Source organism: Anolis sagrei, chromosome 3 (genome assembly GCF_037176765.1).
Source record: "Anolis sagrei isolate rAnoSag1 chromosome 3, rAnoSag1.mat, whole genome shotgun sequence".
NCBI lineage: Eukaryota > Metazoa > Chordata > Lepidosauria > Squamata > Dactyloidae > Anolis > Anolis sagrei.
The window spans coordinates 68,215,080-68,448,284 of record NC_090023.1 but is presented as its reverse complement, the minus strand read 5'-3'; the positions used below and the strand labels follow the sequence as shown (position 1 = coordinate 68,448,284).

Sequence of the window (233,205 nt, the reverse complement as noted above, 5' to 3'; positions counted from 1 at the left end):
AATGAGGAAGGTAGTGACTGTTTGACAAATCAGCACCATGGACAGCACCCTTGGAGTAAGAATAGTTTATCTTGTACACGGATGGGTCAAAAAGTAATGCCTCCATCGCTCTAATTTTTATTCATTTCACACCTACTGGACTATCTATGCACAATATGATAGAGGGAATCTTACTCTACTAATATAGTCTTTTCTTTTTCCGATAGATTGATTAGAACCATGAGTTTGAAGCTAAAAGAAAGAGTCATCATCAAATTTCTGGCAAAAGAAGGATGTGCACCTACGGTAATCCATAATTGCTTGAAGATTGCTTATGATTTGGCCCCTTCTGATTTTTATCTGTTTGTACCTCTGAAACCTACATGGTTTCAGATTGAATGACCTGAATGAAATTAAAACCGCTTTGAAATCATGGATTGTGGAGCAAAACCCTGAATTTTTTCAATATGGTTTTGATGCCTGGGTTAAACAATGGCACAAATGTGTACAAATTGATAGTGACTATGTTGAATGGTTGGTTTGCGTAGAGAACTGTTCAGAGTATGATCTGTAGTAACATCTGATGCTATATGGTTATTCATAATGTTTTTATGACATAGGAAGCAAAATTTTTGACCCACCCATGCACAATTTTTTCAAACTAGGGATAGGGACAGTGTAATGTTACAAGTGTTGGTATAATGTATTTCCCAACAGTCTTCTCATAAGCAAGCTAGGGCTGATGAGATATACAATCCAACAGCACTAGAGATTCATTCCCTGCTCCAGACCACAGTGTGCTGTAGCTCAAAATAAGGGTTGGACCAGAATGATGGTTCCAAAGAAAAGGCATGTTTCATTGCATGCCTAAGTCTTGGTGTTGATCTGATATGTCTGCCAATAGACATTTCATTGCTGGTAGCCATATTGATGGGGAATCCTGAGAGATGCAGTCCAAAAAAAGTAGCTTTGCCACTTTATAGGGATGCTTTTATCTGCATAAGGAGCCCCATTGGTGCAGTGGGTTAAACCACAGAGCTGCTGAACTTGCTGACCAAAAGGTTGGTGGTAACAGCAGGGTAAGCTCCTGCTGTTAGCCTCAGCTAACCTGGCAGTTTGAAAACATGCAAATGTGAATATCAATAGGTACCGCTTCGGCAGGAAAGTAATGGCGCTCTGTGAAGTCATGCTGGCCACATGACCTTATATGTGTCTACGGACAATGCTAGCTCTTTGGTTTAGAAGTGGAAATAAGCACCACCCCGCAAGAGTCAGACATAACTAGACTTAATGTCAAGTGGAAACCTTTACCTTTTATCTGCATGGGAATTGACCTATTCATTGAACTCATTGGAAATGAGTCTACAACTCTAGAACCTGTTTTCTGAGCCTAGCTTAGCAGTGTCCTAGGTCAGGACTTGGTTTGTAAAATGGGATGGGCCCCGGCTTGTTTAATGGTGCAAGAAAGGCGTTCTAGGTGGGATCAAGAGTTCCGCCTGAGTTTCTAAAGATCCTCAACAGCTCAGGCTGCGTCTAAAATGTAGAATGAATGCAGTTTGACACTGTATTAACTGTGCAAGATGCAATTTTTAGAGAGGATCTTTTGGGTTTTTTTTTTTTTTTTTAATCAAAGAGTACTGCTGTGGCATCAAAAGACAGCTCCTGGAATTCCATAGTCTTGAGTCCAAGCATTTCGAGTGGTGTTAAACCTCATTCACTGTACAGCAGGCATGGGCAAACTTGGCCCCTCCAGAGGTTTTGGACTTCAATTCCCACCATTCCTAACAGCCATAGTTATATAGTTTCCATCAGACCTCAATGGCTTCTCTGTGTAGCCTGACATGGTGGTTGTTAGAGTGGTCTAGCATTTCTCTGTTCTCAAATAATACGAGGGTTGAATGAAAAGTAATGCCTCCATCTTCATAACTCCTTAACAGATGGCAGGTACTGGCTTGTTCAGTAGACTCTCCTCTACAGTTCTATTTTGACAGGAAGCCTTAGCATTGAATGGTTGTGTTGTTAAAGTGTGAAGTATGGAACCCTGCACAGAGGGTCAGTCAATGCGACTTAAGCAATGTGCAGTCATTGAATTTTTTAATGCAAGCTGTTTATGGTGATTGTGTTGATGTGAGTACTGTGTGTCATTGGGTGAGTAAGTTTAAAGATGTTTAGGTGGGAACATCTGACTTGCGTGACAAACAAAGAGTTGGACATCCTGTGACAGCAACCACCGAGTTTCACAAGCAAAAGGTTGACAGATTGATTCAGCACAATTGTTGTATCACTCAGAGAGAAATTTCAAGCATAATCGGCATTTCACAAGAACATGTGGGTCACATTATTGTTTTGCTTGGCTATTGGAAGATGTCTGCACAATGGGTTGTGGAAACAGGGTGTCAACTTCTTCCATGACAGCTTCAGAAAACTTGTTCATCATTGGCAGAAATGTCTGGTGATCCAGTTGTCTGGTGAATATGTGGGAAAGTGAATAGTCGTAGTTAAAGAGCACATTCTAAGGATTATTTCTGCATTTGATTTGGTAAAATATTCCCATCGAAACCCATGTAACGAAGGTGGAGGCATTACTTTTCATTCAGCCCTCATATGCTGCGTCCAGGTTGGTTCATCAGGTGCTCTGTTTTGAAGCTGCAAGGCCATTCAATGCTAATCAAGGTGGCCAACTGCAACATTCACACTTGCCTCAAGCAGACAAGAGTCTTTTCTCCCACCTGGACATTCCACAGGTAAACCCTGTACTGGTTTATGCCAGAGCCTTTGCAGTTTGATTTTGAGGTCCTGATAACAGCTTATTATTATTATTATTATTATTATTATTATTATTATTATTAGTCAAAGAGTACTCTTGTGATGTCAAAGAACAGCTCCTGGGATTCCATAGCCTTGAGTCCTAGCAGTTTGAGTGGCATTAAACCCCACTGTACAGCAGGTATGAGCAAACTTGGGCCCTCCAGAGGTTTTGAACTTCAACTCCCACCATTCCTCCCGGCATTTCTGTGTTCTCAAATAATATGCTGGGCCCAGGATGGTTCATCAGGTGCTCTGCTTTGATGCTGCAAGGCCATTAAATGCCAATCAAGGCGGCCAACTGCAACATTCACACTTGCCTCAAGCAGACAAGAGTTCTTTCTCCCTCCCTGGACATTATTCCACAGATATATAAAACTCACTTGCCTAGTTTCCAACAGACCCCTAAACTTCTGAGGATGCCTGCCATAGATGTGGGCAAAACTACAGGAGAGAATGCTTCTGGAACATGGCCATATAGCCCGGAAAACTCACAGCAGCCCAGTGATTCTGGCCATGAACACCTTTGACAATAAATTTAAGTCATGTCAAACTGCATTCATTCCACAGGATAGATCAGGCATGGGCAAACTTTGGCCCTCCAGGTGATTTGGACTTTTAGGAATGGTGAAAGTCCAAAACATCTGGAGGGCCAGTGTTTGCCCAGACCTGGTGTAGATGCATAGAATCATAGAATCAAAGAATCAAAGAGTTGGAAGAGACCTCATGGGCCATCCAGTCCAACCCCCTGCTAAGAAGCAGGAATATTGCATTCAAATCACCCCTGACAGATGGCCATCCTGCCTCTGCTTAAAAGCTTCCAAAGAAGGAGCCTCCACCACACTCCGGGGCAGAGAGTTCCACTGCTGAACGGCTCTCATAGTCAGGAAGTTCTTCCTCATGTTCAGATGGAATCTCCTTTCTTGTAGTTTGAAGCCATGAGTAATGGAGAGAGGGAAGGAGGGGATGATGCTGGTCCCTGATGTGAGAAAAGAGGGAGTCGGGAGGCGACAGGTCCTGAGAACAGCTCTCCTCTCCTTTAAATGGCAACAGGGGTGCAAAGCAGGGCTCCATTGGACCCCAGCGTCCCCTTTCAACTCGTGTCCCTTCCCAACACTGCTCTCCAGAATTAGCCTTCCTCCCACCATCTCTTTCCAATCACAGAATCATAGAGATCAGGCATGGCTAAACTTCTGCCCTCCAGGTGTTTTGGACTTTAACTCCCATCATGGCCAGTAATTCTGGCCATGAAAGCCTTTGACTACAAGTTCAAGTGGTGTCACACGGCATTCATTCCTCAGGATAGACCAAGCATGCGCAAACTTCGGCCCTCCAGGTGTTTTGGACTTCAACTGCCACCATTCCTAACAGGCTACCGGCTGTGGGAGTTGAAGTCCAAAACACCTGGAGGGCCGAAGTTGGCCCATGCCTTGTGGAGATGCAACCGGAGACAAATGGAAACCTCCATCCCGGAAAAGCTTCCCCCTTTGCCATCTTGAGCCTCGGCTGCCGAGAAGTCCTGCGATCAATCTCACTTGTCCAAGAAGGGAAGGGAAGGGAAGGGGCGGGAAAGAGTGGGAAAGCGGTATTGGGGGGGGGGGGGGCGGAGGGGCTCCGGGTGCGGTTTGTGAAGGCGGCTGACGTCAGCGGAGGATTTCTCGTCCACTTTGGTGCCATTGACCCACTCGGGGCTGGCAAGTGCCCCCTCCCCTCTCCTCTCCTCAGAACCCTCCCTCGATAGAGAGAGAAAGAGAGAGAGCAGCCAATCAGAATCCGGGCTTCATTGGCTGGGCTGCTCGGGAGGGCGCGGGAAGGAGCGAGCGCAAGGGCTGATCCGCCCGTCCTGGTGGCAGAGTGGCGCGGAGTTGGTGGGCGACGGATCTCTGGCGACCCGGAGGGAAGCAGGGCCAACTTCCCAAGCCCACGGGGAAGGAGTGATGGGCTAAAGAAGAGGAAGGCAAAGGGGAAGAAGCCGAAGCCGGCTGAGGGTGCTCCGGAAAGGACGAGGCAGCTGAGGAGCAAGTGTTGGCGTGGGTCCCCGAAGCGATCCTCTGCCCAACCCTCCTTCCTTCCCTCTCTCTCTCTGCCTCTCTCTCTCTCTCTCTCTCTTCCTCTGGGCTTCCTGGCCATGAAGGCAGGATGAGGGGCGTCCGGAGGAGGCGAGGTCCAGCCCGAGCCGGAGCAGCCGATGCATGAGTGCGAGGAGCTGGAAGAGGAGGAGGAGGAGGAAGAAGAAGAAGAGGAAGAGGAGAAGGAGGAAGAGGAGGCCCGCGGCGGGAGGCGCCAGCATGGGGCCCCGCAAGGACTGCTGAGCGAGGCCCGGGAGTCAGCGATGGGGGTGGGCGGAGGAGGCTCCCCCGGAGGGAGAGGAGGGCTGCTCTTCTTCCTCCTGCTCTTCCTCGCCCTCGCCATCATCCCCCACAGCGCCCCGCAAGTGCTCCGGATCGGTGAGTGTGGCGCCTCTGTGTGTGTGTGTGTGTGTGTGTGTGTGTGTGTGTGTGTGTGTGGAGGGAGTCTTGGGTGGGTGGGTCAGAAAGGAAAAGGAGCCGCCACTGGGTCCCTATGGTATGAAGTGCGAGGGGAGAGAGACATTTTCTTCTCCCCCTGCATGGCAAGCGGTTGGACTGGATGGCCATTCCGCTCTCTTCTAACTCTATTATTCTGTGATTATTTTTTGTTCATGTCAGGAGCGACTTGAGAAACTGCAAGTCGCATCTGGTGTGAAAGATTTGGCCGTCTGCAAGGACGTTGCCCAGGGGACGCCCGATGTTTTCACGTTTTACCATCCTTGTGGGAGGCTTCTCTCACGTCCCCGTATGAGGAGCTGGAGCTGACAGAGGGAGCTCATCCGCACTCTCCCTGGATTCGAACCTGCGACCTGTCAGTCTTCAGTCCTGCCGGCACAGGGGTTTAATTCTGAGATTGGAAAGAGATTCTGGGAGGGAGGCTCATGCTGGAGAAGAGACACAGGTTGAAGGGGGCTTCTGAGGCCCTTCTTTGCACCCTTGGTGCCATTTAAAGGAGAGGAGAGCTGTTCTCAGGAGCTGTCCTCTCCCCACTCCTTCTTCTCTTGCTTCTTGGACCAGCATCATTCCCTCCTTCCTCCCCTCCAGGGTGCATCTACACCAGGCATCGGCAAACTTCGGCCCTCCAAGTGTTTTGGAATTGTGGGAATTTTGTGAGTTGAAGTCCAAAACATTGTGGAAGTTGAAGCCTAAAACACCTGGAGGTCTGAAGTTTTCCCATGCCTTATCTATCCAACTCCATGATTCTGTGATTGAAAAAAAGATGGTGGGAGGAAGGCTCATGATGGAGAGCAGCATTGGGAAGAGACACCTGGTTGAAGGGGACCTCTGGGGCTCAATAGAGCCCTTCTCTCCCCCATTTAACGGAGAGGGCAGTTCTCAAGACCTGTCCTTTCCTGGCTCCCTCTTCTCTCTCTTCTTGGAACAGCATCATCCCTTCTTTCCTCACCTCCATGAGTCAGGGTGCATCTACACCAGGCATGAGCAATCTTCAGCCCTCCAAGTGTTTTGGAGGCTGTTAGGAATGGTAGGAGTTGAAGTCCAAAACACCTGCAGGGCTGAAGTGATTGGAAAGATATGGTGGGAAGAAGGCTCATGCTGGAGAGCCATTTTGGAAAGGGAGCCAGGTTGAAGGGGGCCTTTGGGGCCCAATGGAGCCCTTCTTTTCACCCCGGTGCCATGTAAAGGAGAGAAGAACTGTTCTCAGGACTTGTCCTCTCCCGGCTCCCTCTTTTCTCATAACTTGGACTAGCATCATCCCTTCCTTCATTCCCTCCATTACTCAGGGTGCATCTACACCAGACATGGGCAAACTTCAACTCTCACTGTTCCTAACAGCTGGTAGGCTGTTAGGAATGGTGGGAATTGAAGTCCAAAACACCTGGAGGGCCAAAGTTTGCCCATGCCTGATCTATCCTGTGGAAGGAATGCAGTTTGACACCACTTGAACTTGTTATTGAAGGCTTTCATGGCCAGAATCATGGCCAGAGTTTTCTGGGCTGTAAGCCCCTGTTCCAGAAGCATTCTCTCCTATCATTTTGCTCACATCTATGGCAGGCATTCTCAGAGGTTTAAGGGTCTGTTGGAAACTAGGCAAGTGGGTTTGTCTGCTTGAGGTAAGTGTGAATGTTGCAGTTGGCCACCTTGATTAGCATTTAATGCCCTTGCGGATTCAAAGCAGAGCATCTGATGAACCAACCTGGACACAGCATATTATTTGAGAACACAGAAATCCTGGAGCACTCTAACAACCACCATGTCAGGCTACACGGAGAAGCTATTGAAATCCTCAAGCATGCGGACAACTTCAACAGAAAGGAGGAAATTATGAAAATGAACATAATCTGGCTACCAGTATTTTAAAAAACCCTCTAAAATCAGAACAGTAAATAAAGAGCAAGAATAAAAAAACAGGGGAATTCCAGACAAGACTCAATCAGGGCCAGCTAACACCTCCCAACAAAGGATTCCCTCAGGAAGGAACCAATCAGGCTTTGAAGTTGCAAGGCCATTAAATGCTAATCAAGGTGGCCAATGGCAACATTCACACCTGTCTCAAGCAGAGAAGAGTTCTTTCTCCACCTTGACATTCCACAGATATATAAGCCTCACTTGCCTAGTTTCCAAAGACTTCACAACCTCTGAGGATGCCTGTCATAGAGGTGGGTGAAATGTCAGGAGAAAATGCTTCTGGAACGTGGCCATCCAGCTCAAAAAACTCACAGCAAGCCACCACTTGAATTGCCATGGCTCAATGCTGTGGAATCCTGCCAGTTGTAGTTTGACTTCTAGCCTTTCCTCATCTCTGTCTAGAAATGCTAGTGCCTCATCAAGCTACACATTATGGGATTCCATAGTGTTGAGCCAAGGCAGTTCAAAAAGTGTCAAAATTACAAGTGTAGATGCCCTCAGTGCCCTCAGAAGGAATGCTTGGCATTCTTGGGTTCAGTTGGTCTCTGAGGAAGTCTTGGTAAGCTGACTGAGCCAAGGAAACCTATCTTTCTCGGAGTGCGTGGCTTGGGATGGGGTTTTCTAAGGTGAGTCCATGCTTTTCGCACTCCATCTCTTGGGTGTGTGGAGAAGCCATCCCTCAGGTGGAAATCTCACATCTACTTTGTATTCGCCGCAGGATTTGTCAACTGTATGAACACAATGCATGAAAGGGTTCTCTCTCTCTCTGTCTCTTTTATGTCAAAACCTGTTTGTTTAGTGCTGACATCGCTCTTCTTTTAGTTGTGGTTTTTATTTTGTTGGACTTGTATGGGTGGGTCTGCTTAGGAAAAAAAGTTTTTCTGTATTTTGTGTGTGCAAGGAAACTAACATATGGCTGTCATCTGTTCGACTTGTGTGCTGGTGTTCCCATCCATTTAGAACAGGCACGGGCAAATTTCAGCCCTCTAGGTCTTTTGGACTTTAACTCCCACAATTCCTATCAGCCTCTGGCCCTTTCCTTTTCCCTCTCAGCCGCTTAAGCACCCAAGTTTGCCCATGCCTGATGTAGAAAGTCAAGTCATGTTGAATTCATTGGAAGTTCTCACCCAAAACCAATTATTTTGAATCATCTGCCCATTTATTTGGAATGGAGACAACAGTCAAAAAGTCATGGAGGCGACTAGATGGTCTGATATTACAAATAGTAAGGTACTTACAGATGGAACATTTCATGGTACTGTGGAATTTTTTGGTAACGTTATGATACAATATACATTTACATTGTATTATATTATATGATATTATAATGGTTGTTCCATCATCTAAAAGTGCCATCTAGAAAGCAATGACATCTTTTCATTCCATTTTAGAGAGCTGGAGCTAAAACACACAGGTTGTAAATTGTATCGCACTGTTGTTCTCAGCGCTGCCCGGGGAAGATGGTGTGTCACCGATGCCTTACCTCCCATTGACCCTGTTATAAACCTTCCTTGGCAGAAATACACCACAGACAAGTGCATATGTGTGAGGGCTCTGAGAAAGAGAATTAAAGGGAAAACTTTGCTCCATGGAAACCAGACAAAGTTCACAGGAAGCATGTTTTCCGACAGTGGGCTCCTTGTGACAGTCAAGCGAGACAGTGAATACCAAGTAACAAAAACATTTAGAGACCAAAGCTGAAGCGAACACTGGGGGAAAGAAATTGAGAATAAAATCAATCGAGAAACAGAATATTTGGTCTTGTTTCTTTATGCCAACTGAACCTGAGAATGCCAAGCACTCCTTCTCTGGGTATTGTGTGTGTGTGTGTGTGTGTGTGTATTTTTACAGATTATGGAAATGAACTAGATGCATTTTCTCTTGATAGTATTTTATAGTCTTTTAAGTAATATTTTGAAAAACAGAGCTGAGCAATTCATTAAAAGGTTAGCTTCCTAACTGATATTTTAGTTGTCCAATAAAATACAATTAGACTTTCAGGATTTTGCTGATGGTCCACGTGACCATCAGCATTATATATTGAAGAAAGGGATAGAGTGGAGAGAGAATAAGGAGCCTCCGGTGGCACAGTGGGTTAAACCGCTGAACTGCTGAACTTGCTGACCAAAAGGTCGGCGGTTCTAATCCAGGGAGCGGGGTGAGCACCTGTTGTTAGCCCCAGCTTCTGCCACCTAGCAATTTGAATACATGCAAAATGTGAGTAGATCAATAGGTACCACTTCGGCAGAAAGGTAATGGTGCTCCATGCAGTCATGCTGGCCACATGACCTTGGAGTTATAAAAGGACAACGCTGGCTCTTTTGCTTAGAAATGGAGATGAGCACCAATCTCCAGAATTGGACATGACTAGATTTAATGTCAGGGGAAAACCTTTACCTTTACTTAGAGAGAGAATGGAAATAGGCTATCTATCCTGTGCTATAGTTCTGAAATGCATATGAAAATCTGTCCGCAGTAGATAGCACTGCATGTAATAAAACGATGGAGGCAGCCCATAAGATATGAATGAGGAAATTATCTTGGCCTTCCCCCTGCAAAACCGTCCCCTTTATCATAGTGAACCTGATCTTGGGAACACTTGAAGACTTACCTCATAGTAAATCCAATAAGAACCCCTATATGATTAAACTGAGGCTTGATTCATAAGGGTAATATGTTCAACGGTGTATAAGCTGCTTTAAAATGAGTATCAAGGAGGGTTTAGAAAGTAATCTCTGAACTAGTTATATTTAATTATTGGACTACAATTTTGCTGGAGACATCTTCAGATTATGTTAGATGAAAATGGCAGCTCAGTCAACCAACAATCTAGTTCATCCTAAAATTTGACTCACTTCAGGATCTGATTTGGTTAAGGATCAGGTCAGATGTAATTCTGTTTTAATTCTACACTCGCTAGCACTAATACTTTTCTTTTTAAAATGGTTAGACTGAAAAATATGGGTTGTCCTATCCATATTGACCAAAAGTTATTCCTTATTTGAGGCTATGTTCCTCCAGAATCCATTTAACAGGATTTATTAAAGATTGCAATTACACCTGCTGCTTGGTTAAGTACTGCAAAGGTGTTTATTTTCATTTCAGAACGGTGTGGTTAGAAACTAAATTGCATGCAGCACAGTCTTGTATGTGTTAGTTCAGAAGTTTGTGTTCAGTGTTCAGTGGGGCTTGCTTCTTGGATAGGATCACAGGCAGAGCAACTATGCTGTAATAAAGTGCAAACCAGTAATCTGAATTAGCTACAACCAGTTGGTAATATTTGAGTGACACTGGTATGAAGTGGTGGAGTGTTTGTTTGTTCTTATAGTGTTTTATATTATGAGTTGGCTGTCATCAGCATAACTGGGCTAATTTAATTCCTGTTCCACTCAGGTTACCAATGCTACTGAATCCTGCAGGGGTAGAGTAAATGAATACCAAAGGTGGTTTGCCATCATATTCCATTTGTCAGGAAACCCAAGTAGAAGGGGATGCTGTTGCCCTCATCTCATGGTTATGACTTGTGCAAAATGTATTTATTTATTTATTTATTTACTATATTTATATACCGTTATTCTCAGCCTGCAGGTTACTCAAGGCGGTTTGCAGAGGCAATAATTCCATGCCCAACAACACTATAAAAACATTTTAAAACATTAACATATAATATAAAACCATAACAAGATCAATAAAACATAAATCATTTGCAGTCTCATTATCCACTTGTTCCATATTCCTATGGCTGTTACATTGTATTTTCAAATGCTTGCTCAAACATCCAAGTCCTGACTTTTTTCTGGAATGTTAAAAGGGAGGTGGGTGATCTAATGTCCCTAGGAAGGGTCTTCTGTAGCAGAGAAGCCACCACTGAGAAGGCCCTCTCTCTCGTTCCCGCCAAACATATTTGTGACAAAGATGGGATCGAGAGCAGGGCCTCCCCAGACAATCTTAACATCCTAGATGGTTCATAAGGGGAGATGCGCTCGGACAGGTAAGTTGGGCCAGAACCATTTAGGGCTTTATAGACTAAAGCCAGCACTTTGAATTGTGCCCGGTAGCAAACTGGCAGCCAGTGGAGCTGACGCAACAGAGGAGCTGTATGCTCCTGAGCGCTGCTTCTGTTAGTAATCTGGCTGCTTTCCGTTGGACCATTTGAAGCTTCTGGACAGTCTTCAAAAGCAACCCCATGTAGAGCACGTTGCGGTAGTCTATACAGGATGTAACTAGAGCATGGACTACTGTGACCAAGTCAGAATTCCCAAGGTATGGGCGCAGCTGGTGCCCAAGTTTTAACTGTGCAAATGCTCCCCTGGTCACCGCCGAAACCTGTGTGATCTGCTGTGTGATCAGAGTTTTGGACTAGATAGGAGTTTGATCTGATCATGTTCTCCTTGTATTACTAAGATGGGTCATCTCATAGAATCACAGAGCTGGAAGAGACCTCGTGGGTCATCCAGTCCAAACCCCTGCCAAAAAGCAGGAAAATTGCATTCAAAGCACCCCCAGCAGATAGCCATCCTGCCTCTGTTTAAAAGCCTCCAGAGAAGGAGCCTCCAACTCCAATGGAAGAAGACCCAGTTTCATATTTGCAACATATCTACATGCCTTATCTCCACCAGTAGAGCATCTGTAACAATTCTGACCATATTGAGGACTCGTCCCTACACAGATATTGTAGATTCAAGCTGATTAGTATTCCTCTTTACCACCATTTCAGTTCCCACATCTGCCAACAACTTGCCTATAGGAAGACCACAAACCAGACATCAGTGCAATAGTACTCTTCTTCCTTATGTTCCCTAGCAACTGGTCTTTTGAGACTTGCTTCTCGTATATATGAAGCCACCATGAATAATAGCCATTGGTAGCCTTATTCAAATCTTCCTTCAAAGCTGCCAAAATTGTTAGTAATCTTAGTTCTTCATTCCATTTTAGGTATTTTGTTGCCTGAATGTATCTTTTAATACAGGTAAACTTCATCCTCAATGTACATATTTATTTGAATAGCTTTAAGGGCCTAGCCCATATGGCTGTACATATGTACGGCCTTTTATGCTGAATACAAAGGCCACTGTTTTTCATTGAAATGGCAGTATCAATAATGTAGCCCACAGCTATGCAAAGATTTCTTCTCAAATCCTTTGACATTTTCCTCCTGTTCAACAAGAGTGGATCCATTAGTGGGGAAACTGCTTTGAACTTCAATGCAAGTAAGACTGTAGCTCTACTGATTTATAAAATGACTAATGATGCTTAATTAGTACATTTGATTAACTTGAGAAGTTGGCAAAAATATGAATATTATTACAGAAGCGGTGTTATCTGAAGATGATATGGATGATTGTTAATTATTGTCCTATGTTGGGTGTGTGCATGTGCTTGAGTGCACATAAATGAATGTACTGCTTGGTTTTCAGTCAGTAAAACATGCATCACTATTACCAAAACTTTAATTAGAATGAAAGGTTACACAGTTTAAAACCACCATTTTACTGGGAAATTGTCTGGTACAAGTGTCACTGAAATAACTGTATGTAAGTCCTATTCGTTTCAATTTTTTAAATGGGTGAGAACTTCCCTAGGAATTGATTCTTTATATTTCTGAAAGCCTTGCTCAAATTTCTACCGGGAAAGAGGTTCAGAAGCTTATTAACCCTATTTACAAACAATAAACTAGCCTTTTCACTGTATAGCATTTTGACTGCAGTATGTTATTGATTTTGTTATTTCCAGGCACCTTTTCCAAAGTCTTTCCTTTGATATATGGGCAAGCAATGCAATCGCCCATAATAACAGAAATATTATCTCTATATGTGCGCATGTACACACGGAGATTTTTTATATCACTAAAAATGATCCAGAGTTCATGAACCCAATACGCTTGATTTAATACTGGAGAAATATCATTTCTGCTCATAGCAATAACATGCAGACTTTATCATCTTATGTTCTATGATATTCAGTGAGATTAGCTAGAAGGCAATCCAGTCTGTCCCTTGAATGAGGAGATATGCATGCAGAATATATGAGTCTTTGCACAGCTGTCATCAACATCATTGCTGTCATTTATTTATATAGCATGTTGCTTTACAAATAAAACAACAAAAACAGTGGGTTCTGCCAAAGGAATACAATCTAAAATATATGTACACATGCATACAAACAGCGAAGGAAGGAATAATAAAAATATAAAAGTATGCAATACAATGGGAAAACACATTGTCAAATACAAAATACAAGACATACAGTATAATATAAAGCACATTGACAAATATGTGCATTCACGGCACTAACCTAAGGCAAACTTATCACAGGGTTTTCATGGCAAGATTTGCGCAAAGGGGGTTTATCTCTGCCTTCCTCTGAGGCTGAGAGAGACTTGCCCAAAATTATCCAGTGGATTTTCATGTTTGAATGGGGATTTCAACCCTGGTTTCCATAGCTGTAATTTAATTCTCAGATCACTATACCACACTGGCTCAGCTGACAAATACATTTAATCAAATTGTAAATGATTATAAAACAATTAAACCGAAAAGCATTGGAATACAAGGGACCATGGTGGCACAATGGGTCCCTTGTGCTGCTGAACTGCTGACCTGAATCCATGGGACAGGGTGAGCTCCCACTGTTAGCCCTAGCTCCTGTCAACCTAGCAGTTCGAAAACATGCAAATGTGAGTAGATAAATAGGTACCATTTCAGTGGGAAAAGGCAAAGGAGGCTCCAAGCAGTCTTGCCATCCACATGACCAATTGGTAACAATGCAGGCTCCTCGGTTTGAAAATGGAGGAGAACACCTCTCCCAGAGCCAGAGCTGAGCACCGCCTCCAAGGAGGATAGCCTTTTGCAACTGACAGAAGGTAATATTGTCAGCGCCAATTGTTTTTATGTGCAGGCCAAGGTCTTTAGGCACTGTACCCAGTGTGCCGATAACCACTGGAACTACCTTGACTGGCTTGTGCCCGAGTCGTTGTCGTTGTCGTTGTTGTTGTTGTTGTTATTATTATTATTATTATTATTATTATTATTATTATTATTATTTGAAACACAACAAGATGAGTCCACAGCAAACAAGATTACTCCGCTGGCTGTTGTAGTAGATCACACGTTGGACACTTGTGTCTAGAACTGTGATTATTATTATTATTATTATTATTATTATTTTAAATTGAGATTTTTTAAAATAACAAGGAAAGGAGCAATTCATAAATGCTCAGGGTAGCAATTCCCAGAATATGGAGAAACAAGTAAAAATGAAAAAACCGATCCAAGGAAGTGGAGATCTTGGTTGGGTAAGAAGCTAGAATTCCTAATATGCAGATCTTAGACTGAAAGATTGGGATCAGCTAAGTTGTGTAGGATTTTGAATACATATAGAATGGAAGCTGAAAGGATGGAAATAGAACAAGGGAGTTGGGTCAGATGATTAGATTGCCCCATTCGTTGTCCATTGAAAAACCGAAGCCCAGTGTGAACTCCAGGTATGGGAAACAGGATGATGGGGCTCACATAACTGTCAGGGCTCACATAACTGAAAGACAGAATTTACTTCAGGAGATTGATACTCTTGTTAATTTGCAGGACAGTTTATTTTGTTTTTGTTATTATATATATTTATATCACTCTTCTGCCCCAAAATTGGAACTCAAAGCAGCTCACAACATTATTAACATTTACAAAATGTAAACACTAAAATAGAATTAAATTATTTACAGTATTAAATATTCCTTTGGGGAGATAGGGCGGGTTATAAATAAAGTATTATTATTGTTTATTATTATTATTATTATTATTATTATTATTATTATTACAATTCATACCACAAGTAAAAAAGAACAGAGTGCAATTAAAAGATAAAAAGGACTTTAAACGGTTCAGTTAAAACCACACTGCACTCCCTAGCCTTTTCTTAAAACTGTTTTGTTTTAAAAGCCTGTCTGAATAAAAAGGTTTTCACCTGCAAGGAGGCCCCAGTGGCACAGTGGGTTAAATCCTTGTGCTGTCAGGACTGAAGACCGACAGGTCAAAGGTTCGAATCCAGGGAGAGTGCAGATGAGCTCCCTCTGTCAGCTCCAGCTCCGCATGCGGGGACATGAGAGAAGCCTCTCTCAAGGATTATAAAACATCAAAACATCCAGGCATCCCCTGGGCAAGGTCTGTGCTGCAGAATGGCCAGTTCTTTCACACCAGAAGTGACTTGCAGTTTTTCAAGTCGCTCCTGACACGCGGGGGGGGGGGGGGGGGGGGAACCTGCAAGGAAGGACAGCAAAAAGGAGATGCTGTGGGCTGTCTTTCTCGGGTTTCCATACTCCCTTTAAGTGTAGCCACAATTCTGACAGTAGCTAGGAAAGGAATGGATGGTTTCAGTTGTTGCTGTAGGTATTCAAATAGTTTCCAATGTATGTCAACCCTAAGGTGACCTTTTCAAGGGGTTTTCTGGAGCTGAGAGTGTAGAGTTCACCCAAACTCATCCAATGGATTTCCATGGCCAGCGGAGAATTGAAACCTGGTCTCCGGAATTGTATTCCAATGCCCCAAACCACCACACTATACTAGATTTCATGTATTATGTGCTAATAAACAGGGGCATCTGGGGGATCTGCTCTTGGTTTTTAACACTTCTACTTTTGCAGCTGTCCCAAGCTGAATGAGAGAACTGTTGGAGCCAAACATCTGAAGCTGAAGTGGTTGCAAAATCATGAGTGGATTTGGAACTTTCATGTTAGTGAAGCAGCTTCTGGAGCTTCCTCCTGTTGTGATCGAAATCCATTTGAATGGGAAGTTAGAACTAGCAGCCTTTCAAAAGACCTGCCTCACTCTGAGATGGAAATTGCTAGAGCAGGTGAGCTGATATGGAAGAACACAACTTTCCACATGGAGCTCCTTCAGGGAGGAACTTAATAATTTTCTCCATGTATGGTTCTGAGCAAGCATGGTGTAGTGCTCTGAATTTTGGATGATAACTCTGATGGTCAAGGTTCGATTCCCTGCTTGGCCATGGAAATCTGCTGGGTGAACTTGGGCAAATCACATGTTCTTGGCCTGAAAAAAACCCCTAAGGTTGCCATAATTCAGAAATGACTTGAAGGCACACAACAATACAAAGTAGTTGTGAATGGTAGACAGTGAAGAAAGCTGACAGGAGGAAAATCAACTCACATTTCAAGGCTGGAGAAGACTTATATGAATACGATAGACTCCCAAAAAGAAATGAATCCATCTGAAAGCAAAGCAAATGGGAAGACTCCTTAGAAGCCATGATGACTGAGCCAAAAATGTCATGTTTTGGACATGCAGTGAATATTGCAGTATTGTATAAGCTTTATATCGGCGTGAAAGAATCAGGCTCTACTACAACTGCTCTCTCAAAAAGCATGGTTGCAATAACTGCACTACTTAAGTGAGGGATAACATTTTTCAATCAGAAATGTTTATTAGTCCTGCCAATTGCTGTGGATCAGTAGTTTTGCTTGTACCACAGTGCAAATGTCAGTTCACCCAGTGAGGTATGTTAATGCAGTGACTTCTGCTGTGATGAGAAAATGCCTGCTGCATCATATCTGATTATTCTAAATATATTATTTTGATCTGAATATACTGATAAAAACACTCTTAGTCTTTTGAAATCAGTGTAGGTCAAAGAATTCGATTTTTCTTATGTAGGCAGAATGAGCAATCTTGAATTTCACATTCCAGATGCTCATCACCTGCAATTACATTTAATTAGATTGTAATTCAATTTTAATTTGTTTTAAATGGATTTACAGCACTTCCGCTTAATAACAAACCATTTAACTACAGTTTAGTTTAAAATGTAATTGCATTTAAGAGCCAAAGTCAACTATCTCGGTTCTGATGGAACTGAATGTAGCGTTTGTTCTGTTGTCATCTGACATACCTTGGAAATCAATGAATTCACTGGTGCAAGTAGTGATGCAGGTCACAACTGTTCCCTGCTGTGAATAAACTTACAATTGCTGTGGCCAGTTGATTATCTGAGCCCTTTTCCTATTACAAAATTATAGTACATTGGTTCCATTTTAACTGAAATGGTTCAAACTGGTGGAGTCCTAGTTTTGTAGTTTGGGGAGGCAGGCATACTTCCATGGGATGGCATCATGGTGCTTAAAATAGAATCAAAGTGCTATTATTGTGAAGTGTGAAAGACCCCAGGTATCCAATCGATTCATGATGAGCCCTTTATGGAGCCAGGGTGATCCTCAGATGCCAGGCATTTGGGTCAAACTTGAAGCCTTCTCAGCTTTTCATGGTCTGCTAGATCTTTTGTTCTTCCTGATTATGTGCTGCAGGGTCACCTTCCCATCACACTGTCAAAGCAGAATAGGACTTTGTGGAGGCATCCATTGTAAACGAGTAGGAAAAATCATACTGGCATTTACCACATACTTTCCAGGAGATGGAAGTTGCTTCTTGAATGAGACAAGTAGAGCTGCACAGTTCTACCAATGGCTCTGATTCTCTCCCTACTAAGAGCATTCCTACACAGCATATTAACCATCATTTTGTGAATAACCTGAAGAAGTACAATGGTCTCTTATTAAAATTACCATTGCCCAGAATTCAGCAGGTCCATTTTGCAAAGGCAGACAGGATTATACAGAAGAATTGATAGTCCCAGACTATACACCAAGGTGAGGAGGAAACCGTCACAGTTTCCTATTGTGCTGCTATTTAAAAGACCTCATTGCCATGTATCGTGGTGAATCTAGTAGTGCCCAGCAGAAGGGAAACCACTGCCCCATGCCCTGCATCACCCTAGTTACTTCTAACCCCATCCCATGGTGGGAGGAGTGGTGCTTGCCACCCGGCTTCCCCCCATTGTTGCTGATGCAATATGGGAAGCCTCCCATGTTGTCACAGCGGTGGCATACGGTGGTTCCTCTTCGGTTTTTCTATGGCGCACAACCGGAAGTAGGTGTACATCATGGGATGAGAGATGGTGGGCTTCATGGCAAAACTGAAGAGAAACCGGCATTGCCGCTGAATTTTGGCCCACCTGATGTGGTCAAAAGAAGTAAAAGTCAAAGAAATTAGGGGTCCACAAACTGCTGCATGTGCAAATAGAACAGAGTTGAGCAAACATCAGAAGTGAAGAAGCCACATTAGTCTTGCAGGAAATGTTGGTCCCTTCTATACCCTCAGCAACCTCCCCCGCAAACATTAAAAAAACACAATTTTTCATTTTTGCCACCAAATCCTTTTAGGGAGTTGAGGCATTTACATAAAGTTCTCCTCCTAGGCCATTTGAGATACAAGGCATTTGTACAACATGAAGTAACCCTGAAGTACTTCCTGCTAATTTTTTCAATTCTGGGAGGGCAAAAAAGTAACCCTTGGGGACCACACATGGCCTATGGGCTGTACTTTGGTCACCCCCGTGTTAGAACAGCTACCAGAACTCACTGATGCACTGTTTTGCATTTCTTACTTTACACTGGAATTTGTTTTTGTATAGTGACATCGAATTTTCCCATGCAGATTTGGATAGTTTATGCAGAGTGGTAGCAGAGATGATCCCCTGCTCTTCTACAGACACATAGTCTTCAACTGTCCTGATTTGGCAGGGATTTCCTGATTAACCCTCTGTTGTCCCATTTTCCTAGCTGTTTTTAAAAATGCCCCAGTTTCTCATTCTTCCTCAACCTTTCCCCATGTATCCTCAGCTTACTCTCTTTGCAAGAGGCAAGGCTGTTTTAATGGGATGATAGTAACTGCTTTTATTTTTTTTATTGTTGGGTTGTAATTGATACCCTATGTGAGCCATCTTGGGGCCTTCCACATAGCCAGAATATCAAGGCAGAAAATCCTACTATATATCTGCTTTGAACTGGGTTATAGGAGTTCATTCTGCCATATATCCCAGTTCGAAGTAGAAAATGTGGGATTTTATTCAGCTGTGTGGAAGGGGTTTTGGATCCCACTATGGGAAAGAAGTGGTATATAAATGTAATAAAATAAATTAATAGGAGGGACCTTTGTCTGTGGTATATATTGTCCATGGGAATTTGCCACAAAAGTAATAAGGATAAAAAATAACTTGCATGGAGGGTCATTGCCAACTTTGTTGGTCCGTCCAATCTAAGCTGGAACAAGATGATTTTGCAGTCTTTCAATATGTCACAGTAAACCAGCTGCCAGCCTAAATATTAAGATAACAGATCAAATAGATAGCATTTTTCTACATGCTTTTCATACTAGCAGCTGAAAGCTGTGCTTTAGATTGCCTTGCATGCTTAGGTACATCAGGTAGTCACATAGGCAACTGTCTTCTGAACAAAATGCTTCTTACTTTAATGTAAAAATGCCCAGACAACTAAAGACACACACACACACACACAATAGCTACTGTGATGGAATAAGAAGAAAGGGCTAGTTATTATTTTAGCTACCTTTGCTGCCCTTTTGCTCCCTCTTTAGCTCCCGCTGCTGCACACTATCCAACTTTGGCACTGGTAGTGAATTACATAAGGATAGTCTATAACTCCAGTGCCAATGATGGTTACTACTTCAGTAACTGGGCTAGGAAAAGAGACGAATTCCATGTGTTTGAATGCAAGTTCACAGCAGAATCCTACACACTGCTCTTGCTATGCATGGGATTAGGTGTGTGTGTGTGTGGGTGTCTCAAAACAGACACAAATTAGTGTTCAGCTCAGATGTCTGCAACATCTTTTAAAAAAACTTGAGTATTACAATTCAGCATGCAATTCACTAAGCTACTCATTTCTTCAGAGGACTAGAGGAATATTCTGCTGTTACACACACACACACGTTTGTGTGTGTGTGTAGGTAATTTAAACTAGAAACCTTTTTGTATGTATTGCTATTTTGTAATCTTAAACAGAGTGCTTGGTACTTCCTGTCTACAAGTCTTAAAATGCCTAAGCTCATATTGGCAATAAATTGAGAAAAACAAACAAAACAAAACACAAAGCCAGAGCAAGCAGTTGTATCTTCAATTGGAGGCCAGAATAGTCCTGACCTTATATAAACTATTAACCCGGGGCAATTCTCAATTAAACTGCACCTCTTCTTATCTAATCCAACCTTCGCCTTTGTCCTGGGTCTCCCAATGATGTTCAGTAATAAATAACCAAGATTTTGGAAGAACTTTTTATGCTACTGTTCTAACATAGATACAAAACATTCACAGTGCTGTTTTCACCTTTCTTGCCTTTGAGATCAGTTCTCACATTATCAGCTACACATATACTTGAAAGGTGCAAGCTGTTGGTCTGTGATGCAAAACATATTCTTCTACCACACTTGCTTTCTCAGTATTGTTCAAGATGTTAATTAAAGCAAAATAATAACAATAATAACAATGATATTCGAGTTCTTTCATTTTTTAAATAAAAGAAACCAAAGTTGATACAATTAGAAAACTATGTTAGTAAATATACTACTCTCTGCAGTATTAAAGTTGGAGCCATGTAAAAAGTATCTGTAGCAAGGAACAAGGTTGCACTTTCAAATGCATAACATATCATCCAGAGACTAAACAAAAACAGAAATCTGTATGACCAAGAGCCAACATAACATTGGACCAAAAAACCTTTGCCAATATAGTTATCTGGGGGCCTAGAGAGAACCAGGATTAAACAAGGAGGTGGCTGGTCTGAGGAATAGTGGACCCTTCCAACATCCTGTGCCAATAACCAGGGATTCTGGGAAAGGAAATCCAAAACACCTGGAAGACCAGAATTTAGGGCAATATGTTTTTCCATTCAGTAATCTGAGAAAAGAATCCATGGCACATAAGAATGTACTTCAGCATAATCACATGTCTAATATGTAGATCAGGGCTCCTTAAATTTTTTAAACAGAGGGCCAATTCATGGGCCATCAGACTGTTGGGGGCTAGACTATAGTTTGAAAAAAATGTGAGCGAATTCATGTGCACACTGCCCATAGCTTATTTGAAGTGTAAAACAATATGAAGGAACAATACAATATTTAAAATGAAGATCAATTTTAACCAACATAAACTTACTAGTATTTCACTGGGAAGTGTGGGCCTGCTTTTAGCTGATGAGATAGTAATGAGATGGTTGTTGTTGTGTGCCATCAAGTTGTTTTAGTCTTATGGCGATCCAAAGTCTAAAGTTTAGGGCAGGGGCTGGGTAAATGACCTTGGAGGACTGCATACTGCCTGCAGGCTGTAGTTTGGACCTCTGCTGTAGATGAGTACATGTAAACATTGAGGTACAGATCACATCTTTAAAGATCGAGAGAAGATCTTGGAAAGAGCTGCATCTTGACAAGATTATTATCTCACAATTTTAGCCATAAATGAGTAATACATATAGGCTTTAGTATTACAGGATTTCTCTGTTATGCTTAGGAGCTCAGTTTTGTCATGCAATTAGTTATCGCCAGCGTATCACCACCAATGAAATGACATATCCTCATTTTACATACTCAGCAGGGCATTGTTTTTTTCCTATTCCTCCTGTGCTAACCTCTTAAATTGCTCCATATGGTCCACCTTTTGCTGGCAAGTTCTGTTTGTTTCTCTGGAGGACAACCACTTCAATGCTCCTCCGCCCTTTTCATTATGGACTATTTTGTACATACTGTTCAGTAATAAAGCTTAAATCTTTCCTCCCCTCTAAAGTATTTTAAGCAACTGTCTTTAATCTTCTTTTCTCAGAAAGGCTTGATTTGACTGGCCCAGAGATTGTTCAGCAGTTTAAAAAATAATTTAAAAATCCTTTCGAAAGAACTGATTAGTTTTACTGCACAGCTTTGGATCTGTGACCTCGAAGCCCAGTTTGTCCTAGTTTATGGTGCGGTTGTGATAATGAGAAAGTTTTAAGGAGGAAATGTTCCTATTATTTCGCTTTCCCCATTCTGTACCGAAGCTAATACAATTTTACAGTGGTTCTTTGTAAGTGGTTCTTTGAAATCAAATGTTTTCTTAAAACCCTCTCATACACAAACACAAGCACATAAAATAACAAAAAAAAAACCCTGTTCTTAAAAAGTATAAGCTAAATCCTCAAATGGCAAGGGATTGTGCCATTGACACTGATGTAAACTGCACCAATGTGTACAAGTGCACAGTGTAGCGAATAGTTGCTGTACTGCTCTTGTAAAAGTCTTGTTCCATGTCACTAAAACGATTCCCAGTGGACTGCATTCACTGCAGTTGCTAGGCATTTTTTTATTAAAAATCCAGATTGTGTTTACATATATGTGTATATATGATTAAAGGAAATCTCAAACCATCTGTATTTCATTGCCAGCAAATTATTTGGGTAGGGGACATGGTTTTTCATATTTAGATTATTCAAGCCAGATGAGTCCTCTCTATCCCCATTTTATTCTCATAACAACTTTGTTGGAGAATGGAGAAGCTTTGTGGCTCAGCGTGGACGTGAACAGAAGTCTCCCCAGCTTTAACCTGATAATCTGACCACTACACTTCGTTAGGTCATAAACAATCAAAAGATGAGCATAACTGAAAGCAAAATATAAAAATATGCTTCACTCAGACTCACAGAAGTCACTGAGTCTTAAACATACTGCACTTAGGATTCCTCAACATTACTTTAGAGAGCCAGTGTGATGCATGGTTTGGGCATTGGGCTACACTTTAGAGACCAGAGTGCAAAACCCTGCTTGATCACAGAAAGCCACTGGATGGATACAATGATATATCAACTCAGGACGTTATTACAGGATTCTTTAGCCCAGGTTGCTATGATTAGTATTATCCCAACATGTGGTTTTTTTAACTTTGAATATGTTTTAGATCAGTGGTTCCCAACCTTTTTTCGACCAGGAACTACTTGACCAGGGATGACTTGACCAGGGACTACTTTGACCAGGGACCACTCTCCAACATTAATACCAAAAAGGTTACGAATCTGTTTTTGGTCAACTTTAAATCTGGTTTGGTTATTTGGGTTGCTGATTCAGAAAATTGCATTGGATAGACCACATCAACTCTATTTTCTGATACAGAACATATGCCATCCAGTTGTCGCTATCTGTTCACCCACAAGAAAACATATTTCATAATCTAGAGCTGATGTGGTCTATCCAAGGGCTTGGGGCTGGTCAGCGAGAAGGAAAGCGTGGCAGACGATGCGAAAGGAGCAGAAATAAAATAAATAAAGAGGAAAGAGGCTTGTGGACCAGTTTTTAGGGTCTATCCCTGTGACTTCATTAGCATTCAAGCAGTCCTTTAGAAACTATTTAGTAATTGAAGAAATATTTGAGGCCCGAGTTAACGTCTGTTAATGATGATAAGAGAAGAGTCTCCCATTTTACTCTTAATTGGAACTGAAGTGGGGCTTTAATTATTATTTTTGGCTCCCTTTGATGCTCAGCAAGCTAACTGACTTCCAAAAATAAGTATTTTAATAGCACAAGTAGCAAAATTCACTAGAGGATTCATTAGGAATCACAAACAAGCAAATAAAATGTGAGGGAGTGAGTTGAAAGATGGGGGGAACCCATATGACTAAATGAGCAGATCTTTGCTAATATTAACATAAAAAGTAGGTGCACAACATAAGTGGGAAATATATTGTCGAAGGCTTTCATAGCTGGAATCACTGGGTTGTTGTAGGTTTTTCGGGCTGTATGGCCATGTTCTAAAACCTACAACAACTTAGTGGAAAATAAAATGAGGGCTGAGTTGTGAGCACACTTGTCTGCTTTTGTGGGCACATCTGGTTTTTGGTTCTTGCATCTTACTGGTTAAAAATGAATAAGCACAAATTGTTAGATGGTTCCTTCTAAGGGCCCTTCTATACAGCGCCTAAAATGCTAAAATTAAGGAGTTGAAAAAGGGGTGGCTTAATGACGCTCGTGGTAAATCTGCATTGATTCACTGCAACAGACAAAAATCACATGTTAAAAAGGTCTGCTTATATCCCAATTCCAGCCGGAAAATGGGCATATTTGCATTAATCTATATCCCTGCTCTTGCAAAAAATATTTCCTTCCCTCCCTTCCCCCTGTGGAGAGCAAGCCTAATTCACACTGATAGTTGGACACAAAATATATAGTTTATGTAAAGCCCCTACTTTTCCATTAAAATCTATCCTAAGTAAATTTTACCTGGTCATGCCCAGCATTATTTTAAAATTTTAATTATTACATTTGGCCCAGCCATAGGTTTTAAACGCCATTGTGTTATTATAATGTTTATTCCTTGTTTTCTGTTATGAGTTTTTATTTACTGTTTTTGTATTATCGTTGTTACTGCTTTTGTTATTGATGTGTTGTGGGTTCGGCCTCATGTAAGCCACACCGAGTCCCCTGGGGAGATGGTAGCGGGGTATAAATAAAGTTATTATTATTATTATTATTATTACTCTCTGAAACTTTATTTTAAACTTTATAATATTAAACAGAGTTTGAATTAACAATTGGAGGATGAGAGAGATCTATTATGTACTGGGCCTCATTTATATTAAGAAATTCACATGTGTGCATATACAATCCAGCACATAATGGATTTTTTTTTTAAAAAACTTACACCAAATCCCCCCCCCCCCCCCATCTGCTCTCCATCTTGTTTCAATACAGAGGAAGCCTGTGATGCAGTGGGGGACCCAATCCCAAAATGAACAGGTCCTGGGATTTTTTAAACCTCCCCTCTATTTAAAATCTGGATTTTGGCACTGTCTGGAAGCACCCCCAGACAAATTTTTGAGATGGTCAGATTTTAATTTCATGTAATGTCTCAAGAAAGGTATTACATGGGCAGTATAATACATATAACAGATTAATTCTGAGAGAGGTCCTCTCATAAACAGTGAAAGTATGCTGTTGCTGTTTTTGCTGCTCCTGTTATGTTATGTTATGTGCCTTCAGGGTGTTCCTGACTTATGGTTACTCTAAGGCAAGCCTATCACAGGGTTTTCTTGGCACTATTTGTCCAGAAGAGCTTTGCCTTTGCTTTCCCCTGAGACCGAAAGTGTGGATTTACTTGGCTGAGTTGGAATTCAATTCCTAGGACTTCATCCCACACAACAAGTAAAGTATTGGGAATTGTTGTTTTTCCCTTAAGCTTTGCAACGTCCCATTTGGAAATTAAATGAATGATTTTCCTACCCTCATCACATGCTTTCCTTTGTTCCGCTTTCTTTTCAAATTATCCAAGGATTGAAACTTACTCCATACTTTTTCTTTTTAGTTTTGTAAATTTAGGAAGGCTCTCAAAGTCAGTTTCATATTCAGTGCAAGGAAGCAAAGCTGAAAGCAAAGTCAAAGGCTGTCTTAGTGCCTCTGTAAATTAATGGAGTTTCTGCATTAGGAGTGCGAAAAAGAGGGAGCAGTGTTTTCTGGAAACAGCACAAAACACTGCGAGATGTAGTTTGGGAAGGAAGAGCCATGTGTCAGAGAATTCAAAAGGCCCGGCCTTAAACTACATTTCCCAGAATGCAGTGCACTGCTTAGTATCAGAGAGCTTTGCCCCCTCTGTAGCCAGCCAAAATTCCAATAAATTATTATTTTTGTTCCTGGTTATAAATGTCATTTTCTAATTAGGTCTATCATAAAAACAGGGTGAAAGTTTATTAAACTGCAAAAACTTTTTCTTTGTGCAAAGGACATAGTGTTATAGCATATTTTGCTGTAATATACTATCCAGTCCACCAACTTAGCATCATCATCCACTCATTTCACAAAGGTTTTGGCATAAGAACAAAGTTCCTGGTGTAGAACCACTACTTTCAATGTAAGGACTACACGATTTAACAGAAACAATACTTTCAAAGTAGGAATGTATTTTCTTCATTATGAAAAAAAAATTGTTTATAAAAACTTTGAAAATTCCCCAAAAATCCATAGATAAGTCAAACACTCTGAAATTTGGTGGACCAAGAGTGGTAAATTTGCTCTATCATTGTGGTGAGTTTCACCCTAATAGCTATAAAAATGAGAGATAAAAGAGCCCCAGAAGTTTTCCCAATTATAGTAATTATGCACAATTACTATAACGAAATAGTAACAAATTTTCATTATTATTGTTATAGTAATGATTTTTTCACTAACTATACTTTAGAAACACTTTAGAAATAAAATGCCAGCACCCCCCAGTTTTGTAATGAGTTTTGAACAATTTTTTAAACTGCATTGCACATCCCTAATGGCTACATTTAGATTAAAATAAAGGTGGTTAACCAACTAAAATTTGATCAAGGGGTGGAGTTTTTATTGGAATGTATTTTGCTCTGACCCCCAAATTTGACTCAGTTTCATGTACTGTTGAGAAATATAAAAGACCTCTGCCATTCAAAAGGAACCAGTCAGTCTTATAACTGTCACTACACCCTACACTCAGAACTTGTGTAGTCGGTGAGACATGAACTTTATTTATCACTAATGGATGTTCAGCATTTTCTACACCAATATTTTATTCAGTTATGAAAAAAAATCAAAAAAATCATTACATTCCCTTTCTTTGCGGAGTTCACTCAGTCAAGCATATCATGTTATTATGCAACATTTTCAATGACAAATAAAAAAATACTTCTGAGCTTTCATTCAAGAATAAAATACAGGACTTAAAATGTATTTCTAGCTCTCAGCACAGTTACAGAGGACCTGCTTTGTAAATACATTGTTCCAATTTCTGTGCATGTGCTGCACCATCTATACATGTGGGTACACTTACTGTATAAATAACACATTAATTAATTCTTCTAGAGAGGCAGTGCTGCTGAGCCAGCAACTCATTGGATGTGAAGTAAAATTAATTAGGGCTGAACGGTCGACTAGCCAACATCTATATTATCAGCAATCTACTTAATCCTGCATGAGGAAGTTGTTGGAGGCAAAGAGGCATCAATGCTTGTATATAGAGTGATTAGTGACAGAGGGAGGTCTAGAGAGTATGTCTGTCCTTTTATGTCATCTCTCTGTTTTCCCCTTTGATTTAAGTACTGAAGCCTTTTTTTGCTTTCTCTCTGCCTGCAGAGGTCACTTCCCTCTTCTTCCAAAAGTTAATGAGTCTTTTATGTTCCTTTGTCTAGGAAGGAAAGATCCATGAGGCTCCTGGCTTAGGATGGCCTGCAACCACACATGAGAGCTAAAATATAGGCATGGTCCGATCCCAGTATCAATATCTACAGTTTCATTTATTTGCTTCCAACAAAATATGGCCTCTCAAGATACTCTCTAAATCCTGTGCATCTCTGTAGCTAGACATCCTTCATTTCATTAGGGTTTGCTATTATCAGGAGTTTTAAGTCCAGAAATGTATCTCCTTCTGATATGGGGGTTCTAGGGCAATTTTCTTTTGGAGAGCCAGATGGTATAATGGTTTGAGTACTGGAATACAATGACCACACTCAGCCATGGAAACCTACTTGGTGGCCTTGGGTAAGTCACACTTACTTACTTACTTACTTACTTAGGCGATCCATTGTAGCTTGAAGATAACGGTCTTCCAGATGTAGTGTCTTGGCAGTGGATCCATAGGTGGCTGTGGAGCCCTATTCTTGATCCACATGTTTTCCCACAGTAAGGAGATCGGTTTCCAAATTGAAGGCAGTCCTGGTCAGGGTTGGCTTGACGTGCCTTCCTTTTGGCATGTTTCTCCCTTTCACCCTCCATTCATGCCTCTTCAAATTCTGTAGCCCTGCTGGTCACAGCTGACCTCCAGTTAGACCACCCAAGTGCCAAGGCTTCCCAGTTCTCAGTGTCTATGCCACAGTTTTTGAGGTTGGCTTTGAACCCATCTTTGAATCTCTTTTCCTGTTCACCAACATTCCGTTTTCCATTCTTGAGGTCGGAGTAGAGCAACTGCTTTGGGAGACAGTGATCAGGCATTTGGACAACGTGGCCAATCCAGCGGAGTTGATGGCGGAGGACCATCGCTTCAGTGCTGGCGGTCTTTGCTTCTTCCAGCATGCTGACATTTGTCCACCTGTCTTCCCAAGAGATTTGCAGGATTTTTCAGAGGCAGCACTGATGGAATCGTTCCAGGAGTTGCGTATGACGTCTGTAGACAGTCAATGTTTTGCAGGCATATATTGCGTCTGCAAAGAACCATCCGGCAGAGCTGTTCTGAGTAGTCAGAGGTTTCTTGAATCCCATCTCGAGTGGGTCCCCTGACGACTCGGCAGCACGCTGTGAAGCATTTGCTCAGTTCTTTGCGGACAAAGTCGCTTTGATCCGCGGGGGCTTTGACACCACATTAACTGCAGTCTCTGAGGATGTAACTCAAGCATCTGCTTGTCCAATTTTGTTGGATTCGTTTTAATCGGTTCAACTCGATGAGGTCATCAGGATTCTGGGAGAGGTGAGACCTACCACATGCATCCTAGACCCCTGACCTTCCTGGCTGGTAAAAGAAGCCAGAGGGGGTTTGGCAGAGTGGGTAAAGGTGGTGGTTAATGCCTCCCTTCGGGAAGGCAAGATTCCAGCCAGCTTAAAACAAGCTGTCATCAAACCGCTGTTGAAAAAACCATCACTAGACCCCACTCAATTCGTCAACTTTCGGCCAGTCTCCAATCTCCCCTACTTGGGCAAAGTCCTGGAACGTGTGGTGGCCTCGTAACTCCAGGAATTCCTGGTGGACACGGACTATCTAGATCCGTCACAGTCTGGCTTTAGGCCAGAACATGGTACTGAGACAGCCTTGGTCGCCTTAGTTGATGATCTGCGCCGGGAACTGGACAGGGGGAGTGTGTCCCTGTTGGTTCTGCTGGACCTCTCTTCGGCCTTCGATACCGTCGACCACGGTCTGGGACACCTCGCAGAAATGGGTCTTGGGGGTACTGCCTTGCAGTGGCTCCGGTCCTTTCTCGAGGGTCGCTCCCAGAAGGTGTCACTAGGGGACTCCTGCTCGACTCCTCGGCCATTGCACTGTGGAGTCCCGCAGGGCTCAATACTGTCCTCTATGTTGTTTAACATATACATGAAGCCGTTGAGAGAGATCATCTGGAGTTTTGGGGTGCGATGTCATCTGTACGCAGATGATGTCCAACTCTATCATTCATTTCCACCTACCACTAAGGAGGCTGTTCAGGTCATGAACCGGTGCTTGGCCGCTGTCTCAGACTGGATGAGGGACAACAGATTGAAACTAAATCCAGACAAGACAGAGGTACTCCTGGTCAGTCGTAAGACCGAACAGGGTACGGGGTTACAGCCTGTGCTGGACGGGGTCACACTCCCCCTGAAAGCTCAGGTACGCAGTCTGGGAGTTCTCCTGGATTCATCGCTGAGCCTGGAACCCCAGGTCTCGGCGGCGGTCAGGGGAGCATTCACACAATTAAAACTTGTGTGCCAGCTGCGTCCGTACCTTGGGAGGGCTGACTTGGCCATGGTAGTACACGCTTTGGTTACATCCCGCTTAGACTACTGCAACGCTCTCTACATGGGGTTGCCTTTGAAGACTGCCCGGAAGCTGCAGCAAGTCCAACGCGCGGCAGTCAGATTACTAACAGGTGCTGGGTACAGGGAGCACACCACTCCGCTGTTACGCCAGCTCCACTGCTGCCAATTAGCTTCCGAGCACAATTCAAAGTGCTGGTGTTGACCTATAAAGCCCTAAATGACTCCGGCCCTGTTTACCTCTCCGGACGTATTCTCCCCTATGAACCATCAAGATTATTAAGATCATCTGGAGAGGCCCTGCTCTCGGTCCCACCGGCCTCGCAAGCGCGCCTGGTGGGGACAAGGGACAGGACCTTCTCGGTGTTGGCCCCGCGACTCTGGAACTCTCTCCCTCTGGAGGCCAGAACCGCCCCATCCATCCTAACATTTAGGAAACGGGTGAAGACGTGGCTGTGGAGTCAGGCCTTCGATGAATGAGACAACACCATAGGACCCTGGATGGAAGTTGATGTAGATCCATCTTAACAGGATGACTGACCACTGTAGTTTTATATATAGTGTTTTTAAAGTTGTTTTTGTAATTGTGAGATATGATATTTTAATCAGTGTATATGTTTTTTATGGCTGGAAACCGGGCTGAGTCCCTCAATGAGGTTGAGAAGCTCGGTATAGAAAACTGTGAAATAAATAAGAAATAAATAAATAAATATAGCAGGGTTGGGAGGACAATGGCTTTATAAACAAGCACCTTGGTATCCCTACGGATGTCCCAGTCCTCAAACACTCTCTGCTTCATTTGGAAGCATGCTACACTCACAGAGCTTAGGCAGTGTTGTATTTCAGTGTCAATATTGACTTTTGTGGAGAGGTAGCTGCCAAGGTAGCAGAAATGGTCAACATTTTCTAATGTTATACTATTAAGCTGTATTTCTGGCATTGCAGATGGATTGGTTGGTGACTGCTGGAAGAGCACTTTGGTTTTCTCAATGTTCAATAACAGGCCGAGCTTCTCATATGCTTCTGCGAAGATGTTTAGAGTACTTGTAGGTCTTCTTCTGAATGGGCACAGACACACTAATCCACAAAGTAATACAATGCCATATGCCCTCCAAATAAATATTGCCAAGAAACTCAGGGATAGTGTCTTGGGGTTACCATAAATCAGAAACAACTTGAAGGCACACAACAACAACAACTCTTTAATTGTGTCTGCATTCTTTTCTATCCAAAATGGATTTCATAAATGAAACTTTTATCTTTCTAATCTTAGATTAACATGCTGAGTATTTCTCTATTGTTTTCTATCACAATCTCATATTACACTAATAATGCTGATCTCTGCCAAATATTCCCACAGACGTATGCACACAGCTCAATGACAGCAGTCATGTTGAAGGTTCCAGATTGAATTCATGGTATTGTGTCATTTGTTGTTGTTGCTTTTGTTTCAAAGTATAGTGGGTGGTGGTACACATCAGAGTGAACAATACAGTATTATAAAGAACAAAAATTCTGGCAAAATGCAAAGGTGCTTCTTGTGTGTAGTCTTGTGTGTAGTCCAGTTGTCTCTGAAGAAATTATAGACTGACTATTCCAAACTACTTGTGCACAGAAACAATCAGAAATCACATTCTGTGGTGGTGCGGGGAAACAGCTTTAGACAACACAAACAGTTAAAATAGCAGGAAAATAAAAGTAGCATCTGAAAATATTAATAGCTTTAGTCAGGTTCAATGAATATTCTCCCCAAGCTTCATGTGTAAGAGATTTAATACCTAATTTCAAAAGAAGTATAGAAGACAGCTTCTTCCTATTACTGCCTTAGCCGCATATCTGACACATTTGCTCAGTAACAGAAATTATTAGGTGAATCAGATGTTACTGCAGGTCCTGACTAAAGCTGAAAGGTTTACAATGTGTAGCAAAACACTTGACCACTAGCTGTAGAATAAAGTGGTTGATGGGAAGACCGAGGCTGCCCATGGTTGAGTTCCTAGAGGACTGAACTAGATTATTGAACAAAAATGAAATAATAGCCAAAATTCTGTTAGAACGTATGATGCATCAACATCCTACATGTTAGTAGCATACCTTATTCTTTTAAACCTTTCTTTGTCCTACTTACATCTTGTTTACTCCAACTATAACTCCCCTTTGCTCTGCTCAGCACTATCACATTCCCTTGAAACTTTACTAGAAATCATACTTTTCATTTTCTTCCCCTCCAGTTGTCTCTGAAGAAGCAATTTATACAAAATATGTGAGTGTATGTGTATCTTCCAAGTCTTGGGTTAGAAATACTCAGAGGTGGTTTTGCCACCCCTTGCTCCTAAATACAGCCTACATCATCTGTTCATTGGTGGTCTCCCATTCAAGTATTAATCAGAACCGACTCTGTTTATAATCCAGGATCAAGTCGGATCTGGTGCCTTTAGGATATTTAAGCCTCCCGTCCATCAATTCATGGCTGCTTGCTTTTCTATAGCCACAAACACCCAAAACAGAACAGTTGTGTAGCCAGTGGTGAATGAATGCTTTCCCAGTGGTTGCTATCTTTGGAAATTTTTCATTTCACATCTAAATTGTTTACTTATCAGCTAGAAAAATGTGTGAAAAGAAGTTACAGTTACCTTGCCCAAGGTGCATTTCAAAATAGAAGGAAGAGCTGCTTTATAAGTATTTCATGCTTCCTCTTCTAGTCTTATCTGCCATTGTAAATTATAGGCCTGCTCCGCTGAGCAGAATAAAGATAAATTGGAACTATGCTTATTAAAAGATGCAGATTTTTCACTTTGAAATGAAGAGTCTGTCCTACCCTTCAGTAGCTGATTACATCCTTTCGAACATAAAAGTGACAAAGGCACCCAAATTGTCATTGTTCTTTAAAGGATTTAGACAACTGTATCACTGGGAGAAGCTCTATGTGTGAAGGGTGTGTAAGTGTGTTTATGTATGTATTTTATTCAAGTATTTATGTCCTGCTCTGTATCCAAAGATCTCAGCAGGCTAACAACTTCCTACAGCTTTAAATAGTTAACAGCAGTATACAGGAAAGCAATATTCTACAGCCCAGGCAAGAAAGAATAACTGGACCTAAACATTTGGAGGACAAAACATTTGAGGCCAAAAGTCCTCACTGTGAAAAGGCCCAACGGCTGGGTCTACACAGACCATATAATGTAGGTTGAAACTGCATTGATCTGCATTATATGGGTTTACACTGAATTAATGCAAAGCAAAGTTTATTGATTAGTTCGCTGACCGTATCGACATTAAAGACAAAAACAAAGACCTACACAAGTAGACAATAATAATACATTCAAACCTGATTAAAAGGTAATTTAAAATATCATATTAAAATGCCAAGGTAAAAATTCAAACCACAAAAATTAAAAAAGAAGGTTAAAACAAAGGTTAAAATAGACCAGCTATTACACAAACTCCAGCCAGTTCAAATATCTGTGTCACCCTACAGTTTACCCCAATCTCCTCCAGATACGCAGTTCTCAGCTGCATTGCTTTATGAAGAAAACGGGCCGTTTGGCGTGTTATCTTAGCATTCTGCCCAGCCATTAAGAATGGAGTTTTGATATGGGATCCCAGTGAGTCTTCTGTGTAATGAATGGTCCGAGGTATTGATTTCTCTCTTTCTTGTACAAAATACAGTAAACAGTACATGTGTAATATCCTCTTCCTCTGTCGCCCCACAGGTACAGAATCGTGCGTTATATGGAACTTGGTTAAACCTTCCATGTTTAACTATTGTATCCATCTGTTCAAATCTGGTTCTAGTGAATATCCTTCTTAGATGTTTAGGCATTTGTCTTTAGGTATCGGCTGTTTGAAAAGTATGTTTGAAGCAGCTTAACCATTTCAGTGAGCTGTCTTTACATAGGGTAGCAATTCAAAACTGCATCATATGGCACCTGATCACACATATAGCACAGGAACCTAGTCAAGACTCTTATATTCATGGGAGAGGCTGGCTCTGGCCTGGTTCCAGTATTCACAGTATCTGTGGCTTCACAGCTCCTCAATATTCCTTAATCGTTTTTGTCATGCAATATGGTTCACTCCTATGTGCACTGAAATGCATTAAGTGGCCTAATTTGGAGTATCCTGCAATTTCCTACTTATTCCAATTGAAGGCCTCAAAAGCCCCTTTGCACAAGAATATATTCAAATCATGAAAAGAGAAAACTTTGTAGGGAATCCAAACCTGGCATGTTGGTTTCTTACAAGTTAAAACGGTGAGAAATTCATAAGCCAATAATATGCTGCGTTGATTCAAATTGATTCAAAGTCAAATTATGATGTCTTATTTGGGCATATGAAACTCTCACTTTCCAACTTTTTTGCTCACTTCTAGACACAAAGTTTGAATATATTGTTTATTCATATTCTGGTCAATTAGATATGATTGCTGGTTCTGAAGCAATTGTTACCATACTTATCAGAGACCATACATAGACAATCTATTAGGAGTAAAACAACCCACAATTTTATTGATTATTGTTGAAAATAGTCTTGGCACCTCGATAGTTCAAGATCCTAGAATTGGTCGACCCAATAGATAATAAGCCCCATAACCCAGATCAATTGCCAGGCATCCATCTGGGGTGACAGATATTGGATCCCGCACGAACAGATGCTACCTTGTGCTGCCTCTACCCTCAGATTCCCCCAAGATCGACAAGAACTTTGATGACAACACTCCCAGGGTCCCATAAGAAATCCCCTGAGTCCTACAGGTGTGTAATCACTATATCCTTTTGCCTGGATGTGGATTTCATGGATTCAAATGACACTGGAATGTTACAGAACTGGCTTAGATAACCCAGCATCCAATTGAAGTGAAATTTGCAACCAAGTTTTTCCAATTCTGCCCACCAGGCAACAATCATATTTACCCTTGGCTGGTATTTCTGCTCATTTCCAAAGCCTGCACAAACTACATAGGATTCTGGGGAGGGGAAACCCAGCAGCCATGCCATCTAAAATGATGCCTGCTGCTCTGCTTAACTGCAACCCAGATTTTCCCTAGAGCAATTTACAGTGAACATTATATGGGTTAATAAGCTTCCATTATTAGAAATAGCTACAAAAAAGTGAAGACATTTATTTTGGTCTAGATCTTGTCTGTGCATGAATAGTATGAAGTCGTGCACAGCTTTGTGAAACCAAATAACACTGGCATTATTCAATAAATAGCTACTGCTTATATTTCTTTTAGTATTGATGCATATCCCCTTCTATTCCCTTTCCTCTCCACTCCCAAACTTCACAACTTCAGAGTATGTGCTTCTCACAAAAACCCTAGCTGTCTTTTAAACACAACAGAGAAGGGATTTCTACAGATGTGCCCACTAGTTTTACAACTGGGCCCTGAGGTGTCTTCCATCATTGTTCCTGGTGAAGCATTTCTTGTGTATACTTTTCATGTTGCCATTTACCTGGACCTCAACAATTTCATTTCCCCCCTTGGTCCAGTGATAAATTGTTTATCTAAAATGGATACAAATCCTGAGGATAAAGAAAGTACATTTTAAGCAAATAAAATTAAACCTTATTTACAGAACTGTCCTCAGGAATGCAGTTTTGCCAGACAAAAGTAAGAAAAGGGATTATGATCACATGAATATTTACTAGTTTTATAATATGAGTTTATTCCTTGCTAAACACTACTGTTTCAATGGGTCTTGCATTGGGAGTGGATGATTCCAATTCCCAGCAGCAGTTAGCCAGGCTTTGAAGTTACAAGGCCATTAAATGCTAATCAAGGTGGGCAATTGCAACATTCACACTTGCCTCCAATCTTTCTCCCACCCTGGACATTCCACATATATAAACCTCACCCGCCTAATTTCCAACAAACCTCACAACCTCTGAGGATACCTGCCATAGATGTGGGCGAAACAGCAGGAGAGAATGCTTCTGGAACATGGCCAATGCAGCCCAGAATACAGTTATTCCGGCCCTTGAAAGCCTTCGAAAACACATCGAAGTGGATGATTGTTTGCAGATTTTACTTTACTGTACCAGAGTTGCAAGCAAGGACTTCTTATTTCGCAGAAACTGTCTTTGAAGAAAGCACAAAGAAAAAAATGATGTTGCCTTTTAAAATACTGAAGATGACAGCCACCGCTTTGATATGCCTCATTTAACAGTAGAAGTTAATAGGCAACTCTCCTCTTATCTAATTTACCTGAGAATTTGCCAGAGGGATTGGAGAAATCCACTTTTCAGAGCTTTTTTGGATGCATCATTATTTTGCATATTGACTTTAAGATGGCTGGAATTCTTTTTTTCTGGCATAGCAATAGGATGTGTTTGAATTTTCTGCCAGAAAAGTGTGTTCCTTGTTTCTATTGCTCCCCTCTTGGGAGTAGGTTAATAAAAATTAAGACAACGTCCCTTTAAATCAGAGCATCTCAAATTAAAGCTTTTTCACAGGTGACTTAATAGTGATTGCTCTTATTCATGAAGGGAAAGAAAAACTACCTTCTCACAGCATGGTGAAGCTTTCAGGCATTCTGTATTTTACAGCAGTTTGAAAAGCTTAGGGTTGTTTACAACATTTCAGGATGTGGTTAAATATAAATCTATTTACATGGGGCCATGTTCAGAAAGAATCTTTCCGACTGAGGAAAAAAACAACAAAGGGATGTTATGACCCTTGACAACCATCTTCATCACTTATCACTTGACGACAGAAGACCAATTTGTAATTGCATGCAAGAGAACATCTGGGCAAGGTTAGGTTTATAATATTAAGGAGTGCTGATTGTGTTGCTGTTTGATGATGCACTTGCTGTCTTTTTCACCTTGTGGAAGAGGAATAGGAGCACAATCACTGATCACATATGACAAAAGAAAAACAAAAGGCCGGATTATATAAAAAGAAAGGAAGTGTTGATCCTATTAAGATGAGATTCACAATGGAATAGAATTGGATTAATTTCAAAGATAAATACAGACAGCCCTCCACATTTGCTGGGGTTAGGAGCACAAAACTCCCCTGTGAAAGTGAAAAATGGCTATTTTTTGCTATTTTTACCTGAGAGAACACTTCTCTAGATATTTCTGAACTTCCAGCATGACTGTATGGTCAACTTCTGCTGGAATCTAAACACAGAATCACATTGAAGGACTTAGGAATTTCCAGAAAGGTGTTGTCTCTAGAAATATCTAGGTCCTTCAACATGATTGGAGGCAGTTGAACAGAGTCACACTAGAGGACCTTGAGGTTATTAGAGAGAACATTTAAAATTAAATCTGTGCACAGCAGGTTAATCACCAGCTGCAGTAAATCTTGCCAACCAAAAGATTGATAGTTCAAAGCCGGGTTACGGTTAGCTCCTGACCTTCAGCCCAGCTCCCCTGCCCACCTAGCGGATCAAAAACAGCAATGTGAGTAGATGAATAGGAACCACATTAAGTGGGGAGGTATTTTAGGCACTGCATTTTGGAGGAAAGTTTATAAACAAAGAAAGCTCTTCAGCAAGGAGATGGAGTGACAGCATCCCCTTTTGGCCAGAACTGAGCACAGCCTCCAAAAGATGGGGAATGATGCCTAAATGTACCTCTATCTGTTGTCTGTCTTGTCATTGTATAATCGGCATGGAATGTTTGCTATATATATGTTCTGTGATCCACCCTGAGTCTCCTTTGGGGTGAGAAGGGTGGAATATAAGTAGAGTAAATAAATGAATGAATAAATTCAGATCAAATCTGTACAAGTCAAAATGGCAAATGTGGAAGGACAACTGTTGTTTGCTTTGCATTGGCATCATATGAGATTTGAACAAACCACTCCACAACATTATTTAAATATTTTGTTAGTACAACTCCATGGAAAAAAGAATAAATAAGTAACAATGATAATAGATAAGGTATAGAACCAGGTTTACTTCACCAAGACCAACTAAGCAAAACTCTTCTATCTCATTCATGATAAGTACTCCTCCCATTTTCAATTCAGTGTGCATTACAGAAGCTGAACTGCAATAAAAAATGAAAATCAAAATGACTTTGAAGTAGATCATCCTGTCTGGTCTATTACTGAAACCCTACAGATCTGTGACAAATCTTCATATTAGCAGATTAAAACACAGCAGTGTGTATATTGGTGCAACATCACCATTGTTGAGTTCATAGAGATTTATTAAATGATTTATTTCGAAACAAGAAAGGTACTATTCATTGAAATTTTGCCAAACTCTAAGTCGCTCTGAGTCCCTCATAGGGTGAGCTAGAATGGGATAGAAATATAGTAAATAATAAATAAACAAATAAATATGGCTAAATTATATTTTGGCACAAATATGTGATTCTGACTTGAACGTAATATCATCTAATTCATTGTATTTGATCACTTTGCTTGCCTTATTTCTTTCTTACTTAAAGCCCATTAAAATTCCAGATTTCAGAAGTTGAAGAACTAAAGGATAAAGCTGCCCAATTTTCTGCAAGTTTAATGTCTTCCAAAGATTTCCTAGCTTGTAAGAAGAGATGCTAATATATGGAAATTATCCCAGTTTCAATGTACTTGCCAAACATGCACATGCATATACAATAGAAGATTACATGAGACCCTCACTTTTTCTTCTTCCATTTCTTGACCATTTAGATGACCTTTAATCCACTAAAACGAATGTATTAAAAGGTGAAATATAATGTACTTTAATGTCATTCTAAATTGATAACCAAAGTAGTTATAAGACATTTCAACTGATTTAAACCCTTTCCCCTCTATTAACATTTCTAGGTGAATAATAATGTTATCTGCTGTAGCCAAAATAGCAGTCTCAAAGACTAACATGGTTTATTTGCATATGCTTTCATGGCCTGGGATTGCCACTTGTAGTCCATGAAATAGTACAGAATGAACATCCCTTTTCCAGAATTCCAACATCAAAATACTCCAAAACCCAACATTGTCCATGTGGGTGGCTGAGATAGTGAATGACCCCTTTGCTTTTTGCTGGTTCAGTGTACACAAATTTTGCTTCATTCACAAAATTATTTAAAATATTGTATACTATTATCTTCAGGTTATGTGTATAAAGCCACAAGCATTTCGAATCAACCTGAATTTATGTAACATTATTTATTTAGTACTTCAGGGGTTACCACTGAATATATCCACATTGTCCAAAGTATATCTGTATTACATTGCCTATATTTAGCAAACCTATTTCTTAAAAGATATAATAATATATGATATATTCAAAATATGTTTTTCCTGAGTTGATTGTACTTTTAGGACTCAAGAAATTTTAGATATTGAAGCTATTTCCATTGGCTGATGTGCATAGGACTGCTTTACTGCTTATTTCATTCTTCATAAACATTGTTATTTATTAATGTAATATATTTCATCCCAATTTTCTCCCATCATAAGACCCAAGGTAGCTTACAGTATACATTAGAAAAGTTATATGTAGAACTTTCCAACACATATTTATAAACTACACCTGCTGGTTTCTGTTTCTATGAAAATATAATTATAATGCTTCTAACACAGCAGGTGTGCCTGCGGTACAAAAAGCGGATGGTTCATATATAGACACTATCAATTGTTGCAGCTGCTAAAATTGCTATAGTGCACCTGTAAGTAAATTGCAATATTAAAAATGGATAGCAATTTAGAAAATGACAAGAATCCTTACTCTAAACCTATCCGTTGACCCAAAATAGAGCTTATCACCTTTTACTACAGATTTGTATACTCATTTATAACAATAACTACATTTTATTATAACTTAATATTGAAGTAATTAACAATTTGTGCAGCAAAATGTATTTTGTAATTTTAAATAGAAGATAACCAAAAAACATCTGCTGACCTCCCTTTGGTTAATATGTTGCGCATCCTGGTACAGAGCTCCCTATCTGCTTTGATATGTATACAGTTCTTCACTTTGGGAAAGGTTTGTAACTTCTTAAAATTCAACTTTAAAAAAGTATGAAAAAGATTGAACATATATTCCTATAACCATTAGGAAAAATAATTTAAGAAATTTCAGGTTATTTTTCTCTCCTCTTAGCAAATGCTTTGCCTTTTAAGAATGTCATCACCTTATATTTTCCTTGGAACTTACATTGGCTAGCAAAGAAGCTCTTTGCAAATTGGTATAGTTGGGTTATGAATTTTGAGAAGGAGCTGCATTTTCCCTGACTTTCCAGGAAGGTCCCTGCTCTTGTATTTCTAGCACCAGTTATGAAGTTGCTGGTGCTCAGTCAGGGCCAATAAGGGTAGAGGTGTTCATCAGAATTTATTTGATCTCCAGCATTTTCAGAGTCTTTGACTTCAGTGTTTCAGACAGAGAGTCAACCTACACTGGCGAAGTAGTGCAGTTTGACACCACTTTAACTGCCATTGTGCAGTGCTATGGAATCATTGGAGTTTTGCAAGGTGTTTCGCCTTCTCTGCCAAATAATTCTGGTGTCTCATCAAACTACAAACCCTAGGAGTCCATATTTTCATGGAGGCCTCCTTAACGCAATGACCATCTAACTAAATTCAATGACAAAACTTCCATTGAGAAAGGATCTTAGTTTCCGCCTTGGTGTGTTAATTTTAGTAATTTCTAAAAATGATTTCTCCTTGCCACTGTCTTTAGCGATATGTGACCAATAAATCACATTAAATTTGCTTTATGGAGAAGGTTTTGTAATTACTTCCCGTGTCCATTTTCATTTCACTTGCTGCTCTCCCACAGTTAACGGGCCCCGTGTCACAGTGAATTTGGCTTCAGTGGTTGGATAATCTCCCTGAAGCAAACCTTCATGCACTGTAAAAACTAATCTTTGTGAGATGATGTAATGGCTGTGGGTCCTGCTAGATAAGCTTAATTTTGGTGTCCCTGATGTTTTGTCCCAAAGCACAGGCACATAAAGAGGATTAAGAGGCAAAATTGGATAAAGGACTAAAAATCCAGCTCTTCATTTCGCCCACCCCATGCTTGCTAGATAACAGTGGAAGGTTAGCATTAATCTGACATATACAAAACATATCTGTGCTCCATTCCTGCTTTCCTTCCTTCAAGTCCTTTTCACTGTATAGAACAGCAGGGGCGTCATAGACAGTGTGCTATAAAATACAAAAGCATTTCTCACATAAGGACATACAATACCAAAATATCCTCCAGGGCCATACAAAGTTTCAGTAGCTTATTGTTATGCACAATGCAACATTATGGATCAGGTGATAGAACCTTTCCTCCAGTTTTGAGTGGTCACATTTTATATAAGTGAAAATACTAGGTGCAAATAATAGTACATTGACTATTATCAATCTATTGTGCTGTCATTTGCATCATCAATAGTTTTTTCCTGGATACTGTATTTTTTTTTGTGGATAGCCATTTTGGCAACGCAAGAAAATACACAGTAAAATATACTGTGGTACATTCCTTAGGCCAACCAGAATTCATTGCGCTAACTTTCAAAGGCACAGGCTGTTTCATCAGACTTGAGTGGTAAAATAATTTGGGGGAAAGAAGGTCACGTGGACCTTCTCCTGTCTCCCAGTAAAACCTGTCAATATTTCTTCCCACCCCTCTACACTCCCATTTCTTACCTTAGTGAGATCAGTCTCTTCTTCTTTTGTGTCGGAATACGGCAAAAAGGCACGATTATGGAAGGTGTACAAAAGACTGATCATGGGACCATAGATTAGTAAATTAATGTAGTTGTGCCACTGAAGAGAGGTGTGATATTGAAAGTTCTCAACTTGGCATGCATCTATTATCTACACTAACTCAAGTGTTGCGACACAAATTGTCCAAGGTCAATTTGGGCCTCATCAGATGGGCAGTATTGCCCATCCTATGCTTCTTTCACCCTTTTTCAGGCATGAAGCCCACTGTCTCCCATCCCATGATGTTGATCTACTTCTAGCAGGGCCTTCTGCCTGAAGAGGGGTGAAACTGGCATTGTTTGCAGTGGTGGCAATATGGGAGACTTCCCATGCTGCATAAGGAACATCGGGGAGGGGGGTGTAGCCTGGCATTGCGTGCTTATCTCCATGGGATGAGGTGAGTGGCAAAGCAGGCACCTGCCAGGCCTCATCAGATTTGCCACAATCAGTGGCAAATCCAGTACTTAATGTGATGAGGTTCTACTATGTTGCTTGAGATGTTTCCTTAGGTGTTATCTACAATGGTCTTACAGGAGAAGCCAATGCAGAGAGGCCACACCACCTATCCTTTAAAAAGGAAAGTAAAAGAGAATTTCATTATGCGGAGGAAGGTGGAATGCAAGAGAAAATATCAGTTGTCCTGGAGTAGCCATGCAAGAAGAAAATGATAAACAGGCACAACAGCTACCGTAACAAAATGATGCTGCTTTTAGCCTAGTGCTTTTAAAAGCTCCTTGTATTGCAAATAGGCAAAACAAAAGATGCTGCTGCAAGCAAACCAGGTTGCTAGAAGAGATGATGGGATCTTTACAACAGGCAATCATGGTGGTATTAGCGTTTATCCTCTGCAGCTTTTGTATAAATCACTGGCAAACAGGCTTTCCCTTGGAGTCAGGATCTGTTGTTTTATTCCTTCCCGGGAGCAAGTGTTTATCCACCAAATCATCAACGTGTCAGCTATAGTTTATGCTTATAGCCCATATATGTTGCTGCCACATCTCTCTCTAGAAACACCACTGGAACACTTGAAACCTCCAGCATATCTCATAGTGTCACAGGTATTCTCCAATAGATGGATTTAAAACAAGGCTCCAGCCAATAAACAAAGCTAATATAGAACTATTAATAAAGTATTCTTCCACTGAAGGCTAAACAAAAATTGTGGTTTCCTCGCCAATTCCATAGAAGTGTTATTTTGCTTAGCAATGCCAGGCTGACTTGCGTCCAATATCTGCTGTTAACAATTTTGAACAGTCACTTTACTTACCATATCTTAATCTTTATGGTGAAATTAAGTAGACTGCCCCTCTTTTCCCCTTTTGTTCCCATTTCACCCCAATGTGTCCTGCCCTGCTTTCATGTTTGTATTTTGTAAAGTTCACACTTCTGAACCAAGTGATCTATAGTCCACAAAATGTTTATGCTATAAAAAGGTTGGCATGGGGAAGCTTCTGTGTGGGAAACATGGAGTGAAATGTTCTCAACTGGCAACAGTCATAGTTGTTGCATGAAAGTGGGTTGATCCACTCATAGCGAAACATCTGGTTCACTTTTTTCCTTTTCAAAATGAAGCATCCCAATCTCAGACAGCTCTTGTCTTCTTGTCCCTCTTACTGCCACTTTAATTGTGCACGGTGTTGTATAAATCCTTCCCTTTGTTTGCATTGAGTCAGTTAATATTCCAAATTATTTCTTCGGCATCCTGGAGGTTATGCTTGATTCCAGCCACAGGGTGGTGCTGCCACTCCATCCTATATGATGACAAGCCTTTTGGTCACAGACTTTCCTCCTGTTCTTTGTTCACTGGCTTTTTTATGGTGTCGTAAAATACCTCCCCACTTAAGTGGTATAGGGTTACAGCCTGTGTTGGACGGGGTTACACTCCCCCTGAAGACGCAGGTTCGCAGCTTGGATGTGATCCTGGATTCATCGCTGAGCCTGGAACACCAGGTTTCGGTGGTGACCAGGGGAGCATTCGAACAATTAAAACTTGTGCGCCAGCTGCGCCCGTACCTTGGGAAGTCTGACTTGGCCACGGTAGTCCACGCGCTGGTTACATCCCGTATAGACTACTGCAACGCTCTCTACGTGGGGTTGCCTATGAAGACTGCTCGGAAGCTACAAATGGTCCAACGATCGGCAGCCAGGTTGTTAACAGGAGCGGCACTCAGGGAGCACACCACTCCTCTGTTGTACCAGCTCCACTGGCTGCCAATTTGCTACCGGGCACAATTCAAAGTGCTGGCTTTAGCCTTTAAAGCCCTAAACGGTTCTGGCCCGACCTATCTGTCTGAACGCATCACCCCCTATGAACCAGTTAGGACATTAAGATTGTCCGGGGAGGCCCTGCTCTCGATCCCGCCAGCCTCACAAGCACGGCTGGTGGGGACGAGAGACAGGGCCTTCTCAGTGGTGGCCCCTCGGCTGTGGAACGCCCTTCCTGCAGACATTAGATCGGCCCCCTCCCTGCTGGCATTCAGGAGAAGAGTAAAGACCTGGCTCTTTGAACAGGCGTTTAATTTAGCAGTGCAACCAATTGATTGATCTTGGAACTTGGAATAATGGACGAGGAGATTGGATTATGACTTTACTGATGAGACATGATGGGTTAATTATATGAATGTATTGATGTTATATTGATGTACTGATGTATTGTTATATTGATGTAGTTGCCTTAGTTACTGTTTTAAATGCTAATGTTGTGCACTTTGTATATTGACCTGGCTGTAAACCGCACTGAGTCGCCTACGGGCTGAAAGAGTGCGGTATACAAATAAAGTAAATAAATAAATAAATAAATAAGTGGCACCTAATTTCTCTACTCACATCTGCTTTCTAACTGCTTAGGTGGACAGTAAGCTAGGTTGAAGGTCAGGTGCTCTAACTGCTTAGGTGGACAGTAAGCTAGGTTGAAGGTCAGGTGCTCACCCAGACCCGACATCTGGGTCTGCTTGATATTGGAAACTAAGTTGAGTCAGGCCTGGTTAATATAGAATGGGAATACCATAGATGTTGTAGGGTATATTTCAGAAGTAGAAAATGATAAACCACTTCTGAGCAATTTCTTGCCTAATTTATGAGACTTCCATAAGTTGTCAGGAAACTTAAGGGTACACATTTCTACTTTTTCATTGTCTTACACTTAGCTGGACTGCCCTTTTAAAAACATTTTTTCCTTTGAGCAGAAGAACCCCCCAAAAACAAAGCAGAAGCACAATGAGGAAGTAGACAAGTTATGATGGATTCAAACCTAGGACCTTTACCTTTGCCTTTGCCTTTTAATGAAATTCTGTTTTGGTTTGGGCAAATTTGAACACTCTCATTTTCATCCAGTAGATAGGTTTGTGGCAATCATCTGTAAAAGTCCTAATCTACAAAAATATGTTGAACAATTTCAACCGGAGCTTGATTAATGATCTGAGAAGATTGCCACAGAAGATTTAAGAGCAGCTAGAGATAAAATGAAAGGCTTGGATAAGTTCTTTAAAAAAAAAAGGAAAAAAAAGATGAGTTGTGATGATGCTACATTAGGAGGTAGTGCAGTAGCCATTTACAAGTGGAGTGCTCATCTTGAAATTAATGGGATTGCGCCAATATAGGTGGCTGGTAAATCAACCCCATGTTTGTTTAACTTTAAAATTGCCTCGCACACCACTGTAAAGGTCAGCTTGTATTTTACAATGAAATGTATACGACTTGGAATAATGTGGTTTACAACATCCCCGTACTTCGAGTTGCTCTGAAACCATATCATAACTATTTCAAGCTGTAGAAATTGTCTCACACATCTTGCAGAGGAAACTAAGAAACAGCTCATGCTACATAAGGGGCTGTTTCCAACTATAGTGGCTACTCTATGCTGTAGGGATCAGCAGATCTGTCAGTTTTACTTTGAGCATTATCACCTGAGGTTCCAAAAACAGGTCTGGCATTGCAAACCCATCTAGGGATTGAGCTGAAGTACACCAGGATTGCCATTCTTCTTATTAGATCAATCCATTCCCTAACTGTTTGAAGAAACGTGCAAGAGCTTTTATCTTATTGCAGCTGCTGGAACTTGCCTCATACAAATCCCTACATTGCTTCTGTTCATCCATGTCCACATTTTTTTCTGGAAGAATTATGCAACTCTATAAATTAAAGATGTTGTAAGACTGAAGTTTCACAATTAAATACTTCTGCAAGTTCACAAACACTGTCCCTTTAAACATGTTTTATTGCTGCTTTGTAATGACATTGTGTGATAAGCAGCATGAACATGTGCCTTTGAAAAACCATAAATGTGCACCCTAGCAAATAAATGATAAAGTTCATAGATAGTTGTTTTTTTTTTTAAAAAGACTTTTTTGAGTTCTCATTACTTCTTTTGAAGCATTAACAGAACATTTTGGTAATTGTGTGCAGACTCTATTGTAAATGAAAAGCAAAGATACAGAATGGAGGACACTTGGCTCAACAGCAGTACGTGTAAAAATGATCTTGGAGTCCTCGTGGACAACAAGTTAAACATGAGCCAACAATGTCATACAGTAGCTAAAACAGCCAATGAGATTTTGGCCCACATAAAAAAGAGTATAGTGTCTAGATCCAAGGAAGTCATGCTGCCCCTCTATTCTGCCTTGGCCAGACCACACCTGGAATCACACTGTGTCCAATTCTGGGCACTGCAATTGAAGGGATATGTTGACAAGCTGGAATTTATTTAATTTTATTTATTATTTCATACACTTGTACCCGTATCATGCGATGTGCGGGGCTTGATGAATGCAAAGCTGGGGTAAAAATTGCTGGAAAAAACATTAACAACCTCAGATATGCAGATGACACCACTCTGATGGCCGAAAGCGAGGAGGAGCTGAGGAGCCTTCTAATCAAGGTGAAAGAAGAAAGCGCAAAAGCCGGGTTGCAGCTAAACGTCAAAAAAACCAAGATTATGGCAACAAGAATAATTGACAACTGGGAAATAGAGGGAGAAAACATGGAGGCCATGACAGACTTTGTATTTCTAGGCGCAAAGATTACTGCAGATGCAGACTGTGGCCAGGAAATCAGAAGACGCTTACTTCTTGGGAGGAGAGCAATGTCCAGTCTCGATAAAATAGTAAAGAGTAGAGACATCAGATTGGCAACAAAGATCCGCCTAGTCAAAGCCATGGTATTCCCTGTAGTAACCTATGGATGTGAGAGCTGGACCTTAGGGAAGGCTGAGCGAAGGAAGATCGATGCTTTTGAGCTGTGGTGTTGAAGGAAAGTTCTGAGAGTGCCTTGGACTGCGAGAAGATCCAACCAGTCCATCCTCCAGGAAATAAAGCCCGACTGCTCACTGGAGGGAAAGATACTAGAGACAAAGTTGAAGTACTTTGGCCACATCATGAGGAGACAGCAAAGCCTAGAGAAGACAATTATGCTGGGGAAAGTGGAAGGCAAAAGGAAGAGGGGCCGACCAAGGGCAAGATGGATGGATGGCATCCTTGAAGTGACTGGACTGACCTTGAAGGAGCTGGGGGTGGTGACGGCCGACAGGGAGCTCTGGCGTGGACTGGTCCATGAGGTCACGAAGAGTTGTAGACGACTGAACGAATGAACAACAACAACACACTTGTACCCTGCCCTTCTCACCGCCAAGGGAGGACTCAGGGCAGCCTCACAGCAAGCACAAAGGAGGGCGACTAAAATGATCAAGATTCTGAAGAACAAGCCCTGTGAGGAGCGGCATAAAGAGCTGGGCATGTTTAGCCAGAAGACAAGAAGGCTGAGAGGAGACATGATGGACATGTATAAATATGTGAGGGGAGGTCATAGGGAGGAGGAAGCAAGCTTGTTTTGTGCTGCCTTGCAGACTAGGATGTGGAACAATGGTTTCAAAATACAGGAAAGGAGATTCCACCTGAACATTAGGAAGACCTTCCTAACTCTGAGAGCTGTTCATCAGTGGAACTCTCTCCCCTGGAGTGTGGCAGAGGCTCCTTCTTTGGAGGCTTTCAAACAGAGGCTGGATGGCCATCTGTCGGGGGTGCTTTGAATGCGATTTTCCTGCTTCTTGGCAGGGGGTTGGACTAGATGGTCCACAAGGTCTTTTCCAACTCTATGTTTCTATTCTTCTTTTTTTAACGATGGTTTTACACATTAGATATGAAAAAAATCACAGGTAACTTCTGACCTGAATTCAACATCTTCTTTCATAATCACCTGGAGTGACCCTGACAGGCTTTCAGCTCTTATGCCCCAGACCTTTCAGTGCCGTTATTCTCAAAGAGCTTCTATCCAGAATAACTTAGACTTCTTGAGATTCTAGTGGAAGTCTCAAGGGCATGCCACAGGTTGATATACGTGATCATTTGGACCTGGATGATCAGTGCTTTTGACTCCTTTTTCACTGTGTTTGTCACTCCTTTTTCTTATCAGTGCCAAATGTTCTGTTGTTACATTTACTCTGCAGAGAAAGGCCAACAAATCTTTGGTATATTAAGACACAAAGAAAACATCTACATAAATATTACAACATATAATAACTTTCTTGCCATTAACTGTTTGTGTGTGCAGTTTTCTTCTTTTTTTAAAAAAAACCTATAGACATTTCAAAAGGCCAATTGTATTACTGATGATATACAATGTGTTCTATGACCCCATCCAAATGTAGCCATGTACCGCTATGTGTATGCACTGCAGCCTGTGTGTGTGTGTTTGTGTGTATGAATGAGTATGTCCACCTCTATCAAGTCATGACGTGTAGGTTATGTGAATGCCATTATCTCTCTCAAAGGGGTAAGTGGTGCATCCCCCAACTGCATTTTGAAACATAAGAGTTTGGAGGTTAGCATTAGAAATCAAAACTGGTTTATGGCATCCAGTAATTTCCATCTATGTACAATGAGTAGCCCTGTCATTGTTCCGGGAAGGGGGCATCACTCTGGCCTTCACAACCAATTTTGTCATGCTCCCTGATATCTATTTATAAGTATGGTCTTCTTTACCCTCTGGATATTGTCTTCTGGAGATTTTGGAGTTTATGCTAGCTTTTGCATGCATTTTATTATACTTATATTCATGTGTCAAAACATAATGGTAGGCAATGAATCTAGTGCCTCAAGATCAGTTCATTTTCAATTAGGTCTAATAGTACAGTCTCAAGATAATGTTACTGTATGGGACATACATGTGCAAGGATATAGACATTTTATGTGTGTTCCTGCATAAGATAAATGCACTGAAGCTGTAAAGGTTTTACTGGCAAAATAGAGAAACTGCTCATTGATTGCTACATAACTGTGTAGTAATAATTCTCTATAACTATATAATAATCTGAGACCCATCTCTACAAACATGCTTAGATATTTTTAGTCAAACATGCACACATGCATGTATAGAATATAACAGTATAGTACAATAAAGGAATATATAATACTGATATTGTGCTATGCTAATAATATAATATATTGTATGTGTATATATATATTGTAAGCCGCTCTGAGTCCCCTTCGAGGTGAGAAGTGCGGCATATAAATGCTGTAAATAAATAAATAAATATACATAGTGATTCCTTTTTATATACATCACAGTCTGAAAAGTATGATATTTATACTGACAAAGGTGTATAGGAAGAAGGGTACTCAGTTGTCAATATTCTTTCGGCAAGGGAAATTATCAGTCCAGAGATGGTGGAGGTGTCCTCAAAAACTAGCCCACTATCTTTAAAAAAACCCCATAAAAGCCTTTCACAGCCTATCCTTTTATTAAGGCTCATGAATGTAAACAGAAATATTACAAAGTCATGTACTGCCATTTTCAGAGAAGTGAAGTTCAGCTTAATTTCCTCTCTCCTCTGATGCATGGTTTATATTTTGTTGTTCTGAAATCTGGGGGAAAAATCCTACGCTCCCACAAAAATATACCATAATTTACTTTCTCAATCAAATGTGCATTAAGTGTTACCAAGTGTAGAAAATTGAATAAGGGAGAAATGTTATTGATTTTCCTCCTTTCGCATGCTGTAAATGAATAATTGGGAATGGATGTATAAACAGAATGATGAAGGAGCACGGACATTGGAAAAATTAATACAGTGTTTGCTCTCATTGGGATTTAGATGGCAAGATGCTAGAATGGGAATAGAGAATGGGAAACTGGTGGAAAGAAATCAAAACAATTGCATATAGCACTGATGATAATGTCAGATAAGGGCAAATGGAGAAAAACATGCAGGTGGTGAGGTCAAGGCAGTGAAGAATAACAAAGGAACAAGAACACAAAGTGCAAAACACAGAGGAGCTCAAGGCCCAAGAAGAAGAATCCCAAGAGACCTATGGCTAATTTAGTTGATAAGATTTAGACTTTGTTCAGCTTTGCATGCTATAAAAAGAAACTGGCAACAAAAGACCACAATTTCTCAGAGGTTTTTGTCTCATGAGAAGTAAAAGTTGAGCAAAAGAAGGAATCAGTTGTCAATTAGAATGCAACTGAGGAGAGTGAGACTCACACGTAACGGCTTGAAAGCAAAACTCAGAGGGACTTGCCTCTAACTTAAATGCATATACAATCAGGATGTTAAAGACAAGAAATCTAGTATCAAATTTCATTTGTAAGGCTGCATTAATGAACACACTTTCTGGAGATGAAGAGGCTTTAAACAGAGGCTGGATGGCCATCTGTCAGGGGTGATTTGAATGCAATATTCCTGCTTCTTGGCAGGGGGTTGGACTGGATGGCCCATGAGGTCTCTTCCAACTCTTTGATTCTATGATTCTATGATTCTATGAAAGCAGTCATACTCACTAGGGAAAGACAAGGAAGAGTCTTGTGGTACCTTTGAAAGCCAACAATTTATGATGGTGTGATATTTTTAGATTCAAGTACCATATATACTCATGTGCAAATTAACCTTATGTATAAATCAAGAGTAGGTTTTAAGGCCCGAAATTTTGATATGATTCATGGATAAGTCAAGATTAATTCTGTAGAGAGATGAAAGCACCATTGCTGGTGTGGCTTTAAGATTGGCAGGGGAGGCCCTTCTCTCGATCCCACCAGCATATCAAGTGTGGTTGGTGGAAATGAGAGAGGGGGCCTTCTTTGTGGTGGCTCCCGGCTCTGGAATACCCTCCCAAAAGAGATTAGGTTAGTCCCCATTTTTGAATCTTTCAAATCCAGCCTAAAAACATGGATTTTTAAGCAGGCTTTTGACCTCGAATAGGTTGAAATTGGTCCATATGAGGTTGACACTCTGGCACTTTATTTGTGAATTGATGGCAGCAGATTTTATCTACAGTTGGTCTGTATTTTAAAATTGTGCTATTTTTTATACTATGTGTGTTGATAGTGGTTGTTTTATAATTCTATGCAATACTGTTATATACTCATGTACTGTTCATGTTATATTCTGCACCTTGGAATGCCTTTGTAAGCCACCCCGAGTATCCTTGGTTGCAGGATATAAATAAAGATGATGATGATGATGATTATTATTATTATTGATGCCATTGCCATTTTCCTGCCAAGTCTTTCAAAAAGGCCATAAGCAGTGCCATAGTGGAGAGAGTAGAGGCTGCTGATACTTCTTTTAGGTTTTCCTGGGATAGACTCTGACTTTTGCCACTGCTCAAAAAAGGCAATGTTGACCCAGGATTTTTGGGAGGGGCTGAATTTTTGTCTAAAATTTCTAGACTCACCCATGAGTATATGACTATATATTAATAAAACCAAATTCACTCATCTTACATGCCTAATGGCTTGAAGGTGGAACTCAGGGGGAAATGCTTCTAACTTAATGTGCATAAAATTAGGATGTTAAAAGAAATAAATATAGTATCAAACTTAATTTGTAAGGCTCCATTAATGAGTATACTTCCCAGTGACAAGGAAATATTTTATGGTACCTTTAAAAGCCTACCATTTATTATAATATAATATTTATAGACACCAGTAGTTTTAGAGGTAGGCAGTATGGTCAGAAGAAAATGGGATGCAATAATTATAGGCTGTGAATATTACATTAAAACTCAAGTGTATGTAACATAATTACACAGCTCATTCACCAGATAGTTGTGGGAGGGGCTAATATTGCCTAATATTGTGATGGTAATTCAGTTCTATAGTGACTTTTTTAAAAAACCACAATCTTTGTTCAGAATGGTACATCTGAACTTTTTTGGTAAATTGTAAATTGTGATTTAGTAGTATACATCTTCCTTGGAAGCTTGTTTTTTCAAGACCCAGTAATAATATGTTATGGAAAATTACGCCTCCTGTGTTTTTGTTTGTGTGGGAGTCCCTTGCTGATTTCAGGTATGTAATTTCATGTATTGTTTTGTGTAGAGAGAAGACACTGATTGTATTGTTCTGTGCAAAATGCAGAATGTTGATATCCCATGAAACACAGAATGCATTGGAAGATGAGCATAATATCAGCAAGCTGTTCATTTGCTTTTATTGATCACAGGAATATTTTAATATTTCAACTACCCTTTCTGTTTCCAAGCATGGAACAGTTATTAGCATAGATTGCGTCTCCTACTTTGTTTCCCAGTCCAAGAACAATATAGGAGTGGGAGAGGATCATTTTACAGACCACATCTGGGGAAAATATTCCAAAGCATTGCCAAAGACAAGGATAGTTCAGATTTATACAGCTTTATGTACCAAGTTATATCAAATCTAAAGTAGTTGTGAGGGAGGAGTATGTTAATAGTAACGGATTTAATGTGCAATGCTTGGAAGAATTCAAAGTCCAAGTTTCTCTATTACTCTTGCACAATAGGTACCAAGGAGGATGAATATGAGATACATTTTTGACAGTGGTTTTAATAAATGGAAGATTAGTTTAGTAAGTAAGAAAAGATTCTGAAAAAGAAAGGGAATGAAACTGGTATTGTCTTCATATGTGTTTGCACTCATTAACTGCAGCTCTTCCCGCTCACTGAATAACAGGAGGAGTAAGCCAAGTCTTCTCCTAATTGCCAGTTTACAATAACTGACAAAACACTTTCTAAGCACAGCATAACAAGGAAAATAAGTCCAGAATTGGTTTTTTTAAAATATTAACTTTATTTTTATACCCCACCTCCATCTCCCCAAGGGAACTTGGGGAAGCTTACATGGAGCCAGGCCCAACAGAGCAATTAAAACATAACACATTAAAATGCACATCAACAAAAAAAACCAATATAAAGAAAAAAACAACATTAAACAGTATATAAAACCTACATCAAAACCAAGAAACAATAGCAAAGCATAGGGAGATCGATGCTTCCCCCCATGGGATTGGCTTCCTGCCAAGCCTGGCAATTTGGGGCATGGGGCGAAGGATTACCCGTGCCCCCAAAGCAGCGATTCTGGCAGCCCATGTGATGAAGTTGTTAGACATTTTTATCCCAGCTCTTTGCAGCAAAGAGAATGCACTAGGAACTATTAATATTTTAACAGACCTCCGAGGATGCTTGCCACAGATGCAGGCAAAACACCAGGAGAGAATGCCCCTGAAACTTAGCCATACAGCCCAAAAAACTCACAGCAACCCAGTGATTTCAGCCATGAAAGCCTTCGACAACATATTAATATATACATTTACTTAAAGTTGTATATAGGATCTGTGTATGTCATAGACTACATATTTACTGCTAAAGGCTTTTGAGGGTCTTCTTCACATTAAATTCATCCCAAAATTCTGCCTAAACTAGGTGTGCAGGGAATATTTTGTGCATGTATGTACACATACATTTCATCTCCTCCAAATTAAATTATTTTAACACATCCTTGTGCATTCCAAGCCACTTCTCTGGGGCCCCTTCTACACAGCTGTATAAAATCCAGATTATCTGCTTTGAACTATGGCAGTGTAGGCTCAAAAAATCCAGTTCAAAGATGGTAATGTATCCACAAAGATGGTAATGTATCTGCTTTGATAATCTGGGTTATATGGCGGTGTAGAAGGGGCCCGACAGCTTTTTTTTTTTTTGGTCTGTTAAGGAAACAAAACTCTTACATTCTTTGACAAAGACAGAACATTTTGAAAGATCAGTAGCCTTGAAGAAGAGGCAGACAGAAAATTAAACACAAACTTGATTCCAGAAATGGGAATCATGCAGATATGGCTAAACTGCTGACCCCATCATTTTCTACTATTCAGTAGGCCTGCTATATAATACAGATGATCAAAGCAGATAATCCATACTATCTGCTTTGAACTGAGTTATATGAGTAGCCCCCTGCCCCAGTCGCACAGTGGATTAAACTGCTGAGCTGCTGAACTTGGTTACTGAAAAGTTGGCGGTTTGAATCTGGGGAGCAGGGTGAGCTACCGCTGTTAAACCCAGTTTCTGTCAAATTAGCAGTTCAGAAACATGCAAATGTGAGTAGATCAATAGGTACCACCTTGGCAGGAAGGTAATGTCACTCCATGCAGTCATGCTGGCCACATGACCTTGGAGGTGTCTACAGACAACGCTGGCTCTTCAGCTTAGAAATGAAAATGAGCACCACCCCACAGAGTTGGACACAACTAGACTTAATGTGAGGGGAAACCTTTACTTTTTTACTGCCATATAGCCCAGTTCAAAACAGATAATCTGGATTTTATATGGCAGAGTATATCTAGTCTAAGTCTCATGGTAGTTGTAATACAACAATATCTGTATGATTCCTGCTCCTGCTGTACCTGGATCTCTACACACATGCCATCAGTTTTCATTTTCAAATTATTGAAGAGAGCAGAGACATGAGAATAGGATTAGCCTACATCCACTGCTCACTTTTATTTCAGTCTGTTTTGATGCCTAATTATAGTTATAATGAGCACACCACTGTGTGTTCATGAAGCTGCCAGAAGTAGCCTCTGGTCCACATTGTTTAACTGAATGTGCTACACTTGAGCTCGTACTTGAATATATGAAATTATAGAGACTATACCCTGAAGACATTGATTATTTTAGTTTATCTGCTGCAGTGAAAGTATAGCTGCCAATGGCTAAAGAAGAATTCTGCATAGACAAAAGAAGAGATGCCCTAGTCAGCATTTTTCTCCATTTTTTTTTGTAAATAAGAGAAGCAAATCTTATTGAAACCTTCACTTTAGAGAGTCTGAATGGTGCAGTACTGCATCAGTGCTATGCTCCTATTGGTCTTTGTGTTCAGAGCAGAGTATTGACTAGGACTGCAGCACTCTTTGCGTGTCACAGCTTGAAATAAAAACCCATCATTATTACTCTGGTGTTATATAAAGACATTCCCCATCACCATTCAACACATCTATAAATGATACAGTTGTCTGGGAGCATGTAAAAGATCTAAGGTGCCATGAGTGCCATAGCTATTCTTTAGCCTTATTTATTTATTTATTTATTTATTTACTTCTATACCGCTGTTCTCAGCCCAGAGGCGACTCACAGCGGTTCACAACACACAAGAAACAGCAAAATTCAATGCACCAATATAAAAAACAGTTAACAACCTAATCTAATACACAATTAGTAAATTAGCCTTCCCTGCCAAAGAGTGCTGGTGCCTAACCAAACTACAATTTCCAAGATTCCATAGCATTGAGCCATGGCACTGAAAGTGGTGGCAAACTGCATTAATTCTACAATGTAGATCAGGCATGGGCAAATTTTGGCCCTCCAGGTGTTTTGGACTTCAACTCCCAGAATTCCTAACAACCTACTGACTGTTAGGAATTGTGGGAGTTAAAGTCCAAAACACCCGAAGTCCAAAACACCTGGAGGGCCAAAGTTTGCCCATGCCTGGTGTAGATGCACCCAAAATGTTTTGTTGTTGTTTATTCGTTCAGTCACTTCTGACTTCATTGTGATTCTTTGTGATCTCATGGACCAGCCCACACCAGAGCTCCCTGTGGGTCATTGCCGCCCCCAGCTCCTTGAGAGTCAAGCCAGTCACTTCAAGGATACCATCCATCCATTTTGCCCTTGGTTGGCCCCTCTTCCTTTTTCCTTCCATTTTCCCCAGCATCATTTGCAAAAAAAAAAAAAAAATGGCTGGCATTCAGTACTTCCGTTACGGATTAGTGAACTAGAGTTACAGATCCTTAGCTACTCTGTGTTCACTAACATTATGTAGTCTTGCTGTAAACTTTGTAATGCTTTCACAGCTCACCTTAACAGCCAGCAGCCAGACTGGGCAAAGGAAGTCTATTCAGCTTCTGGTTTGGGTGCAAGGAGGAGGACATTTTTACTCTGTTCCTACCAGCAAGCAAGTCTATGACAATCCAAAGCAGGATCCCTGTTTCAGGTCCTTGTTAACAGGGAGGGTGGGTAGTGTTGATTGACATATTTTTATCCTTTTTATGCCCCACTCAGAAGCTCAATGTACCTTCTTCCCCTGAACCAGTTGCTGGTGGGGATTGGGCATGGGGATCTTACTTAATGATGCAGATATGACTAAGCAACTGATGTAGAATATCAGTGCCTGTTTTCCATATGTATGCACACACACACACACACAGTCCTAAAGTGTGCAAGTTTCTTTTTTTCAAATGTACAAAAAATTCCACTGTTAGTCAGTAGGGACAAAATCTTTAAAATTATTAACACCCACATACAAAAGACCAAGGAAAAAAGGAACTGCCATTCCTGCAATCTCCCTTGGGAGGGGTGAGGTCCAGAAAGTGCATGGGGATATAATGGGGATATAATAAACCCTCTCATTTCCATTTATTCTAGTGGGTGGGAAATAAACTACACAAGTTGCTGGGCGGTTGTACCCTCTCCTAAATGTGATATCCTTTAAAATATTTCTTTTCTCCAGCTCCCTCAGCCACTCCTCATAGGGCTTGGTTTCCAAATCTTTGATCATTTTGGTGGTCATTCTATCTTGTCAATATCCTTCTTGAATGGTGTTGCCCAGAACTGAACACAGTACTCCAAATGAGGTCTGATCAAAGGCGAATGGAGTGGGACTATGACTTCCCTTGATGTGGATACTATATTCCTACTGATGCGACCTAGGCATTCCATTGTCTTTTTTAGCTGCCACATCACACAGTTGACTCATATTTAGCTTGTGGTCTACTAAGACTCCTAGATCCTTTCACATGGACTGTTTTCAAGCTTACTGTAATCCATCCTATATCTCTGCATTTCATTTTTATTACAAAAGTGTAGTACTGTATATTTCTCTCTGTTGAAATTCATTTTGTTAGTTTTAGCCCAGCTCCTAGAACACTCCAGTGGACCCTCTTTCCTATGGTATGTTGGATAGAAATATGGGATCTGGACCTCATGCAGAAAACTTTGGATATCTGATCTGCCTCTTTGAATGTTGATAATATTTCTGGATATTTACATGGCTGTTGAGGAACTGTAGAATTTCAGCTGAAATCTCCACTGTGGTTAACTTTTGGGGATTGACTGATCTATGTTTTGTCCCAATGAGACACTGTTTTTAGGTTATGAGTTGTGTCATTGCCTCTTTCTCCTGTTATTAATATAAAGCAAACTGTCAACATTAGTCCTATATTGATTTGTCAGCAAAAGCCAGCTCCTCTGATATTATAAAAATGCATCTGCTTTATGAATATTTTACCCTTTTATTTCTGAACATAAATCCCATTATATTCTCAAACATTTATTGCTTTGTATCATATTTCTACAGACTATATAACAAAATGAGCTGTATTTTGCAATGGTTATTATCACTTCCGGGAGTTTGCCTCATATCATTCATTTGTTACTTACAGGTGAAAAGAGTATCCAGATTTTATCATTTCCCCCTTTAAATAGAGTCTGAATTAACTTTAGAAACTGAACTAATTACAAAAAAAGTATGTGGGAAACCAAATTTGTAAAGGTTTCATTCATCATGATCAATGGAGTGTAACCTTTTTGAAAAGTAGTTTGTCACCCTCTTAAAAATCCCTTCCATGGGGATTTGCAGTCATTAATTTGTTCTGTTCTTGGGGGGGGGGGGGGGGTCATCCAAAGCCCTATTTCAGATTAAGGATTGCTATAAGTAGTAACCAGTATTTAATTACTCAAGGACAATCTTGTGCATGTAAGAGAGATGGAGTTTGTGTTTAGCTTAGTTAGGTGAGAGTGGAGCATCCTAAAGTTAGGGAATGCATCTGTTAAAAAGTCTTTAAATGAACGCAGACCTCATTTGGTCTGAATAAAACTGGAAAGTCACCAAAATGCATCAGTATGTTCAGTGAAGGTCAGAAATATAGAGACTTATGCTTAAAAATGTATATGTTTTAGTTGCTTACATATTTCTTTATATCTTACATTCTCCCCATCTGGAACCCAGCTTATAAAAATTAAAATATTAACATTGGTCTCTTCCAACTCGATGATTCTATGATTCTATATGGTTCCTGTAATATTAGAAGCATTAATTGAGGCCAATCAAGTATCCAAAAAACATCTCTCTCTCTCTCTCTCTCTCTCTCTCTCTGTGTGTGTGTGTGTGTATCATGCACTTTAGAGCAAGAATGAAATAGACAACTGGAATATCAAATGCTGACCAACCAATGGTCATCTATAACTAATACAGCTATTGATTGCAATGCGACACTGTTTTAGGTTATGAATTGTGAGCAGAATTTGCTCTTTTGGATAAATCATCTTCCACAACATCTATTCAAGGAAAGTGTTTCTAAATCAGTAATATAATACTGCTAAAACTTCCTTAATGCACATGTTTTGGAATTTTCCCATAGTAGTGACATTTTGGGAGGAAATAATTACAGCAGTACATTTGGTTTTGGAAAGTTTCTTAATATTCGGGAATGTGCATGTTCTTTGAATTATTTACATTTGTGTGTGTGTGTGTCCTCAAATTCTCTACAGTCACACAATTCATCAGCAGCAGCAACGATTCCCAAAGGAAGGTGCTCTTTTTACATTTTTGAGACCAGAGTTTCTACTGTCAAGATTTGTAGTTTTTGTTGATTTTTTAAGTATTTGTTATGCCCCTGTGGATAGTTCTATACACAAATGTTTACACATCTGTTTCATCCTTGTTCACACACTTCTGTTCAACGCCTTATTTACAAAAGTGAACTTTTTAGTTGCATTCCTTCTCACTAAAGCTGAATATTCTGGATATGAATTGGAAGGATAAAAGGAGATAATTTTCAATACACTCCTAAACTGAATCCATTGGTAAGATCAGAAAGGCAAAAGAAATGTTGACACAATGAAACGATGTGTAAGATCAAATGGGTTCTATTAAAGCAGAAAATAGCATATTATGAAAAAGCTGTTCTTCTCTGAAAAACTGGTACAATATTACCGATACTGATTTAATAGTATTCCTATCTGCAACATTTCTGTTACAATTAATCCTTTGTATGGTCAAAATGATCCACTCTTGTAAGATGTCTAGCTTTGAATGTTGGCATGGCTGTTCAAAAATGCTATTCAAGAAAGCAGTCTACTCAAAATGTTTGTTATGCAATAGGAAGTTGAACATTAGGTCTCAAAAATATATTTTAGAATCCCTTGAAAAAGAGGGAATATTTGGCTAAAAATTTGAAAATCTTTTTTGATGATGTCAAATTAAAATCCATAGGATGACCACTAATGTGGTTGTAGCATGTCCTTATTCATATGTCTTTAGCCCCCCCCCCCCCCACACACACCCTTTTGCTCTTGCAGACTAAGAAAATGTTTCTAGCTTTTCCTCATAATAAATGTTACAGTGTTTGGTGTGTGAATCAATCTTATCTGTGCAGATGCTGCAGAATGAAAGGTATAATGATGTGGGAGTGAAATGTTAATACATAATTCATATCTGAAGGTGCAGTGTGCTGAGTTTCTTCAGATAACACTTCATAGGTCCTCAAAAGCATCTTAAATTCATCCAGCCTCAGCTCATTGTGTTTCTGCTTGGGTGGCAGAATCGATCATTTAGAATGAGCAAAGTGCCATCCCGTAACAACCATAAAGCAGAGAATGAGAGAAAGATTCGGATCTTCTGCTTTTTGCAAAGGTGCCTTTAGCCAAGCAAATCTTGGATAGTGATTCTCAAGCAGACCAATAAATGACCATCCCAGTATCTTGTAGCAGATAATCTTGCTCTAAAAGAAAAGGGGATAAATAAAATAAAGCTGACATAAAAAGCTAGACAAAGAATGGTGATGAAGAAACATATTAGCTATTTGGTTGAATTCCAAATTAAAATAATCCTGTGCTTTTATAAATTGTAGCAAAGCCTTTGTTTGGGCAGATAGGTCATGAAAAACTATGGATTCCTATTAGCTGTGACATAACATTAGAAGCTCCTGGGCCGGGTTCTGGTCAACATCTTTATTAATGACTTAGATGAAGGGTTAGAAGGCATGACCATCAAGTTTGCATATGACACCAAGTTGGGAGTGATAGCCATTAGCCAATACTCCAGAAGACAGGAGCAGAATTCAAAATGATCTGAACAGATTTGAGAGAGGGGCCGAAACTGAGAAAATTAAATTTAATGAAGACAAATGCAAGGTACTTCACTTATGCAGAAAAAAATGAAATGCAAAGATACAGAATGTGGGATGCCTGGCTCGATAGCAGTACGTATGAAAAAGATTTTGGAGTCCTCATGGACAACACATTAGAAATGAGCCAACAATGCCATGCGGTGTCTAGATCCAGGGAAGTCATGCTATCCCTCTGCTTTGCCCTGGTCAGACCACACCTGGAATACTGTGTCCAGTTCTGGGCACCGCAATTTAAGGGAGATGTTGACAAGCTAGAATGTGTCCAGAGGATGGTGATTAAAATGATCAAGGGTCTGGAGAACAAGCCCTATAAGGAGTGCCTTAAAGAGCTGGGCATGTTTACCCTGCAGAATTACAGGAAAGGAGATTCTACCTGAACATTAGGAAGAACTTCCTAACTGTGAAAGCCATTCAGCAGTGGAACTCTCAGCCATGGGAGTGTGCTGGAGGTTCCTTCTTTGGAGGCTTTTAAACAGAGGCTGAATGGCCATCTGTCAAGGGTGCTTTGAATGCCATTTTCCTGCTTCTTGGCAGGGGGTTAGACTGGATGGCCCATGAGGTCTCTTCCAACTCTATGATTATATGATGTACTCAGGACAAGGGGCTAGCATCAAGGAGCCCCAGGTTTCCTCTATCTGCTCTAGCTTTTGAAATACAGAGCATATACCATCTACCAGTCTTCATCTGCTCACTCTTAGAAAACCACAAAGAGAATATCTAAGAAACTAGAACTGATGCAGGCTATCCAATGAAATTTTCTCAATCAGGATCCCAAATAACTCCAGGAGCGAATGTAAAAACCAAGACACCAATAATTTGTTGGGATGTGTTATTGTGTAATGTCTAGCACCACTTTGTTGATGTCATTGTGATTTTGTTCTTATCTTTTACTTCTGAAATAAGACTTATCATCAGAAACACAGTAGGCTGAACTATAGGCATCTACATGACTGACATAATGAAAGAAATCAAGGTGATACCATTGGTAATTCTTAAGACCATGGTGCACAATTGCTTTTCTTAAGGAATAAATTTCTAAACAAGGAGGTGTGGTACCTAGTTGAGATTGAACAGTGCTCACAGAATACATTCTTTTGTCCAGAATCCTCAACATGCAACCTTGGCACTTTTTATGAACTGCCAGAGAAATGTGTGTCTTTATTGCTTGCCCAGTCATATTCATTCTTTATGATTTCGTTTAGCAATGTGATTGTTTTATGCTTTCACTTGGGAGAAGCAGGATGCATTTTGTAGTGTATCCATGCCAAATTACTCAGAAGCTGAATTAATCTGCATTTCAAAGGTGCTAAGTAAAACAAAACATTTCAAATTACTTACCACAGATGTCAGAAAATGAGGGCTATGTTACAGTCAGTGTTCTCATTAATATGAAATTCCCGTGCCTTTTTGTTTTAATAGTGATAATTTCCAGAGCAGACAATGGCTTGCTTTAGAAAATAAGTTAAGGTAACAAATCAATGGAAATAATTTTGCATTGCTCTACAGCAAATTATATCATTGGAAAATTAATCTGAACATTTGGAGTTCCACTCCAGCAATGTGGGATGGGATACTAGTGAAAGTATTTTAGGATCCAAATGTTACACCACAAGATGCTATGTACAGCAGCTTATGATGAGTCTCTTCTTTACCTGTAAGTTTTGACTTGGATTGTGCTCATCATGAACAATTAAAGCAGTAGTTCTCAACCTTCCTAATGTCGCAACCCCTTAATACAGTTCCTCATGTTGTACTGACTCCCAACCATAAAACTATTTTTGATGCTACTTCATAACTCTAATTTTGCTACTGTTATGAATTGCAATGTAAATATCTGATATGCAGGATGGATTTTCATTCACTGGACCAAATTTGGCATAATACGCCCAAATTTGAATATTGGTGCGGTTGGTGGGAGATTGATTTTGTCATTTGGAAGTTGTAGTTGCTGGGATTTATAGCTAACCTACAATCAAAGACTATTATGAACTCCACCAATGATGGAATTGAACCAAATCTGGCACACAAAACTCCCATGACGAACAGAAAATACTGGAAGGGTTTGGTGAGCATTGACCATGAGTTTTGGAGTTGTAGTTCACCTACATCCAGAAAGCACTGTGGACTCAAACAATGATGGATCTGGACTAAACTTATGCCCAAATGCGAACATTGGTGGAGTTTGAGGAAAATAGACCTTGACATTTGGGAGTTATAGTTGTTGGGATTTATAGTTCACCTACAATCAAAGAGCACTCTGAACCCAGCCACAATGGATCTGCACAAAACTTGGCACAATACCTACATGGCTAACATTGAATACTGGTGGGGTTGGGGGGGCTGTTTTTGAATTCTGGGAGTTGTCATTCACCAACACCAAAAAGAAAGAGAAGGGCAGGCAAAGATCTTCAGCCTTCTCTGCTAAAAGGGTTCCTAAGAACATCAGAAATATGTGTTTTCTGATGGGCTTTGGTGACCCCTGGGGGACCCACGGGGTGGGTTTCAGAGACATCGCCTCGTGGGCTGCCCAGCTGTCCCCCAGGTTGAGAAACGCTGAATTAGAGGACGGTTAATTCTTATCCCCAGCCAGCTTTCAATTAAACTTACCTGTACCAGTGAAGACAGCATGGACATGATTAAGGCTTCCCTCCTTTCCTCTCCTTTCTTTTTCCTCTCCTCTCCTCTCCTCTCCTTTCCTCTCCTTTCCAAGTGTGTGAGTTAATTTTAAAACTGGCCATGTGAATTAAGGATAGGATCTCATAATCAATGCTACACATTTCAGATCTTGCCTAGTCTGAACCCAAAGTAATGCCATTTTCAGTACTTGGAGGTCTAGTGAAAAGTATATTATCTTAGTGCTTATTTGTGCAGGTCTTTGGAACACCATTTTAAAAATAAATGTTGATTATTATTATGAGCTACCCACAAGACATGTAAGAATACTTGGCAAAGTTGGTCCACTGTGAATGGTCTAGTTCCTAGTTTGTTGTGGGTAGATTTCAAATTGAGATCTAAAGAAAGGATGATGAGTTTATACCTTTCCCCATGTCTGGCATGTTCCTCATAGTAGAAAAAAGTATGTCTGAAATGCAGATCCTGTTCATAAACACAGATCACAGGGGATACCAAATCTTACTCATTATGGTCCTTTTTAGACAGCTATAAAAAGAAGTTTTATGCTTGTGTGAGTGTGTATGTGTAGGACTGGCTTGAGAGGCCCAACAAAACTTGCATAGTTCTTCAGTAATATTCCCTTTTATTTTCGACAATATTGCCATCTGAAATGTTCTAGGATAGGTGCTACTTGATGAGCCATGGCATTCTGGCATTTTCCCCACTATATCTTCTAAATATAAAAAACCAAAAAACAAACAAACATTTTTTTCTTCTTGTAATGTGATGTTTACCTGGGAATGCATAGCAGTTCTCTGCTATATGAAACATCAATTGGTCCTTAGTGACCGGGGAAAAAAGGTAGTGAGGGCAGTTTTTCGTGTTTAATTCATGTTGTTTACCTGAGGTGGAAGACGTTTTTCTTACTATAGGTAATTAAAGTTCTCATCATTTTGCTCCATTACATTTGCAATCCCTTTTTGGTTAACAAATGCATAGATGGAAATGTTCTTATAATGGTAAGAGATAAATTTGACAAATTGCTATAATGAGGCAGTATCTCCAAACAAGAAACACAAATTCTTGAACAGCGCATGATTTGATTTTAAATTGCCTTTGCTCTCCTGGGTGTACCCTGAGCAGTTGAAGACATTTCAACTGTGTGTCTGCATTGCATTTGTTTAGTGTTCAGCTTAATTTTAATGAGCAATCACGTATGCCAAAGCAATGAGAACATCTCTCTTATAAGGTGCATCACTGGGCAGAGAAAGACAACTTCTATATTAAATAATTTGAAAATTAACATTAAAATAGTATGTAATAAGATTTTGTTGTTGTTTTGGACCTTCAAGTCATTTCTGCCTTACGCCAATCATCACAAGGTTTTTGGGGCTGAGAGAATGTGACTTGCCCAAAGTCACCCAGTGGGTTTTCATGTTGGAGTGGAGTCTCCAGATTCATAGTCCAACTCACAAAACACCATAATGGCTCTGCTGTAATTAATATTAAAAGAAGAGAAGAACAAATGATATTTCTTTTATACATAAAGTAGAAATTCATTATCTGTATATATTCAACTGTGTGAAAAACATGAATCTGTGTATTCTGCTCTATCTTGAAAACATTTGCCAAAGTTATACCATTTCTTATGTCACTGTCTTGCAAGGAGAGCTCAGTTTTGGATTCAGTGTATGATATTCTTCAAGTATGCGTGCTTAAAAAATGAGTGTTTCTTTTGCCCTCATTTCTTTTTCTCTCAAATAATTCACTTGCTGTGCAAGATTCTGCTACCTGTTTACAACACTGTTTGCACTGAATTCCCAGTCTCAAGGCAGCAAGTCCAGTTAATAAGTTTGACTCGGTAGGCAGGTAGCAGAGTCACTGTTGTTCTTATTTGCCTTCCAGTGAACTTCAGTTTATGGCAACACTATTATGGAGTTCTGTTAGAATGATTTATTCAGAAGAGATTGGCTTTACCTTCTGTTCAGGTTCCCATGACTGAGCAGGGATTCAAACCCTGTTTTTGAGTTACATACTCAGACCACTATACTACGTTGATTTACCACAGATACTTACCCTTGAGCAGATTTGTGCACTTCACACATATAGCTTTCTACGTACCTGTGGTGAAACAAAACTAAGTCAAATAACAAAAGAGTTCTTTAAAAGCAAATTCTTTCTTTCTTTTAGACCCTGTTCTGTTGACCCTTTTTCTGTTCAGATAAGGCTCTTGCCACACACTCTGCTGACTCTGCCTTTGTATGGTTTCTGAAGGTCTTGACATTAGACTTGTAAAGACTTTTCATCATTCATAGCAAGTGGAATGAGACAAAGGGATCTTTTCAAAGCTTTGTCACTCAAATTGCAGCTTCAAAGATCCATGTTGTCCATTTCATTAAAAGTGAACTAGCAAAGTATCAGGTCAGCTTTAGCAGTGAAGCATGGATTTTCTATCTTGGAAATTGTTTTTATAAAAAAAAACAAACCCTAAAGCGCCCTTGTCATTGGCTTATGTGTTAGATTGGATAGGAAAAGCTCATAGGTGCATGTTTGGTAGTAAGGGCAGGGACTTCTATTTAAGTGACTGCCTGAGGTCCAGAGCATTATCTCTAGACTCATGCCTTGAATCACAATGGAATTGAAATGGAGCATGGAAATACGCCAGGATGAAGAGCTCTTGGAAATTCAGTGCTCTCTGAAAGCAAATGTTTAATCTCCAAATTAGTCCTTTTAACATCAAGTATGTTTATTAATATATGTTTTGTAGTAGGTAGGAAGACTATTTTGATCACTGCAGTGGAAAATAAATGAAATGAAATGACTGTAATAGTGCCAAATCTGAACATGATTCAATTCCAGAAAGCCCTGTCAGTGGATGGGACTTCTCCTTACACCATTAGTTTCCCATAAAGCAAAACAAACCTTATAAAACACTCCTCGTAGTGCCTCAGAACACATTTTTTCATTGATATTGCCTATTCAAATGTTCCCCCAGCTAGTATTGTCAAAAGAAGAATAAATTTCTGTTCAATGTTGCATTGCAAAATCCCACATGATAGTTTTATGTAACTCCAAACAGAGTTTTACAAGCACTGGCTTTAACCGGTTTGGCTTCTAATATTTTATAACAAATAGTTCTTTATATTTTCTTCTGGGCACCATTCATACCACAGAGTTCGAGCACTATTACTCCACTTTAACTGCCATGGCTCCATTCTACAGAATCTGGGAGTTTGTAGCTTGGTCAAAGACTCTGGAGCACTACATACCAGGGCCATAGCTGGTGGGGGGGGGGGGGGGGGAGTTCAACCCTGCCCTGAAATGGGTCAGGTTAAAAAATAAACCTGGTTTACTCATAACTTGGTTAACAAGTTAAAATTCTTGAGTAAAACAGGTTTTTTTTGAGGGGGGGGGTGGTTAGAACTCTTCAACCCCACCCCCACCAGCTACGGTCCTGCTACATACCCTCTAACCTTTCATGGATGAAAACCAGGACAGGCCTGACTGAGGTGGCATGGTCAAAAGTGTGCATCTAGATAAGAAAAAGGCAAGCATTAATTAGTAAGAATACACAAATCCATTATTAGAAGATAAAATAATTTTAATACTGACACTAGGGACCTCATCATATGGAGGTCCTTGATGCAGAGAATCTGGAAGGTGGTGAGGCAAATCATGGGGCAAAAGGGCAAATTTGTTGCTCAGTGCCCCACATTGCCTGCATCATCCAGTTGTCCATCACATGTCAGAAAACACATCTTTCCAGTGCGATCCTGCGCTGTCCACATGATTTCTAATCTGAACATGGGTAGTCTCCTATGTTCAGATTTCTCCATTTTAGAATGCTTCACTGGTGTAGGCAGCATGGAGCCCTGCTAGAAATAGCTGTGCATCATGTGATGAGATCTAAAGGGTCCGTGCTGGCTGCATTGGCATAGTGTTCTACAGTGGGGTAATTTCCAAATGTGATGCAGTCCCAGGAAGGACAAGACTTAGACCTCCCATGTCAAGTTAATTGAGTGTAAACTGCTTTTATTATTTGAAAGCCATTTGCAGCAATGAAGATAAGTGGGGAAAGTGGAAGGGAGAGAGACAAACTAGGACACTTAAAATAGCTAAGAATGTGCTATAAAGGATTTTCCAGGGCTGTAACTATGAAATCAGGACAACTGGAGGGTATGTCATTCTCCCAAGGATCTTAAATGTCCCTCCCTTGAAAGCCAGTACCAGGATTTCACAGCATAGAAATGTGACAGTCAAAGTGGAAAAACAGCACTATAATTCTTTAGTGTGAATGGTTCCCTCGTCTAATGGCAAAAGGAAGAGACTCAAAGAAAGACTGTGCATTACACTGCTACAATGGAGAATTAGTGAGTTCCATGGTGAATTGAAAACATTTGACTGCCTGAACCTTAATTTAAGAATGTGAATGGGAATAGGTTTTCCACCTCTGCTGGGGTCAGTAGGCTAATTAAGATGGTTGCCCACCATCATCCTACACACACGTACACAATCTTTCAACAGAAATGACTGACCAACAGGAGCCTTAACAGCTGTAGACTGAATTGGTTGCTATTCTGCCAAATCATAGAGCTAGTCCTGATACAGTATAAATGTTTGAATATTAGCTCCTAAAAGCTTGTTGAAAATCTCCCTTTTCAGGTATAATCAATAATACACATTATAATACACATTGCAATTCCCAGTGTATCAACCATTTGTGATGTGTAGTCCATTTTCACTGTGCTGGTCTGGCCAACATGGTAATGATATTCCACTAGAGTAGAACTGCAACTGTTGGATTCCATGTCAGTTAGCACACTTTGTGTAAATGTGGAGAGGTGTGTTTTTGTATTTACAATGAAACCTGCCAAGAGCAGTAGCTGGAACAGTGGCAACAGTAGCATTCTAGACCAGTGATGGTGAACCTTTTAGAGATGAAGTACCCAAACCAGGGGGGGGGCAGGGGGTGTGAGCAGGCAAGCAAGTGGGGAGTGGGTGGGGCATAAGCAGGAGTGAAATAATGGGTGGGAAAGTGGAGGGGGTGTGGGCAAGGGAGGGAGTGGGGGATAGGAGAGTGGACAGGTGAGTGGGAGACAGGACAGCAATCGGGAGGATGGAATGGGGAATGACACATGTAGCAAGAGAGAGGGCACTGCATATCTCTTCTGGCATGCATGTCATAAGTTCCCCACTAGTGTTCTAGACCATAGAGTCTAGAACCAGGAGAATGAGCATTTTTTTTCACTGTCAGCCCTCCTATCACTAAAGCCATTATTTCTTGACTGTGGGACAGAAGTCCAAGCAATTCATCAGCCATATACATTGCAAATTCTATTAGATGTTACAAAAGATGTGCAGTAATTATAAGTGACAAGGCTGCAGTTGAATCTTTGTTTCCCAGAATGCTGAGGTACTCAGCCTATTTTTATTTGTGTTTGGGGAATTTCCTGGATGGCTAGAGTTAGCAACTTTTGTTTGTTTATATGGTTAGTGTAGACTCATACAATTCATTTCAGTTTACAATTAGTTTACACTGACCATATAATGCAGATTCAAATTGCATTATATGGCAGTGTAGATGGGGCCCAAGTCCCTAGTGGTTTAGGCAGTTTATTGAAGAAATATATTTACAACAACTTCCTTTTTTATAGTCTTCCTCCCCATACTGTCCCTCTTCTGCATCCTTCTAATTTGCAGCCATCTTTCTCCTCTGTTTCTTCCACAAGATGCTGTGTTTGGCTACACACAAGCATTATCAAATTTAAGCTAATGAATCTGTTTTACAAGGAATGATCAACTTGCTCCCTCCTTCTGCTAGACCCTATCTGGAGAGCTGGGTGTGGGTTGTTGTTCAGCTTCTGCCCTGCCAGTTTGGTTACTCTGCTAGGGAAATCCACTGCTGTCCATTGTTTTCCCCAAAGCAGACATGATGAAAACTTTTCTCAGCAGTATGCCCCAATCTCACCTCCATAAAATGGTTTGGCATTCGCCATTGTGATAAGGAGGGCATGGAGACAAAGAGGGAAGCAAAACTATGTAAATAATTTTGCAAGAGGGAAGAAGGGGAAAATCTTGATGCATAATTAATGCTTCAAAAAGTTGTATAAGGTAAAATAAACCTAATAAACAATTCTGAATGTGTTTGTTTTCCTGTTATCTCTTCGATCTTTTCTCATTTTTATTGTATCTGTTAAACTGTCAATCTGTGAGCAAAGACTATGATATTTTAAATTTTTGTACAGCACCTAAAAGAAGACTTCATATGCTTTATTGGCGGTACTTGTTGTTATCATATCTGAATCAAATGTCATGCTGACACTCATGTCAGGATGACTTTTATTGTTTCCTCAACTTATCTGGCAAGATGAACGTTGGAGGGAATGAGTGAAACCAACAGGAAATTATCTTTTCTCTTTTTCTAGAGAAGCAGCTTTTCATACTTGTGATGATGACAAACACTTTAGCGATTAAATAAGCGTTTCCCTAAGATTTATAACTCTTCTGTTTCCCACCTAAATCATTTGAGCTTGTTTATAACTCCAGAATTACTCTGTATTGTCTCAGGAGGTTCAAAATGATGAGGCCAAATTAAAATGACTTAATATGCCGGAAAATACCACAGGATTGAAATGTGATGTTCAGTGTCTTGAGGAATGCACCTGCACAGTTGGAGGAAATTAATGAGTAAGATCTTGGCAGCATTAATTTAAAAATTGAAGCTGCCCAAATATGTCTTAACATGTTTTCTTTAAACAGATGGTGAAAGGATGGAGATGGATTTGGGATCAACACAGCTGAGAGCAGCTTCCTCCAACTTCCCTCCTTGCATTATTGTGTGAAGAAGAATCTAATAGTATAAGTACAGCCATACTTGTTTTTCACCTGTAAAATGGGGACTGGTATTTATAGGAAGGAAGTTAATTCAAATTGAATAATCGTTTCCATGCTCCTTCCTGACTCATTTATGATGATAATGATTATTTATTTATTTATTTATTTATTTATATTCCACCCTATCTCCCTGGAGGGACTCAGGGCAAATTCCAAACATAAAAGGCAAACATTCAATGCCTGAATACAACCACAATACATCTATAGTAACAAAATTTAGCAACCCAACATATAAACACAAATTATGACTTAACAACTTAAATAAAAAACGCAGCCTGTTATATAAGACATAAGACAAAATATCAAACATTTTCCCAGTTCCTTGGGGCCAATAGATTGATCATTGCTCAAGATATCTATTGAGCTAGTGGGGCAAACCGAGCATGGATACTGATGGTAGCTATTAATCAGTATTAATTCTGCCTCCTCATAAGCCACTGAGCAAAGGTACATCTTCAGCTGTTTCTTGATCTGCAGTTTTGTATTGCAAAATGTAGATACCTGAACTATTTTGCACTTGCTAATGTCCACAGCTTGGAAAAATTACATTTTGGACTATCATGCCTAAAATGGCAATATTGGCTCAGGAAGTCTGTAAATTGTAAACCAGAAAAGTAACTTTTGAAATGTCTGCAGCTGACTTCTGGCCTTCTCTGCTTAGCAACACCTGATTATTTTTTGTTTGTTCCCTCCAAAGACTTGATTTAAAAAACCCAAAGAGCTTCCTCAAAATGCAGATGAGGGCATCAGGTGGCCTGGGAAAATTTCTCTTCCTTAGAGGACCACCAACTGTGCTCACTAGTCAAATATTTGAAAAGCAGAAGGAAATAGAAGTTTATTTTCTTCAATTTGCTGTGACATACTGCGATTCACTCTTCCAGGTGCATATAAGTAATGACACAATTAATGTCACATCTAGTTTGGCTTTTAATCATATGACTGAAAAATGAACTTTTTTCTTTGGAAACAAGAAAATACATACATTTCCGTTCCAGCTCAAAAAGAAAAAAAATCTCTCATTAAAAGCAGGGAGAAATGATGCAAAGGTAAATTTGGTTCCTTTGAACAGCTGCACAGATTTGCAGTTGAGTGTATTGTAGTGTTGTTATTTCACATCAACCATGGAGACCAATGATACTCATCTGGCATACATTTGCACATAATGAATAGACGATGAAGTGGAAGACAAATGCTTCTGTTTCTTTTTAGTGATGGACACATAGAACAGTATTTCTTTTTTAAAAAAATATTGAGTTATTAATCAAAAGTTATCATGGCATCTTGTTTTACATAACAATATACAAAACATGGTGAGTTTCTTCTTTAATATACAAGTTATATACAGTATATTCTTTATTCTGCTGGAAGTTACAATAGAGTCTCACTGGAGGAAGAACAAAATTCCTAGAGATGATCCCACTTTCGGAATGTTCTAGGTCAGTGGTTCTCAACCTATGGGTCCTCAGGTGTTTTGGCCTACAACTCCCAGAAATCACAGCCAGTTTACCAGCTGTTAGGATTTCTGGGAGTTGAAGGCCAAAACATCTGGGGACTCACAAGTTGAGAACCACTGTTCTAGGTCAACCAGCAAGACTCTATTGTAACTTCCAATGGAAGTCATTCATCTCAATGGGGTTCACTATCATCCATGGTTTCCTGTTTCCACATTATAATCAGGGAACTGTACTCAAAGACTCTATGTGTGTATATATGAAATCAAGCCTTAATAAATGAATAGCTCTTCCCCATTCAGCATAAACATCTCTAAATAAATGATATTTATATTTATTCCTAAATAGAACACAAGCCAGTTATGTCTGATGGGTTTGACTTCTCATTCCAAAGCACACAGCATGCTGGCCCTCAGCACACAGCCAGGGTGGTTGTTCTCATCTATACTTTAGGTGTTTACGCCTGCTTTAACTGAGAGTATAAGCGATAGCTGCTGCATGGGCACATAATGCCACAATAGAGAACTGACATTAAGAAATATGAAATATTGAAGGCTTAAGCTATATTGATGGGTTACTACAGTAGATTTTATTTTTTTAAGTGCATTGCATACTTTCCAACATTTTATTGAGGGAAACACATGTGACTAAGCAACATCAGAGTGTGGTCAAAAAGTTATTAATGAGGAAGAATACACAAAGGTAGGAAATGATGCAGCAGTTTGCTTTTGCTAGAGAATATTAATAAATAATATAAATAAATATTTTATTTGTATTCTGCCCTATTTCCCTGAGGGGATTCAGGGTAGATTCCAACAACAAAAAGGCAATCTTTCAATACCTGAAACAACAATAAATACAAACACAAAATACAAAATACAATACTAAACCACTCAAAACCTAAAATAAACCAACATATACCAAAATAAACCTATATGTAAAACCAAATTATAATATATAACCTAAAATTAGATTTAAATTATGTTTAGCATAAACCTTAATTTATAAACCCCCCTCCCAAGGTTCAACTGCAATTACATTAAAATTAATTATGTTGCAGTGCTGAAACAGAGCCAACTAGCGAACAAACCAATGTGCAAAAACTGGCAGTATATTAGGTTACACCTCGTCTCTTTCTCCATTGAGTTAATTGAATGCAAAGCACTTTTGCACTTTGAAATGAATTTGCAATACTTGAAGCAAGCTGAGGACAACGGGGGCTAGTGGAAGAAGAATGAGAAACCGGGGCAGCTGAAAAGAGTGAAAACAGAGAATTAATTAAAACTATCCCTGCCAAATCAGAGCAGTTGGAAGATATGGTATCATCCTAACCACGATTAGATGGTGCGAGAGGTGGGGTTGTATTTTAAACACTTAGAGGCCCTTCAAAGTGTCAGCTTAAGCTTGCTTAAGTCTTCCATAAGTCAAGTAGTATAAATAGGAAAGCTGTTGAAGTAGCACTGGCTGTAAATTGGAAACCATTTGCTTATTTTAAACATAATATTCCTTTATATTCCCTTATTGTATTTATTTATTTCTATTCTGCTTTTCTCCCAGAGTGAGACTCAAAGCGGCATACACCATAACAAAAGACAGATTACATAACATAAAAAACAGGCATAAACCCCAAGATATATGAAATTAGCTATTTGTCACATTTAAAAAGTCTACATCCCCGGCCCCCATAAGACAAATAACATACAACACATTTAATATTCTAGTTTAAAACCCTGTATAAAAATTCAATTTCTATGTGCCATAAGCACACAATTACTGAAAGTCCACTGTATATGAATCACTCATTGCACATGAAAGGTAGATATTTACCTACTCATCTTTGGGGAAGGCCTGCTTCCAAAGGTAGAATTTTATTTGCTTCTGAAAAGAAAGCAGCGAGGGGGCCGTTCTAACCTCTTTAGGGAGGGAGTTCCAGAGCCACCAAAAAGGCCCTCTCTCTTGTTCCCACCAATTGCACTTGTGACGATGGTGGCACCAAGAGCAGAGCCTCTCCCAATGACCTCAGGGCTCACATGGGCTCATAGGAGGAGATGTAGGCTGGGTCCAAACCATTTAGGGCTTCAGTGCCTAAAATTGCACCCAGAAACAAACTGGTAGCCAGTGCAGTTGTTTTATGAGGCGGGATAGTTCTTTCCCTGTATCCAGCTCTTGTGAGCAGTCTGGCAGCCGATCTTCGCACCAGTTGGTGTTTCTGAGCGCTCTTTTGGGGCAGGCCCATGTAGAGTGCATTGCAGTAGTCTAATCTGAATGTGACTAAGGCATGTACCACCATGGCTAGATCAGGATTTTCAAGGTATGGGCACAGTTGGTGCACAAGCCTTAACTATGTGAAGGCCCTCCCGGCCACCACCAACACCTGGTCCTCCAGAGTTAGCACTGAGTTCAGGAGGATCCCCAAATTGCAGATCTGCGCCTTCAGTGGGAGCTTGACCCCATCCAGCACATGTTGCAACCCTATATCCTGATCAGCTGAGTGAATGACCAGGAGTACCTCTGTCTTGTCAGGAACCAGTTTCTATTTGTTCATCCTCATCCTTCTCACAGTGACACTAGAGGCACTCCAAGTGGCCAGCTTCTGGTCAAAGGCCATTTAGTATAATGCCAAGTTTAACATTTTTGTGTTTTTAAATACATTATAACAGTACCTTAAATTTGCTTCTGACATGATAAAATAAATAAATAAATAAATAAATAAATAAATCCTGTCCTTCACAGCTGAGAGACACCGATTAAGGGTCAGGATGGCATTCTTAGCATCAGGTGGAATCGAGTAATACAGTTGGGTGTCATCTGCGTATAGGTGGCACCGAACTCCAAAATTCCAGATGTCTGCTTTGAACTGGAATATATGGCAGTGTGGACTCATAACCCAGTTCAAAGCAGATACTGTGGGATTTTCTGCTTTGATATTCTGGGATATATGGCTTTGTGGAAGGGCCCTAGGTCCTCTAGCATAGTCAACTTGTGTTGGACATTGTCGATAGAGACACAGGGAAGAACCTACAGGAATACCAAGCTTTGTCTGGAATATTTTTTAAAAAAACTGTCTGTGACAAGGAGACTAACCAATAATGCTGAGGAATCTGTTGCTTAACATAATAGATTAATAATAATAATAATAATAATAATAATAATATTAAAAACTATTTTTTAAAAAAATGTTAAAGTCCATTTACAATTTATACATATTGGTAATAATTTATCCACTTTTTTTAAAATAAGAGAAGATCTAGTTGATTGTTCCTAATTAAACAATCAATGTATATGCAAAGACATTTGATATGGAAAATGGTCAGTTACTGGATACTTTTTATTTCACATCTCTGAAAAAGAGGCTCAGAGAGGAAAACTTGTATGTCTGTCCAAACAGGAAAGATCACCTTTGGTAAAATCTGAGTCCCTGACAGCTTGCACTTTGATTACCCTTATTTGTCAGATTGGGACCCATTATTAATTATTTGATGGATGACTAACTTTTTGAAAGAGAGGCTGAGAAGTGACTCAGTGTTCAGGGAACAATCTGTCAGGAGCCGGAGCAATTTATTGAAAACATGACATTTGCAAAGGGTCTCTGATTTGTGTGCATGCATAATGTGAACATTTCTCATGGGTGTATGCAAGAGAGCTCAGAGCCACAGTTCCGCAGCTTAAGAAAAATATGGCTGATTAATTGTTTTTAAGGAATTCATTGTCATTTACGAGAGCATTACCTGCCTGGGTGCACCATTTAATTTCAAGATGGCCTAGGGCTGGTGAAAGGAAGGGGGAGAAAGGAGGAAGCGGCTGCTGCAAAAACCATTATCAAGCCAAAGGGTTTTTCATACCATATAAGCCAGGACACAAGTGGCTGAGCAGGAGCCCCCGGTGGTGCAATGGGTTAAACCTTTGTGCTGGCTGTACTGCTGACTGAAAGGTCAGTGGTTTGAAACCGGGGAGTGGGGTGAGCCCCCATCTGTCAGCTCCAGCTTCTCATGTGGGGACATGAGAGAAGCCTCCCATAGGATGGTGAACCATCCAGGCGTCCCCTGGGCAGCATCCTTGCAGATGGCCAATTTTCTCACACCTGAAGCAACTTGCAGTTTCTCAAGTTGCTCCTGATATGAAGAAAAATGTGGCTGAGCACACATTAGAATATGGTCAAAAGAATGTGGCCAAGCAACAAGCAGACAAAGGTTATTAATGAGGCAGAATGTGCAAAGCTACGGGTTTAAGTAGAGAAAACCTGGAATTTATGTGCTGAGTTTAGAAAGTCTAAGAAAATGAGCCTATGTATGTTATAGGATCCAAGGTATATAACGATGGGAGTTTAGATGTTTTTCAGAAGGAAGCCTTGGGTTCACTTCTTGCTTTCAGGCAAGTTTATAGTACTGAAACTGTAATAAATTGAGTGGAAGCAAGTGTAATAAACATTTTGAGGTGGGGACTACTTGCAATTGCTTGGATTCTTGCCTGCATATGAGTCTTATTTTCTATAACGGACCAAAGTGTCTCAGCTAAGCACTAACCTTTTCTATTTTAATTTATGTTGTAAGCTGAATTCATGTTGTAAGCTTGAATTTTGCACTAGGATAAAGAGGAATTATTTCATTTCCAATAAGCCATAAAGAGGTAGCAAAAATGGATTGTCATAAAATACCACAAGGATTGTGAGTTCCCAGGGCTTGGCCCTCAGTCTCCAGGGTTCATGGGTCATCTCCAGGTAGGAGATGGAGATGCAAATTCTGCAGTGATTTTTCTTGTTTTAGGAGGGGGTATTTCTACCAAAAAGAAAGAACTATGTGCAAATCTCCAGTGTCTCCACATGTATGTTTGAAAGACAAGCTGTGAGCAACTGTAGTTGATACTTAATGCACAGTGTTTAATGGAGCTGTGCTTAAGTCTCATCTTTTGGGCCAGAAACCTCAGGGACTGAGATAGGCCTGAACTGGCAACTGTACATTTCAATATTTTGTAGCAAATATGTCTATTCTATGATTGTGTTATGTCTGATTCTATGATTCTATGATTCTTCAGACAGACCTTTGATCCTGAGTAATTCATGGCCAATGTGATGAATCATTGATAGTAGTACTGGCCAGCACTTGATTGATTGTTATGATAGCCAGCTGGCAGGTTCCACTGCGTTTTAGGAATTTTCAAATTTCTATAATTTTATTAATGATTTGTATGCACAATTGATTATACTTATGTCATTGCATTTATACTTATGTATTGTTGTCTGCATGTGGCACTTGGAGTGCTTCTGTGAGCCACCCTGAGTCCCTTTGGGGAGATGGTGGCAGGGTACAAATAAATGTTATGATGATGATAGTGATTATTATTATACCATCCCATTACTTCAGATTTTTCCCTAATGTTCCAGTGCATCTGTGTATGTGTATATGCTTTCAAGTTGCCAGTTGACTTATGAATTGTATAGGGTTTTCTTAAGCAAAGAATATTGAGAGATAGTTTTGCAAGTTTCTTCCTCTGAAATATAGTCCTCAGCACTGGATGCTTTCCCTTCCAAGTACTAACTAGAGCATATATTGTTCAGCTTCCAATATTCAAGTACTGAATCTGGGGCTTTTAGGATGTTAGGAATAGTCAGCATATTTCCCTTTTTTAATTCAGAAGATAAGACATTTTAAAAGACATATTTGCATATGGCTCTCTTTTCTTTTCTTTTCTTTCTTTAAAAAGCATACTCTTTTCTTCCATTAATATTTTCATAATGACACAGTGTCAGCCTTGACACAATTTCAAGTCTTCAAAATCATCTCCTTGACTATGACTTTCAAAGTCTATTTGAAAATCTGTCTAGTGGCTGGCTATACTTCCAAAATGCTTACCTCAATTGGACTTGCATAAATTGTTTGACCACCTAATAATAAAGGATACATGAATCTAGAAATCTAACTTATAAAAATGTAATTGATTTTTAGAAATTTATTGACTCTGGCAGCCTGCTGTCATTTTCTGTTCTCTCCGAGGAGCCATGCTGGTACCGAAATTGCAGGATTTAGCCGTAATTGCTGTATGGGTCCTGGCAGCATTTCAGTAATAGGTCAGAGTAAGTTTAAAAAAATCATACACCAAATGGTATTGAATAGAGAGAAGGAAATATCACTAGTCTACATCTATATATATAATCCTTCAATAATTTTGTCATAAAAGTTGCATGGTACAAGAATCTGTTCCAAGATGCATTTATGCAGTTTGTGAACCTCATCAGTGTCAAAATCAATTGAGCACAAGCTGTTATGGGAAATGCATTTGGAGCAGTGTTGTATTTTGAAATTATAGAAACAATAGAATACACAGAATTATGACATTTTCAGCCATTATTTCTGTATGACATTTAAAAGAATGAGTTTCTAATCAAGAAGAAGACCTCATTTGGGCTTTTTGCAGAGACTGGGGAGAAAAACCTTCAACTCTATCTGGCCACTTTTTTTCTGAACATTTACTGTCAGTAACAAATAATCACAGGATACCCATAGATATTAAAGCGAAAAAGTATAGTCTTGTTTCTGCTGAATGCACTTTTCCTTTAATGACTTTGAGAGCCATTGCTCTGAATAGCCACAGTTTAATCATTGCAGTAACCATGGCTATCTGTTTTTTGTTTCACTAAAGTGAGTTGAGTAAATTGGAATTTTCAACTAGTTATTGCGTGAATCCCCTTTCAGTTTCTTAAAATGAAAATGAACCTAGTAGTTCATTAAAATGTCTTAACGTGCACTCTTGAATTCCTTTCCTGGATGACAACTTTCAAAATGTGCCCAGTGATCAAAACCTCTCAACCTCAAAAAATAAAAAAAATAAAGGAATATGTAGTAAAGCTGGACAATCTCACAAAATATTTGTGTTATGAGAAATATTTGTGTTCGAATCTGGGGAGAGTGTGGATGAGCTCCATCTATCAGCCCTAGCTCCCTGTACGGGGACATGAGATAATCCTACCGCAAGGATGGTAAAAACATTAAACATCCAGGTGTCCCCTAGGCAATGTCCTTGTAGACGGCCAAGTCTCTCACACAAGAAGCGACTTAAAGTTTCTCAAGTCACTCCCGACATCAAAGATTGAGAGAGAGAGAGCCCAAAAAAACTAGTTCTGGATCTCAGGAGGAAAGAAGTTTGTCCCAAGTACTGAGCTTGCTTAACCCAGAAGACTTGAATTTTCCTGTTTCAGGAACTAAGAAATCTTACAACTCACATTGTATGAAGAGGTGCTTAAAGGCTGATCTCCAGATTCATTTGGAAGTATGCTGTTTTCCTTTCTTGAGAATACAAGCAAAGGCATGCTTTGTAAATGGCATGTCGTTGTGAAAAATAACACTTCAACTAAAACTTAAAACTTAAACTAAATCTCTTTCAGATAAATTGCCTTTGTTTAAATAATAAAAAAACAACCCCAAAGCAAGTGGCCATACATTAGAATACAAAAGTGCCAAAAATGAGAAAGCGAAATTGGAATTCAACATTCCAGTAATGTAATAGTTCAGCTGGTTACACACCATACTCAGTCACTTGCGGCTAGACTTTTCTTGGAAAGGCAGTGCATGACTTTAAAAGATATAAATCTCTTTGATGTTTTCTCACTCAGCATTCTCAGAAATACGTGTTTATCATGTGTTTCCAGGAATGTGTAATAAATTAATTAAGTAATTGAGTTAAGTATATCTTTAACAAACTTAGTCAATGGTGAAAAGTACTGAGTAGCAAAAATGGAAGACACATGGGGAAGGGAGACTGCCAAGCAATTTTTTCAGAATAAGAAAGGAGCATCTTGCCGCTAAGCATATCAGACAAAAAGGAGCAATTAGAAGCAATAAATTAGTTCCATGTTTGACTATGTCACTGATGTATATATGAAGTGGATTTTGGATTTGATTTATTTGTCTGCAGGGTGATGTAGAATGATGCAATAGATGAGAAATTAAATTATAGCACACCTCTGCCAACATCAAGCACTTTTGGACAGACAATTGCCAACGCTCAGATTTATCCACTGGTTGGCTACTGAGTTTTCCTTGGTAGCCAGTGGATAGATTTGGGCAGTCTTGAAAATTTTCTAAAATGCTTGATTTCAGAGAATTTGATTTTACTATCCCGTCAAACGAATCATCCAAGGATGACAGGACAATAAAACATTTGTTTGGCTCTGTGAGATGAAAGTCTCTCTCCTCCAATTGCAAAAACAAACTCTGCAATATCTGCAAATGGTCTTTCAGACTTTCATTCTTCTCCAGTCTCTTCCTGTAAAGTCGCCTTGCCAGTACAGCCACTGTTGCTGCTGAACTAGAAGCATGTACTTCTCTGAGTCTCACCCAAATTGCGTTGGGAGTTGGCAGACTGCTTATATGAACCAATTGTTCATCGTCAACTCCTAACATCAGAGTAGACCTTGCTCTTTCCAGAGCTCTCAGCTGCTCTGCTGTAGCTGGCTGCTGCACTGGGTTCTCTGTACATTCCCATAAGGATTCTCTCCTCAAATAACTTTCCATTCTGACTTTCCAAATGGAATAGTTATTGCCATTTAACCTGGCCATAGGGAAAGCAAAATTCATTCCAGTATCCATCTTCTTGCTTTGCCAACAAAACACTCAATGCAAAACCAAAAATGTCTTCAAAACTGGAACTGGAAAAAAATAATAATATCCAACTGGGCAATCTGGTCAGACTGGGCAAGCTGGGCAAGCTGGGCAAGCTGGGCAGATTGGGCCCATAACCTGTTGCGGTTTGTTAGTTTATATGGAAGCTACCCAGCAGCCTTCATAGCTCCAGATCCCAAATTGAATTACACAGAGAATAAAGGAAAAAATGTCTTTACTCTGGAGTAGTTAATACATGTAGCTTTATAAAGAAAAATACAGCAGCATTGAAAAACACATTGTCCATCGCAGGAGAAAGGAAACTTACAACGCAATGTATTAATCTGCTTCTTTCCAGCAATCTTTGTGGAGTAGTTCCATCTCTGATCACTCCATCTCACCTACTACTTGCATCAAGAAAACCTTCACCTGATATACATTCACCTTAACTTGATTGCTACATTGTCCATGTGTTCTTCCTCAACACACATATAAGCAAGAGATGATTCTTGTCAAGACTTACAAAATCATATACTGTAACACTATTAACCCCACCCCACTCCAATGTCCAGGTAACCCCCTCCCCCACCCCTCTTCTCTTACCCCTCTTTTTTATTGTAAATGTGAACATCTAATAAAAATATATGAAAAAAGGAACCTAATCTGAAGTCTAGCACTTTAAAAAAACCCCAAGACAATGGCATTTTCCTCAAGAGAGCTAGTTTTGTGCTTTATAGAGTAATCCTATAATTCCCTGTTGCATTTCTGAGTCCTTAGGTGTGAGAGCTTTGAATCCGTCTCCAGTTTTCTGTAGGCAAAACATCTCAGGCACAAATTGCTCCTAATGTACTTTGAGCTGGCAGCATGTCTTGTGATGTGTAATTAGATAGTGAGTGGTTATGTGGTGTAAAATATGTTCAAATCCCTTTCTCATAAATTGCATCCCTGATTATTTGAAAGCACAAAATTGGAGGTTGCAAGGAACTTAATTCTGGCAGACGTTTCAAATAAGTGCGGAGGTCATTTTCCAAATACAACGTGTTTGAAGCAAATATGGAAGATGTAGTGAGTGGCAGCCGGCTTTCCAATCCATTTTAAATAAACAGTTTAATTACCATCTTATATAAGTTTAAATATAGTCCCCAAGTGGAAAAAAGAATAAAGGAGTCTGCATTGCACCACAGATACTATGTAAGAATTGGGATTTTATTTCCATGGAAGTGGGTAGGTTATTTGCTGTTTTAAAATCTACATGATTTACCATATAATAACATCTACAGCTTGTGCATATGTATGTGCGCATAAAGACAGTTGCACTCTTTATTTATTTGTTTGTTTGTTTGTTTGTTTAGTATATTTATATACTGCCTTTCTCACCCCTGGGAGGACTCAAGGCGGTTTACAACATATTAATGGCAAGAATTCAATGTCAGCATCCATATAATAAAATAAAATCACAATAACAGAACACTGAAATATAACTATAAATTAAAATAATTAAAACGATTACACATAGGCATCTACAACATGTAAACACTAAGACAAAGCATTAAAAAATCATAATATAAATATTAAGATCACAAATCTTGTCAAGAAGTCATAGCAGTTGGTCACTTTGTTGAAGGTATTGTGTGCCTTCAAGTTGTTTTTGACTTGTGGTGACTATTCCTTGAGCATGATATACTGTGAGTTAAATTTCTATCCCAGGCTACCTCTAGTCACCTCAAGGTATCATATTTTCCCCTTCACTGTCATAGTTTACAACCTGTGCAGTAGATCAGGCTGAACAAGAGAGAAAGTCTCAGAATTACCCCGTCACTTTCATAACTCAATGTAGACCTTCACTAAGACCAACTTTCTAATCACAACTACACTGAACTGTCTTTTGTTTCTTCTTCATAAGCTGACCTTGGATCCCACGCATTCTGTAATGTTATAAGATTTCCTTTAATGGTTGTCTGTGTGTATTTGTGTTTATAACCATGACTTACCTTCCCATGGCCTTGGTTCACGTTTACACCTGGGTGGCTCCTGCAGTCCAGGACTATTAGGAGAGACAAAGCAGCATCTAAGAACTGAGCACAGGCATGTCTGTGGAAAATAGCACCCAAGGTACTGCATTTTGTACATACCTGAAGGGAGGCTGAGCAAGAAGAAAGACAAAAGTGAGCTTTTTTAAGGCATTGGTGAATCTTTTTTGGACATGAAAGACAAAGGCCAGGTTGGTCCATAAAGTTACTAATAATATATTTATTAGGGCTACCCAGTTTTCAGATTTTCAGTTTCTAAGATTTCTTCATTAGGCGCTTGATGGTGGCTTCCTGCCTGGGGGCTGTGAACCTGAATACTGAAAAAAGATAAAGGGTAAAGGTTTTCCCCTGACATTAAGTCCAATCATGTCCAACTCTAAGGGTTAGTGCTCATCTCTATTTCTAAACCAAAGAGCCGGTGTTGTCCATAGACACCTCCAAGGTCCTGTGGCCAGCATGACTGCATGGAGCACCGTTACCTTTCTGTCGGAGCGGTACCTACTGATTGACTCACGTTAGCATGTTTTCGAACTGTTAGGTTGGCCGAAGCTGGGGCTAACAACGGAATCTCACGTCACTCCATGGATTCAAACCTGCGACCTTTCAGCCAGCAAGTTCAGCAGCTTAGTGGTTTAACCCACTCTGCCACCAGGGGCTCCCTGTATTCTGAATTCTGAAGCAACCATCAAAAGTACCAAATCTAGGTTGGGGATAGTGTTCAGCACTTTGGAGATCTCCTTTAAAGTTCAGACTAAAACCAGGAGGACACAGGTCTTCCCACAGAGGTCAGCAGTCTCTGATAATACTTCTTGCACATGTTGCTGGATGCACATGGGAGCATTGTGAGTTTGGGTGTGATCCTTTCTGCATTTTTGTTGCTTTTAGAAGCAACACCTATACTTTTATTCCCTGTCCCTATTTTTGACACACTTATGAATCACAAAAGCCAGCTACTGTAATCTGTAATGATCATGTTCCACTGCAAAGTCTTCATTTTGGTACAGGCTCAGCCATAGGAATGCTGTGTTGCATCTTTGGGAGTGGAGAAAAAAATCTGCTGGCAACTGTACATGATTCTAGACTACTATGCAAAATATGCCGCTTTTCTTGACAGGAAGCATACAGAGGGAAGCACTTGATTAAACAGATTAGTCTCTGTAAAGGTTTTGCACAATGAATTGTAATGTCTACAGAATACAGAAAGCCCTGCATTTTTTTCACTCTCAGCAAAAGGAAAAAGCTCTTAGCATTTATCAGGAATATCATCTGTGCTATGGAGACAGTCACCATTATAGCTAGCATTCATAGCTGCTGCTGTACCAAATTTTCAAAGTACAATGGTTGTGAATTGTGTGAAGTCAAAGCAGCTACTTTGAATTTCTTTAATCTGATTTCCATTCTGGATTCAGCACAGTGAACTGTAACTGAGAGGAAGACATTTGATCCTTGTGTGTGTTACATTGAACCTGTTCATTAGTAAGCATAACTAGATTCACGCAATTTTCATTAATAGTCAACATCAAAAAAATACACAGAGTTAAATCTTATGAATACAGTGTTATAATTCATATTTTTGTGTGTGTGTGTGTGTCAGGAGTTACTTGAGAAACAGCAAGTCGCTTCTGGTGTGAGTGAATTGGCCGTCTGCAAGGACGTTGCCCAGGGGATGCCCAGATGTTTTGATGTTTTACTATCCTTGTGGGAGGCCTCTCTCGTGTCCCCGCAAGGGGAGCCAGAGCTGACAGAGGGAGCTCATCTGCGCTCTCCCCAGATTCAAACCTCCGACCTGTCAGTCTTCAGTCCTACCAGCCCAAGGGTTTAATCCATTGTGCCACCAGGGGCTCCTATAATTATTTTTTATCAGAAGTTGCTATTTCCTCTGATAGAGCCATCCCTCATAGACCCATTTCCTGGTGCAGTGGGAAACTGTAGGTGTGGAAGTTGTGCATCGTGAATGCCCATCTCTCCAGAGTTTGAATTACAGGCACACTCAAAAGTATTTGACTTCTCAATTCTATATGGGTGATGCTATTCCTATATGCTTTGTGTGTTCCTATATGTCCCTAAACCTTCTTACTTGCTCAGGGAGAGTCACTCTTATTTGTTTGAAGAAACAAGCATCTTTTAACCTCCCAAGCTCTCTTCTTGCTGATACGATTTATTTCTGCCAAGAAGTTCTATCTCCTAATGGGATCATTATTTTCGTTTACCCAAAGGTTATGTAAGAAAAATCAAGATATATTATTTAGGCAATCTGTTTGGTTTTGCTCAGAATCAACCTATTTGCATTCCCTACGTTTAAGCCATTTTCCCAGTCATAATTGACTTTTCTCAGAAATGTGCTTTAATAAATGTGGATTGTATTTCAAACATACCTATTGTATGTGTGGAAAAAAATCTTGGAGTCCTCAGGGACAACAACTTAAACATGAGCCAACAATGTGATGCAGCAACAAAAAATGCCAATGGAATCTTGGCCTGCATAAATAGGAGTCTAGTGTCTAGAGCCAGGGAAGTCATACTACTCTGCTATTCTGCCTTGATCAGACTACCTATGGATTATTGTGTCCAATTCTGGGCAACACAGTTGAACGGAGATGTTGACAAGCTGGAATGTGTCCCGAGGAGGGCGACTAAAATGATCATGGGCCTGGAGAACAAGCCCTATAAGAAGTGGCTTAAAGTGCTGGGCAGGTTTAGCCTTCAGAAGAGAAGGCTAAGAGGAGGAGACATGATGACCATGTATAAATATGTGAGTCATAGGGACGAGGGAGCAAGCTTGTTTTCTGCTGCCCTTGAGACTAGGACGTGGAACAATGGCTTCAAAGTACAGGAAAGGAGATTCCACCTGCACATTAGGAAGAACTTCCTATCTGTGATTGCTGCTCAGCAGTGGAACTCTCTACCCTGGAGTGTGGTGGCAGCTCCTTCTTTGGAGGCTCTTAGACAGAGGCTGGATGGCCATCTGTTGGGAGTGCTTTAAAATGCGATTTTCCTGCTTCTTGGCAGGGGGTTGGACTGGATGGCCCACGAGGTCTCTTCCAACTATATGATTCTATAAATTAAGCCTATATTCACTTTTCAATGACCAATTATAAATTAAAGCATACTAAATGCTAATACATAGGTGAGGGAAAGCATAAATAGATGCCATCATTAGCAAAAATGTGCTGACATATTGAGAAGCTTGTCATATAAAGGCAACCTGCTGAAATTTCCTTCCCTGCACAGCTTTTTAAACACACAGGATCCCTGTCCGCATTTGCATTTCGCTACCATAAATTAAAGAAGATCAAGATAAGGACAGAAAGTTTAATAGAAATGTTAACTGAAAGGACACAGCACCTGTTCTGTTTGGCTATACCAAAAAGAAAGCTGCACATCTTTTTGTGTGCAGTCATGTAAATGCTTCCAAGTGTTGGCCAGTGGCTTAATTACTTTTATTAAACTGTTGCGAGCTTATAAAATAAGCAAAAGAAAAGAAAAAAATGTTAAGAGCTAAAAGTGTTCACTCAGAAACATCCCACTATCAATTAGGCTTACCTTTAAGCCAGGTAAATATAACCGAACAATATTGCAATTCTAGACACTGATTACTGTGAATTTAGAAGAGAACTTAATTAGATAGATCACCAACAATTTTGTGCGAAATGATTGAGAGTGAGTGGGCTGTGTGCCAAGTATTATCCACTACATTTTATTTACTCTTAACAGGTTTTTAAAAAAAGTAATAGGTAACTTATAATAATACTGATAAGATGAAGATAATACTTCTAAAATTGAACTTTAGTAGAGAAAATAATAGCTGCGGCTCGGCAAGAGTCAAATGGAATGCACTATAAGGATAATCTCTGGCTAAATGTTAAGCTGTAGGGGAAAACATAAGCTTCTATCAACGGTTGCAAATAATTTGATCCCTGGGCCTTAAGTGCCTTAAATTAAATCCTTCTCAGCAGGATCCAATCTAAATCGTTACAGGCATGTCACGTACAGCTCGATAATCACTGTAAATATCTTCTTTGGTGCGTTTGATTTATGGACAATAAGTACAGTGGATGGTAGCTCTTAATTGCCCATGTTATTGGGCCCATAATTATGCATGTGGGGAAAAATTGTGTTAATAGCATTACCAAAGTCCCTTATTATTATTATATTTATTTATACCCTGCTTTATGTCTCCCGAAGGGGACTCAAAGCAGCTTAACATGAAAGCATTAGTACACAATATAAAATATGCAAATATACAAACATTACAACAGAATTCAATATCAACAGTATTAAAATTTACAGTTAAAAACCATTTAAATATATTCAATGCATATTTAAAGTTAAAACCACAGTCTCCCCTCAATTGATCTTAACCTTGTCTATCATAATGGACTGATTCATCCCATTATGACTGCTACAGCTCTTCCTTAGCCCAGTGCCTTCTCACCCAATGACTAGAATACGTATTTATATGTCAAGATATTTTGGGAGGGATGGGAGCTTTTTTATTTGGGTTATACTGAAATTTTGCCAGTTTGACAAGCTTGTCGGGAATGCAAATCAGTAATGTTGTAACAGCTGTTAAGCTTATTATCTGTTCTGGAAGAGAAGGCATGACATCAGTACTGCAGTGTCGGAACTCGAATTGTATTCCCTGCCATGCAAGCACAATTAAAGTTGTTGGCTTTGAGCAATGTAGTGCTTGCTGCTCTACATGCCCAACAGAGTACCTTATCTACTACAAGGACATTTCTACTGATACTTTTTTGATCATTATGTTCATGTGCCAAGCTCAGGCAGCATAAATGGGCTGCCAGAGCAACAAAACTCTGGAAACTGCTTTATTAGTAACTGGAAGGTTTTGGGACAGGGTAAGGAAAACTTGAGTGTGAAGGGTGAAAAGTGGAAGAATATGGAGTGATTGGGCTTGAGGTTGTGAAGGAGATCACAGGCACTGTAGCTCTTGCACTTCTCTGAGGATATACACACTAACCCAGAGGTACGGTAAGAATTGAGAAGTCTTCATTACTTTCACTTACTTAGGGATAGAGGGAATCACAAAAGTGCTTCCAGACGTCAGATCAGGGACTGGGTTTAGATCTACCAGAAACAGCCATGCTGTCTACAAGTAAGTAAGTAACTTAATTTTTATAGGGTTGTTGTAGGGTTTTTTCGGGTTGTATGGCCATGTTCTAGAAGCATTCTCTCTTGATGTTTCACCTGCATCTATGGCAGGCATCCTCAGAGGTTGTGAGGTTTGAGGTCTTTATTTTTATATCCCGCCTCCATCTCCCCGAAGGGACTTAGCGCAGCTTACAAAAGGACAAGCCTGAAAAATACAGATTTTTTTAAAAAACAATAAAATTAAATTAAAAACAACACATCAGGTAAAAACATATTACAATTACAAAGCAAACATCTTTTTTTGTTTTTATGTATGATACAATAAAAATATCCAAAAAAACACAAAGCAAACATCATGAAAACAATATCATGACTGAACGATAATAGATTCTGAGTTCAGAGGACTCAAGAGTTTATGAAGTGGTTCCTAAATAGAGCCGAGGGAAAGTGCAAGATTCCATAAGGCTGGGCTGGGAGGGTAATGTCCTTACAATGTGGAGTAGTAGTCCAACACACCTGGAGGTTACCAGAAATGGATAATATATAGGCACATTAAATTAACTTTGGGGTCCCCGGTGGTGCAGTGAGTTAAACCGCTGAGCTGCTGAAAGGTCACTGGTTCAAATCTGGGGAGTGGGGTGAGCTCCCTTTGTTAGCACTAGCTTCTGCCAACCTAGCAGTTCGAAAACATGCAAATGTGAGTAGATCAATAAAGTACCGCTCTGACGGGAAGGTAATGGTGTTCCGTGCAGTCATACCGGCCACATGACCTTGGAGGTGTCTACGGACAATGCCAGCTCTTTGGCTTAGAAATGGAGATGAGCACCAACCCCCAGAGTCGGGCATGACTGGAGTTCATGTCAGGGGAATACCTTTATCTTTATCTAAAATTAACTTTATGGCGCTGTTTCAAGATTGTGTTGGGTTATTTATTTCAGTCTACCATAGCATGATCCTGTCAACACTGTAACATGCATATGCTTATGAAATTTTAGCTATAATCATTTGTTTCATCCAAAAAAAAATCCCCCTGTATGACCATTGCATACAACACAGAAACCTCACATTCTGTAACAATGAGAAACAAACATTGATATTAACATCAACAGCTTTCTTTTCTCTTCCTGCATTTGTTTCAACATCTTTTGCCTGGTGAAGAAGCCAGCAGAGCTTCAAAAACTCGGATGAAGTATGTTGTGCATTTTGGTTGCTGTATGGACAACACAGACTACCCCAGAATATTTTTAAAAATGTGTATACTTTATAAAGTTGGCATTAAAGTTTTCTTTTAAATTTCTCAAAATATCCAGTTCTGGTGAATGCATTTATACTGAAGTTATAAGACTGTGATGGGTTGTGAGCCATACTTTATGTCCTGTAGTCATTAGAAGCTATTACATTTATTTCTTTGTGGTAGAATAGTTTTAGAGATATTTAAAATTATGTTTCTCTCAGTGAAACACTGCAGCATCACAATATAGTCACTATTAATCATTTTCATTTATTTTTGAAAGCTTATTTTGCTTCAACCTTGCAAAAGCAGTTGTAGAATCTGTTGCTGATGTATGGAAATGAACTCAGTTTTGTTCAACAAACAATCCCTCCAATATTGAAGTTCCCACTCATTTTCAGAACTGATATTACCCATTTTATGGAAAATACATCTGTGCATGTTGAATCCCAAGTTCATTACATTATACATTGCCTGGTCCACAAACTCCCCAAACTACAGTTTGATGAGGTACTATTTAAGTACATTGGGGACCAATTACAGCCAAACCAGTTCAGACCAAAGTACTCTTGTGTTAAATGATACATTGACTTAAATGTGCAGTGAGAGGTAAAGTAGGAATGATTTGGTGGGCTGTGATGGTTACAAACATAAGAAGACTCTAACAATTGCATTTTTGTGAGAGCAATTTTAAAAGTGAATGAAATTAGAAGACATGATATGGAACAGATGTCACTTTTTTGGAGTAATTGCCTGACACAGTTTTGTGTTGTTGCCATTTGTTTTGTTTTGCTTTTGTTGAGTGGGTGAAAAAAAATCAAGAGTTACAAATGCCTTTCCTCCAATTTGTATTTCCACTTGTAGTGTAATAAATTAGCATTGTGCTATTTAACTGAGAATATGCCTCTCATTTATATGTTATGACCCTTTTTTGTGAGGTAATAAATGTATCACTGCTTTGTGCAGTGGTTCTCAACCTGTGAGTCTCCAGATATTTTGGCCTTCAACTCCCTGAAATCCTAACAGCTGGGATTTCTGGAAGTTGTAGGTCAAAACACCTGGGGACCCATAGGTTGAGAACCACTGCCTTTGTGGAGTATCTCTTCCCCTTATTTGCATCATGGCCACATGATGAATATTGCCCTCACTACCTCTGAGGATGCTTGCCATAGATGCAGGCGAAACGTCAGGAGAAATGCCTCTAGAACATGGCTCTATAGCCCGAAAAAACCCACAAGAACCTTTAAATACAAATGTTGACAATTTGTATTGAAACACATATTAAAAGGCCATTCTATCAATTGATTTGCCATTTTCACCATCCATGGGCCCTGCAGAACTCGTCTCCAGCAATCAAATGAGTTGATTTTTTCCTTTCAGCTTTCTTCAACTTCTGGCTACTGCCCCCAGACAATTTGTCATATTGGCCTTCTATCGCATGGTCTCAGGGTTCCTTGTTATCTTCCCATCAGTCTCTTTGCTTGTTCTTACCAAGGTGTTATTTCATCTATACACCATCTTCTACATTTTGTACACTTATCTGTGTGATGCAGTGAAACCTCAAGAACAATAATTCTGTATTGACCCAACAAAGTCAAAGATCTAAAGTTGTTCATGGTAGGCTTAGAGCGAGATATGTTTTTTTCCTCTACAGAGAGCATGAAGTGGCATTGCAAGCATTTTCAAACTCCATTCTGCAAGCATGAATGTTATCTATATATATAAATTTGTTAGGGGCATCCAACGAGAAAACAAAACTCAAAAACCCCCCAATGAAACTTAACCAAAATTCCCATGCCCATAACACAACCCACAAGGTACAAACATATCTACTCAAAATGAAAAACAACACAACAACACACTCACAAAACGGCAAAACAACAAAACTCAAAAATCCCCCAACGAAACTTAACCAAAATTCCCATGCGCATAACACAACCCACAAGGTACAAACATATCTACTCAAAATGAAAAACAACACAACAACACACTCACAAAACGGCAAAACAACAAAACTCAAAAATCCCCCAACGAAACTTAACCAAAATTCCCATGCCCATAACACAACCCACAAGGTACAAACATATCTACTCAAAATGAAAAACAACACAACAACACACTCACAAAACGGCAAAAGGATAAAACTCTAAAAAAAACAACGAAACTTAACCAAAATTCCCATGCTCATAACACAACCCACAAGGTACAAACATATTACTCAAAATGAAAAACAACACAACAACACACTCAAAACGGCAAAAAAAAAACTCAAAAAACCCCAACGAAACTTAACCAAAATTCCCATGCCCATAACACAACCCACAAGGTACAAACGTATCTACTCAAAATGAAAAACAACACAACAACACACTCACAAAACGGCAAAACAACTGAGCATGTGCATTGGCGCCCAGCCGCAAGTTCCCTGGCGCGCGCACATGCCCTTCCGGCCAACGTTCCCTCTGCGGAAACCATGCCCACTCCAAGCCCTGCCACGCCGCTTCCCACACACACACACACCCCTGCCGCACACACACATGCAACCCCACTCCCCCGCCGCCGCACACACACACGCAACCCTACACTCCATCACTTCCCCCGCTGCCGCACGCACACACGCAACCCCACTCCCCCTGCCGCCGCACACACACACGCAACCCCATGCTCCATCACTCCCCCCGCCGCCGCACGCACACACGCAACCCCACTCCCCCCGCCGCCGCACACACACACACAACCCCACGCTCCATCACTCCCCCCCGCCACCGCACACACACACGCAAACCCACGCTCCATCACTCCCCCCGCCGCCGCATGCACACACGCAACCCCACTCCCCCCGCCGCTGCACACACACACACAACCCCACGCTCCATCACTCCCCCCCGCCACCGCACACACACACGCAAACCCACGCTCCATCACTCCCCCCACCGCTGCACACACACACACAACCCCACGCTCCATCACTCCCCCACCCCAATCTTACCTCCTTTTACTTCACACCCCCTCCAAACCCTACCCCGCCCCTTCCCGCCCTGTCAAAATCTAGGAAAGACAGGAAGGAAGGAAAGAAGGAAGAAAGAGAAAGGGAGGTAAAGAAAAAGGGGGAAGGAAGGAAAGTTAGAGAAAGAAGGAAGAGGAAAAGGAAAGAAAAGGAAAGATGGAAGGAAAGAAAAGAGAGACAGCAGAAAAGAAAGAAAAAGGGGGAAGGAAGGAAAGAGATAGAGAAAGAAGAGGAGAAGGAAAGATAGGAAGGAAGGAAGGAGGGAAAGAAGGAGAGAAAGAGGGAAGATTGGCCACAGCAACACGTGGCGGGTAAAGTTTGTTATTTCTATTACTATTATTATTATGCTATTGTTCCTATGATACCCTGGAGGAATGGGAGAGGTGTCAGGTCCCAGAGGCAATGCATTGCATTATTGTTATTGTTATAATGGTGGTAAAATAAAAGGAAATAAAAAGTGAAAGAAGGAAGCAAACAGGGAGGGAAGAAAGGCAAAGGAAGAAAGGGGGAGGGAATTAAGGAAAGAGAGAAGGATGAAACCAAGTAGTGAAAGAAAGAAAGAGGTAGAGATGGAAGAAAGGAGAGAAAGGGGGAGGAAAAGGGGGAAGGAATAGGTAGGGACCTCTCTTTCATAATAGTCCAGATATCTACCTCAACTTTGATAAGTTTTACTATAGGCCACAGCAACGCGTGGCAGGGCACAGCTAGTCATTTATAAAAGTAAAGATATGAACATTTTTTCTTGATATCTCTCCCAACTCTTTATCACCAACTCTCCCCAAATCTTAATCAGTGAAAAGAGTAGGATTTTAAAAAAGCATGGTGGTACAAGGTAATGATATTCTTAGCAACTGAATCAAAAGTGTAAAAAGAACCAGTATCCCCTAGGAGGTTTCCTTCCATCCTCTCCATTAAAGCATAATTTACTTTATAAATACTGTTTACAAAATATGCTATTAGTTGGGAATAAGGTCACTTCATTACAACAATTCACTTTTTTTTGCCTATGGAAAATTCCTTCCCTTCCCCAAATGCAAAACAACATCATGAAAAAAGAGGGTGGGTAATAATGGTAGCTCCCCCCTCCCTTTGTGGAATTCATTTCTTGTGATCTCTAAACTTCCTTGAGCAATTTTTATGGCAGAAAAATGGGGTATAAATAATTAAATAAGTAGTCCATATACTACTGGCCCCGAAAAATAGCAGGGGGGGGGGGGGTTGTTGTTTTTTTTTTGTTTTTTGTTTTTTTTTTGCTGTGGCCTGCCAAGTATAAGAAAAGGTAAAGCTTTCCCCTGACATTAAGTCTAGTTGTGTCCGGGGGTGGTGCTCATTTCCATTTCTAGCCAAAGAGCCAGAGTTGTCCATAGACACTTACAAAGTCATGTGGCCAGCATGATTGAATGGAGCGCCGTTAACTTCCTGCCAAGGCGGTACCTATTGATCTACTCACATTTGCTTGTTTTTGAACTGCTAGGTTGGCAGAAGCTGGGCCTAACAGCAGGAGCTCAACCCGCTGCCTGGATTCAAACCGCCAACCTTTCAATCAGGAAGTTCAGCATCTCAGCAGTTTAACACACTGCACCACCAGGGCCCCCAAGTATAAATGTATTAAAATCTTTTGAAACCCCCCTAAAATGAATTGATTAAATCTTCTCCCCTTTCTCCCCTCCCTGTGCTTTTGAGCCACCCAAGACTTTCTCTTCTCTTCTCTTTTACTCTCTAACGTCCTTCTTTCTTTTATAAAAAAGCTCAAATCATTTATTCAATGACATAAATATTTTAATTATGTCAGATCTCAAACAATCTAATTGCTAATCATTTATTTGTGTTTTTCAGTCTGATGTTTTTCATGACTTTCAATTGCTTTGTTCCTAACAGTTTTATTATGAACTATTTGTGAGATCTTGTTCTAGAAGGCAAGAGAAAAAAATTACATAAATAAATAACATATAAGACAGACAACAATTTTTGCCTTTAAAGTTCAAACCTGGATCTTACTGTGCTTTTTAAAAAAAATCTGCATAAAAGTAGAAAAAGAGTACAAACATTTCATAGTTAATCGCAAAGCTGTTCAAAACCCCTAGGTGGATCATTCCCCAGAGTTTAGTAGAAGAGGAGATTATTATATCTTGATCAATAAAATGTCATTGCAATTAACAGAATTACTTCACAAGGAAATTAGCAGGAAGGCAAAAATTATGTGTAACTCAAAAGGCTTTGTTTCCCTCGTATATTCTCTCTTTCTCTTTCTTTTTATTTTATAAAAAATCAAATGGCTCTTATAAACCTGTGATATGCGAAAAGGCTATGATCTGAACTAATCCTTGTTTTTCCTGGATAAGCTCAGATTTCTGCAGCTAGAGTAAAAACCTTATGTTTGTAAGCGCCTTATAGATAACTAATGGGCACTCAATTTTTTCCCCTCAAACACAACTTTTGATGAAAAAGTCAGTAATGTGTGTTCTTTACAAAGATTGTATAAGTAAAAGAGAGAGAGAGAAAGGACAAGATAGGGAGCAAATGCAAACCTTTGCATACCTTGGCTTCAAAATGTATATTTGAATTAATAAAATTTACAAGGCTTTCCCTGAAGGATCACCTTGCATCCATCAACATAAGGTGACAAACCAACTAAACCTATTTTGAAGTTTGACATGTCATGTATGTTTCACAAAGATGTAGAGACACAATAAACAAATCCTTATGTATGAGAATTGAATGAAAAGTAATGCTTCCATCTCCGTAACTCCTCAACAGATGACAGTACTGGTATGCGGCTGGTACTGGCTTGTTCAGTAGACTCTCCTCTACAGTTCCATTTTGGCGGGAAGCCTTGGCATTGGACGGTTGTGTTGTGAAAGTGTGAAGTAAGGAACCCTGTGCAGATGGTCGGTCAATGCAACTTAAGCAACGTGTTGTCATTGAATTCTTGACAGCAGAAGGTGTCACCCCAAAGGAGATTCATCAGAAAATGCAAGCTGTTTATGGTAATTGTGTTGATGTGAGTACTGTACATCGTTGGGCAAGAAAGTTTAAAGATGTTGAGGTGGGAACATCTGACTTGCATGACAAAGAGTTGGACATCCTATGACAGCAACCACTGAGTTTCACAAGCAAAAGGTTGACAGATTGATTCAGGACGATCGTCATATTACTCAGAGAGAAATTTCAAGCATAATAGGCATTTCACAAGAATGTGTGGGTCACATTATTGCTTTGCTTGGCTATTGGAAGATCTGTGCACGATGGGTACCCAGGATGCTGACGCCTGAAATGAAAATGCACAGACTTGAAACTTCAGAGACTGGATCTCACCACCATATGACATCCTTCATACAGTCCAGATTTAGCACTGTCTGACTTCCATCTGCTTTCGATAATGAATGAAGATCTGTGGGGACATCATTATGTTTCTGATGAAGACGTTGAGAAAAATGTGAGATGCTGGTTGAGGAAACAGAGTGCCGACTTCTTCCGTGACGGCTTCAGAAAACTTGTTCATCATTGGCAGAAATGTATCCAATTGTCTGGTGATTATGTGGAAAAGTGGATAGTGGAAGTGAATAGTGGTAGTTAATATATATGAGTGTTTCCAATCTGAAGATCACTGTTTTGTTTCCCATATTTGTTGACAGATTTTAATTAGAACTAGAGGAAATTCTATCACTGAAACTTGAAGCAGCTCGACTGATGTGCTATCTGTTGCTGGTGATTTATATCTCCCAAGTAGCTTCCACTTCACTTTCTAAACTTTAGGTTTATCTTCAAATGGTTCTTCCTTGAATGAATCTGTCATCCTCTTTTATATGGTTCTTCAGTTTATTGTTAGTATCGACTTTTTATTTTTTCATCAAGTAATTTGTACTTCTCCTGGTTGCATAGCATTCCTACTCTTGGTTTAAATTTGCCTTTGATTTCTGACGCCTTATAGAAGTGGTCTCTTGTTCTTTCTTTTTCTTGACATGTTGCTGCATTGGTTATTATAATGGTTCTTCTTGTTCCTGAACACAAATTGCTGAAAAGTTGCATTTAGGGTTCTGACTATTTCTGTCAACGTTTTACCTCTCATCTGTCTTTAAGTTTGAAAATTTTCATCTGTCATCCATTGAGGCTTCTCTTTCTTTTTGGCTGCAGGTAGTGTCATTTTTCGTCCCTCCCTATTTCCTGGGCTTCAGTCCAGAATTCTTCTTCCTCCTAGTCAATTAAGCTTACTCTATTTTTATTTTTAAATATATATTTTAATTATCTTTAAATTCTACATGAATGTTCTTTCAGTTACATTTTCGTATAATTGTTGATTCAGTGCTTTTCTTTACTCGTAATTGTTTATATTAGCAGTTCATGGTCTGTGCCACATTCTACTCCTAAACTTGCTTTTGCCCAGTACTCAGCATGAAAAAGTTAACAAATTTTGGGGGGTGGGGTGGGGACTGCTAGGAGCTGTGGAAGGAACAAAATGTGGGAATGGGAGCTGCATGTACTCACAAGATACACTTTACCAACACTGCAGTGGTGCACTGTCATTTTATTCGAATTAAAGGCAGATCCATTGTACAGATACAAAATATCAACATTGTGCAAGGCATGCAAATCTGTAATGCCCAAGGTAAATATGAAATGCACAATCATCTCGCAAAGTCACAATGCACTGTGCATAACCTCAATGCACAACATTGGATAATGTGCAACCCCACTTCTTCATGCTATCGGAATACATTAATGTGTTGTGGCAGAACATTCACCCTGCATACATAGCGTGACTTACCCAAGTGTACACTACTAACAGAATGTCAACAAACATGTTAATTTTGAATTCCTTGACCACAGTTTATATAACATTACAATCCACTGCAGTTCAATAAGGCAAATTCACCACCACCACCACCACAACAGTAACAACAACAATAATAATGTATTAGTTATTGTCAGTCTCCAAGCTAATAGTTCATTTTCTGCAAAAAAAATTATATTATATTTAATGTGATTAATATCAGAAAATCCACTCTTTTTTCCCCCGTGTTTCACTGCCAAAATTTCACTCACAAAACGGTATAGATACGAAACAATTTTTTGCCTCCCAAAGTAATCTCGTAATGTTCCAGTCAGGTTGCTTCTGTGCAAAACTAAGTAAAGGAAGTCAATTATCCTTCAAAGAGACTCTCATTATGGAGAAATCTAGGAACATGAATTATGTCAATAGAGCCACTGGGAAATATTTTCAGGCCTGAACGCTTAATTGAAAAAGACTGCACTGGGAGCCATTCCATATCATAATGAGGACAGGATTTTTTTTATCGACCCTCTCTATGCACATGCACATTTATGGATTTGATTTGATATGTGGTATCCCCAAAGTATGTACACCCTTAACAGTTTATAATTATGGATTTTTTTTACATGTTCTAGCCAAATATATATATAGGATTAAATATTACAATAATAGAGAAGTCTTGAAAAATTACAAGAGAAACTTTAAGTAAGGTTTGCAACTCTGTGCTTTGACAAGGCAGTGCATTGCTGTGCCGGTATAACAACTTGAACACCTTACATAAAATTGCAATTTAAGATGGAGTTTGTAATGCTGGTCATTGTAACATTTATTATTCAATATACTGTAAATGCATTCACGTAGTCTTAAAATAGTCACCATAGCTATGTCTAGGTGTTAACACCCTGTATTTATATGCTGCCTTTCCAAAACAAGGTGCTTTTGAAGGAGGTAACAGATGATTCAACAAAATGGAGACCTTCCATGTGTAAAAGAACATTCGATCTATTAGAAGCATTCACAAATGGAAAAAGAGGAAAGTTAGAAGCAGAACTACTGCAGTGAAATATAAGTGTTGCCCTGAAGTCTAGAACGCGCAACAATGGCTTCAAACTACAAGAGGGAGATTCCATCTGAACATAAGGAAGAACTTCCTGATTGTGAGAGCTGTTCAGCAGTGGAACTCTCTGCCCTGGAGTGTGGTGGAGACTCCTTCTTTGGAAGCTTTTAAACAGAGGCTGAATGGCCATCTGTCGGGAATGCTTTGAATGCAATTTTCCTGCTTCTTAGCAGCGGGTTGGACTGCATGGCCCATGCGGTCTCTTCCAACTCTATGATTCTATGATTCTGAGTTTGTAGAAATACCCCAGTAGTCAAACTAATGGCATTAAGGGGCTGAGGATCTTAGGGCCCTTACACATTGCAATTTATCCCAGGATCTGATCCCAGATAATTTGCTTTAAACTGGAATATATGAGTCCCCACTGCCAGATAACCTGGGATAAACAGATAATCTGGGATCAGGTCCTGGGATAAAGGGGCAGCGTGGAAGGGCCTTTAGACTATACCAGCTTCTTTAGTCACCTCTTAAACACTTTTTGAAAAAGAGCTCCCAAGTATGCCCTGGTATGGCAATGTGTCTCAATTTTCAGAAAACACACATCTGTTTGAAGGGTTGTCAAAAGACTGTCATCTAAGTGTCCTCTTTTTGAAATGGAGTCCAAGTCAAGCCCAGTTTTTGACATCCTCCATTGCCCATCAATAGTATCTGAAGTCCGACTGAGCATGCACTCAAGTCTTGTCAGAATTTTCTCTACTGTGGTAAGGGACTGTGCATTGCTACAGAAATTATGGTTATTGATGAATTTGGATCTACACCTATAATTTATATAATATTTTCCAATATGTTTGGCATGGTGCCCCCCCCCCTCTTTTTTGTGCTACATAAATGGCCCGTGTACATATTTGCACCTCCAGTTGCAGCTACAGTTGGTTTGTGGCTCAGTGCTCAGTTGTCTATGGAAATGTTTTATCATTTCAGTATTGTAATATGAACAGTAGATTGGTTTGGGAAATCCAATCAAGTAAAATGTTCCATGTGTAACAACTGAAATAAAGAGCTTCACACACACGTTTGAGGAACTTTGTGTAATCTGTCATGTGGAGCTCCTCTGCGTTTCATACACTGCATATCAACTGCAAGAAAACATTTGTTCCTCCTGTCTCCTCCATCACTATTTATTTGAATTTCAGAAACTGCCTTGAATCTATGTTTTTAATTGATGTGGTCTAATTGGTTAGAAAAGATGACATATAGAACATCCTTCCTCAGAGCAAGCTTTAGAAGAGGTCACCTTCAAGGCTTTCTCAACTCCATGATTCTATCTCCTCAGTAGTCATACTAAAACACATACGTTTGAAATATTAATTTGCTCACAGGGTCAGCATTAATATCCTGTGACACTGACTCTGGCTATGATGTCCAAAGATATATCTGTATCTCGGCAGTTAATCTGACTGAAATGCATAATGTTTGTCAGATATCTCTTGTAGAGGGTGAGAATATAGTCATTTTAATATCTTTGGGTGAGGTTTTCAGTTTCTTGGAAATGATTCACAACTGCAAAAATCAAAGGTAGGATATTTTCAGTAACTTCATCACAAAACAAAAGACAACCAAATAAATGCAAAGGAGAGGTTAAAGGTGCTGAGTCAAGAAACACTTTTTACCACCATGATGTTTAATATACACTAAAATATTCTCTCCATCCCTCATGCTACCAGATAGGCTATTTTTTATTCAGACCAGCTAATTACTTGCTTCACATTTCTTAGTGTATTGTATTTCAAGATACTTTGTAAGATAAGTGGGTATTTCAAGATTATTCATAGAATATTTATAAACAGAGGGAAATAACCCTGTCAGACTGACATGAATATGTGAAGATGCTAAAAGCAATGGAGTTTTGGGTGTTCTCTAGCAGAGGAAAAAGACTGCTTTACATAGCACTTTGCTGCTTCCTGCTAGAATAGATTTATATTGAATCAATGAGAACTTGGAAAATCTATACTCATATAAATTCTATTGATTTAATCGATTCATTCTCATTGGCAAAATGAAATCAAAATGAATTAATGAAACCATGTAGCATTGATTCAGGCCATGGTCAGGCTGGTTTTGGTGTTAAGGGCCATATCAGGTGTTGACTTGAAGGCAAGTTACATATGTGTGTGCATTTGTTTCTAACAGATATTGGAAATTTTACTTTTTAGACCGTTACTCCCAGAATCTCATAGCCACCATTGTCACTGACCACACTTGGTGGAAAAATCTGTAAGCTGTAGTTCAAAAGACATTATCAGGTTTGGAGTTCTAGACTGTACTTTTGCACTTTCCAGTGGTGCTTCTCAGTAATTTTTAAACTGGAAACACTGGCTATTGAATTATTGATATGCATTATGTAATATCTGGATTCAAAGTATAGGCTCTATTACCGAGCTGTGGAATTTGGATGACAAACCATATTTACTGGCCATCAAGGAAGAGTTTGTACGTGTATCATTCACTAGCAGGACTATGAAGGAACACAGATTGTATATAACCAAGATTCCTGCTCTTCGTTTGTAGTAGTAAGAGAAATATTCTGTAACCTGCCTTGAGCCACAAGGAGAGGCGGGTAAGAAATAAAAGTATTATTATTATTATTATTATTATTATTATTATTATTATTTTGTTTGAATAAGAGAGAGGATCTATGGTCTGAAATCCAACTCCTATCTGGAATTGTCAAGAATGAGGGATAGTGAGAATTGCAGTTCAACCACAGCCAGGGGCAACACTTTGCTCATCCTTGGGGTGGAATTCGTATGGCCCTTCAAATGTTATTGAACTGCAGCTTCTGGTATTTCTCACCACTGTTTCTGACTGCTAGAGCTTTTGGGAGTTGTAGTCCAATAGCAACTGGAAGGCCACATGATTCCCATTAATGCCTTAGAATGATAAAGTCTTATCACACTAGAGAGAAAAAAATCCACTTAAAATCAGGTTTCTGCCTCCTACAGAATTCTGGGGTTTGCAGTTTAGGGAGGAGCCTTTAACCGGCCCACGAAACTACAAACCCCAGAATTCTGCAGGAGGCAGAAACTGGATTTTAAGTGGATTTTTTTCTTTAGTGTGATGAAGTATCACATGCTTCCAATGAAAACCAATTGGACCATTTTAGCCAGTCCTTTTGAGCTTTACTTTAAATGCATATTGAGTTCATTTCTTGTAGCTCTTAGTGAGTATTATGTACACTAATTATGTTTACCTAAATGCAGCATCTGATATGCAGCATTTGACATTTTATGGGCTCTCTATCAAGGTTACTGCATTAATTCTCCATTTCACAGTCAGTACGAATGCTAGGATTCACAGCTTTGTGAGATATTGAGCAAATATTGGAATAAACGAGTTATGACTGATGCATACAGAAATACAATAAATATACTAGAAATATATTTTGTTATACAAGAAAACTCATAGAATGAATTAAATATTTTACTTTCAAAGACAAAACGATGAAACAATTGAAAATGAATAATCTCATAACGAGTTTGCACATTTAGGTAATAGTGTGGAATCAAGAGCAGAGCTAAAGCACTAGAATAAAATCAGTACTTCAACTGTTTCTTTAACTTACATGTTAGAATGAACAGAGGCAATACAAGTTGTCATACAATAATGGCTGCCTTCAAATATCATGGTTTATCCTAGCAAAAACTATAAGGGCCTTCCACTCCTCTCCAGCATAGCCATCAGAAGTTAACAAGATTGAATTTTCTCGTTTTTATGAAAAGCATCTTGATATATCTTTCAAATACACCAGGCTGTGATTTACCCTACCTATAGTTTCTAAGAAGCCAGCTTCAAATTATGATTTATGAAGCTGAATTCTTCCAGGAACCAAAATTAAAACTAACCACTGGTTATGTTGTAAACACACCCACTTTATCAGAAGCTCAGTCCAAAAACAAACAGTAAGTAGAAACAGTAAACCAGTCAGAGTCCACAGTCAAAATCCAAGAAGCCAGATACAGGAGTCCTTGAAGGTCAAGTTGGAATATTCACAAGTCCAAAATCAGAAACACAAAATCGAAGCAATATCAGGAAAGCATGAGCCAATACCAAGATCTAAAGAAGCCTAAGCCAAATTCCTTTAACGTCAAACCAAAAAAGCAACAGAGACAGGACCGAGGTCAGGAACAAATGGATTTTAGAATACTGTCAAATAATGAATGTCTGCAGCATCAGAATGCTTGTGCTGATCCTCTTGGTCAGGATCTCAGCTACTATATGAGTAATGATAACCCAAGAGACCTGCAAAGCCCCACCTGCTGTAACTGTCATTCTAACATTTTGAAGCTTGCCAAGACTTTCTTACTTCACCCACTTTGCTTACACAGACTGCTATGAAGTACTTCCTTCGGCTGAAGGCTCATCTTCAGCAGTGTCTGAGGTAGGCATGACAGAGTGCTGGGAGCTGCTGGCCTCTATCTCCTCTGCTGGCCTGTCAAGAAACTATTTGTCTTTACTATCCAAACTGTCCATGACAGGTTAGAAATCAAATGATATGATTCTTTGACTAATTTAAACCAGACATGGAAACTTCTGACTTTCTTGCAGTACTACTGGAGGAAAGAAAGACAGCTAGAGTTGTTTTTCACCACATTAGGACAGATATGAATGCAGGCAATATTACCTACTTAGGTTTTTTTGTCTGGAATCTTTCCTATATATTGTCGAAGGCTTTCATGGCTGGAATCACTAAGTTCTTGTGGGTTTTTTCAGGCTATATGGCCATGTTCTAGAGGCATTTCTCCTGACGTTTCGCCTGCATCTATGGCAAGCATCCTCAGAGGTGAGGTCAATTCTGAGGATGCTTGCCATAGATGCAGGCGAAACGTCAGGAGAAATGCCTCTAGAACATGGCCATATAGCCCGAAAAAACCCACAAGAACTTAATCTGTCCTATAGTTTTGTAGGCACCAATGGCTCTTCTAGTAAGGTAAACATAAAGGTTTTCCCCTGACATGAAGTCCAGTCGTGTCCGACTCTGGGGTGTGTTGCTCATCTCAATTTCTAACCTGAAGAGCCGGCATTGTCCATAGACACCTCCAAGGTCATGTGCCCGGCATGACTGCATGGAGCGCAGTTACCTTCCCGCCGGAGCGGTATCTATTGATCTACTCACCTATGCATATTTTCGAATTGCTAGGTTGGCAGATGCTGGGGCTGACAGCGGATGCTCACGCCACTCCCTGGAATCGAACCTGCAATCTTTTGGTCAACAAGCTCAGCAGCTCAGTGCTTTAACCCACTGCACCACCAGGGGTTCCTTAATGGCTCTTCTACACTTACCTAAAACCCAGGAGGAAGTGGGGTAAAATAACCCACTTCCTTCTGTGACCCTCTTCTACATTGAAAAGGAAAATGGGTTCCCTTGGAATTAGAAAGACCAGTACTCACTAACTGCAGTGATGCAAAAGTATCTAAACACATAGAAGTTCAATGTATACATACAAATACAAATGTCAGTAAAATAGGATTGTTACGTTCACATTAAACAGAAATCATTTGATCTTTTCTCAAAAGGTGAAAAGGTGTGTGGAAATATGTATTGTAGAAGGCTTTCATGGCCGGAATCACTGAGTTGTTGTAGGTTTTTTTGGGCTATATGGCCATGTTCTAGAGAACATGGCCATATAGCCCATAAAAACCTACAACAACCCTGTGTGGAAATAGTTCTTGTGTCTTTACTACAGATGAGTAGACTCCAAATCCTTGCACAGTAAATGTCCCATTTTCTTTATTACACAAGAGTGGACTCCAACTAGACTCCAACTGGTTTTGACTCTCAGGAGTATTCATCAGGTAGTTGGGTCAATATTTAAGGCACATGGTCTATTAACAGTGCTCTTGAAAAGTGGATTCTAAAGGGAACATACATAGTGGCTGAAGGTAGTTCTACATAATTACATGGAACATATAACATTCATGACAAAGATATACAATATGCACAAAAATGATATAATAATATTCACAAGTTCTTATTACCAGCATACTCTGCAAAGGCGTTTTATTCTGTAGCGAGTATGGAACCGATTCCATACTCCTGTAAAGATCTGAACCTTATCCTAATTCAGTTTACTCCAGTTTGAAACAGATTTGCCTGAAATATCATCTGGACACCTCAGGTTAATCCTTTTTTTAGCCTGAGTTTTAGGGCTCTGTAGAAGGGGTCTGAGTTACCAATTGTACAAAACAGAACCCATCCTGTTCAGCACCTGCAATTTTGTTAAGTCTGATGTATAAAATGCAACTGTCTCTTATGATATACCACAACAGCCAGAGGTCTCCTCCAAGCCTACTTTTTAAATGGCACATCTTCTGCCAGAATGACCATTTTCAAGATGCCAAAGTGTATGTGTTTCCTATAAGCTCCTGCCAAATATCTTTTTTGCAGAATGCCTAGCTACAGAAAAAGAGCTGGATGTGCCATCACAAACCCCATGCTTTCCAGCAGTGTAGAAATTGTTGTTATGGATGGGTGAGAACTACATGACTTAAACAGTATGTTTGGGGAGTGTTGCGTCAAGAAGTTAACTGCCAAAAGATAGTGATGTGTCCATAGCTAAACTCCCTGATGCAGAATCTAAACGAAATGTGTTTCTGTAGCCCAGAAAAAGTGTCTTTCAATTCATTTGAGTCAAAATGTTGGCAGAATAGTAGAAACAGAAATTGTCTGGTTTGTGATCTGCCTGACAGTGGAGCTGTCAAATATTTTTTGATGGCTTGAGGGAACATGTAGATATAAATCTTCTAGAGATTATCAAACTTGTGATAGAGAAAAATATGATGAACACTAAAAAGCAGATCCAACTGACATTACCCAGTAGTTGGTACTATAATCCAAATTAAGTACTGTTGGAAAAAGTTAAATTCAAGTCACCCAAAGGACCAATATTTTGGTTGCTAAGTAAATACCAATATTCATTATCTGAAATAATTATGGGTTAAAGACTTATGAAGTAGCTGTAGTATATCAGGAATAAATAATAGCAAAATTATTAAAGATGTAATTAAATGCTTAAACCTAGTATTGCTTACTTAAAAAACAGCTAGATGTGTATGACATCTCAGTCCTGCTTTCTTTTAAGATTTATTAACATTGCGACTGTTGAGTTGAAATGTAAAGCAGGTTGTAACTCTCCTGTGTATTTCCATTTCCTGATTGTCAGATAATGGCTATGCTACTCTATACCGGTGACAAAATCAAGTGAGCCCTTGCAGTACATTAGGAGATTATATTTTGTTGACGGGGAAATATAAAGCATTACGTGAGTTGTAAATTTCATACGGGGAAATAAGTGACTGGAAAATTTGAAGTATTCTCTGGAGACTAGCACTAAATGAGTAAATTATACATGCAAATCAAGTACTGCAGTTAGAAGCTCCCATTTAAGGAACCAGATATGCCATTTATTATGCATTTGTCAAGACCCACATTATCAGGAATCCTTGGAATGACATTGACATAGTCTAAGGTAGGTTAGGCCAATGTTTCTAAGTGAGTTTTGACTTAGAATCATAGAATCATAGAGTTTGAAGAGACCTCATAGGCCATCCAGTCCAACCCCTTGCCAAGAAGCAGGAAAATTGCATTCAAAACACCACCGACAGATGGCCATCCAGCCTCTAAAAGCCTCCAAAGAAGGAGACTCCACCACACTCCAGGGCAGAAGGTTCCAGTCCTGAACAGCTCTCACAGTTAGGAAGTTTTTCCTAATTTTCAGGTGGAAACTCCTTTCCTGTAGTTTGAAGCCACTGTTCTGTGTGCTAGTCTCCAGGTCAGCAGAAAACAAGCTTGCTCCCTCCTCCCTATGAGTTCCCCTCACATATTTACACATGGCCATCATGTCTCCTCTCAGCCTTCTCTTCTGCAGGCTAAACATGCCCAGCTTTTTAAGCTGCTCCTCATAGGGTTTGTTCTCCAGACCCTTAATAATTTTAGTTGCCTTCCTCTGGACACATTCCAGCTTGTCAACATCTCCAGTTGCGGTGCTTAAAATTGGACTTGCAGAAGCCCCAGCTAGTTTAGCAGAGGATTGTAGAACAAATAATCTACTAAAAGGAGCAAAGGTTTCTGACCTCTGATTTGAAAAATATTACTAGTTTTGTGTATCTTGGCACATTACAGCCTTAATAACATGGCAGTCTTATGAGTGCCTCTATATTTTTGATGTTGTTTGGAAACTAATGAGCAGATCAGGAAGGCAAAAGACTACTAGTCTCATAATAGGCTGATGCCAAAACCAGCTTTCTACCAGACTGATGGAATAGAATGGTCCATCTCTCTGCACCAGTCCACTTGCATTTCAATGTTGTTTATGGAAGCCAGTCTTCAAATACTTGTTTCTTTCTCTGTATACACAGCCCTGTATTCATGGGAACCTATAGAAATGCTTAGGACCAGAAGTTGTTCAGATTTTGGAATATTTGGATGTGCATAATGAGATCCTGGATAAACATGCCACCATCCATGTCACAGATCCTTGCATCTCCCTCCACTTCACGTCTCCCTTGAGCCTTGGGTTTCATTTGTTCACTGCTCATGTTGTGTATGAGACATGGGGCTGAAGAGAGACTGAAGATCTGTGAAATGGCAGGAATCCAAGTGTAGTGCTCTCTGAGCATCCATTCCTGCTACCATTTCACAGATGAACATCTCTCTCCAGCCTCCTGTCTCTTTTATTCACTCACTTTTATTGTGTCTGAAATGCAATGCTGGAGAGAGACTGAGGATATTAGAAATCTGATATTTAGGGGAAATGCAGTATAGGAGATCTCAGAGAAACCTGATTCTTGTGAATGAATGAGGGCCCTTCCAGACAGATCCTATGTCCTGGGATCTGATCTCAGGTTTTCTGTTTATCCCAGATTATCTGGCAGTGCAGACTCATATAAACTAGTTTAAAGCAGAAAACCTGAGATTGGATCCTGGAATATAGGGCCTTCTGAAAGGGCCCTAAGATAGAGGACTGCAGTCTCAGTCTCTCTCTTTTTTTAAAAATAAATTTTTATTGGTTTGTGGTGCATACAGAAAACAAAACCGACACCAAAGGAAAACCGAAATAAGTAAAAAGTAAAAAAGAAAGAGAAAAAAACAGAAAAAAAGAAATACAAAAGAGTATGCCAGTTAGCAGAATGGTATACAGTCAGCGCACATTAAACATATAAAAAATCAAATTTGACTGTACAGTTATAATACATTAACATTTATTGTCCCTCTAACCCCACACCCGTGAACCCAACCCCTGTGACCTCCGACACCACTCCGTATGGATCACATAACTAACCCGCAACTACCCACGTATCTTCTTTCACTGAATCCCCTTTATGGCAATCTTCAAATCTACTTTTGTCTTTTTTTCAAGATATCCAATTGCCAACCGCCATTTTTCAACAAATTCTTCATTATTTCCACCTCTGCTGCTATTTGTCAGTTTGGCCATTTGGATATAGTCTACTAATTTATCTCTCCAATCCTTAATATTTAACTCTTTTTCCCCCTTCCACGATTTAGCTATTATTAGTCTCGCAGCAACAAAACAATACTGACAAATTTCTTCATCTCCGGTGCTAATACGCCTCCTAAATATTCCTAATAAGCACATTTCTGGGTTTTTCTTGATTTTTTTACTGATCATTTTGTTTATTTCTTTCATCACTTTTTTCCAGAATTCTTTAACTATGTTACAGGTCCACCATACGTATGGTGGACCACGTGCAGTCTCAGTCTCAAAGAAAGAAATGGCAGGCAGCTTGGTCTGGATCTGTGTTACTCTCAGCACTCTCTATCACTAAATGTAGTGCACTAAAGTAATCATATGGACACCAATAGACTAGGGATATAATAAAGTAAATAAAGCTGTTTTGCCCCAATATCATATTATAAGGTTGGCATTACTTATCATTGGTAATATGTTGCATATGACTGCAGTCTAAAAGAGGGACGAATAATTTTCTTTTATCTCTTTGCTTTTGCAGGAGGGATATTCGAAACTATGGAAAATGAACCTCTTAATGTAGAAGAGTTAGCTTTCAAATTTGCAGTCACCAATATTAACCGGAACAGAACACTGATGCCTAATACCACATTAACCTATGACATCCAGAGAATTAACCTCTTTGATAGTTTTGAAGCATCAAGACGAGGTGAGTAACTCAGAACTGTAATTTCTCTTTACAATTACACCTGTTTATGAAGTTCCTCTCTGTTCTTACAATGGTATGTGGGGAATAATAAGACTAAATTTATCTGTGGAATTCCCCCCAGGGTGAGCTGTGACCAGATCATATATCTTCAAACACACAGTAGATTTATACTGCATCATTATTTGAAATGATCAAATTCTTTGCTTTGTATAAGATTTGAAATGGCTACCATTGTTAGCAATATTGAAATATCTAGAGAGCAACACTGAGACAATCTTCTTTGCTAATATTTAGCTCCAGATACTAATAGAGTTTGACAGAAAATCAAACATATCATCTCTTCCCTGCTTTTGAATGAGTAGTCTTTCTATGGTGTGGGAAATTTGATATTTCAAAGTTTAATCTGCAAGCATCCATACGTGGATTTGTGTATTGATGTACAGTCAACTCTCCAAAGGTGTGGGTTTAATTTTTGCAGAGTTGATTATTTGCAGATTTTATTACTATGTTATCTCTAGGTCCTCCAGCAGACATTGACCACAGAGTTGCACTGAACGACTAAAGATTTCCAAAGAAAACATTTCTCTAGGCATTTGTAGGTGCTCCAGTCCTGATTCTATGTTCAGTTAGGGGTTTTTATTCACAGTCTTTTTTCACTTTCACAGGGGTCCTGCACCCAAATCTCCATGAAAGTGGAGGGCCTACTCTTCACTATGACAATACTCTCAATACTTCGAGAGAGTAGATTTTCTATTCGTATTGCTCTCCCATATAAGTGAGCATGAGTGCTTCAAAATATTTTAGCAAAAGTATGATAGCTGGGACCCTATGCTGGTTGCGAAACACGGGTCTGAATTAATGAGGGGAACATGTGTGCAAGACAGTGCAGTGAGTGAGAGACGCAGCTGCATCAGACTCGTGGCAACATTGTTTCTCCAGAAAGGGGGAGAGACAACATTTCTATCCTGTTTACCATCTTCATAAACCATTGTTTATCATTTAACAAGTCTTACATTACTTATCCCACCTGAGTTAAATTACTTCACTGCTATCCTGTCACAGGTGTGTCTCTCACTCGCTCCGCTGTCTTGCGTATGTCTTCCCTTCATTAATTCTGAGCTGCATTGCGCAACTAGCATAGTGTAGGGTCCTAGCTATCATACTTTTGCAAATATTTTAAATTAAGCCTTTTGCCCATAGTAGATTAATGATAAATAATAAAATAATAATAAAACTTTATTTATATTCTGCCCTATCTCCCTGGGGGGACACTGGGTGGATTCCAACAAACAAAAAGGCAAACAGTCAATGCCTCAATAACAATAAGAACAAATGTAATAACCCTGAATAACCCCACATAAAAGTACAGCTTAACCATGACATCTATAATTTAAATAAAAACATAAGCTATCAAAATTGAAGTAACATAAAACTTGAACATAAAATATCCAAATTAATTTACAAAAAACAACAAAGGTTCAAAGATGTGTGCATTGATTGTGTGTCCAATGATGTTAAATGGGCTAAAATGGCCCAAATACATTAATAATTTCCAATCTGAAGTCTGGTAGTAGTCTCTCTTCATCGAATCCTCCTCCACTCCATATGCTAGTAAGCAAAATAGGTTTTAGCTGTTTTTCTTAAAGGAAATAAGGGAGAGGGCAGCTTTACTTCTTTATAGAGGGAGATCCAGAGGTGGAGTGCAAGCACAGAGAAGGTCTTCTCACTCACTCCCATCCAGCAGGGCAACATTCGGAACCAGCGTAAGTACCCAAGTAGATCCTGACCACTGTTGATTTCTGCCTTTTTGCATATTTACTGCATTATCGTACAAGTTCCAAATATATTTATGTGAAATACAGCAAAAATTGGGAAGTATTGCAAAATTAATTTCATCTCTTCTAAAAAAGAAATTTAGAAGAAAGATCTTGTTCCATGAATATATTTGCATAACATACCCTGGATTTTATCTTAATATTTTGATAGTATTGCCACTTATAGGCCCTGTAAAAAATGCAGCTACTGATTCCAAAGAAATAAGCAATAATTTATTCAAGGTAAATTGCCATGTATGTGTTACATGTAAAGAAGACCTGTACAAGGTGAATGGCTCCCCATGTTTAAGAAAAATCAACAATCCCTACTTAATTTTTTCACGAGTCAAGTCTGGTGTGCAGGTAGATTAGATGATGTGTCAATTATGCATTGTTAGTTCTGAGACAAGCAAAAAAAAAAGACAAATGGTTAGATGCTTGCTTATCTAACATAATGTGAAGCAATGTAATAAATAGTTTAAAATCTGCCTGTCTGTCTTAGCCCCTTGTGCATGAGGTATGAGTACCTCGTGATGATACAGTGGATTTTCTCAGCCTTGCTAACTTCTTCCTCACTTTCTTTTTTTCATTTTGTCCACATCTAGAGTATCCATTTCTTCACAGAGGTTTCACTTTTTTGCTTGTTGTTGTGTAAAATACTATGTAAGCTAATGGCAACAATTAACTAATAAACATATATTTGAAACACTGAAACATGCAACATGAAATCAAAGAAGCAATTTCTGCGATAACCTTTCCAAGCTAGATCAGCCTTGTTTGATTTCAACTTCAGCTCTTAAGCAGAGCGTTCCTTCTTGGCGAGTTCCCTGAAGTGATAAAATGAAACAATCCATAATAACTGAGAATCAATTTGTGTTAACTAAACTGTCTTGCTGAGATGGTGGCTTGAGTTGGTGCGAGTCACAGCTGGCACATTATGAAGCCCATATTCAGGTTGCAACTCTGTTCCCATTTGCCAGCTTACTGTTATGCACTTCACATAAGGAAGCTTCAGAAATGATGATAAATGTGCTTGGAGTTGCCATCAAGTGTGTGGTTGCATAAGTGCTTGGCCTCCTTACTGCATGCTAAACTCTCCAAGGTTTACTAGGGGAACCATTTCGCATTTCTGAATTGAACTCTCCTTCCCCATTTTTGTTGAAACCAGTTTATTCCTATTAAATGTGATTCCATATTAATTCACTAAAGATACTTGGAATCTAATCCATCTGCACACAAGTGAGGCTATTGGAATTAGCACATATAGTTTATAAACAATAGGGGGGGAGGGAATCTCTAAACTCTCCTTTAAGACAGAGCTTGAGTATGAAAACAACAGCAATTATAAACCTGAATCTGGTATATCACTTGAAATGACTGAAGTCTTTCGTTTAAAACTATTAACTTAGTTTTTCTCATTTCTAGCATTCATAATTTTTTTCATTCATATGGAGCCCCCGGTGGTGCAATGGGTTAAACCCTTGTGCTGGCAGGATTGTTGACCAACAGGTCAGCTGTTCAAATCTGGGGAGAGAGGGTTGAACTCCCTCTGTCAGCTCCAGCTCCCCATGTGGGGACATGAGAGAAGCCTCCCACAAGGATGCTCCTGGGAAACTCCTTTCAGATGTTCAATTCTCTCATACCAGAAGCAACTTGCAGTTTCTCAAGTTGTTCCTGACATGAAAAAAAACATATCATTAGATTCCTATGTTTAATAAAAAATTTCTTATGCATAATTAATGCTGATGACGTATCAATAAGCTACAAATCTATATCTCTGTCTTAGCCTTCATCTGGGTTCCCCATGACATGAATACAACTTGCAACATGGAAAATGTCATCATGAATAATAGTATCCTTTATGAACATTTAGCTGGACACTAACAAACTTCATTACCCTAAGATTGCAATTTGTCAGGTAGCTTGAAAATTCTTATGGTTCCTACTGAGAAGAAATATTACATATTTATGTTCACTCTGACATGAACCATCATTCATAAAGCTTTCATTTGATGAATAGATTGATAGAGTAGCTTTGGAGCTGTGAAATGTACCCCTATTAGGAACAGGGGATTTGAAGTTAGTCCTGTTAAAGGTATTTAAATAATATTATTGCTTTTTTAAAATTTGTGTTTCATTATTTTTTGGAAAATTCAGCTAATAGTGGGGCTAAAAAAATGATTGCTATGATCTTTTGGTGAACAGATCATTCTCCCTATCTCAAAAGTATTTTTTTCTGGAACTTTGAAAAGCCATTTTACACTTCTTTTTATAGAATGTGCCATCCACTGACCCTGTTGACAGGGAGAGTCTGGGAGTTGTAGTGCAAAAATGAAGTTTCCAAGCTCTAGAGTAGACAAGGAAAAAAATAGCCATTTGACATGATTTCTCTTTCTTCTCTCCCCCCTCCCTTCTGATACAGCATGTGATCAACTTGCTCTTGGGGTAGCTGCACTGTTTGGACCATCCCATAGTTCATCGGTCAGCGCAGTACAATCTATTTGCAATGCACTTGAAGTTCCACACATACAGACCCGATGGAAACATCCCACGGTGGATAACAAAGACTCATTTTACATCAACCTCTACCCAGACTATGCAGCCATCAGCCGGGCAGTTTTGGATTTGGTGCTACATTACAACTGGAAGATAGTAACCGTAGTATATGAAGACAGTACAGGTAGACTTCATAGGACATTTGACATGATGGTGCTTGGTTTATTAACAAATAGGATGTCACACAGAAATTTGCAGTTTAGGGTGTTCCTCTTGAGTGCTCCAACCAACTAGCTGTTTTGTTTTCCAGGACAGTCCATTCTATTCTTTCTCCTCCTATCTCACCTATCTCATATTCTCCCTGCATGATCAGACCACAAAGAATGCTATTTCTATCATGCTATTTTTGTGGTCTCCTTTCCCATACATTTCTTCCACTGCTTCCATTTAAATATATTTTGTATTGTTGTATCAAGGCTATTATCATGTGTGTGTGCCTTCAAACTACTTTGGCGACTCCATGAATTTTCATAAAGTGTAGAGTGTCTATAACGTATAGATGGAGTTATTTTGGCAACACAAGAAGAAGCACTTGGCTCTTTAATTTGTTCACCTGGTCTCTTAAAATTGTAGTGATTGCTTCCTTAGGATTCATGAAAATTCAGAGTGGCAGTCAAATTATTATTATTATTATTATTATTATTATTATTATTACCCCACTTTATCTTCCCAAAGGGAACTCAAAGCGACTTGACATACTGTAAAAGCATTCATTCCAACATGACCTCTGTAGAGAAGACATGGATGTTCTCTGAGTGAAGACTTCCCTATTCATAAAATTGACTCCCTTTTTCAGCAACTCTAAAATGTCATCTCTGTTAATAGCTCTTCTATGGATTCTATGGCATTAATTATGGCAAATGTCAAAATACGTATATGAATTTTGATAACATAGTTGATTCAAAGGACTTTTGAAGATAGTGTGGAATACTGGAATGTCAGATTTAAATTTCTACACTATTAAATATGCTTCTTGATATTATACCAAAAAAGAGAGAAATATGCCAGTTTATATATAGAAGAGAACGGAAAAAATAGGGAAAATAACATTTAAAGCAGTGGAAGAATTTGAAGAGAAGGGTTGGGATATATGTTTATGTGTGCCTACATGTGTGCAGTTTTGTTGTTGTTTTAATTTATTATCACTAGTATTTTGAAATCTTTACCTTGAACATAGTAATAATTAAATAAATACAATTAATTGTAAGCAACTTTATTAATGCTGGGCAGAATGCTTGTAACAACCTCAGATTCAAATATTTAACTATAGACTAATTGTTCCATTTATATTTCTAAATATAACCATGTCACTTTGTTTAAAATAATGATTCCTGTTATATGTTTCCAAAAGAATGCTGTTTGGGAATCATTTCATAAGGAGAGATACAAAGTATTAGTCTCCTGTGAGATAACTTTAAGCTAAAACAATTTCCTTGCAGAACTGATCTTGTATAACAAATTAGAAAGTTTAAATTCTCCTCTACCCCAATTAAAACTGCCCTTCCTTCTCTTTGCCAACCTGCCTACATAGATTATCCTCAAATATCTGATCTATTTATCCTGCATCTATGGCAGCATTTCTCAACTGAGGTTCCCCAGAATCTCATAAAAAGTTGCCATGGGTCACAGGAGAGATTGTAATTAGGGGGTAAATACACTTTTTTTTAGACTTTTAGGGGGTTTTTTTCCACAGGAATTTCTTCAGACCTGAAAATTGTTCAGGGATTCCTACACAGTAGTGGTGGAGGCTCCTTCCCTGGAGACTTTTAAGCAGAGGCTGGATGGCCATCTGTCGGGGGTGCTTTGAATGCGATTTTCCTGCTTCTTGGCAGGGGGTTGGCAGTATGGCCCACGAGGCCTCTTCCAGCTCTATGATTCTATTATTCTAAACAAGTTGGGAAAGGATTTCTCGACAGCAGTGGTTCCCAACCTTTTTTTTGACCAGGGACCACTTGACCAGAGGCCACTTTGACCAGGGACCGCTCTCCAATATTAGTACCAAAAGGATTACAAATCGGTTTTTGGTCAACTCTAGATGTGGTTTGGTTATTTGGGGTGCTGATTCAGAAAATTGCATTGAATAGATCACATCAGCTCTAGTTTCTGATACAGAACATATGCCATCCAGTAGTTGCCATCAGCTCACCCACAAAAAACCATATTTAATAATCTAGAGCTGATGTGGTAGTAGTACTCTTTTGTGGGTCGTCAGCCTCTTCCCTCCCAACATCCCCGTTGCCTTGGCACTATAAGAGAGTTTTGCGAGACCAGTTGTTCTTGTTGCTGTGTGATTTCGAGGTAACTGTGTAGTAATGGTGAGGCTGTGGATCATATTTTCATTCTTGTGGACTACTGGTGATCCACGGACCACAGGTTGGGAACCACTCTTGTACATGAGATACTGTGTATCTCTTGTACATATAAATAGTTTGATCACTTTCATACTCTAGTCGTATAAATGGTATTCTAGTGAGGTATGTTCATATTGTATTGAGATATTAATTTCAGTGCAGCCAAAACAATGATATATGGTGCGGCCATTCTTTCTGCTCAAGCTAAAAGCTGTTGAGGAATAACAAAATGCTACCAAATCCTGTCTGATCTTAGAATTTTAGCAGAGCCAGCCTCAGTTAGTACTTGGACGGGAAACTCCCAATGAATAACAGCTCTTTCAAGCTATGCTTCAGAGGAAGGAAATGGAAAAGCCACTTCTGAGTATTCCTTGTCTAAGAAAACCCTATGAAATCCATGGAGTTACTATAAGTATACAGACCACCCGAAGGCATGCATATACAACAAACACACAGAGGGAAATAAAGTGTGGTCTGGCTCCTGGATGTCATATCAAGGCTGAGGATTAGAAAGTGGAGTGAAAAAAGCTAGACTGTGAAAAATTATTATATTACTTTTCTTCAAATGATATTTTCTTATCTTAGTCTATTAATGTAATATTTTTAGATAATAGAAAAGGCACCATGTTGTCCGACCATCCATTGATCGATCAGACATTTTCCTTAATCAATTCCATTTTCCCCGCCTAAAATTCACTAATGGTTGTGGTATGAACCTTTGTTGCTGCAGGACACCACATGACAATGTAGTCATTTTGAACCAAGGAGTTCTTATCAGTAAATGGAAATTACACCTGAAATTATTGTGCCTGAAGGACCATTTTTCTCTGTTAATATAACTTGTGTCACAGTGGCTGAAGAAGCAATGGGGTTTCCTTGCTATTTAATACAGCCAGACTGTAGATTTACAGCCAGCTTGCATATATTCCCCCTGCTTGCTCATCGGCTGTGTAAAAAGTCCTTTCAGGAAGTCTGTGAACTTGAATGTCATAGTTTGAAGCTTCTGCAGATGACGCTTTGTGTAGTGCCTACTACAATTTCCGCTTGAATACTCATAATGGTTCATATTTTGCGTTGGTGTGTGGCTGCTTAAAAACTGAAAGGAGAGAGTCAATCTACCAAAGCAAAAAGTCAATTTTCACATTGCAATGTGAGGCCTTGAGCAAGAGCTGATAGCTTCATATCCAATGAAATAGGGTGATAGTACTTTATGCTGCTTTATACTTCACTTTGCATTCTACAAATGCAGTTCATATGTGGAGAGATGCTAAGTAGGTTAACATAAGAGATAATATCAAATCTCAGACTGCCTTGCTAAGGAGTCATTTCCATAATTATCATTTGTTAGAGAGAATTCAAAAAGCAGTTCTCACTTTAACTGAATTTTTGTTATTTAAAACCATGCTTTCTTTAAGTTTTGAAAGCTGATTGGTATATATGTGTTTATATTTGTGTATAAGTGAGTGAGATGGAGGAAAATTTCTATTTGATTGATTACAGGAATGTTGGTGGTGGTGGCGGCAGCAAAATTCTTATTGTAAAGACAGCATATAATAAAGGGAAGCTTATTGGGTTTCCTAGTCTGAATGTTGTTGAAACTGCCTCTGCTTTCTGTCTTGAACTAGTTAGAAACAGCCTCTGCACTCTTACCCTGATTGTGTCTCATTTTTGGCAAGCATGTATTTATATACTCTACACATTCATGGTGGTTTGATTTTAACTACTAAGTACTTGAATGGGAGACTGCCAGAAAATCACCAGGTTCTCAACCTGTGGGTCCTCGGGTGTTTTGGACAACAACTGTTAGGATTCCTGGGAGTTGAAGTCCAAAACATCTGGAGACTCACAGGTTGAGAACCACTGTGCTATAGGGTATATTTTAGAACAGAGTTTCTCAAAACGTGCTCCTCCAGATATTTTGGACTTCAGTTCCCATGATTCCTAACAGCTATTAAGCTAGATGGGATTTCTGGGAGCTGAAGTCCAAAACACCTGGAGGAGCACAGTTTGAGAAACACTGTTTTAGAAGAAGGCAATGACAAAAGCACCTCTGAGTATTCATGCCTAATAAAATCTTTGAAATGAGTGGGTCACCATAAGTTGACAGATGACTTGGTTACATATACAACCACCCACTATGGGTCCATCCTCTGGAAGGAGGGGTTTGTAGTTTGTAGAGCTTCTTGGCATTGTCTCCTGGAGAACTCTACTCAACTCCAAGAACTGTACTATTTGAACCACCAAGCAGAGAATGCTAAATCCCTCACCAAACTACAAATCCCAGGATTCCATTGGATGCAGCTGTGAGAATAAAAGAGACGTCAGACTGGTGCGGTATAAATATGTTATTTCCTGCCTGCTGTCTATCCGAGGGCCCTTCCACACAGCCCTACACCCCAGAATATCAAGGCAGAAAATCCCACAATATCTGCTTTGAACTGGGTTATCTAAATCCACACTCAGATAATGTGGGATTTTCTGCCTTGATATTCTGGGATATAGGGCTTTGTGGAAGGGCCCCCACACACATCACCCCATCTTCACATCATCCCATCATAACCCTTCTTCTTCCTCCTGGTTCACCCTTTGTCTTTCATACTGTGCTCACTGATCCCATTCCCTTCTTTCATCTTTAATCCTTCTGTATCTGTTCAGTTTGCTGGGCAATGTGCCCATCATGTTGTGTCTTCCACACTGCCGGTCATTCTCTTGAAACTTGATTTCCTTTAGGTCCCCTGTGTGTCTGGCTCTCTTACTTTGCTGCCCATGTAAATGAGGACCTAAAACCTATTGTTTGTTCTGACTAGAGTAGACCCATTGAACCAATGAGTTTTACCTATGTATTGACCACCTTTCATGATTTTTTGGAAAGTGTTTTCTCTAGCTAGGATGCCAAGTGCCAAAAATATTCCAAAAAAGTTTTGTAAAAACTTACTTTGTAGGTTCATTTCTTCCAGATCTTAGACTCTCTCAAGGGAAAATTACTCCAATGTGACCTTTTAAATAGCGATCAGATGCTGGGGAAAATAATTCTATAGTATAAAATCCTGAAACATATGTGAAGGCTGTATGTTTTCTAGGTAGATGTAGTCGTAAAGGGAAAATCATCCCGTAAGCTTCACTTCTGAAGGATCTGATAAATGATATACTAGCACATTAAGTTTTTATAAGGAGTAAATTTAAAATATACCATAGAATGTTAAATTAAATGGTGAATCTAAATGACAGTAAAGATTCATTGCACAGAACAGTCATTTGAATGATTGGTTGTTATTTTCTAGGTCTAATTCGTCTCCAAGAACTCATTAAAGCTCCTTCAAGATACAACATTAAAATCAAAATCCGCCAGTTACCCTCTGGGAATAAAGATGCCCGGCCTTTACTCAAGGAGATGAAGAAGGGCAAAGAGTTCTATGTGATATTTGATTGCTCACATGATACAGCAGCAGAAATTCTTAAACAGGTAAGGAAGACGCAAATGCCCATCTGTTTCTATCAAGCTTTCATGCCATCTGTTTTTCAGTTGTTGAGAAGCATTAAAACTACATTTAGGTGGATTGGATTTTGACTTATGATCACAGCGTTGAGTAGATATTCTTAAAATTGGAAACCTCTCTGAGCCTCTCTTGGACAAGAAAAACCCATCTGGGCATCTCTAAAGATATTGTGTAAAAAGGATATGGCTGACATGTGTAACCTGCTGAAAAAGTGCTTCCTTATGATAACTTTCTACAAATGGAAATAACAGTGAAAACTGGCTAGTAACTGCAGTGCCCCACATTTTCACAGTCTCTCAATACCAATACAGACACACCTTAGTTTGGATCTTTTTAAACATTTTCCATTTGTGACCCCTTTGTATCTCAGATGTGACCCTGTGAATATAATATATATATTAAAACCTAAGATTTATTGATAATAAATCAGCATTTCCAAAACATCCTAAACAGGCTGTTTTTCTTTTTATGAAGTACTGCTGAAGCATTTTGTGAAAAGTCAACTGTAAAAAGTATACCTTTTACTGCTGCCAAATTTTTCATGACCCCAATATTGGGTTAAGGGGACCATATTGGGGGTCTGGATCTACAGTGTAAGAAGCAATGCCTTAGTTAACAAGCCCCTTTTTACAAAATATTTTTATGTCTACCCAGTCTGCCTTTCCTCCTTAATCCTCTGTGTAGCTGGATATTCTTAGCAGCATCAGCATGGGGAAGATAGGGAAGGAGGACTGGAGAAACACAGCTTTTTACTCTCAGATTACAGCAGCTGCACTAAAGCTTGAGCTCAGAAAGAGTGGGATTGTGCTAGCTGATCCTATTGTAGCTGTGTTGGCAACATATACTGCAACTCCTTTACTGGGTATGCATGAACAGCAAAGCAGAAGTAAATATGCCTGCAATATCTGATTCCCCCAGCATGTTATAAAAACATAGATTTTGGTCACCAAAGGGGAAATCACAAGAATAGTGGAGGCTGATGAAAGAAATAAGACCCCTTCAAGTGAGCTATAGAAATGGTTTTGTTCAACCAGACCAGATTTTTTTCCTTTCACATATCTATATTGTTAGGTTTAAGGAAAACCTTAGTTGAAACATTGTGTTTGGGAACTTATTCTTTTTGTGTTATTATTTTTGTCTTTGGTATCAAATTTACTGTTACAAATGTTCAGGAAAACATCTATTTTGTTAACCATGGTATATCTGTAATATGTAAGCTTATTACTAGAAGAGAAGCTGGTAACCTCTAAACACAGCTGTTGGGAACAATCAGCACTAGGTAATATGAGAAGACATTAATTCAAGGAATAAGGAAGGGCACAGTGGATTAAACTGCTGAGCTGCTGAACTTGCCGACCAAAAGGTTGGCAGTTCAAATCCGGGGAGTGGGGTGAGCCCAGCGTCTGTCAATCTAGCAGTTTAAAAACATGAAAATGTGAGTAAATCAGTAGGTACCACCTTGGTGGGAAGGTAACGGCACTCCATGCAGTCATGTTGACCACATGACCTTGGAGGCATCTATGGACAACACCAGCTCTTATTAGAAATGGAGATGAGCACTACCCCCAGCGTTGGACATGGTTATACTTTGTCAGGGGAGACCTTTACTTTAAGGAAGGGATGGCTTTCTTCTGAGTTAAATAGCCATAGTCCTGTTGTTCCTATGTATCTCCAAATCAACTCTGATGATGTATAATGAAAGGAGCAGGGCTAGAGAAGGAATGAAAGAAGGATGTACAGTAGTAGAGTGGTTCTTAGTAAGTGTTGTTGGCTTGAGTTCTCTACCTCACCCAGCTCTGCATTCAACACGATGACTGCTTGCCTTTTTCCTCAACCAACTTTGATATGGACTAAAGCACCTAGAAGTAGGGCAGGGGCACAAATGAGTAGCAAAAATGTGCTTGCATGCAGACAGTTGCTGATTCTACTCCCTACATTTCTAATAAGGTACTAGTGATTTATATATTTATTATTTGCCCTTCTAAATTAGTTTTACTCTACTTATTTGGGGACAGTACACACATACATATTGCTAAACTAAGTTAAGAATTAAACAAAACTGGCACAGAAGTGAAAAAACATCACCTAAATATACAAGTTTTAGTGATACAAGAAAGTGATGTGAAAGACAAGCAGTAGTCCAGGTTTTTTTCCAATCTCTGAAAACACATTTATTTAAAACTCTGGAAAGCTGGTGGCAGTCAGACAAACTGTTAAATAGTGGAAAAACTGCCTAACCTACAATAAGATTATATTTCATAATAGGTTTTTTTCTTCAGAAAGTTAACAAATTTTACAGGCTCCTGCTTTCCGAAAACCCCCTGAGATTTTGGAGAAGAAATATAAGGGAAACAAATCACAATCAGGTTAATATCTTCCCCACAGTAAATGTTGGTTTGACTTCTGACCATCTTATTTCAGAGCCACCAGTCAAATTAATAACTCTGGCAGCAATGTGTGTATCCACTGATAAAGGCCCTCAGTAATCTAATAAAATAGGAATGATGTTAAAACCATCAATCATCTCAAAATTGGTTTTGAAGTTCTGTGTAATCATATAGAACTATAGTTTCCTAACAATATGTTCTAGTGGGACTTCACATGCCCTCATTCAAAGAGTCACAATGGATCTGCCAAGGCATTTTGATATTGGGTACTTTGAGAAGACATTATTAATTCAAGGAATAAGGGAGAATTGGCTTCTTCTGAGCTAAATGGCCGTAGTTGTTGCTCTATACCTCCAAGTCAGCTCTGATTTATGGCAACCTATCATAGGGCTTTCTTGTCAAGATTTATTTAGAGAATGTTCCCCATTTCTTTCCTCCAAGGCAAAACATATTTGTACATTTCTCAAGCAGAGTAAGTCTCAGACTTGAAGATACAAGATTGCTCTAGGGTTCTCCTTATCAGGTTTTCCTAACACTGAAGGATCTTTTTTGTGCATTTCCCAAATATTTTAGAATATTCTTTCCATCCCTGTTGACCATGCATTTTTGCTACTCTGTAGGGAGACAGCAGAACTAATTCCTTATTAGGAATATTCTTAGAAAAGGGGAAGAGTAAAACTTTTGCTGTTGTTCATGATGGCATAATTAACATAGTCTAATAGTTCCTAGTTGTACCATCTACTCCCCAACCCAATGGCCATGTTCTCCCTACCCACAGTCAAATATCCCTTCATCCCCTTCCCTACAGTCCAATAGCTCCCTATGTCTTACCCTCCAGCCCTATAGTCCCCTGTCCTTCACACTCCAACCTAATAGTTCCGTCCCCTATAACTCAGCCCGACAGAGCTCTTTCCTATATCCTCCAGTCCAATAGCTTCCTATCCCATATTTTCCAGCCTAATAGCCCTCCATCCTCTCTCCTTCAGTCTAATAGCCCTTGTTCTGTGGGGTCCTGCAGGCCTCAGTATTGTGCCCCATGTTGTTTAACATCTACATGAAGCTGTTGGGTGAAATCATCCAGAGTTTTGGAGTTCGATGTCATCTGTACGCAGGCCTGGCTGCTTTGACAGTCTGGATGAGGGTGAACAAATTGGACTTGAATCCTGACAAGGCAGAGGTCCTCCTGGTCAGTCGCAAGGCCAAACAGGGTATAGGGTATAGAGTTACAGCCTGTGCTGGATGGGCATGCACTCCCTTTGAAAGCACAAGTTCACAGCTTGGGAATCCTTCTGGTCTCATCACTGAGCTTGAAACCTCAGGTTGCAGCAGTGGCTGGTAGGGCTTTTGCACAATTAAAACTTGTGTGTTAGCTGTGCCAGTACCTTGGGAAGTCAGGCTTGGCCACGGTGGTCAAGTTCTCGTTAATTCCAGGATAGACTACTCCAATGTGCTGTAGGTGGGATTGCCTTTGAAGACTATTCAAAATCTTCAAATAGTCCAATGAGAGGCAGCCAGGTTAATAACTGGGGCAGCATACAGAAAGCACACAACTTCCATGTTATGACAGGTCCACTGGCTGCCTGTTTGCTACCGGGCACAATTCAAAGTGCTGGCTTTGCCCTATAAAGCCCTAAGCAGCCCCAGCCCAGTTTACCTGTCCAAACGCATTTCCCTTTATGAACCACCATGAAGACTAAGATCTTATGGGAAGCCCTGCTCTTGGTCCCGCCACCATCACAGGCACGTTTGGTGAGGACAAGAGACAGAGCCTTCTCAGTGGTTGCCCCCTGTCTATGGAACTCCCTTCCTGGCAGTATTAGATCAGCCCCCCTCCCTCCTGTCCTTCAGAAGGATGGTGAAGGCCTGACTGTGGGACCAAGGCTTTGGGGCAGTGCATTGAGACAATAATAGAATGGTGTCCTGGGATGGTTTTTAAGCAACCGATCTTAAAGTGGATATAAGTGATTTTAATGTTTGTGTATATTTGTGGTTTTATGACATGGCATTGAATATTTACCTTATGTATGTTGTACTCCACCCTGAGTCCCCTGCAGGGTGAGAAGGGCAGAATATAAATGTTTCAAATAAATAAATAAATAGCCTGGAACACATCATGGTCTTGTCCTTGTTGCTGTCTCACAATGAAGAGGAAGGTCTGAAGATGAATGCCTTCTGTGGCCTTCTATCAAGGTTTAGCAGGCTGTATAATTAGGTACTAAATCAGGGGATGAGCCTATATGGATAGAACAAGTTTCCCTGTCCACCTATTCCAGGCTGAGGCCAGCAAACACAAGTGGGGTCAAGGTCTCACTGTGTCACTCGCCATGATTAAATGCCCAGATTGATTCCACTCTCTCACAGAATTAAGTATGAAATAACAATTATGTGAACTTTCCCAGATATAAGCTCTAGAACGGTATTTTTTTCCTGGAGATGGTGGGAGGTAAGGATTTAGGATGAAAAGAAGATTTAGTATCTACTCAAGGCCAGTCACTTGAGATAAGAATTACAACATCAAGTGTATTATGAAAGAGATTTCTACCACTCAGGTTGATTGCAGCACTTGCAGATAATTTATGGTTCAGAGTTCATGGCAGGCACCTCTGCAATTCTTTTCCAGGGAGCAGAGTCTCAATTGGTTAAAACATGAGAGAAACCTGTTTGCAGCTTATCTGCAAGGAAATGAGTGACCAAGTGAAGCTTAGCAAAAATGGAAAAAGATTTGATTAAATCCTCATTTTTAAATGAACTTAACCTGATTTGCATTTCCCAGGCTGTGCCATTCTGAATGTGATTGTCCCCATGCTTTCAAATGTTGTCAGAATTTTACAATACATTTCTTGGCTTAAAAATGTACCTAATATGTGCAAAACTGGTTATATTGGGATCAAATATATGTAGAAATGAATGTGAAAATGTGTGCTAAAACCATGCTTTTCTTTTAAAAAGGAAAAGATTGGGTTTTCTTTTGAAATTGCAGAAGTGACGGTGGAAAGGTCATGTTCATTAACATGTATCCAGACAAGAGGCAGACAGATTGGTTCATCTTTAGCATTGACTCTTGGGATTTTGGATTTCCCTTTTAAATAAGATTTTTGCACCCATTATTTCTTTCTCAGGAGATTAGGTTCCACGTAGCTTCCAATGTAAATGATAAATGTTGCCTAGGCATTAGGTTCATTTCTTTCTTCACAATTCAAGACTTACTCTTTGCAAAAACTTCACACATTTTTTTCACGCATTTTGTTCTGAAATAGGCTGTGTCCTTTGCAGAACAGAATAAACAGAATAACATTGTTTCTGTATGGAAAATTATACTGAAGCACAAATATGATTTCTTCCACAGAAAAATTCTGTTTTTTATACAAAACAATTACACACCCTTTATTTGTGTAGAATGAGCCTAAAATTGTGAAGATTCTTGCCAGTCCAGGATCCTCCTTCTTGCAAAATTTCTCAACACTCGACCTTTTCCCAACCACTTTTTCAAATATTTTGGAAATATTCCCCCAATTCTTTGCACCAGATTGTATTCTTGCTCTAGAATACCATCTTCTGTTATCTTGTATTACCATTTCCCATATCATATGTTTGATATGCTTAGTGTATATATTAGTTACATTTCATTTGTTGTATTGTTCATGCCACTGTTCACGGCTTTGAGTCTCTTTAAGAGAAAAGTGGTATATAATAAATAAATATAATAAAAATAAATATAAGTATTACATAGTACAAAGCCAAGAAAATAAGTTTAACCTCATGAGTAATAAGATCATGCTTTTCGTAGCAAGAACACAACAAAATAAATTAACTGAAAGATAAAGTTCAAATCTCCTGGCGCCAGATTATCCTTTCCTTTTCATCGGGGGAAGTTTCATTCTATTAAAAGATTAAAGTGCTACAATCAACCTGGATAGGAGACATCTTGTGATATATTGTGTCTACAGAACAGCTATTTGATCACAGCCAAACAATAAAGAAAAATCAGAAGTAATTCTAACCACACCTATTTGCAGTTTACTCTTGGGGAAAATGAGTATGAGTGAAAGAGAGAGATACATTTTCAATATTATAGCCTGGAAATCTGAAGCCTCTATACATCTTCACAGAATATTATGGACTTTTTAATCCCCAGAGGGAGAGAGGGGGAGATTATATTTTGCCTGAATACTATCTGTAATGGAGATATGATTACATGTTATTAAGTAAAGCCCTGGACAAGTAGAATCCATCTTTCATACTTCTTTGATGGAGTTTGTAACCTCTATGATCTGGAGAAAATTGGCTGGTGGTATCTATACCAACAGATATCACCAAAGCTGTTCAGTCAACAGATTGTACACATTCTGATCCTTCTGTGCTATTCTTAAATTCTTTGAACCAAATAGTTCTGTAGGGAAAAAATACCAATAATGGAAACTATCTCCTCCGCATTCTAATCTTGTGTCTTTGGACTAAGTGGGAATCAGGCACCCCCTTTTTTCGATACATTTCTCATGGTCAGTTTGTTATTCCATATTCTGCCAACAAGTGCTAAGTGTTTGGAGAAAAGCCATAAAAGGGAGAGAAAGAAAATCCTAGTAAAGGGGGGTGGGGAGGTGAAAGGAAACTAATGGTCTGATTTGAGCTGCGAGATAAAGTATTTGTAGGTGCTGCAAACCTGACTGGTTCAATGATGCTATGGATTTCATATGAGTCAGAATCAGAGCTTGCAAACTTTACTGGCTGGGAATTTCTGGAGTTGTATCCCCAAATTTCCAGCCACAATTCCCACATGCAACTACATCACCACTATTTATTTCCCATAATAATGGGAAATAATGGTACCCTGCCCTTCTCATCCCAAAGGGGACTCAGGGTGGCCTCACAACGGGCAGCAATTTGATGCCCAACAAACAAATGGCAAAAAAATAACAATTACAATTAAAACCACAATAAAACATAAATTATTAAAACTTCAATTAAAATCACAATTGTATGGTGGCAGGGAACTAGAGTTACTTCTTCCAATTCCTAACAAATAGTCAGGTGCAGCTGACTTAAAGAAACTAAAAAGCAAAGGCTATTTTTGCGTTGGGAAAGAGGTATTTGAGAAGAGGTGAAAAATCATAGGACACAAACCTGGCTTATATTGTACTTCTGACCTCAGCAGTGGCATGCCACTCACTTGCTCAATTTGAGGCACTTTTGTGAGATCAAGAAAGAAGAAACAGGAAAGACCTTGGGTGGAAGAAAGTGGTTATAATGACTGCCAATCATAGAGAATGGCAGCAGGAAGAGTGGTGAATAACTACAAGCAAAACAAGCAGAACTGCTATTTGTTTGGATTTCAGTAACCAAGGATGGGATAGACCTGAATATTTATGTACTATTTATTTATTTAAAATCGGACTACCTTGGCAAATGCCAGATTCTTCTCATTTGAGATTTTTAAACAGAAAGTAGATGTCTATATCTTAGTGTAGCTGTGGATGCCCACTTTGGTAAAGGATTTGACTAGGACTGTTGGAACTGCTTCCAGCTTTTCAGTTGTATCATTTTACCCCAGACCAGTGAAATAGTGAGAATAAGACCCCTTCCACACAGCTGAATAAAATCCCACATTTTCTGCTTTGAACTGAAATATATGGCAGTGTAGACTCAGATATTTCAGTTCAAAGAAGATATTGTGGGTTATTCTGCCTTAATATTCTGGGTTATATGGCTTTGTGGAAGGGAGCTCAGTAGAACAGTATGTTAGCAACAATCACAAACACAGATGAGCGCCTGCTCTAAACGTTAGGATAGAAATGCCATAAAAACTCACCTGTATTAAACTGGTAAGAGGAGAAAAATGCAGATGAATGTCTGTGTACAGATGGCAGAGATGTGCTTTACTCTGGTTCTTGCACATAGGGATTAGTGAATACAGCACAGTTGTACTTCATCCTCAGAATCAGCAAAAAGCTGGAAAGAGTATTGAATTGACAAAACAACCAGAAATTTTTGTATCACTTGCCAGGTACAGAATACCGGGTGGCCTTCTATGCTCTCTGCCATTATGTATATCACCAGAATTATAGTAAATTATGGCTATGATATTAATTGGCTGCTGCAATGATGCTGGTTTAGGAAGAGGAAGTGGCACAGGATGTGGTCATGGGCATAGCAGCTTCAAGAAAGTAGTAATTTTATTGATTAGCCCTTAGGCCATATTACAATATAGCAGCTGTAAGAGGTGACAACTCTCTCGGTCAAAAAAGAAGTCTGCCCTGCCTGTTCCTGAGAAGCCTGGGAACTGCTAGGGTGATTTTCTCTCTGAAAAATGATGGCTTTTGCTGATATCCCTCCTTTCACTACATACCTCTTGAAACAGAGCCTTACACTGGGCATCAGAGTTAGTCACCAGCAGTTTGCTGGCTTCTTAATAGCACACTCTCAATTGACTAATCAATGACTCCCATAGAGATTTTGCTTTAACTTACATCACTTTGTCCGATATTAAGAGTTTCAAAGCTATGCTTGTTCATTCTGATAGTCTTTTTGTAGCTCCTTGGAGCATTAAATTCCCCATGGACACTCACTGTCTAAAGTAAAATTTCCTTGGCTTACTGTCATATTTATTACCATACATTTACACTAAAAGCTTGTGCGCAGAGGGAGACCTCCCCAGGATAGCAGTATGAGCTCCAAGTATACACACAGCACTTTAAAATGACAGCAGCTGCTAGCTGCTATTCTGGGGCTTGGAATTGACTCTTTCCCACAAATGGAACATTATTACTTTAATGGTTTTGCTGTAGAGACAAGGATGTTGTCAGATGGGTCCAAGCCTTGGCTTAATCAAGTCTAATGGAGAGTTACACATCATGTAGTTGTGTTTTACACTGGGGATCTCATTTTTTTCATTATAATACAGAATACAATGAAATGGATTCTGGGTATTCACCAGAATATGTCTATATGGAAATTTCTGTCACTCATTTTTATTTTATTTATGTGTGCTAAGGGGAATATATAACTATGGAGGTATTTTTTTTCACATGAAGCGGTGATCTTTATGATCTGGAACAGAGATCTCTGGTTGCCTTCTACAAGGATCCAGAGATAAATAATAAAAATAGAAAGCATATGTTAACATATTAAAATATTTCTCAAAGGTTGAGAAAACTTTATGAGAAGAATCTCAGACTTCAAAGCATTTTCTGCACAAGAAGTAATATTGCTGTATGAAAATACTGTTTTCTGCACAGAAAAATATGCATTAAAATCCAGCAGTAGTTTTTGAAGACTCAGAAAGAAGTACTGTCAGAGTTCAGACTCTCCAGTCTGGCGCAACAGGCGTGTAGTTTCAGAAATAAACAATCTCAGGCAGCATTCTTCTAAGAGAGCTTTACTAAAGCATCTACTGCATAGGAACTACATTTTGGAACTAAAAAGATGGCGACGGACACACAGTACAGTACAGGCAGGCAAACATAAACATTCTGTTCTTCAAGCTGGGTAACTCCCTTTTTCTCTGGGCAAAGGAATTTTCGTTATCTCTGTCTCAAGGTTCTTTCTCTCTCTGCCTCTTAATAACAATTCTAACACATAGCTGAATCCATCTTTGAAAACCAATACTAATACATTGTAATACATTATAATACTAATACAAACACATTGAAAACATACATACATACATATAAAATAACTATAACCACTCTGACAATTCCCCCTCTTTTCAATGTGTTACAATACCTCTCTATTACATACATGCATGTGGTTTGCATAATAGTAACTTCTTAACTCTTGACTCTCAACTTCAATATTCACTTATTCTTTACTCTTTAACTTTACTCTTCATTCTTACACATTTGTCTACGCACAGTAACTTTTTTCATTACATAACACATTTCTGCAAACTTATAATGTCTTAGTACATACAATCATGTCTCCATACAATTCTGCATTTCTTTTACATATTAACTCTATATCATTACTGCTCTTCATTTCATAATGTCTCTTTGTGATTCTATAATCTCTTCAATACACACAATTATTCTTCTTCATTACTTCTTATTACATATCATCTCTTAATACATATCATTTTTACATTTTTCTTTAAGTACAATATTCATTTGTTCTCTCAATACATCATAGCTACTTAACACATCATATCTTTGATAATCATTTCATAATAATTGTAACCTTTTACACTCTATAACTTTACACCACATGATTTAACTTCTTAGTCTCAATATATCAATACAACAATACAGGGGGAAATAAATGCATTATAAAAATCTTAGCAATACACATAGCAAAACTACAAAGAACATAAAACACATTGCATTTTTGCAAAGGCACCTACGCTTTTTTAGTTGAACACAGTTTCAAACATCTTGCACTATTACATTTTTGACAGTCTAAACCAATTTATAACAAACTCATTTCATTTCAAAACATTCTGGTACTTGCTGGTTCTAGAAATCACTATCATCACAGCTGTAATCTTTCCCTACTGCAACTGTATCTACGCCCCCAGTGGCTGAATTATGGTACTGCTTGTATTTCACTGCATCTCTCTCATTCATGACACTAACTTGCTTTGTAACTATTGGCTCTTCAGGTTCCTGTTTAACTTGCAAACTCTTTCTTTCAGGTGTTTTTGTCATTTCTCCTTTACTTTGTGGTGATTCTGCTTCTGACTTGTATGTGACTTCTCTTTCCTTTGAATGTGTACCTCTTTCTGCCAACTCTTGCACCTTCTGCATCACTTCTGCATATTGCTTAGCTATTTTCTCACTCTTTGTCTGTGTGTGTGTTCCTGACTCATGTCTCTTTTTCACTTCTGTGCCTGTGGCAACACTCCTTTCCTTTCTACGTGTATCTGGCTCAATCTCTACCTCATGTTTCTGCTTCTGCTCAACCTGTACATCTGGTGCAACTTTTCTCTCCTCTCTCTTTGTGGGTAAACCATGTAAATTCTCTTTGTTAGTGTGTATGTCTTCCCAGTCTCTCAATCTTTGAAAATATGCCACTCTAGCTAACTTGACTGTTTGTGGTGAACTCAAAAATTTTAGATAATTCTTATAATAGCCTATGAAAAACATCTCACGATAACGGTTGCGTTTGTTTCTCTCATTCACAGGTAATAACACATTTGCACAGTGTCCAAAGATTCTCATGTGTCTGAAACTTGGTGCATAGCCATACAACTTACGAAAAGGAATATCATCCAACACCTGATCCCATAAACGATTCATTATATAATTAGCTGTGTGAATTGCTTCCGGCCAATAAACATTCTCAATCTTCGAGTCTTTGAAAATACATGTTTTCATTTCATTTATATACTCCATTCTTTTATCTGCAATTCCTTCCTCATTCTTAAACTGACTCATTTCAATGACTTCAATTCCTTCTGACTTCACAAACTGTTTTAACTCATCTTTACACACTTCAGCCCCTTTATCAATATACAGCGTCTCCAGTTGCACATCAAAAACATTCTCAACCATTTTTAACCAATTTCCGAGCTTCTCAGTGGCCTCTGACAAATCTTTCAAGAAATATACAAAAGAAAATTTAGATAATTTCTCCACTATCAACATAGTAAATCTAGAATTTGCACCACTTTGTTGGTAAGGTCCTGCAATACTAATGTGTCCTATTTGGAAAAGTCTCTCAGCTCTAATTTTGGACTTCTTGTAACACTTAATTGGTTGTCTTTTTACCTCACTGCAGATTGCACATTTTAAATCAAAATAACATTTTTCAAGCTCATATTCTGGACACAAATTTAAAGTTTTCTTCAAGACTTCCATATCAGCATGCCCCATAATCCTATGGAGTAAATGTATGCACCTGTCATGTTGAATCTCATTTTTAACACATTGCACTTGTACATTCTCATTGCTCTCTGTCTGATTCAATTTCTCAAACATTAAGTACATTTTATCTTTCTTCACACCCTTGGCAATCAAGACACCCTTGGGGTCAAAAATATAACAATAAATTCCCTTGAACTTTACTTGATAATTATGTTCAGTCAAAGTTGCTACACTTAACAGATTAGTTCTCATTTCTGGTACATACAATACTTTCTCCCAACAAACATTAAGACAAGGGATATAACACGTCCCAAACTTTTCAAACATGAGAAAAGACCCGTCAGCCATAGTTACCATACTCCCCTGGGTATATTGGGTGCAATTAAAATGACGTAGAGAATTCGAAATATGATGTGTCGCACCCGAATCTAGTACCCATCTGTCTCTTTTGATGCCATCCAGTTCTCCTACAGCGGCAACCATGATCCTTGCTTCTTCGGCTTGACTTGAGCTATTTCTCCCATAATAGCCCCCTCTGCTTCCGCGACCTCTCTTTACTCTAACTCCAGGGACACGGCCCCCTCTGGACTGGTATCTTCTCTCCACACAATTCCGAGCATAATGTCCAATTTTATTGCAGTTGAAACACCTCCGGCCAGCCTGGGCAAATTCTTTGGAAAGTTCCGCTTCTCTGGCTGCAGCTGACACCACACAGGAATTTATCTTTATGCTGCTGTTTCTCTGTTCATCTTCACAGTAACTGGTCTCGGCTCCATATCTCTCACAGGCCGTTCCACTGAGTTGAAACTTCCTCTCTTTGCAATCTCTTTTATAATGTCCTCGTCTGTTGCAAAAATAACACCGATGACGGTCTGCACATCTCACCGACGATTCATCACATCCATCACTCCGTCCGTCATTTTCATAAGTTAGTTGGAACTTTGAAAAAGCCATTTTGTAACCTCCGGAATCCCGGATTTAATCCCAGCTGTAAGGAAAAACAGCTTCTGGCAGTTTTATGGCTTGGCAGATTCCAACATCAATCACCTTCTTAATCACTCAATTGGCCCAGCGCGCCCCGCTGCGTATCTTCTTTCAAAACTCAGCCTCGTTACTCACCGCAGGCTGCAATCTTTGTCATCAACTCACACTGAATAGCCACGGCAAAATTCTCTCTTTTGCTCCGTCAGGCTGTTTCAGTTCCCATGCTCCGTCAGCCTCTTCTGTCAACTGGGTTGCAATTCAGGGCTCCGGCAGCATGCTTACAGGTCTGCTCCTTGGTACTCTTATCATCCATAAATCTGGTCATAATCCTGGGCATAATCTGGGCCCATAACCAAATGTCAGAGTTCAGACTCTCCAGTCTGGCGCAACAGGCGTGTAGTTTCAGAAATAAACAATCTCAGGCAGCATTCTTCTAAGAGAGCTTTACTAAAGCATCTACTGCATAGGAACTACATTTTGGAACTAAAAAGATGGCGACGGACACACAGTACAGTACAGGCAGGCAAACATAAACATTCTGTTCTTCAAGCTGGGTAACTCCCTTTTTCTCTGGGCAAAGGAATTTTCGTTATCTCTGTCTCAAGGTTCTTTCTCTCTCTGCCTCTTAATAACAATTCTAACACATAGCTGAATCCATCTTTGAAAACCAATACTAATACATTGTAATACATTATAATACTAATACAAACACATTGAAAACATACATACATACATATAAAATAACTATAACCACTCTGACAAGTACACTCTTTGCTTTCTTTAATGGCAAAAATAGCAAATAATTACACTCTGACTTTACATTGGCCCAGGCTGCATTGTGCAAATTGCTTTCACTTTGGATATGCCCAGGGAAGGAACATGTTCATACTATATAGCCCTTGCTGTTTTTCTCTCCAGTGGCTGGTTCCTGGTTTATTCTCATAGCAAATACACAGGTTTCAGGTTGAATTATGGGCTATGCCAAGCTCATACTAGTGAAAGGAAATGATGAATATATATATTCACTTTGCAACTATTTTTCATATCTTTTTTCTATACACAACTGCTTAGGTCACAGTATTTTGTTTCCTGTAATAATCAATACTCCCACCCCAAGTTCACAAAAAGATGCTGTATTTAACCCTTCTCTATGTGCAAGGGGGCAGTTCAGTGCAGGGGCCAGTCATGCAACTGTTTGTGCAACTGATTACATAAGCCCTGGCATAATTGGTTGCACAAGTGTAGCATGTACAGAGGTCACATGAACAAGTATGTTCCTTCTTATGGAAATGAAAAATAAAAATAAAATAGAAGAACCCTGCTAACTTAGTCTTTTTTCTACTAACAATGTGTCAGACTGAGACCACAGTAAATTAAATTACTAATCACTTACTGTTCTTTCTTCCAACAATTAGCCACATCATAAACAATACATTGTTAATAATTAATTTAAAAATAATTTGCTTTTTGTCACATGAAAAGGTATTTGACTCAGCTGCCTGGCTTGGTCTGCTAAATATTTTTGATATTTTAAAACTCTAATCCAAACCATTCAGCAGAGACAGTTAGTGGCTTTCATGTTAATCAGCCTGTGAAACTACTCTGAATTTTAGTCTGAGCCTTAAAAGATCTCTCCAAGGTGTTAAATCCCATTCCTAAAATAGTTTCAGCACCCTGGATAGTGCTTTTATATGTATGAGAACATCGATGGAATTCATGGCCTGCTGACATAAAAAAGCCACCAACCAGTCCTGGAAATTGGTTAAAAGCTTTCTTAAACTCTTTGGTCACCTAATGTATGAAATCGCCCCCACTTCCCTAATTCTATTGATGTATGTACTTGTTTGTGAAGCAGGCATTGATACAATTTAACCACAATAGAGGTACAACAACATGTAGACAAATAATATTCTGTAGGAGATCAAACAAGACATTTTAAGTTATGGAGGCACTTTATTTAGAGACTGTTTGCATATTCTCATACAGAATGCTTAGTACTTTTATTGTGATTTTCACTCTTCCTTCATCTCTTTCTCTTCCATAGATCCTTTCCATGGGAATGATGACTGAATATTATCACTACTTTTTTACAACCTTGGTAAGATATTTGGATAACTTGTTTCCATTAAAGTGGATGCAGTGAAAGTCCTTCATCTTCTTGTTGTGCGTGTCACCATAAGGAATGAAATGAACATCTTAGTTGCAAAGCATTGCTGTTACTTGTAGAGCCATCTTGTAATGGAAGTTGCCGGATAGGCTGTATTTATCATACTAACCAACCCCATTTTCTCTCTATTTTAATCTCTTTGTGATGTAGGAAGAACAGCAATGTCTGTTTCTTCATATTTCAATAATTTATCTAAGGAAATGATTGGGGACAGATGGAAAAGAGCAAATACAAACTATTTCAAAACTTTTTGTCACTATTTGGAAATAACATTTTACTTAGCTCACTATAGGATTTTTCTGTATTCACAGAATGAAACATGATATTACACATGTCTCCTCCCTAGTTCTGTATTAAACTTATATGCTTTTTTGAAGGATGTGGGAAAGTGGGGTGAGAAGGATGTTTTATTCTATTGACAACACTCGGCTAGCACAGCATTGGATCTAAGTTGACGCTTTTTCAGAAAATTGTTAATATTAACGTTTTTGTTTTCTTGACTCAAATCTTTTAAACCCTGACAAGTGCCTTCTGTTTCTTTCCATATGTGACCTACAATGTGTCTCAAAAATAACATCACTTAAAGTATCAATTGTATGCCTGCTTAATTTTTTTAATACTTGTGGGAATACTTCTTCATCAATTTGACATATATATCAGACACTGTGGTAAAAATATACCAAAACTGTCAGAGGAAGAGAAATATGAAGCTCATAAGTAGTAAAACAGCATTGTTCATTTCAGTGCTGGCAGTTTTGTTCCCCAAAGCCTGAAAATATTCTTTACCATGAGCAGCCAATTCTTCATGCAATTTTTATTTGTATTTTTGGGGTGATAGTTGTAGCATGTTTACATGAATGATATCCACCAATACTGAATATTACAATGCCTTCTCTTGAAAAAAATGCAATTTTTAATATCTCATATCTTACATTGCAGCAGATCAAGTATATCATAAATCCTATTTGGTTCACAGTTCTACAGATTTTATAATGAATGTCGTTTCTAGCAGGCTTTGAAAATACATTTTCAAGATGTCTGGATTTTGGTAGAAATTGACAATGAAAAAGATTGGATTTCATATTCAGATATACTATGTCACCTATAAAAAGATGCAAATCCTAGTGAGTGATGATAAAAATCAAACTGTGTTACTATGCCTGTTTGCATTAGATACACCCAGTTTTAGTAAAAGAGCTACAGGAAGATCATTCTTTGGGCATGGACAACAGCTTTGGAAATTATTACTAATAAAGGTTAACACTACAATTATGACAGTGACAATAGGGAAGTAAACTTATTTGTTTCAATATTAAGGGAGATCTCCAAGGTCCAGTCCTCAAAATAGTTTACTGAGTACAATAACTCTTTTAAAGTTTAGACTAAAACCCCGGGCAAATTCATTTCCCCAATGGTAGCCGCCAGCTACTGCTGAGCTGAAAAGCTGATTCAGTATAAGGTGACTACTTTTATTATTGATGTAATATTTACTTTCTTTCTTTTATATGAAAAACTTGGCAACAAAGGATTTGTTTGCGCTAGACTTGGAACCCTACAGATACAGTGGAGTTAATATGACAGGGTTTCGTCTGCTCAACATTGACAATGTGTATGTGGCATCGGTTATTGATAAGTGGTCAATGGAACGACTACAGGCCCCACCCAAGCCAGAGACTGGGCTCTTGGATGGCATGATGACTGTAAGTGAACAACCACTATCTCTAATATTGGTAACATACTATAAAGCTAACCTTTCAGCCCAATGCTGAAAGGAATGTCTACTTTAGTTACATTCAAAAAAGCAAAACTTTCTTGGACTCGGAAAAAAAGATGTTGGCCACAATCATAGACCTCATTGCTCTTCCACCAGTGACATATTGAGACAACACAACTGAATGGGTTAGCTGTGGGCAACTTTTATTATATGTTACCAATCAATATCTGTGTGATCTACCAACCTATTTAAAGGCATGATTTGTCCCTATATACCATTAATGAGAACAGAATTCATGAAGTCCCATTTCAAGCAGCCATAGCCCAAGTAGTGCCTTTGCAGGCTGTTGAAAATCTTCCTTTGGCTAACAATATTGCATTCTCAATTGTGTATTTTCAAAGTGAACATTCCAACATCCCATGTTCTTTACATTCCTAGTACATGCATATCCATTGACAATATTTCTAGAATGCCCTTCACAAATAGATATTCCAATTTAGTTTCCAGTAATGCGGCAGTTAAAATTTGCTTTGTGACAGTAAGTCCAAGCAGCAGTGACCATTCAAACACATTGTAAGGAACATGGTGATGTGGTGCTGGTTAACTCACTGCTGTAGGTGAGGAATGAGGAGGGGATCAGTGGTTTTGGTAAGAAAAAGAAGTACAAGAGTACCAGGAAATAGTCTGACCAGAGGGACAGGTGACCTTTGATTTTTAAAGTGATGAAGGAAGGGGAATTTCAGAAGATAACCATCAGGATCAGCCAAGGAAAATATACTGTGTAAGGCTGAAAGACAGGCGATGGCACAAATTGAGGTAGACAGTTTCTGAAGCAAGTCAGGTTATTCTAAAAATAACATAAATACATGCTTGTGTTTCTCCTTGGCAATAAAGGAACAATGATACATTATGTAGTTACCATTGCTGCCCTTTCATAAGACCCAAGTTGCCTACTTGAGGCTGATGCATAATTATTTCCAGTGGTAGGGTCAGCCCTATATATAACATTTCTGCATAAGAATCCACATTTAGGAAAGAAAAAAAACCCTTCTTCCACATTGGAAGACTCTTTCCTCTTCTATCTGATCACTTTAAAATGGGATGGTAAAGTTGAAGACAAAAGACACACATGGTTAAATGAATCAAAGTATTTTGCAACCTGAATCTGAATCATTTGAAAATATAAGCATTGTTCATGAGTAATGCTTTAATGTACTTTGTAGATTGTATTCAGTTTTAATAAGGACCCAGTGTGATATAGTGGTTTGGATGTTGAACTAGGACTCTGTAAGTTACAGTCTCTCAGCTTCAGAGAAAGGGAATGGCAAACCTATTCTGAAAACTTCTTGATGAATAACCTCCTGATGCATTTGCCTTAGACTTACCATAAATCAGAAACAACATGAAGGAAAACAACAAATTCAGTTTAAATTGGCGTTTCAAGTATAATCCCAAATTTGCACTGTGTGAAATAGTAGCAGATAAATTTGTATAACACAGCATTGCATTTTTCTATTATTTAAACATATTTCACTTAGCTTAACACAATAGAGAATCCCTCTATCAATTTCCCAACAGATTTTGCAGGGTTAGCATAGTGATGTACCTGTAAAGTGGGTTAGCTGGCTAGTTTCGAAAGAAGTATGCTTATCTCATCAGTAAAGTAAATGAAATTTTTACACTTTTTATCCTGGTGTTAAGTTACTATGTTTTATAATAAGTAATTCTATGTTGCATTAAAGAAATTTAGCTTATCCATTTTTGTTGCAATATACTGTTCATCTCAGAGAGATTCTGTCATTTAAATGCACCCAAATTTCCTGATCCAAAGCTTTGCTTGCCTATAAAAAACCCCTAAGCTTGTATACACAATTACTTCATCATAGATAATTTACTTGGTCACAAACACCAATCTCAGGGATAATATTTTATAGTGGACAGTGGAAAGCAACACTGTGGTATTAAAGATGTTGTCTAAAAAGCCTTTTCTGTTTCCCCCCCCAAAACAGACAGAAGCAGCTCTGATATATGATGCTGTTTACATGGTAGCGGTAGCTTCCCAGCGTGCCTCCCAAATGACTGTCAGTTCCCTGCAGTGCCACAGACACAAGCCGTGGCGGTTTGGGCCAAGATTTATGAACCTGATAAAAGAGGTAAGTATGGAACATCTGCTTTTTAGTATTGTTCAGTACACAGGGTCTTCTTCCAGACAATGCCATATTTAGTGCCTTGGCAAACAATAGCACAATACCCTGTTTCACTCTCTTTACTGAAATAACTTTCGGATATAGATTTATTTAATGTACCATCATCATCATAATTCTCAATTAAGGTATTTGTATCAAACCCTAAATCATGAGAGCTCTTTATTGTAGGAACTTTCCAACAGAGTCATCAAATATACGTAAATTATTATTATTATTATTATTATTATTATTATTATTATTATTTATTCTTATCACCCTTTTTCATGAGATCTCAAGGTGTCATACAAGGAAATCAATATTGGCAGATTGAAACAATTTAAAACAATAAACATAATTTAAATAGACAAAACATATTCTGTAAAGTCAAAGCGTCTATTCAAGAGAAGGTAACAAATGGATTTTGACCTATTCTACCTCTTTAAAAGGAACCACAAAAGCATATAAGCTGTTCTGTGACCAACTGGGTGACCTTGGGCAAGTCACACTTTCTTTACCACAGAGTAAAGCAGTGGCAAAGCCTCCTCTGAACAAAATAAAAAAAAAACCATGATAGATTTGTCTTGGGGTTGGCATAAGTCAGAAATGACTTCAAAGCATGCAACACAACACAAGAATGGTCCTGTTCCAAAATAATGTAACAATTGGTCATGTTATTACTATCATTGAAAAGGTAATGGCAGGGGGAAGGATTTGGGGAATAATTTTCCCAAACATTAATAGTATGTTACAAATTAGTTACCCATGGAGTAATGAGAAGTAGGCAGTTTTTTTCAAAGGTAAAATGAGTACTATTCAAAATAACGCTTCAAGCTCGGAATGCACAAACTTTTCAAAATAATGTTCCAAGCTTTGGCAATTTGATGCAAAGCAAATTTGAAATAGCCTCTCAACTTACAAAGGTCAGCAAAACCAGGCCTAATGCTGTTACTTTTAGGCAGCATAACATCACATCAGATATTATGGAGGAATCATGGAAGATAGTAATTTGAATTCCCACCATGAAATAAAGAGACCAGTCACAAAACATGGAGCTAAAGGGCTATTTCTTGACCTATTTATTTATTTGTTAGAACTTCTGTGAGAACCTGTAAATTGAGTTAACCTGTAAGGGAAAACAACTTGTAAGAGATTACCATTTGTTGTCAGCCATCTGGGAGATAATGTCCTTCAACCAGGTGTCACATCTTTTGACCACCTCCAAGGACCATCCTTGTACTAGAACCAAGATCCATAGGCCTATCCCAAATTCTTTGACTGTGTACCTTGGCCAATCTTAAGTGGAAGGCCATCTTGAGGACGCTTCCTCCAAAACCTCAAAGTTTTTAAAGAGTGAAAAGCCATCATGCTAGCCCCAATGGGAACCCATTTACAGCCCCCACCGAGCCACATTGTCAATGGAAGTCTACCCTTCATCTACGAAGGTGGGCACCACCAGGAATGTGCAACCTTTTACATGCCACCTTTCCCCACCAGACTGGATACTATGTCCTTGATTCTTTCCTTGAAATCATCCAAGAACAACACATTCCCTTCCACTGACAGGTGCACCCAATCGGCCCTGAACAGCTCCAGCCTTTTGAACACAATGCCCTTGTGGAGTATTACTCCTACCCCTGCCTAGAACATGGAATGTCTCATTTCTCTCATACTTTGCAGTGAGCCAAATTCATCTTTTTAAGGATCACAATCTCCAAGCAAAGGAAGGTACTGGAGGGGCTGATAAAAACACACACATATGTATGAATTTCCAGATTAAAACAATACTTGTAAAGAGGAACTTACTTTAAAAGAGATAACTTTAGAAAGTCTCTAAGTTTAGCCGCATTGACAAAGTTAGCAAAGTAGCAGTGGTATTTTCAAATTATAAAAAGATTTGGAAGCCATGTTAGTTGTTGCACTCACAGATGATAGTATTATTGAGTAAATAGGATTTGAGTGCCAAATGTCATAATATCATAAATTGTACATCATATTTGCTGTTTTAGAAATTCAATCATCCCTATCCAACTCCCCACTGATAACTATCATTTTGTAATCTTCCCCAGATTTATATTCCACTCCTGTATTAATTTCCTGAAGAACTTGGCAGTAATAATAAAGTCATTATGAAAGGTTCTTCAAAACATGCATGAACAGTTTCCATCTAGATGGTGTCATTGCCTTTCATTTTAAGTGATTTTGATGGAATGCCTTAACACAGCATCTCCGTAAATGCAGTTCAAGATCTAATATGCAAAGTTATTATACAATACACATTTGTCTTGTACAGCTTGATTCTGCATGTTATGAGAGGTCTGACCTAATTATTGATAGTTTTACAACTAATTTATTTCATGATCTATAAACCAATGAAGTCTAAAGGCTAAAGCCTCCTGTCTTCTGGGGGTTTTTTTGTATGGAGTGGGGAGGAGAGACAATGATCTAGAATTGATTGCTAAAGTACTTAGACGATCCCTCATTGTCCAAGTATGATGGCCTTCAAAGTGTAGTGTCTTGACAGTGGATACAGTGAGGGCATTGGTTTCCAGGTGAAAGGCAGTCTCGGTCAGGGTTGGCATGATGTGCCTTCCTCTTGGCACATTTCTCTCCTTCTCCCTTCATGCGTGCCTCTATGAATTCCACAGCACCGCTTGTCACAGTTGACCTCCAGTTAGAGCACTCAAGGGCCAGGACTTCTTAGTTTTCAGTGTCTAGACCACATTTTTTAAGGTTGTCTTTAAGCCCATCTTTAAATCTCTTTTCCTGTCCACCAACATTCTGTTTTCCATTCTTGAGTTGGGAGTATAGTAACTGCTTTAGGGGATGGTGATTGGGCATTCAGACAATGTGTCCGGTCCAGCATAGGAGCATCGCTTCAATGCTGGTGGTCTTTGCTTCTTCCAGCACACTGACATTTGTCTTCCTAAAAGATTTGCAGAATTTTTCAGAGGCAATGCTGATGGAATTGTTCCAGGGGTTGAGTGTGACATCAGCAGACAGTCATATTTCACAGGTGTCTAACAAGGTTGGGAGCACAATAACTTTATAAACAAGCACCTTACTATCCCTACGGATGTCCCGATCTTCAAACACTAAAGTACAGCCTACCTCTATACGTTATTGCCACATAATAAAGTCATTCTTTCAGATTGAAGAGTGATATATACATGCAGGAACTCAATCAACCTGGAGAATATAGCAAATTCCAAGGAATTATAACTCTTTAGGAATTTTATAGGTCCTCCAGGGTAACTTCCAGCAGAAGTCATATATTTCAATAGAGTTTGCTATTATCCACAGTTTCATGTTTCCACAGTAAGTTCAGGAATGAATCTCCTGTTAATAGTGTTGTGCTATATAGTTTTTTTTAAAAAAAAACCAAAAACAAAACCTTTTACCAATGCCATAAGATAAAACAACTATTTATTGATCAAGAAACAGAAGGTAAAAGTCAGACCTCTGATAAATGAGAACCCAGAGATTGCTAGACAGGACATTAAAATCAAATCCATGAAAAGTCAAATCAGCAAAAGTCAAATCTGCAAATGAAGAGGGCCAGCTGCATATTTTCATACTTCTCAGGAAATACAACTTCCTTTGCTAAGTGACTAACAAAAACCCATAAAAATCCAAATAAATTCATATAGGAAGCAGCAACAAAAATGCAGTCTTGTAAAAATAATGCATGAAACCCAAAGAGCTGAAATTGGGAAGAAACATTTTGAGATATATATCCACTATGCATTCAGGGCATTGAAATTTCTATGTGGGGAAAATCTAGTTTAGTTTCCAAACAGTTAAAAACCAAACTGAAATAGAGCAGTAGGGCGATGCCAATATATAATGAGTATTAGGAGGAAAGGTATTCAATCATTGTCTTCATCATTCTTTTCTTTGCAGAACTCCTTAGGCATTAATGAACACCTTATAACTTCCTCCAGCTCATCTCATATTTCTGTGAATTGTGACTTTCTGAAGAGAAACTTCTTGTGTGAAGAGTCTCTTCATATGATTCAGAACACTTCAAAATCAGTGTACTAAATCAAAGTTTGAAACATTATTTTCTAATTTATTTTTCATTGCTCATTTATTTATTGTTCAGTTCTAATTACAAAAACGTATGCTGACATGGATCATCACTTTCTATGAAAATGTTGCATGTTACTAGCACATAGCTAATGTGTTCTTATTACCTACATTTCAATTATTATTATTATTCTTTAAAAACACTTGAGAATCACAAGTGTACCCAACTCCCAAATCAATATCAACTTGGAAACAAATGGCATTAGCACTCATTGCATTATTCCATTAGAGAAATAATATTATGCCTTCTTTAAATTAACATCAAAACATGTTGAATTAACATGAGAAAAGTAATAGATAGTAGGCATGAGCATTCGGCAAAAACCCATGCCATTTTTGGTGTCCCGTTTTGGCTGTCCCCTGTTCTGTTTTTAAGGAACTTCCTGAATTCAGGAAGGGTTTCTGTTTTCATCCTTGAAAGATTCAGTCCATTGGCACCAATGGAGAAACTTTAGAGGCTCATTTATCTGCCATTTTAGGCCCATCAGTATGAAACTCCCCTCACTTATAAGCCATATCTTCTACTGCAAGCCTGCCAAGTTTCAGAACCAATCCTCTAAATTTTTGGAAATTTTAAAAGTTTTTACCATAACATTTTTTAAAAAAAAAATCACAAGAGGGGATTCTGGGAATTGGAGTCCCTAGTGCACACCACAAGAGGGGAGGAGAATGGATGGCCACAGCCAAACAGGCCTCTGATTGACTGAGAAAGAAAGTGAGAAACACACAGAGAGAAAAAGCTCAACTCCCATCATGCTCTAGGAGGGAGCACAAGGCTCCTTCAATGCTTGCACAGCACAAAGTGCTGCTGGGAAAGCAAGTTCCCATTTGCCTCAAGTGGCTGCGGGGGGGGGGGGAGACCTTCATGAAGGGATGGAGGAACCTGCTGGGAAAGAAAGCAAAGAAGCAGCAGCATCTTGCCTGATTAGCAAGGCTGCCCTGCACACATGTTGCCCCTCCACCTCAGTAGAGTGCTGCTCAGCCCCGTTGGTCCACATTATTAGTCCCAAGAGCCAAAAAGATCCAGCTACTGTTATCTGTTCCTGCTAAGGCTTCAGCTGTCCCACGCCAGGCTTGTTTTCATGCATTTAGCCTCTAAATCCTCCAGATCATTTTAATCTGGTACACAAAAACTAAACTGTGCACATCTCTGATAGAAATATGTAAAGGGGTGGCAAAAGCCCAAATCATGAGAACCACCATGCAAACAGTTTTGCCTCAAAATTTCTAGAAACTTGTCCTCTGTAGTAACATCTAATGGAATCATGCTATGGGGTTGCCTGGAGGACCTAGAATATTTTAAAGGCAATGCAAGCATCATTGAGTCATTATTTTAACATGTACAGTAAACATTTGAGAAATAGACTCTCTCCCCCCCCCCCAATCCAACCATATACCTTGGTACCTGTTTTGTAGGGCTGTGTGATCAATGAAAAAATGTTTCAAAAGTAATAACAAAATTAGGGCCCTGGCATTTTGTTTCTAAATTGTTTCAACAGTATCATTAGCGAAAATTCCCTTACTATAATGAGAGTAATGAAATTTTGTTACTTTTTCATTATAATAATTGTCCAAGTGAGGAGACTTCAGGGGCTCCTTTCTCCCTTATTTTTACATCTATGGGGGAAAACTTACTACAATGGTAGAAAACATTTACCACTGTTAGCCCATCAAGTTTCAGAACTTTTCATCTATTCAGAAAGTTTTAGGAATTTTCAAAGTTTTTATAAACATTTTTTAAAAACTACAATAACTGTCTCCTTGAATTTTCTATACAATGACACAAGAGAATTTTTTTTTAAAAAAAATGACAATGTTCAAAGCCACAACAGCTATCTCATTGACTGTCCCATCCCAACATAGAGATTTATTTACTAGAAGTATCAGTCAGTCCTCCTCTTTGCAGATTTAACAATTTATTGAACTCTGGTTGGCTGCTGCTACTGAGGGACAAATCTCTCCCCATCATGATTTGGGCTTTTGAATTCTCTGCCATAGGACTCTTCGCCTTCCAAAACCACATTTCCCAGAATTCTGTGCTTTCTCTGTCTCTTTCCCAGCGAACTCCCTGCTGCTTTTCTCTCCTAATGGTGAGAGGCAATTAATTTAAAGAGGAATGGCAGGTTTTTTGGCTTGGCTTTGCTTTCTTGTGCTATAAATGAATCTGACTTTGGGAGGCTTCTAAGGTTTACACAATTCAAATGAAAAGGTATTGGGTAAGTTTTGATTCTGAAGTTTTTGGTGCGGGAAAAATATTTTAAGAAATACTAAACAAAAGTGGTTTCTTCAAGTGTTGGGAAAGCTGATTATGAGAATCCTGGGCTAATGAAAATCATGCTTACACAAAATTCACACATTTTCCATGTATTATTTGTGCAGAAGCATTAATCCTGCGGCGAAAATACTATGTAATGCACAAAAAAATGAGGAGTGCATTCAGAATAAGTTCTGAATAACTAATAATCTTTGGAAACTGGACTGTTTTCCAAAGAGCTCATCAGACGGATGTAGGGTTCTGTTTCCATGGGTCCTGATGACGTGGGAGGGGGCAGAATTGAGCCTACAGAAGGCTGATCTGTATCTCCTTCCTTCTTCTAATGCTTCTTTTAATAATTTCTTAACTCATTCACTTTAGGAAACATACGAATATGTAGATATTTAAATGGAAATAGGCTTGTTAGTTTATTTTCAGAAACAGAAAGTGAATATTTTAAAAACTGCTTATTAGATGCATGTTGAAATTCATATTATGTGAAGAAGGTGCTTAGACATTTTCTTTTAACTGCTGCTAATGAAGGACAGGTTGAATATGGGGAAAGGACTGTGCCTAGTAGAATTTATAAGTCACCTGCTTCATGTACAGAAAGAGGAAGTTTAGCTTCTGTGAGTGTACTGACTTAAAATTGAATTTCTCTTTGAAGAAGTAATTCTTCTGTTATCAAGAAACATTCTTTGTTCCCATACATCCAGAAGGAAAGCTGAGAGGCATCATCCCTTTTCTAGCATAGCATTTCTATTGCTTCTAAACTGATTGGAAAAGATTCAAATACAGTTTCCAATTTTCCTTTGACAAGTAAGACTTTTGGCTTACTTTCCGACTGAATTCCATGATGAACTGCAGGTATCAGGGGAAGCGGCATACCTAGGAATCCAAATTTGGTTCCTGTCAGGTAAATCTCATATCAAAGGAATTTTAGTATTCTTAGTTTGCTTGGCTTTACAAAAATGTTTAGGCTTTTGTAGTTATTTGGCTTGCCCTAAATACATTTGTTCCTGACCTTTAGAAACTACAGTGCTTTGCCAATACTAAAAGTATTAAAGCAGACTTAATTAGATTATTTAAAAGGCTACCTGTTCTCACCCTCTCCTCCCTTGCCAAAACCATAATTTGGTGTATTTTACATGAAGACTTTCTTAAGTTTCTTTCTTAAGAATACTGCAACGCTCTCTACGTGGGGTTGCCTTTGAAGACGGCTCGGAAGCTCCAACTAGTCCAACGGGCGGCAGCCATGGTACTAACAGGAGCAGGGCGCAGGGAGCATACAACTCCTCTGCTGTACCAGCTCCACTGGCTGCCGATTAGCTACCGAGCCCAATTCAAAGTGCTGGCATTGGCCTTTAAAGCCCTAAACGGTTCTGGCCCAACATATCTATCCGAACGTATCTCGGCCTATCAGCCCACCAGGACCCTAAGATCTTCGGGAGAGGCCCTGCTCTCCATCCCACCTGCATCACAGGTGCAGCTGGCGGGAACGAGAGACAGGGCCTTTTCTGTGGTGGCCCCGCGGCTTTGGAATGCCCTCCCTATAGAGATAAGATCAGCCTCCTCGCTGATGGTATTTCGAAAAAAACTGAAGACATGGATGTTTGAACAAGCATTCGGCTAATCCGGTGCGATGAAATTCATGATCAAGGACTGGCAATCACAGACAATGAAATTGGATTATGATTTTAATTAAGAGATGCATTGGTTTGTATTGGTGGCCCAATACTGTGTACTGTATATGTGTTTTATGCTTTTAATCTGAATATTGTTGTTTTTAAGTGTTGTAAACCGCAATGAGTCGCCGATTTAGGCTGAGATATTAGTGGTATACAAGTGTACTAAATAAATAAAATAAATTAATTAATTAATTAAGTTGCATTTGTTTGTAAATTGGGATTGTTTTGGATAGCATAGGGAAGAGTTAACACCTCTGTGTTTTTCTGTCTGTGCCCCTGTTCAGAAGATTTCAATTCACTTTCTTTCCCTGAGATAATTCAATTTTGAAAATTTTAGTTTGTTGTGATGGAAACAAGGATTGGTAATAAAGCTTCAGTGGAGACGTCTTTTCCCCATGATAACTCTTTCAAGGGTGAATTTCTCTTCCTAGGTGTAAAAGGGAACACTTCCTGTTATGAGATTTTAGAAAGTGGTGATTTTAGATAGTGCAACAAAAATATTAATGTGAGAAATCAATTTCTCACTACACAGATTCTGGGGTATTATTTTCAAAACTAGCAAGCATTCAAGTATTTTCAGAAGAAAAATAAGCCTTCTTTTTCTACTGATTTAATATGACCTATCTGAAGCTATTTCGTTTTTATGGGGGTGGATATTATAAACAGTACATTGCCTAGGATCAGCATTCAATGGCAGTTGGTCATGAAGACTAAATGCTTTCCGGAAGTTTTCTAAGAACAGCCAAATGTCACTTGATATCCAAATGATAGTTTAATCCTTCCTGTTCCACACTAGAATGGTTTGCAGATGAATCTGTATCTCTTGTGAGAGAGAAGAGGCAGGCAAGGAGAGGAAAGGCAATGAAATATATCTTTTTCATCAGAGTTGGTTTGGAGGTGGAGAATTGAAAGCAGAACTGAAAATATGACTAAATTTTCCTAATTCTATAGCAGTAATGGGAACCATGCAGCTTTCCCTGTGTTGCTGAACTGCATTCCTGAGCAGCCCTACCCTGGACAATCCCTGGTGAGGAATTGTGGGAGTTGCAGTTCAACAACATGTGGAGACTATAGTCCAACATCTGAAGCTGCATGATTCCCATCCTTGTTCCATAGGAAGAAAAACTATTTTAAAAACAAATGCAAACAGCCAGTCCATAGGAAAAGGTGACAACATAAATATGAAATGAGAAATGAATTCAGATTTAGTCCAGCCTGTTGAATATATTAAAGGCTGATTGAAAGATAGATGAATAAAGAGCTAGAATGGCAAGACTGTTTTCATATTATCTTTTTCTTGAAAGTGCCATTCATGATTTGCTCACGTTTTACAGAGAATAATGTGACATTGCTGACAAACAGTTGTCTTCTAGTGTGTTTTGACTTTTTTCCTCCATGTTTTTTCTAGACTTTTTTACAATATGTTTTTAAAATGCAATTTCACTACTAGCTCCGTGTGTATGGAGATATTTTAGGGCTTATTTGCCTTGACTTGAAAGTGTCCAAGTAGTGGGTTCTAACTTTTTTAAATGGTTACTTGTTAAGTCTTTGTTGCTAGTGGGTTTTATGGGAAGAATAGCAAGGAGTGGTTTTAGTTTGGGACAGAAACCCAAAAGCAACATCACGTTCTCATGGGTCTGGATAATCCAAGATCTGTTTTCATTTTGTGTTTCCTAAACCTTATGGTATCAAATCCATCTGTATCAATTTTACAGGGATTGAAGAAATGTGCTGAGGATATTCATTCTATGCTGTAAAATACAATTTTTGAAGCCCCGTTCCAAAATGATTTGATAGATTTTAATAGCTTTGATTTACTCCTAGTTAAAAATGTGCTGCCACCTATAACTCAGTTTTCATTTTTTTTAAATTTGGTACCTTTTGGTCACAAACTCCAGACATATTTGTTGGATTTATTTACCACCTTTCCCTGGCATGTGGTTCTCTAGAGAAGGTGGCTTGTCTAAGACTCATATATGAGTATGTATGTATATATGTATATTAGTCTGTAAACCTGATACTGGAAATTAGATTATTTCCTTCAATTGTACTTACAGTTGAAAAGAAATATGAGATAAGATATAAGATAAGATATGGTAAATAAGGTCAGAACAATGTGGATTATAATTTGGTTATAGTCGGTGAAGACCATCAATACTTCACCTTCTAAACATGCTTGAATATTGTGCCATCACACCTGGGGTCTATAGATCTTAGTAAAAGAAATATGGACATGACACCTCTCCCCAGGGGATTGCTTCTTGCCATCCTTTAGAGAACTGGAACTTCCAAGGACCAAGATACTATAGATAACTAGAAATAGTCTTTATTGTTCACAATGAGTTATCTTCCATAGGCATAAACTTGATATTCAAAAGGGGTAAAGAAAACATACGTTACAGTCTTTGAAGTCTTGGGTCCAAGGAGTTTTGCAGCTGAGAAGCTTTCCAAGTTCCCTCTTACTCAATGGCTGTGAAGGCCTGAGCTTTCACAACCCCAGCCCAATGACCTATAATTGAAGGCACAAAGTCTTTCTCTTGATGCCAAGGGACTGGTTTGAAGGTGCTTAAGATTCTGCAACGTCGTCCAGGTGAGCTGGATATGAAGAATGAATCTTAAGAGTATAAACTTAAGAATTGGTGAAGAGAGATGACTTAACTGAGGGCTTTTGGAGCTAAGCCCTTTCTCACGTCCATCTGCTCGGATGTTTGATGGTAGAATGAAAAGAAAGCCCTGCCCTCTTCCCCAGGAAGGGGAGGAGCCAAACAATTAAGCAGGGGAGGCAATTCAACAGATGCAAACAACATGGATAGAAAGCAGTAGATAGCCAAACAATTCAACTGTACATTCACATACAAGTGGGGCTGACGCGCCGTCACAAATATGGATTACTACACTTGAAAATGCCATCACTGAAATCCTATATGACCTGTGACATTATGTATACCCGGCTACATAACAGAATCACTACAAAAATGAATTGCAAAGATGTGTAACAGGACATGGACAAGAGTGATAAATGTGTATTGAGACAAATACATTGCACATTGGGACCAAAACAGTGTGCATCCTGTTGTGTGTCGCTCCTGTCCTACATGGCTTCCACTGCACATTGTTCATTTTCTTGGCTCTGCTACACAGCAATGTAGCATAAGCACTCTAATGAATATGGAAGTTGTGGAACTGTCCAATTCTAATTCTTTCAGAAATAGGAGTCAGTCCACTTATGAAGATGTCATACTTTAACAGGAATCCAGCCAGTGTTCAAATACTTTGAAGATGAAAGCAAAATAAACAAATCCAGTAACACAGCTCTGCCAAAGCATTCAGATCTTGTTTATGAAACTCCTTGCACAGCATAATATCAATGCAACTTATATTTTGCCATGACTTGACATTTACTCCCCAAGGCATTTCATGAGAGTGGTACACTGGGGATTTGGATGCAGGATGAAGTAAGGGAATACTTTTGCAATGCATCAATAAACTTGTAGCAGTGTTCTTGAGAGCTAAGTTAAGAGAAAAAATTGGAAATAACCTTACCATTTCTATGCCAGTTTTTAATACACTCCAAGAGCACTTAGCTAACTGGGAAGAATACAAATCATAGCAACTATCACACTATATAAGAGGTATAGCTTATTTCCTGGATTCTGCCAACCTTTAGCACAACAAAAAAATTGAACTAAGAACTACTGAAAAAATTGCAACTGGCCAGATTCTCAGTGGGTTTCTCTGAGCTCAATTGGAAAAAAAGTAAATGGGTTGCAATTTGGATCACAAGAGAGGACAAGTTCTGTCTGCTTCCCACTAAGAATGTAGACATCTTTTTTGCTCTCAAATTCTTTCTTTATAGTCCCTCCATAAGTTGCAGTTCTCACTTTTCCTTGCTCAAATCATTCTTCCCTTCTGGCGGAGATCTTTCAGTGCAGTGTGTGGTGTGTGTGTTTCAACATACTAGTATACAGAGATACAATACACACTCCTGTTTAATTGTTGCCAATTAAAATGATAAATTAATTTAAAAATGAAAAAGAAGCTTGGTTTGCTAGGGGAGTGAAAGAAGGGACAGAATAGAAGAATAGGATCTGAGGTGGGGGGAGGGGGGTGATAAGAAATTATAAGACGTAAAACTAGTAAGAAAAACAAACTAGCAAGAAAGGCAAATATCAGTCTTTTGAAATATAGGGATGCATCCATATTACACAATTATATCAGTTTCATACCAATTGTCATGGCTCCATCTTATGGAATCTAGGATGTGTAGCTTTGTGACATTTCAAGTAGAGAACTCTAATGCTAGAGTACTGGGGAATACACTAGAAAATTCAATATACAGTAAAGTCTCACTTATCCAACCTTCACTGATCCAACGTTCTGTATTATCCAATGCAGTCTGCCTCCCTCCCGGATCCACAGCTGTTTCAATACATTGTGATGTTTTGGTGCTAAATTTATTAATACAGTAATTACTACATAACATTGCCATGTATTGAATTGTTTTCTTTCTGTTGATTTGTTGTAAAACATTATGTTTTGGTGCTTAATTTGTAAAATCATAACGTAATTTGATCTTTAACAGGCATTCCCTTAATCCCTCCTTATTATCCAACATTTTTGCTTATTCAACATTCTGCCAGCCTGGATAAGCGAGACTATACTGTATTGCAGATCCCAAGATTCCATAAGATGGAGCCATGGCTGTTAAAGTAGAATCAAAGTGCTAGTTGTGCAGTATGAATATAACCATATTTACTTACATAACATTTGTTTAGTGAAGAGTAGAGACATCACACTGACAACAAAGATCCGCATAGTTAAAGCAATGGTATTCCCCATAGTCACCTACGGATGTGAGAGCTGGACCATAGGGAAGGCTGAGTGAAGGAAGATAGATGCTTTTGAACTGTGGTGTTGGAAGAAAGTTCTGAGAGTGCCTTGGACCACAAGAAGATCCAACCAGTCCATACTCCAAGAAATAAAGCCTGACTGCTCACTGGAGAGAAGGATAGTAGAGGCAAAGTTGAAGTACTTTGGCCACATCATGAGAAGAAAGGAAAGCTTAGAGAAGACAATTATACTGGGGAAAATGGAAGGGAAAGGGAAGAGGGGTGGGCCAAGGGCAAGATGGATGGATGGTATCCTTGAAGTGACTGGATTGACCTTGAAGGAGCTGGGGTGGTGACGGCCGACAGGGAGCTCTGGCGTGGGCTGGTCCATGAGGTCACGAAGAGTCGAAAACGACTGAACTAATGAACAACGAGAACAACAACAACAAACATTAGTTTTAAACTTCTTGTTTTCAATAAACAAAGAAAGGATAAGTTTGGACCTTTTATTTATTCAAATGCAGAAAAGAATGATGCCATAGTTTGATGGACCTTTGTTGCAATCTTATCTTTCTGTGTGCTTCCTCTAAATCACACATGGAAACGTTTAATATTTAATAAGATGTAATAATAATGCATATGTAGAGGCAGTACACAATAACATTGTTGTTGTGAGCTGGAAGTTAATATTTATCTAATTCCTTATTTACTGTATTTCTGCATTGTTCAATGGCTGAAGTTGTTTGCCAGTTTTCAAAATCAGGTTAAGATTACAAAATACACAAATATAAGACAACATAATATGAAAAGAAAAACATATTAAGATAACCAGAGAACAAGATAGTTACATTTGACAGCAAAAGACAGTAATACAATGCAACATCTAACAACAGAGAACAACAATACAATATGAAAGCTAAATTTGTTAAATTGGAAGACTTTAAAGGGAGAATTTAAAAAGTCTTCAACTGGCACCAAACCTTCAGAGTGTGGACCCCCAGCCATTCTCTCTGGTGAAGTCCTCCAAATTGACACAGCACTACTGAGATCGGCACTTGATAAGTCATTTCAAAAGATGATTTTAGAGTCTGGAGAGATATGTAAAGGGAGGATGACATTATTTATTTATTTAGTTACTTGTGACATTTCTACCCCTCTTTTCTCTAGCCTGGAGATGACTCAAGGTGACATACAAGCAGCATTGGAGTTTAGGAGTTCAAGATGGAAACAGCAGGCTTTATGGCCACACTAAAGTGCTAGTACCACCTGCATGTGTATACACACTCACACGCACATTTCCTCCTTCTATCTATTGTCCCACCTATCTGTGCACATCGACCCAAGGCTTACAGTGTATGTTTACAGATGAATTTGAGCTCAGAAACAATAAGAGTTAAGTGTAGTTTGCAAAGCATACATTACAAGGACTATATATTATTTCTCTATTTTGGACTGAGTGAAGTATCTGGAATATTTCCATTTTCATATGTGTGTGTGTGTGTGTGTGTGTGTTAGATCCCTAGGAGGGTCACATCTCCTCTTAGACTGTGAACCAGTTGGTATCTCTCAACTTGACATATCCATAGCCCAATATTAAAGATCTTCCAGAAAATAGTACTTTATCTTAAGGAGTAGTTGTGTGCCTTAAAGTCATTTTTACTATGATGACCCTATGTCATGAGGGGTTCAGGTGCTTAGAGTGTGTGATTTGCCCAAGGTCTGCCAATGGGTATCCATGGCTGAATGGGGAATTGTAGTTGTAGTCCAATGTTCAACTCACTACAAGCAATTAATTAAGGACATACTTAAAGCCCCACTGTAATGGCTCAATACCCTAAATAGAAGGGTAGTCTTTGTCTTACTTTTAAGCTTGGATCCTATTTTACCACATTGCAAAAAGAGGTTCTACCCATATCATCTGCAAATATTTGATAGGGTTAAAATGTTTTCATACAGAATGTCTTTGCGTGAGAAAGTTTCATTAGAATTGCCAACTATTTCCATTTATTTCACTTGAAGCTGGATATTTATGGGTGATCTGATCATTATCTTTGGTTGGCAATTAAGGGGTAATATTGATTTCCAATATTATATGAACAATACATCAGAGAAAGTGAAATAATGATCTTAGTCAGTGGTACAGTGTTTTTTTTGTGTGTGTGTTTTTTAGTGAGAATTGCATTTGATTACTTTTGAGATCAATATACGCCCATATTTGATTTGATTTTTTTTTTCAGGCTCATAGCCATATTAGAAAATTTCAGGTTTTACGGCAATGACTATTTTGATATCAATTCTTGCACCAATTTTGATACGATGCTCACATAATACAATTGTGAATATGTGAACCTATAGTCAAATCATAGGTGGCTACTGACCATCAGATTAAGATAAATGAAAACCCTCTTCTTGTTAGAAATGGTTGAAACTTTTGTTTGCTCATCATTTTGATATGGGCTTATATAAATGAATAAATAATTTTGAGGCAGTTTTGCCCAAAATCAACAAAAATGATGTATTATATTAAAAGCACCCATATACACACACATACATTTTGAAATGCCCACGAGATTCAGAAGCACATAGTGTTATGGAATCATGGGAGTTGTACAAGATCCTTAGCCTTCTTTGCCAAAGTGTGCTGTTGTCTCATGAAACCATAACTCTCAGGATTCCATAGCACTGAGCCATGACAGTTAGGCCTGTGTCAAAACTGTTTTCATTTTTACAGTTTAGAGCCAGACATAGCTTGTCTAATAAGTGGATTGCATACATTGCTAAAATGCTCATGACAATTGAGCATTTTAGGTTATGGCAATGGCCTCACTTTTTCTTTTATAACTGAAGACTCAAATTTGGAATTATTTTTGATGCATCATTTCAGCAAGCTGTTCGGGCAACTATCCCATTTCCCCTTCTTCTTCATATTCCTATGCCTATTACCAATGATCTGAGCAAAGTTTTGTATGCAGCAGAATGAGCCAAATAGAATTTATGCAGGGTATGTGTGCGTGCCTTTGTATCTTTGTATATTGGGAGGAATGTTGTACAATTGTACAGTTTATTTTTTTTATTTACTATATTTATATCCCTCCCTTCTTGACCCCAAAGTGGACTTAAGGTGGCTCAAAGAAGTCTTGACCTGATTGAGTTAACTCAATCAAGTCTCTATCTGACTGTGCAACTATCTTTGGACCTCTTCATATGGGGCAAAAATGCCCTGTTTTACCACTTTATTTCACGGCTTGAATGCATGGCAGGCCCTATCCACTTTCTTCCCAAAGTGGAGGTGCCTAAAGGCACTTTGCCATCCACCATGGGGAGGAAGGTGTAATTTGGGTAGCTCCAACAGAGCTATCCTCACTTTCCTCCCTAAATTGCCACCCTCTCTACCATTTGATGGGGGGAAGGAAAGGGTGTTATCCTTTCCCATACCCACCATATGATGAGGGAGGGCACGTGGGGTGCCATGAGCCCCCCACACACATGCCTTCCCTTTCAAAATGGCATGGCCTAAAAGAGCCCTGTGACAAGATATTTTGACTTGCCTGCTGCTCTTATGAATCAACTCTGGTCCCAGCTACACTGCCCTATAAAATCCAGATTATCTACTTTAAACTGGATTATATGGAAATGTAAACTCATATAATCTATTTCAAAGTAGATAATGTGAATCTGCTTTGATAAACCAGATTTTATGGCCGTGTTGATTCAGCTTCTGTTCAACTCGACCCATTTGCAACTGATATTGAATGCAGAATAGCTATTAACTATATGTGATACTGTATAATCAAAGCATGTGAAAAGTAATTGTCATTGGAAAGGGAAATCTAGTTAAAGTGTTCACTGTGTCTATTCATAAATGAGAGCTCAACTCAGGATGTTACAAGGAGATGAAGGCAGCACAAAAAAAAAACCCTGCAAGAAACAAATGTTCATCAAGTACTATTTATGCAGTATATTTTAGTGTTTAAAATGTTCTCTTGAATAGGAAATCCAAATGATCCAATCGACTGTTTAGTTCGGTTTGCATTCATTAATAGAACAGGGTAGAAGGGATGGAAGACAGTGCTTTGATCAATGATTTACATGAGAAGGAGTGAGAAGCATGTATGAAAAAAAGAGAAACATGAGTGAGAGAAATGACCATTTAGCAGAGAGGACATAAAAAGGAGACACATGGAGCTGCATAAGACAAAGAGGAGCACCTGTATGAGAAGGCATGCTTCAGGAGGGAGAATGCACATTGAAATAAAATATTTTTAAATCAAAAAGTCAACAGAAAGAAATAAAGAAAGAAATGAATATGCACTCCTGAGGTATCGAGTGACCACCACAGTGAAAACATTGTTTCTGATATTCAGCAAGATAACCACTTTGACTTGTGTAGAGCAGAGCTTTGGATGCCAATTGTAAAGACTGGACACTACATGTGTGTGCAAGATGTCCATCAGAAAGTTAGAATACAATCATTTACTAATTTTCTTTGTAGCAGTAAAAGTGACAGAATGATTTACTGCACCTATATATACCAACGTAAAGGTATACAAGCATCTTATTTTTTATGGAGAGTGTGGTTTGATGTAAAGTATAAATGCAAGTATAATTCTAGAACAACTGTGTGGGTTCCTTCTGATGGCCAAATGAAACAGACTATCAACTGAAAATTGATTCTCTAGTAGGGCCATTGGGGAATGGCTATTCAACGAGAAGCTGTAAGCTAACTACCATTTATGCTTTTGAAAAGTCTATTTTGTGTTTCTTAAATCACTGCAGACTTCTTATAAATTTTGCCCTACTTCACTTAACACCAAAGATGTACTGTTAATGCAACAGAAAATCTGTAGGCGTAGTGTGATTATGATTGCGGTGCACATGATGATATTCATTTCAGTGGACTGAGTCCTAAAGCCTAGATTAAACAAGAAGAGAGATTAATCATACTCCTGTCAGTTCTGTATTCAAAACCCCGTTAGACGATGGGTCTATGTAATAAAATTGATGAAGAAAATTAAAAGAACAGCTGAAATAACCTGTGGTTTTACACGTATAAAGCAAATGCTGCATTGCTCTGTATCATAAGCCTTTGCTATATTATCCGGCTACTAATTTGATAAAGGAGCAGCTAAATAAAAACAAGTGAAAAAGGTGCCATACAAAAAGCTCATGATACATTGCCAAACAAAAGCCATAAGGAGGAAGGGAGGGAGAGTGTAAAAAAAGGAAGATAGCAGCACCTTTAAGATTAACTGTTTTTAATTTTATCGTGAGCTTTTATGGCTACAAACCACTTCTTTAGATACAGTACAATGTGACATCTAAGCTTCAGGATATAAACCATATTTACACAATTGTGGGATGGAATGTAATAGTGTCCAAAATTTGCAAAAGGGTGTGTAAAGTGATACATGTCTTTCAAGATTTTATTGTTGAGGTGTGAAAGCCTCCCTTGATGGGGAATTCTAGAGCCAAAGAGCAGCCACCCAGGCTCCTTCTACACTGCCATATATCAATCAGATTATCTGCTATGAACTTGATAATATGACAATGTAGACTCATATAATCCAGTTCATAGCAGATAATGTGGATTATCTGGTTTGCTAATCTGGATAATATGTCAGTGTAGAAGGGGCCTCAGAAAGCTCTAAACTGAATGGAGAAGTGGCAGATTAACCTTTTCCCCACTCTACCTAGTCCTTTATCTTACATGTGGGAGACCCCAGTGGTGCAATGGGTTAAACCCTTGTGTTGGCAGGACTGAAGACCAAGAAGTTGCTGGTTCGAATTCGGAGAGTGTGGATGAGCTCCCTCTGTCAGCTCCAGCTCCCCATGCAGGGACATGATAGAAGACTCCCACAAGGATGATAAAACATCAAAACATCTGGACATCCCCTGGGCAAAATCCTTGTAGACAGCCAATTCTCTCAAACCAGAAGTGACTTGTAGTTTCTCAAGTTGCTCCTGACATTAAAAAAAACCTCACATGCATTGCTCATAGCAAAGGTCTACTGACATAGGTCACACTTTTATGTCCACAGTTCAGGGAAAGTGTCATAGGTACACTCCAAAAGTTACCAAAACCCGGTAATCTTTTTATATATAGATTTGGCATAAAATTAGAACAGGGGACAGTAGATTTCCATTCCATATATTTGTTTTGTTTTTTAAACACAACTCAAGTTTCAAAAGTAGCTGACCATCTGGCATGATCATGTGGGGGTGGGTGGGGGTGTTACTCAAGAAGCACATTTCCAAATTCATGCTGGGTATACAGATCTGTAGAAATATTACATGTGATAAAGATAGAGGCATTTGAACATTGCATTTGAACTTAGAATGGTAAATTATATTGATTTGTGAAACTAATGAAGACAATAATCCTTTATTGCATATGGAAATGATACAGAATAAATACATCTTCCATTCAATGAGTAGAACAAGATTTGGATGCAGCTTCAACTTGAACAGTAAAAATATGAGACTGGAAAGATGTTCAGTCAAGAGTATATTTTTGTGGATATCAAGATACTATTATTGGTTATTTATTCATTATACCATTAGTAAAATTAAAGTGAAAACTTTTTATGATGCTAGGTTATGGATGTTTTGTTGCCTTGTAAAAGAATTGTGTTAATATAGAATCATAGAGTTGGAAGAGGCCACATGGCCATCCAGTCCAAACCCCCTGCTATTCAGGAGTAATCATTACTATTCATTTTAGTGATTCAGAGTCAGTGCAAAGGATTGTGGTAAAACGAGCATAAATGACAGCTCCAAATACTTTGTGGCTTTGTGAAGCATTGTTTGGAGTTTGTTGAAGAGTCTGCCATGAGAATACTCTCCATATACTCTTCTATAATGTTATTGTATAACCACTGATAAAACAGCCGAGAAAGAAAAGTATAAAACCAAAGAAGAGTGCTTTATTCAGAGTGTTTTCAAAAGTGATTATAACAAGAAAGGGAGATTATGAAGCAATTATTTTTGATGGGATTGCAAAAGTCGAGGCTAAGCATTAAACTGAAGTTAATCACCTCTATCTTTCTTTCTCTCTATCTCCAGGCTCGTTGGGATGGTTTGACAGGGAGAATTACGATTAACAAAACAGATGGCTTAAGAAAGGATTTTGATTTGGACATCATTAGCCTCAAGGAGGAAGGAACAGAAAAGGTAACCCGTTTGCTACCACTGTGCTCATGCTGTGAGCCAGACGGTACAGTCAACAAGACTGTGGATCTTTGAAGGAGGGATTTAGAAGGTGCAGTGAACTAATGCTGAGCATAAACCATCTATAACTTATCCTTTTTGAACAGTCTCATAGAAATGACTGTGTGCTATACAAGAACACATCCCTGTTTGTATGTATCTTTCTTTAATGTCAGTGGGATTTGTTAAGTTAAAGTCCTAGTGGTTCCCCACTTTGCTTCCCCACTTTGCTTATAATTTGCTGTCATCCTGTTAGGCATCTGTAATATCATAACTTAGTCTTATTACCTTATAACTGCTTTTTCTTCATATTCATGATCATGGCATTATCATGATATCCATAAACGATCCTGCAATCTATCTTAAAATCCAGGCAGGTTCTGTGGGGTTCTGCAGTTCTGGCAAGTCGGATACTGCAAGGTGATGTGACCAGCCCTCTCTTGCCAGTGAATGATAATGCAAGAACAAAAGGAAAGTCCCCTGTTGGGTCCCATTGCAACACTTGAATGCACTGCTGGTGGAAGGGGGCTGGTCACAACATGATGTAATACTGCATTGGCCATGACCACAGAGCTCCATTATTTGGGAGAGCTGGCATGGGTCAGAAGGTGGAGCATAGCTACAATTCCTCTGACGCAGTAGCTTGGGACACATTTTAGAAGTTGGTATTTTTTTTAACCTCATCTAGACCAAATTTTGTACTTGGTAAAATAAATCCATTCTAATTAGAAAATCTGAGGAATGGCATGCTGAAATGAATGCTGAAATGTCAATTCCCCTATTCTATTTTACCAAAAAATTGCAAAAATGCTCCAGACATGTTAATCAACTATTTTACTTCCTGCTTTGTCTTCCTTGCCAAATACCTAACGAAAATAATTAATTAAAGTTTTTTTTCAGATCACATGACTTCACTAATGTTCATACACTTTGTTGGATGATGGTTATTATTTGTACTATAGTTCAGAAATTCTAGTAATAGGCCCACCTTAGGATCACCATGACTCTAAAATGACAGATTGACCAAATAGTAAAATATATATGCAGACTTAAATCTCTATACAAGCCAAGACCAAACAAGATCCAACACTGGACACAGCAAAATCCAGCAGAAATGGGAATTCTCCCCTTCCAGCTACATTCGCCATGTATCCAAAAATTGAGAGGCAGATAGGACAGTATCCAAAGAAGTAGGGAGCTTGTGCTGACTTTCAAAGATGTGGTCTGTATTGGGGAATGCAAGGGGAGAGTTCTGTCAACTATATGTTGATGATTAAGATTAGATTGAATTTGTAAACTTGAGTTGGGAGGCCAAATGTGTGGGTCTACCTTTCTATGTAAAAGTGAGCATAACTCAAGACAGGCCATTCATTTCTGGTGTCACAATTTAATGTGGCAGAGGACAAAATACACTCAGATGAAAATCTGTTCTTTAATAGATATAGAAACAAATGCTAGGCACAACTGATCTGACTGACTTCCTAAGGAGAAGTACTTGCTTGCATTGGGAGTCTTTGCAGCAGGATTGCTTTATGCTACTTAACAAGATACCAGAATTGTTCATCCCTTGCAAATGGCCCTACCTTGCATATCTACATTGCAAACATGTTGCATCTGGAACACTTTAGGTACAGGTAAATATTACTCAGTTATAGCAAAAGCAAGCAAACAAACAAATCTGATTATGGTGTGATGTGTGATTACAATATTTCATCAGAGTAACATCATTATGTACCCATTAATCAAAGAGCTAACCCATTGCAGGTAACAATGGCACATGCAATCTGTTACTTCCAAGTTCTACATCTGATTATGTAGGCAAGTGGAGAAATTTATCAGCCAAATTGGTTGAAGATCTCCCATTTTTATGGTAACTTGTAACCCAAGCGTAGGAATTGTATAGTCTGTGAGGACCCTTCCAGACAGGTCCAAAATGTGGGACCTGTCTTGCTTTTACCTGAGGTGTCCAAACAGGTAAAAGTGAATTAATGCAGAGAAACTGAGTTTTCCCAGTTTATTCAGCATTAAATAAACACTTGGAAAGATCTGGACCTTAAGCTAAGGTCCAGATCTTTGCAGATGTGGGCCCTGTGTGGATTGATTCCTGGGACTGCTTCCACAGTCCTGGGGGTCAATCCTCAGACCTTCCTGGTTCCCCCTCCCCCCAGATCCCCATTTTCCCCAAAATAAACTTACCGGAGGGGTCTGCCAGCAGTGCAAGCAACTCTGTAGAGTTCTCCTGATGCTTGAAAATGACACATCAGGAGTTGGGAGCAGTAAGGATGGATTTACTTCCTCCCCCACCTTCTGAGGCATCATTTTCAAGCATCTGGAATACTCTACGGAGGGACCTGCGCTGTCGGCAGGCCCCTCGGTAAGTTTTTTTGGGGGGGGGGAGGGGCCACCCCCCAAGGGAAAGCCTGGGGTTGTGGGAGGGGGTGGGGATTGAAACCCACTTACTCTTGGGTTTAGGTAAGTGTAGATGGGCCCTGAGTCTCCGAGGTGATCCTGACCTCACTCTCTTGCCTTGCTCTCATTTGGTTCGAGCTAGGTGATTTAAGCTTTCAGAATGGCATGCTCCTAGAAACGGTTTTGTTATTCCCAGTGTAAACAGCATCTGACAATGACAAAATGTTGCCTGCAGTGATGGCATGTGGCACTCTAGGCTTCAAATCATATCCTTTCCTGAACATTATTATTCCTTGTGAGGGCTCAGGGCAGAGGAATCCCCATAAATCAGGGGATGGGAAAACTGTAGCTCCAATGTTGTTTTTGTGGTTTCTAGGAAACCTCTCAGACACGCATCTGTTGAATTTTATTTTTAGTCAAAATTCATCCCCCCATGCCATGTCCCGTCACCTTTAGTTAAAAATTCATGGTCCATAAAAGTAAAAAAGAGATAAACAATTAAAAAAACAGATTAAGAGGTGCTAGTGTAACTTCTCTGGGAATACAGCTCCAGAGTCTGAGGGAAGCTACTAAGAATATTCTCTGCCATGTTCCCACCAGATGTACCCATGAGTGTGGTATGGTATAGCGAATGGCCAGTAATCTCCCCAGTAATCTCTAGGCCTAGGCAGGGGAATACAGTTATTAATACTAAGAAATGCAGGACAGACCTCTCTAGGTTCTCTTCATGCACAGTTACTGCTTTTGAACAAGAGAAACTCATGGACTCTATATTCAGCACATGCAGCTTTTGGGAAGCTCTTGAATTAGACATCACACCCATGTGAAAAGGTCAGGCACAGTCATACGTTATCTAGACAGGTATGAGAATCCTATAAACAACAGAGCTGTTATCCAGGTCCTTTGTTACATAAACTAAAGCATATATAATATGGCTAGTTTAGGATTGTTCCTTGTCCCATCCTACCAACCCTATATCTATTAAGAGCAATAGAAAAATATTATCATGGAAATGTATTAATCTTTTCATTAGAGGCCCCAAAGCTACTAAAATGGTATGAACTGTTGTTATTATTCTAGTCAAGACATTCTGTTACAGTGCAGGCCAGATAAAGGATTCATAACCTTTTTATTTTCCTGTGGACTATAGACTATTCTTGTATTTCAGAAAAGATGCAACTACTTGTATTGTTGTCTGTAATAAAATGTGCATTATATAGCGTTCTGAGAGAATACATACTGGAAAAAACCTGATGTACAATGTACTAATGTACTAATCTAAGGAAATTTATATTGTAGATAAATAAAAAGGCAGTATTATTAATAATTAAATACACTAACATTTAATACTTGTGCTACCAATCACTAAACACAATCCTGCAAAAACTGATTCAATAAATTCAAGGATTTAAATGGAAATACTAAGGCTGTAGAGTGCAACATGGATTTGCTTTTCATATTTAATGAAGACCTTTTTGTGTTTTTCTTTTGTTCTTTTCTAAATTAAGGCTGCTGGTGAAGTTACTAATCATTTATATAAAGTTTGGAAGAAGGTTTGTATGTAGATAGATGATGTCAGAACCTGCTGGGTTGAGTCTCCCAAAACTCATCCTTGGGGTTTTGACAAATGATCTCAAATTGCAGTTTAGAGACAATGAAACACTGTCTTAAAATGTGCTTTGCTGTATAGAATAGATTTTTGATGAACCACTGTTTTTTTATCTATCCCTGTGGAGGCATTTATAGCTCACTGAACTCATACTGGAGTTTTACTACAAAATTGACTTGTGGATTAGTTCTGTATGAAACAGATTCTAGTTTAGAGTACAATGCAGTATCAACGTCTCAAATCCCTATATGATCTGCATTAAATCTTACAATGTAGGATGGTATGTATGGAATTTTCTGCATGATAAAATTTATTTATTTATTTTATTTATTTGATGCACTTATTAACCGCCATTCTCAGCCCATTAGGGCGACTCATAAAATTTCCTTTTATTTCCAAAATATCCAAATTATTATAAAATAATAATGCCCTTTACATATCTTAGGGCTCATCTATATGAGCCAAATAACCTCTATTCACCATAAGTTGGAGCCTGGCTGCTCCCACAACATTCTTGGAGTTACAGTGAGTATTATGGAAAAAACTTAGTTTATCCCTGTTTTAAGAAAAAAGCAGGGGATGCTTCAGAATTTGCATTAAACTCCAGAGAAACCCTGTGGCTTTGATGCAGTGTTGTCAACAGGATTTGGTATGATTTGGACTGGTCCACTATTCACAAACCCCACAGCTGTCATTCCCATTCCCCCTATAAAAACCACAATTTTCTAATTGAATTTCCATCATAATACTTATTTCCTCTTTCTGTATGTGTAAGATATTGCACTCATATTAGACACACAATACAGATATTGGTTTCTAGCATTCTGATTACTTTTTCCCCCTAACAAGAGCTGATCTTGGAAAAATTACCTTTTGGACTACATTTCCAAATCCAACGACTATGCTGGCTGGGATATTCTGGAAGTTATAGTTCAAAAAGGTAACTTTAAAGTAGTAATGAAAGGCAAATTTAAGTGACACTAATTGCAGTGCTTGCAAAAGTTACTTTCTAAACGAGTGGTTCTCAACCAGCAGGTCCCCAGGTGTTTTAGCCAACAACTCCCAGAAATCCCAGCCAGTTTACCAGATTTAAGAATTTCTGGGAGTTGAAGGCCAAAACATCTGGGGATCCACAGGTTGATAACTACTGTTCTAAACTATAGATCGATGTTCCTTTTAAAAAAAAAGAGCTTAGAAGGGTATCTTCCAGGAGTACTGCAGTTGTGTATTCTTGTATGGCAGGGGATTGTGCAATGGCCCTTGCAGCCCCTTTCAATTCTAAGATTGTATGGTTCTATGAAAACCTACAATCTCTCAACCAGCATTAAGAAGAAGGATATTGTGGTAGTACAAATGAGATATTTTCCCCAAGCCTTGCCGATTGTATGCCCTGTCATTAAAGATTTATGACTATTCAATTAAATAGAAATGGTGAATGGAAAATCTAGCATAGTTCTAAAACACACAAAATAATTTTTCTGCTCTTGTAGAGCAATTGATAACAATCTGTGTCCTTATGTTCAGGATTCTGGCTTTAAAAATTCTGGGGAAAATGTTTAAAATCAGGAAACAATGTTGGGTTTATATTTTCCTCTTGGCACACTGCAGTTAATTTAAAGCTTCCCAACACTTTTATTATAACCCAAATGAAATCTTTAATTTGAGAGAGATAGAGCCAACAAAGTAGTAACAACTGTGATGAACAGAGTGACACTGCCTGACATATTATAGCCTATTTAGAGGGTGTTTTACTTTATAGACAGTTTAAACTATGTTAAATTGGTTTAATCCAAATTCCAGTGAAATTAGAAAATGCAATGGAAAACAAGTTGTTTGAAATTGTCTCTAAACTGCAATAAATATCATCGGTTTACCCTGGTGATGTGGTACCTTGATCTCATTCCTTCAGTGCCCTTCTGGCTTCTTTCATCCCTGTCAAGTTGACCTACACTGCCATTTCCCAATGTTATTGTACACATTTATTCTGTATATGTTGTGCTTGTGTTGTACCTTGTGTTGTATAAATGTTTTTCAATATCTCATTGCCAAAAATGTCAATGACAACATGTCTTTGTTGTGCAATTTAGTATGTATTTACACAATCTTAAGTTTCATTGAGTCAAATGGGGCTTACTCTCAAGCAAGTTGGTATAGGTATAGGATTGAAATATAGGAAATATACAGCTTTATAGGTGTGTATTCTAAGACTTAGTGAGATCTTTGGTCTCAGCATATAAGATGATAAGGCTGCAAAACTATATACGAGAAGTCTTCTGAGGATGGGGATTGTATTTTCTATGCTCTCGTACAAATGAGAAAGCTTTGCTACTAACACTTAATTCCCTAAAGTTACATGTGTATTACCTTATATCAGTGCTACTCAATGTGATGGTCTGTTAATGGCTGTCACTCTCCAAGCCCTCCGCTACCAGTCCCTGGATAACTTCCAGGAAAGAAGGACATAATTGTAGCGAATGACACAAATGTGGTACTGATCTCTGGCACATGTTTGCATGTGGCCCTCAGTCCTCCACATCAGACATCTTAAGCAGCACTGCTCTATGGGTGTCATCAGATGGTCTTTGGGCTTTTCCATGGCTTTGACCATGGGAGTCCTGCTAAGGACATCAGATGATGTAAGGGAGCTTTCAGTCGGACTTCGTGGCACTCCGTTTCCTAAGCACATAGAAAGGGAACCCAAAGACCATCTGCAGGAGTTGGGTGTTACCTGACTCCAAACTGGAGAAGGTGGATTGTGTAACCCTTCAGATGGTTTTCAAGTCCTAGCAGACCCTGGCAACAGAATCATTAGTGAAAAATGCTGTTAGTAGCTGTTCAAAAACATGTGGAGCCCTGCCCAATTCCCACTGCTCCTTTAGATGTGTTGGTATTAGCAAAGTGCAGGTTCAGATTGCTTTTTATGTGGCAAAATTAACCTGGCGCTTTGGAAAGCAGTCAAACCCGTTACAATATAAAGTGATACAGGGCTGTACTTAGTTATATAAGCAATGTCATATTTCTATTCATTATTTTATATTTAGTTTGTTTAAAGAATAGACATGTGTACTATAATATTGTAGTGGTTTGAGTGTTTGACTAGGATTTCAGAAGACCAAGGATTGAAACTCTGCTCAGCCAAGGAAATTGGAAAATTCACCTTCTCTCAGTTTCAGGGCAAGCTCCTTTGAACAAATTTTTGCCAAAAAAGCCTGTGACAGTTGTCATATGTTGGAAATGCCACAACCGCAACAACAAAATAACAACAGCAATCATACCCCTGAGGAACTTTTTACCATTTTAATTATATATCATATTTCTTAGTTACATTCACACATGGCAAATCGTCACTCTTTCTACTTTTTACTGACAACAATTGAATGTGGTAGATGAAACTGACCTAAAATGAAAGCCATCCAGTTATTTTCATGGCACAGTAGGGTCATGAACCAGGATCTTTTAAGCCCCAGTCAAATATTCTGACCAGTAACCCCACACTGCTGCACAGGCAACCATTAAGTTTGGTTCTCAACTTAGGATACAGTACAGTGATCAAGGAACCAATCTGATGACAAATTATTGCCTTGAATGATTTTCAAGTCTGTTTTTTCCCCTGGCAATTATTCAAAACATTTCTGTATTTCTGCATTTTTCCCACTAATGTTTAAATAGTTGCAATATATTTTCTAGATTAACGAGATAATGTTGACAACTCTTAATTGGTTTTCTTTATGCCTTTTCCAATTAATCCGAAAATTAACACATCAAACTCCTTTTTTCTTGGTATTTCGTAAGCTATGCATTTAGCATTCCCCAGACAATTATACATTGCACCAATGCATTTAACATTCATGGATTTTCCCGCTTGATAGTGCATGTGTGTGTGTGTGTGTGTGTGTGTGTGTGTGTAGGTAGAGTAATATCAAAATCAGTCACCATTTCAAAATACATACAGAATGTTGTTCTCTTAATTTTCTTAACATTTCTGCTTCCACATTTATCTCCCACCAGTGTCTATCGATTACATTTTTAATGGCAGAAGGAACAGATCTGGGAGCTTGGGGAGTGGGAGAGGGAGCTTAATTCTTGCATTATCTGTTATTTTCTTCATACTACTATTTGATTTCAGTGGTGGTACCAATGGAAATGCAAATAGTGCCTTTAAACAGTTGCTTTCATCAGAACCACAACATAGCAGAAGGGTTCAGTTCTCCCTGCTCTGCCCTTCCCTTTTAGTATCAGTTTTTATGGCTCCTGTCTACATTACAAAGAGCACACTTACCCTATTCTTCATTGGTTTCTGTTTGATTGTTGTCAACTGGATCTCCTTTCATGCAATTATAGTAAATCCCATACAACTAACCCATTTCAGCCTGTTTTGGAATGAGCAGTGTGTTTCCTGTGACTAACTGTGTTAATAATCCATAATTACTTGTAAACTCCTTACTTCAAAAATGCAATTTATTCACTCTTTTTATATCTCATATGACTGGTGCAGTAGTTTGCTGCTGTGGTGTGCATTCTTAATTAACATGCATTTCCTAGACAGAACAGCTATGCACACATTCATTGATAAGCAATGTCATTTTCAGTGAAGGTCTGAAGCCATTGATCTGATATGTTCTCTACAGATCGGGGTTTGGAATTCAAACAGTGGCCTTAATATGACAGACAGCAATAAAGACAGATCTACCAATATCACTGATTCTCTAGCGAACCGAACACTCATTGTCACCACTATTTTGGTAAGTTTTGGAATGTCATTGTTTTTCCTCACATATTATCATTGTTGTATTCATGGTCCCTGGGAGGTCTTCCTAATCATGTGTTCTTCACCATGGAGAATCTATTTATGGGGGACTATTGCATTAATTCCTCCAGTCATTCTTAAAAAAAGAAAAGAAACAATGTCCCATTGCATGGAGATTTCATGCAGTAGATACACCAACCTGAGAGAGTTCAGCCCAAGAGAGTCCGACTTCTGAGCACCATTCACCAGGCAACCACCTCAACTATGTTCAATTTAAATGTGGTCCAGGAGTGCATTTTCATGAGATTCCTCCCATAATATTAATATCCTTTTCTGCCAATCTTTTAGCCCATTACATTGCTTTCTTTTAATCAAATAATAAAATTAAAGAAATAAACAAAAGTTTGTCATAAGATATATTTGGCTTCCTTCTCCAAGGCAGTATAAGTCTGTCTTGACCTTTTTTTCTTGCTCCAGGTGAGTTCCCTGCCTTTTGGAAAAAAAAAAACATTGCAATGAAGAAATATTCAGTGAAATATACATTAGCCATCCTTCTTTTAAAGCATCGGGGTCTAATTTATTTTTAAAATGTTGAAAAACACTACTTAAGCTTCCTGTCTTGCTGTACATTCCCTACACAACCAAGAAGTGAGTGTTAAACTAATGTCAGACAGAGAGACAAGACTAGCCACCACAGATTAGATCCAGATTATTTTAGTCAAGATTGGCTCTCAATGAAATCGGTGCAAAAAGTCAGTTATTAACTAACTATTTGATTTAAGTGTAACTAACCATGATTAATTTATTCAGTATCTTATGCAGAGATTTAACATTATTTAATGCAATTGGAGACCCCAGTGGTGCAGTGGGTTAAACCCCTGTGCCAGCAGGACTGAAGACCGACAGGTCACAGGTTCGAATTCGAGGAGAGCATGGATGAGCTCCCTCTATCAGCTCCAGCTCCTCATGCAAGGACATGAGAGAAGCCTCCCACAAGGATTATAAAACATCAAAACATCCAGGTGTCCCCTGGGCAACATCCTTGCAGACAGCCAATTCTCTCACACCAGAAGCGAACTGCAGTTTCTTAAGTTGCTCCTGACACAACCAATTTTTTTAATGCAACTAAGATGTGGTGGGAAACTGGTGGCTCTCCAGATGTTGTTCCAATTTCCCTCAGCCTTAGTTAAATTTATCAGCTGTGAGGACTGCAGAGATTATAGTTCATCAACCTCTGGTGGCCCAAGTCCTGCCATGAGACCTATTAGCTTTTTGTGTGGCTTTAATATGTGTAGAAATGTACAAGACTGGACTTCTTATTTACTAATATGTCTAGACCATGCTGACACATAAATAATCCAGGGTAAATTCCAGCAAGCCTTTGGCAGGGAGCTGCTTGTAGCTGACAATACAACAATAGGTTCGTTAAAAGTATAGACAGGGGATCGAAGCAAATCCAGGCTGATCCAGGTGTCCACACCTCAGAAACTCAAGGATCTCTTTGGAGCTTCCTGGAAGCTCCAGAGCAAATCCAATTTCATCCTGAGCTGCATTAATGACTGGTTACAGTGCTTCCACTTTGAATCCAGCCATGCGTTGTCTGGGCACACTGTAGCAACTGAGAAGGGAGTCCAGATTAATTGGCCTGTGTAGATACAGCTATAGTCAAATCTGACTATATGATTCTGCCCCAATTTACACTGCCAGAAGCAATGTCGGTTTTGCATTAGCCTGGGATGTCCAAATGACACACCTGGGCTAATGTGGATTAACCCAGGATGAGCCTTTTAAAGCTTTTTACCCCTGTGTTAAAAATACTTGCAAAGATCTGGATCTTCTTTGAAGATTTGAATCTTTGCAGGTGTTGCAGCAGTGGGGCTGCCATTTGAGATCACCATCCACAATTCCAAGTGGTGTCCCCACAACCATTCTATGCTCCCCAGGTTGAGGCAACCCAGGGAGGTGGGATGGCAGTGCCTCCCTACTTTCCCTGCCTTCTCCCCATTTAGCACCCCAGATACTTAGAAAACCTCCTAACCATTGCAGGAAGCTGCCCTGTTTCTGGATCGCATAAGTTATGACATGACATAACTTTGGAGAGGGGAAAGGACAACAGGACAATATTGAAATCCAAAACTTCGGCAACAACAATAACAACAATGGCATGAAAGCAAATTGGGGCTTCAAAAGTAGATTTTGAAATCTATTTGCAACATGTACTATTTGAAATAGGGTTTATTATATTCTGTCTTCATTTTAAAAGCTGCTCTGAAAACCAGTTCAATAAATAAATAAATAAATAAATAAATAATGAGTTAAAACCATTTAGCCTGTCATCCCATACCCTTGTTTGTTACGAAAACATTCACTGGGGATGATAGTCTAGGTCAGCCCTAGTTTGGTGATCCTTCATGAGTCTCTTACTGGCATTCATTATTCTTAAGTACTTGATATGCTAACAACCTGTTAATGTTAATGGAAGCTTTAAAGCTTACATTCTCTAGACTATATATATATAGAAAATCAATTGAAATTGAACATAAGTGTTAAAACTAAGTACCTGTATAATTTTAGCAACTAATTACACTTTTCTCATATTTTATTAAACTGAATTCATTTCAAACGTATTTGGTTTCTCACCAAGGTTTTTGTGTCTTTTCATACAGGAAGATCCCTATGTAATGTACAAGAAATCTGACAAACCCCTTTATGGGAATGACAGATTTGAAGGGTACTGCCTGGATTTGTTAAAGGAATTGTCAAATATTTTAGGCTTCATCTATGAAGTGAAACTAGTGTCTGATGGCAAATATGGAGCCCAGAATGACAAAGGAGAGTGGAATGGGATGGTCAAAGAACTCATAGATCATGTAAGATTGAATTCTATTATTTACTGTTGTAGTTACCTTGTAATTTGTCATACTAAACATATTTAAGAAGCAGACAATTTAAATGACTAAAGATGTTATCTCATGAGGTAGGAATGTCATCTCATAATGCCATTAGTATGGCATTATGTCTCATTGCATTAGAAAGCAAATTGTATTGTGTCTCAGATCCCATCACACCTTTTTCTTTCTTCCTTTTTCTCCCAAAATCATCCACTTTCAGACTTATCACACGAGCAAGGGCGGTTCCCACCCACTCATTTTTTTAAAAACACCTTGAAAAAACCTTTGGAGATATAGACATTCCCTTCCACTCCTGCTACTTCTGAGGAGACAGGAAGCATTGATCTGCATCCCCACTTCAATGGGCTCCTTTCCTTTCTCCCAGTCTCATTGATTTCAACCACGGAAGTCTAAAACAAAAGTTTAAAAGCTAGCTGTAGTGCAATTTTGAAAGCCAAAATTACTATGAAGGGGATATTACAAGAAAGAACAAAGTGGTGATATTTTGAAATTTTAGTAATTCCAATAATTAAATTAATACCAAAAAATGTGATGCCAGGCTCCTGAAGCAGGATTTTGGGAGAGAAATGTCAATGCTTGATAGGAGACCGTCCATAGGAATGCCCCATTGAAGCAACTCTACGCGGGTAAAATTCTTTTACCATAGTCACATGAACAAGGAAAAAACATTGGGTCATGCCTCAAAATAGAAAAAAAATGTTGTAACCTAATATTGCGTCAAGGCGCCACTGCATGACACACCACACGAGTAATTAAAATAAAATTAGCATCACTGGTGTACAGTTAGATTTCCTTGCTAATGCTGTTGAATACAAAAACCCTTTTCCATTTAAAATGTTATCCATAACTATAGCTATGAGCAAATTTGGTGTTATTTCTGTGAAGATACTTAAGGAAGTCAGTAAAGAAATAAAAATATGCTTGAGTGTTTTTGTTTTATTTTGATTTTAATAGAAATAAATAAATATTTCCATTAATATTTCCACGCAGCGTTTGAAGACTGTTTGGAAGCTTCAAATAGTCCAACAAGAGGCAACCAGGCTAATAACTGGGTTGGCATACAGGGAGCACACGGCTCCCATGTCACGTCAGCTCCTCTGGCTGCCAGTTTGCTACCAAGCACAATTCAATGTGCTGGCTTTGGCCTATAAAGCCCTAAACGACCCTATCCCAGCATATTTGTCTGAAAGCATTTCGCTTTATGAACCATCACAAAGACAAAAGTCTTCTGGGGAGGCCCTACTCTTGATCCCACCACTGTCACAGGCGCATTTGGCGGGGATGAAAGAGAAGGCCATCTCAGTGATTGCCCCTTGGCTATGGAACTCCCTTCCTGGTGAGATTAGATCAGCCCCCTTCCTCCTGCCCTTCAGAAAGATGGTAAAAACCTGGCTGTGGGACCAAGCCTTAGGGGCAGTGTAATGAGGCAAGAATAGTAAACCCACTCAGCTGACCGGAGCCAGTATAGTGTTTTGAGATGGTTTTAAACAACTTATTTAAAGTAGATTTAACTGTTTTTAGTATTTGTGTATATTTATAGTTATTTTGTGTTCCGACATGGAATGCTTGCCGTATATATGCTGTACTCCACCCTGATTCCCCTTTGGGGTGAGAAGGGCAGAATGTAATTGTTTTTAAATAAATAAATAAATATTCCCACTTTGTGTTGCAGAAAGCTGACTTGGCAGTTGCTCCTCTCACTATTACATACGTCAGAGAAAAGGTTATTGACTTTTCCAAGCCCTTCATGACACTGGGGATCAGTATTTTGTACCGAAAGCCCAATGGCACAAACCCAGGTGTATTCTCCTTTCTAAATCCTCTTTCTCCTGATATTTGGATGTATGTCCTCCTCGCCTGCCTTGGAGTCAGTTGTGTTCTCTTTGTCATTGCAAGGTAAGTTCAAAGAACCAGTCTCACATCAAACCATGTTAATAATATATTTGCTATATACTGTCTTTTGGTCCTATAAGTGATGCTCATCGTAGAAATAATAACCCAGTCATATTCTGTAGACTGTTCTATTCTGCAATACTATGGTCTAGGGAGTTTTATTAGTGTAAAAAGCAGGTTTTTAAAGATTTGTGACATAACAGAGTTCTAACAATCAACATTTAAACAGTTCTTCATGGGAATCGATCAAAAGCTTATTTATCTACTCCAACTTGCTTCACCAAGTTTTTTCTTGAAGGAAGAAATTATGAATGTGAGTAATTTTCTTCCTTCTGCAAGAAATTATTTGAAAACCTTGCGGTTTTTGAAAAGTATTTATAATTGGGGGCCTATTTATTCAATATCCACACATAGTTGAATTGCACAGAAAACAGTAAAACATTTTACACAAAAAAATCATGTTGCTATGCAGAAATATTATTTCCTGTGCAGAAGATTTGTTTTCTTTGCAAAATAACCATGTGAAAACTTTGTGTGGAGTAACTCCCAAATTGTGAAGATTCTTCTCAGTCCAGGTTTCTTCTCATCCAAGTTTATCAACACTTGAAAAACATAATTTTGACCACTTTTCATATGTTGTCAAATATTCTTTCCAGTCTTAGCAGGGAAATGAGGGTGAGAAAACATTTGTATATAAGTAGATGCTCAATTATGCGCCATCTGGTACAACTCAAGTGTGGTGGTGGGCAAGCATTCTTGAGAGACCTTTTCCTCATCACTAACCATCATTTTTCTGCAAGTGACTTTCAGTTTGTTGCAAAAATACCTTTAGTCCTAGTGAGGCTATGGCATGCTTAGCACAAACATTCTACACACTCCAGATCATTTTGTCCCATATATTTTAAAACCTTATTCTGCTTAATTGTCTGTGTGAGAGACAAGTAGACAGTGAAATTATGTCTCTTGACTTCCATGCAAATCTCATACAAGGCTGTCAGAATTACTATTTTTATCCATAAACTCCCACAAAGTCTGTTCAGTGTTTCATGAATTATAGGTTTGATTCTGCAACAATCTGACCATAATTATAGGATTATTCCTCCCACTTATCCCCAAGGCAATAAAACACAGCTGATTTTTTCTCTCTAAAAGCCCTTCCAAACAGGCCCAAAACACAGGAGCTATCCCAGCCTTACCTGAGGTGCCCAAATGACACCTCAGGTAAACCTGAAGTAATCCAGAGTAAACTGGGATTTCCCCGGTTACTCCAGATTAATAAAACACCTGGAAAGATCTGGGCCTTAATGTAAGGTTTGGATCCTTCCAGGTGTGGACCCTGTGGGAAGTGACTACCAGAACCACTATCATGATCCCGGTTGTCAATCCCCACAGAGATTCCAGTTCTTTGGACTCCTGGAGCCTGAAGGATTGTGATGGTACCCCAGCCTTCCCTCCTAGGCCCCGATTTCCCTCCAAAACATACGTGAGGGGCCTGGCTGCATTTTCTCTTGGGTCAACCTCTGGTTTACCCAGGAGGGCATGTAGCCCTACCCCAGGGAAAGCCCAAGGTTTGCATTGGAAATGATTTTTTTTAATCACAACTCGCTAAATCTATATGGTGATCATACAGTTTAGGAGACAGTGGGTATTGTAGTCCATGACCTAACTTCTCCAAGTTCTTCTGTGATGGCAGCTAGAACTCAAAGGGGTGTGTTGATTGCGTCAAGCTATTGCCCACAGCCTGTGCACAGTTCATGTTGACATTTTCTCCAAAGGAAATTATGTATGCACAGTACTGCACATGGCTGCAGCCCCTGACTTCAGCGGAATTAGAGTTTAATCCAGTTTGATGTATTTCTTCTGCAGCACAATATGTTAAGAGCCTCAGGCCTACACTGAGGTGAACAGAGGAAGGTGAATTGGATTAGGTACCATATTTAAAGGATATTTCCATACTAATATTTGCATTTCTTTATGTTTGTCATACAACACGAATTTTGTGCAGTTAAACTTCCCCTCAGAGACTGATGTCAGTTTAAAGGAAAAAATTAAACATGGTGATAGTGAGAAACAAAACAAAGTATATAAATTATTTTACCAGATTTATTAGTGCATAGTATTTTTTTTTCATGTTTATTGTCGAGGTCACTATCCCGATGGCTGATTGATAGTTTTCCATGGGCTAATATAATAAGATGGTTACCATTCAGTCCTTACTTACTCCTTTCCAATTAAACAGGAATATACACACATATTAATATAAGAACATATTGATATGACAACTTAAAAGTCTTACACATTTGCAGTGGTGCAATTTTTTTTATATGGAATTGATTCAGTATCCAATAGGGCTCGACTTGGAACCAAGACCAACCAATGAGATTTACCAAAAGTGAATTTTCTACTTCTTGTAGATAAGTTATGTGGTAGAAAGGAAATGCAGTAGAATATGTCATATTTTATACAAGTGGAAAGCACTGGTACAAAGCTGGAATAAGTTCTTCTAGCTCAGCATATAGCTATATTTAACACACATCATGGGGAAAAGTTATAGGGACAGCTGTGCTGTCTGAGATTGGCCAGGTCAAGACATCATAGGTTAAAATTATATGTTTTAAACATATAATTTAAAATTGAATGCCTATATTGATTTTCTAAAAAATATTTTGAGCTGAAACAATTTTCTTGGCAGTTACCATTAGTTTCTTTGTTTCGTTTTGCTTGCTTCAGCAAGCAATATGCCCTGCTTATCTAACCTCTCTTTAAAAATAAACAAAACACAACCCAGGAAAAGAAATCAGTAGTGTGTGTCAATCCAAACACAGAAATGATTGCTATGCCCCTTTTTATTTTCTCACTTTGGAGTTCTTCTAAAGAGAGTCTGAAAATAATTTTCCTACAAGAGAGAGAATATGCACTCTATACTGTGTTAGGGACATAAAGTTTGGAATTCTGCCTTGAGCAAGTGGCATGTAACATTTCATCCACACATGTGTCTTATTTTGGATGAGACACAAGACCTCTATCCAAAACTTCACCCTTGTAGCTGTCAAGTCATAGGGAGAGACAAGATGGATGCTCAGAGGAGGAAGGAAATAGGGGCTTGCTTGCAGTTGTCGAGGGCCTTCTTATTCCTTCCCCATGGAGCAACAAATTGCCTCCTCCTTTCCACTAAGGTTTCTAGACTACAAACTAGAGACAATTTCTGTACCTTTGATGGTTGTGTAAATAAAGAATGGTGAATGCAAGTCTCATCAGTCCTAACCAGCATAGCCAAAGTGATAAGTGATGATAGTAATTGCAATGCTTTAACATCTGGAGGGCCACATTTTCTCCATCCATGTTCTAAATGTAAATTAAGAGAACAAGGTTTTATTTTGGGGTTGTTTTTACCAAGCACTAGTTGCACCACAAGTACCGTTTTTGTTTTGTTTAAGTAATTTATTTTGCTTTGTTTTCCCAATTTTGTAAATATATATGCATTATAATCATTAACAAAATCAAACAACCTATAAGTTGATGTGGGGTGACTGCACCTAGGAGTGCATCTATAGTGTGCAATTAATGCAGTTTGACACCATCTTAACTGTATTGTCGAAGGCTTTCATGGCCAGAATCACTGGGTTGTTGTAGGTTTTTTCGGGCTATATGGCCATGGTTTAGAGCAGGGGTCCACAAACTTTTTAAACAGAGGGTCAGGTCACAGTCCCTCAAATTGTTGGCGGGCCAGATTATAATTTTAAAAAACACGAATGAATTCCTATGCACACTGCACATATCTTATTTATAGTGCAAAAACATTTAAAAACAATACAATAATTAAAATTAAGAACAATTTTAAAAAATATAAACTTATTAGTATTTCAATGGAAAGTGTGGGCTTGATTTTGGCTGATGCGATAGGATTGTTGTTATTGTGTGCTTTTAAGTAGTTTCATACTTAGGTTGACCCTGTGCGAGGGCCGGGTAAATGACCTTGGAGGGCCGCATCTGGCCCCCGGGCCTTAGTTTGAGGACCCCTGGTCTAGAGGCATTCTCTCCCGACGTTTCACCTGGCGAAACATCAGGAGAGAATGCCTCTAGACCATGGCCATATAGCCTGAAAAAACCTACAACAACCCACCATCTTAACAGTCATGCTGTGGAATGATGACCGTTTTAATTTTATAAGGTCTTTGGCCTTCTCTGCTTGTGCTTTAGCAAATTACAAACCCCAACATTGAGCCATGACAGTTAAAGTGGTATCAAACTGTATTTTTTCTACTGTGTAGTCTTGTCATTCCAGTTCAAACATTTATATTTTAACATGGTATTTTCTTTAATCCATGCAAGCATTATTTTATTTCTTGAATCTTTATCCTGTATCTTGCTATTTTTTCAAAATTACCTATTGTATTAAAATGATATTACTTAACTAACAGCATCCTAAATGACAAACTGTTTCAATTAGTGCCTTCGTTATTATCTATGTTCGTTGCTTCAAGCCTAGCGCAACACTCTAGTTGCAAGAGTGCATAAATTCAAAGCTTAATTATATTGTTAAACTGGCAATTAAAATGTACTGGCATGGTGTTGTCAATTAAAGCCATATTCATAAACATCACAATAAAAGAATGCCCTACAGTTGAGAGAATCAGCAGCAGGCAGGGTTCTGTAGCTACAAAAGAGCCTTAAGGTAGTTTCTAGAACACAGTACAACATCATGTTTGTGAGGGGTTTTTTGCAAACACAGAAACTTTCAATTTATCAAGGACAATTTCTCATTCCTTCCTTGATGTCTATAATATTTAAAGCATTGATAGCCCGGTATGCTCTCATCAACTCAGTAACTCACCGGTGGCACAGTGGGTTAAACCCCTGTGCCGGCAGGACTGAAGACCAACAGGTCACAGGTTCGAATCCAGGGAGAGCGTGAATGAGTTCCCTCTATCAGTTCCAGCTCCTCATGCAGAGACATGAGAGAAGCCTCCCACAAGGATGATAAAACATTAAAACATCCGGGTGTCCCCTGGGCAACTTTCTTGTAGACGGCCAATTCTCTCACACCAGAAGCGACTTGCTCCTGACACGACATCTGCCAATAAAGTAAAAGGGATCTAGAAACAGCAATTCATTTCTATGTAAGGTCATGCTCTCACAGATGTATACAACAGAAATGGAGGATGGAGTTGTAGCTATTGTTTTTAGGATGCATGAATGAAATATGTACACAGTGTTATCAGAGTCCATTGGAGTTTTCTAAGAAATCAGATTTATTTCTACAGGTTAAATAGCAGCATTTAAAGGATGGAGAGGCTAAGTTTCAAAAGCAGATTAGGAATGCAGATCAGATGGGGAGTCTGGAAGACAACTACATCCTCCAAAGAAAGGGCCCAAATCCCAAAAGCAATGGGGTGTGGGGAACAGGTGAATTGCTTGCTGGAATCCTCCTACAGTGAGACATTGCTCATACTTTGCTTTTTTATATGAACTGGTGGTGCTGATTTGATCTCTGGGATTAGCAGAATAAACCTAAATATAGTCGCAAAACAGCTTATATTAGCACAATTGAAAAAATATTACTTAGTCTTTAAAGCCTGTAGCAAACATAATCTTCATAGCTCTAGAAGTAAGGCACCAAAGTGTGGCTGATGAAAACCACATTTCATCTCTCCTACCACCCACTATACACTTCCAAGATACTGGTATGGAGTTCTTTATAATGTATATTTTTCTTAACTTTTCCTTAAATTCATGGCAATTCTACATTAGAATAGGCAGATAGCTAGGACAATCAAATGTTTAGAAGACCAGGTCTGGTTCTACAACTTCTAACTAAATCTAGCCATTGAAATATATGTATTAATTGCATATATTGTTATTGTGCTTTATGTTTATGTGGGTGAGTGGGTGCAAACAGAAGATAGATAGACAGTCACAATTAATACATGCATATAATATAAAAAGGGAGAGATAATCTCTGAACATGAAAAGGATCTCCACCGGAAAATCATGGGTTGTGCCCACTTGTGGTCATGTACCACATTTCTAACCCCATGTCTTCAAGCATTTGGAAATAGATATCACTCCTTCACAATGTATCAATAGCAAATAACCGGTGGGTAGTTGGTCCATGTACAGAACTGTGCAGTTACAAGTAGATTGGGGCAGGCTGCATTGAACTGATAAGCTTTCAGAATTATTACAATTCAAGAATATTTATCTTTCTTTCTTTTAAAAATTTATAATATGACTGTTAGATGGCACCAGGTGAGCGCAGTTCTCCTGGCATTCAGGTTAATAATTAAAATATAATGATAATGAATGGAAAGAGGTCTGCCTGGAAATGGAGCTCTGTCTGTGTTGCAAGGCTGCTTTGGAGCTTTCATGCTGTGGCTGTACATTTATGAATATGGCCTTAATTTTGTTTCCCTTTTATTTTCCCCATTAATCTTTGCATTTTGTGCATTGTTCAGCAGGTTTGCTGGTGCCGTCTGTATTTTTTTAATCTGATGTTCACAAACTGTTTCTGTTAACTACCACAGGTTTACACCCTATGAGTGGTATAACCCCCACCCGTGCAACCCTGACTCAGATGTGGTGGAAAACAATTTTACTTTGCTTAATAGTTTCTGGTTTGGAGTTGGAGCTCTCATGCAGCAAGGTACACCGGTTACACCTTATTTCCGCACACATCCCACAGTCTGCTCAAGGGCTTCCGTGCTGGTAAACTCCACCATTTGTAGTTCTAGCATATACTGTAAAACCTGATCTTGAAAGGAGACATGCAACAGCATACATATATATGAATGGGACAATTAAAGAGTGGTTTTAGGAGAGAAATGAAACTGGCAACTTTTGTGATCCAGAATAAATCTATAGAAGGTCTAAACCCCCAAATCATTTTGTTAGAATCATTATTTAATTTACATTTGTCAAGTTTATATTGCTTTCTTTTTTAAAAAAAAATCCCAAACTTAATTAATGGCTTTTCCACAGGTCTTTAAAGTTTTTGCCTCTTGTCAATGCATCCAGCCTTTGACACCCACAACATCCTAACTGCTGTTGATTCTGGAAACTACACAGACAGTGAAAGAAAAAAGAAATGCACTTGATGTGGAAAATCTGCCCAGTACATGTACTGGCCATGCATGTGTGTATTATGGTGTACTCATCCGAGGCTGCTGTTACTAAGCTTTTGCCTCTGTATGAGGTGCGCATTCAGATCCTATGTTTAATGCTTGCGAACCCCTTCAAAAATGACAATACACTGAGAAAGTCTCATGAATAGCAAAATATTTTAATAAAGAAATATGAGTGGAAAACATCTCTGCATCAATTCACAGAACTATTGATTTTCACAATTTGGTGGTTTGGTAAAAATTGAACAACACAACTTCATATGCCTGGTGTCGCTAACAGCAGTGGGATTTGACCACTGATTTAGCAGGGTCGGACTGTTCCCTGGGGTAAATCAGGCATTTCCTGCTGGGCATACAGCCGTATGCTATATGCACCCAGCATTCGTATCCATAGAATGGATTGTATCCAAGATCAACTAACAGAGTAAGTCCTTTGTCCTGGTTTGTCAGTAAAGCAGAGAGTAAGGTTTTACAGTATCAGGCAGGTGTGTGTCTATAGTTGTGACTGCTTTGTGTGTGTGAGTACCAAAATACTTTGTGTTCTGAATGGCCTGCCTTTTTTGGAGTTTACCATCATCCACAGCAAACTGTGGGATGCCGTGCCTACTTGTTACCACTACCTTGGGTACATGACAGTCAGCCCCAACCAGACTCTGCTTGTCTTTGAAGAACCTTTAAAAATAAAAACAAAACCAAAAATTTGTTTTGTAAGATGAAGTGAATGTTTCCATGTACAAACTTGTGGTACGTGTGGACTGTAAGTGCACCATCATTAACATGTAGAGTTTGAACAAGAGATGAATGGTTGCTAACCTCTGCATCTATTGTTATGCTCTTTCTTGTTAACAGAAGCTGCTTGTTGTGCTTGATTGGAAGTCATGGGTTTATTAAATTTTAAAATGTGATGATCAGACTTTCTCTTTTCTACAGAGCGTGAGCAAAGTCTGGATCAGGATTGGCTGTCATGTCTGCCATAAAAAGGCACTAGAGAGTCTTCAGCAAGTATTGTCTCTGACTCTGGTTCTTGATAATAGCATTATTTCTGTATCCCTCTTCTCTAAGTTATCAACCCAGATATAGCATCTCTTCTTTAAAAGGTCCCGAAACACGACATACTAGGCAGATTAACTGGAAATGCATAAAACGCTACACATGTCATGCTCCCCAACTCAAAAGCCAATATAGACAATGAAATCACTTATGAGCTGGAAGCTACTGTGAATTAATATTGAATTGTTAGGATGCTAACCTATGCAGAATTTCTTGGCAATACATTCCATTAAACACAAGGGAAATTTCTTCAAAGAAAGGAGGCACATGCATATAATCTCATTTTATGAATATTAGGTTCAAGAGAATTTCCAGTCTCAGTTTTTCCCATATGCTACCACTGCAATACATATCTAGAGCTTAGCAAGCAGTAGGTCTTGACTCATATACGTCACAGGAATAAATAAAGTGACAATAAAGCTAGGTTATAACTCCCTCTGTAAAGGGAGGTTATAACTCCCTCTGTAAAGTGATTGGGGAAAGCTGCACTTTCAACTCCTTCATAGGTAGGTCTGCAGAAATATTTTTGATTCAAACTGTAGGCTAGATTGCCATTGAAATTCCATTTAAAAAAAAAACAGCTCTGCATTTCATTCAGTTACACACTTAATAGTTTTGCTGAATTGGCAATCAAAACCTGTGAACCTACATGACCCTGTGAGCCAGCAGCTTCCTTTTAGCACTTTATTTGGATGAGATGGTTGTGGATGTGCATCCGCAGACCTCCTTAGAGAATGCAGTTTTCCAAGCAAATCTAATCGGAGGAAAATGCAGTCTTTCTATTTCATACAAACAGCTGATTTTACTTGTGACAGAAAATGAAAGGGAAGTGAGAGTTAATAATAAGGATGGGGAACTATCAGAACCACTCAATGTTCTTTTGTGGAACAGCTATGGGGCAATTGTAGTCTGAACTTTAGCACGGCATTATTATTACTACACATATTCTGTAAAATGAAGCATTGCATCAGTGTCAACTTAATTTATATTATATCACTGAGGTTTTAGTAAATGTTTTTAGAAAAATGGAATCAGCCTTCTTTGCCTCTAGATTAGTGGCATGTTAAACCTAAAAGTACCATCTTTGGAAGAAAATGATACATTATTCATCTTGTAAATAAAACTTCTTGCTAAATAAGATGCTCTAAGGAATATTTAATGGTAGATACAATTTTTAAAAATACGGGTTTTCAAAACAATAGTTTTTGAGTAAATACAGTAAAGGTGGCTGTGTACTTCTGATATGCAGCTTTTGTTGCATTTAGCTAATGTCACACATTCAATTCAAATATGAATACAGCTTGTTTAATGGAGCATCACACATTGCCTTCATATAAGCACTAGCTGTGCATATGAAAGACTGGTTGACTATACCGACACCACATTCTTGGAAACCTTAATTTTTAATAGCTATGGAACTCAAGTAAATATAAAGAATTACATTTAACCCATAGTTATGCACAGAGCAGACCTATTGAAATCTATGGAATTTTAGTGAATCAGCTGTTTGTACAACTAAATCTAGGAGGGTCATTCCACTGATGAGCCATGATTGGTAGCATTGGTTTTCTTCCTCATTCGTTTCCAAAGCCTTCATCTACTGTGGAAGATTGTGGGGACCCTAGTGAGCAGATTTGGGATGTGTATGCAATGAGAATGACAATTTATGGTTAACAAGTATTTACCATAAAACATATGCTCTAATCCCATTGATCTAAATAGCACAAATACAATACGATACAAGACACATACTTAGTTCCAAGCCATTGGAAATAATCCCTACTTATTTCTGTAGATCACTGCATACATCAACCTACTTAAGGCATTAATTCATACACAAGATACATTTTGGAGATATGCTTATTTATTTGGAATAAAGTTTTCTCTGTGAGCTCCCATTTGGAACATTATTGCATGTTTTTCAACCTTCTACAGCTGAAATAAAAGCTAACAAATACATTTATAAAACATGCATATACATACGATAAAGTTAGCTTAGAAAGTACAGTGCATCAGTACCAATGATGCTTAGTTCAGTATGTTAAAAGTATCTACTTAGTCAGATTCTTCAAACTAATAAAAAACTAAGATGGAACATACAGAGGTCAGTGCTCACAGCTGAAAGTCAAAGTAATAAAATATTCATTGTATGGACACACTTAGAATTCATATTTTCAAAACGGCAATGGTAATCTTGGATCTAAGAACAGAAAATTTAATCATTGGTGCCAACAAGACCTTCCCTTAAAATGCAGTATTGGAGAAACAATACTTGTCAGGGACCCTTCCTCACTTCCCATGGCCACAAAGGCCTCCTTGCAGCTGCTATTTGCAAGAGTTTAAATGTTAATTTTACTGGGAGAATTAACTTCATATCCAGTTTATTTCTAAAGCCTTCTTGTTGCATGGCATTTTACTAATTTCCCCTAGGTAGAGCAGAAAAGACGTGGAATTCAACAAAGAAGGGAGAAAGTGAAGAAATGGACCTGGAAAAGTGACATACACAACTTGAACCAAATTCAATTTGCTGATTTATTTATCTATCCCTTCACTTATGAAGAACATACATCCTGACAGTAAATCTGCAGAATGTGCTTCGGGTCACCTTTTAATGTTAGGTTGAAACCAGTCCCATGCCAACTGGAAAAAATGATAGAATATATTTTTCAGAAATAAGTATAAGTGATGTTGAATCTTTTCAGTAGAAGAATTTTGCTTTTAACAAATATCATGGAGAATATCCATTTGTTTTCCTAAGCTCACTGCATCTTGCATTGCTTCACTGTCTGCAGCTTCTGCTGTTGTCTCAAATGTCAGAGCACCACTGTTTAGATGGCATGTTTTGTGGCTATTCATCTCAACCGCCAGGCATCCACGCAATCATTACTTTTGCATCATCACAAGATGGTTTAGGATTCCTTCTCGAGCTGTCCTGATAATCTGATTACATATTTGAAAGACACCAGGATTTTTTCTTTCCCTCCTGTCTTACTCATATAGGTCCTGCCTCCATAGGATTTTGGGCAATTGTATTGCAGCAATACAAACCATGATGTTGCTGTTGGGGGTAGTGAACAAAATGAAGGCATTACCCTCCATTAACAATTCTGGGCACTAATGAAATGTCCCTTCTCTCCCCACATTTCTAGCATTGCAGTAATTTAAAATGTGTATTGAGTCCTTAAGAATGTAGTTCAGGCATTCAAAGAAAAGGTACAAGCAAGGGAATGCAAGCACAGTAAATACAAGGGTTTGAAATGTCTCAGGACATGTTTACACTTGCCACAATCTAGAGTCAATCTGGATCATTATGCTGTGGACTGGCATTGGATCAACCATTATAGCAGCCACACACACTGGGCCAAATGCTCAGTGACAACGTTGGTGTCTAGAGGGATCAAGGCCAAATCAGCCTCTCTAGTCCATCCCCTTGATTTTGTGCCACTGTTACCAGATATTGCCATCCACAGAGCGCCTTACAAAAGCTTGCTCACCATTATTGCATCTGCTGTAGACATTACAGTGTGCTTGTGTGATCAACAAGATTGGGGTACAGCAACCACCTGGCCTCAGCAGATATGACCCTTATGGCTAGGTTCTGTAAGAAAGCTCTATGGCTGAAAAGGAGCATCCGTGGTGACATGACAATGGCCCATCCCTTTCCCTGCTCTAATCAGCACAATGGAAGGGTGATTGTGGTGGTGTGTGCAGACAATGGATCAGACTGAATGGAATTCAACCCAGCTGTTCACATACCTATAACAACTGTAGAGTTTCTGACACAGTCTGAGGTTTCCTCCAGATTTGCTTACTGAAAGTTCATGAGTGCTGTGAAGACTGCTTGTGCTAGCTTCAGAGTGAGCATGTGGATTTTTTAAAAACTTAGGTAGACATTTCCTCAGTCTCTGCAATGCTCGAATTTTGATGACTGATGGAAATTTTCATCTAGGTAAATTTTCATTTTGAGGAACAATGCCCATCTCCCTTCCTATCCCCCCATTACCTAACAATAGATCTCAAGACTGAAGCAGAGAGGACATCATACTCATAAATATTATGGAGTATAAGGTTTAAATGCTGATACCCTGATACTGGCCACATGTATTATAGTAAAATCAATGAAATCTTCTTCCAACATGAAATATAACCCATTCATGTTTCTAGGGAAAGCAATTAAAATATATTAATCATTTTAGAGTTCTGACCCAAGGGCATCTATGTGTTTATCATCAAGCACTGCATACATCATGTTAAAATATGTCTCTCTGTTTAGTTAGCTCTATGTGTTTGGGATTATTACATCAAGCCATTTGTATTCCACTGTTCTTCTCACAAATGGAAAACCAAATTCCATAGCAGGGACCTGACATTTCTTTCAACTGATTGTAATATAAATGTTTTGATGATATTACACAGGATCAGAGCTGATGCCCAAAGCTCTTTCTACCAGAATAGTTGGAGGCATATGGTGGTTTTTCACCTTAATCATCATATCATCCTACACTGCGAATTTGGCTGCTTTTTTGACGGTTGAGAGAATGGAATCTCCAATTGATTCAGCTGATGATTTAGCAAAGCAAACTAAAATAGAATACGGGGCTGTTAGAGATGGATCAACAATGACTTTCTTCAAGGTAAGATCATACTCAAATATTTCACACTGTTTAGTAAAAAATGGATTTTTTTACTGCATTAAATAATAAAGATGGAGGGAAAATGAAACCATTACCCCTAATGAGTTTGAGTATTGTGAGATATATTTGCTATTCCCATAAGTTCTAGAGGAACTAAAAAAGTCAAATACTGGAAAACAGCTGAAACCAGAAATCAGGAAAAGAATACTTGTGGAAAATGTGTCAAGATAACAACCATAGCAAAGAACACATTTGGCCAATGAGTCTTTAAAACCTTGTATATTCCAAAGACATGCTTAGCCTATGCATACTGAAATTCCTACTTTCATGCAATACATGCACCCTACTCTTTTTTCCCATGGCTTCTTTTCTTCAATGAGGCCTTAGCCAAAACTATAATCACTGATTGCACATTTATGTCATCATGTGTCTTTGGGCAAAGGTTTGAATTGGAAGATGTCCACTTTGATCAGTAGGTAAGCCTCTGAACAACTAAAGGCCAAAGCAAGTCAAGGATTGTTTTACTTCTATAAAACAGTGAGACCTTTTCCAGGGCCAAGATTACTTGCTTGTCTAAGCAACCTTGCAATGTTCCCTTGACTATAGATTTCGCTTTGCCTTGCCAACCTTGATTTCTTCCCTTGTTTGTTTCCCTTCTGATTCACTTCACTGCAACCAAGTGCAGTCCATCTTACCAAACATTTATGTATAGTATAAACTCTGTATTGATGGAACTAGCATCCAAACGTATCCACATTTGACAAAATATGTCCTTGCTAGGTGTTTTCTAAGTCCTCTATGGTGTTCTTGATCCAGAAGTCCTTCATTCCAATATGATTCACTTTTATCCACGGTTTCACAAATCCATACAAGGTCTGATAATGTATTCCCTATGTATAGAGGAATTGTACTGTATTTGCCTCTACATACAAGGTCAGTTTAAATCACAAAATAAGCTATAAGGTGTCTACAGTTCTAGCACATTTTGCTCTGCAATAATCACATTAAACTTAATTTAATGCATTAGTGGCCGTTCTTGGTTTATTGATGTGATCCTCTGAGGTTTAATCTGCCAAGAGACTCTGAATATGGCAGGTATATGGAAACGGCAGTTGGTAATCTCAGGGAGGGCAGGCCTGAACAGATGCAGGCAATTATAGTTATCCTCTGCCCTACTGTGGTCTCTGCACAGGATACCCAGAAACAAAGCTAACCTTTAGGAAACTATCACTTCAGAAGAAGCTGGGACAGATTGGGAAAGCTATGGGGTTGAGAAATAAATACACTTCTGCTAACCTACACTATTTTCTGTAAAACAAGTATCACTAATTTTGTCTGTCAGCTTGACTTTCTTAAGAGCTGCTTTCAAGGTAGTGTCCACATGTTTGCGAGTTCATACTGAATTTCTGCTGCAGATAAACAAAGGGAATAGATTCCCTACAGTTTTGATATTTCTGAGTTTTGTTTCTTGCAAAACCAGCCATTCCGTTTTATTTCCTCCCCACCCCAGTAATTTACTGAAACTTAAATGTCTATGTTTTCTAATTGCTGTGTGAGTATAGGTGATAATGGGCCTTCTTGATGCCTCTGTTGATTAAGAATGGTTTCTTTGGTTCTGGAAGACTATATGAATACATAAAATGTAAAATATTTGATAGTTTTGCAGAATTTTACAATTTCTGTTTTTAGTCTTTTCTTCCTTTCCTTTCCTTTCCTTCCTTTAATTTAACAAAAAATTGAATCAAAGACTATCTGAAGTTCTAGTACAAGCACCGTTCCTGCCCCCCCCCCCCCCAGTTCCTTGTTCAATATAAAGTCCTTTTCTGCTATTGTTCATATACATAGGTCTTAAAATAATGTTTTTGCTAAAATGGCTGGAGAGGCTACAGTTCAAGAGGCAGTGCTGTGCTGACTGAATGGCATACTTTTCAATAATGCAACAAGCACCATAGCTACCTGGGCTGAAATGCCTTTCTGTAGACAAAAAGACATTGCCCCTCATAAAATAATATTCCTCAGATGCTCACACCAGAAAATGAAATAAATAATGGCAGCAAAAGTTTCACCACATGAGAAAAATATTGGAGGGAATATTATTCATTTGGAAAGTGGTGAACACATTTTTTTTTGTGTCAGGAGAGACTTGAGAAACTTTAAGTCACTTCTTGTGTGGGAGAATTGGCTGACTGCAAGGATGCTGCCCAGGAGATGCCCAGGTGTTTGATGTTTTTACCATCCTTGTGGGAGGCTTCTCTCATGTCCCTGCATTGGGAGCTGGAGCTGACAGAGGAAGTTCAACCCATTCTCCCCAAATTCAAACAGCTGACCTATCGGTCAGCAGTCCTGCTGGCACAAGTGTTTAACCCATTGCGCCACCAGGGGCTACTTTGATCACATAGAAGATATTTATTGTTTGCCCACAAAGTAATTAAATTGTGTCCTTTATCAAGCAAAATAGAAGACATTTGTGACTCCAGTTCCCCTTCCCACTTAGTTCTCCACATATCTCCGCAATCTGTCCTGGTTGGGGGGGGGGGTGTTACAGGGTATGTGTAGAGCAGGAGGTTGGAAAAAGGAAAGTTAAACAGCTCTTCTGTGAGTGGAAATCCACCTGCTGCATGAAAGAGCTTGGAAATCTGACAACTCTTGGAATATACAACAACATGGCTCCTGGTCATGCTAACAGGTGGATTCTGTAAGCCTTTGGAGATTCACAATACGAGAAAAAAAATCACTCTGTTGGTTTGGAGGTGGATTCTCCGGATGCTTTGTAGAGAGAGCAAGAAATGGAGGGGGCTTGTGGAAGAGTCAGTAAGCAGGATGTTTTACCCACAGCTAGAATCCCAAGTTTGAGCAAAACACCTCCAGGAAAGGAAGATTATTTTCTCTTCCCCCAAGTACATGAGTGATTTGCAGAATATTATCAGATCAGGAGAGGGAATTGTCATTAAAACATGAAGGTTTTGAATGCTAATTGTATTGCCATAATAGTAAAGGTAAAGGTTTTCCCCTGACATTAAGTCCAGTTGTGTCCAATCTGGGGGCTGGTGCTCATCTCCATTTCTAAGCCAAAGAGCCAGTGTTGTCCATAGACACCTCCAAAATCATGTGGCTGGCATGACTACATGGAGCACCGTTACCTTCCCGCCAGAGCATTACCTATTGATCTACTCACATTTGCATGTTTTTGAACTGCTAGTTTGGCAAAAGCCGGGGCTAACAGTGGGAGCTCACACTGCTCCCCGGATTCAAACCTGTGACCTTTTCGTTAGCAAGTTCAGCAGCTCAGCGGTTTAACCCACCAGGGGCTCCATATTACCATAATATGAAAATGTAAATGATTGTGAAACTTGAGCAGGAAAAAATGTGACAAACAAAGAGTGCACAACATGCAAAGTGTCAGAGAGTGTAAGGGACATTGTAAGGCTGCAAAGTGAGTATCAATGAACATGTGCAAATCAGCCAGTTTAAGAAGCATAGATAAAACATGTATGTAAGCTGGGAAACATGAATAATCAATGGAATCAATATATGATAGTGAAATTGAAATGAAAATTAGAGATGTCTTCCATAGAGAACCAAGAGAATGGAAATGACTTTTTTTAATGCAAGCACAGTAGGCAGCAGAAGTTCAAGCAGGGTATGCATAAATATGAATTAAAGAAAAAACCCACCTAGCCAGTGTCAGTGTACACAGTTAGGCATACAATTTGGGTTACAACTCAAAATACACAAAAGAAAAATGGTAAAAGAAAGAAAAGCCACCTTGGGCGGTCTTTGAACAAAAAGTAGATAGTCCTTTAGTTATGTATTGCCTCATGGTGGGGTGTTGGGTTAGTTGGTCATTGTAGTCCCTTGCACGAGTAGACTCAAAGTATCAATGGGATTTATCCAGCTAGTTCAGTGAGTAAACTCTAGCTGGAACCAGTAACTGGATTAAGTCCAAAGACTGCCATAGCAACTGTTCCAAATTCTTCTTGGCTCTTATGATTTTACTTTTTTTCATTAGAAGGCTGTAGATACAAATTGCATATAGATATGTGATTGATTAGCCTTCTGCTGAAGTTATCTCTGGACACTTCAGGTTCAAATCAGACTCAGGACTGAGACTCACAATTATAATAGGTCCAGCTATAATGATATAATTACCGTATATACTCGAGTATAAGCCGACTCGAATATAAGCCGAGGCACCTAATTTTACCACAAAAAACTGGGAAAACGTATTGACTCAAAGTATAAGCTGAGAGTGGGAAATGCAGCAGCTATTGGTAAATTTCAAAATAAAAATAAAAAACCAGTACAGTTGCATTAATTGAGACGTCAGAAGGGTAAATGTTTTTGAATGTTTAAATAAAACTATATTTTAAGATAAGACTGCCCAACTCTGATCAAACCCTTATTCTAACCTTCTTCCATGTAAATGTGATTATGTATCCTTCCAATAATAATGAAGAGAGGAAAATAATAAATGTAATAATAATAATAATATAGTAAAATAATGGAAATGTAATAATAACAGTAATAATAGAGTAAAATAATAAATATAATAATAATAATAATAATAATAATAATAAATAGAGTAAAATAAATGTAATAATAATAGAGAAAAATGATAAATGTAATAAAAATAATAGTGGTTTCAAATTGATTTCTTCTCCTGAAAGGCACAACTATATGCCTGGTGGTCATATGAAGTTGTTCTTCAGTTTGGACAATAGTAAAATTAATCTCATTCTGCCCCAGTCCTAAAGTTAGAAAAATGCAAAGATAAGCATTAAGATTCAGCAAATTAAATCCAGTCTTATTAGTTCTGTATGTTCTTTGTTGTGTGTTTTTCTGATTACAATCTTGTAAAGATCTACGCTGCCATGTAGTAAAAGTTTTTTTAACAGTATTTTAATGGTATTTTATCTGCTCAAAATTACCCTGACATTTCCGTCAGAAACAATGTATTATTTAAGAGAGCATAACGAAAGTGACATAATAAAAGTTCAAACAGTGGAAAACTTAAGGTTAAGTGTCAGTTTAAAGATATATGTACATGTTAACTGTCAAGGTAACATCTTACTGCTTTGGGATTCTTCCATGAGAATCTATTTATAGAGATATCCTTTCACTCCATATGTTAGGGTAAGAGTGTGATGGGACCCAATTCTTGTTTTCTCATGGAAGTATGTACTCTCTACCTCACCCCATCATCATTCCCAATTTTAAAGTCATAGAGGAATATTTGCATCTGTTTCGATTTTATACATGCTATGTCTCCATGAAAGTCCTTAAATGAGGATTAGAGAACCCTGTGGATTTCTGATTGGTACTGAACGTGATTTCCCATCATTTTCCATATAACCTGATTACTAAAGAGGAATGGTGGGAATAATAGTTCATGAAGATCTGAATGGCCACAGTTCTCCCATTCCTGAATTCAAAAGGCTGCTCATAGATTTTCATAGATTTTCAAAAGAAATTGAGAATTGAAGATAATTCATTTATCATGCCGATGATTCCGGAATGATCTGTTTTCTAAATATATTAAAGATTCATACAAAGATTAGGAGACCCCGGTGGCACAGTGGGTTAAACTGCTGAGCTGCTAAACTTGTTGACCGAAAGGTCGCAGGTTCAAATCCGGAGAGCAGCATGAGCTCCCGCTGTTAGCCCCAACTTCTGCCAACGTAGCAGTTTTAAAAAATGCAAATGTGAGTAGATCAATAGATACCGCTCTGGCAGGAATATAACAGTGCTCCATGTAGTCATGCTGGCCACATGACATTGGAGGTGTCTATGGGCAACGCCGGCTCTTCAGCTTAGAAATGGAAATGAGCACCAACCCCCAGAGTCAGACATGACCTGACTGAATGTTTAGGCTCACTACGCCCCCTAACCTCTGCAGAGGTGGAGAACTCATTAAGTTGGTCCGCCCCAGGAGGCTTATGGATCCGGATGGATTCCTGACGGCTCTTGGGGAATTCCCCGCCACCTCGTCAGGCGACCCTGTCAATGCCCTGGTCGCTCTCTAGAATGGGGAGATGACCAGGGCAATTGACACGATCACTCCAGAACGTCCCCTCTCAAATAGCTGAGCTAAACCAGCTCCTTGGTTCACTGAGGAGCTGGCAGCGATGAAGCGAAGGAAGAGGGAACTAGAGAGTGTGTGGCGTTCGGAGCCGAGCGAGCCAAATCGAACACGGTTTGTGTCCTTTTTAAGGGCATATGCCGCGGCAATAAAAGCCGCAAAGAAAACTTTCTTTGCGGCCACTATTGCGTCTGCAAAGAACCGTCCGGCTGAGTTGTTCCGGATGGTCAGAGGCCTTTTAAATCCTGCCACTCTAGGTGGGAACCCTGACAATTCGGCCTCTCGCTGTGAAGCTTTTGCTCAGTTCTTTGCAGACAAAGTCACTTTGATCCGTTCTGGTCTGGACACCATATTAAATGCAGTCTCTGAGGATGTAACACGAGCACCTGCTTGTCCTATTTTGATGGATTCATTTCAATTGGTGAAGCCCGAGGATGTGGACAAGATACTTGGAGGAATGAGGCCTACTACATCCATCCTAGACCCCTGCCCATCCTGGTTTCTAAAGGAGGCCAGAGGGGGATTGGATGAGTGGGTTAAGGTGGTGGTTAACGCCTCCCTTCGGGAAGGCGAGATTCCAGCGAGCTTAAAACAAGCTATAATAAAACCGCTGTTGAAAAAACCATCACTGGAACCCACTAAATTTGACAACTTTCGGCCAGTTTCCAATCTCCCCTTTTTGGGCAAAGTCCTGGAATGCGTGGTGGCCTCACAACTCTAGGTATTCTTGGGAGAGACGGATTATCTGGTTTCGGCACAGTCTGGTTTCAGACCGGGACATGGAACTGAGACAGTCTTGGTCGCCTTAGTGGATGATCTGCGCCGGGAGCTAGACAGGGGGAGTGTGTCCCTGTTGGTGCTGCTGGACCTCTCAGCGGCCTTTGATACCGTCGACCACGGTATCCTTCTGGGGCGCCTTGCGGAGATGGGTCTCGAGGGCACTGTTTTAGAGTGGCTCCGGTCATTTCTGGGAGGCCGCACCCAGAAGGTGTTATTGGGGGACACCTGTTCAACGGCACAACCTTTGACTTGTGGGGTTCCACAGGGCTCAATACTGTCCCCCATGCTGTTTAATAGCTACATGAAGCCGCTGGGAGAGATCATCCGGAGTTTCGGGGTGCGGTGTCATCTGTACGCAGACGATGTCCAACTCTGTCACTCCTTTCCACCTGCTACTAAGGAGGCTGTCGAGGTCCTGAACCGGTGCCTGGCTGCTGTAACGGTCTGGATGAGGGCGAACAAATTGAAATTGAATCCAGACAAGACAGAGGTACTCCTGGTCAGTCGTAACGCCGAACAGGGTATAGGGTTACAGCCTGTGCTGGATGGGGTCGCACTCCCCTTGAAGGCGCAGGTTCGCAGCTTGGGTGTGATCCTGGATTCATCATTGAGCCTGGAGCCCCAGGTCTCGGCGGTGACCAGGGGAGCACTTGCACAGCTCAGGCTCGTGCGCCAGCTGCGCCCATACCTCGGGAAGTCTGACTTGGCCACGGTAGTCCACACTCTGGTTACATCCCACTTAGACTACTGCAACACTCTCTACGTGGGGTTGCCCTTGAAGACAGCCCGGAAGCTTCAACTGGTCCAGCGTGCAGCAGCCATGTTACTAACAGGAGCAGGACGCAGGGAGCACACAACGCCCTTGTTGTACCAGCTCCACTGGCTGCCGATTTGCTACCGGGCTCAATTCAATGTGCTGACGTTGGCCTATAAAGCCCTAAACGGTTCCGGCCCAAGATACCTATCTGACCGCATCTCGGCCTATGAGCCCACGAGGACTTTGAGATCATCCGGGGAGGCCCTGCTCTCGATCCTGCCTGCCTCACAGGCACGACTGGCGGGGACGAGAGACAGGGCCTTCTCGGTGGTGGCTCCTCGGCTGTGGAACACCCTTCCCAAGGACATCAGACTAGCGCCCTCCCTTATCACATTCCTCAAGAAACTAAAGACGTGGCTGTTCGAGAAGGCGTTCGAACAAGAAGTGCAATAATTGGCAATGACGATAGGAATGGAACAACGGAAAACGATATTGGATTGTGGCTTAACGATGAGACGACGTGAATGACTCTTTTGTATTTTTGTATTATTGATATTGTTGATGTTGTGATGACGATGTTTTGATATTGCTAGTTGTTGTTAGATTATGTCTTGTAATTTGCACCTTATTCTCTACATGTTGTACACCGCTGTGAGTCGCCCCTGGGCTGAGAACAGCGGTCTATAAGCACAGTAAATAAATAAATAAATAAATGTCAGGGGAAACCCTTTACCTTTATCTTTACAAAGATTAAAAGAGTTAAGCTGACCTCTTTTCCATATCTCCATGTTTCTTTGATTTTTAAAAAGTATTTTTATTCTTATGACCTCATCACATGGATGCTGAGAAGGGTCTTTTCCCTGCTTCTTGGCGCTGCTGGTATGCTGCCAGCACCTAGTCCGCCAGAGCCCATTGGGCTCCATGCTGACAGTGTGTCAGCAGTGCAGAGACACAGAGACCTAAGAAGTTGGGTGTACACCTGACTTTTCATAGAAGAAGTGGGGAGAATGTAGGAGGAAGTTCAGGATAGCAAGAAAACATCATGGTAAGGAGACAAAGCAGTATGCTGCTCCACAGTTTCCCCCACTGTTCCTGGCTTCTTGTCCTTCATTTGATGGGGTCCTTGGTATACTTATCCCATTATATAGTTTAACCTCCATATCTGCAGTAGATATAGTCCTGAACTTGCCAGATCAATAAATGAAACAAACAACTGCTACCCAGGACTTGATTCTGGATGAGCATGTTGACCTGGTTTGTATAACAGAGACTTGGCTTGGGGGGGGGGGGGGTAATATCTCTCAAATCTGCCTACCAGGATTTTTGTGCAGCAGCAGGTAAGGCCTGGGGGGTGGGGAGGTGGAGTTGCAATGGTCTATCTATTCCATTCCCCTGTCCAGATGTATTTACCAAAAGGTGGGTTGCCAGGACAGAATAGGGATTCTGTTGGTGTACTGCCCACCCTGCTGCTCAACTGTCTCCATTTCTGAGCTAACCGGGGTGGTCTTGGGGTTGGAATTGGAGTCTCAGCATCTAATAGTGTTAGGAGACTTCAACATCCATGCTGAGACTGCCCTGTCGGGAGTGACTCAGGACTTCATGGCCTCCATGACAACCATGGATCTATTCCAAGTGGTGTCTGGTCCTATTCGGCGCTGGGCACATATTATTATTATTATTATTATTATTATTATTATTATTATTATCATTATTATCATTATTTATACCCCGCTAACATATCCCGAAGGACTCGGTGTGGCTTACAAAAGGCCAAGGCCCTCACCTCAATAAAACAACAGCATAACAATACAGCAATAAAACTCATAAAGGAAAAAAATAAACATTAAAGCAATAACAATAAACATTAGAACAATAACACATTTAAAACTAAGGCCGGGCCAAATGTAATGATTTAAAAAGTGCTGGACATGACAGGTGAAATGTATAGATTATTAGAGGTAGGTGCGGTTTGCAGACAATCTTAAATCTCTAGTAAAGTGCATTTGGGACATGATGCTAGGAGTTTCCTATTCTGGAAAGGCACACTGGAACAGCCACATCTTCAAGCTCTTCCTAAAGACTGCCAATGTTGGGGCTTGTCTGATGTCCTTGGGGAGAGAGTTCCAGAGTCGGAACATTTTGTATCTTGTTTTCTTTGCATGATGGGGTGATGGTGATTGTGGTGTGGAGGAACTTGTTAAAGTTCCGTTGTTATGGACTGATCACTACCTGGTCAGGTTTAGACTTGTATAGGGAAATGACCAGGGCAGTGGACAGTATTGCTCCTGAATGTCCCCTCGCATAGAGTGGAGCCAAACAAACCCCTTAGTCTACCAAGGAATTGGTGGGAATAAAGCAAGTGAGATGAAGACTAGAGCGGCATTGGCAGAAAACTCAAAGCAAACCTGACCTTGTCTGCTTTTCAACAGTGGAGGTGGCAGAAAAATCATGTATTGCTGCCACCATTGCATCTGCAATGAACTGTCCAGCTGAGCTATTTTGAGTAGTCAGAGGACTTTTACATACTGGTCCTCAAGGAGAAATTTCTGACCTAGAAATTTTCTAGAGAGGTGTCTTCTCTAGGAATTTCCTAGGTCTTCAGTATGATTCTATGGTAACTCCTAGCAGAATTGCCTGAAGGACCCACATAATTCCTAGAAGAGATATAATATGTCAGATGTGGGTAGGTAACATTTCTGAAATTGGTCCCATGTGTCATATTATATTGTGATTATCTTTAATAAAAATTGTAGAAAAAAGGAGGTGGGGGACAGCAGAAAAACTAAGGCTTTCTGGAATATTTTGCTTTTGTTGTATATGTACACCCTTCCTCTCTAATGGTTCTGGTTTCTTTTCCTAGAAATCCAAAATCTCAACATATGAAAAAATGTGGGCATTTATGAGCAGCCGACAACAGACAGCTCTGGTAAAAAACAATGATGAGGGCATCCAGCGAGTGCTCACCACCGATTATGCTCTGTTGATGGAGTCCACAAGTATAGAATATGTCACTCAGAGAAACTGCAATCTCACTCAGATTGGAGGACTCATTGATTCCAAAGGTTATGGTGTAGGAACTCCCATTGGTAAGAAATGCACACACATACTTCATGATCAGTAAACTTTAGTGGCTGCTCATAAAGAACATTTTCATCTGAAGCTTTAAGTTCTTGAGAAGAAGTTTAAATATAACCTGCCTGTCAAAGAGGAGTAATTTTACTTCCTCTCTCCACAAATATATCTTAATAAGGGTCACCCTTCTTCATTCATGAACCATTTTAATGATTAGAGAGCACAGTGGGTCTTTTCTTTTGCTGGAAATTCTCTCTGTTGGTTCATTAACATCTAAGTCTGAACATTTTCAGGCATTAAATTGGCCAATTAGCCATATCTATACTTTTCCCCCTCTTTGTGTGTTTTAACTCTCATGTGCTAGGATTTTTTAAAATGTACTTTTTCCATCCTTGCAGAGTTGTTGTTTTTTAAGCTCCAGTAAGAAGGATAATTTTATTGTAGGATATAACAATAGCCTGTGTCTACATGTATGCAGAATTATGCCTGTTCCTCACCAATACCCAGAACCAAGTAACACTGGATGGAATCAAAATGAAAGGATAAAAAATACACAGTACTGCCTATGTACTTTTTCTTCACATGCTAATTAAGGGCAAGCCTGTCTTGTCCTGATCCAGAAGCAATGGTTTCACTCCCATATGGACACTAGTTCGAGTACTAAGCTCTCCTGAGTCACTGCCCATCTGAGTTGTGAGATTCTCATTGTGAAACATCCCAAACACAACATGGGATCCTTTCACTTCCATTTGTCCTGAAGCATCACAGTACGGCTTTGGACCCTTCAACACAGCTGTATAAAATCCACATTGAACTGGATTATATAGCATCATGGACTCAGATAACCCAGTTCAAAGCAGATATTGTGGATTATCTGTTTTGATATTCTGGGTTATATGGCTGTGTGGAAGGGCAATACATCCTTCATTGTCTTGTGCTTCTGGATGATCACCAATTCTGTTTGGAACCTATTTTGTGCACAGGCTGCTTTTTTGATCAGCCAATGAGCCAAATAAGTGCCACCACAAATTACCATTCTTCCCAGTTTACACATCAAAGAAAAGGGGGATTTTTTTTAAAGGAGTGGAAAATAACTGATTCAAGGGGCACAATACCAGTCATAGCACCTAACTACATCACATTGGTTTTCATGTGAATTGTTCTTAGAAAAAGCAGATATGCCATCATGCACTGAGGCTGGGAGATGATTACATGTTTCTAGGGAATATTCAAAATGGCCCACATTTTTAAAAAAGTTGAACTGTTGGATTCTAGCCTTAATATACTTAAGAGACACAATCCATCAGGAAAAAGAAGAAGGCAAGGTTTGGAAAAGTTACACTGGGACTACATCTGGTGATTTTTGGAACTAGGAGTTTAAGCAGATTGCTTTCCCAAGCTCTTTTAAAATTAGTATTTTTAGAATCAGAAGCTCATGTACCTGAACTCTTCATGTGTAAAGTTTTATCTAACTCAAATGTGTTCTTTAGGGCATTTAATTCCTTACCAGAGAACATTTTCCATCCCTTTAGGAAAAAATATATTAAAATGCAGAAGTTTTTAAGGTAATGAGTGATTCATTTTGAAGATTTCAACAGTGATGAAGATTCTGTGCTTCAAACTGAGAACAATGAAGGAATAAACTATAACAGATGGTAGTTCCGTGAGAGAGAGAACGTATGCATGAGAAATACAGCTGGGGGTGAAGTTATAAAAGGTTTCTTATATGATTAATAGACTTTTAAAGAAAGAGTTGGAACAGAATATATGTATTTATGATTACATTAATAATCTCATTGTGACAATTAAAACAAACAGAAAAGTTAGAATATATACAGCAAGTTGAATATTTTTGTTTACCATTTAAGCTGCTGATCTTGTAAACCTATCTTCATCATTTCCTGGCACTTACAGAGAAGAGTTTACTGCATCTTGCATACCAGCATATTTTAATTTGGCAGAGGTATTCTTGGATTTGAACTAACTTCATCAACATTTATGCATCTGATGAAGTAGCCTGTAGTCCAGTCTTGGGGAAATGGTAGCTCTTCCATTAGCACTGACTATTGTGCTAGCCAGTAGGGCTGGTCAATTCGTTTCGTTAATTCGTAATTCGTTAAAAAATTCGTTAATTTTTGAATTACGAAACGATTACAAAACATTTTTTTTAACCTGGAAGTGTTTTTAAATATCGAAATGGCAGGTGCCAAAAATTTTTGTATTTCCGTCCATTTCGGAAATACGTAAGATGGCCGCCTGCCGATGCTTGCTGAGAGGGGCGAGCGAGAGGGGCGAGCGAGCGGCGAGCGAGAGGGGCAGAAGCACTCTCTCCTGACATTTCACCCACATCTATGGCAGGCATCCTCAGAGGTTGTGAGGTCTATTGGAAACTAGGCAAGTGGGGTTGATATATCTGTGGAATAATGTTCAGGGTGGGAGGAAGAACTCTTGTCTGCTGGAGGCAAGCGTGAATGTTGCAGCTGGCCAGCTTGATGAGCATCGAATGGCCTTGCAGCTTCATGGTCTGGCTGCTTCCTGCCTGAATGTTGCAATTGGCCAGCTTGCTTAGCATTGCCTATTAATAATAATAGCGAGCGGCGAGCGAGAGGGGCGGAAGCACTCTCTCCTGACATTTCACCCACATCTATGGCAGGCATCCTCAGAGGTTGTGAGGTCTGTTGGAAACTAGGCAAGTGGGGTTGATATATCTATGGAATAATGTTCAGGGTGGGAGGAAGAACTCTTGTCTGCTGGAGCGAGAGGGGCGAGCGAGCGGCGAGCGAGAGGGCCCACCAGAGTGAGTGCCTGCCTTCCCTCCTTAATAATAATTAATAATAATTAATCCCTATTCTACTAAATTAATAATTAAATTTAAAAAATATTTTTAAAATATTGAAAAAAAAAGGGCGCCATCTTTACAAAATGTTTTGTAAATATTTACGAAATTTCGTAAATACCGAAACTTTTTTTTTGGGAAAGTTTTGTAATTATTTTAAATATCGAAACAAAAAAAAAACCCCAATTACAAATCGATTTTAGAAACAAATTTTTGCGTTGTTACCCAGGCCTACTAGCCAGGATTGAGAGAAACAGAACTTCAGCCACATCTTCAGAGCTGGAGATTCCTTGTCCCTCTTATACTCCATGAATAATTACGCATACATTGATATGTTTAATCTTTAAGGTATCCTATAATTGTCTCTCTCTCTTTCTTGAATTTATTGTAAGAGGACTACTAGTATGGAATTTAAAATAATGTTTGAAAGAGGATATTGCATGCCCACCAATGCAACTATTTTTAAAACTAAAACAATGACCCAAACAATAACTGTCCTGTCAGCCTGACATTAGTACCAAGAAAGTTTCTAAACCAGATAGATGCCTTGATCATTAAATGTCAACATGGGTTTCTCAAAATTAAGCAATGCCAGATGAGCCTATCTATCTATCTATCTATCTTCTATCTATTTTTGACAGATAGATGAAAGAAAGAAAGAAAGAAAGAAAGGAATGCTGAAGATGTAGCATATCTACAATGCAGTGGGCATTTAACTAGGTTTACCTTGATATTTTTGCAAACAATCTAATAAAATTCAAGAGTCAAGATTCTAACTTTAGGACAATTTGTAGTTGGTTACCCAACCAAATAGAAAGAGTGCTCATCAATGACTCCTCTTCAGAGAGGATTTGTCCTGAGCCATGCATTCAAGGTCTTTATCAAAGATCTGGATGGTGGAATAGACAGTATGCTTACAAAATTAGCAGGAGATACAAAATTTAGGAGGGTTAGCTAAAAGGCCAGAAGACAGGATTAGAATCTAAAATTACTTGAAAAGATTGGATAGTAGGCCAAAAACTAAGAAAATGGATTTTGACAGAGAGAAATGTAAGATAGAAAAAAAATGAAATGCACATGGCTCGAGAACAGTACATGTGAAAGGGATCTTGGAGTCTTAATTGAACATGATTTCACAGCTTTAAAAAGCTTTAAAAAGCCAATATCATTCTAGGCTATTTCAATAGAAATATAGTGTCTAAATCCAGGGAAGTAATCAGATGCTCAATGGAGTATTTTGTAATGCCATTATGTTTTATAATAAAAATCTTTATTTTTTCCCTTTGTGCAGACCTGTCACTGTCACTTCTAAAATCTTTCTAAGAATTCCTCAGTTCCGCCAGCCGAGGAGCCCCCATAGAAGTAGTGGTGGGGAAGGGAAGATGCAGGAAAAGGAGACCACCAATTCGGCCTAGGGATTGCGTAACAACTTTAGTAATTCCAAACCGGTCTCCCAATATGGTAAATTGGTGTAACCAGGATGAGCTACTGCTTACCCTAGCATTAGAGAGTCACATCTCAAACACAGTGAGGTCGAGAAAGGGAGATAGGCTATCATGTGTATAGCACTCTATAGCACTGTAACTGCATCACCATCATCATCAACAACAACAAAAACAACAACAACAACATTATCATCATTTATATCTTACATTTTTCCCCGATTATGTAAGGGGCTTAGCTATTGAAACAAACACAAAATAGACATGTAGCCAGAAACCTATATGACAGAAACCTGGTGTAATAATATTTTTTCTTCTTCCTCAGGCTCTCCTTACAGAGATAAAATTACTATTGCCATCCTCCAGTTACAAGAGGAAGGCAAACTGCACATGATGAAGGAGAAGTGGTGGCGAGGCAACGGGTGTCCTGAGGAGGACAGTAAAGAAGCCAGCGCCTTAGGCGTGGAGAACATCGGGGGCATCTTCATTGTGCTTGCAGCAGGACTTGTTCTCTCTGTCTTTGTGGCAATCGGAGAATTTATTTACAAATCAAGGAAAAATAGTGATATTGAACAGGTAAGTCAAGTTTGGATAGGTCTAGGTGGAGCAAATTTACACAGGGTATGGAATCTGGGAAATGTACCCAAAAAACTTCTTATCATGTCACATACTGAATTTGAAAGATGCCAGAAGATTAATCTTGCGACGAGGAGAATATGGAGGTTTAAAACTCCAATTCCCAGCATTGCCCAGACAACACAGGCACTGGTCATGTTTTCTGGGAGTTTCTGGGAAGCTTAATCCCAAAAGTAACTTTGCCAAGCTCTGGTATTTGAGGAAATCTAGCAATTGGGTGAGTGTGGCCTCCAGAAAGTCGCATGGCCAAATTCTGGAAGCAACTCAAGATATTTTAGTATGAGAGACTGGACAACAACTAAAATATACCCAAGTTGGTTGGGGGAGTTCAGGTGGATCAAGCAGTGCTTTAGGCTGATCAAGTAAAGGTAAAGGTTTCCCCTTGACACTAGGTCTAGTTGTGTCTGACTCTGGGGGGTGGTGCTCATCTCAATGTCTAAGCCAAAGAGCTTAAAGCATTGTCTGTAGATGCCATCAAGGTCATGTGGCTAGCATGACTGCATGGAGCACCATTATCTTCCTGCCAAAGCGGTACCTATTGATCTACTCATATTTGCATTTTTTCAAACAACTAGATTGGCAGAAGTTGGGGCTAACAGCAGGAGCTCACCCCACTCCTCAGATTCGAACCGCCAACCTTTTGGTCAGCAGGTTCGGTAGCTTAGCCGTTTAACCTGCTGTGTCACTGGGGGCTCCCATTAGGCTGATCAAGCTATAGGCAAAAAAAATTACAAGAGCCTTTTCCTGGGAGCTAATATTCAGTAATGCACTACATAACTAAGTTTGCTGTCATTTCATGACAACCAAATTCAGCTGCTTGATTTACTCATTCTTCATAATGCTAGGGCAAAGTAATGAGAGAACAACTGGCTGATGCAATGAAAAAACTCTGTGTTTAAATCTCTCTTGTTCGGGAGCATGGCAGCAATCCAGATTGCCTGGCTGTGAATTCAGTGGCCAAATGGGGCTTCATTTTCAGTGGTACAGTGAACCATATACATGTCTTAATTCACATTTTAAAGAAGCTGTCCAGGGTACTGAACCATTTCCCCTTAATGCTCTTAACACCTTGAATGGATCGCCTAGAGCAGATTGAGAGGCCTGCTGATATGGAAACCACCAGATATCATAGTATCAGTGTGAAACTCCCATGGAAGCTTCAGATTCATAATAAGCTATGGCAAACCTCTCTTTTTTCAATTGCCTATGGCAAGCTCCTATGCTTTGCCATATTTTAGGATACTGTCTTATGTGCACTTGTAATGAGGAGAAACAAGTACCCAAGATTCTGTTCAATTTACCATTCAGCAAATGTTTTGCTGGAAAAGATGACATATATGGATAAATCTCCTTCCTGACAGTCTCCCTCATACAGTTGCATCATCAAAACAACTATTTGGCAAGCTGACAGAAAGTCAAATTGGTAGTAAATAGTCTCCTTAATGCCATTTTCCTTACCACATTCATGCTGACACCTCACTAAAAACTGTTTGTAAGTCTGTTGGGATCCAATTTAAATAGGGAAGAAGGATGACAGGAATAACCATCCATATTTGCATTTATGGCACTTAAATCACATGCCACCTCTGACCCAGCTGACTGATTCTACTAGTGGAGGCAAAAAGGGATTTCAGTATGCTGGGAGATGAGGTTTAAACATCCTAATTCCTGCATGGTGAAAGGTGTGCTTGAATGTGTATATAAGCACAAGGTGAGAAGGTGGGTATATTTTCTGACTCCCTGACTCCCCAACCATGTGGCTCTGAGATTGAGAAACAGAATGGTGCCATGATTTGAACAGTGGACTAGGACTCCAGGAGACCAGGGCTAAACTCCTGTTAAGACAGAAACCCACTTGGTGACCTTTAGAAGATGCAGTGAAGAGAATCCTCTGAATAATTCTTGCCAAGAACATCATAAGAGAGAGCTGCCATAAGCCAGGGTTGACATGAGGACCCATAACAACAAACACCACTTTGAAGCCATGGCTTGAGCAAATTACTTTTGGGAGTGCATCTCCCAGAATGCTTTTAGCCAACATTCACCATACTCGCTCAGAAATTCTGAAAGCAGCAGTTCCAAAAACCTTTTAGTTCCTGTAAAGGTGCTGTAGAAAATGTGGAACTAAGGAGCAATTACCATTTTGAAGCCTTTTCTGGCACTTGGTCCTGTTGTCTTTCTAAAGGAAGCAGAAACTTCTGCAAAGTAATGTTCTCAGTGAAATTTCTAAAATGGGGAGAGCATGGATCTCCAGCTGAAGCTTCCATCAGCCCCTCTCACTTGCCTGCAATTGTAAAAAGCTTGTTCTCCTCTGAGATTGTCTTGCTCTATTCCCACTCTATTCCCACATAATAATAATAATAATAATAATAATAATAATAATAATAATAATAATCTTTATTTGTACCCCACTACCATCTCCCCAAGGGACTCGGTGCGACTTACATGAGGCCAAGCCCAGAATACATCAATAAACACAACATCAATAAACACAACATCAATAAAACAATCAATAAAATACAAATCATATAAATCACATGAACAGAAAAAACAATAAACAATCAACAGTGACCACATGCCTTTTAGCTGAGGAAAGAATCAAATTGCTGGCTTGAATTCCACATTTATAATCCCATCTAAATATATAGCGTTCCTGCTGAGTCATGGTTATGAAAGTAATTGGCGGTTCAGTGCACACTCCCTCTTTCGTGCCTCTTTATTTTAGAACAAGCAAATGACAGATTGCAAGATACTGCTGTTTATCTGTCATTTGAGTAACTATTGAATACTATAAATGGAGCCCAGATTTGAACCTTGGCCTCCCAAAGTCATTGTCTTTCTGCGCAAAGCCTGCTTGTTTCAATTCTGTTCTATATAAAGCCTATGGGAATGCATGGAGGTTACAGAGGAGCTAGGTTCACTGATATCCATTGGCTGCAGTTCTGTGACTAGTTATGTACATATATTTCAGGGAAAATGACAAGGAGATAGAGATGTACAGGTCTGCACCTATGCATCAAAGTGGAGAAATAAGATATGATATTGATTCATTTTATGTCCAGTCCTCTGTGACAGAAAAATCTGAAGTGTAAAGATAAGCAGGTGTCTCCTTTTCTGCTCCATTATCGTGACATGGGCTAGTAGCATTTGCCTGATATCCTGTTTGCCTTTCTGTTTAACTTGGAGCATTTCTATACGAAATTTTGGATTCTCTTCCTTTGTATTCCATACTATGCTACCAATGTACAAACCTTTATATGCCCATGATTGATAACACTGGGTGAAAATGAGAAGTCTTCTTACAATAATGTAATTGCATCAGGAATCTTCTATGCCTTTTAAAGACTTTACATCAAGGCAACTTAATTGAATCAATGTTCAAGGTTCTTCTTCTCAAGAGTCCCTTTTGTGTTATGCTTTAATCCATGTCTTTATAACCAGAAATGTCGCCCAGGGAAAGTCTTGGCATAGAAACTCAATAAAGCTGTTTGAACAAAATCCAAGAATCAAAAATGCCATATCAGTAATCAAATGTGGTTACTCTTTAAAATAATATCAGTAATTTGTAATCTCTAAATCTGGGAGCAATTCAGCTGAGAAGACGGTTGTGTACATCCATGTAAATGGATTGGGCCTTGTTTGAGTGAGCTTTATTGACAAAATGCTGCAACTTCAAAAATCTGTTATTATCAGAAAACCTAAACATTGTTATTTTCTTATGAATTCTCATTTTGTATCAGCATTTAAAAACAGGAAGTATGATAATATAATTAATGTATTGTTGAAGGCTTTCATGGCTGGAATTGTTGTAGGTTTTTTGAGCTGTATGGCCATGTTCTAGAAGCATTCTCTCCTGAAGTTTCACCTGCATCTATGGCAGGCATCCTCAGAGGTTGTGAGGTCTATTGGAAATTAAGAAAATTGGGTTTATATATCTGTGGAAAGTCCAGGGTGGGAGAAAGAACTCTTGTCTGTTGGAGCTCAGTGTTAATGTTTCAATTGGCCACCTTGATTAGCATTTGATGGCCTGACAGTTTTTACTGCCTGGGGGAAATCCTTTGTTGAGAGGTGAATAGCTGCTCCTGTTTGTTTCTTGTCTGGAGAGAAGAGTTCTTTCTCCCACTCTGGGCTTTCCACAGATATATAAACCCAATTTTCCTAGTTTCCAACAGACCTCACAAGCTTTGAGGATGCCTGCCATAGATGCAGGCAAAATGTCAAAGAGAAATGCTTATAGAACATGGCCATACAGCCCGAAAAACCTACAAGCTGGCAGCTTTGTATAAATCACAAGGTTTTTTAAAATATTAAGATTTTAATGCTAATATAAAGTATAAATATTAGCATTTTCTTCAGAGTTCCTCTTATTGCATAACTTTTGATCATTTATGTTTTCCATGAGTATGTCCTATGGTTTAAATCTCATTTTCATCTTAAACTTTCCTTTTGATTACATTGGTTAATCATTTTTATCTTTATTTTGTCTTCTTCCATCTTTTCTTTTTTTGCATGCGAAAAGGCCTTTTGTTTCTTTTATGGACTGCAGTGCAAGCAAACTCATCCATCCAACTCCACTTCTGGAACTACTTTATCTACGGAGTTAGACTGTGGCAAATTAATTCGGGAAGAACGAGGGATTCGAACACAACCCTCAATTCATACTGTATAGTTACAGTAGAGAAAAGGTGTGTTCAGTAAATAGTGAATGTACATGGACTCCAACACAGTTTTGATTAGGATCTGAAGCCCAAACCAGCTAGCTTCTTCTATGTGTCCAAGTGAAATCTGGATTGGTGTATCCTGCCATAGTCCCATACATCAATTGGCAAAGTACTTTTGAAAATGAAAGGACTTTGAAAAGCAGATGAGTATGGCATTAGGGTCTAATGATTAATGCATAACATGCATAACAGGGGGAGAAATCCAAAATCCCAGTGGGCATGCCCATTAGCACCTCCAATCGCTATTTAAGCCTAATACCTTTGGCAGGAAAAGCTGAAGCAGCTGAATAATACTCCTAATTTGTCCCAATAATTTATACAATTCAGTGCCTTACGAATGATAAGAAAAAGTATAATGGCATGTTGCATTTAATCAATGTGTTGGCTAGTCAGAATGCAAGGTACTTTTACAGCGGCACAGAGTCATTCAAATCCAGGAGGGGAGATAGGCATATTTGAAGCATTATGAAAAGTCTCTTGCTAAGTCTCTCTCCACACTTGTTTAGGCCACTTTGACATCACTATGCTGTTATGGCTGCAACCTGCTTAATCTTGGGATTTATAATGTAGTAAAAAAAAACTAGAGCTTTCTGGAGGAGATTTCAAATTGCTTGACAAAACTACAAATTTCTTAGATTGGAACCATGACAATTACAGAGGTATTGAAGAGCTGCATTTGTGTTGTGTGAAAGAGACTCCAAGATTGGCATAATTCATGGAGATTGGATAGGAGACACACACCCACACATCCGATGCACCGGAGGCTACGCTATATGGGAGCAGTTAATTTGTTTTACGACGTGGATGGCAACACACTGCAAAACAGTTCTGGAGGGGGGATGCCTATTCTAATCTGCACTGCAAGATCTGGATCACTAGAGGTTACATGCATTGCTGTATCTGCCTTCACTTGGAATGAGGTTACTAACATTTGCCATTGTTTTTGTATGAATCAGTGTTTTCAGGTAAGAACCACTTGCTTTCATTCTCATTCCCTATCCAGGCAGAACTAATTAAAATCGTGCTTTTTGTTTCGAACAACAAGCATTAGAAAGTGAGGGTTTTATGTATTAGTTTTTATCCTCAGGGAAAAAGTGATGTAGGCCTTTTTTTTTTGTCAAAGCATAAGCTTTAAGAGACTGTTGACATGTCAAAAATACCCAATGGATCCAGGCAGTAATGCTTCTGGCTGAGAGAGCTTTGATTTTGAAAAAGTCATATTTATTGCAACACTACCAAGCTTCCAAATAAACTGCACTGTTTATTTCCATTTCAAGAAATAATGAAATGATATATCATAAATCAGGAATTCATTCTATTTCTTAGTCTAAGGTTAAGGTAAAGGTTTCCCTTGACATTAAGTCTATTTTTGTCCATCTCTGGGGGGTGGTGCTCATCTCCATTACTAAACCAAAGAGCCAGTGTTGTCCACAGACACTTCCAAGGTTATGTAGCCAGCATGACTGCATGGAGCGCCATTACCTTCCAGCAGAAGTGGTACCTATTGATCTACTCACATTTGCATGTTTTCGAACTCCTAGGTTGGCAGAAGCTGGGCCTAACAGCAGGAGCTCACCCCGCTCCCTGGATTTGAACTGCCATCCTTTTGGTCAGCAAGTTCAGCAGCTCAGTGGTTTAACCTGCTGAGCCACCAGGGTTAAACCACTGAGCTGCTGGACTTGCTGATCAAAAGGTTGGCAGTTCAACTTTAGAGAGCAGGCTGCAAAACACTAGATCCCCAGCTATCAGTTATTTTACTGTCAATTTAAATACTTATAATGTGTTTTTCCCCCTGTCCACAATGTCTCTCTTTTGTAATTCTATTATTGTTTAGATCTTCTGCATAGTAATAGCATTATTGCATAATAAATAAGCATGTGATTTTGTTGTACAGCATTGTTGATTTGATGCAACATTTTTATTGTGCAATATTGTTGTTTTTATTATGCGCAAAAAGCAATATTGTACAAAAACAGATGCATGGCTTTCTGAAAACAGTCCTTTCTATATTAAAAATTATACTGTTTTCAGAGTAGGCTACACAGTTATAGCTTCTGGGAAATGTGCATTTTTTCTAGGGAAACTGCATGGTTTTCATAGAAAAGAGGCACAATTTTCCATCATGTGGTGGGAGTATTTCAGAATGTCTTGAATGTACAGAACAAAAAACCCTACCTCATTGTTTTAGACATCTGTTAAGACTTGGAGAAATCAAAATGTACCACCCCTATTCCAGAGGCTGGGGATTTTTACATGTTTGGACTAACGTTCTCAGCATTACCCAGTCTAAGGACCCTTAAAGACAGGCCCCATATCTCAGGATCTGATCTCAGGTTTTCTGTAAATCCCAGGTTATTTGGCAGTGCTAACTCATAGGGCCCTTCCACACAGCCCTATAGCCCAGAGTATCAAGTCAAAAAATCCTACAATATCTGCTTTGAATTAGGTTATCTGAGTCCACACTCAGATAATGTGGGATTTTCTGCCTTAATAGTCTGGGATATAGGGCTGGGTGGAAGGGCTCTAAGAATCCAGTTTAAAGGAGAAAACCTGGGATCAGATTCTGGGACATAGGGCCTGGCTGGAAGAGCTCTAAGATGGCTAAAAGAGGTTGGAAGTTTAATCCAAAAAGGAACTTTTTCAGGTTTTGCCTTAGTGTTTAACAAAATGCTTTACTATAAATATATTGTATTTACGACACACTTTTTGCCACCATTTAACTTTTTCAAATGATGTCACAGATTATCATTCCTTTATCAGAACAGCATAGCAATTTTCCCTTTTTGTCCTAGTTTGATCCAAAACAGGATAAAAAGATAAATGTCTGTACTATCTTTGGCTTCCATAGTTCTTATCTTAATTATTCTAAATTACAGCTGGCAGCCACAACCCAAAGAATTCAAGATGTGTGGCGATTCATTCTTTCCTGCCCTATTTATTTTCCATTTGAGTCTTGTTTATAAACTCAATAGAGAATTAAAAAGACAATGATAGGAAAGAAAAGACAAATATGGTAGCAAACATTCTCTTTCTTAATGGGGTGCAACTTCCAAATGGGCTTTTGCATACAGTTCACAGCATGGATCCTGTTGGTTAATCCCAATGAGAGTAGACTCACTGGATGAATGCCTGAATGGTAAGTCAAAACATGTGTAAATCCCATAGTTTCAATATGTCTACTTTCCTTGTCATTGATGTAATTCATACCCATGTGCAATCAGTCTAGTGTGCGGTGGGAGTGGGGGATGTGGCCCAATAGGTCATGTGCATCCCAGGGTACTAAAAAAATCCCTCTGATATAAAGAGGCCTCTTGCATTGAGGCTGTGGCAGATGTTCTAATGTTTCGTAGGGAGATCAGTTGAGCCCACCAAGTTCCCCCATTCCCCCAATGTAGCAACTTATAGTCTATTAATTTCTCTTCTTTATAGATTTCCATATTTTGTGTGGACATTTAAAGCAAATTTCTCAATTTGTTCTTTCCCTGTGTACTAAACCCAGACCTTGGAAAGATTATATTTTAGAGCATCTCCCCAAATCCCTGCAAGCAAGGCTCTTTTCAAGGATAATACCCAAAATAGTACTTTTCCCAAGATCTGACACACTGAAATATTCACAGTAGTCTGTTTCCATATGCAGCTCATGAACTTTGGATCACAACGTAGAATATATTGTCCTATATTCTTTCTTTCACCCCCCCCCCCCCAATATATTTTGATTTTTATTCTTCAAGACAGTAGATTTCATCATTCATCATTTTCTCAAAAGCAAGAAAATAATTTTGGGACATCTACTTTCTTGTCACCTTAAACACTGGCACATACGTATAGTCATTTGGCAAGGAGGAGAACAACTTTTAGCAACATTTCTGAGTGCAGTGGGTGCAATGAAGTTTCTTTTGCCTTAAGCCTTGGTTTAGAAACTTTAAAAAAATTGAATGTTGCCCATCTCATGCTGTCAGTGGCATGAAGCTCTTCACAGAGAGTCTTTCATTCCATTACTTCAGGCAAGAACTACAGAGAACATTGTGCAAATAAGGTAGGAAATAATGCTGCAATAAAAGCTTATGGAAAGAGCTCCCTGTTAACAGGATCAGAGTAAATAGGAACTCACACTATTGCTTATGAATGTAAAGAATATTCAAAAATGTTTTTTTAATTTTTCAGACTAACTGGTTTTATTTCAAGGTTTGGGGAAGAAGAATGCTGGGCTGGAGATAATCTTTGCAGCTCAGAACTAATCCTGCCCAATATTTTCACATTCAGTAAATTATATTTTTACACAAAAGTATGATTTTCTGAGCAGTAAATGATATTTTTGCATGGAAATTATTTCCTTCACAGAACACACTTGTTTCTATACTGAAAATGTTATACTTGGGGAGCTATTTGGTTCCAAATGTGCATTTCTGTGATTTGCAAAGAAAACAGTATTTCCCACATAAAAACCTCTTCCTTTTTGCATTGAAATATCACCTCCTGAATGGAAAATCTGTTTCCTTTGTGAATTTTGTGCAGAATTAATCCTGAATAGGCTTCAAAAACTGTGTTTTTCAAAAGCTGTCTCACAGCAAGAAGAAAATTGTTAAAATTGTTCATTGCTTCCTTCAAGAAGAAATTTAGTGTTCGTCCACCTCACTCACTGCTTCTTAAACTGTGGATCCCAACCTCAAATGGAGTCCCCTTAATGTAATGTTGGCATCATGATACCTTCAGTTACAGTAAAAACTGTCTGAACGCTACCCATTGACACAAATCTGATTTCATACAGAATCTTTGATTGGCCTAGCTGGAGTAGTCAGGAGTTGAATTTAGGACTGTTTGCATGCAAAACATGTGCTCTACCACTGAACTACAGCCCTTCCCTGCAGGCAAATAAGTGTGTCTGCTGTTGTACGCATAATGCCTGCCACAGGCTGTAATTCAAAGAAATGGGCAGCTTCCTTCAGCAATTCCCATAGACACACCATGTTGCAATTCAGGTTTTTTAAACACACGGGAACTGCAAAATTCATTTGCAGTGCACCATATGGAAGTGGGCGGGAATGTAATCCTTGTTTGCTGAGTGCAAGTTTTGTCACATACTTAAACTAGTCTCAGTAAATTACATATTTATGTTCTTTTCTGCAAGATGTCCTCTTCATTATAACAGATTAGTATTTTTTATCTTGTGGGGAAAGTATACATGGCTTTGAGTATATTAGCACATTTCTGGGTTTCTATAGAAGTTTATTATTGTCAGGTTGGACTATGTGACTTGGACACTGAATCACTTTAAAGTAGCTCTTTGAAATGATCTTCCTCAAAAGTTATCTCCTGATCTGACAAATTCTGCACAGTCTTTCTAAAAACGCAGCTGAACATCTGTCTTGCTTTCTAATCTCTAGTTGCATGACACAGACTTAAATGAGAAAAAATACTTTGCAAAAGCTTTTTCCTATTTCATTTTATTTTGGTCATGCTGGAGGGGCTAGTATTAATGTGGGATGTTTAAGGTTGAAGACAAAATTTCCTGGTCCAAGAACAGCTTGATATAAGAGCAATAAGGAGGAAGATGCTAATCAAGCAATGAACAAATAGTAAGCAGACAACAGTCCAATAGTCAATGTAGATAAATGTACGTTACATGGATTCAAGGCATTTTTCTATTGATGTCAACAGAAATAAACTAATTAACACTAAAATTTAGATCTGGTTGCGGGGTTGGACAGATTTGTCCATTTTAGTCTCTATGAATTTTTTCTTTGTTTCATCTGTATCTGCATGAGTTGCTTTTTTTAAAAAAAAAAGGTTATGTAAAAGTTCAGGTGATATACATTGTTTTTATATATGCATGATGTATGCAGTTTCATGCACTGTACTTTTGAGTAATTTATGTTCACATCTCTGTTGAAAAATGGGAGAGTTGCAATTCAAAGAAATGCAAACAGTCATGGATAACTCTATTTTACTTTACATATTGGTTTGTGAAGTACAAATTAGATTGGTTCACATGGAAAGCTCTGTAAAAATGAGTCTTTGCCCTTAGTATAGGATCAAGATATAAGCTTGTTCTAAAAGCTAATGCTTAACTGATGTTCAAAATATACTTTCATAGTTTGATTGCAGACCTTCCCTCCTTTTGTGGAGAAGCTAAAAGAAAGTTCAACTTTATGCCCCAATATTTTTTGAATCTATATAGTGTGGGGATGTACCTATCTCTTCCACTCCCATTGATTCAAAACACTTGAATACCAGGATGGATAGTCAGTGTATTTCTGGCCTTTGAACACATGCTCAGCCATAAATCCTTTTCTGTCTATTTCCATATTGATCTGTGATCTTTTCATGCCACGACAAAATATGTATTGATATTCAAGTGTTGAGTTATTTTCTCAAAAATATTTTTACACATTTTACACATTTTCTAAATTATATTTACCTGGAATTTACATTGTAGTGCTTATACACATTGCTGTATTTTTTAGAGCTGAAAATGATATCAGAAAATATGGAAAAATGCAAAATTCAAGGGATAATTGAGTTCTCATTAGGCCAGGAGGTGCAGATGGGCTCAGTTTGCTTCAAAATGTAGACAAAGTGGAATCTTCAGGAGTCCTTGAATTTTTGAAATTTATCTGGTTCTTTAGCCAATATGGAAATAATTCCCTTTTTCCAGTCCTGTGACATGACTCCTTCCTGTAGCTTCAGTTTGCTAACAGCCACAGAACCAGTAAGCTGAAAATTTTGGTGAGATTATGTTGTACAGATCCTACTACTACCTTTTTGCTCAAAAGTGCCTTGTGTTATGGCTCAGTAGTACTTTGTATAGACAAAGGATGTTGTGGAGCCTTAGATTTCAAATGATATCACTTGAAAAACCTTGTATTGAGTTCAGAATTGCAAAATGTACTAATTGGATGATTCCACTGATGTCATTCAACCCCTTATTCTCCTGGAAAACTGTTCCAGGGAGTTGATGGGCCTCTAAAGGCTGCAAGGGGAAGAAGGGATAACTTTGTTGTATCCATGGTATTTCTGTCCCAGCTATAGGCAGAAGGACAAGCACCCTATTACCTGGAAATCTTGTGAATCAACACAGCCTTACAATTTGATTACTATTTTTAAGCGAATCACATTTTGATCATAGTTTTCCACCTCTCACATGCTTTTTCTTGAGGACACTAGGATGTTGTTGGTGGTTGGCTATGATTGTCCAACAGAATTTCACACTCTTTTATAGATCTTCTGTGTAATGCCCAGCTCAGCCCTTCATCAAATTCGCAGCACTGTCTCAATGATAGAATCCCACTAATACTAACATTTTCCTGTTTATCAGGAATCATAGTGCCATCAGAATCCACTATGTCAGACCCTTAATTCAGTTCTGTATAATATCACAGAGACAGTGGGAAGATTCCAAAGCAATCATGATAGCCAGCTAAAGTTCCCAATATTTAGAAGTTGCATGTAAACAACATAAAACATTGAGCTTTAAATGTTCCTTATACTCCACCCTCCCCCACTCCTGTCTTTTAACAGTGTCTTTCTTTCAATGCCATAATGGAGGAACTTGGAATTTCACTGAAACACCAGAAGAAATTAAAGAAAAGGTCAAGAACTAAAGGGAGGTCATCATTCACAAGTATCCTTACTTGTCATCAGAGGAGGACACTAAGGAAAGAAACTATGGCCTGAAGATGGTCAGCTTTCTCCGTGAGAGATAACAAAGAGGAGAAGACAAAAGACAAAACAGATTTTAAAAACTTTGGTGTCTGCCAATGGAGGACTTGGAGGGGAGAAAGACATTTATTTTATTTCTCAGAAAATCAGTATGTCTTTCCCTTTTTTAATCTAGAGAAAGTTCAACACATTCAGCACTCATGTCAGACTGATGGACTACTAATGACCTGGGAAGTCTCTTTCTCATTCTTTCTCTCTTTTGAAATGATTGGTCATCTGTTTTGCATATCTCTCATCCTTCCCCATTCATTGCTGTATGTGCTTTCTAAATGAATAAAGACAGGGATTTTTCAATTCTGGGTAATGATTTCACTTCCTCAACAGAAATCTTCTAGTTCTGTCTTCTCCACCATGAAAATATTGAAACCACAAAGTTGCTTCATACTGAAAGCAGTGTATCTAATTCTGGTTGGATGTGGCTGTCCAGATGTTGTTGGATGATGCCCCACCATTGCTATGCTGGCAAAAATTGATGGGAATGGTGGATAACAAATCATCTGAAGGATAGAGTTAACCCACCTGATATAGCCTAGTGCAGTCTGCTCTGACTAACATTTGGTTTTACAAGTCACAATGTAAAGGCTTCACAACTTCATAGAAAGAGGAAAATAAACACATAGGCATTGTGTAGTGTGATATTGACACTGTTACTCCACTGCAGTATGAAAATCAACAAATTACTGTTCAAAGTCAGTCTTCATGATTTCAATAATTCACAGCCGGGTCATGCTCTGAATGTAGCCACTCTCAGTGACAGCTGGTGGCCTCCTTGATGGGAGCTGCTATGAATCAACTCTGGGGTTTATTCCAGGCTTTAATGGAACTATCCAAGGTGCTTAAGCGGATACTCCAAACAGGCACAACAAAATGGAATGCTCATCTTTGAAGGTAAGAATGAAACACACACTAGAGTAGAAGCTCTGCTAACATGAAAGGTCTTGTTGCTACTTGTGGCTATCCTTAATTCACTGCACCTTAAACACTGAGGTCTGAATCCCTTTTGCTAGTTTCAACTAGAGTAGGCTCACTTCATTGACCTCCACTGATTCAATGGAGGTCAATGAAGTTGGGGCTAAGAACAGGATTCAGACCTAATTTTCCATCCTATCTCCTTCAGTCAAAATCTTCAGCGTCCATTGAATCTTAATACCTTCCTCAGCCTTTGTGCGAATAATGACCTTTCTCATAACTTTTAAAAAACAAACTGCATAGATAAAGTATAAGAAGCATTAACAGAAAAAAAATATTAGAAACATTAACAGCATTCCTACACCTCTCACTCAGACATCAGCCCCACTGATTTTGCTAAGCCTTGCTCTCAGGTAAGAGTATGATAGACCTTGGGGGAAAAACCCTTACAACAAAGTTTCTTCTCAGAAAAAAAGCCGTGAGATGATCCTTGAAAGCCATCTCAGTCCAAAGGAAATTGGTGGCTTCAGTGTTAGTGGATCGTTAATCCACTTTGGATTTTTCTACATACTTCATTGTACCTTTCTGATGTGCTGAACCCTACTCCCAATACAAATTCAGCATCCTGGACAGCCATTTGGAAGTTTATATCAAAACCAAGAATAAACTACACAATTATAGCAGTGAGATACCATTTTCATTACAATGATTCCAGTCCTAGGGAATCATGGAAACATAAGTTTAATTATTAAATAGAGTCTGGAGCAATGAGACACTGGAAACAAGGGAGAAGCACTGAATTGACAGGCAAGTTATACAGTATTTGCTTTGTATTCTGTGCCATGCCACCCAAGACAATGGACTTTTTCCTTTCACTATTGCTGAAAATAGACTGGAACATTCTATTATTTGATTGAGGTCCTAAAATGTCTTATGTCTGATTTGCATTTTCTTGCTTAAACCCCATTGAAAAGGGGACTTGGAGTTACTTTTCCAAATATTTTTAGTCTCTTTTATTTCTTTTTTTATCAATATAAACAGATACATCTCCTTTTAGAGTTTATGATCAGCTGTTCCAATCTTTGCATAAATGAAATTGCTAGATACAAAATGTAAGGTTTTTGTATAGCCAGGAATAAGGAGCAAGTAATTTGGGGTGCTTGCCAGCAAAATCATAATTTGGAGATAATCTAATGTGGAATATTGTTCCTATAGGTTTTCTTTATATACATGCTTGCCACGGGTAATAAACTTTCCTGTCACTCTGCAATCTGGCGGTAACATAAACAAGGTTAGTGAAATAGCTCACAAGGTTTCCGTTATGACAGATAAGCTTCGGTCAACAGATGCCAACAGTTATAAATCTTGACAGGGAGTTTTAGCCTAGCAACACCCCTGACAAATCTTAGGGAAAGTTATCTTGAGCAAGGGGGAAAAGTTCATGTACACTGATGCACTACAGTTGTCACTGTGTTTTATCCTAAACAAACATTGACAACATCAGGGGCAATACACAATAGGGGAGCAAAACCTGATTTTTTTTCTCCCCCTCAAAAATAGTGATATGTATCAAGGAATTCTACACATTCACATATATGCATAGCAAATGCAAATATTTCTGCTCAAGCAAAGCATCCATCCAAGATCTTTAAAAGAAACATAACATGTTAATGAGACTGGAAATGATGAACCAACCTGGACATAGCATATTATTTGAGAACACAGAAATGGTGGACCACTCGAACAACTTTGTGTAGCCATGTCAGGCTACACAAAGAAGCCATTGAAATCCACAAGCACGAGGACAAATTCAACATAAAGGAAGAAACCATGAAAATGATCAAAATCTAGCTACCAGTTTTTTTTAAAAAAACTCTAAAATCATAACAGTAAATAAAGAACAACACTCAAACACAGGGGAACTCCAGGCAAGGAACAATCAGGGACAGCTAATCAACTCTCAACAAAGGATCCCCCCAGGCAGTAACAAGCAACACCTAAAAACTGTCAGGCCATCAAATGCTAATCAAGGTGGCCAATTAAAACATTCACACCTAGTTCCAACAGACAAGAGTTCTTTCTCCCACCCTGGACATTCCACACATATATAAACCCAATTTTCCCAGTTTTCAACAGACCTCACAACCTCTGAGGATGCCTGCCATAGATGCAGGCAAAACATCAGGAGAGAATGCTTCTATAACATGGCTATACAGTCCGAAAAACCTACAAGAACCCAGTGATTCCGGCCATGAAAGCCTTCAATAATAAATTTTCTCAGAAATATGTATCCATTTCAAACCATCAGCATTAGCTATCTACAACCTTGGAAGGTTTTCTAGGACAGCACCATAGAGAGGTATAGTTATAACACTGGCCAACACACATTCTGGTGCCTCAAATGTTAGATTTGTCTCTTAGTATATTTGATCTGTTGATTCCAAAATGGCACCAGTTTTCCCTATCAGTTTTAGTTTTTGAGATACATAATATATGCCATATATCAGACTTTATCTGCTCACCCATAGAAAATATGCTAACAATATCTAAGAAACTAGAGCTGGTATGGTCTTATCTAATACAATTTTCTGAATCAGTGCTTCAAATAACCTCAGGAACAGGCCTATAAACCAATACAGCAAGAAAATGTTTGTTGTTGTTGCACAAGTATATGTGTGTCTGTGCAAGCTTGCAGATCGCTTAGGTTCAGTTGGGCGCTGACCAAGGAAGGTCTTTCCAATAACTGGAAGGAAATTACTTGATCAATGAATGCCCTTTTGGACTTAGGCAATATGCATATTTCCACAGACACACAATCACTCATGCATGTATATATGACCTCTCTTCTTCATAGTTCTGACTATAAATAAGAGAGGAAGTGTACATTTCTTGGCCATACCTGTTTCAAACTCTTTATTTTTGGTGTTGTTCAACTGCCATCATTACCACCAGCTAGGCATGAGCTGAATTGGGATTTTTCACTAAATATAGATTACATTTGTGCTTTATAGTCTCCCAGTTCCACTGTCTATACTGTCCTACCACATTGTAGTGAAACCATGGTTTGCAGGATTGAATGAACTGCTTTTTTTAAATTAACATTTTTCACTTACCTCAACTGTTCCTGTGCGTTTCTCCAGGTTCATCTGAAATCCTACAGTTGCTTAGCTGGGCTGGATTTTCCATGGGAACATTGCACCATTACATGCTATGCCTGTTGGGATGAAAAGTACATCAGGTTGACTCAGTTTTGAGTAGACCTACTTGGTTCTCATATTGGCAGAAAAAGGGGAGATAAATAAACCAATAACATTAAGTCCTACTGCTTTACTTCTCTGTCTAGTAAAGGATGAAAACTGCTAAAACTAGTTTCTTGATATGGATCCATCAAAGGGGCCTGGAGGTGAAACAGTAACTACACTATTAGGTAGATCTCAACATCTGTATTCATTTGTCTGCATTTTTCAACTCTCTTTGGAGGAGGTCTCTATGGGGACTGGCCTAACGAATAGTTCAAAAGTTACTACAGGTTTGTACTGCCAGCCTATCATGTGTGAGGAACCATAATTCTTCCTATGCAACCATGCAGTGATGGTTGTTTTGGTTTCTACAGATGAATTTCTGAAAATCAGTTTTTGAAACCTGAGAAGATAATTTAAGTAAAATCATACACTTCGGAATAATGCATGTGAATTATTTGTATTTATAGAATGGTATTATTCTGGACAGAAGACTTGTATTTTATTTTTAACATCCACCCCCTGCATGTTTACTGAATAGAACATTATGTCTATCAAGGAATAAATAATACCCATTTCTTGAAAGCTCACAGTCCTATGGGCAATCTTATTACAGACAATTCAATAAAATAAAAGCAAGAAAATTGTGTTTCCTGCTGCTTACAGAAAGAGCTCTCTACCTCAAAATTTGAAAGAAAGAACGTGTTAGGAAAGGCATGGTGGGCAGAGAGCAACTAGTATATAAAATGGTGCATTGCCAGATACTTTGTCATCTCTTGAATGTGATTGTACAAGTGTATTGTATGTAATTCATGGCACCATTCCATTTATTGGTCTTTCATTTACAGAAAGAAATGCATCCACGCTGCTCACTTTAATGCAACTGATTGTCAAGTATTAGCTAAATGCTGCAAATGGGTCTGATTGGGCCTATTCACAGAATGCTGAAATTGTCTGTGCTTCTGTAGTAGTGCATTATGCACCTTAACACAGCGTTGAATTAAAAACAGACAGTCTTGCTAGCTGTACAACAGTCTGTTCCATCTGAACGCCCTTTGCATCAAATCCAATTGTTCAATACATCTATTACCTGGATCAAACCAATGGATTCAAATGGTAAGAAAGAGAATTCCAACTAAACATTAAAAAGCAAAACCAAAATGGAAGGAACTAAAATCAGTCCGTAAGTCTAATGTATGAAAGAAAGGTAGAATCTTGAGCTGTATAAAGAAGGTTGCTGTGCCAAGTGTCAAAAAAGTACTTCCTTTGAAGACACTTCTTTCAAACCTATACAAGGTTTTCCTCTGAAGAATATTACAATACATAAATATTTTCAGGCTGAGGCGCCATTGGTTTTTGTGAGAAACAAAATCTTATTTTATGCACTCTGAGAGCCTGTCTCCTTTATATTGTAAATCTTACAACTTCCTGATGGTAAGTGCTTATCCAGGAGAATGGCCTTGCCCTTCAACCCTGTAACCATGAGATCTTTGGTAACATAGTGGATTCTCTGGACACATCCAGACAGCCCCGTAGAAGCACAAGTTCCCGTGTTTTCAAGTGGGGCATCCAAATGATGCCTCACATAAAAACAAATTCATTTGTGACAAAGCAGGAAAGCTTTGCTTCATCCTGAAGTAATTTGTCATCTGGAAAGACCCGAGTCTTTCAAAAGACCAGTGTCTTTTCAGGTGCAGGTGTTGCGTAGCTGGGGATCGGGGATGCACCGCACCACTTCTGGTGCCCATCTACACAGCTTTCTATGGTTTCTCAGGCTCCTAGAACCCCAAAAACCCAAGACAGCCCCCACCCCCTCCCAATATCCCTATTAAAGGCCTTTTAAAAGAAACTAACATACCCAGCCTGTTCCCCCTTCTCTGGAGCATTCCTGGCACATAGAAATGATGATCCAAGAGAAGGGACAAAAATTGCTCCTGGGCCCCCCTTGTTCATCCGGAGAAGGGTGAATGGCAGTTGGGTAAGTTATTTTCCTTTTAAAGGCTTTTTTGGGGAGGTTCTGGGGGGGGGGGTTATTTTGTGTCCCAGTGCCTTGCCGGAAAGTCTTGCAGGGCATATGCACACACGCCCAGAAAAGCATGCGCTTTCTGAGATGTGTGTGGACTTTAACCCGGGCACATTCATGTTTAACAAACCCACTTGCTCCTGGGTTAAAGTTCTGTGTATCCGCCCTTTGACAATGGAGTTGTGAATCTGTTCTCAAGACTTTAATCTGAACTTCAAAGGTGCTGTCCAATGTTCTGAACCAATGTATGTGATATGGTTTAGCACTTTACACTTCAGACTTAAATTTCAAGCAGATTTATTGCCCCACTGACATCAGAACCACCAGCTGCTACTTCCTGTGAAGTCTCAAGGTGGATTTGGAAGGCAATGCTATGAAATAATATTGTTGGAAACTGGGGGTCCTGCTATGTGTTCCACTCTTTTAAAAAGTTGATAAATAAACTAGACAGGTCTTTCAAAGTAGCAACACTTGACCTGGGAAACTTCCTCCCAAAGGAAATTAAGCTTGATCCATCTGAGCTTCTCATAGGCATTTAATATGATATTGTTTTGCCAAGTCATGGGTTTTCAAAATGGTTTTTAATTTCAATTGTATGTATCTTGTCATGAACATTTGGAATCCTGGTGAGCAGGAAATCTACTGATGAATACATTAAATCAATAAATAGTATTTTAGGCTTGTTGAAATAAACTTTAGCATGGCCTTTATAATGAATTTTAAAAAGCAAGAGGACTGAAAACACCCAATAGAATGATGCAGGAAAAAGACTGTCTTAAGGGCTTGAAAAAGATTATTTGATTCTTGCAGTTCAACACATTTCTGTTTAGCAATATTTAATTGTCTTCTTCAGGGGCTGTTAAAATATTTTAAAAGGAAAAAGACCAATACATAAACAACAAAATTCTAACAGAAGACAAGTTGCTATTTCAATTTTATATCTATTTAACATGCATTAAAATGCATGTAAAATGTATCAGTTTTAATACCTTTCAACACAAATAAATTCATGCAATTACAAAAATTACAAGGTAATTTTAAGACCATCTGCAGGGATTAGAAAAAGAGTTTCCAAAGCTTATGCCTGGTAACTGATAGCTGGAAAATGGGAGACAGAGCATTTTATTGTTCCATTTTTTCCCGTTGGTAACAAGGACATCTTTATTGTGGAGATTGCATAGGAGACTGGAAAGGTAGGCGATATGTAAACATTAGACTTTTAACCTAGATGGGTGTATTTTAAATTCTAATTTATAATGTGTCAATATTCAATTCAGTTTAAATTATTTTTTAAGCAAGGTCCTCTTATTCTAGATCAGAAAGTGCATATCCTTCAAAGATTGATCATGACCGATTTTGAAGGATATGCACTTCTGGGGCACCTACTCTTTTGAATGTTATCCATCAAAGGGTCACCTGCTCTTCTGTTTCTGACATTGCTAAGATGTTCCCCAATGCACATTGTTAAAACTCTAGATATTTTTCTTACATACAGTTTTCTTATATACATACAGAATACTACAAGCTGAAAATTGTTTTGGACTGTATGTTTTTTATTGTGATTTGCAAACTTGATTATATTGAGCAAGATAATCACAAACTTGATTATCTTAAGGCAGAAAAACAAAATGCAAAGATACAGAATGGGGAATGTGTGGCTCGAGAGCAGTACGTGTGAAAAAGATCTTGGAGTCCTCATGGACAACAAGTTAAACATGAGCCATTAGGAATATAGTGTCTAGATCCAGGGAAGTCATGCTACCCCTCTATTCTGCCTTGGTAAGACCACACTTGGAATACTGTGTCCAATTCTGGGCACCACAATTGAAAGGAGATGTTTACAAGCTAAAATGTGTCCAGAGGAGGGCGACTAAAACGATCAAGGGTTGGAGAACAAGCCCTATGAGGAGCAGCTTAAAGAGCTGGGCATGTTTAGCCTGAAGAAGAGAAGGCTGAGAGGAGACATGATAGCCATGTATAAATATGTGAGGGGAAGTCATATGGAGGAAGGAGCAAGCTTGTTTTGTGCTGCCCTGGAGACTAGGACACGGAACAATGGCTTCAAACTACAAGAAAGGAGAATCCATCTGAACATTAGGAAGAATGTCTTGACCATGAGAGCTGTTCAGCAGTGGAGCAGAGGCCCCAGAGTGTGGTGGAGCTCCTTCTTTGGAGGCTTTTAAACAGAGGTTGGATGGCCATCTGTTGGGGGTGCTTTGAATGTGATTTTACTGCTTCTTGGCAGGGGGTTGGGCTGGATGGCCCACAAGGTCTCTTCCAGCTCTATGATTTTATGTACTTACAATCTAGCTTTGACCAGCTGTGTTTCCAAGGTTGGAATACCGTTATCCTCCTCCTTCATTTACATTGCTTCTGCAGAGGTGTCTATTTTAGGGGATGGCGGCAATGAGATCAGGTGCAAGAGATTTAGAGGTCACTATTGATCCAAAACAATACCCTGCCAGGTTATTTGACTATTTCTGCTGTGGGAAGATGTCAGTAGAGTCCCAGACCTATTTTTCACATTAATTAAAAAAAACTAAGCAAAGATTTTCTCAAGAAATTCTGAGGACTTCATAAGCACATATCTCCTGCCTGTTCTACTCTTTGGTTGCAATTATCCTCTGGAAAACAAAATGAAATGGAACATTTATATAAGGGTAGAGCATTGACTTTTCTATAATAGTTATTGGAGTATGCTTTAAAGATGAAATCCAAGTTGCTTTTCAGTCAATATATTTCTTAGTCCATTCCCACTTTTTCGATTGTTTGTATGAACTCCTGCCAAGTTAGCTAACGGCTTATTGACATTATGTCTTAACAGGGAAAAGGACCTACCTCTAATCTTTAATTTATGTGAGTAAATCCTATACTAATGTGTGGTGGTTATATTCCACAAAGCATCTGGGCAACCTAAATTCAACATCATGACAGTGACTTTTGGTTCAATCATGCCTACCTAGCAAGCAGGGATATATGTTCACTTCCTCATGCATTGGTCTCCTAATTTAATCCACAGCTGAAAAATTAAACGCTGGAATTTTAACGCAGATCACCAGCTGAGACAAGGAGAAAATAAATCACCCAGCAAATCAAACTGTAATCAAAAGGAACATTGCTATTTGGGCAATACCAAGCCTAGCTCTTAAATTTTTAGAATGATGTTTGGAAGCCCAATATGTAAACTCCACAAAAACAGAAGGTACTTGCACCAGTAAAATGGTTTGAGGATTGAGGGGCAATGCTATATAAACAGGATTTGAACAGAGTAACTTCAAAGGGTTTTTCAATCATGTCTGTTGCCTGTGAAGCTTTCAAAATAGAGGGACTTCAATTTATGAAATCCTCCCACAAGAACATTGGAGTGGCAGATTTATCATTTTGGATTTCACCTTTAAGATTTTGTCTTCCATGGACAAAAATGGGAGAGAAAATAAAAATGCCAAATCAAGGGCCGGTGTTTTTTTTGTTTTTTGTTTTACCCTTAAGAGGAAATGAGAAGGCTTTGGATCGGGATGATCTATGGTTATCTACAATTGCAACACACTCCCTTGTGTCTTCTATTCTAGCATAACTTTATAGTGACTCCTGCTAGTTGAAATCATCTCCGCCAATATAGCAGCAGATCTGCAGAATGCTACACACATCATTGAAGGTCTGATGATGGACTGGGTGGGGAGAAAGGTTCAACTTAAAGCATTCATAAAGCAAGCAAACAATCCCCATTGCCTTATATCAAGGTACTGGCATTCTTGGTAAACTGTAGCTCTCAACAGGACAGGAAGTGATGAGGAATGCTGGGAGATGTAGTCCAACAGTATGAGGAAAACAACATAATTCTCACCTTTTGCCTTTGAAGTATATTAACTTGATGCTGTGTTTCAATGCAGAAAAATTATATTCATCCTCAAATTTCTACTTGTTTAGTATCAATGCCAGAAAAGTGACAAGTCAATACAGTGTGGAATATAGTATCATTTTGCTCTATCTTCAACAAGCTGTTAAAAATTCTGGGATCTGTTTGGTCTGTGGGAAAGGGCAGAGGAAAATACCTCTTGTTTTTACAGACAAATCTATGGTCACTGTGGCTGGAACATTCAGGGATACCTGTCATGCCAATTAACTTTACTAAACACTGGCTAATAGTAAGTCAGTATACCAAAATTGAAAAACATTGGTGTTGTATTGTTGTTATTTCAGATTTTTTTGCTGATTTAAATGCAAGATCAGCATTTCTATTAGGGGAAATTAAGTGGTACTGGGATGAAAATAGATCCATCAGAAATGAATCTGAATATTTTGCATTAGTTCTATAAATAGTTTTTACAAATATTCTGTATAGCCACTTTAGTGTCTGATACTTCACAAAGAAAGAGCCCATGATGACAACCTTTCTTATGAAGGATTTGAAAATGCTGTAAGAGATTAAAACCTCCTTTTAGAAGCTTTTGGACCATATTTACCTTTTATGAAGTGTATTTGAAACTCAAGCATTCTGAAATACAACTGAATTATAGCTCTGCAAGCAAAAGATATTACTTGAATTCATGTGAAAAGGACAGTGATCATCTTTCTTTAATTAAAATAAAACAAGTCATAAATGTAAAAAAGAAAAGAAAGAGCGAGCCCATGGTGCTGTTCAGTTAGCTCAAAGCAAAAAAGCAAACGTTTAAGAAGAGATTTCTTGGATTTTCCATTGAAATAGCAACAGTGTTGATAATCACAATTTTTGGATCATAGTTGACCTGGCCTATACTTGAAATACACATGTGAATCTGGGACACATAATTATGCAAAACTATGCCAACAGGCCAAATTCACATGTATTGTTAGGAGCCAGAACTCCATGGCAACTGAGCCAATGTCTTGCCCGTGCTGAAATTGGCCATCGTACATTTGTTCACCAAGATAAATAGAAGTTGCCGGCTAGGCTCTTGATCAATGTCAATGTAAATTTTGCAGCATATAATTTTCATTATTTTAAAAAGAAAAACAATTCAATGAACAGATGAATCAAATATCTTCTGCAACCCAGCCTGCTTGTACTGATTTCTTTTCTTTGAGCAAATTTGTCATAAATAAATGAAAGCACAACTAACAACACTTGGAGGGAAGAAAGAGAAAGACATTTGATTATAAAAAGTGGGGCTAGCAAGATGGTTTTTCTGAGCTAATTTCAAATAATAGAATTGTTCAAATCTTTTTCTCGAAAAGTCCAATCTTTTCCCAAGTACCATTCAAACAACATTTCCTGGCTTTCTTAGGTTAAACAAATATTCTGAACAAGGCTGAATTTCACATTCTTTGAGATGTCTTGCACAGGAAAATGCGGCATCTTCTAGGTATTTTTTAATAATAGAAATGAACCTATTCAGAATATATAGGTGTGTGTGTGTTTTCCTAGGGAGGCTTTAAAATGAATAAAGATGTCATTTCTGGTTCTCTTGTGAAGGGAAAGAAAAATGTCTATGGAAAAATGTGTATTACAGCAGGGTTTCAGCAGAAAATATGTCAAACCTTTAAGAAAATGTAGAAGATGAAGTCATAGAATCTAGTGAATGACATCAACCAAAAACCAATATGCCACAATTAGTAAAGAGTTTGACTTTTGTGGATTACTTACAGATCTGGGCACAAAATGTTGGGGACAACATAAAATTAGATAAATAGTAAAAAAAAAAGTGGACTATTGGCTTAAAGAAAATTACGTGCTATGACCGAGTAAAAAATTATAAAATGATGAACAGGTGATACCTGACCCCAGCAAAACTAGCTAAAATCTATAAGGAAAGGAACAACAAGTGTTGGAAATGTAAAAAAAAAAAAAAAAACCAAGAAGGAACTTTCTTCTACATGTGGTAGTCATGTAAAGAAAAGCATGAGAATTCTAGAGCAAGGTACAAAAACACTGCAAGAATTTTTTCAATAAAAGGTACAATTGAAGCCCGAATTATTTTTATTGGGAATGTCAAATAAACAAACAAAACCATTAAACTATAAAGTATTTAACTACATGATAATTGCAACAAGGATATTATATGCAGTTTTGGAAGAAAGCAGACCTCCCAACAATAGAAGAATGGATGGTTAAAGTTTTTTAAATAGCAGAAATGGACAAATCAGCAATGATTAACAAAGAAAAACATAAAAACTCTTTAGCAAGGACTGGGAGCCTTTCATTTTGTAAAAAAATGAAAGAAGGAAAACCTTTTATTGAAGGCTTCATAATTTAATCTGTTAGAATCTGTGTAGGGAATTTATAAATAATAGCTATCAGGCCAGAAGGAAGAATAGAAAAAGAGTGTAGTAGGAAGAATGGAATTATATATGAATGTCTCCAACCCAAGGAATGAGAAGTCACCCAAATGGGAGGGGTGGAAGGAGAGAAGGATATAACCCAAATACAAATATTGTATAGATGTTAGGTAATATTGTATTAGTTCATGTATATACATGTAGTAAGATCTGTTTCATCATTTTTATGAATATGTAAATCGAAGATAAAAAAATGTAGAACTTGGATAAACAACATCCATGAAACTGAAAAAAATGAAATTGTTCCCCCTTTGAATCTCTGTTGACCATACAGGCAGGATACAAAACTTAAGAGATTCCTAGAGGGCCTTAATGGTCAACCTTGAGATCTAAAGATCCTTAGAAATGTTCTCTCAGATTAAATGATTGTTCACTTTCACAGTGAAAAATGTGAAAAATGCCTTTAACACCAGAATGCTGGCTGTACCTAAGGCTTGTAGTGACCCCATTAATTTATTTGGGTATTTTCAGGGAAGAAATGCCCAGAGGTAGTTTTAAGTTTCTTTCTTTGAAATACAGTCAACAGTGCCTGGTATTTGTTGGTGGTCTCCCTGTCGTGGATTCATATCTGGTGTGTTTGAGACAAAAGAACACCTCCATGCAATGAGTTCCAAGGTGAAGCAGTGAAAACATCAGGGGCCCATTAAAGGGCCTCATAACATGAACCAGCTCAGACTGGAAGGCCTGGACGCTGAACAGAGGAACTTTTGGGAGTTGAAGGGGTGAGGTTTTGGGATTGAAACTGAAAAATGGCCTTTGTTTTCTTTTATTCATAACTTTACTGTATAGTAGTAACCTAGCATTAAAGAAGTTTCCAAGATTTCCTTGTGAGTTGAAGGTAATTGCTACCAAGGTTCTGCATCCAAGAGCAGATGGTATTTGATTTCTTTAATGTATTTAAGCCTCCATATCTCCCTAATTAATTTTGCTTTAGAGGGTCTCCCAGCTATCTGGAGAACACTGGAAACATATATTCCACCCATAATGAGTACATTCTAGGGAATACAAATGGCACCATCTTGCTTTTCTTGTCTGCCTTAAAATAAATTCCTATTTATGGTAACCCTAAGGTGGGGGACAGGGAAAGTATCATGGACCTTATTTGTTAATTTTTTTTTAGTAATTAAAGTATTTTACTCCATACTATGTCAAAAAGATCTCATGGTGACTTACAAAAACAGCTAAAAGCAAGAAGATTAAAATGGTGTAAAACAATATAACTGGAGAAATGAATATGCTAGGTCGGACTGCAACTTCCTCTCTAGAGGTAATATGTTCATACTTTTATTAATAAAGTACACTACACAAAATAACTCCTCCTATCCATGGATCTGGTATCCATGAATTCAATCATCCATAGCTTTAAAAATATTTTTAAATTTCCCAAAGCAAACCTTTCTGTCATTTTACATAAATGACAACATTTTCTACACCATCGTACAGGCAGTCCCCAAGTTATAAACAATATAGGTTCTTCAGGTTTGTTCTTAAGTTGAATTTGTATGTAAGTTAGAACAGGTATATTTTTAAGTGTAGCTGCACTCTACACACACACACACAAGCTTTGAAAAGCATAGAGAAGGGTTAACACCCCTGTGGAGTTTGTTTTGCTGTCTGTATCCTTGTTCAGGAGATTTCACCTCACTTTCTGTTCCTGTGATAATTGGATTTTGAAAAAAAAATTGTTTGTTTTGGAAACAAGGATTGGTGATAAAGCTTCAGTTGAGACATCTTATCCCCATGATAATGCTTTCAGGAATAAGGTTCCCTTCCGAGGATAGCTTTCTCTCACTTTCTGTTGTCTCACCTCTGTGCTTAAGTTTGTAAGTTGGATATTTGTAACTCGGGGACAGCCTGTATATATTGGGACATGAGCACTCATAGATTTTGGTATACCCCAGAAGAAACCAAAAGTCACTATAGACAAATAAATAGATAAGAAGCGTTCTCAAAGCAGAGATAAAAATTATATCACTAAAGTCTTGTCTTGCTTTAAAATATGTAATTTAACTGGAAGAAACACTGACAAATAACTTACTTGCCCTATTGTAGAGTTCACATGATATGTCCTTAATATTAAATAGATGTATTAAACAAGAAAACAATTTGAATTTTATTGCGTGCAGACATACGTTGTTATGAAAATGAGCCTCAGTGGCCAAACAACATCAGTGTTATTATAATTTCCCTCCAATTCTAGACCTAAAGATGTAATGTTTTACTATGGGTCATTTAACGGACAACATTGTACTCAGGGAATCATTTTGAACAGAGGTGCTGTCTAATATAATACATACATACAGTTATGGTCCTGGTTAGCAGAGCATTTCTACTTTAATTGCTGAAACTAATGATGCATTCTAGAAATGGAGCAAGCCCATATCAGAAGCCATTAAGAACATGACAAAAAAAGAGAATAGCAAGCAGATGATCAACGTGTTTGCAGTATATCATAGCATTTGCCCAAAAATAATATGTGATTTATACTATGATCCAATTTATTCTTGGATGAGGAAAATTGACTATAGGAATTAAATATGTAGTTTTGAGGTGTTTTTCCTATTGTTGTTTTGCCAATCTCTAACAAGTTTATCGGAAAATATCTGAATTGTCACACAGCATTTATATCTGTTAAAATCCTTAATCATCAAATGAAATGCTATTTTATTTATTATATTTTACACTTTCCTATAATGTAAAATTCCTATTGATCTTTTGAATATTCTAAGCAAACAAATTTATTTCATAGGGATTTTGTTATTGTTTGTTTGTTCAGTTGCTTCCGTGACCTCATGGACCAGCCCACGCCAGAGCTTGCTCCTGCTGTCACCACCCCTAGCTCCTTCAAGGTCAAGTCAGTCACTTCAAGGATACTATCCATCCATCTTGCCCTTGGTTGGCCCCTTTTCCTTTTTCTTTCCATTTTCCCCAGCATCATTGTCTTGGACTTGGTGAACACTGACCACAAGATGTATTTTAATTGCTGCTAGTTTATTGTCTGATTGTTTTAATCAGTTATAACTGTGATATCATGTGTTAAATTTGTGTATTGTTTTTTGCATTGTATGTTGTAATTGTTAGGCATCGAATTGTGCCTTTTGTAAGCCGCCCTGAGTCCCCCCTAGGGGGTTGAGAAGGGCGGAGTAGAAGCACCCCCCCAAAAAATAATAAATAAATAAATTCTCCAAGATTTCTTGTCTTCTCATTATGTGGTGAAAGTACTTCAACTTTACCTCTACTATCCTTTCCTCCAGTGAGCAGTCAGGCTTTATTTCCTGGAGTATGGACTGGTTGGATCTTCTTGAAGTCCAAGGCACTCTCAGAATTTTCCTCCAGCACCACAGTTTGAAAGCGTCAACTTTCCTTCACTCAGCCTTCCTTATGGTCCAGCTTTCACATCCATAGGCTATTACAGGGAGTACCATTGCCATAGGGATAATAATGTGAACAATTGCGAAGACTGTCTCCTCACACTCCCCACTAAACCTACCCAACTTTTAATATATTTTTGAGACAGAATGATAATGGTGATTGACTGCTGTTGTTTAGATGGCAGGTTAGCAAAAGAAATGCAAGATAATTTAATGTTGGGTTCTAGGTGAGATGAACTTTAATGCATAGCAGTCACTCTCAACATGAACAGACAGAAACATTGTGGACTAAAGGACATCAAATCAAGATTCAGGAAAGCTTTGCACTAATCCTATGTTGTAATGACAGCTTAAAAAATTGGTATGTTGATGAATTCCGAGATTGGGTTTAACCTCTTTAATTTGGCTTGCTGGTATTTAAGCTCTTAACTTTGAATTCTTAATCAAAACTCAAAGCAGATCTTTAATCTTGTATGTACAAAATAGAAGATTAGAGGCCCCTGACCTGCCGCTGGTACACACAGCTGCTTGGTTTCTCTTTCTGTCTTCTTTTTCAGCAGGAGCAAGCTTATAAACTGCAGGAAAGGATTATGGGAAAGTGACAGTGCATGTTAAATGGTCAGATCCCCTTTCATCAAATATGTGTGATCAGATACCTTCCTTTACCTCCCCCACCCAATAATTAAATTCATCTACATGAATGAGAATTTATGTATATTTTTATATTTAGAAAAGCCACCCTATTTGAGGGGGAAAGTACATCAATACCTTGAAATATGATTTCATTTTTCAATTTTTTTGTGCCTCCAAAGACAAACAGTTTCATACACTTGAGTGAAGTTCTTTAAACTTAGCTTGGCAAACATTGGAGGGAAAGCCTGGGGGCGGGGGGGGGGGGGGAGATCCCGCTTCACACTCCCTTGCTTATGTTAAATCTATCCGTAACTTTATGGATGATTTAGTCTCAAAGTGAATAATTTAAAACTGAAATGGGCTATGCTACGTAAAAGTGCATTTAAAAGACCCTTTTTCAAGTCCACAGAAGGAACCCTTTTCACAGAAGGAAGTAATTGTCCCAGAAACAGTAGTGAGAAAAAATATACATTTTCTCAATAACTAAATTAGTACAGTAGTAATTTTGTTCTTTGAAGGAACACAGGGAATTGTTTGACAAAGAGAGAACTAGAGATTTCCATTCTCAGTATCCCAATAAACTTCAGTTTGCTGTTCCAGTTTGATGCATATACTATTGACGCTGATCTTTCTGTAAAGAAGCCCGAGAGAAATGGGTTTTGTTGCCTGGTTCAGTTAGCAAATGTCTGTTGCATCAAGCATTCTTCAGGAAACAGTCAATGGGTATGATTTCCACTGATGGTACTTTCTCCCTAGAGACCTTCAAAACAAATCCAAGCATTTGGTATGGGGCTGCAAGAATATCATGGAAGATGGGGGCCTGCTGAAGTAAAGTGGGAAATCATATCATTTTGTGAAGGCTTTCAGTCGAGGTGGAGAATAGTATAGTGGACAGGGACAAATACAAGCACCTTGAGTACACAAAATATACTATTATGCCACTTGTTGTTGCATGTCCTCAAGTCATTTGTGACTTATGACAACCCTAAGGCAAATCTGCCACATCGTTTTCTTGGGCAGACTTGTTCAGATTGCTTTTCCATGATGTTGAGATAGTGTGACTTCCCCAGGATCACCCAGTGTGTTTCCAAGAAAAGCCAGGAGATTGGAGCCCTGGTTTACAGAATACTAATCCAATGTTCAAACCACTACATCATGCTAAATCACTTCTGGAAAAACTCGGTAATTTTTTAAAAATATTTTTTGATGGTTGATGATTGAATACACTTCTGACTGACAAATTTGAAATATGGCCTAACTAAATTGAAATATTGGTGCTCTGATTTTGCAAGCTAAAAGTGAGGGCTTAGCACCCTTACCCTAGACTTACAGAGTTTCAATTCCTCCTGTACCAACCTTTTCAGATGCTGTTTTGATCAGACTAAGGATCAGGTCTTTTTCAGCACTCTGCTTCCTATTGTGGCCCATCTGAAAAGCCCTATGAATGCCATAGTACCCTGTTTCCCAGCAACAGAAACACACTAAAAATGATATTTAATTATTATTGTAATTATTATTTGAAACACAACAAGATGAGTCCATAGCAGACACGCTGCTGGCTGTTGTATTGGATCACATGTCAGGCACTTCCCAAGTGTCTAGGACTGTGTGGTGTATCGGCGAATAATGCGTGCAGATCCTAGTAAGGTGACCTTCTGCAGCTGGCAGATGGTAATGTTGTCAGCGCCGATTGTGTTTAAGTGCAGGCCAAGGTCTTTAGGCACTGCACCCAGTGTGCCGATCACCACTGGGACCATCTTGACTGGCTTGTGCCAGAGTCTTTGCAGTTCGATCTTTAAATTCTCATATTGTGTCAGCTGTTCCAGTTGTTTCTCTTCAATCCTGCTGTCAACTGGGATTGCAACATTGATTATCCATACTTTATTTTTTAACACTATTGTGAGGTCAGGAGTATTGTGCTCCAAAACTCTGTCTGAATTCGGAAGTCTCAGAGTAGCTTGACATGTTGATTCTCTGTAACTTTTTCCAGCTTGTGATCCCACTAGTTCTTTGTTGCAGGCAGATGATATTTGTGGCACAAGTTCCAATGAATCATTTGAGCAATGGTGTAACACCTCTGCCTCTGCGTGATCTTCTTGCAGCAGCTGAGGATGTGATCTATTGTTTCATCTGCTTCCTTGCAGAGTATACATTTGGAATCTGTTGTTGACTTTTCAAGTCTGGCTTTGATGGCATTTGTTCTAATGGCTTGTTCTTGGGCTGCCAATAATAATAATAATAATAATAATTATTATTATTATTATTATTATTTGAATGGTGAATGGTGGCTCAGGGCCTTGATATGTGAAGACACGTCTCTCCCTATATATACCTGCTGAAGAACTGAGGCCTGTAGGATAGGCTCTTCCCTGCATCTCACCAGAGGGGGCATTACATGGTGGAGGACATGTAGTTCCCTGGTTGTGAAATGTTCTCTCCTTGGAGATCCAACTGAGATCATCACTGGGTTTTTTTCCAGCACCAAACCAGAAATTCAGCCTTTGGGACTGATTTATTTCAGTATGTAAGTGAGCATAGTTTAATCTGGCAGTGTTTTTTAATACTGTCTGCCACCATGAAATCACATGATAAAATATGGTATACAAATCTTTTAATTGGTTGATTGATTGCTTAACCTTCTCTCCCCATGCATTGGGATCCCAGTCATGAGTCCTGAAAATAACTGTATTAAAAATCACAGTGTGGAAAATAGGTTTTTGGACTAAGAGTCCCTGGGGATCTTCGCAATTGTTGTGCAAAATGTCAGTTTCCACACTCTGCTTAGAAGTAACATATTGAGAGAAAAATCCACTATTTGACAAACACGCTTCGTTGGTATTATCCAGATCACATCACTACCAAAGTGAGCTGAATAACTACAAAAATATTGCCAGATTTAAAAAGAGGAACTTTTACAGGATAAAAGTCTTCTGTCAAGCACAAAAAGGTGCCTGTCTTCCAGTCTTGTGAACTGGATGCTTTTAATGTAACCAGCTGCTGGATGGGCAATTTGATTTCTAAAAAAAACCTCAGAGGAGTTCCATGATAATATTAATTCAGGCATGGCTGCAACAAACGGAAAGCATAAACATGGGCAAGCATTGACCATCTGGTTGTGTAAAAGTTATGTTGATTGATTTTTTTCCCTCTCAGTAGGAGAGAGAGATGTTTAAACATCCCTATGATAGACTTACACAGTGTTCCATGCAGTAATAGATATGTTGGCTGCATTAAACAACTGTATGTTTAAAATCCCATCTGCTCATGATTGCAATATATCTTTTTTTAAAAAAAAAAATCAGTCTTCACCTGCTGTCATGGGATAGATTTGCTGTGTACAGATTTTTTTAAAAGCATGCCATATTACTGCTAGCATCCAAAGCACTGTATATATACATCTGTGAAACTGGGGGGGGGGGGGGGGGGGGAGGGGGTGACTTATGTATTTGCTGGAGATATGGGGAAACCATCCATTTCATTTTGTATTGTGTTTTTCAGAATCTACTAGCATTCTCAATCTGTCGAAGCTGTAATTTAGCATATTGTTTTATTTATACACCACTCCCCCCCCCCCCCCGCAAAGCTGTCAAGGAAGCTTACAAAAGCATATTTTGATACCAAAAAGAAAAAAGTTTAAAGTATCAAATTCCATTATCCTGTCTGATGAATTAAAATTCTGTAAATTATATACCTTTCAAATTAAAAGAGCGACTAATGCAACATATTAAGTCATTTTCTTTGGATAGATTTGGCCACAGTGGTTCATGCCTGATCCTGGTTAGCTTCTGAGATCAGGCAGGATCTGAGGAATTGGTATTTATTTTATTTAGTTAGCAGAAGAATTTATACCCTGGTCTTCTGGAGAATTCAACCTTAAGGAAGTACCAGGCCTACTGGATTTCTTTTGCTTCATGTGGCTTCTATATAGAATTGCATGCAACTCTAATGCAATGTCATTAGAATTGCATGCACATTAAAAACAAAAGACATTCATTATTTACATAAATCCATGGCTTATTGCACATGCACAGATTATGTTCACAGGAATTGGCAGGGCATGGCCACCACTTACTGTCTGTCACATTAGAGGGTCTTTGTATGATTGAGGTATATCTGCATCACACAAGAGTTCTTCATTTTAACTGCATAAGCATATATTTAAGCATATATTGCAAAACGCAGGAAAATGATCAAATGCATTTCATTCTGCCAAAAAGGATGAAAAGCCTAATTTGATTGAGCTGAGACAAATTCTTCCATCCCAACAAATTGAACTTTGGAAGACCCTGCTTTTCCTTACCATAATGCTGTACAGACTTACTGTTGCATGAGCAGCTTAAAAGTAAAACATATTTGTCTATAAACACCATTGTAACTTACCTTCTATAATATATCATATTCAGAAATATCTTGTTAACTGTTATCTGGGAAAGATTACAGAGACCATACTGAACCCCTGTTGCAACAGTTCTACCGGTCACCAGTTTATTTCCAGGCTCAATTCAAATTGCTGGTTAGAACTGATATGGTGCTATATGAATCAGGCCCAAGCTGTTCAGAAGATCATATCTCCCTGTAAGAAGCAGTCCAGGCCCTTTTCTGGTCCCATCATCATCACAGGCATTGTTAAAGGGGACAAGGAGAGGGCCTTCATAGTGGTTGCCCCTGGGCTCTGGAACTCCCTTCCCAAGGAGACCAAAATGCCATTTCCTTGCTCTCTTTCCATGGGGTTTTCCTGGAAGAATTTGGTTAGAGGAAGCTTGCTTTTGCTTTTCTTTGAGGCCCAAAGTCACCCAATGTATTTCTCTGGCCAAGTAGGGATTTGAACCCTGACCTTCCAGTATCCACATCCAAGGACATTATCCCACTGGGGGAATGGGGAAGCACCACATTACTGTAAAGCGTAGTCCTGTTGTGGTAAGAAGCACATTTTTTTCATTAATAATTTATCCTCCCACTTTGTTGTCTCTTTACCTTCCTCTGTTTTCTGATTTATTCCATGAGCAAGTGTAGTTCCTGCCCACACCCTTCCAGATGATGTTATGGAACACTGTATGGTTTAAGTTTGCAAACAGAGTTATTAATTGTTAAGGGAGAAAAACTTTTAAATAGTATAAAAACAATAGTTCTAAAAATTCATTTTTCATAATACAAAAATGTAATAATCACTATTCAAATCAAAACATTGAGAATCCAACTAATATGAGGAACTGTACTTTTTCTGATATACGGAAGAGTTAAAGGACTTATTGCTCTAAGGATTTTAAAGGAACACTGATTTTTTTAAAAAAATGAATTAAAAGGCAGCAAATGCACAATTTTGAAAGGTTAGAATCAAGTGAAGTAGCGCAATTATATGGAGTAGATTAAATAAATTAAAAAGCTACATTGATCAGGTGGCTGCATTTTGGGAGATTACTGGGTCATCATGACTTTGTAGGAAACCGCTCATCAGAATACCCATTCACCGACATCACCAAAATGATTCAATGTGGGCAAATCTGACAGATCCCATTCCATGGGGGTTTTTTTTCACAATTTCCTCCTCTTTTCATATGGATCCAGAGCTCAGAAGATGATTTCTCCCCATCTCTCTCCCCTCACCTCCCCCCCCCCCATTTCTTAACACTTTATACACATTTAACAATGCATGATGGATAGAGACAGGAAGTCTCCTTGAGTGTGTGATGGGCTCTGTTTCACAAATGGATTACAACTGTTTAGAAATGGGAGTGTGGGGGATAATGTCCCAAAACTACTAAACTATGCTGTCACGCAAAAAAAAAAAAATTGTTCTGTAGGGTTAATATGATAACCCTCACTGGTAAAAACAGCCTATACTGTTTTTACCAGTGAGCACAATTTTGTACTCATGTTTTGATGTACAAAAATGTAGAGATAATTGCAATCTAATATGTGCCAAAATTCAAACTAAAGAAATTGTCTGTTATCAAAGGCTCAGAAATACACAACGAGACAGACGGCCCCATTCACAGTTAGGAAATGATTGTTCTGGTTCAGGTGGCCTTGCTAAAAGGTGGAGGAAAAATTCAAGGGCTGATAGTACTCTTTCTGTCGTGGATGCCAAGGTGACAGTGACTTGGAGGAAAGAAGGATCTGTTTTGTAGCACTTGCTAGTGGCAGATAGCATTCTAATATGTGAGAGAGTATATGTGTTACTGTTTAAAATTGTACTTAAAAATAAA

At 39.0% G+C, this 233,205-nt stretch overlaps 1 protein-coding gene across 4 annotated transcripts; it reads left to right on the top strand.

Annotated features, from left to right (window-relative positions):
- Window positions 1–4,553: 4,553 nt before the first annotated feature.
- Window positions 4,554–210,803, top strand: GRIK1 (glutamate ionotropic receptor kainate type subunit 1). 4 transcript variants are annotated; one of them, XM_060770449.2, is made up of 18 exons: window positions 4,556–5,231; window positions 106,412–106,579; window positions 110,816–111,073; window positions 116,582–116,763; window positions 132,007–132,060; window positions 133,656–133,829; window positions 135,853–135,996; window positions 155,949–156,056; window positions 160,010–160,054; window positions 164,739–164,852; window positions 167,524–167,727; window positions 169,442–169,665; window positions 176,187–176,305; window positions 182,250–182,467; window positions 192,944–193,169; window positions 197,759–198,009; window positions 202,589–202,754; window positions 210,309–210,395. In XM_060770449.2, exons 1-17 carry the CDS (start codon window positions 4,973–4,975, stop codon window positions 202,736–202,738), a joined length of 2,898 nt encoding a protein of 965 aa, XP_060626432.2. In that variant the 5' UTR covers window positions 4,556–4,972; the 3' UTR covers window positions 202,739–202,754; window positions 210,309–210,395. The 4 variants fall into 4 exon arrangements, with proteins under 4 accessions (XP_060626434.2, XP_060626433.2, XP_060626432.2 ...); XM_060770451.2 differs by lacking the exon at window positions 160,010–160,054 and having other exon boundaries at window positions 4,554–5,231; XM_060770448.2 differs by lacking the exon at window positions 202,589–202,754 and having other exon boundaries at window positions 210,309–210,803.
- Window positions 210,804–233,205: the final 22,402 nt, after the last annotated feature.

Coding starts and splice junctions, on each gene's coding strand:
- GRIK1 (XM_060770448.2), top strand. CDS start 4,973: ATGCATGAGTGCGAGGAGCTGGAAGAGGAGGAGGAGGAGGAAGAAGAA. Junction 111,074..116,581: donor AGTATATGAAGACAGTACAG/GTAGACTTCATA, acceptor GTTATTTTCTAG/GTCTAATTCGTCTCCAAGAA. Junction 116,764..132,006: donor CAGCAGAAATTCTTAAACAG/GTAAGGAAGACG, acceptor TCTCTTCCATAG/ATCCTTTCCATGGGAATGAT.